This window comes from Pseudopipra pipra, chromosome 1, assembly GCF_036250125.1.
Source record: "Pseudopipra pipra isolate bDixPip1 chromosome 1, bDixPip1.hap1, whole genome shotgun sequence".
Lineage (NCBI taxonomy): Eukaryota > Metazoa > Chordata > Aves > Passeriformes > Pipridae > Pseudopipra > Pseudopipra pipra.
In genome coordinates this window covers 112,219,787-112,508,144 of record NC_087549.1, presented here as the reverse complement: position 1 = coordinate 112,508,144, position 288,358 = coordinate 112,219,787, and the positions used below count along the sequence as shown (strand labels likewise).

The following is a 288,358-nucleotide window of genomic DNA, read 5'->3' as shown; positions in this document are numbered from 1 at the left end:
GAGCACCCTCTCCTCTCTTCTACCCTCCAGGCTGGCCTCAAAAGTTGTGATCACAGATCTGTCAATAGATGCTGTGTCCAGAGTTTTGCCCAGTTACTAATTTTGATTGGCTCTGCAGGATGATTTCAGGGTGTTCTGAAAGCTCTGTCTTGGCCACTAGTGGTTCTTTACCCCAAGCTAACTATCTGTGAAAGGAGATGCCTGTCCTTTCACTTTCAACAGCATGTTGAAGTGCTGATGAGCTCTTAATAAGGTTGTGGCACTGAGGAGACTGTGGCAAGACAGAGTCTTAGTGTAAATGACATATTCATGTAGCACACACCCAGAACCCAATATGGGCAGGAGCTGGGTTAGGCAACTCTACAGAGCCTGAAACTGCCATCCAGAGAGGAGAGCAGAAATAACATGCATCAGACATGCAGTCATTTTGGCTGAGCCCTGAATCCTTCATTCATTCCAAAGACAACTTTGTAGATGATGAAATGAGAGGTTTGTCTTTGGACTGCAGCATTTTCTGCTGATTTGAAGGAATGGTGTCAAGACTGATAAACTTGACAACCACTGGCCCCAGCCACTCAGGGAGATTGTGACCCTGGGGGAAAACCCTTTTGTCAATACTTATGATTAGGTTAAGATCCTGGGTGATGCTACAGAAGTTGCCTTCTAAGCATGTGAATGTGTTACAGTCACCAAGAAACAGGAGTTTCTGGATGATCTCGTCGGTGACCCTTGTTGTTGGATCTCACCAGCTGAGAATGAGCCAGTGGCCACTGTCACTGCTTGTCAGAGTCTGTGGAGGACAAGGCATGATAACTGAAGACAGGTGGGTTTGAAAAAGGAGATAACTACTTGGTTGTGTCTTAATTCTGAAAACCTGCTGCCTTACTGACATTCATATTCCTACATCATGTACTGGTGTATCTGCTGGCATAGTTGCCACAGATGCTCAGACTAAAATTAACTGCTACAGCCACCAGTCTGAACAATTGCATAATCTGTGCCACAGGGTTTAACCCACAACTCTGTCTCTGCTAACCTGATCCAGGTGGTCATTCCTATGAGGCAGAAGCACACCGGGAGAGCCCTGAATGAACGGTGACTTTCTTCTCCAGCTGATGTACATCGATGTGAGAAAGCAATTGGACACAAAATTTCTCATCAAGTCCCCAGTTAGGGTAACATATTATACAGGTCTGTTCTAATTTGTCTAACTTCAGGTTTTACATCAGTAGTTTCCCCAGTCAGGGTGGGAGTCATCTCACTTGACATCAGATGTCTCAGACTGAGCTGGCCTTTGTCATCAGTGAAGTAGGTACTTGTAAGGCATGAGTCATTTGCCCTCTTTTAAATGTCTGCATTGGCATGAGATGACTCATGTTCTTCCCATTTACTACAAAGGAAGCTCAAACCTCAAGCTGAGATAACACCTTAAGATATTAAGACTAGTTGAGCACTATTCTTAATATCTTGAGGTGTGTCAGTGGCCCAGTCCCACTCCTGTTCTGCACTTTCTAAATAAAACAATACATTTTCCCTGAGAATGATGTGTCTGATTCCCACCTACTTAAGAGGGCACTCAAACTGGAAATAGCCCAGTTTCAAGTAAAGTGTTTAAAATGTCATGGAAATGCCTCCTGTCCCTGGCTTCTATCTAGCCAGCTTCTACATTTTGCTGATGCTTTACAGTCACATCTTCCTCTTTTGTTTTTTTTTTTAAACTATACTTCTCCAGCTGTCTTCTCTTAGGAGCCACTGAAAGATGAAACAAAATGTGAGGAGTGGACACAGCAAAGAGAGAAGCTAAGACATGCAACTAAGTCTGCCAGCTGTATGAAGTAAAATGATTGCCCAAAGGATGTTTTTCTCTTGTCTCTTTTCTTCTTCAAAAAAATAGTAGTTACTTATGACAGCAATACAGACTTCTCCAACAGAGTGATCTTAGTGGGCAGTGTCCATTTAAATTAAATTTTTCTAATCAAATAGTTAACTTCATCAAACAGTCAGAATCAATGCTTTGTATTAGACACAGAACCAAACTCATTAAGACTTTATTATTCAAGCATGCACCTCCCTTCAGCTTTTATCTCCCCTCAAGGGTTTTCATAGTAAAGCAGACTTTTTTTTTTCTTTAATTAGCCCTTCTGCCCTGGAGTCTTCTATTTGATTTTCCAGTATCCAGGGAAGTATTGGTTTTTTTAACTGCTCAATCCTTGAATAGAAAATTTTGCCTCTTAGTTCTGTGTTATCAGTGATAATAAAGCTTCATGGAAGACATTTTGATAATGCAGAAACAGAAGTGCACAAAGGCAAAGTGACACTTCAAAGGAGCATTAGCTCTGATATTAGAATCTCATTTATCTAACTTGTTCCTAAAGGACAAGTTAGCAATTCATGGGGGTACAATTCGCACGCACACATGAAGTGGCATGAAAGGCCCTTCAGTTCAGCAGGGCTGCCTGATCCCAGTGCCCTTCAGTGTGTGGAGCTTTATGAATGTTGTTGTATTTTTATTTTTCCTCGACTTTGTTCATTTTCATACTAGAACCAATTGCTTATTTAACTGTTTCTCTGTGTGTTGTGAGGGATCCAGAAATGGTTGTACAAGGATTATTGTTATTGTAGGAGGATCAATCTGCATGTTTGCTGCCTTCCCCTGTATGCTGAACAACCTGTGACAGCTCACCAGCCAGTGACGTGCGGTACCATGACTATCCAGGTGTACATCTCTGTGTCAAGGATGCTCTGCCTTTGCTACTTAATCATGGTGTATCTCATCAACAGGATAAACAATGCACATCCATCAATGCCTTATTAACCAGTGTATGTGTATTCAATGGCCATAAGTGTGTGTATCATACACATTATCTTATCCACTGGAAATAACACATGCACCCATTTGGGAACTGCAATTTTATTAACGCGATAAGAGCATTCAAGCATATCAGCAACTGATGAATCTGTACCATGGGCACCACCCTGTAGGAGCACTAGTGAACTCAGAGCTGCTCAGAGGGGCTCATCACCAAGGCAGAGAGGTTCATCCCAATATGCTGTGATCAAAGCAGAGGAGCTCATCCTGTGCTGCAGCAGCCAGGGCTTCCAGCAGCAGGAGGGGGTCTAAGACTGCTATTGCCTTTTCTATTATTTCCATCCTTTACACCATAAAGTGGTGTGCCAGTGTTGAGTGCTGGTTGCACCTCCATGGCACAAAACAGCATGGTGCTGAGCTGGGTCAGATAGACACATCCTTGGTACATTTCCATTCTGGCAGGTAATTAATGCATCTATCTCCTTTCCTTTACCACAGACTTATACTTACCTTATTTCTATGCATGGCTGGCAACTGCCAAATTCTCCATACCTTGCTGAAAAACTGGATTGTTGAAACTGAGACCAAGAAGCTAAAGCTTTCAGTAAGAGAGAAGCTCAGGAGCTAGTTTAAATGAATTGGAACAGGCATTTGGTGAAGTTTTACCTCTGTTGTTTTCAAAATAACCTTCATCGTGAAGAAAACAATGCAAATTCTGAGCAAGTTGTTCTCCAAAGTGGTAGATAGTTTCAAGCAGTAACTTCAAAAGGAAACTGTTCTACTCTTTTTTGTGAAAGAAGAGTTCTGCAACCTAAAAGTATCCATTTAAATGTCTATGCAAATTATTTCATTCAGTGATCAGTTTTGCTCCTGCTAATGAGTTCACTCATATCCTCCCAAAATCCCCAAAGCTGGGAACTTCAAAGTTGTGCACTGTTCTGGGGAAAACCACAATAATAGCAAATGAAAAATAGAATATGTTTAAATAGCGTAAAAGAACTGAAATTGCCTTAAATGGCTGTCAGACAGAAAGATTTTGCCTTGCTTTCTTGGTCCAATCAGGTCATTTGCAAAGTTAATTGCTTCTTAGTGTAAGCCTGTCAGAAGCAAGGCCCAGAGCAGTACAGAAGCTCTGAATTGTGTATCAATTTTCATAGTTACTCTGTGCGTTTTCATGTTTAAATTGGGTTGCCACAGAATCCCTGATCCATCCTGCCAGGGCACTCCCAACAAAAGGAGACTTGGGGCAGAGCTTAGCACCATCCTACTCACAGCATGGGTTTGGAGATACAGTTTTCTTCATTCTGCGTCACCAGCATGGAAGATAAATTCCCCTACAGTGGTGTTTGCTTCTCTGCCCCACATTCCTGCAGGGTCCCCACACATGGGGGGAGCGGGCTGGCACCACAAGCAGATGGCTGGCTTTGCAGTGCCCCAGTACTTATTTGTTTTTGTTCTCCATTTTTCCATGGGTGTCAGGTTAGCGTGGATTTCAGCATGTTGCCTCATTTATGATTTTGATGAGCACAGTAGAGCAAGCCAGGCTAGGTCATGCTGTACTGGAAAGTTACTAGAAATCTCCAGAGCAGAGTGTCCCTGCTGCTTGTTCCAGCTTGTGCTGGGGATTCCCAACCCCTCTGGCCTGGCACCTTACCTGTACATGTGAGTATTTGCAACCTGGTCAAGTCCAGTCAAGGCTGTTTTTTGTCATAAATCACAGATCTTTGGTAACTTAAGGGGCGCATGGGGACACAAGTCATGTGTGAGCCAGGGATTTCATGTGCTCATGTCCTGAAGCTGGCTGGCTGGCAATCTGAAGAATATGCTGCTCTTAAAATATGTGGCATAAATAGCATTTTTAATACAGATGATTTTCTTGGAACATTTCTAGTGGACTGAAAGAGAAGCTTCTCTTTTTAGCCAGACCATGATTAAGACCATGCCAAACATACCACCTATGCTAGGTATTAAAAACAAATACCTAAGTCTTAGGAACTGCTTAGCTCATTAGTATATCTAAAAGCACCTCAGGAAATAGGACTACCTCAGACCTTTAGTATCCCCTAGTCTATCCTTCTGCTCCAAGGCAGAATCAATTAGATGTAAACCATTTTTTGACAGGTATTTTCCTAATCTGTTCTCAGAAACCTTCAGCGACAGGGACTCAATAAGCACCCCAAGCAATTTCCCCCAGTGTCTCACAATGCCTAGAGTTAGGAAACTTAACTTTCTGGTCTGAGTCTCCCTTGATGCAGTTTAAGTTCACTTCTCCTTGTCCTACCTGTGGCAGCAGTCCTCATTCTTAATTTTCTGCTTTCCTTTCTGTTCTCACTGAGCACTGACTGTTTGTAGTCTTTTCTTAGTGGTGGTGTTATTTAGACACCCCTAACCACCCTGGCTCCTTGCTTTCCCTCAAACTACTGAAATGTATCAACTGCTTTTGTTTTGGAGCACTGTTAGATGCCAAGTACAGGACTCCAGCAGCTCTGTCGTGCTCAGTGTCTAGTGGATGACACTTACCTGTGTGAATCAAATGCCTCTCCTTTTTCACCACAGTGTGTTATCATCCATTTATGTTAAATTGGGAACCCATTAGGGAACCCTTAGGTCTTTCTGCAGAGCTTCTGGTGGGTAGGAAGACCAAGAGCTACAGAAGTAAAATGGTTTGTATGGTCCCTCTCCAGATCAGAGGCAGGGGTGGGAACAGGCAAGAGGAGGTTACTTTTAGAGAACTCTGTGAAAAGCAGGAAAAGAACATGGGAATGCAAGTATCAGTGGTTCAGAGGGAAGCCTGCAGGCTGTTTGTAAGAGTTCTCACCAGAGTTGCAGCCAGTTCTCAAATCACTCTCTTGCATCCCAGCCCAACCTGGAGCTTTCACTGTTTGCTCCAGACAAACCCAAAGCAGTCAATCCAGCATTTACAGGGTTAAAAAGTCCACGAGGTGATGAAGGCCATACAAGATCAAACTAATTTGGGGCTTCTGCTCACTCAGATACACACCTGGAGTCCTCCATGAGTGTTTTCCTGACATGCCAGAGTGCAGTTCAGAAGTGAAACCAGCCAGCAAAGCAAACACTCTGTGCTGTAGAGGCAGTCAGACCTCACTCATATGTCTCCACAGCACTGTCACAAGGTGCCTGGCTGAGCACAGCCCCCTCCATCCCTCACTGACACAGTGCTGGGTCAGGAGGTGCAACACTGAATTCAGAGGGGTCACAGCAATGTGCTCACGGTCAGAGTGCAGGAAGGATGCCACTGATGCACATAAGGGTGACAGGATGGGGAATGAGAAAATGGGACCTGGAAAGCTCTGAGCATATTGCTTCCTTGTTACCAGTTGCTATTTGCATTGAGAAGGAAACTTTGTTTTCTAATCTTTGCCAGCACAGGGCATATTTCCTGACTATTTGGAGTGGTCAAGTCAGGTAAGCCACTCCCATTGAAAGGCAGATAGCTTGGAAATAAGAAAGCCTGGTTTTGGAGACAGTCTGGGTTTGAAGAAAGCCACCTTTTGTTTTTCCTTAATGCCCTATTGTTTATCAGGTTCTGACAACGCTTGATCCCATGTGCATAGCATCCGTGCCTGGAAGGAAGGCGTATCCTAGTGAAAAGATGCACAAGGCTGTCATCTTGGTTGCAGAGAAACAATAGCTCCAGGAGGCACTGCTGTCAGGAGCAGAGGGGACATGGAGCCTCGAAGCTGTCACCCTCTGAGTGAAGGTCCCTATTCACTCACCTCCTGCCACCCATGCTTAATGGGACTCCAGATATTCCCCCCTCCCTCTCCATGTCACTGAAGAGCCCCCAGGGATGCTAATGCCATACCCTCTCCTCTGCACCACGAACAACAAGCTCTGCTCTGAACTCGGTTTACTAGGAAGCTTCACACCAACAATTAGAAAAGATTTGGGATTTGGCTGGGGTTTTGTTTTCTGCTTTGTTGTGGGTCCACAACAATGAGCCAGCTCCCATGCACCCAGCATAATTATTTATGAATGTTCCACAGAGACCAGGTCCTGCCAGAAAGTGATTAAGCGAAACACTTGCTGGCTGCACCACTTGGCTGTCGTGGCAGTCGTCCTCACTGTTCACTGGCAGAACAGGATACCGCCCCTATTCAAATGAGTAGACTACTTAATTGCCTCCTCTGGAAGAAAAGGCTCTTTCCAAATCCTCAGCTTCTTTGAAAACAGCAGATTCAAAAATGTTGTTTATATCTGTATAAAAATACGTGCATAGGTGTATTTACACGGCTGTAGTTAATGCAGAGACACACTGGCATGTGCACACAGGCATCAGAGAAAGGTGATAAGGATATCTGGAGTATCTCCTGCATGGTGAGAGGCAGTGGGCAGGCAGGTCTTATGGTGGTAGGTGGATCTCACCAGGAATCACAGAGATGACAGCTCAGTACAGATGTGTAAGGAAACCTTACACCAAGCCAAGTAGCTGGTTCCCTTCACACGGGGCCCTGATAGATAGACCCTGCCTTACTGCCCCCTTTGCTACACCTCAGTGTCATAAACCTTCTCCCAGTCTGTGGTTTCACAGGCCAGTACCTTTGGGCAGGAGCAGGAGAGAGGCTGTATTTGCAATATTTTGCAATATTTGCACTCTAAAAAAGCAGGAGCAACATTTACTTTGTGTCTTGAAGCACTGCTATCAGTACCTTGCTCACTGATTCGTATTTCTGTGGAAGGCTGAGACTGGTGAGTGATATTGCCAATTCAGACCTGTATCTCCTATCACTCATATATCCTAGACAACTGATGTGATGCAATCAGTGCCCTGATGAAGATATGAGAAAATAAGGATGGACGAGGAGGGGACAGTGATCTAGCAACTTGTCTTCTATTGTGTAGTAAGTGCTGACAACAGAGGTTTCAATATGTGATGGAGATGTATGTTGTAAGTCCATCGCTTTTATTATATTAACGGTGATTTTTTTTCCTCTGGCTGACAGGTCTCTCCAGTTCACAACTCAATGTAACTCCTGTTCTGATGCAGCTTCTCCTCTTCTACTAAAAAGACAACAGGCTAAAAAGAGAAGGAGCTGGGGGAGAGGGCAGGGCGCACCACAGCCGTTTCTGGTCCCCCCAGAGATCTGTTCTTCCACGAATTTGCTTAGCTGAGCTAAACTGTGGGCACCTACATCCTGTGTTAAGTAACATATTCCACCACTTGAGTACATTTTGTGTGAAGAACTAAACCAAACCTTCTGCTAGTTTTGTTTGATGGCCCCTACTTTCTGTATCAGAGGAGAAAGTTAAAACTTTTTTCCTGTTCTCCACCTTCACATCACTCATGACTTTACAGACCTTTAGCATCCCTCTCTGCACTTTCTCTTTCACAGAAAAAGAGTTCCAGAAGCATTTATCTATGTTAAGTTTTATATGCCATTTTATTGCCCATTCCCTTTGCAACTCTTTGCATTTGGCTTTGATTTTACTACACCTATTAATTTATTTTACTACATCTATTAACTTGAACTTTCACAGATGAAGAATGGGTATATCCTGGAGCAATAGCTCACATACACCATGAGTGAGAGTCTTTCTGCTGTGTTGGAAAGCTGCTTCAAAGCAGGCAGCCTTAGATCTGATTTATGATGTCTCCAAGGAGAGCTTAATTTATAACTCTTCTGAACAGAAATTCCTAAATATTTCAGAAGCAGTTAGCCCCAGTCTGCTGGCTGAATCTCATGCCTCAAAACAGAGAGGAGCCACTCCTGCCTCAAAACAGAGAGGACCCACTCCTGGCAACTGCTGCCTTTGGAAGAGGTGCAGGGCATTGACTGATACAAATGGATACATGTTCTACCCTGCTATAGTGTAGGGATTGAGCTATGTGAGGCACACAGGGTCTTGCCTTTCAGAGGAAAGGGGCGTCTTTCTGCTCTGCCACCAGTCTGTGGTACTTAAAAGCCTTAAAACACTAATAGCAAAGGGTAGCTGCCCATGGGTTAGGTACAAAGAATTTCTTTTGACCTGGAATGCAGTTCCTCTCTTCCTGAGTTCACAGCATCATGTGCCACCAGAGCAAAAGGATTTGTGAAAGCCTATAAATAAAACATTTGGCAAAAAACGTGGGGGCAGCTACACTTCCACGAGCTTCTGCTTCTCTCTGCCATAGACATATCCTTTACGTGCCCAAAAGATGGGCGAGGTGAATGAGGTAAATGCTGAACTGTGAATTCCTGAGCCACTCAGCCTGTTACTAATTACCATGATTAAATATTGACACAGTGACTGCACACAGGGCTCCCAGGCAGAGATCAGTACCCCTCAGTGGTGACAGCAGAGAAATCCAGACAAAGAAATAGTTCCCCGAGCACTTACACTGCAAGATCCCAACCCATCCTACAATTAACATCCCTTGGGGATTGTCAGCATGTGTGAGATCTTGAAGGGCTCTAGCAAGAGGCTGGTGGGGGTCAGGAGGTTTCTGATCCCAAATTATTGCCTTTGGGATTCCCCTTGCTGCAGTCTCCAGCAGCTGGTAGGGCAAGCAGGATGAGGCAGCACAGTGGGATCTGCTTCCCTATCGCAAACACAGGCTGTTACTCAGAAGCAGTAGGGCCCTGCTGCTCTGGCTGCCAAACCTAGGGCATCCTCAGGGAAGCTCCCAGACTGACCTCACAGTCCTGCTTGGTGGCCTCCCTATACTCCTGCACAGGCTGGCAAGCCTGGTAACTGCATCTCCCCACATGCTCCCTCGAGCACCTTATGCCCTGCACTTTCATGGGTCCCAGGTCAGAGATCAGAGCAAAAGCTTATGAATCTATATTTGAGATTGCCCCTATTCAAGAAACCATTTAATCATATGTCTTAAAAGTGTGCTACACAGGGATGCACAAACTCACCCAACATGGGAAGATTTTGCCCAAGAAAGACTCGCTGCCAGAACAGGGAAGCCTCTGGGGGCTGTAGCTCCTTCTCTTCTCCCCTCCTCTTTCCCAACACTGCTGGTTAATGTGCTGGGCTGTGTGCCAGGGCAGCAGATGCACTACAGCATGGTTTCTACTCCCCCATATCATGGCCGTGTCCAGCGCTGATTTTGACCGTGGTCATTTTTTAATACAGCAGCTGACTTGGCCACAAGTGAAAAATAAAATATGATCCCTTGCAATTACAAACTGCCCAAAGCCATCTGCAGCCCTGAGCTCCTTCTCCTCTGGGAACAGGGAGTAGTATCTGTGAAGCTTCCCTGTATCCAGTGCATCTACCAGCCCAAACCCCATTCCTTCTTCATCAGATTTTCCCTCTTCATCTCTTCAAATCATACTGGGGAGCTGCAGAAGCCAGGATGAATTTGCACCAGGCTAGTACACCTAAAGTAGCAGAATATTCATTTTCTCAGCTTAATCCTGCTCCTGGGCTGAGGTTTTTTACGAATGCTGCCTGATGCTTGTGTTAAGAACAACCACTTCAAAGTTTGAAGCTCTAAAGAGCCTCTGCTTTGTGGGTGAGCTTTCTTGTCCTGATGCCAGGCAGAAAATATAGTTTATTTCAAAAACTTTTGAGATTACATTTTCAGGACAATAACAAAGAAACAGCTTGTATATTGATACAAAATGTTGCAAGGCACCCATTTCTCCATTCCATGGGCTTCACACTGCAGCATCCAGCAGCTCTGCCCCTGTAGGGTGAAGGGCTGCAGCTGTGACAGCTGCAGGGAGGTTGGATGGGACCACCCTGGCTTTGGCTTCCCTCCTCACTCCCCCAGGAGCAGTGAGAATGGGGGGAAAGAGGGAAGGAGTTATGCTGCAGCTTCTTTCCCCACGGGATGTCAGAGGCTGCAAAGACAGGTGGAAGCAAGGGGCCAGAGAGAGGAATAAGGTACTCACTTGTGGGGGTTTATCCCCTTTCAATGTAACTTCTGCTATGGATAACCCACATTAGGAGCCACAGGCAGCCCTGAAAGGCACTCAGTACCTACTTATTTGGGATGGCGAGAGAAGACAGGACATGATGTATTTATTCTCCACCCTAACCATAATCAACAAACTGTTAATTATCAGATTGTAGCAATACAGCTTATGTGGGAAATTGTTTAAGCAAAATATCAAGGGTGATATTCCTTTGGCTTGTGGTTTGCCTGCACTTTAGTACGAGCCTGGTTCGTTTCCAGTTAACCAGAGCTGAGATGGGAAGAAGCCTGAGGCCAAAGGAAGCCTGATCCATCCCCCAGGTTTGCAGATGGTTTGGGAGAAAGGTCAGGGAAGCTCATTTTTGTTCCACTCCACCTCAGAGTTTTCCCTTGGCTCCAGGGAAAATGCTGGGACTGAGAAGGTTATTCTAACCCAGATGTAGGTCCCACACATCTGGCCTGAATGATTTGGTTTTTAGCAGCTCAGAGTTGCTCAGTGGCCAGCAGTTGGGGAAGTGCTTATCCAGTGGGAATGAAGAGGAGGGTGATGTGGGAATTTGTAGGGAAGGAAACACACTTTGTCCTGATTTCTTCAGGTACTTTTGTGACCTTGAGACAAGTGAAAGGAGTTTCAATTCTGTCCTTCTACTTTTAATGATATCTTAATATTCATTAGTTAACACAGTCATGCATTCAAGTACTTGAACATTCATTGCTGTTTAGATGTAAGCCCAACCAGCACTTCAGGATTAACTGCAGCTTCAGATGAACATCCTGGTCCATAGCAAAGCAGCAGTGAAGCATGTACAGAAGAAGTGACACATCACCATCTTAGCCAGTCATTTGACTCACATTGCTTTCAGCAGTAACTTCGTCCCTCCCCCCTTAGGAAACATTCATTGTTACTCCATCAGCTCCTGATTTAGGGTCAAAAGGCAAACCAGTCTGGTTTAGAAATAACCTCATCTGTATGGGAGGTTGTTTTTAACAAAAATCAAGTCTCCAGTCTGTTCATTGTGTGTCCTGACAAACAGTTTCACAACTGAGAGAGCAGGGCTGGAGAGAAACAAGTGGCCAAATGCAGAATGAAGTCCTGCTTGAGCCAGACCTCCTCGAGAACTGTGCATGCCATCCAGGTGCTATTGCCTGCTCATGCTGCTGCTGCTGCGCACACAGGGGCTGCTTAGTGCTCACACTCTTCACAATCTGCATGGGCAGTGCAGTGGTAAATGCACTCTAAAGGCTGAAAATCAGCAACTGCTTTACATCTCCTGAAGAGCTGAATGTGTAATGGAGAAGGCAGTAGTGGAAGTGTTCAATGGAAGTAGTTCGAGTAGTTCAAGGTAGTTTCACTGCTGTTGGATAATCAGTGACTCTTTCCTAGTTCCCATTTTCTCTAGCTGTATTTCCATTTCATATATTAAAATGCATAACAAAGAATTTCTATCCTTGTTTACGCAAACTTGTAGCCAGAACTTTAGTTTTTGAAATAATAGCATGGGCTTAAGTACAATTGGTCTGAATTTTCTGATGAAATACATCCAGATTTTATTCTTTTCTTGAGAACAACTAAATACTTGGTAGTAACTTATACCTCTACAAATCAAGTACTTATCATCTACTTACATTTTTTCAGCCTTCTTTCAAATCACCTCGTCTCCTGCTTTTCAGCAGAGAAACTTCAAATGCTTAAGTTCAGCCAGTAAAAGTTGTTCATGGGTTGGCACTGGGTGTGAGCTGAGAAAAATATTGTCCCAGGCTACCTGTCACTTCAGAAGCCATCAGTCCAACAAAGCCAGAAGCTGGTTTTACATTAAGGCCTCCAAGGCACGCCTGCTCCTGTAAATACATCACAGCAGAGAATTCTGTGGGTTGTCAAGGGGCAAGTTTGTATTTATGGCACCCATTGAATAAAAAGAGAGAAAATTAATTTCCTGTTTTGAAATGAGTCTCAATTTTATCATTGGGAAAACTACATCAAGAAGCTGACTGGATACCTGCAATTTAATGTACACAGCTTTCCTATTTAGCCATTAAGCAGATTATTCTCTGCTGTATGGATGTGTCATTCCTGTTAATGTTAATGATAGTCCCACACATGCTATGACAGAATAAATGCCAAACTACATGAACCATTTACTCTCTAAAGGGAAATGGAACTCCTTCAAGCAATGTAGGAATCTGCCAGCAAAGTGGTGGGAGCCTGGAAAGAGCAGAGAGAGCTTCTAGCAGAGCTGATGTGTAGGGATGTTGCTTTGCCAGCTCTGGCAGCAAAGCCAATTGAAGATGTTCCCATCCAACCTGTCACCATCCCTGTCCCCTTGTGCTGTCATTCCCTGCTTCCTGAGTTGAAGCAACCATAAATGAGCTGCTAACATGACTGAGGTTTAAATCATCCCTTCAGAAGGAATCAGAAACCTGGTTGCCCTCGTTGGTCTTTAACACAGCTCACTTCACAGTGCAATTTTGCAGGTATTTGTACCAAAGGCACCTGGAGCAGCTAATAGTGGCCAGGGTCCAGGAATGAGCAATTAGGGAAGGGCTGGGGAGAAAACTTCCTATGCCATAGGAGGGAGAAGGCGAGCTGGAGGATGTGGAGTTATGCCAGAGTGCCTGCCTTGGCACACAATGCATGTCTGTGCCACCTCCACACAATGACACCGGCTCACAAAGCTGTGGCTTGCCCAGCTGATGACTCCAGCAGGGTTTGGTCAGCACGTGGCTTCTCACCCATGCCTTTGCCCAGGCTTTGAGGTGGGTTGCCTAGTTTTCCTGGATTACAGCCAGGTTATTCAAGGTCCATTCCTGTTGTCTGCCCTCCAAGGCACCTCTAGCAGTCACGTACACATGCCAGGGCAGCATGGCAGGGGACTTCATGACCCAGCAAATCCTGAAGATGAAAGGAAAAGGCAAAACCAAAACATCCTTAGGAGTTCTCTATGCAGCCATAAAGCAGTTGTTTAGATGGACAAAAAGAGCAGAAGCTGGATGAAAATCAGCTCCCAGATTCACTGATTAAGCTGAAGAGGAAACTGGAATTTTGCTCTTTTATAAGACTCTTTTAACCACTGAGCTATGTCAGTAAAATCAGCTTTAACCATGTGCTCTCTTTTCACACAAATTTCACATCTTAACAAGTTTATCAGTAAACAAATCCACTGGCAGTACTTAATACCCTGAGTGCTAACATGCCAGGAGGTCAGACACAGTGCAGAGGAACTAAGCTTGTCCTGTCCAGTGTATTCCCATAGGAAAGAAAATCCAGCAACAGCCCACCTGCATACCTCCCTGCTCTCTGCCACGAAACATGTATTTCTTTAAGAAATAAAGAAGGTTCTTGCATTTGGACTTGATGATCTTAGAGGTATTTTCCAACTTCAGAGATTCTATAATTCTATGATTCTGTGATTTCTGAAATAACCCTCACAGCATTAGTGCAAGAATACACTGCATGGCATTGAAGGAATGAAGTCAGTCACAACAGAGGAAGGAAACTAACCAGGCTTTTGCTGTTTCAAACATAGAGCAAGTCACCAGATCAAGTTGTTTCCTCCCCAGATAGGGTTTTCTTCCATGGTTGAGTCAGTCCAAATTCACATGGAGTCTCTCATATGATACCAACAGGATATGAAAGAGAAAATAGCCAGGAGGGTCCACACTGCAGGTCTGGTGGGTTGGCCCCTGCAAGTCCTGTTTGGCATCCCATGTTCTGTTTCTCCAGGACTGATGGGGACTTTGCAAAGTCCTGATGTGTTGCTGTGCCCAAGATAGCTTCACATGCAAGGTTGCTGCTCACTGGTGCAGGCAGTGGCTCCTGCCCATGCATTTGACCTGCTCTTCTGGCTGGCTGTGGCTTGGTGAGCCACATCCCTACTCCACCATTGCCTGTATTGGCTACAGCTTGCTGTAGCAATATCAGCAACAGCAGACAAGAGAGGGGAAGAGGATAGAGGACCTTTCAAAGAAGACTTCATGGAGAAATGACCCCCTTGGCTAGGAGGGGCTGTGCTGTTCATCAGAAAGGCTGTGAATTGTGACCAGTTCTTGGGGTCAACAGTGGAGGTGGCAGTAGAGCATGTAATTCTGAGAGCCCAGTTGTCCATTCACAAGCTCTTGGCCACCACTTGGGCATGAAACCCACAGGTTCAGCTACAAATGGCCAGGGCCAGCCAACTTCATCTGCGCAGGCTGGCTGTCGGACATGTGAGTAATGGTTGTGTACTCTGCAGCTACCACATGTTGTAAGACTCACCCTTCATCAGCAGTCGTGGTTACTTATGCTTAGGACTGCATAGGAGCAGCAGAGGGCATCCCCACTCCTCCAAGCTGCACTCCAAACTCTCCCTCAGTGGTCAGCTACAGAAACATCAATTTTTCTATTGTTCTCCAGCCTAAGTTTAACAAGGCAAAATGAGCTTCACCTGGAGACATTCAGGAATTATCATCTGTTTTCTTTAATGTAAAAATCTCCATTGCCAGGATAGCTAATATGAATATTGGTGATCATCAGTCTTCTCCTTCTTCTTAGAAGCTCTTCTCCTCTGTTATCATGGCTAATGAATGAATTTTGCAGATTGACATTATTTAAGTACCACTGCTGGAAAAGAGTCACTTCTGAGGAATGAAATGACAGGCACTGACTGGAAGCTTTACTCTGCCAAACAGCAGCTGCAAAGACAAAGAGCAGGGATTCAGGGACTTGCAAGACCACATGAGCTGCCCATCAGACATGCTGGCTTCAGTGGCAGTACTTGGAAACATGTTATTCATGTCTTCTGTGTCATTTGCTTATGTGTCTAGATGTCCAATGCAACAGTAGGTGTCAGGCCACTGCAGGTGACTGAATGGCTAAATTTGATCAGTTTTCTTTGGCTGTGTTAACTCTCAGCATCGGCATCCCATTAAGGGACCTGCAGGCCTGGGCAGGTCCCTTCTTCATGGGCAAGGCTTGCCATACATTGTACAAACACTACCATTGCAGGGCCAGCATGAGGAAAGAGACTTTATTAGGAAGGAAAACATGATTTTTATTGTTCTGAAAGAACAGTTGGTGGTGAAAGCTCCAACGGTGTGATAACGTACAAGTTTGTGCAAACGGATGTGGTGACAATCTGTGCCAAGGGTACAGAGGACTTTAGTCACAGAGCTGCAGAAGTTCCTCACGTAGCAGCAAACAGCCCTGTCTGTTCAGTATGCTGCCTGGCTGGGTGTGGCAGCAGCTGGTGCTCAGTCAAAAGGATTTGGGGTCCTGACAGTGCTCTTTTTGCTCTTTCTGAAGAAGCTGAGTGACAAGGGAGGGGGCCACAGGCAGGCTGCAGCTCCTGGAATCCAGAGTAAGTGATTAAGCACTGCCAGGTCCACCACTAAACAGTCTTCAGAAACATGTAAAAAATGGTGCAGGACCCTCCTGGGGGGCTGGTGAGGAGGAAGAAAAGCTGCAGTGGTTGCTGCTCAAAGGCTCTTGCTACAGCAGTGTTTGCCTGAGTGTTTTTCCATGAGATGCTGCTATGTCTCTATGTCCATTTCAGTTACTGGCTCTGGCTGAGCTTGGCTGCTCTCATCTGTCACAAGGCTTCTCCAGTCCCACCTCAGACCAAACCAATCCTCTTCTCCACCAGTCCTTTCCTATGATGCCCTCTTCCTGGTCTCATTCCTCTTGTATCTCCTCTTTGCCATTCCCTTTCCCTGTCTTGAGTATGCCACCTGCTCCTGAAACACAGTCACCTTTGAGGTGGGATCTGTGATCTCCTAGATGCCTTCTTGGCTCTTCCTGCAGCCTTTTGGCCCGAGGTCAATGTCACTGTTCTTCTACGGCTGACTGTGTTCATTGCTCAGTTTCCAAAGTAACAAAGATGATTCAATTTTTTTTTTCCTCCAAAAACACCCCCTCACCCCTGTTTTGAGATGCTATCTCCCCCATTTCTTACATGTTTCTCAAGACTGTTTAGTGGTGGACTGGTCAGTGTTAGGTTAATAGTTGGACTCAATGATTACTTAGAGGTCCTTTCCAACCTTAATGATCCTGTGACTCTAACCCAGAAATGGCAAGTCTATCCCTAGTTTTCCTCTTGATCTATTTTGTGTGCTGATGGATGAAAGCATGTTCCTGGGGCTGGTAGTATGCACTTTTGCTGATCTGCTGCTGCACTGCAAACTGTCTTTTACCAGGGATGCTGCATGGGGCCAGTTACCTAATTAATTGCTCATCTCTGCTTGGGAGGGTTCAGGGAGTGCTGAGGAAGCCAGGTTAATGATCACATTACCAGTTCTGCAGACAATGCCCTCCCTCCCTTTTTCTGCATGACACAACAAAGAAACTACATGGACAAAACCTGAAGAAATTTAGCAAGAGCCTTGCTGTGGTGATTCCCAGAAGGTGCCTCCTGCTTTCCTACAGAGATGGAAAAATCCACACGCATGCCCTAGGACTAGTGGAAAGAAAATCCTTAGGCACTGTTGGAGAAGTCTCAGCAAACATTTCATTATCCCACTTTACATCTTCAGCTCATGGCTTGCTGCATCCATAAAACTGTCTTGCCCTCAGGCTCAGACATTTCACAGCAGTGAGAAAGCGTCCACACTCTGTGCTTTGTAATTTAGGTTTTGCATAAGTAATTTTATTGCAGTCTGCTACACTGACTTCAGAAGGCTCAAAAAACAGAGCTGAATTCATCAAGGTTAAGACGTTCACTTTCCATAGCCAGGGGCACATGGAGGAGAGATGTGACTGGCACAGTGGTTGACCACCCTCGGGCACGGCAGCCAAGAAGGCCACTGACACATTGTGGGTTATACATCAGCAGCCTTTGTCATGAGATGCGAGTGGGGCACAAACTCACATGCTCAGCTCCCAGAGCTGCCACTCCCCATTGCTGCTACATGACTAACAGGCAGTTCAAAACCTTTCCTGATAAGGGTTTTGCAGAGACAAAAATAAGTACAGCAAACAGGGAGTAATAGAATAATAAAAAAGAAAAAACTTTCAAGAAGAGCCAGTATAAAAATTTCCAAACTTTTGTTAACCTAAAGGGACAGCATGAAGGCATAAAAACTGGTACTGATTTTCTGTGTGAATTGCTGTACTTCCAGCACTTCATGTCCTCCTGAACGGAGCCTGCAAGTCTCTGTTCTTTGCTGGAGCTGAGCATATGGTCCTTAAGGATGCAGAGGAAAATGGAGAGCTGTGCTTGGAGAGCATCCAGCTAAACAATAGGGAAAAGGGCAGCCATAGTCCTGGGCATGCTGACCAGGAGAAAAACTGGGGAGAAAGAGGCATATTTTGCTAACTGCACTTCCAGTTATCTGGTCTGCAGCTGCAGGTGGGGGGAGGGCAAGCCATGTGTAGGGTGAATACAAGCTCACCTTGAGAGGTAACTGATTTTCTCATAACTCAGAAATGTGATGCACATGTTGGCAGTGCACTGCAGGCAAATGCAGTGCTGGTTTTGGGTCTTCCTCTGACCAGGAAGACCTTGCTTGCTGCAAGGCCAAGAGTTTCCAAGGGCTGGCAGCAGGAATTAAAGTCTTGGTTTGGGGTCTGGCCCCTGGATCACTAGCACAGGCAGGTAGGACTCGCCACTCAAAATCTCTTCAGCATCCTTTAGCCTATGTCTGTGCCAGTGCCTTGTGCCAAAACTCAGTCCCTCCCCTGGAACTGTGGAAAGCTGACTGGACATGGAGCGGCTACCTGCGACCAGCTTGTCAGCCTCGAGTCACGTGAATGTGGCAGAGCCTGGCTCCCTTCCATTGCCATTCCAACTCCAGAAGCTAAAAAAGTCCAAGAAAAACCCAGCTCCACCTCTAGCCCTGGGCCAGAGTTGCAGGTAAAGTGAGTGCCTGCATGAGGTAGGTTGGGATTGCAAGGACCTGGGCTTGCAGAGGCGGCATCTGGTCAGTGGCTGCAGCACGGCCGCGACAGTGCGGCACTGTGGACACAGCTGAATGCTGAGAGCAGATCAGCGTGACCAGCAGCCACACTATTGCAACACTGGAGCACAGATGCACACACACAAAGTGCGGCTGCAGCAGAGCTTACTCTGCCAGGACATTGCTCCTGATGCTCTACGGTCCAGCTGCAATCCCAGGAAGAATGTGTACCACTGGAGTGATGAGGTGTAGGCACCAGCTCCCACTGCCCTGTGCAGCTTTGACAATGCTAGCACCCATCTTCAGGCTGCTTCGCCCCCTCCTCCTTATGGTCTTTCTCCAAGGCAAGTTCTCAACCCATCTGCCTGTCTCCAAAGCAGGACTTCTTGTCCCATGCACTGATTCTTTTTTTCCCCAGCCTGATCCCTCCTCCAGCAACAGATGATATTGCCAGAGAGCAAAAGCCGGGGTCTCACAGGCCAGCAGCAAACTTGCTTTTATCGTTCCTGCAATGCTACCATCCACTAGAGTTGCTTCAAAATGCAGGCTCTGCTGACCTCTAGGGGACTGCTACAAACCCAAAACCATAAAGGCTTCAGAGCTCATGGCATGCTACAGCCCTTCACACGCTCCGAAGGAGCCCTGTGGTGGGTATAACACAGCTGACACAACCCGCTTCTGGGCCCTTTAGCACTACTAGAGGTTGTAAATAAAACCCTGGCTCTAACACTGCCTGTTCCATTGCACCATTATGGCAGCAATACCTCAAGAAAAGTGTACAAGCAAGGCTAGGCTGTTGTGGAGAGATATCTCCTGCTATCAGACTGCCCCATAATAATTGGTGCTTTTATTTCAGTGTGGGATGCACTTGGGAGCTTGAGAGCTTGTGGCTTTCTGTATCAGTTTGTCTAATAAAAGGCATACAAATCTTGCCTTGGTGTTACAACTACAGCACTACTCACTTTGGTGAAAAGCATAGGCACTGGAAATAAAGTTAAATGTGCTTTTTTACAGCACTTCATCGATCACTAAAGAAGTGGCAGAAGCAAGAGCCTTGCCACAGAGAATAAGGAACGTAAGACTTGCAGAAAGCAAGTATAAAATCTGATGTGCTCCTTAAAAGAGCACGTGGTGCTGCCGAGGAGGGTAACTGCATTTCCCAGCTGACCATTTGAGGACAGCCATGGCAGGGAATAGACCATTAGGAAGGAGACTACAGAGGAAGCACAAACTACATACCTCTAATGGATCTGTTCTCCTTGATACAAAGCCAAAGCCTATCACAGCCCTGGAATATTCTGACTTAGGGAAGGTGTGATATAACTCTGGAGGGCTGGAGTGTGGACAGATTTGGACTGGGCAAAAGCTGCACACATGACAGAGTGCCCCTGGCTGCAGCCACCACCTTGTGGGGCAGCTCCCCACCACAGCAGGGCAGATGGTTGTCCCAGGGCTGAGGTCTGTATTAGCAGAGGGCTGCTGTCTAAACTTTAAATTTATTCAATCTTCTGATGTAGGAAGAATTCCATCCAGCAGACCTGAGTGGGTAGCAGGCTCCAAGCAGCTGAAGAGGTGTTTGGGACCATCATCACTTCCACAAGGGCAGCTGTATCTGCCTAATTGTCACAGTGGCTTTCACCATATGCAAAAATCTCTCAAGAGGCTGTGGGGCCTGTGTTGTTGGGATCATGCACCAACATGAGGGAGTCAGTCCTGGCAGGCACTCCATCAACCACAGGAATGGCTTTATAGACAGCACTAAGGGTTCTGGGCACACCATGGAGCATGTAATTGGCATGCTCCTCTCAGTGCTTGTGCCCTGGGAAGTGCCAAAAATATGAGTGTTAAGTTAAAGCACTTGCTCTTCCATGGGCTGGAAGATGTCAGCCCACAGAGGCTTGTGACAAAAGGTAACAACTGACAGCACTATTTCAACTAAATCAGGGTGAGAATATGTCTAAGCAGCAATTAAGAGTGAAGTGTTTAAAGAAAAGAGGCAAATTATTTGAACAGAATCACCAATTTTCATTTCAGCATCATTACATGTCTCTTAATTGGAACAGATGTCTCCCTAATCTGTGCAAAACAGAAAAGGACCTGAGAGGTCTGAAATACTGGCTCATACACAAATATTACCACCAATTCCCAGCTTCTGAATCCACCACCTCAGACTGTGCCAAACCACCTGATGGTTCTGGGTCCAGCAGGAATGGCTTTGCAGTGCCCGAAGCTCAAATGACATAATTTTCCCCTCCTTACACCTGCAAACACTGTGTTATACCACCACACACCAGCAGTGCCCAGGAAATTCAAGCCTGTTGCTCCCTTCACCACATGCATTGTAGCCATGTTTTAGCCCCCCAGATTCAAAAGTTAGCTGATTTTTCTCCCACAGAAAAGACTCCATCAGTCATCAGAGTTTGGTAAGCTCTTTAATGGCAAGCTCATGGTGTAATGACACTGCTGGATTTGATGCCTCAGTGGTGGGAGAGGAAGGAGGATCAGTAGGAAGGAGTATCAGAAAGAGGGCAGTGCTTCACTGAAGGCTTACACCTTTGAAAGCACTGAACAAAAGGGCAACTTTCAGTGACCCGCTTCCTAGCTTTGTAGTTCCAAAGACAGATCTTCCAGCCAGAAAAAATGGTGGAAACCACACCAAAGACATCTTTGGCATGGTGTGGCACAACATGATTTCTGCTTGACGTGTTGAAGGCTGACTGGTCCCTACATTAGTAAAGGAAAACTTGACAACAACAAAAAAATTGCACTCACTGAAATCCAGAGCTATTGTTTCCACCACCACTCCCCCCGCAGATGAAAGCTTCCTTTACATGCAGCATTACTGCAGATCTTTGCCTACATGAGCAATAGCATGTTGGTACAGAAAGGGAATTTCAAAGTTCAATGTATTTTACATGAAACCAGTGAGCTTTCCTGTAGTCAGCAAATAACTAGTTCAAAGAAGGGTTTTTTTCCTGCAGACAAATCAAGGCCCTTTTTGTTAATCTGTATTTTTCTTATGTCCAAGCTTGTACTGACAGTGCAGTGATATGTGGCTCTGTAGAACACACTTGCAATAATGCTGACGTGCCTTTAGGGATTTTCTTTCTTTAAAAAAAAATTATCAGAACTGAGAAAAAAGTAAAACATAGATCAGGTAAATAATAATCTGGCCCACTGAACAGGTGATTGTGGTTAAGTGAAGAGGTTTCCTTTGTACACCTGACACAGACATCAGATACCAACAATGCAACTAAGTCTCAGAAGTCTAATAAAAACAAAAGTGACAGGGTCTGCCCTCAGAGCCTTTCCTATCACAGGTAAGGACTACATTTAAAGAATCTGTTAATATCTGCCTTGGAAGTGATATCCCTGAGCCTTCAGCTCCCTGGTGACTCTACAAGAACCACCTCAAGCCCAGCCTGTTACAGGGTCTAGGAGCTGCTGTCCTGAGTCACTCCTGCCTGGCTCTCACACAAAGCCTTCCCAGCTGCAGCTGGCTGCAGAAACAGGCTGTTGGGGAGGAGGGGAGGTTCTGCCAGAATTAAACAGATCAAACAAAGCATTTGGCTCCGCTCAGCAATTTACAGAGAGGTCCATCTAGCCAGAGCCCCTTAAGAGATACTTCCCTATTTCCCATGTCCTGTGGCCAGATCAAACCAGCCAGCACTGAGAAAGATCTCCAACCAGACAAGTCTCATTTTCTGGGTGCCCAGCCTGGAAAGCCTCAATGGGTTATGATTTTCAGAGAGTAGATTATTTGGCTCGACATTGCTCCCTGTGAAGATACTGGGTTTGGCACCTAAAAGACTGCTGTCTTCTGCATAACCCCTGTCTGGCATGGACCACTCATGGGTCCTTGAGGGATAACACATCTCCCATGCCACCTCATCCCCCTGTGCAGAGAAGACAATGTGACTTGGTAACACACACTGTGCTGGACTGGAGCTTTCACTGATGCACCCGGCTGCAAGCTGTGGGAGGTAAGAGGTGTTTCTCTCCCCCTTCCTACACTTCCTCTCTTCTGTAAGTGAGAAATTCTGAAAAGAACAGAATGGTAAGGACAAACAGGAGGGAAGTATGGACACAGGCTAACGATGGACACAGAGTAAGGATGGATGAACTGGTAACCTCGCCTCCTGCCACAGCTAAACCTGACGTTGAGCAAAACAGCCATGGATGTCCGCCCTGGATCCCAGAGAAAGATCAGGAAACATGATGAAAGAGGCTGGGAATATGTCCTGAATGGCACCTTTCCAAAACAACGTCCACAACGTTATTGCAATCACTTTTACTGTCACAGCCTCATGTCCCACCTTGTAAAGGGGGAAAGGGCAGTGACCTACTAAGCTATCTTGTAGCTTAGCTGCCCCCAGGACCCATGTCACACAGCACACCTTATGTGGGACAAGGCAACAAGAGGCAGCAGCTGGTGTGCAGGTCACTGGTGCAGGAAAACTAACTCTGGCTATTCCCATAAAAAGTGGCATTCTTTACAAGTATGAGACTTTCAAAGGCACAGCACTATGCATGGAGCAAGTCCTTTTAAGAGATGTTACTGGGCACTAACAGAACACCCTGCACCCTGACTGCTGCTCCTACATACTCACACAGTATCATAATGTTGAGGAAGAGGAGAAGGCTTTTCAGTTTGCTTTTTCTCCATCCCTTCCCCCCTCACCTGAATGCTTTCATCAGGCAGGACACTAATGGAAAAATATGACTGAGCTCAAGGCCCCAAAGCTCTGAGGAGCTTTTTTATAAACTGCATGGGTTCAATAAGCAGACATTTGGCAGGATGGTTTGGACTGTCTCAGAAATCACAGCATCTCTCTGGAAGGGGCCTTGCTCACTCTTGCCCCTGCTACCCAAACCAGCTGTCACATTTCTGAAATCTGTGCTTCCCTCTGGCATCCCATGTATTTCTCATCCCCCAAGCGCACTCTGCTCACTGCATCCATGCCACTCATATTCAGAAGTGCCAGTTCTGCAAAAGGCTCTGTTCTGGTATATTTATATTCAGTTAGAGCATGAAATGCCTACAAGAAAAGGGTGAGGGAAAAGGGACACACTTCTATGTCCTTTCATTAGTGGTTTGCTTTGAGGATGGGCAATGATCATGTGCGCCTCTTTACACCCACAGATCTAAAGCACTGTATACACTGCTGGGTAAATAATACAGTCCCTTTTACAAAAGGATTAAGGTGGGACTTTTGAAGGAGTTACCCTGCTCCTTCTAAATTTTCTAGAGGCCTGCTTTGAACGCCCAGCCACCGAGACCCACTTGAAGCTCAAGGCGAGGCAATGGCTACGAATCCAAATCTTTTCACTCGTTTCCCAGGTTTGCAAGCATTTATGTTGGCAAACCTTTTGTCTCAGTCGCAAGCCTAGCCACTGGGTCATGCTACCCTTGATTAATTATTGAATGGCTACTAACTGCAATATGTGGTGGGAGGGAGGGAAAAATAAAATACAAATAAAATATAAAACCACTTCATAATACAACCAAACCAGTTTTGCATCTCTTGCATCGTTTGGCAAGCATGGAACAAGTAACACAGTAATACAGAAATGTATTTGGTCAAAGTAAGGAATCAATATTTTTCGATAAAATACATTCTATATTAATGCTCATTCACATTTATTACACATGTAAATTAAATTTTCTATGTATAAAATTCCAGTTTATTCTCAGTGCTGGTTGGTCATGCTTCAGTTCAGCAGCAGGGCTCAACACATTCCACTCCTAGCAAAGTGAGAGGGAACGAGAGCGCTCAGCTCTGTGCAGGACCAAGCCTCACGCATCCCCTGGTCCTGCAGGTCCCATCTGAACAAAATCTTGCTGGCATCAGTGGGAGTTTTGCAGGCCTGTGCACTGCAGAAGGGCCCCCAGCTGTCCAGCACTTGTAGTCTGGTGTGGAAGTCACCCAAATGGTATATGGCATTCCAAAAAAAAGTAAGTTAGTGAATACAGAAAATAATAATATATCTACATAATTTACAGCGTTGTTTGCTTGCAACCATATTAATGTTCAACCCCTCACTAACAATTCAATCAATACACAGGGAAAGGTAGCAGAGTGCAGTACATATTACAACCTCCTGTATGCAGTTGCAAGCACTGGATCCTACAGTCTTTCCTCATTTCCTGAATTGCCATGTATCCTGCTGCCAGCCAGAGCCCAGTTCTCCACCGAGCCTTGTGGAGTCAATCCTTCACAGCATTTAGGCTGGTCTGCACCTCCACTGTGGGCCCCTAACACTGTGCAAGGCGCATTTAGCAGGAGGTCTTCAGCTACTAGCCCGGTCCACCCCTGCACCCTCCCCTCTGCTGTGCTGGCACTCGTCTGTGCAGCCACACACTTAGCCAGATGGCAGGATTGATCCAGCTGGAAAACTACCTGTCTGTAAAAAGGCAGAGGGTTATATGCCAGTCAGACAGACCCCTCAGCCCAGCTCACGATGCAGCCATGCCACAGCTTCTGCAGGTGTGTGTGTGGACGCCTGCACCTCCCCCTGAGTCAAAAGGGTGCAAGTGGCCAGCAAACCTGGATGGCAGGACTATTCCTCCTGCTTGGGCTACTGTAAACTGCTTGCTTGCATTATGCTAGAGCAGAGGAAAGTCAGCCCCTACTTGTATGAGCCACGACCCAAGGACTGGATGCTATGAAGAGAAAGGTTTTCCTGAAGGAAGGCTTTGTTTGAGGTTATAATATCTGTCCTAGCTGGAGAGGAAAGAAAAATTTAGGGACTTAAAGCAGGGATGGAAACCACTGGTCTTACACTTTATTTTAGTAAGCAAAAAGCCTATTGCTGCTGTACAGTGTTATACAATGAACTGCCACAGTTCTCACGTCACTAGTCCATAGAAAATGTGCTGCGACTACCATGTTTACGCTGCATGCTGAAAGAATGTACAAAGTTGCATTAAGCTCTGGTTTTCTTCCACTTTTTTTTCTTTTTATATTCTTAAACTCTGACTTTTACAGTGTTGTAGACACTTCTGTGCAGACTCAGGTACCACACATCGTCCCAGTTACAGAAGGTCTTTGCCTCCAGCTGAAAAAATCATGTGCTATGCATCTCTGAAGCCACTATCATCAAACCACCAAGAAAACTTGCTCTCTTTAGTAACCTTGGAAAAAGAGTCTTTAAAAAGTCTATTGAAAAGGAGACATTGTTAATAATAGGGTTTTCAAAATGATGAGAGCTGTTTCTAGGAGTTGTCCAAGCATTTTCTCTTCACTCACTCTTTGTTTTTATAAAGCTAATTCTGTATAAAAGGGCTTTTGAAGCGTGTGACCTTTGTCTAATGGTTTTTAAAAAATTGGAAAAAAGGAGTGAATTTAGAAACATTTTTCTTCAGCTGTATTACAGAATTACCTTTGCTTCTTAAATTTTCAGTACAAAAGGCAAGTAAATAAAGAGACCCTGCATCTTCACAGTCTGGCACTCATCCAAGTCACTTTAATCTATGCAAAACAGGTATAAAACATGAGGGTCTTCCTCTCCTTTATACCAAGACCCTCACCAAACCCTTCTGGGGAGCAAGTTCCCTGATAAATAAAACTCACTAGATTTTATATCAGTCAAAGTAGTAGTATTTTAACTCCCCTTCAAAGAGGTGTAAATGACCACACTAGCTGAAAGGCCCAGGGAGAGGAAGAGGTCCAGCATAATTTTAAGAACCAAGTGCTGGTTTATATCCCTATGGCTTCAATGTTAGGTTGCACTCAAGTTGCACTTAAGGTGCACTCAAGAAGGACCCTGGAAACAACAGGCCAGTCAGTCTCACTTCGGTGCCCAATAAAATCTTGGAAAAGATTATTCTGAGAGGTACTGAAAAACACCTGGAGGACAACACACTCTTCAGCCACAGCCAGCTCAGCTTCATGAGGGGAAAGTCCTGCTTGTAGAACCTGATTTCCTTGTATGACAGGGTAACTCACCTACCTGATCTAGGAAAGCCAGCAGATGTCATCTTTTTGGACTTCAGCAAAGTTTTTGATACTCTCTCAGTATCCTTCTGGACAAAACGTCCAGGACCAAGCTGGATAACTGTGTTAAGTGAGCAACTGGCTCACAGGTTGGGCAGAGGAGTTATACTGAATGGGGTAACACTGGGCTGGCATCCAGTCACTAGAGGAGTTCCACAGGGCTCCGTTCTCAGCCCAGTTCTCTTCAGCATCTTCATTAACAACATGGATGCAGGACTCAAAGGAATACTAAGTAGGTTTGCCAAAACACTAAATTGGGAGGAGCAATTTAGTGACTCCCTCCAGGGCACAGAGGCCCTGCAGAGAGACCGCGACAAATTAGGGAGATGGGCAATCTCTCACCAACTTGATGAAGTTTAACAAGGGCAAGTGCTGGATTCTGCACCTAGGACAGGGCAATCCTGGTTGTGTGTATAGACTAGGGAAGGAGAGGCTGGAGAGCAGTACTATGGAAAGGTAGCTGGGGATCCTGGTCAATGACAAGCTGAATATGAGTCAGCAGTGCCCTGGCAGCCAGGAGGGCCAACCATGTCCTAGGGGGCATTAGGCAGGTCCAGGGAGGGGATTGTCTCACTCTGCTCTGCACTGGTGCGGCCTCACCTTGAATATTTTGTGCAGTTTTGGGTACCACAATATAAGAAAGCCATTAGGCTATTAGGGAGCATCCAAAGGAGGACCACGAGGATGGTGCAGGGTCTGGAGGCAAAGCCGTATGAGGGGCAGCTGAGGTCACTTGGTTTGTTCAGCCTGGAGGAGACTGAGGGGAAACCTCACTGTGGTCTTCAACATCCTCATGAGGGGAAGCAGAGGGGTGGGTACTGATCTCTTCACTCATGTGACCAGTGACAGGACTCAAGGAAATGGCAGGAAGCTGAGTTGGGGGAGCTTTAGGTTAGATATCTGGAAAAAGTTTTTCACTCAGAGGGTAGTTGAGCACTAGAACAGGCTCCCAATGGAAGTGGTTACAGCACCAAGCCTGCCTGAGCTCAAGAAGCATTTGGACAAAACTCTCAGGCACACGGTGTGATTGTTGGGGTCTTCTGTGCAGGGCCAGGAGTTGGACTTGATGATCCTTATGGGTCTCTTCAAACTCAGTATATTCTATGATTCTAATTCACGATGCCACGAGGTTTGAGTAATAATTTGGCAGTGTATCAAAACCAGCGAAGCTTAAAGTTGGTTGTCATGCAGAAGTGAGATAGGCAATGGCTATTTTTTACTTCATTTGTAAGAAAGCAGCACTTGCCTTTGGATCACACGGTGTTTTGAGTACCAGGGCTGGCAATAATGTGTGCTGCTGCTACACATTACTCCCAGTTATTAATTCAGCACTTGTAAACTCAGGTGTCAGTAAAACAACATTAATATGTCTGACACCCCCTGGATTTCCCACTTCCCATTATTTTTGTTAAGCCTTCACATGCACTTCTGCAGCACCAACCACTATTAAACTACCGTTTTTAAGGAGAAGTTTCTCCAAGTTTGGTACTTTTTCAAAAACTATAGCTGTTGAACTAAATAGAAGAGCGCAGGTTGTGTGGTGTTTGCTCTCTGCGCTGGTTTCCTTGGGAAGGTCACCGGTGAGGACTCGGCACTCTCACCACACGTTTCCTACATTCTCGGTACTCTACATTCACGTCAGCGAATGCTACTCTCGAGCACAAATCGAAGAGACAAGTCAGCAACAAAACTACTTCTAGACTGATAGCGGCAGAATGCTACCAAGACAACTCCATAGAAAACCCACTGAAGCAGGAGCAAAATTCAGGTCACTTCTTAGCAAAGCTCATCACAAATTATTATTATTATTTTTTTTTTTTTTAAAACCATTTTTTGCGAAACTTTTATCTTGGCAGCCAGATATCCCCTTGTGATGTGCTAATTCGAACAGGCTAACGTGGGACCACCTGACCCCACCTGGTACCAAAGGCTTCCGAATTATTTTAGCTTCTCAGAAAATCACTGCTGACTGACACCCATCTGTTGGTGATCAGCTTCTGGTTCCTCTTCTTCCACATCTGCGTTATATTCTTCAAATGCATCATCATCAACATCTGGAAGCCCAAGTAACTACAAAGAAGAGAAAATACTGTGTAACAGTGAATTACCCACTCATGCAGCTTTACTGCAAATCTTCACACAAATCCTACATGCCACTTCTTGAAAACCTTAAACCCTGGAATAACAGTATTGCATAATGATCTTGGCTCTCTTTCTCTCCCTCCTGGGATAGAGAAAGAGTTGAAAATGCATCCTCACACCAAATTAAGTGCTCAGAGACCGGAAGATAAATAAAACCAAAACAAAGCACTTGCAAAAAGCTTCACATTCTTCCCTGAGGTTGCATTATGAATTGTTGAGTGTTTAAGACTTGGCAGTGGTTTAACTTCAGAAAGAATCATGATAATACTGTAGCAGTAGTTATCTTGGTTTAAGATTGTTTTTTAGCAACACTATAAAAGCCAAAGAAGAAAGCATCCTCATGCAGAACTGGCTAGTATGGAGTAGGAAAGGACTCCCTAAAAACCTTAAGAAATCCAGCCTGTTAAATGCTTCTCTTGAACCCTTCACTCCAATACACCAGACCCTTGTACACTGGGTGAAGCCCTTGTAGTGAGAAATACTGTGTATTCCACTCAAAACTGTCTGAGCCCCTTTAAACTTCTGCAAATTAGATCTGGGCTTGTGAGGAACTGCAAACCCGTCTTCTTTGGACAATGTTTGGATGCCTCCACCTGATGGCTCCGATCACTGCAACGTGTCTTGTTCACTACAGGAAAAGGAGCAAACAGCCATGTTTGAACTTTTCTCCTCTCTTCCAAAAGGTTGCCAAGCCAACAGAAGTCAGGAAGAGAGATGAACCAAATAATACTCAAAATAACACATCTGTTGTGGAAATCTCATATTAGAATCCTACACTAACAGCTATTAATAGCCACAAAGCAAAATCATATGCCAGGCATTACTGGGAATACCATGTATTTAGCTTGCAAGGGCTGGAAGATCAGCGCAGATGCATGAAAGACTCTGTTTGGAGAATGATGCAGCTGTTAGCTCTTGAAAGAGGCAAAACCCATAAAAATTGGGAGGAGGGTGACACTCGCTAGGTGAGAGCACGAAAATGAGAAGGCTGAGACAAGGCAGATTTTCAGGGACCTAAACTAATTTAGTCTGTGATCAACATTCAAGATTATTCAGTGGACACAAATACAATGCACAGAATTAGTTTCTGAATGCAATGAAGCTCGTATTCCTCACTGTCACTGGGAGACAATCTTCAGCAGGGAAATGGAAGGAGAATTTTCTGACTAAATCCCCTCCTTTGTATTTTAAAAATACTTACAGTGAGACCCCAAACGGAAAATGTTCTTGTCTTCTAAGCAGAACAAAGTAAATTCCTACGCGTACATATCTTTCAAATCAAATGCTTAACTGAACGCGAAACTGCTTCGTTCATTTTCAGGATGCGGGGGTTTTGTTTTGTGTTGAAGCTAAAATTAAAATACTCAGTTTTCAAAAAGCAAAAGCAAGGGCTCTCTAGACTTTCTTATACACCAGTATTATTTTTTGCTAAACTGATCTGGTGGATTCAAATTAAATGTGAGTGTTGTACTCCTCTGTTTACATCACCTGGCAGAAAGCGTTTTGACCCTATTTTTTTTTCCCCAGCTCTGGGTATAATTTCTCCTTGATTTGCAAGGAAATGAGGCACATGAGTTTCCATTTTATGGGATACTGCAAGACTTCCTCATGCAAAGATGAGCATGGAAAACACAACATACACCACAAGAACCACAAAGACTTATACAGTCCCAAAGCATGGGAAACACATCCTGCTTTTCACACATCCCCTCTCTCTTCGCCCTTTGGAAACCCAGCTCTTCTTCCCCTGGAGCAGTGCAAATAAGAGTGATGCTGCAGATGTTGGTGGTTTTATGGAGGAAGGATGGGGATGGGATGAAGTGGGGTGAAGTGGAATGGGATAGGGTGGGGTGGGATGGGATGGGATGGGATAGGATAGGATAGGATAGGATAGGATGGGACGGGATAGGATGGGAGGCTCCTCCAAGGAAGATGCAGTTTTATTCTCTCACGGACACTTTATGACCTTCCAAGGCACCAAGGACCTTGACCATGCAGATCTCACTTTTAGAGGCTGAATCCTGTCGCCTCCCACAGGACTATGGTCCCTCACTGCTGTTAACCCCTTACTGCTCTCTGGACTGCAGTGGCAAATCAGCCCACACCTTGACATCAAGGAGGGATGATCAGGGTCCAAAGTGCAGGGAGCTCTACAAACACTTGGTCGAAATGGAAGGAGGGTGTACAAAAGATAAGGACAAAATAAGATGATGAAGATGGCCTGAGCTGACCCTAGACTAACTCTGACCTTGTCTTCTTTCAAACACACTAGTTTCTGCTTCTAATCCATATCTGCTTCACATATTACATTATCAGCTATGTGGCAGATTTGAAAGGATTTAATTGGAGAGCAAAAACAAGGAGAAAAGAGGTAAAAGAGGAAAGGGGTGTAGAAACAGAGAGCTGATCCATCAGTCAAAGAGCCAAGGGGAACAAAACTGCCAGGTGGAGACCCGTGGAGAGGAGGAAGACAGGAGCATGGTGAGAAGGGAGGGAGGAAAGCAGGGAGAGAAGATAACAACCAGTGGCAGCACTGCCTGAACTACATCTATTTATTCCTGCTGGCCAAACTACCCATCTGGAGATAAAGGAGAGGTCACCAGGATATGTATGAATTCAGTGAATATGGGATAAATGGCTTTTACACTGCAGATTCCCTAGTTCAGATGTAGGCTTTTTCAGACTGAAGAGGAGCATGGTGTGTGACACCCGGAATTTGCCGCTGAATTGTACAACTCATGCCTTGGTTCTCTGCAAACGTTGCCAGTTCGTGTGATGTCCCTCAGGCATTTCTTAAATTTGTCTTTCTTAACTCTTCCCAAGTGCCCTGATTTTATACAAATAATCTAGTAGTTATTAAGTCACAGAGGTAGAGTGACATTGCCTCCTACCAAAAGCTGATGCACAGGCAGACTGATAAATTAACCAAATACAAGACTGAGCTTTAGCAGTCCATGTGATGCTACACTAGAGACAACACAGTTCTGCTGAATCCTTGTGGAAAGGGCTTAGTCTCCAGGCAGATATGCTTACAAGCACTAGCATGGGCACCTCTGGCACCTGAGCGTGGCACCTCTGGCACCAGAGAGACAAGGGCATTGGAGGAGTGGGATGCTCTGAGGCAAGTAACAGTATTTGAGCCCAGTGCTGTTGATTGATACCATGTACCTGCATGGTGTCTGACACTTTTGAATGTTCCCTGAATAAGTGGATAATAAGGCAAATCAGAGTTTTGTGGAAACTGATCCAGGAAGACATTAATGGGCAAAGACAACATCCCCCCCAACTTCAGTAAAGAAAAAGCTTGACCTTGCCTACAGCAGGGTTTAGAGGTGTGGTTTAGCTGTTGCAGGTTAACCAACACTTTTTAAAAGCCTTGTCTAATGAAATATCTTGCTCTGGTACTGTAACATTAGGGAGAGATGCCTGAGAGCAGTGAGGGATGGTGAGCAGCCCCAGAACACCCTCATTGCCTTCTGTGCCCAGGGAAGAGTAGTGAGCAGAGGGAAATCTGTCTCTCATTGAGACAGATGCCAACTGCTGGGCATTCCTGTTCTTACTGTCTCTGAAACACAGGGCCCTGTGCAGCAGCAGCCAGTCCCTTCCTACCCCACAGCCTCAGGGTAAGCTTGTGAAGTCATAGCTGGTCTGTCACTGTGAATGTGCAGAGCAGAGCTGAGCTCAGTTACTGGACAAATATTGGTCCTGGACCCCTCAGTTATGGGAGGGCAAATGCTCATGCTGTGCATAAGGGCATGGAAAGATGCAGATGCACTGTCACTATTTTCTTCTAAGTATTTCCCTTCAAAGGACTCCAACAAAGAATTTCAGAACTGTCTAATAATCTTGTATGTCTGTTGAGAATACTGAAATGGAGAAGACTTTCAAAAGGTGCTTAGCAGGCACATGCCGAAAACCTAGTCCTCCCTCCTCCCAGACTGATAGCCAGGACCACCAGATACTTCAGAAGAGCCCAGTCTGACCTTCAGCAGTTTTTACCAAAACTGACATTTTTCAAACTGAAGTTTGCCAGACTGGTCTCTGACAGCAGATTTGCTTGGGACAGTGGAGAAGAAATGCCCTGCAAATGCACTGTTGCCTTAAAGCCGACAGCAAGGTGGTTTCATCAGCGAAAGGGGTCCAGCAGAAAAAGGACGTGGGACAGCATGAAGCAATGCCAAGGAAATAATTTCCCAGTACTGAAGAAAAGTGATTTTGTTCTGGAAAAGGCCTGAGGGCACAAAATAACTGTTTCCATACATCTATGGTAACACCACACAGTTTTAAAAATCTTTCCTACCATGTATGTGCTATTTTTAATAATTACAATAAGGGAAAAATGTCAATACATTCCTTATTAGACTTATCTACATAAAACCGTACCTCAAATCATAAACCCAGTTTTGTTATACAGATGGAAATCTCTCAGTACTAGGTCAAAGGAGAATCTGAGAAACTTACTCTTTGTGGTACATCCAAGAGAAAATGAAGAGGTACTTGATTACAGTCTGCAAGAGGTTTCTGGCAGTTGAGGACACCATTTTTGAGCAAACAAAAGCAAAATGAAATTCAACAGCTAGGAAGCAAAACTAGAAGAACGTAGATTGCAAACAAAAGAGACTTTCAGAGCACCATAACTAATAATGAGAAGAGAAAGTGCCCAGCAGTGTTGTATCCTTTAATTCACCCGAAGACTTTACATCAAGAGTGGGTGTCTTTGGAAAAGACACATTCCAGTTCAACCATGATTTATGTGCTTGGTTGTCAGAATCATGGGGTGAAATGTGATGTATTAATGAAGGGCCCAGGCTACATGAGCATAATAGTTCCTCCTGCTTTGAACCTTTTTATTTTGAAGAGCAGCTCAACTTGGTTTGACTGAATTTCTCAGTAACTTAACCTATGCAGAAATAAATGTGGTTTAAATGAAATAAGTAATCTGTACCAATTGAATTAAGTCCTTCTGAAGTCCTCTTTAGTTAAACCAGTGGAAGTTTCTCATCAGAGACCCAGCTTCTCTGAGCAGGAGAAAACAACTATGAAGATCCAAGAGCCAAATACTGTTCTGGGAAACATATTTATATTTTTTTGTATGTTTTCACAATTACAAGCAGCTGTAGTGACAGATTAGATTTCCAGTCCTTTCTAAGAAAAGTATGCATCTGTTCTATTTATTTCCAGCCTCTCAAAGGATTCTTTAAAATTATGCTCTTTTATGTCACCCAGCTGTGGCGGTCTGCAGCAAATCATTGCAAGGGTGTAACACAGGGAGGGCCAGTGCTTTCATATCGGTGCTCCAGGCCCTCCCTTTTGCACTAAATACTTGGGATACATTTTCAGTCTTCTCAGTTAGTCATCCAGAAAAAGACAGGAGGAGAAAAGGTCTACATTTTCAGTTGAGTATAAAGATGTCCATCAGTCAACTTTCTCAAGGACATCATGGGAGAATGGCTCTGGCAATGAACCTCTGCTCTGCACCAAGTCATTAGCCAGCCCCAAGCATTCAAAAGGAGAGGCTGGGCAAAGGGAGGATTTGGCAAAAATGAAGGACAACAGCCAGCCTAAGACACCTCACCCTAATGAAATCCAGGCTTTGACCCAAATCTTAGTGTTAAACAAGGACAGAGAAAGCTGAGCAGCAGCAAAACAGAAACACACATGCCCCCTCTCCACAAAACCCAGCTTCTGTTCCAACTTCTTCTCAAGCAGTGACCAAACTGGCGTCTGCAAATACCAAGTGGCAACCATCCTAAGAGCAAAATCTGGATCACTTGGGAGGAAAAAAAAGCCAACCACAAAATAAAACAAATCGCTCTGAGGAGAAACCGTACTTCCAGCTTCCCAGAGGTCTACTCTTGCTACTCATATCCTTGCAAAACTCCCCAATTCCAGTGCCAGGAAACAACTCTGCCACAAAGTCCCGCAGCGCTGACTCGTGTCCCGTTCCTCGGAGTCAGCGCTGCATCAGCAGGATGCAAGTCCCTGCCCGCTGCCACCGGCTGACGCACCAGTTGGCCTCCCACCCCGGATGGGAATCTCATCCTCTCAAACACAGAGATGGAAATAAAAAGGCAGCGAACTTCCAAGAAACAATTTCCAACAGCCTAACGGTAGTTTATGCATAACACTCATGTGCCCAGGCAGCTGACTGGAGGTATAAGTTCCTGGAGAAGAAAAAAACACCTTGCTCTATCCAGTGCTGTTCTATTAAGTCACAGGCAACAGTCAACGTTTAGAAGCAAAAAAAAGCACTTACAGGTCTGAAGGATTTGAAGACTTTTTCCAATATTTCATGGAGTGTCTTTTTCCCACAGGAGGAGATGTAATCCTGTGCGAGCTGCAGAAAAGGTAAGCAGTCTTCACTTTCGCTCCACACGTGCTGCAAGCCAACAGCAACACAAGAAAGTAAAGGCATTAACAGGAATTCACGCCAACCTTTCCATGTGATTTTATAAGGTCACATGTTGTAAACATCTGCCAAAGTACACCGAGCCTCCCGCAGTTCAAGACCCGCCCTGGGGACAGGCGCTGCAGGCTGTTTCAGAAGCCACACTTCTGAGAAGGAACCTGCATTTTATTAACATGATGCATCAGAAAGCAGGGAAATAGATCCAGAAGTGAAAATGCCTCATGACTGCACCAGTAATGAAGGGTATGCACACTTTGTGCATGTACATTTTACCCACAAAGGTGTTTTCATTTGACATCAGCCCTGCTCAGACCTGGAAGTCACGTTGGGTTTTCTCCTCTTCTGCATCACCCACTGCAATGAAGCCCTCAGGGAGACAAAGCATCTCTTTCTGTTCCTGGTGTTAGTGCAAATATGATGTGACCCTGGAGGTGGAACTTGATGTGTAATTCTCTTGACGATGCAGAAGAAAAGATGTAAAATACACCCGCAGTCTAGACACAGAGCCAAGGAGAAATGTTTGGGCACTCACAACATCCTGACAATTCAAGCCTCCCTGCCTGTTTTGAGGTTTACTCCTCTTACAACCTGATCATCTCTTCACAGGTAGGCACACTTAAACCCATTTCAGATCTTCCTCTCATCTTGCTCCTGCTTCGGAGATGCTGCTCCCCCAGCCTGACTCTGCGAAACCTCTCCCAAAACTGATGTTTATTCTGCTGCTAGGAGGTTTTTCGTTTGAAACAGAGCTGGCAAGTGATGGCGGGAGTGCTCAGACAAGAAGGGCAGCACACAGCACAAGCTAATGTATAACCTTAAAGACTTTCTTTTGGAAGATTTTTTGTATGGAACTGTCTTAGGCAGTCAGCTACACAGAGAAGCACGATACTGCCAAATTGGTTTGAGACTCTGGTACCTCTCTTTTTGCACAGCAGCTCTTTTCCCCAAAGTGCCGTGGAGCTTTTTACTCTGCTATAAACAGCAGGTTACACTTAAACAAGGAAAAAGGAGGGTCTCTCTGAAGCTTAACTAACATTCAGGGAAAGACTCAAAATGACAGATGTTTCAATTCCTAACATAAGGCTTGCATGTCACCTTCCCCTTCAGTGGTGAGTACCCGCCAGGGATGCAGTTTTACACTTAAAGAAAGAAAACAGTACTTAACATCATCTAAGCTGCACCTTTAAGATAAAAACTAGCTGCTTTGCTATGAACCTCACTTGACCTACATTTTCTTTGCTGCTTGTTGCGTTTTACAAGCATAAACATAGTGAAATGTTTTGTTATGAAAACAACTCTGCATTACTGAGTAGGTTCTGCTCTTCCATATAACCAGAGTCATCTCTTAACCATTCTGGCAATAAAAATAAGTTCTTTGCAGTCTTGCCAACTCTCAAATGCACATACCACAAGTCTCATGATACTTCATGCCATCTTAGAGTCATGGGCCTTGCAAACCTATAAATATACAAGTAAATCTCAGCTTCTGTTTACAAAAAAAAAAGGCAGAAAAAAAGCCTGCACTTTGTGATTTCTACAGTCTAAAAAGGCAGAAGGTACATGAAGTGAACTCAAATGAGCCCTCTATAAAATAACTAATGAACACTTTCAAATTAGAACATTTTAAGAACAGTCTCAAGATTTTGGAGCTCTGGCTCCTTACTTCAGGTTAGCAATAACTCTTTAGTTATTCCCAATCTTTTCATCGAAGTTCAGAGCTGGATATTGCAGCTTGGCAATTCCTGGCTCGTACTAAACCTGTTGTAATTGTTTATATGTATAAAACGATTATGACCGCTGAGATCCTCATTCTTGTTTAAATTGTGGCTTCTTTTGATTACCAGAGCTATACACAGGAGCTTCTACATAAATAAAAATCAAGTCCCGCCCTTTAATGAATAATAGGTACTTCGTTCCCCAGGGAAAGGTAACTCCATGTTGTCCTACCATGTTTTTACAATCTCTTTTCAAGCTGTACCATGTTTTAGACTCCAGTGTGAATTTGTCAGCAGTATTGCAGAATAAGATGATCTAGCATAAGGGGCAAACCTAAGGGAGTAACTCGATCACTGAGTTTTTGAGGAGACTTTTTTGCATAGCATCATGAGGCAATAAGCAAGTAAGGCTTCCAACAATCTCTCCATGTGCAGAAGATTTCAAATGTTGACTGTAGCAACAAATGCACTATGAAGGTCTCACATGCCATTAGTGCACGCATCTCCTTCGGAAATGGCTTGATTTTATCTTTGCCCCCAAAAAACCTCAACCATAATAAATACCAGGGTTATAATGGCTATAGGTTATAATGCCTACAGCTCTCTGTGGAGGCTCAGTGCTGCACCAAGGCAGTGCAGGAACTGTCTCAGCACTGACTCATGCGTCTCCAGAGGAACCTTCAAAAGGAATTTTGGTACCTCAAAATAAAAACAAATGTAATTTGAGGATTCAGCTCCTGCTTAAAAAGTTGAAGCAGTAGTTAAGGCTACACATAAGGAGATGCTTTTCCTGGAAAACCTGATGCCTAAGGATCTCTTTGCAGTGGGAGAAGCAGTCTGCTGTCAAGCTGGTGGACCACAGTGCCCAGCTGTGGCTGTTTAATTAAAAAAATATTAACCTCATCATCTGAGTATGTGTTTTCCAAGCTTGCCCAGTTTTGCTCACAGTTGCTTTGTGTCACTACAAAAGCACACAGACACCAATTTCCACCTCAGCTGACCTAGGATCATGGTCGAATTATTTAGCTCAGCATCTACACACTGCAGATAGCTGAGACAATTCATAGGGCTGCATCTGGAAGGGTTTGCTTTCCCTCACACTTTTAGATCACTCAGTGTTGCTGGACAACAAAGTCACTTGCTAGACCACCTTTTTCTAACCAGCCGACTCGTTGAGCATGGCAGCAGAACTTTTTTCTGTTAGAGGATAATTCCATTTGCAGAAAATATTCAGACTCACTGGCTCTGTTCTAAAATATTTTACAGGAAATCTTGAATCAAAATGGCCTCATATTTTTATTTATTTTATCAGTTACTTTGAATACCAGTATATAAATAACATGGTGACAAAACAAATGACAGACGACAAGGAATAGCATCAAAACCCTCACCCTCCTTGATTATGGCTACACAAGGCAAATTAATTTCTTGAGAACACCACAAGCCTCGGGAGATAAATTATACATAGTTCAGCTATCTAAAATGCTGATTCAGAGAGTTTTAGTGTCCAAGTGGTACTGAAAATGTCAATAAGCGTCTACATGGGTTTCCTGCATCTCTACCATGTTAAAGACCTAGCTCAAATATAGCTTTTCAGGAAATTAAAAATATTTGATTGTTGTGATCTGGCATCTCTGATTTTATACAAAATTCAGAATTATTCTCCCCCAGATTGGATCTTGACAACCTTTCCATGTTTTTCTCCTCCTCCCTTATAAGTACATCAGGCTCATCATTTCCTCCTTACAAGTGGGTTATCACGGACTTCTCTGGCACCTCCTACATAGCTTTTTAAGTTGCATTATTATGAAATGAAGACATAAAAAAAGAGTACAAGAATACCAGGCACCAGATACTTATTAAATGTAAGGCTCCTTTATAGGAGTCACAGGGTGCAAAAAGGCTGTAAAGTGTGTCACTGTTTATATTTACTCACTTTCACACTCTATTGTGCCAAAAGAGCCATGCAACAAGGCTTAAAGTGCAAATTACAATCAGTCCCTTGGCTTTTATTAACTCTTCTTAAAATAAACTTTAGCCTGTAATCGCATGTAGAAAGCAAAGTTATCTTCTGGAAAATAAGGAAAAAAAAAAGACTGCAAAAAAACCCAAGATAGCCAAGCTGATACTAGAAATTAAGCCCTACTAGGAGCAGAAAACAGGATTCTGGAGAATCTGCTCATTAGTGGGTCTAATCACATTAAAGAGACACCATCAACAGGAAAAAAATTAAGAATGACACCTATTTGCCTGTTTTAAAAGTATTATCATTACAAAAAGTGCCTCAAGTACTAATGTTGAAAGAGATAGAAGAAAACACTGCTTCTAGTTTTCCACTGTTTATGTTCCACATAAGAATTGGTCCTTCCGTTCAGGTTTACTACTGGTGGCTCTGGGCAGGGAGTATTTCCCACAGGTACCCTGGAATGAAAATATTTGTCAAAAGAGGGGGAAATGTGACTGAAAACTCAACAAAAAAAAAAAGGTCAGTGTTGGAAGCATGGGAATTGAGTCCGAAACTGCTTAAGATTTTTTTTTAAAGTTGACTAGACTTTGATTTGAAAGAGTTCACTCAATTACTGAGCAGTGTATAAAGAAACAAAACATGTCTAAGAAAAATAATGGGCTTTCTTTGCAATTTCCAATAGCATTAGTGTCCAATCATAGTTTTAGCCTAGTGCTGCACTGGATTTATCCCTGCTTAAGAGTCCATCAGGCATGGCCCTTTCTGGGCACAGGCATCTCTAGAGAGGAATGAGCACTGGGGTTTGACAGGCTCATAGGTGCTGGGAAGATGGATGTGCAGGGCTAGTCCCACAGAGGACTGAGAGACTCCACACCCTGAGATGCTCCACTGCTACAGCTGGAGATCTCATGTATCATCCCTGGACAGATGCATAACTAAACTCCAGATAACTTCTTTCATAATTCAGCACGACCATCTGCCCAACACAATAAATAAAAATCCCGCTTGCTGGGATCTGTGGTCCAGGAGAAGTCACTTCACTGCTCTTTGTTTCCATGGACCCATCTGTCAAATGAGCTAACTCTGCACTTACCTGTTCAAAAGGGAATTAGCGAATATTTGTCAAGCAGGTGGAGGGAGAAGACTTGCTCCGGGAAGGGAAAGACCTACAACATTCCTACAATAATGATCTGTGCTAGGAGCTATTTTGTTAAAAAAAAAAGGAAAAGAGCAAAATAAAACCCTTTCACTGAAGTTAACTCGCACTTGGCAGGTTACAAACCTCGTGTCGAGGTGCCGCTTTTCGGTGACTCTTCCTGCACTTCTGCTCACCACCGGGAGGGTCTGGACAAGGGGAAAAGCACCCCCCGACACCCTTCCCAAAGCCCAGTGCTGTGGTGCCGGTGCCTTTTCTGCACGAACTTGCCGCTGAAATCGGCGACGGGCGGGCGAGGAAGGGGCGCGGCGGCCGCGGCGGCACCTGCCCGGATTCCCCGGCCCCGGCGGGCCCGGGGGAGCGGCGGGGGGGGCGCGGCCCTCCTGTCATCCTGACTCCATTTTATCCCTGCCCATTCTCCATTTGCCGTGACAGTCCTGCCAGTCCGCCCGTCCCTGCGCCGTGCCCCAGCCCGGCATCCCGGGAGGATGGAGGCGCCGCGGGGGGAGCAGCAGCTGCAACCCCGCAGGGCGCGGGAGGCGGGGGGGGCTCGCACCCCTCCTCCGCGCCCGCCCCGGGGCCCGCAGCCTCCCCGGGCCGGGGCGATGGGGATGAGGGGTGCGAGGGGGGTGCCCCTGCCCGCGGGGCCGCCCCCCACCGCCAGCAGACTCCATTTTGCAGACTGTGGGAGGATCCCCCCGGCCCCGGGCCCCGCCGCTCTCCATCACCGCATCCCTCCCTCCTGGGCACGGCCCCGTCCTCCGCCCCCTCGGCGCTCCCCCTCGGGTGCTCCCCCCAAGCACCGGCGACCCGCACGGACGGGGCGTCCCAAAGAGACGCAAGGGCTTCCCCACCCGCTCCCGCACCCACGCGGGGCACCCGCGCACGCCCGTGACCCCCGATCCCCTCCCGGGGCACTCACGAAATTGTCCCCGCAGGCGGCCTCCGGGCACAGCACGTAGAAGGAGACGCCGGGCTCGGCGTAGAAGTCCATGCGCCGCTCCGTTTCCTCGGCGGCGATGAGCTGGAAGGGCGTGCGGGCGCACCACCGCTCCGCCGCCTCCGCCAGCGCCTCGAAAGCCATCGCCGACCCCGCCGCCGCCGCCGCCGCCTCCCGCCCGCGTCCCCCGCACCGCCCGCGCCCCCCGCGCCTCGCACCGCCCCGCGCCCGCCCCCCGCACCGCCCCGCCCGCCCCCCGCACCGCACCGCGCGCCCCGCGCCCCGCTCCAGGCACCGGCCCCGCTGGAATTCGCTGCAGACAATTGACTCGACGCCTTCTGGCAACTTGGGGGCGGGGGGGCGGGGGCGGGAAGGAAGAAAAAATCAACAAAAAAAAGCCTTCAAGCCCACTGAGGAAGGCGCTGTCGGCGAGATGATGCCTCGTCTTCCCTCTTCCCTTCCATCTTCCCAGAACTGGGCCGGCATCTCGGCAGAACCCACTGTGCTAAACTCACTGGTGGGTACCCCCTTGCACTGGATTCGTGGGAGCCACCCACATGTGAGCTGTTGGGCTGTCCAAATGTGGACAGATTCCACCCCGTGACACTGGAAAGCTTTATGGAGGTTGCTCCCAGCCCCCCATCCTGTCACTGGGGACTGGTGGGTTTGCAGTGAGGTTCACGTTACTCTTCCAAGCTTATCCCAAATGATTATGTATATATCCAGCAAGGCATAGGAGGAAAGTGCTGGTCTGCATTTGTAAAGGGCCTTAGATTTGCATCAGTGTCCACTGTGCCACAAAGGAAAACAAATCCCCACAGGCCTGGATGGATTTTCAGCTGGAAGCCTGGGAATTCATAGAGGGGAATAGGAAGCACAGAGCCCATACGTGGCAGTGGGCAGAAAAGTTTGCAAGGACAAAAACAACACTGGCCTCTGACACAGCCAGTTGCTTGTCTCCTGAGTGGTGCTTAACTGCATTTCCACAGCAGGTACCAAATGCCCAGCTAATATGGTCTGTGTCACACATCATACACTCCCATCGTACGTATTAGTCGGTACATAAATCATTCGACCACTCCAAAGGAATCAGTGAGGTCAGTGATCTTAGAGGTCTTTTCCAACCTGTATAACCCTGAGATCAGCTCAGTTGGTTAGAGTATGGTGGTAATAATGTTTCTATGATTCCAAGTTGCAGAGGTAATGAGGCCAAGCACAGCAGTGCTGGCAAGGCTGTGGCAAGGATGCAGCCCCACTGCCTCTGGCTGGCCCAGGGCATGCTCTGAGCACCCATGCTGCTGTGCTCAGCCCTGTGGTCATTGTCTCCCGCCTCTGGCTTGTCCCAGGTGTGTCCATGGATACAGCAGAACTTGGTACTAATGACACCACAGAGAAAAACCTCCTCTGGCATTGCAGCCTAAGGTATAAGGAAATGCCAACAACATGAGTGCTTGTGCAACTGTAACTCAGACCCTTTCTGCATGTGGGTTGTGAATGACTGCTGGTTTTCCCACAAAAGGATATTTTCATCTATTCTTCACAGACAACCTGGATAATGCCCTCATTCCTGGGTTGCTATTAGAGTGGCAAGTGCTGAGCACCCTTCATTACACTTGGAGCTGTGCTCTGAATGTGCAAAGCATTGTAAAAATTGCTAATGTTCCAAAGCTCCTGGTCTAAGTGCCTCAAATCCCAGAATCCAGGTGTGCTTTTGTAGGTAATTACCCTGGTCCTGCTGCATGTCTCTTCACCAGGGGAAAATGAGGCAACATCAGTCTCCTACCTACCACACAGGTCTGGGGAGGTGAGTGTAGTAATACCTGCAAAGCCTTGCTGTGTAGGGCACTTAAAGACTTATGGCTTTGCAGGAAGCCTGGGGCTGGAGCAGTGTGTCCTGAACAGCTGGAAAGGAAATCTTAAACCTCTTGCCATTTCCTGAAGGAGGCAGGGGTCCTGCAGAAACCCAAACGTGATTGCAGGTTGTTGGGCCTCCAGGGGTTGGCAAGGCTGTGAGTCCTGTGCAGGACTTTTCAACTTCAACACTCTTTCATTGTTGGGTATTTGGTGTTTTCTTTTCCAAGTGTATTTAAGTAATTAGCATGAAAATTGGACATGAAAAAATATGGCCTTTTCTCCTAAAATGTGACAGTGACTGCTTTCCAGCAACCAGTGGGCAGGATGCTACCACCAGGACAGACATGTCCCACGCCACTGTGCTCAGCCACCAAGGTCAACCTCAATCCCACTGTCTCTTTGTGCTTCCCCAAGGTGGGCAGCCAGGCAGCCATATCCTCCTGCCTGACAGCGCCCTGGCGCATAACAGCAAGGGGAGGTCAGGGCTGCATTGCAAACAGACACAATTTCAAATAAACGAGATCTCAGTGTTAACACCTGTGATTTATATGCATTTTCAAAGCCCCACGTGAACGTGTTTTTAGTCCTTAAAATGTCTCTTTGAAGTATGTGCTGTTCACTATCTCCTTTCTGTGAAGTAGGGAAGCTGACAGGCTTCGAATGAGATTTAAAATATCTTATTGCAGCATGTGCTGCAAAATCCTTTGTCACGTCTGACAGCACAGCCATTCAAATTAGAAAGATGTGATTATTTGTTTATTTACATGTGATGAGTCTCTTTGCCCCAACACCTGTACGCCAAGAGCAAATTATAAAAACAACCTGGTAAAGGCTGATGATTTTGGCAATGCTAGAAAACAGCCCGCAGAAGTGCTGCTTGCAGAGCAAGCCAGGCTCAGTGGCCCTGGCCATCGTGCTGATGTCAGAGGCTGAGGGATGGCAACATGGACCTGAGGCAGATGCAATGTTCATGACACCCTTATGCCTCTCTGCAAGTCAAAATCAGAAGCACCTGCTGCTCGTTTGAGGAGATGAGTAGATGGCCAACAATGCTGTACAATGCCTCAGCTTTTCTGAAATACTGTATACCGAAACCACACACATAGTTTTTCTTCCTACTTATTCCAAATACCCATAACCATTCATGCCCCAAAGCATGGCCATATAAGGGGAGCAACTGTCTTCTTGGGAGAGGAGAGGGGAGGTCAAGAAGCTGTCTGCTGTGGCAAGGATGGCTTGCAGATGGAAAACTGCACCGGAGGGAAGGTAGTTTCTCCTGTCCTGCAGGGATGCATTTCCATTTCCATCTTCTTCTGGGACACAGCAGCTCTGGTTCTTTCCATTGACCTGATCCAGGCCATAGCGGGGGCAGGGAAATGTTGCTAGATCATTTCAGAGGGATGCCACTAGCCAGTAACTATCATCTACTGGAAAACACATTTCAATTTGAAGAACATATGGAGAGTATTAGGAAGAGAAAGCACGTGCCATGCCACAGCCATACTAGTTGGAACAAAAATATAAATATCCACACTTTACAGGTGACTTCTGGTTTTATGCAGGTTCTCCACATTCACAGAAATTAAATAGTCAGGTGAAAAGGGAATGACAGCATGAGGACTGAGAGGATAAACCAATTTTCTGCCATTTGCATGGATTGGAGGAGGTGTGGAGGGGAAGGTTTTTAAAGTACCTGGCTCCCAGGAGTTATCTTTACAAAAGATCTTGCCTCTGCAATGCCTGGTGATGAGCATGGTCTTGAAGGCTGAAAACTCGACAGCCCTGTGCTCAAGTGAGGAAAGGGAGAGTACCTTGCTAGGTGTTCACTATTCCCCTACTCCTCCAGGACACAGCGACACTAAAGGACATGGGGAAAAAGCATGCAGGGGAGGGGGGAGCGAGAAACTGCAGAGGGTGGTGGAGCAGAAGGGTTTTTGAAATGTGTCAGACAAAGGCAACTTGCCCATGGCTGTGGTGCCTCTCTGAAACACTGAACCACTGTTCTACTCTACAGCAGGTTAGAAATCTGAAAAATCCTACCCATGGACTGGCCACCTTCAAGATTTTTTTTTTTTCCCTTGTGAAGAGCCCTCATTGGTCTGCTTTTGGTGAACTGCCAAGCAATTCACACTAATTCGCCTGACCAGCTGTAAGAACCCGATTGCCCTCTTGCAGCCCTCATTATGCACCCTTCCTGCTGATCTAAATACAGAAAGGTCAGGAGGGTGAGCTCCAGTAAATTATTAGAGATACACCCTTAACTGCTGTTCTGTGTCAGCTTATTCTCTTGCATCTCTGTGCTGCCTCCACAGTTTGGTTTCCTACAGAAACCTTGCTCCAGAAGACAAAAGCATCAAGAAATCCTAGGAGGAATTAAATAGGTGAGGGAGATTGATCCCCTCATGGCCAATCCCTCATAAACCTTCTTTACACCGTGGACCTTTAAAAAGAAAATATTACTTATTGTTATCAATACTGGTTCATTCACAACACGCTTTTCACCTGCCCAGAGCCTTGACATTTGCGCTTGCTTGAGAGAGGTGCTGAAACAGTTGTGCTTGCAAAAGCCAGGTCTATGCAGGGCTTCCAATGGTGCTTGCACCCTCACAGCTCTACATGCATTTCCACCGAGCCTGTAAGAGCATTAAATGTGTCCTGCTGCAGCAAAGCAGCAGTGGGTTCTTCCAAGGAGTCAAGCTGAGTGACTGTTGACCAACAGATCCATTTATAACTGCCAAGTATCTACCCTGAGGCTACTAAAAAGTAAAAAATTCCTGGCTGCTATATTTCCAACCTGCCCATCAGCTGCTGCATCTTCCCTGAGCACACAGCCACGTCGTCCCCTGAGGCTGGAGTCCAGGAGTCAGCACACTGGTATCTTGCAAATTGTTCCCCACCTGACTTCCCTGCTCCTGAGGATACTCAGCTTTCCAGAGCTTCTAGACAGTCTGTGTTTTTCTTGTCTTTAATGAGGAACACAGCTGTGGCTGTTTGCTTTGCTTTGGGTTGCCTTTCTTTTTTTTTTTTCCTCTCATTTCTATGGTAAATGGAGTTGAGAAAGGAGCAAGAAAACTGTGAAGAATGATCCAAGCCAAGAAGATGTAGAGGGAAAGTGAATTAGAAATGCACAGTTTCTCAATTAAATGAAATTGTTAGTTAAAAATCTATATAGAATGAAGATCCTACTGCTCCCACAAATCCTCCTTTTGAAGTCAGTGGTTCAATATCCTATTGCTTTGGCAGCAAGAAATTAAACACGTAAATAGTGATGAAGATCTGGGCTGTGAAAATCCACTTGCTAATTAGAAGCTTTCCCTGGTGGCATTACCTGGTCCAAAATATGAACTTAAATTTTAAGAAGTCATCAAACAACCCCTGAATCAGTTGTCCTCATAGTCCCTGCTTTTTAGGAATAGGAAGATCATGTGCTAAATATGAAGGAGAATGATGACTGATACCCGTCATCTTCCTGGTCCTGCCAGCAGACAGTTTTGAAGTCTATATTGCTCTTGACACCCAGACCATCAGTATCACACCACATTGCCGGGTCCTATGCAGGAACAGCACAGTGTTTCCTCTGATTTGATAGTGCTGTGCATTTATTAAGGCAATGGCACATTCCATTTGTGAGCAGTGTACTGAAATATGATGGAAATATTAGATGACTCAGCAAACTGAGGGTGACATAAGAGGCTGGATTAACTGTGGATTCCTTTACCTGAAACTTTTCTTTCATCTTCCCTTTATTCTCACCCTCAAAGCCCAGCACAAAGCCTTCATCCTACCACATGCAGATAAAACCAACACCAGCTGATTTTGAAAGAAGATGATTTTCCTTGAAGCTTTCTGAAGCAAAGGCTGAGTACACATTTAATATCCAGTGTCGTTTCGGAAACAGTATGTCTCATCTCAGACATAGACACAGTGGTAGGAATGAAGAGTTGTGAACTTTGTTTAGGGCTAGCCAGCTGAGGGTCAGCAAGCAGCCAGTCAGCATGGCCAGAGATGACGCTTAGTGAGTCCAGACTGGATACAGGAATGGAAGAAACTGGGAGGAGAGCACTATACAGCTTCTGCCCTTGCATCTTCTTTGGATACAGAAGTTGGTACATCACAGTTTCTGCCTTTTTCACCAGGAAGTATCTGCCAGCATTCTTATTTATCGTTGTATCTGTGTAGCCATGAGCAGATTGTGTGGCCAGGCAAGCCAGGTGTGGGGTGTGGTATAAATTGACTTATTAAGGGCTGAAAGGTGGTTTTGCAAAGACCTGAATGTCATAAGGCACCGTAATCTCATCAGGCAAACAAAGAGGATTTTTTGATCCTTTATGATATTGAGAGGGCACAGAGCTGCAGACTGTCCCTGATTTTCAGATGAATCGCTCCACTAATATAAAAGATATTCTCATAATGGTCCCAAATTAGTTGATTGCTTGAACTGCCAGAATCCTTAATGCTCTGCTATTTTAAACATATGGAAATTGATTCAACACTTATCATCTATTTAGAGATGTAAATTTATTGAAAAAGATGCCACTTCTTCCTAAGCTTCAGGCAAGCTCTGATACTTAGCTTTCTGGGAACAAGCAGGTTTTTACTAGGACTTGTGATTTTAACTGCAGTGATTTACTTTCCTTCTAAAAGAGGAGAAAAGCAGAGGAAAATTGACTGTATTGTCTACAGGAAAAAAAAAAAAAAGACACTGGTACCAGCACTGGTGTGAACTGACACAGATAGGGCAGTATCTGGCACATCGTACCCTGAGGGTCTTTTCCCAAGCAGGATACTGGCCTTGCCCTAAATTCAGTTGCCATTGCTCTGTGAGTACGTCCACACTGATGTTGGAAGCATCCCATAATTCTGATACAGCCACTTGCTATTGGGGAAGAGCTATGAAAGATCAAGCACAGGCAGTGACAGCAATGACATTGGCCAGGTCAACATCCCATGGCAAAGAAAGCTCCCCTCCTTCCCAAGTTTAGCCTAAGCTTCTAAAAGCAAACAGAATTGATCACTGATCTGCAATTAAAAGCTATTCTCTGGAAATCAGACTAGTTCCCAGCTTCAGTCTTTTGGGATACCTTCCTGCATGGGCAAGCACTGTGCTGATGTCATGGGCGTGAGGCTGCTATTAGTATTAGATGAGAAAGTCTTCAGCCTGGTCCTGGCTGTGCTGCTGACAGCCTTCTTTTTTATTTGGCATAGTCACTTAGCACCTTATAAGATGGAGATTTGGATGCATTAGTTAGTAATGCTGTTCATGCCTTAAAGCTTGTGAAATATGGGTTTCTGCTGAGGAAAATTGTTTTTTTTAAAAAAAAAAACGGTTGTCTTAGGTATTTGATCATGTGTTATTATTCAGTATGATTCATGTATTAATTCCACACTAAGAATGTCTCCATAAAGCCTAATATTATGCTTCTGGGATTAAGCAATATTTCTTAATGTGTTTCTTATCCCAGTATTTTTTCAGAGAAGCTGGAATGGAGCCAATTCATGCAAGGTGCCTACACATTAGTGGTCAGCTCGGGTCAGGAGAGCACTTACAAAGTGAATGCCCCAATCATCCCCACTTGCCCTGCTGTGGTTTGCATCATGAAGAGGGCACAAGAGGTGGATTCCTCTCAGATGAAAGGTGGACAATGCGCACACTGCAATCTCAGCACTCTTCTGCATTATGGATCTGCTCCTGGACCCTACTACTTGCTAGCATAGACATGGCTGCAGCACATTAATGCACCTTAAAATCTCTGGATGGCATTTAGGAGGTGAGTTCACTGGCTGGATTAATTAACCACCAAGCCTGGTATCTTAACTGGCTAATGGTTAATCAGAAGCTTTATTTTCTTGTTTACACCATCTTGTTTATGATGTTGAGTCCAGCCTCAGTAGTACATTAGAAAAATCTGGCTCTATTTGTGAGGTAAAGCACCTTAGTGTCTTGCATAAGCCTGAAAAATTAATTTGGAGTAAGACAGGTTTACAACAGAGATGGTTTTGGAAATTACTTCTGGGGGAGTGGTTCAATCAGTATCTATTCCCAGTGGGAACTACTGATCTCCCTTAAGACCCATTAGCTCCACTTTGAAAAGAGCAAGAAACCATGAGAACTTGCTGCTGAGTGGTCCCTGTCCCTAAATTTCCCTTCTGCCCTTGCTCTCCACCATCCCAACCCAGGTGACTCTCTCTCTTTCCTAATTACACAATAACTACATACCTAAATATAATATTTCTTACATCATGAATGAGACAGTGACAACCACCGGCATCTCTCTGAGCATATGAAGCTGCTCCACCACACTGGTGACCTCTCGTGTTGGTTGTGCTGGGCTGCTCTCGGCTACAGTGTGACCCAGCTGACAGGACCTTTTGGCTGGCATCACTGGATAGACACCTTCATATCCCCTCCATCTCAGTCCCATCAATGGCCCTGATGTCATCTCCTCTCACTCAAAAACATCTCTTCCCCTTCAGCTTCCCAATGCACACAGGGCACAGCCTGTGGCTCTGCCATGACTGAAAATTTTGGTACATGTCCCATATGGTTAGTTTTTTGCCATCTTTGTTACATGTGATGAGCATGCCAGTCTCATATCACAGGCTGTGTGTTCCAAACAGACTGTCACAATCCTGAGACTTATCTGAAGCATTGGAGTGAAATGCATGCTGCTCACTGAAGTATTTGATAGTTGTTTTCCTGAGCAGGTGCTTGTTTATTTTTGTTAGTGATTATAACATCTGGCATTTGGAAAATGTTAAGGAGGTGTCAGAGCTACGGAGGAAAAAGGCAACTCCCAAGTTACGAAGGGGTGATGGCAGAATTTATGGGCTGACTGGTGTTGCAAAGAAGTGGACAATTATATCTTACTTGCAATATGGAGGGAACATTTTCCTTCTTTGTACCTGGCACTGTACAAGTGTGCCTCAGTTTTCACACAAAATCCTACAACAAAGCTAGCTGGTCTGGGCAGAAACACAGGTCAAAATTTCAAAACCTTCAGGAAGATATTTAGTGCATTTTTACACTCTGCCCTTCAGAAAGCCCTGTTTTTACAAAAGTTTGTGACAATTAAAATCGCTGTCAGAGGTACCAGAACCTACAGATTCAGTGGGATTTCAAGTCAGATTCATATGATTCTTTCCAAGATATCCCATCAGTTGTCTCATTCAGCTTGTCAGTGCCATTTTAAAAACACACAGTTCAACTAAATCCAGCAGCACATAGAAAAAACCTGTCAGCTTTGCTCCAGCCTCTGCTTCCATCAGCATCTGTCAAAAAAGTTAGGGAAACGTGGGTACCCCCACTACACGGGGCACACAAAAACTCACTGACAGAGCTAAATGAAACTTAGCAGGGCAAAACATCCCATCAAAACCCTTGCCCAAATCCATTTAACAAGATATTTTCAACCTACTTTTTTCTCCAACCTCCACCCCTGTCTGCCCAGCCACAGGGCAATGGTAATAATGAATTTTGTGTTCAATTTACAGCGATGCTGTGAGATCGAATCGGGCTAGTTCAGACCATGGCTCTGTGGGAGAACATCCCCAACATACACAGGGACATCAATGCAACATGATGACTCAACATCAACTTGAGGTGTTTCACCCTCTGTCATCTGGCCCTTTATTTCTCTTGTCCAAAGGAATACTGTTTAGCCCTAAGAAAGGCAAAGACAAGGAGGGGGAAGAAGATGAGTCCACTCACAATGTCTTTGCCATTTACAATTAAGTTTAGAGCAAGGGGGAATACAGCCAATGGATTTGTAACATTTCAACACCCACCCCCTTTCCTGTAAATTCCTGCAGGGCTTTGGCAGCAGAAAGCATAACTATGCTAGAAGTAATAGAATTACAAAAGAAAGAAAGGAAGGGAGTGTAAGCAGTGGGAATAGGAAGAAATAGCTCAACAGATACTTTTCAATTTATATACACACCCTTCTCACATAAACAGAGGTGGTTATCAGCTAACTGACTATTAGGTCGTTAATCAGCTTATCTTCTAAGAACAGTGTTTGGGTGTACAATCAACTACTTCTAGACCACATGTCTGTCCCAAAGACTCTTCAACACTGCAGCTTTTGTTTTTAAGGCAAGCATCAGCAATGCTCTTTTTCCTTTGATAGTACATGTATTTGTGTGGCTATAACAAACTCTAAATAACCAGACAGATTCAAGATGTCATCATTCATCATCAGTAGCTGAATCCACAGAGTTATCATCAGAAGCCTTCATTCCAACAAGATGCCCATTGCTGGGCAGCTGTGTTTTCTGTAGGATCTCTGACTCAGCAGCTAGCACACTGAATAATGAAGCATGGGCAATTACTGAAAATAAGTGTTCTCCATCACAGGCTACAGCTCTCTTAGTTTCCAAATTAAAAAAAAAAAAAGAATAAAAGACATGCATGGATTGTTGAACTTTTTTTTTCTTTTGGATAATTCAAGTAAATGGACTTTGAAGGAGAAAAAAAAAAGACTATAAAGCTTGGCACAGCAAAACATTTCCATACATATCTATAAACAGGCCTATAGCTAGTCTATAATAAAGGAAACTGTGCAAATCAAGTTAGGCACAGTATCTTCAAAATAGATGTACTACCCACAGTCAAACGTGGAGCTATTCCGAGAAATGCTGAAGAAAAACCTTCTCCCATCAGTCTGCCTTCTCCACAAAATCAGTTCAGCCAAGAATTGCCATAGGAGGGGGATGCTTTGGTGGAAGAAGAAAGGGCAGCGCCTCCCGCTCTTACCCAGGTGTGACTCCCGTCAGGGCACTGGGACATCTTTTGCTCAGAGGTGACCGTGCCTGTGGTTTAGCTGGAGTGACTCAAACCGTGCCTGCTGGCAGGGCTGGTCAACCCTTGCTGCTGGGATTTCTGCACATGACTAGAATAATTTGAACATGAGCTTGGGCATTGCTGAAATTATATTTTAGGACGTCCCACACGGACAAGCAGATGACCGAATATTGTAACAATCTACTTGAATCAAATTAAATCATTATTATTACTCCTAAAGCAATTCTATTTATGGTAAGTTACAAGCAGGCCATGTTTGCTGGTGAAGTTTAAGGAAAGCCAAACCATTGAAATGGATGAAGTCACTGAGCAGAAGAAACCATCAGAAACCAAGGCTGCCTTGACCCACTCACCCTGCCATGGCCAGCAGGCAGCTCTCTATGAATGCAAAGAAATCCTTAGTTTCAGTTCATTCTGACAATTGCATTCCACTTGCATTGTTAATTTGCATTTAAACTAACTTGCACATAAAATACATTCCTACTTTAAGTAGAAAAATTAGTGTAAGATGGTAACAGGTGCTACTGCTAAAATCCTGCAGGATTATAACCTGCCAGGAATATTTTCATTAACAGGTTCAATCAAAACATTTCAGTCAACTTATTTCTCCAGCGGGGGACAGTGGCAGGGAGGGATGGGCTGGTCACAAGCATGTAGGGACTGGCTGGCTCATGCCCAAGAGCGGGCTGTGTGCCACTGTGTTACTCACCTGGGTGTGGAGATGGGCAGCTAAACAGCTCACAAACAACACCCTTGATATGATGCATCTGAGTGGGATGCAAAGAATGGCCGAAAGTGGTGTAGTTGTGTGAAAATATGTTAATTTGGTTACCAACAAAGAGGGAGGGGAAAAGTAATCTTTCAGGGAGGGACAGCAGGGAAATGTGACCTAGAGTACAAATACAAACGTGGCAGAAATCGATTATCTGAACGAAGCTTTCCCATTTGCTGACCTAAACCATAATTAAACTGCAAATTCAAATCAATATAGCCTGGTGCTATCTTATCCTCTCAAGTTTTGTATATTTTATTTACACATAATTAATAAACTTCCTTTGACATGTCCTGGATTTAGAGTGCATGAGCAGGCGGTGAATAGTAAGCAATGAAAATGCTGCACTGCTCCTTTTCCATTTGAGCGCAAATAATGTCAACAGAACTCAGGAATTCGCTCCAGTAATGGGGAAATGGCATCAGAGAAATGTCTCCCTGCTTATTCAGACCTTTAGCTGGGGAAGAATCAGGAGCAGTATCAATGTTAATTGGACCACCAACTGCACCATGCAGATCTCCTGCACCAAAGGGTAAAATCCCAAATTGGTACAAGCAAAGCATTTTTACTGTCCGTGGAGGAACAGGGAAAGAGAAAAAAAAAAAAAAAGGGAGAGCAATTGTGGCTTTTATCAAGTATATTTCGTAATTGTCCATTAAAATATGTACCCACATCACAAAACACTTTAAAAAAACCAAGTATTTTTAATTGTATGTACAATAATGCAAAAATATGCCTAAATATGTATCTAATGCAAAAAAATAAACCATTTAATAAAATCTCCCTTCAAATGTCCCCTTGCTCTTCAACACATTAAAAAAAAGGACAGAGCTCAGTAAACAAACAGGAGTTAAAACACAAACTAAAAGATGAGAGCAGTGCAAAGCAGACTCTGAGGAATGAGAATGGAGAGGCATCTGATTCAGCTTCCCATTCCCCTGGATTTCACCACAACTACGGTGCAACTTTGTCCTATGCCAGTTGAATTTGGTTTTAAAAAGTCACCCTGGTATTCAAGCTATAAGAGGCTGCCTACGGCACTCATTTCCCATGTGAGCAAAAAAAGTTAATGATAATCCAACTAAGCACCCTTTAAACCCCCTTAAACAGGGATGAATTTCACCCTAGGCAAATATTTCAAGTTCTGTATACTACTGCTAAGCACAAAGAGATCTCGTCCAACCAACAATATGGACTAAAGTCTACCTGGACAACTGTGGTGGGAGAGAGACTTCTGCTATTTCATGGTGTGGTGGGTTGACCTTGGCTGGACGCTGAGCTGCTATGGAGAAATGAACTCCATCTCAGCCAGACCCAATACACACGGCTACTTGTTTAGTCGTTTATTCTTTCTGCATTCTCTAGGGAACTGCGAAGAGGGCTCTAGTCTTCGAATTTCAGTAACACAAATATTTTGTATTTGTGACTTTGCAATTTCACTGGTAGTTGGGCTTCTAAATATTTCTGAAGACTAGGTCCAAGTTAAATGAGGTCTGAGTTATATGAGACACTTCAGTTGCAAACAAAAATGCTGATCTGATTCTTACTTGGATGAGTTTAGGTGACTGATGTATATCCTTTATCTTGCTAGAGTTACTGCCCTCAGAGTACAGCAGGCTGCATGTGACACAGCTCTTGTCTGCAAAAGCAATCCGAGGAGGATTCAGTACTGCTCCCTCAGGAAAGGTGGCAGGAACTGAAGCGCTATTTAAAAAACCTGCTCATAAGGCACTGGTGCAGCAAGGTTTGGGACGAACATGGTTTTACGATTCCTATTTTTCAACTGTTTAAAAGTCAGTCCATTAAATCAAGCATAAATAGCAATAAAAAGGCATTAGAAAAGTTCGAAACCAAAGAAATCAACTTAGTATTGGAAGTTAATTTACGACAGTCTCTCTTCAGTGCACACACAAGATCCTGCATGTTATTTTGAACTCACTGTTGGCTCATGCTCACCCAATATACAAAAGTCCCCCGACAAAGTCATGATGCGCTGAACATCTTCTACGAACAAGAAACTTTTAGATGACACAGTTACACATTAAACTTACAGACCGTGGACAGGAACATACATTGGCTCACCCACTGTACATATCTATTCAAAGCTTTAACAGCATAAGAATATACACAATATATACACTTAATTCACACAGTAAAACAGCCCTCAACGTCTGCTATTTTGTAGGGCTATGCATTTCTTCTATTAAAATTCCACACATGGAATTATCTCTGTGCCAGCTCCTCTTCATAAGCAATAGGATCACTTCAAGGTAAATTAGCTCTTCATGTATATGTAAGAGAAACAGGGAAAGCTCAGCCTCTAGTCATCACTGTCACTCCCAGACTCACTCAACTGCAAGTCATTTCCTATGGAAAACAAAAAACAACAAAACACAACAAGTGAGTAGGTGTTAACTCACATTTCATGGCAATCAAACCAAAAAACGGTCACATTTACACTGGAAGATTTAACATATGAAATTAATGCCAACATCATCTATCATTTAATGGAACTGCTCTCCATGCCCAAGAACATCAAGAACTGCCAATACACAGTTGGACCCAGGCCAAACCAAGCGTCCTTGGCTCCACACCCACCAAAGTCACTCCCTGGTGGGACAACAGCCCTCTCCATGCTAGCAGCTGTGGAAAGCATTCCACAGCCTCCATGCAGCCAAGCTCCCGTACATGGCTCTGGGACAAGGCATTGGGGAATTCCTTGGCTTTCTCAGCCCTTTTTAAAAAGATTTTTTTTGCTTAAGGCCATTTGGGTAGCCAAGACAAGGCCTCCACATGTCAATAAACCAAAAGGAATGTTAAAGCCATCACAGCTCAAGGCTACTGGCTGAACTAAGCCGACACGTGTTGTGACTGCAAAAGCTCCCCTCCAAAGTGCAAAGAGAGATTGGACTAAAGGCCAGGATATGGATCAAACTTACTATCTCAGATCCTGTTTTGCAGAGCACTTGTGATTTGGTGAGGTGGAGGGGATAAAAAGGGGCGAGAATCATGCTTGTGTTCTGGTAACTCAACCTAGCTCTTCCAGCATTGTCCCATGGCCCTGCCCCAAAACACTTGCAGAGCAGCTATGAAACAACTATGCCCTGGATTTCTTCATCTCCTCTACCCTTTTACAAGGCAAGAACTTGGGTTAGCTGTGATTCTTCCCATAGCAAAAGGATTTTAAACCCAAAGGCAAAAAACACTGCCTGAGTAGAAGAGCTACCCTACCAGTTCCCAGATTCTCCTGCAGTCAGAAGCTTCTTATCATTCAGTGGCCTGTGCAGTATTGTTTTCATGGCTCAGGAGAAGCAGGAAGGAGGCTGCTCACAACCAGACACAGGGAAATGTACAGAGTCCTAATGACTTTGTTGAACTTTGGATTTCACTCAGACATTGACTACTGGCAGGAAGACTGACAGGGCTCTACAGTTTTCCAGCAGGCCTTTTCGGTATGGTCTGTACATTATACGTGTCTTCTCAAAGCTGGAAACCCTACATACATCTGTATTCAAACTCTACTGGTTCCCTATGTATGAGTGCCAAGAGATGCACACAAACACGCCTCAGGAGGAATTAAGAACAATTTATGATACTTGTAAATGCAATATTTTAACTTCACTGAGTTAGAAGATACCTGATCTAGCATAAGGAAAGAGCAACACAGATGTACAGCATGTCCCCAGAGAGATCCTCATGGGACAGAACTATGCTCTAAAAATGTTTCTTACACTTCTTAAAGGGTGAAGTGAGCTTGTACTGATTCAATGCTTGCAAACCCGTAGCTGCAATATTTTAACCAAACACACAGCACTTTAAGTATCCCTTCAAAATGTGGTATTTGTGAAAATACAGCTGAGACCGACACAATAAATACTCTGACAAAGCAATAGCGGAGATCACAGAGATTGTGCATTTATGAACACAGAACAGCCTTGTGCCATTCACAGTTCTTTACAGACCTTTAAATGAGAGCCCCCCTATTTCCATCTAATCTGTGTTTTCACATTAAAGTAATTCCCATCCTTCAGTGCACCGGATCCTCCCGCACCAGTGGGTAAGTTCTTTTCTACACACTCATTCCACCTGGAGGCCTGAATCAAGGCTCACCAGAGCCAATGGGGGCCACTGCCCTGATGCCCGCAGGCTCTCCATACCTTCAGAAAGTTCTCAGCCCTCTGTTCACAAAATCTGCCCAGGTATTGAAATTGTACTGCATGCCAGTGCAACTCCCTGGGACTACTATTTGGCAAAAGGCACTTCATGGAATTTAGCCTAACGTGCTAAGTAAATGAGTGGTCTTAATCAGCTTTCAACAGTGATAAGACACAAGCGTTTACTTACGGAGCGTGTTCATGAGCTGATTGCTTCCTTGCGGCCTGCTGGTGCCGTTAGCGACAGCATTCCTGTTGTTATACTGCTGGTGTGGTGGTTGGGAAGGGGAAACATGTGCAGCCTCTTCCCCCTCACTGCTGGAGCTTTCATCTTCACTCCCAGATGAGCTTTCTGAATCCGATGAGCTGCTCCCACTGCTGCTGCTCATCTGCTCAATAATTTCAACCTCTGCTCTCAGCTCTGAAATAAAAAGACATACATCTGGTTGAAACCATAAACAGGGCCCCATGGAATTTTGGAAAAGAATGTGAAAATGCAATAGTTTTGTCAAGTATAATTTGTCACACCAAAATATCTCACGTGAAAGAGAGACACAGGAAGGGAAACAAAAAAATTCTGAACACTTCTTTACTTATTTCTGTAGCTAAATTTAAAGAGGCAACAGCATAGGTTAGTATCAGAAAACCTTCCCTTCCACTATTATTCTTTATGTACTTTACACTCCTGAAGGCACTTCCACCTTCTTTATTTTCGACAGGCTATATGCTCTACATACAAAGTAAGTATCTTTCCTGATCAAGGAAATCTAAACCTAAATTGTTAGATGCCAGTGACATTTAGGCTTTTGGAAAATACAAAAAATGGGGGGAGGGGTGTGTGTGTGGGGAACATGGACACGGGCAAATGATCACAACAGAAAATGCCTCAGCTTCAGCTAATATGTGAAACTGTTCCAGTGCAGTACCAGAGCCCATTTTAAACAAACTTAAGAAGCAGATGGGTGACATCAAATAATCTTGCAGCGGAGCAGATGAGAATAGCTGAGAATTTTCACATGCTGGAGAGTGGTAAAAATACCATAACCTGCTACAGAGCATACAAGTAGCCAGGAAAATATGGAAACTATTCTGAAATTTGAAAGTTATTCAAGTCAGACACTCCCCACTTCAGGGTTTCCAGTGCAAAGAAACACTGGAGTACCATGACAGTACCACAACACCTCATCACCAACAGCTAGTGTTGGCTGAATGACTGGTTACTAAAGAGCTATTAAGGTAGGTCACCCCAAATCATATAATTATGACACATTTAACAATATTGTAAGTGGCCTAAGCACTACTAGACAACAACTCTTTTGTATCCACCGACAAAGCTGGGTATGTAATGACTCAGTTCACTTAGGCAGGTTTCCATGAGAGCAACATTCATACATATTTTAAGCATAGGATGTGAAACCCTCAAAATTTAGGTTTTTGTTGTGCTGGCAATTTTATAACCACAAGGTATATACCCTGGAGAAGTCACATACTAAAGGGACAAGAATGAAGGAAGGGAGAGATGAGGTATTATCACCTCTACCTGACAAATGGAGAACTCATGCCAGGAATAATTCACTTAGGTAAGACGTGTGTCAGAGTGAGATGAACCCCAGCTACGCAGATCATGACACCTTTCTTGTGTATGGCATAGACAGATCATGTACAATTACTATTTCCTTTATGTAAGAATGGCACAATTTAAATATATCTTATCTTCATCCCCTGCAGGAGTAAGTCTGAGCAACTGGAAGTCTTCTCTTCTTTAATAAGATCCTTGGGCTGCCTAACATTATAGAATAACAGCTAAGTTTTCAGCGTCCACAATATTTACTGGAGAGAATTCCTCTAGCTCAGCACGTATTAGTTTGAGAAATTATGTTTTCTTTTGCCAGTTTTAAAACCACTATTTTTCAATTTCAAAGTTCTCAATTTCAAGTGCTATAGTTATACTACAGCTGGGCATTTAAGGATAGTGGTGTTGTTCCTTCAACTTACTTCCTAAATCTACATCCCTGCCTAGACCATCTATGCTCTCTGTACTTTATTAGTATGCCAAGTAAAACCTACTCTCATCCCAAAGACATAGCATATGAGACCATTGGAAGAGGGAGGAAGAATATATGATTAGGCCAACAGAAGATATTACTTTGTACTATAATGTCTTTCTCCCTTATGTCCTCCCAACATGGTCTTGCAGGCTTTAAAAATCCATTTCAGGCCTGGAGTCTGATACAAAGACAAATGAGCACTTGTAAGTCACTGTTCTCAGCCTATTCATATAGAGGATTTCAAATTGTAAATGTTCCTTGTATTCAAGGCTAAGAAATTAATAGGGGAAAGCTATAGGAAAGATAAGCAATAAGGGTTCTTTCCCTTTAAAATGCTCAGGTTTAAACTTTTTTTCCACAGCTTAATGATGTAAAATTTCCACATACTTCTATTGATGGAGTTGTTAGTTGCAAATTAAAGTGATGATAGTAACACATTGTTAAAATATCCTGCATTGCAGCAAGCACAACTCCCTGTCACAGTCCGTGTTGCAAAAAGATACAATAAACAAGTCTAACACAAGACAGGTGCCTGAGAATTACACATGTATGCTTGCATAGCTAGAGTCTGTGGCTGAAAAGGAGCAGTGTTGGCACACAGGCTAAGAACAACAGAGCCCAGAAAGCAGCATTTAAAATAGTATGAAGAAGGTGAAGAGATCTAAGGCACTGGTGGTGAGAGGGAAAAGGTGAAACAAAAATGCAAGCCAGGGCACTAGGAAAAAAAAAAAATCTAAGCAAGAAGTTTGAACTCTATACAGTAGGCAAAGAGATAACTAAAGGAAGTGATGCTGTCTGACCAATGAGAAAGAAAATTAGCCAGGCCAATTTTAAACAGAATTACAGATTAATGTCAGAACGAAAAGTGGGGGTTTTCTCCTGGGGAAGCAGAAAACTAAGAGCCCATAAAAGAGGTTTGGTTATGAGGAGGGAACAGTAGAATGCCTTGGAAGAAGTGTAAGGCCCACTACACTGAATACAGGAAAGAAAAAGCAAAACAGCACCAGCATCACAAGCTTCAAGGACTGGGAAGTTATCAGTGACAGTGGTCACTGGTGGAAACTTGGTTAGAGTCCATCTTATAGTGAATTTTTGCCTCACAGGCTGACAGCTTCCCCCAAGGAATGGGTTGTCCCTTAATTCCTTGAGTCCAGAATTCTAAACATCTCATCCGCACAGATGAGAAAAAAGCAATTGTTTTCACTAATATTATGGTGGCTGATGCACCACTGGAAATCTGTCAGGCAGAACTCCAGTAGGACCACTAAGAAAGTCTGTTCAAAATAGTCTTGTGTCACACCATTAAAGACAGTGGCTAAGCCAGTGATGACACCAAGGCCTTGTAGGAAAAACACACCTGCTTTAGAATTGTCCAATTTTGCATTTTGCCATTTGACTGCTATGCTTAGTGCAGTTATAGGTACTGAAGCCATGGCTACACATTTCCTTGCAGTGCCTCCAATTAAAACAGTTGTGTGTGTGTATGTGTACATATATTCTAATCTGAACAACAACAGTGTCTGACCTTTCCTAGATCTTTTTGCGTCATAAGATCAAACACCTCATGTTGATGTGCCTTTAAGTTTTAAAAGATGAGAAGAGTCAGGCTGTGCAGCAGTTACTTTTAAAAAAGCTTTCCATACAGCACAGTTCTGAACACTTGCCTTAATTGAGTCTACATCACCTGAAAAGGCTGACACTGCTGTGGGAACCTTAACTTTTCTGCATTTCATGTTACAGCTGTAGGATTTCTTTCAAGAAAACAAAACGGCTTACTGTTTTACACTGTGCACTTTGTAGAGTAAAAAATCCTCAAGATAAGAAACCATTATCCAAACAGAAGACTCTTTCTCAACAGGGCTGCCTTTTGTATATATTCAGTACAAAATACCTTATTTTCTTTCCATAATCATGTTTAACTGTTCTCACTTCTTCTCTCAATTCCAATAGGCTATGCAGGATTTTTAACTAAAGCCCTAACCTTGGGCTCCAAGAATACCAAGGACTTTTAGAAAAAAGTCATTCAGCTTTAGGTAGGGTAAGATTGTTTGCCTATAGCAGAACATCTACTGTTAATAATAGTATGCAAAGTGAAGAGAAATCAATTTGATACTGGCACTTTGAGCATGTGGAGAAGGCACATAAAAGAGGCAGTATTTTATACTGAAGTGCAAAAAATTTCATTGAGGTGTTCTTGAAAGACAAACAGTGCTATGGCACAATCCTCAAACACAACAGCTGCATTTTAAGTGAATAAGATTTCACATTTTTAAGCACTGAGTTTAGAGTCTCCAAACAATAAACATGTTTCTGCGAGTTTTTTCCCAAATGTTGCAATTATGTCAATGTTATTGACATACGTCAATATGTTGCATGCTGTAATTACATCAATGTTATTGAAAACATTTCTGTTGTGGTCAAATATGTCTGATAAACACCAATTACTTCATACACATAAATGGCTATATTGTGGTATATGTCTGTAAATGTCTGCTGCTTAATGAAACATTATCAGATGTAGCTGAGTACTCAAAAGAACAAGCTCTTACCCCCTCCTACGCTGCCTTCAGGCAGGAGGATAACATAAAAGCTCTCAGGAGAAAAGATTCCTCTGGTGCAAAACCCTACACACAGCCTCCCGAAGGCCTCTCTCTGTGAAGGAAAGGAGTGATCCAGCTCCCATATGCTCTGACTCTGTCCTCAGCCACTGTTGTTCGGACAGCTGTGTAATGGGACAGAGAACTGACCTACCTGAAAGTTCATTTTCCAGCTCATCTGTAAGTGGAGCTATGGAAATGCACAGGGGAAAGCAGAAATCTGCACTGAGGTTACCTTAAAACTACTGTTAAACACCATGAGGACTGTGTGTCTTACCACACCCTTAAGTAGGGCACACTGGAAGCAAAAGAGTGTCATAGCGCCAGAGAGCCTTTCAAGCACCTCCTCTGGGGATTTTAAGTTCTGTGCTGTGTTCATTAAAGAAAAACCACAGAATTTCAGCTTTATGTTTATCTATCTTTTGTACAGAGAAGGCACTTCAACCAAAAGGAGAGCTACTACCTGAATGGAAAGAACACAGTCTCTTCAGAACTTACAAGTTTGTGTTCATAAAAAGACACACTAAGGGACGACAGCAAGACTTACAGCTTTTATAGGTAAGTTTCATTAACTACTTCCATTGTAGAATAGTGCCATTTTAGTTCTACCTTTCCCAAGTAGATTCTTATCATATAAATGGTTCAGTAATGCTGATGTTCTAGATCCTCAATGCTGGAAAATGTTCTATACTGTAAGCAAAAAACACCCTTGCCCAGGCATTTGGCTCTTTTTGGGCCTTGAACAAGTCTCCCTATAAAACACCAACTTGAACTCCTTTTATTTGTACAAGTCAGGTGCTCTTCTGCTTGATTTTAGAAACAAAGCTCTACAGGTTACTTATTTAGAGGTACTTTCCAATAAAAGATGAACAGGTGGCAAAAAAAAAAATACTAGGACAGTTCTGAAAAATGTGACTTAAACTTTAGACCACTAGAAAATGGTCTTGTAGAATAGATTTCACCCCAGATAATTATTTTACTATAACATGACCTTTACAGATTGCTGCAGGTGTACAGAAGAGTGCCCCAAAGGTTAAGTGACTTATTACACCCTACATGAAAAGACATTTAAAATCCACTACTGATTCAAATAAAAAAGTCGTGTTATCTTTCTTCTTACCTATTACAGAAAATAAAAATGACAATGCAGCTAAGGGAACTGTAGCTAACAGAAACTCTCAGATGTTGATTCTGTCTGCTGACCAGCATCCAGGTATTGAAAATACTACTGCTGCAGAAGAGTCAGACCAGTCAGCACCTATGCAAACACACAGATAGCTTAGCAGTAAAAATGTCACCTAGTGATTACCATAAATTGAAAAAATACCCTGAGTAATTAACATCATCTGGGCAATTAACATAGGCTAAGTCTACAGACAAAAATAGCTATATGGGACAGAACAAAAAAAAAAGAGAAAGAAAATGAAACCCAGAAAAAAAAAAAAAAGACAGAAAGAACAAGCTTACAGGCTTAAAATAAAATAAATACATCTGGTGCCAGAGAAGAAACACAAGAAAACCAAATAAAAATTTAAATTTAAAGTCTTCCTCATTCAGACTGTATTATCCACAGCAAAAACAGATATCACACCAGTACAAGGAGAAGGGCATGGGCAAGAAAGTGCATCCTGCCCACAGAGAAACACTGAGACAAAGCCTTGCTGGAGCAGAAGAGTGAGTTGAGCCAATCATCCCTTCAAGATACTTTATATAAGTTTAGCAACTGTATGGCAGACGTGATCAAAGCTGCAAGGGAGTGGTTGTGGGAAAGGGGAAGTTGCAGGGTTGTTCTCTCTCTCTCATTCCTCCCCTACTAGCACTGTTTGGCACGGTGCAAGCTTGTCTCGTGCTGGGAACACAGCCACCTACCGCTTCCATCACACCGACAAATTCCAGCCTTATTCATTGCTGGAACAACTTTTGTCCGAGTGACTCGATTGCCTAACTAGATCTTGGACCATTAACTTTTGTTATTGTTGTTGCCTAAGACACCCATGCAGTCTGTATAGCGCTCAGCTACAGGTTTCTGAATTCGGGCTTATATTTTTCTTCTTTTCAGAATGGAGAAATAATTTGGAAGATAGAAAATTATCCAGAAAGAGGAAGTTCTCTCATGCCAGGAGACTGCAGTATAAATATCTATTCTTGCAAAGGACAATAAATAATTCACTAAGATGCCTTAAAACAAGATATAAAGATGACAAAACAGCTGTCAAGTACCATCTTTTAATTCCTGAATGTTTTTAAAAATTGCAAAGTCATAGTTTTTATTAGTATGAAGAAAAACAGAACCAACCAAACTCAGGAAACTACAAACCCTTCTTTACCTCTCTTAATGTCATCCAGCTGAGGCTCAGGGGAAGGGTTATCCTTCAAAGGAGAAGTTTTAGGTCCAACTGCTGGCTTGGTTGGGGCTCTGAACTGTGAAGGAGGTTGAGATGCTCGGGCAGACTGTTGTTCTATTCGGGCTTGGATCTTACTGCTGCCCTCTGCTCTGAAAAAACAACCAGAGATATTCAGCGATACTGTGCAACCATGTTCAGCTTTTTCAATATCCCTGCACTAATCAATCATCTGTGACTTCTTTTTGTACAGATCTCTACTTTGTTATATAATGATAAAAGTGAAGTACAGCTTTCTGGATGCAACACTTGCTTTCAATAACAAAGAAACATATACAACTACACTGCAACAGCCTTACGAAATCTATTTTCAAATCCAGATGTGGTTTAGTGATGCCAAATTCTCTACTTGAAAAACAATGAAGGCTTTAATTTAGTAATTAATATTTGTATTTTTAAAAAGAAAAATCAATAACAGTAATTTAAAGTAACTACAAATCCTCTCATAACAAAATCCTGCTTAAAACAATCACAGCAAAAGAAACAATTTTCTCACTTGCAATTAAATCATCTCAAACTGAACTCTCTTAGAGGTCAACCTGCCAAGAGTAATCATTCCTACTGCTAAATACAGCATGCAAGCATTTAATTCCTGTTTTTCATTTGCTTGCTGTTAGTCCTTAAAAATAGTTTAAGCTGTTTCCTTAGCGGAAAATAGTGTCCACAATAACAGTATGCCTAACTGTTCAATTCAAACCAGGTATTTCTTCCTTTTACTGAATCAATTATGTGATTGAGACTGTAGGACAGTCAATAACCCTGGCAGAAAAAAACCCCAAACAACAACTACGAAACCAAAATAGGTTCCTTTACAGTACACCATAATAAGGTTAAAGGGTGCAGGGTATTTATCAGGTAACACCAAAGCCCTCGGGGGTACAGCTTTATGTAGTGTAGCACAGAAGCAATCTACGTGGATATTAGAGCTCAGTTTCAGTTCTAGGAGGGTCCTACCTCAGCAGTGTTACACTTAGTGTCTGTAAACTAATCCCACTGAGAGATAAATTAAATTAGCCCATGTCAAACTTCCTGGGACTTCACCTAAACCACTTGTGGTACCTGAGCTAGTATATTCAGCATTTTCTTGGGTATCTCTGTACCTCACTGAACTCTACATTCAGCCTCACAGAGAACCACCCCTTCATTTATCAGTGACATGCAGCTACTAGATACCACAGTAATGCAGTTTACACAGCCTATCTACAACTGAAGTGAGGATTTGGGAATATACTCACTGTATCAAGTGAAACATAAAAGCCAAAGGCTGTTTCTGGTAGTAATTATGCTCTTGGAACTAGAGAAGGTTTTATGTAGAGTAAGTTCACTTACTCCCCTGTGAATGCCATCAAGGTGTTAAACACTGGTTCCCGCAGAGTGTCAACAGGTCATTAAAGATCAGAATAGCCAGGAAAAAAAACAAGGCACTTCTGATCTAGAAAATGATTGACTTTGCAAACCACTAGTCCTCAAAACAGGGATCCCCAATTTCTTACTACCCTGCCTCTGCTTGAGAAGAATTGAAATATTTCTCACCACACCAGAGCCAAAACTCAGTGTATCCAAACACCTCCCTAAACTCAAACTGTCCTGCACTTAATTAATTCCTCTGACTTCAACTTCACCTGGATAAAGTTCAGCAGAACTTAAATTGGGAATTCAAGTCTCATCTATGATATGCTCATGTCTGCTGGAAAAGATGAATGCCACATGGATGAGTTTTCACATCAGTGATTCGGAGTAGCGTTACATTGTCCATTTACCTTGAACTCAAAGTGTTCTTGGCAAACACCCAGCCAACTACTGATGAGCTGCAGACCACGTTTCTAGTAGTTTTAGCAGCTGAGAGTTCTATAGTGCAATTATGTGGGTTTTTTTGCATAAACTTGTAAGGAGTTTCTTCTCCATGAGACATCTGAATAAGTGCTTTCTCTTTACATCTCAAATAACCTGTGGTCCAGTGATGCTGAAAGCACACAATCCAGAGACTTTAGGTATTGGCTGAGCAGTAAGACTGCTAAGAAATGTTCCAACTGCATACTTTGTAGCATTTTGCGGCAAATTAAGAATACTGGGTCGGAAAGGACTTCTGGCTTCAGCAATTTTTCTAGGCAAAAACCTCATAACCATTTTTCTACAGTTGTTCCCACCCCTCCACCAGCTGGAGGCTTTCGTACTTGCCTTTCACTTTTTATATCACTAATCCAATACAGGGATGAGTGCTCCTTGTTCCCTAAGATAATGTTATTAAAACATGATGACTCCCACAGGAACCTGTAAGGAACAAACCTAGAAAGTTCAATGGTCTAATATCTCCATAGCTAAATCAGAGATTCCTGAAACACATCCTATCCTTCAGCCAGCTTCTAAAGCCTCAAATCATCAGAGGTGTTTCATCATAAACTATAATTACGTCATTTCAGCAGCGGAGAATTTACAAATTCTTTACTCTTGGATTCATACTTGGGACATGATAATTGGCCATGTAAAGGCCACAAGGCTTAGTAATTAAAAATCACTACAAAATAAAAAGTTCTGTTTCACAAAACAGTCTGAAGAACAAACTTCAGCAAGAATTAGTCCTATCAACAACCCTGTCCCCAGCTTTACCTTGTTTTCTTGACTTGAATGCTGCTACTAAGTTTTTCCAGCACATATTCCCCAGTGTCATGATTGATAATAAGCACACAGTCCTTCTGATATGGCCTTTTATTTCCTTTAAAGACAGTCATTGGTGGAGTTGAACCCTGGTACAAAGAAAGCGCACATATTTGTTTGGTTATATTCCCCTACCCAAAAGTTTTTAAACACTAAGAGAAAAGAATATATGCATTGTCCTGAACAAGAGGCTAAGCACTTAATGTTTAGTTCCTACAGAAAATATTCATTAAGGAGAAGAGAAAAATGCAAAGAAAATGTGCAGTAGATCAGACATTTCCTCACAGCAGTATTATGCCTTTCATCATTTTAAGTGTCTCTGCAGTGACAAAACATCTTCTCCACGGTTACCATTATTTACAGTTCTCCTTTCTAAAATGGCAGCATAACTATATTTGCATAGCTGGCCCTGACAAGTGTTAGAAATCTTCTTAGCGTTTCTGCTATGGAAATCATGGGTTTGGATAAGAAATAAAATTCTAATTATTTGTGTAGCACAACTATTGCCCAAAGAAATATGTGGTCAATTGAAAAATAATTTAAACTGCTTTGTATATTTTACATATATATATATATATGGCAGTATTTTCATGGTGGATTACAAGCAACTGTCACAAACTATGCAAGACTAGCTGCTCTCTTCAAAGTTAGATTAGCACGTACATGCCCGTGCAATGATACTGAAATGTCTTCTCAAAAGCAAACAGCACATTGTGATGCCTTCCAGAGAGTCCCCAAGTCCTCACAAGGCTGCATAGAGCCATAAAAGCCTAAAGGCTTAGACTGAGAAGCAATAAAGGCAACAAACTCCTGTGGTGGTGCACACTGGCTGACTGATGCTCAGCTGTGCTGCATCCATGCACAGGCTGGTTCATACACCCGGTTTTGGGGTTACAGCGGGTGGAATTTATGGTCTGTCTGCACATAACAGGATGGATGCACATCTGGCCACCTCACAAAGGCCGTGACATATGTTCTCAGCTATGAAACATTCTCAGACTTCTCTGTAACGTATAGCTTCTGTAAAAAAGAAATTTTTTAAAAATTACATGTTTATTCATATTCACCTTTGCACATGCTGTAGGAAAGCAACTAAAATCAGGGAGAAAAGGAAAAAACTGCACTCTCCTACATTTTATTCTGAATAGCAAAAACGAACAACCATATTTTAACCATTTGGAAAGCAATTCCTATTCTCCATATTCCTAAGAGATAGAATATATTTGAATTTAAAATGAGTTCTGAACAATAAAGGTGAAAAATCCAAATTCCCAACAAAGACACAGTAAGAAATACAAACACAATTCAGAAAGGATGTCTCAAGGAAGTCTAGTCTTCAAAGGCATGTTACATTTTTATCATTCCTACATTTAAGAGAGGAAAGCAAAATTTAAGAAAATAAAAAGCAAGCTGAAAGTCAAATCCTGCTTATTGTTGAAAACTAAGTCAGGAAATGTAGAATGCACAAATTTAATGAAAACTGATCAAAGTTTGTTCGCTACCCAGAACCCCTAACTCAGCAAAGACTGTGTGATCTTGGCTAAAAAAATATGTAGAAATGTAACTGCTTAAGCAAATTAAGAGTCCTACTCATTGACATAAAATTAAATCTATAGGGTTTATGTTAGTGCCTAAATAACACTGGCTTACAGATTGTGCTGGTTACAGTATAGAAGGAGGAGGAAGGTGAAACAAGTAACATCTAATCAATTTGTTTTCACTCCTGAGGGTTTTTTGCCTGCCAGAGTTCAAGAAGTGTTTGGACAATGCTCCCAGGCACGTGGTGTGATTCTTGGGGTTGTTCTGTGCAGGGCCAGGAGCTGGACTTCAATGATCCCTGTGGGTCCCTTCCAACTCAGGATATTCTACAATCCTCTATAATCTTCTTCTGTAGTAATCTAACGAACAGAAATTTCTCACTTCCCCAACCCAGACTGTTTATCAAATATTAAAGTCACTAAATCCACATGTAGAAATAGTACTTCAAGCAGCAAGGGACACCAAAATATCTCTGCTGAACAAATTATCAGAGAGATCATCAGGGATCAGGAAATTAAAAAAAAAAAACAACAAAACACTTAGAAACTGAATCCTACCCAGTTGTCAGGCAACTGAGAACAAAAACAGGATCCAAGAAATTCAATAAAACTTGTCAGGACAAAATGATCTCAAAACTTCTCACTCTTTTCCAGCATGCCTAGTGTTTTCCAACTCTCTGTCCATAACAGAGGCAGCACTGCCCTGGAACAACACACACATAGTGGTTTGGCTGCTTCAGCTTCTGAAGCACACTATAAGCTTAAAGCTGTTCATACTCAGGGGAAGAGAATCAAATTAAGCTCATCAGTACAGAGATCTGGAAAGGAACATTACAAGTGATGCTGCTGAACACAAAAGATGAAGGAGTAACACCGTTTCCCATCAATCCAAGATGAATGCTGCTATTAACTGCATTGTTACCTGGTCTCAAATAGCACTATCATGCTCATAATTTTTATAGACCTGTATGTGACCTCCTGCAGCACTAAAGGTGACCAAAGCCATATAAAAACCAGGAGCAGGGCAAAGCAGGCTAAAGCCTCATTCGGTGAGAATTATCACAGTACCAATCAAAGCCACCGAGGTGCTAGAATAAACACTACCAAAAGGATCTGACACACAGCTTCCAAACTCACTGGTGCCCCCCTGCAGCCACCAAACCCATTGATATCTGTGAATTCTGGTTTATTGGCTTGACACATAGCATTAAGTTCAGCTAATAAAACAAATCCAGTTCCAGCGTGTGAGCACTTTCTTTTGTTTTGGTAAGGAAATGACCGAATTCTCTGTTACAAAACAGCTGCACCTATAAATGGTTTGATCACTTGTTTTATTGCTGTTTGACCATCATCCTCACACAGTTGACCTTTATGGCATAATTAGAGAAGGAAATGGATGGCAAACCACTTCATTGCTGCTCATCAGAACCACCCCCCTTGCTTCCACTAATAAACGTAAAGACAGGGAACCCCCTATGTCCTATCTGTACATGTTTCAGTAATGGCAGGAATATGCTTACAGGTCTGCCTGTGGCTCCTGAACATCAAACCTTGACTAAAGGCCAAGTTACACTGCCTTGCTTCATTAAGCCATAGGACTAAAAACAGATGGGAACCTGGCAGACAGCTTCAGCTAACAGTAAATGTCTCCTTGTTACTCAAGGAAGAACAGGAAAGAAGGAACCAAAAATAAAGAACAAACTGTAATCTTACAAATATAACCCTTCGCTAAGATCCAGTTGTTCAGTCCTTTCCTAAGGTAACACACTATAAGTCTGGTCACTCAAATATTGAACCCACTAATGTTAGCAAAGACAAAAGTGAAAACAGCCTTTACATGAGACTGAAACTACACTGTAAATTTGCTGGAGAGTAAACAAGGACACATACATAACAGACTTACTGGAATATGTGGCAAAGTGATTGTAACGTCATCTCCTTTACCCACTTGGAGGTCCCCCTCACAAGATGTGTCAATTGATGCTGGCTTAAAATCATCTGAAGAGGAAAACAATTGTGATTACATTTCTTAGAGACTTCAGAAGCGTCATCTTGCCCTGCAGAGAGCCACCATACACTTAACTGTGATTATAAGGAATGCTATAACACACATCAGTGTTTACAGCAGGGGTGGAATAACACACCAGGACACTGTGTCTACGTGTAGCGCCCCAGTCATATGATGGTACCATATTCTGAACTTCCCTTTTAAAATGGGAAAAAGGTTTTAGACCTTGTGTTTGAAGACTAAAAGTAGACTTCTCCAAATCCCGGGCTTTGAGTGGCACTTAGTTTTGCAGGCAAGTGTAAAACTGTATCATGCATCTCAAGAGTATCAACTTCCCAGACCTGGGCTCTGCATGGCTCTTGCCAATTCCAAACCTGAGGGCCCTCTCTGTGACAAACACTACTTCAGTGACACCAATTCATTTAGCCTCACTGATATTTCCAGCTATTTAACAGCCTCCACAATAGCAGCAAAAGTTCCACAAGGGTAGAGGCGACCTCAGATCTCACTTAAGGGGGGAAAAAAGAGGTGCTGATCTTAATTCAGCAGTCTCCATGTTAGTCCAAAGCCACTGTGGATAAAAAGCATGACAAAAGGGAGGCGTGACAAAAGGCTTTAAACTAACACTCATTTTAAGTATTTTTGCTCCGTTGTATAGAATGCTTTGTCTCCTCCTCAAGGGACTTCTGTTTAATATATTCATTTCAACTAAGAACATGTTAAGTTAAAAGTATTTTCCCCTCATTATTCTGTTGTGCTAATGAGCCATAAAAAAAAGAAAAAAACCTATCAGAACCTCTAATATTCTGACAGAGGATTTAGACAAAGTGAAATAATTTCAGACAGATATAGGTTGGTTTGTTTTGTTTGTTTTTGAAAGAATCCTCCATTCAATTATAGCATCCTTGGATATGAAGAGGTGCAATTATATTCATGATCAAGGCTTTTAATTACTGCGTTGGTTATGAAATTATTACCTCAGAACAAATTTAAAATATAATTCCACTATGAAAAACACATTTGCAGAAAAAAACCCCAACCCTGGCTCGTAATAAATTCTCATTAAGAGGATGTTAATGTTTAATTGAGTTTTACTTTGACAGCACAACAAGCGGAATCAGACACACTTGACTTAATCCTCATGCCTTAACTGCCAGATCAAATCATAGCCTTCATTTTCATCTGAGCAATCTGTTTCTAGCTATTGTTTCCCACCTACTTTATGTGCAAGCTTGCTAAATAAAACAAACCAGCTGCACAAGAGCTAGTGTCTTTGCCAAAACCGGATCAAGAATTTCAACAGCACAGTTACTAACTTAAAAGGAATATCGCTATCACACTTCTTTCTTAGGTATAGCAAAACAAAGTTACTTTAAACAAACACTCAAAAAATTGTTTTCATTTTGTTAGCTTATTAGGGCCATATGCTTGGTTAACCTTGGTGTAGACTGAATGCACATACTTCCCTCCAAATGTTAACCCACAGTCCTTTTTCCAAAAGTCAATTGTTTTTAAGAGGTGTTTTCCGAGGACAATCCAGTTTCTCAGTACAGTATTTCATAAATTTTACAGAAAGGAATGAAGGTTTTTAAGAAGGCCAAAAAAAATTTAGCCTACAAAATCCTCTTCATTATGGTTTGCGTGAAGAGGATTACGGGAACAATGTTTGGATCCCAGATAAATCATTCCAGAACAACAGTTCGGAAAAAAGAATTATAACCAGGCAATAAAGAGATCTCACTTCAAAGTCTATGGAAAATAGAGTACATAGAAAGATCCTTTGAAATAAAACTGCATTCTTTCAGTTGCAGTCTGAAGAGCTTTGGTTTTGCAATCCCTTAGGAAATTGATTATTGAAGCACTTTTCATTTGAGAAATCCAGTATATTTCTACTTGGATATGGCCTAGGCTTAGGCACTCGGGTGAGCAATATCACTGAAATTTCTTACTTGCAGTGGATGAATATGGGCCATGAGATTGGGCCTAGAATTATGCATCATAAACCAAAAATCCCACTGTTGTCTGTGTAAATTGCCCACTTTCATAGAAAACACGTGAATTATAAGTTCTTAATTCCTTTAATTTACTGTTGATGGTTTACTAGTCATTTTAGTAAAAGTTCCTGGTCTCATTTAGCTTCGATTTCTTGCCCAGAGAATTCAAGTACAGAGATGCAGTGAGTTCCCCTTCAAAATAATCTTCTAATATGGAATTCACTGCACCTAAGGCAAAACAGAGCAGTTGGAATGACATATGGTATCTTAAAAAAAGATATAAACTACTCTTTCAATTATAACTGCTTGAGACCCTACCTCAGGATTCATCTCGCATTTATTAGGCATTACTGTATGAGTCCGAAGCCTTTCTGCTTGCTTTCCTTGGATAGTGATTTATTACAGGTGGCTGGAGCCGGGACAGCCAGGACAGGGTTGCTGGACTACACACTGCCTCATCACGAAAACACCCAGTTAAAAATCAAACTGCGGGTGCTCCGGCTGCCTCTCCAGGCCGGGGCCTGCGGTGGGACCTGTCCTGCAACTGCCACAAAGAGAATAACATAAATGGAAAAGCCACCCCTCGCGGAAAGGGGGGGGAGATCTCTTTATGTTTCCAAGCGACTAATGAAAAATTTCCTAAAGCTGTTTGTCCGCCCTGGCCTGCCCCGCTCAAACGTCCTCCTTGCCAGCATCCACCCTCCCCTTTTCCCCGGGTTGGACACCTCCCCGGGAAAAACACTCGTAGGGGTGGCGGGAAGATGGGCGCGGAGGGAGCGGGAAAGGGGGGGAGACGGGCGCGCAAGGGGCAGGAGGGAAAGGGGGGACAAGGGCGATGAGGGGGCAGGAGGGAAAGGGGGGACAAGGGCGATGAGGGGGCAGGAGGGAAAGGGGGGACAAGGGCGATGAAGTGGCAGGACGGAAAGCGGGGAGACGGGCGCTGAGGGGGAACGAAGCCCCGGGATGGCGGCGCGAAGGAAGCCATGAGGGGCGGTGGGGTGGGCGCGGCAGAAGGAGCGGCGCCGGGGGACGGGACGCAGAGAGCGGGAAGAGAGCGGGAGGAAGGGGCGGCCGCGGGGGTGGCGCTCACAGCGGATGGTGTGGAAGGAGGCCTTGGGCCGTCGCTCAAAGCTCTCGCCCAGCTGCAGCGGGTGCTCCTCCTTGTCCAGCAGCGAGTTCGCCGAGCCGTTCATGGCCCCGCTCCCGGCCCGGCCGGTCCCTTCCCTTCCCTGCCCTCTCCGTGCGCTACCGCCCGACGTGCTCCCGGAAATTCTTGAGTTTCCCTTCCGGGAAAGCTCTCCGGGGCCGGCGGCGGGTGAGGCGCGGCGGGGGCGCGGGGCCGGGCCGGGGCTGCTCTGCCCGCGGAGGGTCCCGCGGAGGCGGGAGCGCGGTGTTCCCCGCCCCCGGGAGGGGCTTTCCTTTCCTCCCCTGCCGGGCTATCAATCCCCCGGCCCCGCCGGCTGAGCAGCCGATGGCGGGGAGCGGTGTCCATGTGGCGGGACCGGGGGATTACACGGAGGTTGTTACAAGTTTGCGGTCTTAGGGATGGATTAAACACCTCTAAAAGGCTCTTTAGCCCAGGCGTCGGCTGTTGCGGCTGAGTCGATCATCGCGCTGCCCTCCCCACGGCGTTTTTTGAGCGCAATGGAAAGGCTGACTAGGATTTTTTTCGCCTCCCAGCTCGTTTTATGAAGAAATATGCAGCTTAATCTCCTTGGAGCATGAATATAGGCATGTAGTAGAAATACAGTAGAAATTTTGCTGATTAAGCTTGTTTGTTTGTTTGTTTTAAGAATATGCTCTTCTTGAAGAGACTTTCTTTCGAAGGGACTTCTTCTCTATAACATGTTGTTTTTGGAGGAAAAAGGGAGCATCTGTCTCCTGAGACGCTGGACAAAATTCTGACCGTTTTTTATTTCATTTGCACACTTCCATAGTTTATGTTTGTATCATAACATGTATATATTGTGACAACATCATATATAACATGTACATATCACGATAAGTGATTTCTATCGTATCACGTATTTTTGTCGGAAACAAAATACATAAGCAAAGTACTATTTTTTTTTTGCTGTAGGGTGGTTATAGTTCGTTTTTTCTCATTTCCACTTTGGTAAAATGACACCAATGCCTGGTTCTGGGCACTGCGGCACAAGTGGCACATTTTTGCTACCTGGGCTTCCCTGGGAGTTACCGGGCCTTGCAGGATTTAATTCACATGTGCCAGCACCCAGGATCTGCATGTTTGTGGCAAGGAAGAGGTGAGAACTAGTTTAACATTAGAGAGAAAATATTTGGATCCCTTCCCAGCCTACGTAATGCTCTTTTTGTTGCTCTGTTTTTGTTAACTTCTGAAAATAAACCCACCTGTGATTGTTAAAACCAGCATGAATTCTCAGTAGGAGGCAGTAAAAAGAATGCTGACATGGGCCAGCTCTGGGTGTTTTGGCCACAGTACTGGTTTTGTTCTCTTGTTCAGATATGTGGTGTTATAAATATAACATATAACACCATATATATAACAATAAATATAACACCATAAATGTTTTCACCATTTTTTCTCACAGAGGTGGAAGCAGGAAGGAGAAATGGTAACATAAATGTACTCTGTTTCATCAATTTCAATGTGACTTTTAAATGTCGTCTGTTTTTCAGTTATTATTTTTTTGAGGTCTTCCAACTGAGGCTAACAAGAAACAAAGCCCTTGCTTTCCTTCTAAGCTTAGAGCTGTACCATCTTTCTCTTCTTGAGTAGCTTTCTGGGATGCAGGGGGAAGACCAGCAGACTCTGAAGTATCTTTAATCAGTGTGATGATGTATATACTTGTTAGTTTGGATAAAGGTTTTCTGAAATTAGGAGAAATCTGGTGGTATGTCAGTCCATCAGGTAGGACAGATCACTGTAAAATTGTTGTAAGTACATTCTGTAATTATTTATCATTTTTTCTTCTAGATACTCACTTATCTTACTTAAGTGATGGAACCATACACTAAAGAAAAAAAATCACCCTTGGATCTTTGGCATTCATATTTGTGTGAAAGAATCTAGGATGTTCCAAGAAAAGGCATCAGACAATTGCTTAAATGTAGTAACAACATCTACTGAAGATGGTGCTTTCCAAAAGAAAGGCCATAGTGCAAGAGTCCTTAGCCCAGAGGAAGCTGAGAGACTGGCAAAAGATCAGGTTTTGGTGTCTGAGTTCAAACAACTAAAACTGGAGAAAGAGGCACAGAAGAACTGGGATCTGTTTTACAAAAGAAACAGTACCAACTTCTTCAAAGATAGACATTGGACAACTAGAGAGTTTCAAGAGTTAAAAGCATGTCGTGAGGTGAGATTTATACACTTCTACTGCAAAAGATGGGATTAAATGTTTCCAGTCAGTTGTTTCCAAGTGAGTTAATAATACTTATAGCAAAGCTGTTTGGGTAAGAGCTGCCAAGTTTTCAATGCTCTGTGTAGTTTCTTAGTATCAAAGACAACTCCTGAAAATCACAAGCATCAGTTCACTTTCAATTTATAATTGATCCATGCTGGATGGGGATACTCTTCATAGCATATGGGATGCTAAGAACGAAGTCTGAAATATTTGTATTGTGTCCCAAATAGACAGCTTGTCTCTCTGTGATGGGATGTTTTCCAATGCAAGTTGGTGCACTTTCAGTACACTCCTTTAAAGAAAAGCATCCAGAATTGCAGGCTAATTGTAGAATGGAGTTAAGGGGAATAGTCAGCTGAATCTGTTGTTCCTCATAGCTCAATGAAAGACAAGACAGAAATGGTACAACAGTCTGTTGATTACTTAAGGGGTAGATGACTAAAGAAATATTAATATATTCTAAGAAGATTTCTAATTTTGCAGAAATCAAGTTGTCTGGGCTTTAGTGTCAGATTATCCAGTGACTGTCTACTTTGGGGGGTTTTTGAATCAGTGGTAATTAAAATTGATTATAACTTTTAAAGTGGTCATTGAAGAGTGTAGTGCTCATGTAATGGGGAAAACAAAAATAATGTCCTTTATCTTGTATTGGTTCTTCTCCAGTTTGCAGATCAGAAACTGACCGTTCTGGAAGCGGGCTGTGGGGTTGGGAACTGCTTGTTTCCACTCTTAGAAGAAGATCTGAATATTTTTGCATATGCCTGTGATTTCTCTCCTAGAGCTGTTGAGTATGTGAAGGTTGGTGTGATATCTGGAACTTCTTTTAGGGTGGTTTTAGAAGCTTCTGAAATTGCAAATGAATGTAACAGGCGTCTCTTGCCTTCCTTTTTTTAAGAAGGGTAGAATATATTTTGCCAAAAAATGGAGACTGATCCATTTCAGTTAAAATCCTATCCAAGAAGTCAAATCATTGCTCAAGACCTTGCTTTTCAGCATCACATTGTAGTATTATGGTATATTACTTGAATAATTTATGAAGACTGTGTTTTTTGGGAGCACTACTATGTCTCTGCTGACTGTGCAGTACAAGCAAAATTTGTTTGCAAAGAAAACTTGCCCTTGATGGAGGGAGTCCCAAGGAGAACCTTAAAAACAGGGCTATGAAAGTTATTGTTAAAGAAATTTGTAGCCTGGTTAGGAGTAGGTGTGTTTATACTTATTCATGGGTAGATGGTACTGCAGTCCAAAGTTGAGCCTTCCAGCAAGGCTGGCAGGAGCTTTGGGCTTTAAAAGTCTCCTAGTTTATTAAGTTTGTAGTCACAGGTAAATTTCTATATGTCTGTTAATTGAAAGCATTGTCTTGTGGGATATTTGTGACCAAGAACCACAAACAGCATGTCTCATGGGAACAACAGGAAGAAGTACATGTGGCAAACAAGAGAGGACAGCAGCTTCCTGGGATGCCATAGCTGCACCCCAAGATGACATTGGGCTGAGTGTGTACCCCAGGGGTTTGGATGACTTGGTGACATCTGCCTCTACAGCTCTTGCTGATGTTATTTCTGGCCAAGACCAGGTTCCTTTTACCCAGCAGAACTGTGGGCTAGAACAGCCCAGCTGCAGGTTACGTGACAGGAACCCCAACTGTTTGCAGTCTACTTGTAGCTCAAGAGCTGTACTTCGATCACCCTGTAATATAGAATTTCTTTTAATAGTATTTATGTATTTTTTAAAGAGCAGAAGCAGCGGTAAAACAGAAATGGTTAAGCTTTCTGAACTGTCTTAATGCACATTCCTTCTCAAACTCATGAGAACAGACTATTCTACTAGTTGTAGTTTTGCTATTGTAGTACACAGCAAAAATTTTCTGATCGCGTTAGTAGCCTATTGGAAGTTACTGTTCTTTTGCCACCGTGTTTCACGTTGCTGTATTGATTAGATTCACAAGTTTTTTACTGTTTTTCAAGTAACAAATGCTACTAATTTTCAATGAAAGCTTACTGTTTTTGTTTTCCTAGAAAAATGCCTTATATAGTACCGAAAGATGTAAAGTGTTCCAGTGCGATCTTACCAAAGATGATCTTCTAGACAATATACCAGCAGATTCTGTGGATGTTGTCACACTTATATTTGTCCTTTCTGCCATTCATCCTGACAAAATGAATCTTGTCTTGAAGAACATTTACAAGGTAGCACCAGCAGATTTTACAGCCTTTAAAGCACTTTCCTTCTTTTTAGCTCGAAAGTACATTTTTTTTTTTTCTGAGCAAATAACCCCTCTTGTAATAATGATCTTTAATAGTATATACCATGGATGTTTTTAGTTAGTTCACTTAGTATACAGGACTAAAATATGTTTTATAATGTTTTTTTTCTCCTGGTATTGTGAGATTGTTTGGATTGAAGCCTAATTCATGCTATCAATATAACAAAAATATATATAAAAGGCAGCCTTCTAGTATCTGAATGGCGCCTACAGGAAAGATGGAGAGAGAGTTTTTACAAGAGCATGTAGTGAGAGGACAAGGGGGAATGGCTTCAAACTGAAAGAGAGTAGGTTTAGATTAAATATTAGGAAGAATTTCTTTACTGTGGGGTTGGTGAGGCACTGGGACAGGTTCCCAGAGAAGTCGTGGATGCTCAATCCCTGGAAGTGTTCAAGACCAGGCTGGATGGGGCTCTGAACAACCTGGTCTAGTGGAAGGTGTCCCTGCCCATGGCAGTGGGGTTGGAACTAGGTGATCTTTCAGGTCCTTTCCAACCCAGGCCATTCTGTGATTTGACGATTTTAAAGCTGTGACTTGGGTTGCATGCTACAAATAATGTTTATAAATTGGAGATGTCTGTGTTGATAAGGTGTGAATGATAGTGAGTCAAAATTGACTTCCAGGCATACAGTGACTTGGAGTTAGGATGATGCTGTTATTAATAAACACACTTGATCTCTGCTGATTTAAAATTGGAGTGTTCAGAGGTAAACATTAATCTAGAGTGACTCATCTCCGTAGGCTGCCTTTGTTAGTTGACAGACTAGGATAGGCCCATCCAAAGAGTGGTTTAAACAATATGAATAGTGATTGTTCTGATTTTTCTGAGATGTCATATATTGACTGCAGAGGGAAACAGTCAATATATTTTGTAGTTATGCATATATGTATAAGTTTTATGTTATCCGATATTGTTTGTTTTATTATCAGTGGTCTGAAGAGGGAATGTTAGGGTTTTCTGGTAGATTTCCAGCTGTTTTCCAAAAGCAGGATTGATTCTTAGCTCGTGCTTATGAAAAGGCTAATTATTATTTTCTCTGTGGAGATGCCTGGATCATTTAAGTCACTTGCGGGTTTCTGCACAAATTGGCAAGTGGCAAGTACTCCTTTCCTCCTCTAATAAATACAGCTGGTATTTGATGACAGCATGTCATGTAGGAAAGTTGCATGCATCAGACATCTAAAACAAGCATGGCCAATGACCACGATTTACAAGTTTTAAACTCTTTATGGCCTGTTTCCTTTGATAAAGACCAAATAAAAAAACCGCAAAACAACAAAAATCCACAATCCATTTTATTGAAATTGTTCCTTATTTATTTCTTAATATATTGCAAACGTTTTCTTAAAGCATGTATGTATTATGTGACAGGTATTAAAACCAGGCAAGTGTGTCTTGTTCCGAGACTATGGAATATATGATCATGCAATGCTCAGGTTTAAATCCGGCAGCAAACTTGGAGAAAACTTTTATGTTAGACAAGATGGGACAAGATCATATTTTTTTACTGAAGGTAAGACATACTGTAGAGTGCTTTCTTTTCTGTGAATCTTCTGTTTAAACTTGCATCAGGGAACTGCCAACATACCCCTGGAAGTTTTGTTTTATGCAAACGAACTGTTAAATTGTGGTTTATTTCGTTTACCATCCTTTTTGGAAACAAGAGGGTATTTAGACTGGCAGGAATTTATGGAGCACTTTCTTGTTTACGAGCTTGTTGTATGTGCTATAATGTGCCAAGAGCAGCAGTTTCTGAATTTGCTGAATTTCATTCGGATTTGTTAGCTGAGGGAAAAAGACCAATGTTCAGTCAGACAATTGATAATCTTCATGAAGCAACTAAGCAGTTCTCTTGACATCATTTTTTGTGCAAGACTATTCCTGGTGTGCAAAAGGAGGCCTATTGAAGAAGCCATTGATTTCTAAAGCAGAACCATGACTACAGTGCTGATAAGCTTGTGCACAAATCCCACTGGGATGGCACTGACTTGCTGTGGTCACTCTGTCTTCTGTTTTTTGGGTTTTTTTTTCCAGTAAAGATGGTGCAAAAAACATTTCCATGTGATACAGTATATAAAGTTTTTAATACAGTGCTCATAATGGTTTAGGAAGGAAGGAAATTATTGCAGTTTACTAGTGAAGAATGTGAAGCAGAGAGACGTGAAGGAATTTGCTTAGACTTTCAAAATGAGTTGAGATTACAGTTTGGCTATAGCTTCTAACTCCCAGTTCCTCAGGCTAAACTCGTTACTCCCCCCATCAGTTGTAGAGCATTGTGTGATAAGAGCTATGAGTTTATATCTGTGGAGCTCTTTGTTCTTAGTCTAAAGCAAAATATAGACACTGAAGAGACCAGCTTGGAGCCAAGTAATTGTTATTCATATTTTATGCCATAACACATATTACCTAATTGCTTCTGATATATAAAAACCATTAATCTTATCTGAGCTCTCTCTATCCTTCACAGGACAATGATGAAATCTAAGATAATGCAGGCTGTGCTACAGCTTCATTGAAGCATTTCTAGAACTGATATTTATTAAGTGATTTTTAGTTCTGTTTAAACAATTAGCTCTTGCAAAGAGAATGGATGCTAAAGGGAACAAATAGGAGACTGACCTAGCTGTGGAATTTTAAATCCCATTTTTATTGTGTGTTAGAATTGTTTCTGAATGACAAATTCCTCTCCAGTATGCATGTTTCCATTGGTGGAAGAATTGAGGTAAGGAGGAGGAAGAGGAAGGAAAGAGAAAAGAGAATTTATTTTATATTGCTCACGTTACTAATTGTTTTTCCTTGGGCTGGTCTGTGACTGTCTCACAGATCCTCTCTGCTCCCATTTTTAATCATTATGATCTCATTCATCTCACAAAGTTTCATATAAATATTGCTTAATGCTTGAGAATTCTTTTGTTACTGGGGGCATGACTCCCACCAATTCTGCACAGGTTGCAACCCATGCTATTTGTCATTTGTTTGGCACTACACTGGTACACCAAGTAATTGCTGCATAGGATGATTTGAATGATGCTTATTATAATATGTCTGGTATCAGATAACAACACTGAACTTCTTCCAAGGGAAAAAAAAAATCCATTCTTCTCTTACTGTTTGAAATAATTATTAAATTTGTGGAGGAATGCGTGGTTGTAATTTTGTGTTATGAAATATGTGCAGCTTCCTTACAATGAGATTTCAATAGGTCCACAATTAAGTGCTGCTTATTTATATTTCATCAATGTGGGTCCTCCATTTTACATGAACACACTTTGTTTACAACAACCAGTGTGTGTGGCTTCGTGGTGGGCTTAGGTTGATACAAGCCTGCAGTACCACCAAAGTGGGTGGTCTCATCTTCCTCAATACACCATCTCTTCTAGTGCTTCCTGTACCCGCAAGATCAGCGTTTCATCGAGCTAATCCCCCTGAGCAATGGAAAATGGCACGTCTTTGTTTTCTGTCAAGGAACACAAGTTTAGAAATGGCTTAAATTTACTGTGAAATTACTGCCTGAGTGAGTGAAATAAGGTGCGGGAAAGGAAAAATTATGATTTTTAATTAACATGACAAGTCAATAGCATAAGCAGCCCTCCCTGCTGCATAGTTCAGCCTTCTGCCTTCTTCAAGGGAGATATGCTCTGAGTAAAATTCTTTTGTTTATGGAAAATACTTTCAGTTAGACTTAGTGGAGGCTTGATATCACCATATACCCTTTGCCACTTTGTCAGTTTTTCTGTTGAGCAATGGCATGTAATGTAGTGTGATGTTCTTCCCCAAGCAGAGATGCAAGACTGGATTACCTTTGAAGTATTTGCAATGAGTGATGTGTTTAGCTAGCGAAGGTCAGCTGCACAAAGTAAAAATGCACTGGCATCAGTCACAATCAGAATGACAAGGCTCAATAAAAATAAGAGATGTGGCAATTTTTGGAAAATCAACTGAGTAACCAGCTTAAGCTCCAGTTTTACAAGCTGTTTTGCTTAAGTTGATGTTTCTAAAGGAGATCTGTATTGATTTTTATTCAGCAGTCTGCCTGCATAGAACAGCTTGAAATCTGAAGGCCTGTGTGATTTTCAGGCTGCAACAGAGAAGAACATATGCTTATATAAATGCTGTCTGGTGTTTTAAAAATAGCTTAAACATAATATGTCATCTTTTTTTTTTCCCCCAATTCTCTTCCAGAGTTCTTATCTCAGCTTTTCAAGGCTGAGGGATATGAGCAAGTGGTCAATGAATATGTGCAGCGAGAAACTGTGAATAGGAAAGAAGACTTACGTGTTCCAAGAGTTTTTCTTCAAGGCAAATTTCAAAAGCCTTTCAGTAAGACATAAGTTCTTGCTGGTTAGCAACAGCATTACTTGTTTGAAATTGAAGGTAGCACATAGCCTCGTGTGTGCTCATCTTTCTAGTAAACCAGAAATGACTGCATCCAGTGCCTCCTGTTGGTTTCCGTCCTCAGCTACAAAATAAGAAATGCTATTTCTAATTCACTTTTAAGATGGTTTACTGATGCAGGCAACCTGTTGAGCATCTGTATGCCTACTTCTAAAGTAAAACCTGTGCAAGACTGTTGGAGGATCAGGTAAAGCACACTAAAGATGGTTAATTTTATGCATTAGCTTCCACTCGTTATCATCGTAACTGTTATTTTAATTTTTATTAAAAACTATTTTTTAAATAAATATCCTGTGTTTCCTATCACTTGTGTTTTTTGGGCCTTATTAAAGTTACAATATTTCATCTACTTTCAGTACTTGTAGGACTTACAGGAATGAAACAGACTCAGTGAGCAGTATAATGGAAGATGCTTTGGTATTTTAATAATGGTATCTTTTTAATATGCTTAGCATTTAGAAATGTAAAAAAATGTTTACATTCTAAATAAGATCCTAATTTTTCTGATTTCATGCTTGAAGAAGCGTGTTAGTAGATCAGGCTGTCTGTATCCCTTATTAATTTCAGATGTTCTTCATTTGATTAGCAGAAATAGTTGAGGTTTTGCAAGTCAGTTCCCCATTTGGAACTGAAATCAGAAAGTCAGGAGTACTTTCTTTCATATGAATTGTTGTCAGCTGCTTCTTTCCTGAGCAGAGGTCTTAATTCTTTTCCATCACTCTAAGGAAAGTTGTGTTGGTCTTTGCTCTTCCTACCACTAAAAGCCACTGTGTTGTTGCTATAGCTCATGGCCTGCCACAGATTTAACTGCTTGAAGGAACTTCATCCTTTCCTTTCAGCAGCTGTGGCACTTTGCACTGCAGGACCTTTTCTGTGTTCTTGAATGATATAATTTCAAAAACATGCTTGGATCTTTAACCTGCATTTAACTCTGCAGCAGAGGAAGCTCAGAAGTATCCGGTGACTTGGGCAATGTCCTGTGCTGATCTTGTATAATGTGTACACAAGTTGCAACAAGGGAAAACTCCAATGCAATACTAAGACTTTGTGTGTGTGTAAAGGGAGGTCAAATACTGAGACAGGGCCCAAAGAGGTTGTAGTCATTCTTGGAAATACTTGGAAGTAGACTGGGCAAGGCCTTGAGCATTCTGTGACTTTGAGGGTGGCCCTATTCTGAGTAGGGATTTCATTTCTTGCAGTACATTACACATCTGATGTGGTCCAGAGGTTACTATTTGCCTCTGTTTATGACAAAGTAGCCGTAAGATATATTAATGATTTTATTTTCCAGCACTCTTTTAACACTGGCTGTATGTGTATGGAAGGAAAGAAGTAGTAATTTTCCAGCCTAAAGCTTAATGTTAAAAAGTTAACCAGTCAAAATTTTTATAACAAATTGGAGCTGCCAGAGGTCTTATTGAGTTGGTATGCTTACAAATAAATTTGCAAGAGATCATTGCTTTGCATCAGGACACCACAGTTTTTTGGTTTGTTTTTGTTTGATACCATGAGCCCCAAAGCTGAATTTATTGTGTCACAAATCTTTGGTCTCACAGGAAAAAACACTTAAATCACACAATTCTCCTAATGACTCTTTGAGGAGAGTTATTACATGTCATCTTCTTTTTTTATGGAGAGTATTACACTGGAGATTTATGCATTGCTGACCTCTGCTGCACAATCCATTAGCCCTTTCTGCCATGCTAGTAATAAATATCAAACTAGTAACATTTATAGTAAATGAAAAACTATGTTAAAAAGGAGTATAACAATGACAGCATTATTCTAATCTGAACAATCATAATTTTGTGGCTTCCCTTAGCAAATGTTCATCTTTAGTACAGCAGTTCTCTCAAAGATTACATGTAGTCTGAGATCTCTTGATATTTGGGTTGGTTTAAACCCTGTAATATCAAATGCCTTTCAGGACTGGAGTTTTGGTCCTTTTGGAGTATACAGCACATAAATGAGACTGAAGGACGAGCCTTGTGTGGTGCTCATCACCATATGCAAAGGCAGGTGCACTGAACTGCTCATCCCAGAAAGGAAATGAGATGTAGGCAAGTATCAAAAATATTGATCAGGAGACTTGAGTCAACCCAATAGGCTTAGCTGCAGACATCCACTGACCATTTTTACACTGAGCTACTGCCAGAACAATAATATACCTTTTTGTGTGTGGCCGTAGCTTTGGTGTTTCTGTGTTTTTCTGCTTGAGGAACTACTGACGCTTTTTGTGTAGCAATATGTTAAATGGAGAGCAGTATTTCTAATTTTTTATTATTCCTCATTCTGTCTCATTTCCAGTCAGACATGGAAAATAAAGTAGCATGCATTAGTGCCCCTGCCAGAAAGGCCTTCAGCTATAGTTCTTATAAAGCAGATGTTATTTTGAGATGACTGGTCAGAAAGCTTAACTTGGTCTCTGTGACTCTGCTTCTGTGAACTCTAAATCATTACAAGTTTTTTGTAACTATGATAAAGTTTGGAGAAGTTGAGTCATCTTTAAGCAATCCTTACCTCATCATGTGAGACACAGTAACTGGTAGGGTGCATGTGGCTGTTGTAATGCTGAGTAAAGTAGATATACTCCCCCCAACTCTTCAGCCTTTCCAAGCTCATGTAAGCTCACCAGTAGCACATGCCAAAGATATGTGTACCTAGTATCCTTCCTTGAAGAAACTAGTGATAGCATGAGGACTAACGGGTTCAAACTGAAAAAGGGGGAATTCAGGTTAGATGTATGGAAGAAATTCTTTACTGTGAGGGTGGTGAAACACTGGAACAGGTTGCCTGAAGAAGGTGTGGATGCCCTATCTGTGACAGTGTTCAAGGCCAGGTTAGATGGGACTCTGAGCAACCTGGTCTTGTGGAAGGTGTCTCTACCCATGGCAGGGGGGTTGGAACTAGATGATCTTTAAGGTCCCTACCAGCCCAAGTCATTCTATGATTCTATGACTGTGAAGATCTGTCCTTAGAAAGATGTAGTAATCAGGAAAAATTGTGTTCAAATGACTTGAAAAAAGCATACATGTACTGAATCATGCTCACCATGCACAAACAAGCTACTATGTGGTGATTGTAATAAATGTTTTGATTATTTTTTGATTTAAGTTGTCTTTAATCAATGGAGACTGCTGAGACTGACTCAGTTTTCTGTAGAAGACCTGCCTTTTGTTTCCTTTAAACTGAGCTAGCTGCTGTATCTGGCAAGCATAAGTAGTAAGTTCCTTTATGCCATCACTCTGGTCTGAGCAATATTTAAAATAGATGCAAATAATTATTGAAGTAGTGGGACTAAGAAAACCCCATTTAAAATAATTTTTCTTGTGATTTGGTGCACTGTGATTAAAAACTCTGATGTTTAATAAAGTAGGCACTTGAGCTAATGCTTTTCCTGCAGTTAGGGAATCCTAAATGCCACTTTTTGATGGGTATTCTCTGATGTCTCCTACTGGAATTGGACAGCGTGTATTAAGGGATGATGCTAATGGGCAGTACCTCAGTGAGGACATGACTATGGAGTGTCTATTGGCTATTTTCATCAAATTTACAGAAGTGTGAAATTTTGAGTCATCTGACATTTACTGTTCTGTCAAATTTGTTTGATATCATCCAGTGTCTTTGACAACAGGATAAGACCAGACAGAAATCCACACAGGTATTGTGCCTAAACTGTATGCATGGATAATCTTTCTTTCCTTAAAAATATGCACCACTTAGAATAAACCATTTGAACATTAAAGCAGTGGTATCAGAGCAGATTTTATGTGGTTCATTTGATAGCTAAAAGGCTATTTCTGTGCATTTTTCAAGTACCTGAAGGTTCCTTGGGTTGCAAAGGCCGAATATTTAAGCAGTTAGTACAACACTATAGCCATGGTTGACTGTGCATCATTTCTATGAAAACAAGTGCTATAAAAGTGGGACCTGAAACTCCAGCACCTATAAACATCAGCAGTCAACTGTAAAACATACAGCCTTGGTCTTGTAGGTGAATACTGGTATATGAAATCTGAGAGGTCATTTATATTGTCATTTTTTTTGCTTGATCTGTTGTATGGTTTATACATCTGAATATATTGAGAGATACAAATTACCAATTAGGAAGTGTTTTATGGAAGAGTCATTTGAAAGATACATATATTTGGAGAAGATATTGGAGTTGAGTATCAGTATGTGAAGGAAAAAAGTTAAGATTATGTTTAAGTTACTGGGGAAAAAAGCATTTCCTGAGTTTCACAGACCAGCGATGATGTACAATTAAATGTATTGTTCATCTGAAAAGTGCAACTTTGGAAATGAAAGCCTGCAGCTTCCAAAATTAGACTAATGTTACAGGGAGGCAGAAAGATGGCCTCAAATTGTGTGTGATATCAGTAATACATTCAAGACTCTGTGCAAAGCAGAATTTTATATTGGAAAGATATTGTCGAGATACGATTAGTGAAAATAGGTAAGTGTTTGTTTATGGACTTTTACCTCCCATAGTATAGCTATGAAGAATTTTTCACTGGTTATGCTTGTTATTAGGAATGATTGTGAGCCATTTCAAATGCTTGGGAGCAAACATTTATTAGTTATACATTCTGCAAAAACATCTGGCCCTTGGGTGCAGTAGGTTCAGGATATGATTATGTTTGCTCTCTGTGTTTGTAATGTGAGTTCATTTACTAGAACAAAGGCAGATGGGGAGCCTACACTGCGGGGAGGCACACAGAGGCATTGCTTGCAAAAATAAAAGTTATTAGTCAGGTAAGATGTTCCATTAGAGAACCTTTTTCATTTCCACCTCCTGGGCTCATATGCACCGTTCATTGTGTTTGCAGCAGGGAGAAAATACTGGTGCTGTGAAATCAGGGAAGGCAAGGGCTCAAGAAAAAGGACGTGATTCTTCCAAATGAATAGTGATTTTGTGTACCTCTACTTAAATGATTCTGTTTGGGAACATTCAGTCTCTTTTCCAGCAAGTCTTAGGCCTCATCCTTGGATGAGGCACCTGCAGCTTTAGGATTTCCTTCAAGCATGTCTAACCTTCCTGGTCTGCTTTGCCCTTCAGGACTGCCTTCCAAGGGACTCTATTAACCAGTCTCCTAAACAGACCAAAATCTGCCCTTTGGAAATCCCAGGTAGTCATTCTGCTGATCCCCATCCTTACTTGTCTGAGACTCAAAAACTCTATCATTTTGTGATCACTGTGCCCAACACAGCCTCCAACCACCACATACCTACCTGTTCACAAACAGGTCCAATGGATGCATTCCCTAGTTGGCTCACTCACCAGCTATGTCACGAAGTTATTTTCCACACACTCCATGAACCTCCTAGACTGCTTCCTCTCTGCTGTGTTGTATTTCCAGCAGACATCTGGTAAGCTGAAGTCCCCCCACAAGAAATGGTACATAAGAAACCAGGAGCAATATTTGGTGTGAGTTCTAATTCTTCTTATTTTCCTGCTACTATTATCACCGAGTCTTCAAAGTCTAGGAGATGAAGAGTTAACCACAATGGATTCTTGAAAAGGAAAGGATTGGGTACAAAAGCAAAACTGGAAGTACTTTCCCAGATCGGAAAAGGACATGATAAAAGGCTCCTTCTGTCAAAGTCAAGGGGAGAAGTACATCTGACTTCCTTGAGAGCTGGTTGCAGATCTAAGATGGCAAAGGGACTCACACTTTAGAATGGGAAATCTAATGCACCCCTCTTCTTGATGACCCTTGAAAAGAGGATCCACTGATACAACCAAATCTGATCATAAAAACGGATGAAGTAGGTACTCAAAATCCATGAGATGGAGTGAGTCAGGGGGAGAGGAGGTGGGCAGGGAGGAGAAAAAGCTATAGAAGTGCCTTGATAAGGGATACAAAATAATTTTGTATTGTATTGGATTTAGTGGAAGAGTTTCAGTTATAATTGCATAGTGCCAGTAGCAGACACTGTAATAAAAATTGTTAGAGAAGCGTCAGTGTTGCTCTCTCCTGATCTCTCCTGTTTTTCATGTCTGCTCCTGGTCAGAACACTGCAAATCCAACTCTTGTGAGGTCCATAGGGAGGTTGGAGAGTTGGTGACCCCTGTGTTTGGCAGCCTGATGGATTTATAGCATAAACTCTTTTATATTCAATAGTTTTAGTGCAACAGTCTTCTGCTGTTTGATGGTGCAGATGAAACAGAGGTTTTAAAAAGAAACTGACCAAAAAAAGGAAGGAAGCTTGGTCTGTCAGTATTGGTTAGCAAAGTCTGCAGCTAACATGATGTGCATTTCTTGAGTGAGAGTAACATTAGGTATTGTTTGCAATGCAGTGAGAAGGAATAGCTTCTCCTCCCATCAGCTGTACTGTAAAGTATATATCTTCTTTATAGACACTTTATCAAGCTCTTGTCTGGCCTGGTTGGAGGCTTAGTCTCATGTTTTATTCCTAAATATGGAGCCCTTATCATGAAGTTGCTTTTAGTACAAAAGTTGGATTTCTTTTTTCTGTACTCTGCTGCATAGATACAGTTTGGCTAAAAGGGTGAAGGAAGGGTGTTTGGGATTTTGTTCACAAGATGGCACTAGCCACTAAGCAGTGCTACATTCCTTTTTAATCCCAGCACTGAATTAGCTAAATCTTTAACAGGGTGGTAGGAAGAGCTGGTAATGATTAAATATAGGCAAGACAACTAGAGTCTTTTCTTATATGCATCAAAGGCATCTTTTTGTCTACTTTAATAGCTCTTGGATATCAAAGAAAGAAAATCTGTTTGTTTTTAAATAAAATATAATTGTACCTCAGAGTTAATTGTTATTTAGAGGGAATGTTCTTGGCACAATGGGAAGGAGTGTAAGGTGAAATAATGTTTCTGTTGATGGTGGCTGAGATTCTAATTGTCTTTACCCATGAGGCAATAATTTGTTGCATTGACCACTTGCTGTTTGTTTAATTTGAGTATCACTAAATTGTTACCTTAGAAACTGCAGTGACTTATACAGATTTCAAAATGTGGTGCCTTAATACAATATTTCTTTAGCTCCTCAAAAATATTAGACAAATTTCTGTTTATATTACCTGCTCCCGTTTTCTTCCTACTTCATTTGTTGTTTTATAGATGAGCTGCTCTCCAGTTGAACAGCCATGCAAGCAGAGATGCATAAGATGCACATGACCAGAGAGGCTGCGTCTCTCTCATTAATTACTGTGTGAAGTCAGCTGTAGTTTACATTGCCATTTTACAGTTTTTTCTGCTTTAGTAATCCCCATTTTGTCTCCAGCAAGCCCTTCTCATTTCAAGGGAAAGAGGGAGAATAGAATAAAGTTACATTTTAATCTTGCTTGGCTTTATATCTATGTAACACACTATGGTGTGTTCAGTATAATCCATTACTGCTAATAAGCTATGTGTAAAATTGCCTCAGCTGCATTTTATGCAACAGTAATTCTTTCAGATATTAAATATTTGAATTAGTGTAAATGATAAGTAGCTACCAGTGCAGAAACTGATTTGTAAGAACATAGCTCCTCTCCTTGCTGTTCTTACACTTTCCCTTTTCTTTATTTAGGACTGGCTCATCCTTTCCTTTTGCTTGAGTGGGACCTGCCAACTCCAGAATAAGTGACTTCATGGAAAGGCTTCTATGAATGAAATCTGTAACCAAGCAAAGTGCAGAGGCTGTATGCAAGTCCTTCCTTCCCAGCAACTGGATGATAGGCAGAAATGAAACAGACTGAGAGCTGCTTTTTCCTACTTCCCAAGACAGTGGTGAGTGGGACTAGTGGGTGTGTTCAACCCAGAAGTGTCACAAAGGACTTTCTTTCCATGGGCAGCCCTTCAGGCACAGTTCTTTCCTGGCCCATCTCCAACTGGTATGTCTATCTACTAAATCTTCTTGTAGGCTTTCTTGCCCAGAGCCACCTTATTTGTTATCAGGGGCCTGATTCTACAAAATGCTGAGTTGTGCCATAAGTTTCTACTGACTTTTATGGAGAGACTGTAGCATCCTGCAGTTTTGGGCCTTGAGACATTTCAAGAAAAGAGGACCTACAATAAGGTTGTATAATAATACAAAAAAATACCAGTGAGTATTAATATTGTGGTACTGGCCTCATAGTACATTATATTATTCTTCCTTCCCATTCCACCAAACTTGTTCCAAATTCCACCATGTAAAAGTAGTGTCTGGCCTACTACTTCCTCTCTAAATAGCAAGTGATCAAAAAGAAAATGTGTCATTGTCATATCAACATTCATTTGTCTGTACAGGCTGAGAGCTCGGCAGACCCAGAGACAGCATCAGCTGAAAGTGTACTGGTGTGGTTAGGCAGGACAAGAAGTCTTCCCTGTTTGGTTAACACAGGCTGCTGGGGAGTCACAGAGCTGTGGGACTGGCAAGTTGCCTCCAGAGGTGGAGCAGGGGTGCAGGGTGGTACTCTGGACTGTAGTGTTTCTGTTGGCAGGTTTGTGTGTGTCACTGCCTATGGCTCTGAGGAGCTTTGGCCCATTCATTAGGGAGAAGGGTGAGACTGGATGCTTGCATTCTACAACACTGGCATCAAGGTGTTCAGAGCCAACAGCTGTACAGCCTGCAAGAGGGGTACTAAAACTGGCATCTGCCTTTTTTTCAACAGGTTAGATGATCCTCGCACATACTTATTGAGGCTGCATCCAATACAAAGCTAGAGAAAACACCATAACCCCAGCCTTCCTGCTCACTACCCCTCCAGCATTCTTTAGCAACAGCCAAGACAGTAGAATCACTCAGATAATTTGTATCCAGGATGTGCAGTGCTTTGCTCAGCTCCCAGTCCTACAGCCTCTTCCTTTCTGCCACGTTCTCAGCATGAAACTGGGAACAAAGGGCATCTGTAGGCCTACAGAATGGTTGCTCCCTCCTGTCTTCAGAGAAGTTGAATGGGAGCATGACTGTTCTGTGTTGGAACTAATTGGTGGTCACAGCTGCCTCTGAGACTGAGCTAGAGTGTTGTACCCCTGAGAAACCATGGCACGAGCAGTTGGAATTGGATGCCGTGCTATGTGGTGGCTCACGTTGTGCCAGGCCAAGCAATTAGGGCTCATCCACTGAATAAAGCTGACTGTGACCAGGCTCCTTGGCAGTGTATGACTATTGTACAGCAGATGGTGCATGGAGTATAATGGACTAAGAAAATACTCTGAGTGGGGAAAATGTCACAGCTAAAAACGGCACCACAGCTGACGTTGCTCTGGAAAAGCAGAGGCCAACTGAAAAAGCCTTTTATGCAGACAGTGGGTACCAGCAGAAGATGAAGACAGTCACGAGACATGTTTTTTTCTCCTCCCGTTTTGAATCAGTTGATATGTCTCAGACTTTCAAGGCGGGACCAAATTAAGATAAGAGGGGAGAGTGTGGGTTTTTTTGTTTTGTTTTTAATATGGGAACACAAATTGAAAATGCAAACTGAAGCATCAGCTTTTTCCATCAAGGGAGTTAACATAGCCTCTGTTGCATTTCTATACACTGAGTGGGATCTGGAACAAAGCTATCAAAGAAAATGATTACTAGATAACACAAAACTAATTATATTAAACAACTGTAATTTGCAAAGCAGAGGAAAACACCCAGGCGATCTTATAAAATTTAAGAAGGTCGAACAATTGTCCAATACCGTGGAGGTACTAGAAATGAAATCTACTGGCTACAAGTAATGCAGAAAGGAATGCCAGAGCTCAGAGTGTGTTGATGCAGAGGCTCTGGCAAACATTGTTAGCCAAGACAATGCAGCATTTGAAAGAAGGATGCAAGAACACCCGTGGGTTGTATTGTTTGCTAGTGGAATGCAGTGAGTATAGGCTGGAGTGGTAGACAGTGAGCTTCAGGAAGGAAGGAAAAGAGGATAGTGCTGCTGCAACTGAAGCAAATCTCCCCTAAACCAAATAGTTGTGTTAGCAATGAGTTAGCCAGTGTGTCACAAACTGATATGAACCTCAAATATGGGAATATCAACATAGAAACAGTGCTGATATGACTGAAGAGAAACAGATAAAGCCTAAGTGATGATGGTAAGAGATGTGAGTTGACTGTCTTGGTAAGTTGTGAGTGGGCACTATTAGTTTGCTGGGGACAGGAGGTGGGAGGATAATAATTGTTATGGGAAACTGGGACCTAGCTAGTTGTTGACCTCCTCAGATGAATATGCCCATTTGAGAGGCAGGAGGCAAAAAAAAAAAAAAATAAAAAAAATTTGAGAGCGTGTGTTCATAGATCAGCAGTATTTGTACCAAACAGCACCAAACAGAGACAGTCCAACTGTCCCATACCATTAGTGTAGCTCTCCTTGCCCTGAGGCAAAAGTCTGGAGAGAGACAAGCAAATTGATTACACTATGAATCACAAAATCAATAGGGGAGCTAACAGAATGGATATCCATTTGTTTACTTGCTCACTATTGTGATAGGGCAAAAACCCAGAATCATCCACTTCATATATGAACCCAAAGAAATTTAATTGAGAAAGGGAGCATTCCCCATGGCCTGGAAGAAAAATGCTTGAAGATGTCAAACACTTAAGCATGGTGCACCAGCAAAGTTCTGAAAGCCTAAAAAGTGTGCATTTGTATATTTAAACCTGCATTCCTATGGCACTACTTTCTCAGATAAACTGTGGAACTTGGACCTGCACTCTGGTCCTGGAATGAGTGAATGTTGGGATAAGACTTGTTTGTGCATCATTTCCCATCCTCTCTCTTGAAGTCCTGGTTTTCATTAAGAAGGAGAATAGCCGTGCAGGCAGGGGGAGAGCCAGAAAGGTCTCTGTGGGTACTCCCATGTGGCTGTATTATGGAATATACTTATCCTGGATAGCCATAAGAAGCCATTGTTGATTTCTTTGCACTCGAAGGATTTCACTGGAAAATGCAAAGGACAGTAAAGGTTAAGAGGAGCAAATGTTGTACAGAGTGCTTCTTTGGCAGCCTGGGTCACTGCCTGGATCTCCTTTTCTCAGAGACAGTTGTGAGATAGATGTTTTACTAACTGCTAGAAGCTCTGAGTGATCAGGCCTGTGCAGTGTGTGGATGCTGAGGAGTACTGACTGTGCATGGTTGGGAAGGGAAGCAGTGCTGCACTTTCTGTGAGGGTCCTCTGCGGTGTCCCACGTGCACAGGGGTGTGTGGTTGCAGCCTGCAGACTGCACAAGGCAGACCTCTGTGCCTGCTTGGCTCAGGGTGACTTCTGAAGCAGGAAATTGAGCCCATAAGCAAGCCACCTCCTATCCAGCCCTTCTCCCCATTTTCCATAATGCTCTTCTTTATAATTATCCTTCCCTTAAGTAAATTGACTTGCCTGGCTTCTTTCTCCCTTCAGTAATAACACATGCTATCTGTTTGTGATAAACATTTCCTTCCTCCTCTACTTTTATTGCCTTTATACTGCAAATATTTGGGGCCAGGTTTGGCTTCTTTTATGTTCATGTGGTACTTAAAACAGCAGAACTCAAATTTGGGCTGAAACTACCAGAATTTACTCACCCCCATTCTTATTCATCATATATAGAAGATAAGTTCTACTGGTAAGTGCTCTGGAAAAAGCACTGCTGCCTCCACTGGTCTTGGTTCCTGATGTGCCTTGTTTGTGAAGAGGATGTGCTGGAGGAAATTGCTCTACACACAACATGGAGTTAATTGCTCCTTGTTATACTCTTATTCAACATCTCTCTTTTTTATATGTATATTTACATTTCTCCTTTTTCTATTGAGCACTAACAACAACGTATACAGTTCAGATTATTTTTTCTTTTATGAGCAGTAATAGCCTTCTCTGTCTCCTTGTTATGACTAGTGAGTTCAGTTTCACATCACTCTTCACATATAGCTTAGCAGAGTATGTCATCTAGCCTCTTCCCTTCAGCCATTTGTTCCCATCTCAGCAAGTTCTTAGGCTAAAAAGGTTCCTAAATTGCCTTAATTGGTCTGTGAGCCACATATAATGCAGCCTGGATTGTGATGCTGCACAGAAAGAGAGGAAACCTCATTCATTGTAAGTCAGTGTTGTTCTAATGTCTTTCAGCCAAGTGCTGCTTGCAGATATTTATGCAAAGAAAGCACCTGTTCTCTGTAGAGCCAGTCCTAGTGGCTATTTCCCAATTTTGGATCATGTTTCCTTCAGAAAATAGGGGTGAGAGAAAGAGCAGCTCAGCTGAAGAGGAGAAGTAAGAGATTTGTGAAGAGGAGAATCACGTTTGAATTACTGTCTTGGGCATGTATGAGAAAACACACAGAAGCTGGTGGGCTTCTGCTTTGGTTCCAAAAAACAAAGGTTCTGGGATCTTGTAATTACCAGAGAAGCATGGGTAGAGAAAATCATTACCTAGAGAGTTGATGTGGTAGAGGATCCTCACTATAACATGAACACAGACAAAAGTCAACAGTGGTGCAAAACAACCTGAGTGCTACTGCTAGCTGTGCTCCAAGCAGTTTGCTTTGTTTGCCAGTGGAATTTACACTGGCCAGGTAACTCTTGCCTAACCAACTAAAAACTGGCTAGCATATGCATGGTAGTGTCTTATACAGACAAAATCTGTCTGGAGAAACTTAAAAAGCAGCTCCTGTTTCTTGAGGTAGGGGAGGATTAAGCTGTAGAAAGTGATGGACAGGCTCACTAACATATGTGTATCACTAAGCTTGTACACTGAGACTAGCTAGGCCTAAATGGTTGCTGCCCTGCAAGGGCATGGACAAGGAAGAAAATGCTGGGTTAAGCAGCTCTGGAGGTATTTTGACCACTCTTGCAGTCTGTTTAGAACATGAAAAAAGGACCAGAGGGAGGTGGGCTCTGGTTTTCCTTGAGGCTGGAGTTTCTTGTCTGTGTTTACTTGCTTTCAGCTCTGTGGTTCTCTGTGCTCTCAGGCAGAGTGTAGCCTGTGTGTCAGGCTGGGCTGAGAACTTCAGGTGACTCTCCTCTTCTTGTGTTTCCCAAGCATCCCTAGCTGGCTCAAGGCTCTTAGCATAACATACCATACAGTAGCATGAGGCTCAAACTCTTAGTATAAATAGTGAGGATTGCTCACTTGGCAAGACTTGGCTTTAGCTCTCAAGAAAGCTTTCATTGTCTTGCTCCGAGTTCCTCAAGTCCCTACAAAAAAAAAAAGTTGTTCAGGTGGCCTCAAAGTAGGGAACACATGCAGTACAGGAAAGGCAAAATCTCAATTTTGCATTTAGAAGAAAAAGTAAGCAAGGAGTGTGGAAATAAGGCTTTGTGTGCAACCTCAACTCCTTGCTCTATGCTGTCTTCCCAATATGCAGCCCACTTTTATTGTTTTTCTTTTTTTTCCTTTCAGTCCTGGTTTGGGCTGTTGTATTACACTCACTTTTCATTACCAGAAATACAACATCAGTTCCCAATCCTCTGAATTACAGAGCTTGAAACAATGGCATAAGTAAGACAGTAAGACCCCCAAACCAAGAATCTACTGTAAATCTATTTTAAGCCATTTTGAGGGGAGAAGGAGGATTTCAGAATCAGAAGAATTCCCTTCCCACACCTGCAGTTCTTGTAGAAGAGGTGGGAAATGTACCAGATCACCTGGAGTTGATGAGGGAAACCTACTTAGGATTTCTTGATTTAAAAACTGCTGGACTTTTTGTATTGTTGTGTTTCATGTGTGTCTCAGTAATTTTTAAACATGTCCTAGATATAATGCACATAAAATATGTTTTGGATACTGCAGACAAGAATGTGTGCATATAATGGCTGTTAGTATTTGCAGGATAGGAATCTAACTCAGCAGGTGTGCTAGAAACACCTAGAAGAGAGATCTGCTCATCTGAGAAATCACAGAGAACTGCAGACTGGAAAGCAAACTGTGTGGCAGATGAAAGCAACCAGTGCCTTTCGAACTTCTTGATGATTTTTATTGCTATGTGTAAAACAGCTATGAGACCGTTTTAATGCATCTTCTGGAAGGAAGGGTAGTTTTAAAACTGAAGTTTTATTTCTTTCTTGCATTTATTTTTCTGTCTCTGTGCCTGCTCATACTGCAATCTTCCATTGCAATGCTTGAGGCAGGGGTGGCAGCAGCAGCCTGGCTCTTGGTCAGGCTGTGGCAAGCACAGGAGGAGGTATCTGGCAGATCATACACTTGTTCTCCACCTCTATTTTGAAACAGGCAGTGGGATGGCTCTAGCCAACAACCCTTCAGTTAGACCATGTGGATTTGTGAAAATACCATTTAAAGTTCCTGTCTGAAAACCATGATTTAGTAGAAAAGAATGTCAGTGTTCTTACTGAATTATACCAATGTAAAGAATTCTGGCAGTTCTAACAATAACCTTTCTTTACGTATCTTTAAAAAAAAACCCTCTACTGTTCCTTTTCTACTTATTTTTCAAGAAGTTCCTCATTGTGAACTGTAGAATACAGCTTTCTAGAGAAAGCATTTCTATTTTTCTACTGCCTAGAAGAATCAATGTTCTTTGTTGTGAAACAAGCCTGTAAATATGTAACTCCTGAAAGCTTAAAGTTTATCTCTTGCATGAGAAAGCAAATTCAGATCAGGAGTCCAAATTTCAAAGTTTTCTTTATCTTAAGTTTTAAAGATTAGGATGTGGAGAAGTAGGAGGATATGAACTAATAACATTTCAGAGGAGACTTCTGAGCTCTGAATTTGGCATTCATCAGCAATGTTGAAGTTCCTGAAGTTTTTCTTGTTTTAAGCCATTTATTTACTTTGTCTGTAGTCAAATTATCATAAAATTAGGAAACACATTAACCACACATCTGTTATCACAGTGGTTCTATCAAAGCCTGATTATAGTAATTTTTAAAATCAGAGCCCGTAAGTGAAGTCTGTAGTATCTGTTTTCATGTGGATAAAAAGCCGCACTCTTTTTGAAGAGAAATTGATCTGACTCTGCACACTTGGATACCAATTAGGAAGAAATTCTCACTGCAAAAGCACAAGGAAGAGTGGGTGGAAGGTTGTACATCTCTTTAAAAAGGAAGTGTAATAATACCCTTTTTACAGTCATCTTAATCTTACCATATGAATCACAAGAGTATCTGAACACAGGCTTCTGGGTGTGGGGAAGGTGCACCTGAAAACAAGCCATAACTGATGAAAGGGTGCTGTGCTGTGCTCTGTTCCAGCAGTGAGATACTCTTAAATGTTAATGCAATGCATTTCTTGCAGGTGAAGGTGTGATGTGCAGTTTTTGTACCCATTTATGTCTTTTTGGTAGAGAACCTGTTTCCTCCCAAAACAGCTGCAGTTACTGAAACCCTGTGTAAAAGGTGTCATTAGCTTAAAAAGAGCTGTTGCTGTATCCTCTATGGGTGTAAGGTCAGATCCATCTTGCACATCCTGCATGATGAGACTTAGGTATTTGAGTCTCAGGTGTGCTCTGCTGTGCTGCCTTCGTGTCCAGCCTTGTGTGTGACTGGGATGGAGGAGAGGTCACAGTGTTATGGTGCAACTGGGGTAGGTTTTGGAGCCGAGGGACCTCTTGCTAGAAGGTAATTTTCTATCAGTAGCTTCATACCCGTGGCTCTTCCTCCATCCTGCACTTGGGAGTCAACTTTGTGCCTTGCCATGAGATGCATCTGGTGATGCTGGACTGAAAGAGGATGGGTAAGGTGCCTGTGGACTCAGAGGGACAAGCAAGCTTTAACGTGTGGGTGGCTTGGCAGCAGTTGTCCATGGGCATACTTCTGTCCTTGGGGAAACATGGGGGAATCTGAGCTAACTTTACCCTTCTTCTGGGTTTCTTTGTCTATACAAAGATGGTTGTACTATATTACATAATGGCTTTTTCATGCAGGCAAGTCATGACTAACCCCCTTACCTCTGTGTCATAAAATTGTCTCTGCTGCTGCCAAGGCTATGGGCAAGCCTTCTTCTCCATAAGTGATCTGAAGGAGGTTACTCTGCACCTTCAACCTTTGGGGCTCCTCTGGCTTCTGTTTCTCCGGGTCTGGCATGTTGAACTGGCTCTTCAGCTAGGAAAGAGGCACAGCTCCGTTGAACTCAGCTCTACTAACCAGTGTGGGTGGTATGTATGATCTATTATTATTAAGTGTTCCCAGAGGGTGATATGTGTCCAGATGCTGTTACTGTAGGCAGGGAATAACAAGCCACAGTTTTGTCCTTAATCTGTATCTTTGTAATGCTATTGCGGAGGGAAAAGGTGAAGAAGCATCTTGCCTTCTCTCACTTCTGCTAGTATTTACTCATGGATGTGACAAGCTGTCATTTTCTAGTTTGTGTGAAAAGTGACACTTATTTCCCTTCCCCTCATTGCAACCTTGCCAATGTATTTGCTGCATGCAGATATAGACTTGTGTTCATTTCCCTAGCAGATGTCACAGTGATTCAGTGCAAAATCTGCTCGGGGACATGATGATAATTGAACTGCTCTCCAGCAAGGGGAGATGAATGTGTTGGTATTTTCTGCTTCCATTACAATAGTAGAGCTTTATATTTCAGATCCTCTATTTAGAGTTTTAACTTTCCATTTTGCACAAGAAGGCGGTAATGTGTGGAACTGTTTTAAACACTTCAGACTTCTGTAGAACCAAATGTAAATAACTAAAATATCTGATCCTAAAAAATAACAGATCTCTGCAGATTTCTACAATAGGATTCTGAATGTTCAGGCATGTAGTGCAAACTGCTATTTCTAAGTTCTTTTAGGCAAGGCTGGATGAGATCTACTGACATACTGATCTGTATTCAAGATCATGTTTCAAGTGTGCATTGTCTAAAGTGTTTAGGAGCTGACTTTACAGTCAGTGCCATTGTGAAGTGACAGTTTGATATTTAGATGCAAGAAATGTCTATGAATAGAATGTAAATGCTACTGTTATTTAAAGTAGGGTTTAATTAAATGCTGGCTCCTATTAGTCAAAATTTTCTGAGAACGCTTATCCTTTATTTCATTTCTGCATCCATTTACGTGGAAAAATCATTCTCTGCCAAGGAGGTGGCTCAAGAAGGTTTGGTATTCTTATGGTGACAACCCAGGGGCACCACTTCCCTCTTCGGAATACAGGTTGATTATATAGCTGCAGCAAAATAGTAGAGGAGCCAAATTAAAAAAGAGTGAAAAGCAGTAACTAGCTGCTCACATTGCTTCTGCTGCTGTGCTAATTTTTTGATAGCTGTATAATTGATATGTGTGGCTGGGATATGCAACATCCAGTTTGTGTGCATGCTCGATGCCTATATATTCTTTCAGGAGTTCCCAACTGCCTGCTATTTTCTGTTGTTACAAGTAGATGCTTACACAGAGTGCATCTCCAGCTGGCACTTGACCAAGCCTTCTCGGAGCTCATGGAAATACCCCTCCTTTAATAAAGTTAATGTCAGTGGAGATTGCCATCTTCAAGCATTTTGATATCCTTGGCACAAAGGAAATGCGGTTTCCTCCCTCTGGAGGATTAGACAGCATTAAAGCTGCTCCATCTGTGAAGATTAACACACTGCTGGGTGGCTGCTTTTTCTCCCCTTCCCCCCCCTTGAAGGAATTACTGCTCCAAAGGAGTGCCTGCAAGAGGAGAGCTGTACTGCAGACTGCCTGACATCTGCTTTGTTCTTTTTGCTCTGTCTGCAAGAATGCCTGCATCTGAAAAACCAGTTTCATCTCCTGCTGTTTGGAGAGGATGTTCCTGTGCTGGTATCCCACTGCGCATCCCCGGCACTGTGCAATGGCAGCTGGAGGACTGAGGCTGCTGCTGCAGCTGTTGTTATACTGGGATGCCCTCCCAGTCCTGCTTGCTGGGACTGGGGAGTGGTGCAGATGCCAGACTCAGTTGGAGCAACTGCCCTTTTAGACGAAAGGGAGCAGTTTTTAAATCCAGTTACCTGCACAAAGTAATGGAAGAATTTGCAGTTAGTCTTTCCTAGGTTGAGCATGTTTTCTGTGGCAAAAGAGACTCTCCTTGTCTAAGGAAAATCAAGATACTTCAAATGGTGCTGCAAAAATTCTCAAGTCTCTGCAACAGATGAGCAAACCTAACCCCAGATTGGGAGGCAGAATGATGAAGCTGCATCATTTTGACAAATGGTGGTGTTGAACCATGGCTAATGGCAACTGCTATGTAACAGTTTATATATGAAAAAAAAGTCTGTTTTTGAGAGAATTTATTACCATAGAAAGAAGTACTTTTTTTAGTTATATAACGGATGCTATGGAAATCTTAGTGAGTTTTCTTTTTTAAGGACTGTGCAGTAAGGCCTGGCTCCTAAATGGGTAATTTTAATTCAAAATGAGAAAAGGCCTTTTGCAGAACTAGTGGAATAGAGCAACAATGAAGCATACCAAAAAAGACAGTCCAAAAGAGTGGTTCAAATAAAATTTAAGAAATTATTCTTGGGGTCTGCTTTTGAATTTTGTTGTAAGGTTCTTATGTGACTTTTTGCAGTTATTTGGCCTCTTTATTTGTCTTTGTCTGAAAAGTAGATATAACAATAATACAGATCTTCTCTCAATCTCTTGCTCAAAGCTAATTCTGTTGTCATTCTCTGGCACAGCACTTGCTTCTACCATGCAGGGGAGACAACAGCTAGCCTGGCCTTGGGAACAGATTTTTGCTCGTATATTGAATTAATATATATATGCCTAGGTCTGGAACTTGTCTGCATCTGCTGGTGAAAGAGAAAAATCTGAAGCAGTTCAAAATAGTGAGTTCAGAAGCATGTGATGCAGGTATCTGTAATCTGGTAGCTTTCAATGTTTGGTCTTGTGTTTTCAGAGTCTTCCACTGATGGAGCTCTAACCACTCAGTGTAACAAAACTCTGAAGACCCCTTTCTCCCTCTACTCCTGCATTTCTACACTGTACTTCCCAGACATAATGTCAATTTGTAGAAGCTGTGAGGATATTCTCTAATCCTCAGAAGTCCCCAAAGCAGTGGGCAGTTTTTCTTTTTTCCTTTTTTTTTTTTCCACAGAACCTAAGCTGAGCCTTCTTACTGCTGCCTTTATTCCTCCCTAGGTCACTCAGGCAGCCCCAGCAGCCTCCACTTTATGCCTGCCTTGCCTAAGGGACCTGTGGGGAAGAGCTGATGAAGGGCAGGATGGGAGAAGGTTGGCCTGAGGATTGTTGTCCAGTCTGGGCTGCAGCACTGAGAGAGTGCTACTCGAGACTGTGTTTTGGTGGTGGAAAGTTGGGGTGTGGGGAAGTGATTGAGAGTTGGGGTGAAACAAGGAAATGAGGGGAAAATTTTCAGTAGGGGGAGTGAACATCAAATTCCACTTCTAGGGGAGGGATTTCCAGCACATGAAATTGAGGCGTTTGGAAGAGGGGGAAGAGAAATTAAGGCCAAAGACAAATTAAAGAAGGAGAGAAGCAATGGCTTAAATGATACTTGTGATGATAGAAAGAAGGGGTAAGTACTGTGACTAAGGAAGAAACAAGGCAGAGCTCGGAAGCTGAGGGAGAAATAGAAGTGACAGAACTGAAGAGTGGAGAGCAGAGGTAAGAGGGTGAGCCTATTGTCTGCATTGCAATCTGATGTGTTTATTCAACTCTTGGAGATGTGAGGCACTTGTTGCTGGCAGGGAGGCTTCCCTGTGTGACTGACTTTGGTTTCACAGCCTTGGTGCTGCTCTGGGCTGCTCTTAGGCACCAAGATGGAAATATAGGGATATGGCTCTGCAGCAGTGTGCCCCTGCAGGTTATGTCATGGGGAAAGGCAGGAGAGGGAACACAGTTAATCACTACTTCTCCTGATATATAAAGTTGGGTGCTAAAACAGACTCCACTCCTACACACAATGTGCTCAGTCACTCCATTTTTATGTAACAGGAAGCACTGAAAAATATGATTTTGCCAGGGCAGAAAATTTTTGTATTAATGGTAAGAGAGGGGAAAAAAAGGCTTTGTACACAGGAAACATTTCTGTGCTAAGACAGAGCAAAGCTCTGACAGATTTTCAAAATTTAAGTATTTTAAAGATTTGTGGATTTCTATACATATCTGGAAGGAGACACTTGAAGTGTGGACAATTTTGGTCTTGCAGGCATCAAACTTAAATTTGTTAAACTGACAATTTTTTCTGTATCTAGATACTTGATGAGATCTTTTTTTTTTTTTTTTTTTTTTTTTTTTGACACAAAGTAAATTAGGCTATAACCAGCCTGGAAAGGAAACTAAAGGCAAGGGTAGAAAAAACATTTCCTATTTCTTCTGTCACTGCTTGTGGGTAGTTGAGTGTGGTTAGGAAGCAAAGAGACTGTGCAAAGAATTTTCCTAATATCTTGCTAATGAGACTTGGCTGTGGAAGGGTCTGTCCCAGTCTGTGGGCTTCCCAGCTGCTTCCCTCTTGGCTGTCAGGCTGCCTTCTCTACTTGAAAGCAGGAATTTCCCTTTGGATGCCAGCCCCTGTCTATTGTTTCTCTATATATAGACCAGGATTCTGCCTTTCTTTGCTCTTGAGCTGGTCATGATGATAATGAGGTCCCAAATCTTTCTGTAGCCACATGGTCTACTCAGCCCCCTGTTTGGAAGCTCATTTTGAATAGGTAACTGTTGCCCCAATCCTCTGGGCCATCCTTGTAGTTGAAATGTCAGCACTATTTCCCTTTGTTTAATCAACCTTTAAGAAAAGGGATTTGTGCTGGAAACCAAAGGAAAAGTTTCCCTGGATAGCCGATGCTAGAAGGAACACTCCGACATCCTCTGAGGAAAGGTGTTCTGGAAGCTCAAGGTGTTCATGGTGTGTGCTCAGCAGCTTAAAATAGGGTGAATTTCCTGTCTGAGAGCAAGATTAGTGAGAAGCAAAGTCTGTGGTCGAGGAGCCTTCAGCGGTCACCAGGTTGCTTTTGCACAGAGCTGTGCTCCAGCCTGCACACAGTGGGTACCTTTGCTCCGTAGGAGATGACTCACTGGAGGTGGGAAGGTGGCTGTTAACGGTGTCACAAAGCATCTGTCAGGAGCATTGCCTGTGACCGGGAGGCATAAGGAGAATCTTTCCTGGTGAGCTGCAGTGTGCCAAGTGCATAGAGTAACCATGCTGGTGTGAGGAAAAGGTTGTGGAAATTGCCACCTTTGGGCAACCCTTCATGGCTCTCTCACAGAAAGTGCAGCAGATACATGAATACCCTGAACCAGACCCCCAGGAACTTCAATACCTCGAATTTCTTGTTTGTCATTGCATTTTCATAGTGCAGGGACTCCTGCCTTCATCTGTCAGTGTTGCATTTGGTATCATGAACAGTGTGGGCTAGTGGCAAGAAACCAGTGAAGGGACTTTATCCCGTAAATTTACCAGTGAGAAACCTACTGATACAGTTAAATAGCCACAAATATGGAATCAGTCTGAACATTAAGCAAAATGAGATATATCCTTGCATGTGAGTAACGTTATTTAAGAATGAAGAGGTGGTTCTTTAAATAAATGCTTTAAATGTGGTTTGTGTAGATGTCTAAGTATAAAGAATAAAAGATGAGGGTGGGTGTTTTTGTCCTGAATAGCAATGATGTAGCCGCACTGCTGCAAAGCATTTGTGAATTGTTGGGCTAGGCAGATGAGAGTGGCACTTGCATCTCATTTTAGCTCTCATGAGGCAATGCCTCTTGTTTAAGGCCTTATTTTGAGTAAAGACTAATACTTTTGCATTTGATCTTGCTGCCATTGAAACTGATGGGAGACTGCTTATCAAGGAAAGCAGATAGCAGGACCAGGAACCTATGGCAGATATATTCAACTTAAAAGGATGCAGTGTAGGGTTTTTCCCTGTTCAAGTATCAAGCACTGTAAAAGGGATCTTCCTTATCAGTCAGCAGCAGATCTGAGGAAGAGTCTTATGTTACTCTGTTATTTTCTAAATCTGCAAAAGCAGCAAATGCTGTATGTTGGCCAAAGGAGCAGCAGGACTGCTTTGCTCCTCTGCAGATGTAGTGTCATTGCACTGATGGTTTCCAGTGGGAAATTCCACCACCACCAGCCTTGCCAAAGATAGCCTGGAGGAGGAGGAAGTGTCCCGTGATAATGGTGGTTCTTTCCCAAAGAAATAACAACAAGCAGGGAAATCCATCAAGCCGTTAGTCATGCATTTTATACACATATATATATACATAGCACAGTGGATGTGACTGTGTAGCTCATGGGATAAAAATGTATATGCTGTAGAAATTGGCCCAGCAGATAATTTTGCTAATAAGCTTTGTATTTAGTTTTTATGAAAGATATTAAGATTAGTGCAGCTAGAAAATAGGTTGTACCTCTTTAAATGAGCCTCCTTTCTGTGAAGCCTGAAGGTTATTTTTAATTTTAAATGGTGCTTGTTGAAAAGAAGTGAAATCAAAGGGTATTTTGGAATGTGGCTTTTTCTTTAAATACATTCCTTGTAGGTGGGAAAGTCTACAATTTTTTGTACCACAGATGCTCAAGCTCCATTAATGTCTTTGTGTGCAAGTTCATAAGGCAATATCATCTTCCAAACTGGTGTAGGAGAGATAATTGATTTTTAGTGCTTTCTAAAATGCAGAGCACAGACACGCCACAACCATTGTGAGTATGGAAGCGTGAAAATTTACTTGAGAAATAAGCCAGGGGAAGTTTTGATTCTGACCACTTCTAAAGTGTTTAGTACCCTGCATATGCATTCAGGAAATTTAAAATCTTCCATAAATGCAGGACATAGCTTCAAAAAAATATGTCCTTGCCTCTTAGATTAAATTATGGGGGGCCAGATCTTCAAATGTACTGTGACTGCAGGTGAGATCTATTTAATGTTTAAAAATGTTTTGAACATGTGCAGTATACTTCTGAAGACCAGAAAAGCATATGGGATTTGAACAGTGACAGAGCAATGTCTTTGCTGCAGTTTGGAAGATGGAGATGGTGGCTTTGTTTTTAAATGAGACATTCCCTGAACTAAACTAATTTCTAGAGTAACATTGCAAAAGTCAGTGTGGCAAACTGGTCTTCAGGGTTAATTCAGTTAAGAAACTACATGGTGGATTTTATGCTCATAAATATATTTGGGGAACCATGTTTCATATATATATGGTTTTTTTCTCCTTAGAATTGGACTGTTTATGCTTCTGTGTTTGTTTGATGGTAAATTATTTAAAACCAAATTGCAACAGTGCTTCAATTGTTGAAGGGAATTGGAAGTTAGCCTCTAGCATCATCATCAATGGAAGCAGAAGAATTTTTCCGAGCAGAACTATTTCTCCAGTCCCCTTGTGGAGAGGGGCAGTGTTCTGTAGGGAAGGCTTTGTCTCTCAGGCTGTTTTCTTCTCAAAGGTTTCCATGAACTGAAATGTATCTTCAGTAATCAAATGTGCATTAATTAGTCCTGAACACTGCTCAATATGCTATCAGTGTTCAAAAAGAGAAGATACATGTTTCTGAGGAAGGAAATTAAACTTTGATTTGTATTTTAGGCCCTTGCCCCTAGCGCTTGGGCAGAAGCAAGCTCTGAGGGCAAGCACGAGCAGAGATTTAAATGTAAGATGAGATTTGGAAAAAAACCCAACTCTTCTTTAAAATCCATTCAGAATCTACCATTATCAAATATATGTAAAATTACACTATCCATTCCCTTTGAATTTTACCCCCTAAATTAACTACAGTAATTAGGATGTTTCCTCAGGCAGTTCTTCACTGATGCATACTTCTTCCCAGCTGATTTTATTTAAAATGCAACTTCTAGTTCCCCAATGGCTATTCAGAAATGTAATACCTAATCTACAAACCATCCTCCAGAATGAGGGAGAGAATTCCTCTCTGTATTCCTCCCTCGAAGTACAGACATTTCAGTCTTTCCTCTGCCAAATGTTGTCTGTACACTGAGAATTTCCATGGGACAAAAAAAAAAGAGATTACCTAGCGACTTCCCCCAAAAGTATGACTGTAGCAGTGCTCTTGGCCAGAGCATCACCCTTGTGCAGGAGTTTCTGTGCTCCAGGATCTAATGTTAATGATAAGGCTTGTACCTCAAATGTTTGCTGTCATGTCACAACACAGAGGTGTTGCCTGTTGCAATTGAATTGGTTGTTGAAGCAACTTGGATCATGGCTTTTCCTGCACCAGAACCTCTCCTTGTGCTTTTTAGTTGAGCTGTACCATCTCCAGCACAGCTCATGTTAAGCTGAAGCCCAGCCTGACAGGTCTGGGCTAATTTTCTGCTGCGGCCACTCTGGAATCCCATTAGTGAAAGAGCAAGCTGTTTCTTCCTGCCTTAACTTCAGAGTGCTTTGTTCAAATATTGAATACTTGGGATCAGGGTTTTGAAATATTGATACAGGAGAAAGCACAGACTGTCTCGGTCAAGCCTCGTGCAGGCTTTACTCAGACGCCTTGGCGCATGTAGGACCTGTGGGGGAAGCGAAAAGGTCAGTATGACTGGCTTTCTGGGGGTGGGGTGAGGTTGGGGAGGTGTCTGGCTTTTAACTGATTGTGTAGGAGAGATTTGCTGGGATGAGATCACTCATGATTTGGCAAAGATAATACCCAGATGCCATCATCAGGAGTTGACTTCTTGCATAGTGTTACCTTTAAGCGGAACACAGAATAATAGACTTACAGAACTGTTTTGGTTGGAAGGGACCTTAAAGATCCCTTCCAACTCCCCTGCCACAGGCAAGGATGCCTTGCACTAGGCCAGTTTGCATAAAGCCCCATCCAACCTGGCCTTGAACATTTCCAGGCATGGAACATCCACAGCTTCTCTGGACAACCTGTTCCAGTGCCTCACCACCCTCACAGTAAAGAATTTCCTCCTAATATCTAATCTAAATCTACCCTCTGTCATTGTTCTGTCATTACATGCCCTTGTAAAAGTTCCTCTCCAGCTCTTTTGTAGGCCCCTGTTAGGTACTAGAAGGCTGCTATAAGGTCTCCCCAGTCTTTCCTTCTCCAGGCTGATCAACTATCTCAGCCTGTCTTTCATAGGAGAGGTGCTCCAGTCCTCTGATCATCTTCATGTCTCTCCTCTGGACTTGTGCCAACAGGTCTATGTCCTTATTTCGAAAACCCGAAGACTGGCTGCAGTAATCCCGTCGGGGTCTCACAAGAGCAGAGCAGAGGGGGAGAATCACCTCCCTCGACTTGCTGGTCACACTCCTTTTGATGCAACCCAGGATGCATTTGGCTTTCTGGGCTGAGTGCACACTGCCGAGTCACGTTGAGCTTCTTGTCCGTCAACATCCCCAAGTCCTCCTTAGGGCTGCTGTCAATGCATTCTTCTCCCAGCCTTTATCTGTGCTTGGGATTGTGCTGACACAGGTGCAGGACCTTGCATTTGGCCTTGTTGAACTTCATGAGGTTTCCACAGGCCCACCTCTCATACCTGTCAAGGTCCCTGTGAATGGCATCCCTTCCCTACAGCCTGTTGACCTCACCACACAGCTTGGTGTCATTGGCAAACTTTCTGAGAGTGCAGTCAAACATGAAGCCTGCCAATGTGATGTTCAGGATTATTCCCTGGATATTTGCGAGGTTCTGCTGCCCTTTGCATGTGACAGTGGTTTCGGCCAAAACTATTTCATGGGGAAGAGAAAAAATGGAACATGTAAATAATAGTCTTGAGTCTTTTATTGATAATTATGTGTACTGAATAGTCTCCTTTTCCCTTTTTTGTCAAATCTTTTCCAAAGGCCACTTTTCTGTTTATGTTTTAGTGATGTTTGCAGTGATGACAGACATATGACGTGTACATTCTTCAGTGATTTTATTATATGTAAATCTTCCCAGTGTATTAATTTGATATAAAATGATCTCAGTGGCCTCTGGGCTTCGTTAGAGATTTCAGAGCTGTGGGGAAAGGGGCTTGTGTATCTGTACCATCTCTTGCACTACACTAAGCTCTGTGGGCAGCTCTCCCAACTTGCTAAATCCATAGTACGACTGAGGAACAAGACAGCTTGCTTTGCCTTGATAGTAGCAGATTGATGAGTTTGGCTGGAGATTTTTTCAGCTGTAACAATCACAGGAATTGTCATGGTGGCAGTGGAAGAATGGAATCCTTTGTGCAAACATCACGGACCCCTTTGGGAGAGCACGTCTGTGCAGGAGCATTTCTGTACCCCAAGCAGTGGGCAATGCTTTGTGTGACATTGCTGTGGGTCAGCCTGCGTAAGTTTTGGAGATACATGGCATAGCTGTAGTAGCTGTTTTACATAGCCTCGTTTTCTAGAAATGAAAGTGATAACAGCAGGATTGCCAGCATTAACTCTTCCACACACAGCTTTGTGTTTTCTGTGCTCTTTCAGGATGATGAGAATGTTGGACATTTGACCACTACGGTCTTGGCATGAGCCACAGCACACTAGGGATGAGAGACGCCAGGGCCCTGGGAACCTCTGGCTGTGTGTACACGTTGAATTCCCTTAATGGACAGCAGTAAGAGTAAACACTTGGCTTTGGCTGATTTGTTTTTGTTTTTGATTTTTTTTTCCTTCCCCTTTACATGATTTCTTCTGCTGTGAGAAGTGACGATGTTGCAAACAACCCATCTGCGTTTTTGCAACACCTCCTCTGTTCCTTGATTATTTTAGTTTGTTGGTGTCACTTTGCATGTTTATACTATTTTCAAATGTTTGTGTCACTTTCCTCCCATCTTTTTCTTCCCCCCCACCCCCTGGTTGCTTTATAGTGTTTGGAAGAGCTTCACTGCTTTTCTTTCGCCTCTTTTTTTACCTTAGTTACCTTAGGAATGTGAATTTTTATCTTATGCTTTGCTGAGTTTTTTTTTTACCTTCAGCCTCATAAAGGAAGTTTCTTTCTTCACCACATCTAAACTTTCATTTTATTTTTTTCTGTTATCTTTTGAGGAGCTTTATAACAAAAATAGGGTTAAATCAAAGGTGGAGATATATTCTTCATCTGTTTGAAATGACTTGTTATCTTCCCAGAGGGAGTGAGGAAACAGTTCAGTGTGGCTGGTGTGAAATGGGGAATGGCCTTGGCCCAGTCAGTTGCTGCTTCTTGTCTTGTTTTTCCTATGTGGGTTGCTTGGTCCATGTGCCTTGGCAGGACTGTCTTTTCTGCATCTTGAGGAGGCAAAAGACAAAGCATGTTGTTTTTTCTTTTCAGCATCAAGGGAATGTGCTGTTAATCTCTCATAGGAGTTGCTGTGAGAAGGGAAGAGAAAGTAATTTCTTAAAATTTTATTCCTTTGCTGCAGACCACAGAAGGAGTTTCAGCCATGCCTGAGGCCAGTGAGGTAAAGAGATGCTGGTGCCCATCCCTGCTGGTACACTGCTCGTCAGAAGGGTTGCCCACTCTTTTCCCATTAGTGTTTAGGTACCAGTTTGGGCACTGCCCCTGTGATTAAGGAAACCCTACTCGGAAATGCTCTGCTAGACAGGGGCCATGCATGTACATACTATCAGTGCTTCTTGCAAGAAGTTCCTTTTTACCGACAACAAAGGAATGTGTCTTCAGTATGTCTTTTGCTGCTGCACGCAGTAGCTACAATAGTTGATTGCCTAGCTGCCACACAGTGGAAATCTGGGTTTCATTTGAATTTTCAAGGTTGTTGAAAGCGTCTTTAGTATTTTTCTTTCCTCCCTCTCTCTCTGCTTTTCTTCTCCATAGGCATGTCAGCCTCCAACAGAGCTTGAAAAAGAGGAAAGAGGAAAAGAGGGGCGGGGGGGGGGGGGGGGGAAAGAAAGCCAGCAAGGTGTTGTTAGCATTTCCCCGCACCTGAAACTACTCGTTCTGGTTTCACGCAGTGCCATTGCGGGGGGCGGTGGGGGGACGGGACGGCGGGGCGAGCACCGAGCGCGGCAAAACCCATAGGCTTTGGCATACCAAAAAAAAAAGGGGCGTGAGGAAGGGTTTAAAAAAAAAAAAAAAGAGGAGGACGAGGAAACCCCGTAATTTTGCGCCGATTTCCTCGTTGCGGTGCGAACGCACAAAGAGACGGCGGGGCGCTGTGGGGAGGGAGGGGTTCTCCCCGGAGGCGGGGCCGGCCGCGGAGCCGGAGCCGGGAGCGGCGGAGCGGGAGGTGCTGCTGGAAGCAGCAGGAGCCGCCGCCATGGAGCCGGGGGGCCGGCGAGGCCGCCCCGCCGAGGAGCCACCGCGCCCCGAGGAGGAGGAGGTGGACCCCCGCATCCAGGTGAGGGCCTGCCTTCCGGGGGGGCAGGGAGGGGGGGCTTAATTTTTAAATTTATTTTAATACGTATGTAATGTATATAATAATTGAATAGAATAAGGATTGCCTTTTATTTTGTGCTGCATATGTTCATATATATATATATGTATATATATATATATATATATATATATATATACACACATATATAATTTTTTTTTTTTCCCCGTGCCGGCGGCGGTGCGGAGCAGCCCCGGGGGTCTGAGCTCCCGCCGGGTGCGGGGGAAGCGGCTCCGGGGCGCCCCAACCCTTTGTTACCCCCGGCATCGCTCTGCGCCGGGCTCCGCTCGGCGTCCTTCCTTCTCCTCCTGCTGAAATCCCCCCTCCCCTTTTTATTTTTGACCATGACGGCGTGACCTTGCTGGTGGAACAGGGCTGGTGCTCAGAAATTCGTAAATGCGGGAAAACGTCGATTTTTTTTAATTATAGTTTTTGTTTCTTTAAAAAAGGAGCGTTCGTGGAATATGGTGTTTCCTCTATGAATACCTTCTGCGATGATTTTTTTATTTTTGCATGGTTTCTAAACAAAGCTTTTCTCCCCCAAATTGTGTCTTGACCAATAGCCTAGTGCAAACTTCAGCACGCTGTGGTCCCCCAAATGAAATATATTTTTAGGTCTCTACAGATTTATGGCTTTTACCTCCAGCATTGCTGGGATTGTTTGTCATGAAGTGAATATAACGTGTGTACATTGCTGAGAGGATCCTTGGCGTAGGTCCCTGCTCGCTGTAATTGTCATTCTTTTCTCCATCGTGAGCATTTCTTTTTCCAGGGCTGAGCAGAGCAATTGCAAAATTCACAAAACATGGTTACATAGAGCGAGGCCCTCAGCCAAAAGCTAGCCTGTTACTGCCCTGATTTTGAGAAGCTAAGCTCAGTTGGTGCCTATTGATATAGTTTTGTCCTTAAGTTCTTCAGCTTGCAGCGTGTTTCCATGTACATGATTTGCTCATTTTTGGCAAAACAGTGTTTTTGTTAAGTTTTCTGTTTGGTTGAAAAACCAGGCTGCTGTGTCTGCTTCCCTGACAGCTGTAAGGTTTTTAGCTTTACAGTAAGAGACAGTTAGGTAATTTTTGTATGAGTGTAATTTTTGGAGAACGTGGATACGCAGATAGGTGTCTTCCAAATCCTAGGAGCGGGAAATGCAATCTGACCTCTGAGAATAAGAGAGCTAAACTGTTGCAATTAATTCTTTTCTGGTTGTAACCAGAGTCATTCTTGTAATCTGGTGGGAAATGGCTCAAGTGACAATCAGTTTACAGTGTTCAGTTTATACAGCTAAACACTTGAAGGCGGATTCTGTTACACTGGTTCACAATTAGATAACGTTTGAACACTCCTGTTGAAATCATAGGATCTCACATGGAGTAATATGTTGCTCAAATAAAGAACCCTATCGGAGTCTGCTCCTCAGGGTTGCTTTTTGTGGTAAGAAAGTACTTAAGAATGAGCTTTATTTTTACAGCAACTTCATTCATGCCAACACCACCTCTAGTACATATTTATTCAAGGGATTTAACACCTTTGTTTTTGCTGTTAAGAGACCAAAATCTTGGCACGAAGGCAAGCTAGGTAAACATAATCGTATGTCCCATTGACTGGTTGTGTAGTGAAATGGTTTGCCAAAAATCCAGAGTAAAATGTCTCTCGTGCTGCAAGAGCATTTCTTATCAATTCTGTGCATTCACTGCATGTCTCCTGTGATAGTACTAACTTGGTGCTAATCCTTCTAGGGTGGGTGTGTCTGTTTCCCTAGTACCTCGCAGATACTGACTATACTGATTAATAAGACAGAACTCACTGTACCTTATGTTTATTTGTAATAGTGAAGAATTAGCCAGAACAGGAAATGTATTGCCTTCACATAAAACTATAGAGCTTTTCTGATTATTTTTCATGTAAGTAGCGAAGTTAAACTAAACATCTCAAGGTTTCACGGAATTTGTAAACCACAGCCCTTGTGAGCTTTCAATGGGGATGCTGAATGAGCCTTCTCAGACACATTTTATCCCCAGATTTCTTATTATGCATCTGACTTTCTTTTTTTCTTTCTAGGGGGAGCTAGAAAAACTGAATCAATCCACAGATGATATCAATCGCAGAGAGACGGAGCTGGAGGTACAGCATTTATCCTTTCATTCTCCTTTTGTGCATGTTCGATTTTGTGAACAACAGAACAGTATTTCTGAGTAGGTTGCCCCTGAATTGTGCATCCTGTGGTAATTTGGCTTCAGGAGTCTGGTGATGATTTTTTTTAAAGATATGAATTGAGCTAACAGCTGGAACAGAAAGGGAGAAGGTTGAGGTATGCCGACAGTGTAAATCTCTCACACCCCACCACTCCAAACCTTATTTTTAGGTTTTGAAACTAAGCTTAGACAAGTTTTATTTTTACAAGTCACTGTTTTGAGTTTGCATTCTTGTAATTATAGACAGGGAAAGTTTATTTGATTAAGAGGTTTTTGCCATACAACTGTCTGCCAGGATCTTCACTTTGGTGGCTGTTTGGGGTATTTTATCTTGTTAACTTTGCCTTTTTTGTCAGTACTTTCTGATCAAGGAAGGTAATGAAAGAAAGTTGGAGGAAAAGACTTCCTAGTTGTAAAAAGAGGTTTTCTTGAGTACTTAAAAATCTGATAGAAAGTTCTGAAGAAATTGTTTCTAAATCCCCAAATTTGAGCTTCAGCTACTTGGTAGTCATTCTGGAAGGCTCAACATGATTGATCTAATAATGAAGCAAAACAAACTGGCCTACTCGTGTTTCTAAATTTTCTTTTGTTTGCAAAACAAAGAAGATATACCGAGTGGAAATGTAAGATGAGCATGCTGCTAAATAAAAACTGGCATAAAATACGACTTCGCATCCTAAATAATTTTGATATCATTACAACATTTTGAATACAGTATCAAAACATGCTGAAGTTGCAGTGATGAACGTACTGAAAAAGAACATATATAGATGTACTTCTGTCTGCACCTTCAAAATATCAAAGTCTGTGTTTTGTTTTATTGTATGTGTGTGTTTTCATGAGATGGATACCTGGAGCATGGAATGATTCCTGGTAGTATTTTAAAGTACTGGAGTATCCACTGGGTGCACTGAACAGAAAATAGTGTTATGAACTTCTTTGGAGACAAAGCAGCCTTGTCGTGTCTTTTTTCTTCTTCCCACTTTTTTTGCATTTTCTGTCATTTGTGGCATGTAGATCATGCATTTATTGGCAAAAAAATGTAGTGGAATGGGAGAATATTTGTTATACCAAATTAAACGATATTTTAGCTGTGGAAACTATTCAGTGTCACTAGCTTGATTTAAATTTTATGAATGAACTCTAAAAATCAGTATGCTAGTCTGCAACAATACCAATTAAATGAACTTCAGGACCCTTTATATAGATGTGTTGAAGAAAATAATAATTATATTTATCTTTTCACTCTCCTTATTTCATGCTGAGGTACTGAAATTGAAAGGTGGTACTATGGATAGTTGCCTGGATTTCATTGATTTTGTCATAACCCTTCAACGAGGCCATATTATGAAGCAGATGAAATAGTAATAATAATACAAAGGTGTACTCATGAAATAAGTCCCAGTGACTTTAAGATGGGATTTTACTGCTTGATTAAAATTATTCATGTGTTCAGGTGTTTGCCTAGCCAGCAGATTTGTAGCTGCTGTGTGTGTGACACATGCTGAGGTGTAAAGGCTGAAAGGCTCCTGGATATATAACTGTAAATAAAAGAGCGGTATTTCCACATTAGCTTGATCTCACATTGTTGCTTACTTTATGCAGTCTAATAAATACTAAGTGTCAGATAGTGCAGAGATTACATGATTTCTGCCTCTATGTCATTAAATGTTTACTGCAGATCTGTCTGTAGTACGTACTGTAAGCAGTCTTTGATGGAATTAAATTGAAATATCATCGACAGTATGCCTTCATGAATGCTTCCTCTTCATTTTTCATCCAGAAATCTTACTGGATTGAAGCCAGTTTGTGATATCATGCAACTGCATAATTTCTAATGCGTAAAGATTTTCATTACTTTTGATCTGCTTAAATTTTGAGGACAGATGCAGTTGGATGATGTAAGCAAGGCTTAATTTATGTACATGTTGATAAATTCATTTTAAATGGACTTAATACTTTCCTACAGGAACCCCACAACACCCACCACTCATGATTAGAAGAATATCTCTGCATTCATACTCTGAACAAGAAAAGAAAGCTTTGCCAAGCAGCCTTAGAGGGTGAATCCAGAGTTGGGAAGGAGGAGTTTAGAACTGGGGTCATTCTGCTTCAAAGACTTCCAAAATCCATGAATTCTGCTTAAAATGTGGGCTTCTGGGAGAGCCATGCTGTGTTTGCCTTTGAAGATTTGCTGTTTTGGCTGTTATTAGCTGTTTTGGGTCCCTCTTGCTACGCCTTCCTAGTTTGTTGTGTTCCTGCTATTGCAAGATATTTCGTTAGAAGAAAGATGTGTGTCGGTGATTTTTAACCAGACAATGGAGTTATATTTATCCTGATTTGCTAGTATCATTTTCTTCATCTTTTCAGTATCTTTAATGGGAACATAGATGTATCATTATGCTATTTACAGCACAAGATGCTGACTGCCAGCTTCCTGTAGCATTACTCTGTGGTCCATACATTCCCGCTGTTGATTTTTTTTTTTTTCCCCCCAGAATAATCTGGAAGAGCAATGGAGTGTTTGAGTAGAAGGTATATTTCTTTGAAGGAGGTTTAGAAAAAGACACCCATGTTTTTGACCCTCTGATAATACCTTGTGGCATCTGAGTTTTGCAAGGCTATTCTGGACTTCTCGAGTGTAGCTTTGTGTGAGTTGCTTTAAATGGGATTGCTGACTGTCTCCAGTTCCCATTAAATGAAAAAAAAGGCTGTTAAATGCCTCTAAACCCCATGCTTTTGTTCTTGTTGTGCCTCAGGTCTACATGTGTAAAATGGAAGTAATAATGCTGCTTTACTGAATGGAAATGTTATGGGGCTCAATTCAGTAGAGGCTTCTAGGATTTTGAGACTGCACTGTCTTGGTGTTGCCACAGGTGTGTCCGTGTTTGAATGATGTAGAAAATATTGGCATCTGCCGATTACAGAGGTGATAAAATGGGGAATTCTGTCTTAAGTTGATCAGCCTGACTTTTTTTTTTTAAGTTTTGCACTGAAACTGCCATGTGATCTGTTTTTAAGGTGACTGGCCTGCCTTTTTTTATCTTTTAAAATAAGTTTTGCACCCAAACCACCTGTGAGAGCAGTGGATATACATGCATGGTATGACTTGGACAGATATGTTGAAGTTGGCTACATCTATTCTTTACTCAGAAGAATTACTCATTTTTTGCTCTTTTGACCTTTCCTATTAAACCCTGGAGGAATATCCTGACCTGATGATGGTTGCAGCCTGTTCAGGAGTTGCAGGGCTGCTAAAGGGCACTGAGTAGCTGGTAGTTATATGTGGCGTTAATGTATTGCCTGTTAATGAATCTTTGATTAGGCTTGATTTAAAATCCATAATGCTGCTCATACTAAGTGCAACACTGAGTGTTACTGACACAGCAAAAGGATGATAAGGGTCCTCTGAGGGATATAACACTTGGCTTCGCTAATGTCCCTGTTTATGTTTGAAGTGTCTGTGAAGAGGTGGGGGAAACATCTTGCAGTGGAGATACAAGTATGTTTTGGCCAAATGGAAGTTAGAGCAGCGCCTTGCTATTTGAGCTTTTTTCCTGTTTATTGGAGCTGCATCTCCATCTGAACTCCCATCAGGAGTTGCAAATGTACTTAACAAATGTTCATGACTCACCAGTCCAGCCAGCTTATACATGGCTTTGACTGGCTCTTGAAAGTACAGTTCAGATGTAACAAATTCACCCAGAGACCCTCTGGCAGCATTGCAGGGAGGGGAAATGCAGCACATACCATTAAAATTACCACTGGAATCCCAGCTATCCCGAATGTGGTTTTTGTTAGAGAGAGTTTTTATGTTGCTGGAGCTACGAGCTTGCCAGTGTTTGTTCAGGGGAGATGGCTGCACATGGAAAGTAGAGCTGAACAGTGCTGCTTTCAGCCATGCTTGTCATAAGAGGGCCTGGTTAGGATCCTTCTCATGCGCTTGCCTAGATCCTCTAGTCCTGATCTGCAATACTTGGTGTTAATTTTGGTCCTGGATTTATCATAAAGGTCACCCTGGGTTAGTGCTGGATAGAGTCAAAGGGAAGGGGTGTATCAGCTGTGGTGCTCTTTCACATGTGAGCTTTGTCAGCATTTGAACCCCTCTCACACAGGGAAGGACTATTTGTCATGGTTTAATCCCAGCTGGCAGCCCAGCACGACAGAGTCACTCACTCCCCGAGGGTGGGATGAGAGAGAGAATCAGAAGAGTGAAAGTGAGAAAACTCATGGGTTGAGATAAAGACAGATAAGTAAAGCAAAAGCTGCATGCACAAACAAAGCAAAACAAAACAAGGAATTTATTCACTGCTTCCCATTGGCAAGCAGATAGAAGTCCACCAACTATTTAGAATTGCTTCCTCCTTCCTCAATAAAATACTTGGGTTTGGGGTAAAACTCAAGCTGGTGATCCTGTCACATGTAAGAATTTTAAGTAGACTTAAAAAAAAAAATAATCCTCCATCTTTCAGATTTTAGAGAAATGACCTGTGAGTGGCGGGAATCTCATTCTGAGCATGCCTGCTTGGCATCTATCTATCTGTAGAAACATCCGCTAACTTATCAGACCCCTGTGCAGCGTTTTCCGGTGTTCACAAAAGAATACACAGATAAGGGCAAAGCAGCTCACTGGCTGGTGTTCCTCATGGTTTTTGGACTGTGATATACAAGCATGATGTATTTGTCCAGCACTATCAGGACAAATCTTTCCGTGTTTCTTAACAATCCACTTGCTTCCATAGGAAATGGCTCCTGTCTGCAAATTGCTTGTTGTTTTGCCTTCTGCTTTCATCCATGGATGAGTAAGGAAAAGCTCCTTCCTCTGCTATGGCTCTGGAAAGATTTTGTCACCCAAGTGGGTTTCCAGCCTGAGGGAGGAAGGGTTAGGCAGAGAAATCTTGTTTTGAAAGGAGCACGCTGTGCCCTCCTTGGCCTGCTTTCCTCTCTCTTCTTCTATGAGAACTAAAAATATTTGTAGTAAGAAGTATTTGCAGTCTCAGTTTGTAACTGTCTTCAAGCAGGAAGTTAGAGCAACTTTCAAATACCAATTTTCTGTTTTCTCAGATGGCAAATTAGTAGCTGCCTAAAAAAAAAATCAGACCTTTCCCCATGCTTAAAAATTAAGCAAGATACTACTTATGCCCTTCCTTGCACTTTGTTTTTAAGGTTTGGTAGCCAGCCTGGTTTACTTAACTTCTCAGGGACCAAATAGATGTTAAAAATGTTTTTAACCAATTTGATGCTCTGAAGGCAGATTTCTGAGCACAGCATATGCATCTGTCTGGTGTGTATGTATGATGCTGATGCTGTTTTAGCTTATAGGTCTTTGTAGCAGAGAAGATGGGTATGGATACTGCCTCTTGGAAATAGATGAAGCCTGTCCCTCAGTCAGCAATTTAATTTCCCATGCACCTCCCAGGCTGTTCTAATGGCTTGTCAGAGGTTCTGCACACCAAACTGGCAGAAAGATCATAGGACAGCCTTTGTAAATGAAATTTAAATGTGTTTGGTACTAAGATACTTCATACTTGGGTGATGTGTTCATTTTAAAAAGAAAACTGTTTGAAAATACATGTTTCATTTGATGGGCAGAAATAGTTATTTGCCTGTCATCTGGCATCGAACACCAGCTCATCACCATCACTCCTGAGGAAGGGAAACAGGCATGCTTTGGTCTCTGACAGGTGCAGTGTAATCGGAAAATTGTATTTTAGTTTTTTCCTGCAGTTAAGAGTGGATCTCCCAAATGCTCCTGCATGGATGGTCTGTCCTTAAGTGTGATTCCCTCTTTTGGTGCAGTATCAAATAGTTGCCCCACAGCAAGTTACTGGAAACAAACTGTGCTTTAATAGTGAACTATTGCAGCAAAAACATATACAGGGTAGAGGTCTGGCATGCTCCCTAAGACAGAACTAGTGAAATCTGTTTTGGGAGAAAAGTGTGAAGGATTTCCAGGAAGAAAGCTAGTGAGTGTGGAGCTATTACAGCCGTAGAACAAGATGTTGAAACTTAAACTGCAGCTGTTCACGAGGTGCACTAGCAGGCATAGCACTTAGAGCTTGTGTATGACAAGCACCTAGGTAGTGAGAGTCTAGTTTTAAGGCTGTAACCTTGTGACACACATTGAGCATAAAATGCCTTAATCGGCTTTTGTCCAGCTTGAAAAAGGTTTGTCATCATCTCGTTTGAGCAAATAGAAAACATTGAAAGCTGACTGGCTGGCATTTTCAATGTCACCTTTTTGTTTGTAAAATCAGCAACAAGGTATTCTTAAAAATGATCATGGAAGATTAGGAGTGAACAGAGGGGAAAATATGGTTTAAAAATGTTTCCTGGGTGTTTGAGTTGTCTTTTGTCAGTTGCATTGCTTCTGTTCGAGTGTATCTGGTCTGTGAATGTATTCTATTGCAGTGATGAGAAAAACAAAGCCATGTTCTTTTAAAACAAACAAACAAACCTCCAAAACCTAAAAACCCACCTAGAAATGGTGAGTGTGATGCACAGGGTTTGTACCTAGGGCTGCTTTTATCAATAACTAGCATTTCTGCTGGGAAGGCACTATCTTTCAAGAAACTGAAATACAGACACTGGGGATTGAGAACTGTGCTAGCAAATTTGTATGGCATATGCTGTGCTGTCTTGGTTCTGCTCACGACAGAAAGTTGCAGAGATTGACGTATTTGCCTTTCTCTATTATCCATGTGTGCTAGATAAAGGTCTAAATGAAGCAAGACTTTGGCAGTTAAATAGTAACACTTGTATGGAGGAACATCACATCAGGGGATTTGATAAGTAAATTGAAAGTGGTATGGTTGTTTTCCTAACAGACGTAGGGCTTACCTTGTGCTAGGGACCACGGATGAACTGCGGTTCCTGAGCCTCTAAGCTTTTGACGCGAGTGTCCTTACAGAAAACATCATTAAGAGGATTTATAGGTTTGAACCACTTTACATATGGGTTGCAGTGTCTCACTGACAGTAACATGGAAAGCCAGACATAAAGCAGTGAATTAAATCGATTCCCAAGTCTTGACCACAGGCCCGTTCTTCCCATGAGCCACAGATGCACTTTTCATGCCACGTAAGTGCACCAAGCCCAGTCCTACTGGTGCAATTGCCTTGGTACTTCTGACCTCCCAAGTTTCACGTGAAGAGTAAAAACAGCTACTGTACCTGTATTTCTTACTCAGACTTCCCCAGGGTTACCTGCCAGGGGAATTTTGCCCTGTCTCAAGGGTGATGTCTCTTACAGATGCTCTGCCAGTATGTGGCAGGGCCAACACATAGAGTATGGCAGGGGGAAACTGTGACCCTGCTCACAGGAGATGTTGCCGTAGCTCCCAGATAGGAGATGCAGTCACTGAGCCCATGAGAGCTGAATCAGTTCAGATTGAGGAGGCTGGGTGGTGTGAATGCACTGGATTGCCACAGGAGCACATGTGGTGCAGATACATGATGTGGGATCATTTGCTTTTGTAATGTAGTTGGGGCTAGTGGAGAGTACTGTAGTGCAGGAGAGGGCATGTGTTCAGCATTACACCTTCTCAGAGACCTCAGCATCTTGTTGCTGTGTCTGAAGGAGATGGCTGGAAACCTTTGGTAGGGGGACTGATCCTAGCAGAGAATGAGCATCTGGTTATTCTCTCATGCAGAAGGCGTTGGAGCCTGCAGGCTTGTGTTTCTGACAGTCAGGAGCCTGAGAATAAATGTCACTGAAAATAAGTCTTGTGGTGGATGATACAGATGTAAAGTTCTGGGGTGTTTCGGTTTTCATTATTGTTCTTCACTGGAAGAAATGAGGATGGTCAGACCCAAATAAGGCCTCAAAAGAGGAACCAGGCATGCTTGGGGTAAAATGACAAACTGGAAGTTCACACCAGTATATTTTTCAGCTGAAGCTCCCTGTTCTGAGTAACTAACTACTGTGCTGGGTGGGACTGGGCTTGTGGGCACACATGTGCTTAACCATTTGCAAGACTTGTGCCTCAGGTGCCAGTTACAGGAGTAGTTACAGTTTAGTAATTTGTATCTGAGTTAGTGGGAGATGAATAGGTACAAATTAATAGTTGCTGTTCATTTGACCGCTCTGTCCTTGGTGTTTTTTAGTTGTTTGTTTGGGTTTTTTTTAAGCTCTAAGTAGAGACTAGTCATCTTTTTCCTACTGAATAAGACTGTACACAATTATTACATGAATAAATTTGAGGTAGGTCTCTAAGCACAGATTTGTAGTGATGGTTTCTTTGTTCTAAGTGCTTATCTTACAAACATGGGAACTGATTTTTTTTACTTGAACTATTTGCTTTGCATAACTAGTATCATAATATGTTAGCTCTTACAAAAAAAGTAAAAACAAACCTTCAGGCTCAATCATTTAGAAATGAGCTTTTAATTCTGTTCCTGTACTTACAGGAATATTTTTTTTTTTATTAAATATATTTCAGTACGTAATATTTTTCTTGCAATACAGTCATCATGCTTGTAGCCTTATTTCAGTTACTTGTGAAACTCATTTTGAGCAGTGAACCATGTATCGTCCAGTCATTTAATTGGAAATATTCAAACTCCTCTCACTGAGAAAATCACTGACTCAATACATATTGTTTAAATGATACATTTCAGGCTTTCACTAAGCAATGAGATTATTGACTGGATTTGGGTTAATGAAATAATAAGTTATTGTCTCTTTAGTTCTCTATTTTTGAACTTGTTACCCATTTGAATAATTCCTTAGAATAAATTAGACTACCTAAAGAATCCAAAGCTATTTGCACTGAACTAAAATATTACCGATGCTGGTTCAGGTTTTAGATAACACTAAAAAGGAAGCAAGGAAGCTTTTACAGAAGTATCTCGCTTTTTCTGTAAAGAACTAATGTATTGTTGCATTTTTTTTTCCACCTTTGAGAGCATAGTGGCAGGTTCCAATGTATTTTAAATCTTCCACTGAATAAAGAGTTTTGCATTCTAGAAATCCTCAACAATAATGACAAACCCCTCCTGAATTAGGGCACTTTTTCAAGCCAGCTGCTTCCTGATAATCAGCATGTCACTCCAGCAGTCTGCATAAATGCTGCTCTCTAATTAGAGTTACAAGCCTTGTTGAGAGCTCACATGGCCCTTCCTCTTCATCTCCTTAAATCCTGGGCCAGGTCCCAGCCTGAATTTGCATCACTCTGCAGTAGTTTAATATATTTAGAATCCGTGTTGGTTTCTGAGATTGAGATCAGAATCACTTTGCTTACAGGTGTGGAAATTTCAGTGGAGCAGAGAAAATATTTTGATTGCTTTAGCTAATAATTTAAGGAGGGCAACTCGTCCAGTTTAGAAGTGGCTGGAATTCACTTTTCTTAAATAGACTAAATACTAACAGTGAAATGGAATGTAGGTGCCCTTAGCCATTGCTACAAACCATAGCTGAAAAGATGGGCTTTTATGAAAGGAACTCCTGCTATGAGAACCTGGAACCTTTCTGCTGCTATCAAAGTAAGTAGGGTGTGTTTGAGGAGCTGTCTTGAAAATATACCATGTGGGAAGTGTCCAGTTCTTCCTGTAGAAAACATCCTCACTTGCATTGTGAAATGGTTCTCTGAGGGGACCAGTACTAGGGGCGGACATGCTAAGGTTTAGGAGATGCCAATTCCAGCTCATTTGCCAGCCTGCTGTGGGATTTTGGCCTGCCTGCTGGCATTGTCTATATGAGATGTCTTTACCATTGAACTGCCTCTCAGAACTTGTTACCCTGCTGTTTGCCTCCTCACTGAGTAATTTACAAACTATTCCTCTCTGAGAAACCCTGCCAGAGATGACATCTAGAACAGACTGTTGTAAGCTTTGTCTAAGAGCTGTCTCTGAAAGACAGTTGGTGTCTGGGATGCCAGCTTTCAGATGCAGTTCTGGGTTCCTCTACTGAAGAATTCTGGCTTAGTCCAAATGCCAGTAACTGTGTTGAATGTGTCAGCTCGTGTGTGAATCTAAAGAGGAACCTGAATAAAGGTAGGAACGAACAGGTAGAAATAATTTTTGAAGTTCTAATCTATCTTTGTCCTTTTTTTCCTTTCTGCAACATTTTGAAGGATGCACGCCAGAAGTTCCGCTCTGTGCTGGTTGAAGCAACAGTAAAACTGGATGAACTGGTAAAGAAGATTGGAAAAGCTGTTGAAGACTCTAAACCTTACTGGGAAGCTCGAAGGGTGGCCAGGCAGGTAAGAACTTTTGCCTTACAAGCTTATGCTGGTAGTTGGAGAGCACATAGTGATTGCATTGCTTTCCTGCTATTAATAACACTGTAAGCATATACACTTGGCTGATGCTAGTCTGTGTTGTATGTCAGCCATGGGAATTGATGGCAAAAGTGTATTTCTTCACAACCACAGCTGCACATGTTCTTCAGTCCAGGAACAACTACAGCAAACACAATAGCAAAAGACTAGTTCTTTTCTCCTCTTGTTATCAATGGTCTTTCAGAGCCCTGCTCTTTCCTATCAGTAGTTGTAATTATTTGAACATATAGTATAGACTTTGTGTTTCTGCTGCTTCTTCTTGCTTAGCAGCCAAGGCAGTTTAGGCTGTAATTGGAAGCTGCTGGGAAAGAGGCTGGAGTAGGGCAGACTTGGGGCAACCTGCAGGGTTTGGTGCTGATTAGGCTGTGATGAAGCTAAATGTGGATATAAAGTTCTGGGATGAATGTGCTAAATGTGGCTCTAAAGTGTTTTGGTCTGGGGAGAAGCTGACCTCTGCTTTCTCTACTGCCATCAGGACCTTACCTCCCTTTCCCCAGCTACTACTTGATTATTGATAGGCCTGTGTGGCTGAGGTAAGGAAGGATGAGGTGCGGAAATAAGGGTGTAACCTGCTGGCTGAAGGGAAAGCAAGAGAGCTTGTGAGATATCAGGCAGCTTCTCATTTAGGGAAGAAGCTGCTGAGTGTTGTGTGTGGTGGCTTAGGCAGTGCTTCTTCTTGGTATCTGTAGTGGGGTTTGCTGGTGTCTGAGGCTTTTTGTTTTTTCCCCAAGGGGAGGCTGTTCCTGGTTGCTCTTTGTGTTTTCTCTTGAGGCAGGGAGAGTCAGGAAGAACTGCCTGGAGCTGCTGCTTCTGTGCTTGGCTGGAAGGATGTGTGAGGTGGTGTCTGTGGCTGGGTAGCCAGGATGTGATTGTGTTCAAGGGGATGAACACAAGAGATCCTTGTGTTCAAGGATCTCTTACCCAGATGGCACAGGGTAAGAGAAGGGGAGAGAAGAGAATGCATCCTCAGAACAATGCTCAGGAAAGGGAGGCATGAACACAAACTTCATTTGAAACTTGATGAAGCAGGAATTGGGTTGATGGGATGTGTCATTCAAGATAATATGTGAGTGTGTTGATGCTTTAAATTGCACGGCATTGTTTTGAAGCCATTGTCTCAAGTGATGGGGATGAAGTGTAGGGCTTTTATGCTTAATCCTACAGACTAGTAGTGCAGCAAATAGGTAAACTCTGCTTCAAAGCACAGTAAGTAGAGTATCTTCTTATCTCTGCCAGCTCTGAAAGCAGTCCCTGCTCATGGGGCCTATGGTGTGTTGATGGGTGATGTGCTAGAGATATACTAGTAGTGACCTAGAGAAGTTAATAACAAAATAAAGTGCAATTTGAAAAAAAAAGATCCCCAAAACCCTGCCTTGAGCATGACCTTATACTTCTATTACTGTAAATAGCTATGTAAGGCACAGCATGCATAGGACTGCAAGAGTTATACTTGGAAAAGTCAATGGTAGAAAAGCGTACTTTGCAGTACGATAAAAAAAAAGTCCATTGACTTTGAGGTTTGTAACATCAAACACTGAGAGCGATGAACTTTGCTCTCTGTCCTGAAGTTGGCAGCCCATTATGTCCTGGAAATGTAATTTTGTATTGTTATGTCTTTGCTACTCTTGAAATCCATTCAGTCATTCTGGTTCAAAGGTGCTTTGCAAGACCGAAAAGAAAAAGAAGAAACCCAAACCACTGAAGGTCCTTAAATTAGTAGAATTGCTGCTCTGGTATTGGGCTTGATAGAGAGAGCCATATTTTTCTCCCAGTCCATTCTGTCACTAGCTAGGTTTAAATGCCATTTATCCCAGATCTGCTAATTTGCCACACACAGTTTTCTTTTAATTCCTTGATAGAATTTTATTTTAAAGCAGGAATTCCCCTTCTAACTGCTCATTTCACTTTTTTCCACTTTGTGTTAGGGAGCTGGTCATGGAACAGAGCTCCCTGGAAGATGGTCTCTGGTTTCCTTTTGACTCTTTGTCTAACAAAATCTTAAAATAGAAATTGGAGGGCCAAGAGGAGTGTACTAGCATTGAAGGACAGCGAATCTATCTGGAAACTGGGAAGATTGTAAAGATTAGTATGAGCCATCAGTAAAGCATCTGCCTAAGGAGTGTTTTAGTTTTAATTTAGCCTAGAAAAGTTCCATTTATCTGGGAGCAAATACACTGTATTAAAGCAGGGAGAAGGGCTGAGTAGATAGGGAAATGTGAAACTGAAGGAATGTACTAGAATATTAACATAGTTAGATGCCAATTCCCATCTTTCTTTTTACTTTTATTTGTAAAACTGTAGAGAAATGATGGCAACAGCTTTCTATTTTTTCAATTTAAATTTATAGTAACATCTAGCCTATGAAGAATTGTCTTCCTCCTCCTGTCTTTACAGTTATTTTAGAGCTATTAGGCTGCCTCCAAAAACATAGGCATAAGTTTCTTGGAGGTTAAAACAGCTTTAATTAAACAATAAGGGAAATATGCATGACTGTACTTGTAAGGGAAAGGGAAGTGTAAGTTCTTGTTTGTTGTTCTCAGTAAAGGGAAGTAAAAATATGGCCTATAAATTGTAAGTCTTTTGGGACTAAAGAACTGCATAATTAATGACATTTGGTTTGGCAGAAATGCAGGAGTTGTCCAGAGTGACTTGCATGTAAGATGTCAGTTGCAGGGTGAGTTGCCTGATACAAGCTGTATTAACTCACATTGAGGAGCTTACTTTCACTTGGCACCAGCATGATTCTCTTTTGGAAATACCTGTTTGATCTGTTAAGATAAAACTCAATAAAAAAGGTATGAGGGCAGTGACATGGGGGCAGCAAAAAACAGGTCATCAGGTCTGGAGAAGCTTTAGGACCTTGAGCCCTTTTGTCTACCCACCCTTATCCCTACTTTTGCAATCCTGTCTTGGCAGAAGATGGGGAATTCAAAACAAATTAACTCCCCCGTGCAAAAGTCCTATAGCATCTTATTTGTGTAATGTTTGCCAAGAGAGCTTCACCTTGGCCTTTCTCAGGGTGAAACTTTGTTTTAACAGAACAATGGCCCTTTAGCATTAAGATTTGAGTACTTTGCCCTCTGAAATAGTGGCACAGTGAATCAGGATGCTGTCTGTTGGCACCAAAGCAGTAATATTGGGCTTTTGCTGAGATTGAAGTGAGAGCTGGCTAATACTCTTGCCCCTGTAGTTTTCTGCCAAGACAATTTTGTTGTGATTCCTCATCTGGTACACCAGTGGGCCTTTTGTGTTGATTGCAGGCACACGTTACTTTTAGAGCATTTTGATTCAAATGTGTTGTTTAATGAAATTTTAAAGTGTTTCTGCTGCAAGAACTTTTTTGTGGTTTGCATATTGTCTTTTCATGTTATTCTTTAACTGATACCATGATGCCCATGTTTAATGGAAGAACCCTGGCATGTAGCAGAGGATTGTGCATGTACACAAGTAGTGACCACATTGCAGCAATGTGAAATTCCTGTAATCCAGAGGGTGGTCCAGGTTCTAAGAGTTCAGAAGATCAAACTTCCCATGTCTGTTTGGTGTGGGTGTTGGTTTTTTTCTTTTCTTTCTTTTTTTCATTTTCCACTAGTAATCCTCTTCCCTAGCTGACTAGTCAAAGAATTACACTTTTCTTGTCCAAAGGTAATGGGGAAAAAGGGTGACGTTGCCAGGAAACATTAATAATGCAAACAGAAGTCTTGAGCCTCTGAAGTAAGGAGTGTTTTTAGCCACTGTTGACTTAACATTTTGGAGGGCTGGGGCTATAAAGTGCCTGTGCAGTAGTGTTCACAGTAGTGTCTGAGCGAGTGATAGAGCTGAGAGGTGTGTTACCTCCGCAGTGACAGCATGTCCTGGGACTGGATGCTGTGCAAAAGCAAGTGTGGTCTGTTGCATAAATCACTGGGCTGGTAGGAGCTGATTTTGTGCTCCTGCATGGCACAGATAAATGACTTCATCTCTCTCTTAGTTCCAATGTAAAATGAAGCTGTCAAGCTGCTGTGAAGCCGAGTTCATTAAGTGAAGTAAAAGCACTTTGGGGTCATTGGGTGAGAGGTGCCATTAAAACACTGTTATCTGTACATCATCACTTGTGGACCCATGGACAAATTGAACAGGAGAACTTGCCTTTCTGCTGTGCTTCTGATGGAAAAAGAATCGGATAAAAAATGTGTTCCCACCCCCACAAATAAAACAACCCATGCATTTGTAGTGACCCTAAACTGAATAAAAGCCCTGAGAGTATTGCTTTTAATTAAGCTTTAGCATTTATTGGCTTGTTTTTGGTTCTTGTTTGTTTCTTTGTTTGTTTTTGGTTGGATTTTTTTGCAGGGTGAGGAGTTAATATTTTAGTCCTCAGTATTGGCTCAGATTGGGAGTAGGTGAGGATGCTTTGCTCAACTTTAGTGCTGAACTTGTTTGGGAAGGACCTTGTTTTGCTTTGTGATAGTCCCTTCATCTCCCCTGTCTCATTTAGGTTTTGCAAAAAAGTGTCAGAAAACTTGCTTCAGGCAAAAATAGATGAAAGATCTATGCTAGGTTACATCTATATGTATCTCTTACTAAGGGACCCATCTGTACCATGTATTCATACAACAATATGTTGAAGGATATGCATGTTCTGCTTCCTCTTGAGTCAAGTCTTCCTGGTTTGATTTTATAACTAATTCTTCTTTACATGTTGTTGGCATACTTTCTTAAGCAGCATTCTTTTATCTCAAAAAGCTTGGAAAAACACACTGGAATCAGTATGTACAAAAGGTCTTCCCCACTGGTGTCTAGGCATATCTGAGAGAAAGTGCAGTTGATTGTGTTCAGCAGAGACAGCTAACCTGTCCCGTTCACTGCAACTTTTTATGTAGTAGAAGCCCTTTCTCTCACCTCACTAATAATCTTTCTCTCGTGTAATATTCTATGCTGGATTGCCACATCTGTGTGAAGAGATCAGCTGACAGAGCAAAGAATTATTGGGAATGAGCCTTCAGGTATTCAGATCCTGGGTCTCCATTCTGCTAGTCTTCATGAAACTGAGGAGAGCCCAGTTAGCAAAGGGAAATCATTTCCTCTCTCAAGTGTGAATTTTGGTTGGTTTTGACCAGTGGGATCAGAAGTTAACAGTGGACACCAGTAGACCAAGGTGGGTGGTTAGCTTTACCTACTGAAGTGTTTAGTGTCTAGTCTAGGATAATAATTTGGGCCTTTAATCACTAATTGTAATTAGGGGTGGGAGGTAGATGCATGTGAAAAGTGTTCTGATATACATCCCTTCTCAAATGCAAGGGAGTTCAGGCATCTCATCTTGGGATGTTTAGCCATTTGAAAGTTGCCGGGTGAATCGTGCACCAAGTGGTTCAATGAATCTTACATCCGAAGTGAATCAGGATCAAAAGTAGCTGCTATAATCTTGCAGAACAGGAACTGAGGAGGAACTGAGCCACTTGATGGTGAAGGTGGGAGGAGTATAATCAGATAAACACACTTCCCTAGTTGGAAGAGTCTTCCTCAGCAGATGAGGCTGATATCCTTCTTTGCAGAGATCAGGACTGCAGTGCCACTAAATGAATAAAACTTTCCAAAGTGGCCGTGGCATCTCATCTTCTAAGTGTTCAGCTTGAGATGTCTGAAAGTAGCAAGTATGAAAGTTAGAGATGGTAACTTCCTTAGCTCAGAAGACAAAAGCTTTTTAAATCCATGTAACTTGGAGGTTCAAAACTGCCAATCACCCTTAAAAATTAATTAGGAACTGGAAACCATGGTCTTGCCAGTGTCAATTCCTGCAGCACCCAAGTTTCCTATCCAAATTCGCTCCGTGAGTGAGAACTGATAGGATCACAGCACCAGCTGTCTCTGTTGTGGAAAGGAGGGCAGCATTGAGTGAGGATGACAGCTCCTGGATCCAGTTCCAACAGTGGTAAATATCCCTCTGGTTCCTAGCCTCTAGATGTGTTATACTTCAGTATATTTACTTCTCATATCATAAGGAATGTCCTTTCCCATCCTACTTTTATCAGCTGAAGTCCTGATGCTCATGTTTAAGACAATAAGGAGTTAAGACTGATTTGTGTTATCTGGTAAGCTTATCTTGGCAAAAAAAAAGGTGGAGGGAGAGGGAACTTGAGAAGCAAAAATTAAATGTCAGCAGAACTGTGACAGACTTGCATTCCTGTTTTGCAATTTGCCATGGAGCTAGTAAAAAGCAAAATTATTGGCACAGTTACAGTGGAACAACCAACTGACCTTTCCTGGCTGAAAGTGTGTTTCTGGTTAACTATTTAGAGACCAAATAACTATCATGTGAATTCGCATTTTCAAAGGAAGGAATACAGAAACTTGAAAATTAACTTTGACAAACCTTCTACAAATCCTCCCAACCATTCAAGAAAAAACTCAAAGACCCAGAGTACTTGACTGCTTTCCTTGGCTCTAGTTTGGTGCTGTGTTATTGTTAAGTAATCATACAACCATGAAATGGTTTGGGTTGGAAGGGACCTTAAAGATCAATTAGTTCCCACCCTGCTGCCATGGGCATGGATGCCACCCACTAGATCAGGTGGCTTAATGCCCAATCCAACCTGGCCTTGAATGCTTCCACGGGTGGGGCATCCACAATTTCTCTGGATGACCTGTTCCAGTACCTCACTACCTTCTGAATAAGTAATTTCTTCCTGACATGTAATCAAAATCTCTCCTATTTTACTTTAAAAGCATTCCCCTTGTCCTATCAGTAGGAATTTTTTTCTTTTTACATTTTGTATTATTTGTATTTTGTATGGATGTTACTCCTCCAGCTGTTTGCAATAACCAGTCTAGGCTGGCAGTATAGGTTGTATTGTTTGTGCTCTGCTTGTGCTGATAGTTTGCCCTTTTAACTGGAGATGCTGTGTGGCAGCTGCCCTGGTGGCTCTTGGGGAGCCTCACAGCACTGTGAGATGGAGGAGGGAATGATGGCTGGATAAGGAAGGTGGGGTTAATGATGTGAGAAGCAGCTTGCTCCCCAGGTCTGTAAATCAACCATATGGAAATTGCTGTGATTTTCTTTTTAGATTACTTGGGTTGGTGGGATGGAGAGGTAGGGGAGCAGCTCCCTTCCTGAACTGGGACTTACTGTTAGTGGTTGAGAAACTCGTCTGTGGGATGGAGGCTGATGTGATGGCCTTGGCTAGCACTGCGGCAGGCCAGGCACAGGAGAGAGGGAGTCAGGCAGGCAAGACAAGCCTTGCCTGGGAAGAGATGGCTGGGATGCTCTGAAGGGAAGAGAGACGTGGAAGTTGCTATGTGGGCAATTGGGAAGCCCAGAGCTGTGAAGAAATGGTAAGGAGATGAAATGTAGGTGAGCTGTGCAAGAAGTGCCTGAAACCATGAAGCATGGAGGCTGTGGGTTGTACCTGATGGCCTGTGAAGTTTTGTGTGTCCTTTTTTCCTTTTTGCTCCCTATGGGCCTGCTCCAGGCCTGAACCCCTTCTTCCCACAGACTTTTTCATTTTTTTATTACAAAACACATCATTAAATCTTGGGGAAATCATGTCACTGTGACGTCAGTCCTCTTGAGAAATACGGAGTTCCCATTGCTGTGATCCCAGGGGGTGTTCTTAATCTCGCTTTCCACATGACTGCAGGGCCAAGCACCCATCTGAAGAGGAAATAAGCCAAGCAAGGGAATATGTAATTTTATTATTGAGGGTGAGGAGTCATTTCCTCGACTTCCACCAGGGAATCCACTGAGTTTCGTAAGCTGTATTTCTAAAGCAGGATGTACTTTGGGTTCAGTCAAGAAAATGTTTTGCCACACTCAGAATTTTTAGTGGTTTTTTTTTTGTGCTCTCTGATCATGGTTGCACAGTTGTGTTTGAAACCCCCTGAGTAGTGTGTAGGAGTTCCTACCTTGCATTCAGCTGCATGTGCTTCTGTGTTTCACTGCTGCCGGACGGAGCTTATGCTTGATGTGTTCTGTTTGCTCCACCTGAATGCTTAAAACCTGGAAATTGTATTTTAAGTCTTGAATTACGATTCTGTTGCATTTTTCTTCAGGCCAAAATAGCAACAAAGCCTAAGAAGCAAGGAGCTTAGGTAGACTTACCTGGGTCAAAAAGCGAGGTTTTATCTGGCTGATTTACATTATTTATTAAAGTTTAAGTATGACTCAATATGACTTTTGTATTCTGGTTTTTCATCTGGTTGAGCAGTGTGATATTCAAGCATCTCAAACTAGCTGTCCTTAAACTGCTGAGAAGATAACAGATGTTGTCTAGTCAGATTTGGAAAGTTCTGCCAAAGATCTGATCTGTGAAAGAAAGCTCCTTAATGTGTTTGTCTTCCCATCAACCCTACTAATGCAGGATAGTGGGTCAGTGTGACTGGAAGGTTTTTACCGTCTTAATCCCGGGCAGATGGAAATTTGCCCCACGTTTGGGAGCACTAACAACTGCTAGTTCACAGATGAACTGAAAAAAAAAAATCCTTACCTGATTCAAATTTAGTGCCCGGTTGCTTATATTTCCTGCAGACTAGGTGGCATCTGTAGCAATATCATCTGTAAATACTGTGTTCTTGGATAGCAGGAACTAATTTTTAGCCACTTGTTTGTTGAAATACCTGTAGTGTCCCTCCTTTAAAAATTAGATCTCTTGTGTCTCTCTGTGCTTTCTGTGCCTCAGTGAATGGGTCTAGTTATTTTGGGTTTGTATTTATACACCCTACATTTTTGTTTGATGTGAGGACTATTCTGTTGATGGATGATTAGTTTGTATAAGCTATTGATGCAAAAACTGTAACTGGTTTTCTCATCGTTACCGGTTGATGTGCCTTGGAGGTTTCCATTACACGAATTTGTTAGCTGTGCACTGTAAATTAGAGGTTCTTCCCTCTTCTTCTTTTGTTTGTAGAAATAGAAGAAAATACTGTTTTGTTTTGAAGAATTGTTTGTTTTACTGTTTTGAAGAATTTATCTAGAAGAGAGAGAGAAAATGACTCTCTTGTGGTGTCTTTCTCCCACTTTCCCCAACCACCCCAAAGCCTATTTCATTTCTCAGCTATGAGATGGCAGTAGTACAAAGCCAGATAGCTCTTCAACCTCCTCTCCATTAATTGTCAAGAATCCAATGACCTAATTATTTTTCCTACCTTCAAGAATGTTTTTTTCTTGTTGTTTTTCTTCTGTTGTGAAATACTAAAAGTGTTGTGCAAGTAGGTCTCGAGTATTGGAATGCTGAGGTAGGTAGGTGTGGAAATACTCTCTGTTCTTTTGAGTAACAAGGAGAGGACTAAGACAGGAAAACTTGGGGATTTTTTATATATATCAGCTGATTTAGACAGAAAGCAGTGATACAGGTGATCTGGATACTGTGCTTAGCCACAGATGCAATGGCAGATGCTGGAAGTGGCGGGAAGGTATAAATAGCTCTCAAAGGGTGCTGGAATGTGAAAATAGAAGTGAATTCCTTTTTCCTCTGCTGTTGTCTGAAGATTTGATTAACATCATATTGCATCCTCTTCAATTTGTTAAAACCCAAGAGGTTAGATAGTGCGTTCCTTCGTGTAGCTGTAACACTTGCATAGGTATTGCCAAAAGGCAAATCTACAGGAAAAAAACAATTTAAAGGAAAGACTGCCTTGCTTTGTTCTCTCTCACTATTTCCCCTCCCAATTTTTTCTGTTCACTAGTTAAGGCTATTTTAAGACATTGTAAGCCACAGACAGGATAATCTGTTAAAAATAGGAGTTGGCATTTGAGCCTGGGTGACTTGAGGTCAGGGTGATATCCTATGTACCTGTTTTGTGGGTAATTGCTCAGGGGTGACTGCTGAAGGCAGTACAGGTCCTGCAGCTTTGGGGAAGTTGTTCACCTAACCCGGTCTTTACTGTGTATAGTGGTCTAAATAGGTGGGAGTTTATTATGAAATGATAAATGCTCATGCTAGGGGCTGCTGCCAAAACAGATATGATATGGATGTTGGTTACTGCCTTCTAGATGTGCTTCATTATGACTTCTAGTAAAACAGTATGAATTTATGAGCTCTTGTTTGTTCTTGCTGGAAAAGATTATCTGAAGAGCCTAATTCCTGTGCAGCATGTGTGGGAATGGGTCTGCATCGACAGTTTCTGTGAGAAATATCTTTCAGTTGCAGCAAACTTGAAGTTCTACTGTTAAATGAGAAATTTTGCTGCCAGAATGTGGAAGAAATGTCCATCTCTTTTAGATGTGTCTGTGTCTGGTGGGTGGGTGGTTGTGTTTTGGTTTTTTTTTTTTTTTGCTGTAATATGGTTTGTGTTGGTTGGTGGGGTTTTCTTTTTTCATTTGGTAAAGGGTGCTAATGGTTTGTTCTCAAAGGGGAATTTTATTGCTGTGAAGTGGAATTGACATTTTCTCTATTCCTGCTGCTACCTAGACTTTTTCCTTCATGGAATGGATTTAGCCCTTCATTTGTCCAGGGTACCACCTGCAACTGTTTCTTTTAAGTGAAGCAAGCCTGTGAGTCACATGTGCTATGGTGTCATATAATTCCATTAGGAAAAACTTTAAAGGGTCAATAGATAGTTATCTTCAATATGTCCCCTAGGAAAATGACTGTCTCAAAAGTAGCTGTGAGCATGCAAAGATGTACAAGGTTACCCTGGGGCTTTCTTCCAGAGCGTATCTCTGCTCTTGAGGATGGGCAATTGCTGGTGGGTGTGAGGCTTTCTGGGAACTGGGAAAACGTGTCCAGAGCAGCCCATCAGCCAGGTGAAACTCCTACCCACATGCCTTGTCTTGGTTTCTGCCAGTATGCATGCACAAGGTGTGCTTTCGGAGCCAGGCTGCCAATCCCTTGCCAACACTCTGGAAACTTCTACTTAAAAACATTTGCTGCTTTGGTGGCAATTATGTGAGACAATGATTCAGTGTTTCTCCTGAATTTATCTGTTGCATCTGTATGTGCTGAATGTTTATTATCTAGGATAATTAGCAAATCCACTAAGGCAGGCAGTGTACCTCTTGCAGGGTGCATTTGTGGGAGTTTGTTCCTTGCTTCTATATTTAATTCCAGCAAAGGAAGCTGATGCCAGGTGTAGATGAGTATGTAGAGCCTCTCTAAACCTAGAAACCAGCTATAAACCCCAGGCTCGCTGAGTCACTGCCTAAGCTCTCACGCTGCAGGTGCGTATTGCCCAGAGGATTATCTTGATGTTTTTCTCTCTTAATAAGATCTTTTACCTTGGAGAGAAAAGCTTGGACATATTCTATGATCCTCTCTTCCAGAAGGCAGCAGCTTAATAATTTTGGCCACAAACAAGTGCACAGCTAACAAGCAGATGGCAGTGAGTGCCCAAGAAGGCTGTGCCTGGATGGTATTAGGCTGAATAATATGTCATACTCTGGTGCCATAGACTTGTTAATCACTGTGAGTAACTCCAAGCAGACCAGCATCTCTCAACAACCGCATGAAAAACAAAGGAGGGGCAAAAGGCTTGGGGTAGTGTTTCCCATACAATCTCAGTGCCCAAATGAGCATCACCTCCCTGTTCCTGTAAGGCAAGGAGCTAGATCAGTTAAAACCAGTGAGAAGACCAGTAAGTTTCAAATGACTGACTGCACAGTGGCAATGGTTGACTCAGAGGTGATATTTTTGCCCTCTTTTCACAAGATCCTAGCGTACAGCCTAGATGGGAGCCACCAGAGAACAGAGAAGGATTGACAGCTGATTGTTCAGTCCAGTCCAAGATTTGCCTTAACAGCGTTTAGGGAAATTGTATGTTCAGATATTTATTTCCCGTTTCCTTCCATAGCTCCTAAAGAAGTGAGGTGGGATTCTGTCTTTGAGGAGTCTAACTGTCTGTATGCTGGTAACAGAAGTAGCTAATGCTGGATGTGCCCTGAACTTTTTGTCTCTTGGAACATGGCTTATGATCCTATCTTAAGGGAGTTACACATATCACCTAACTTTAGCATAGAGCTGGATGTCTCTTGAAACGTGCTTTGTAGGTCTACTCTTATTTCCTGGACCTTTTTATAGACTACAGGTTTACCAGGAAAGTAACACAGAACCAGGACTCAGGTCAGTTTTATGACAATTAATTTGTTAGAAGAGGAGGGGTAGGTGCATGTAGGGGGCCAAAAAGCCCAGCACAAGACTAAGACACCTAATCAAAAGCAGAGACTAAGGGACATATGGCTATGGTGTTCCATAGGCAGCATGAAGGAAATGGTTTGTCCTTCATAAAAATCTAGCAAGGCTTGTTTTCACCTTTTCCTCCTCCTCCACTTCACCTTCTCTATCCGGTTAAAAATCTTCAAATCTGCTTTTCAAAAAGCATATTTTAAGCCATGTACAATTGTAGAGCTTTACAATAAACAGCTTAAAGAATGAGGGGGTTTCAGACTCTTGAGAGACTGTATTTTCTGTCAGTAATGCAGTCATTGCAGTTTAATGTGTAGCTCACAAGGCTTCATAGGTCTGTCAAAATGAGGTCACTCCCAAGGCTTTGGATTTGCGAAGTTGTTTATAAAACTTTGTGCATGGCCTATAGCAAGAAGGGGTTTCTGGTGGTTTTTACTACTTCTCAGTTCTGTTTTGGCTCAGAATTTTTAGGCTGTTGGGAGAGAGGAAAGGAAGGTCATGGTCCTTAAGAAAAGCAAACAAAACCCCTACCCCCAATTACACCACTAGTCTGTTTATTCAGGAAAATATGACTGAGAATCTAGGAGAACATTCAGCGTCACTGCAAAGTTTTTGCAAAAGTATTCTTTGGATTTTGAGAAACTGTAAGAAAAAAGGATGGTATTTGATATAAATACTGGTTGTATAGGACCTCTGAGGTCATCTGAACCTAACTTCCTGCTGAAAGCAGAACTGTCACATTGCTGGATTACATCAACCATGACTTTGCCAAGTTGTGAAAACTTCCAGAGATGGAGATTTGTAAACTCTCTGTGGGTCACACTGCCCTCCTGATAAGAAAGACATTTTTTAGTGTGCAACCTGAACTTCTAAGCTGCTGTCTGTGGCTGTTGCTCCATGTTATACCATCCAATACTGCTGAAAAACATTCACTTGACTCTGTCTTCTTTACAGCTCCCCTTCAGATTTAGCTGGCAGCTAATTACATTGCTCCTTAGTCTCCTCCTTGGCAGACTAAATAAACCCACATCCCTTAGCACTCCTTGTGGGAGTCATTGTAGGCCTCTACCCTATCTTGACATCCCTTTTGAACTGAGGGCTTGGATGTAGTATTCAGTATGCAACCTCACCACCACTCATTTGGGAGGAATGATAATTTCCCAGGATTGGCCAGCTATAGCCCTCTTAATGTAGCCTAGGGCATGGTTTGCCTTCCTCCCAGCAAGACTGCACCTTTTCAGCTTTTTCAGCCTGATGCCTGTTGTAATGCACAGTTCCTCTTTGGCGGGGCTGACCATGGGATTATTCCACCCCAGGTGCAGGACTCCACAAGTCTGCTTGTTGAACCTTGTAAAGTTTATCTTCACTCAGGCAAGTTGCACAAGGGCCATCTGGGTTGATGTTCTGCCATTTGCTTTTTCAACCATCTCCTCTGACTTAATGTCATTTGCAGATTTAGCATGGATGCAGTTGTGCTGGTATCAAGATTGTTATTAGGATGTTGAGCATTATGGGCCCTTGGGTTGATATTTGGGCTGCTGCTGTTGCTAAGGGCTGCCAACTGCATTGAAACAGCTTGAGAAAAACTGGAGCCAAAACAGCGGCACTCAATGGCTGGTCACTGTGAATGGTGCCTTCACCTTGTAGGCTTCTGAATTACTGAATCAACTGCAGTGGTGGATAAGACAGGTATGCTGTGGTCAGTGAGTGGTGATCCTGCTGTCCTCATCCCTGCCAGAAGCTTGTGCAGGATGCCCTGGTGCAGTCAGTGCAATCAGAGTGATCCCTGAAGACAGGCAGTACTACAGCAACTCTGGTGATGGAGTAAAGCTCCTGTTTTGAAATATGTTCCCTGTTATAATTTGCACAGCAAATTAATTGTGGGATGCTGATAAAAGAATGAGAGAAGACCAGAATGGAAACATCTGAAACTTGCTTCCTTCTGAAAAGTGTGACTGGAACACAGTTAATCATTATCTATTTGATAGTAAGCAAGTACACGTTTGCTGGTAGCAATTAAACTGTTGTTTTAAAGATTAGTGAGTGGGAGAGACATTGCTTTCACGGTGACAAACAAGTGCCTTCTAGAGCAAAGGCCTTGGGCCTGCACGTGGTGTGCTGGTGCCTTGTTCTGAGCAGCATCTCTGTGTTCCCTTCATGTTCCAGCTTACAGTGATTTCATAAATGGAGAAATTGTTCATGCCTTTCATTGCCAGTAACACAGAGATGCTGAAATAAAGTGGATGTCAAGGCCTTGGCAGTGCACAATGAGTTAGGTTCACCTGGATAAATGAGAAGCCAGTTTTGTAAATACTTGAAAATAGCGGATCGTTGCTGACTGCCATTTCTGATGGGAAATCTGCTGGTTAGGTTAGTGATGTCCTTTTCATGAATTTATCAACACTTGTGGTCTGGCCCTCTGGTGAGGGAGGCTGGCTGAGGGGAGAAATTCTGTATAGGCTTGTCTCCACAAAATGTACCCTCTGCATCTGTTTTTGGCAGCCTGGCTGGGCTGTCAGCTGCACGCAGGTGTATTCACGTGTCAGAGACTGAGCAGTGTCTCCCAGGGTGTATTAGATGTCAGCTAACCTCAGAGGAATGCTATAGCTGTGTTGCACCATGTTTCAGTGTCAGTGATATTGTGCAGAAACAAAAACATCAGAGATTAGATGAAATGGAGTATATGTCATAGATTCAAGCTATATATGTTAGGGTGGGGAAAAATCCTCTATTAGGTCAGCCGGGCAAGGGCTCTGACTATGAAGAGGGCTTGGGTCAATAAAAGCTGTATGAACCAATCAGAAAATTGTATTTCTTAATTAAAGAGTACGGGTTTTTTTCTACTTTCAAAATGGACAAGCAGATGTCTGTATGCTGCTGCCAGTTCCAAGAGGACTACATTTGAAAAAGTGCCTGGGTTTGTTTTCTTCTGTTAGCTTGCCATGGCCTAGCTTTTTTTGTTTTCATTCCTATCTGTAGTTAACAACATAATCCAGCTGTTGTTCACGATTCTGTTCTGTGCAAGGCCCAGTGTAGGCTAAGCAGAGGAATGCCCTTGAGAGTGCAGCTTTTATACCCCAAAAGGGATTTGTTGGTATCAAGCACCTATGAGCAATACATTAATATCTTGCAGTTATGAACCCTGTCAGTACCCCTTTAATTTTACATAACTTTTTGTTTTCTAAGTTGACATGTTTTATACTGCAGTGCTCCATTTGCTTCTGTGAGTGCTGCTACTGTGTGTCACCTCAGTCTTTGGGAGCTGCCTGGGAAGTTCAGGGCAGTGCCTATTGGAACCTGGGCTGCATAGCAGATGAGGTCTTGGCCACGAGGAGAAGTCTGAGTGGGCAGAGCAGGACTTCTGGATGTTCAGCTTGCTGTAAGGAAGGAATTGTTGTGGGAGATGTATTTGTAGCAGTCCTGAGTTGCAAAGGAGGGATGAACAGAGCGGCAGAAGGAGTTGGTGTCTGTGTGGATGGCCTGTGACAGACACTGCTGTGACGGTGGGATTCTCCTTAGCTTAAATCTCTGTGGCTGTTTGTGTTTCTCAAGGAGTCCCACTTTATATTATAGAGGAAGGGTCCGCAGTAGTGAAGACATTCAGTTGAGCTTCCTGGCAGAAAGCACTGATCGTGAGCCACAAGGAGCAGCGTCACTGTGGCAGTGGGAGCTGGGGCACAGGCCCCCAGTTCCTGAAGTGTCAAGACTTTCTTATTTCCAATGAGGGGTTCCACTGGCCTAGCTCCTTCTAACTATTTTGAAAGAGATCCTCACTTTTATGTCGGGTAGACTTCATCAAGTGCACGTGTGACAGGCAGAAGGTTGACATCCTGCTTGCCTCCAACCTCCCTCAGAGCTTTTTGTCCTCATCCCTAGTACATTTTTCCTTATTCTCCCCCAGGGCTAAACCTCTCTCAAATTGAATACAAGTTTGTGATGAAAGAAAAATAGCCTAGTTTTCAGCCATTCATTTGAATTTTGAATTCTTATCTTTTGAGAGAAACAGCCACTGTCTAAAGTGACCAACTTCATATGCAACGTAAGGAGGTTGGATGGAGACATGAGCTCCTATTCTCTATGGTTTTAAAAGCACAGGAAGAACATGGCTACTCTCTCTTCCATCAAACAGAGTGGCCTGCAGGCTTGGGACCGAGAGTGTGAGAGCAACCTCTTGGTGATGGTGCAGAACAACTTGTACATGCTGGAGGGAGTTTTAAATGAAGCCTAATTATTGAGTAGCTCTACTAAAAAAGTGTTTGGGTATCCACACTGGCAAAGCCACAAACCTGTTGATGTTTTTCTAATGATGAATGTATAATTCTTTACCCTAGAGTTTGGCCTTTTCTTTCTCTGGCTTTCAGTAAGTTGCTTAAAATAAAAGACTATAGATTGACTTCAGATAACTGTTGAAGCCAAATTGCTATTTGGACTAACTGTGTTGCTTAAAAACAAAACAGTGTTTCCAAATTGCCACTGCAGAGTAGTATTCAACAAATGCAGCTGGGAGGGAGTATTTAAGTATGGTTTTGTTTCAGTTTTCCATTTGCCCACGCCGTTACAGGACATGAAGCATAATGGATTATGAGCCCAGTGTTATGGGCCTGCCTGTTCACAGCTTCATCTCTCGATGTCCTACAGGTCCTACAGGTGCAAGTAGAAATGTAGCTGAATTGTAAATTTGGCTTCTGGTTTTCTTATAATAAAGTCCATTTTCCTGCTGTGCAGCCAATTGTGCTTTAGAGTCTTCATCAGAAGAGCTACTAGTACTGCAAGCTACCACTAAATGTTGTTTTTTCTGGAGATTTAATAACTCAGCTCCTAATGCTCTGCAGGATTTTTCCTAGCTTAGATGTCTTGATCCCTGACCCGAGTATCTGTGCCAACAGAAACTTTCAAGTGCTGATGCAGTTACGGTGAGAAAATTGTACTTCTGTGCTCGCATTGCCCCTGGGATCTGGTTTTACTAGAGTTTCGAAAGCAGTTACTTGCTGATGAGGTTCTCTCTGTGCTAGGAATGGGTCTCCAGTCTGTTTCCATGTGTTTGTAAGTTGTTTCTTGCACGGGCAGGCCCGCTCATGCAGCAAGGCAGCCATGGAGCTGAAGCTGCCTTCACAGCCTTATTGCTGGAAGTCACTGGGACGTGGCTCCCTCTCATAGAGTCTTCCATGAAAATCAGTCCTGCTCTTCCTCCAAACATTCTCAGTACTGTTCTGCAGTTAGTGCAGGCTCCTACTGGAGTCTTGCATTTTATTTCACTAGTTAAAACCTATCTCAAGCTATTTTTTATGGGAAACTTTTGGCCTTTAGTTGTGTTTGATTCCTTTGCTAGCGTAGGTCAAACTTACTGGAAGTTAAAAAAAAAAGTTTTGAATTTTTTTGAAAATTCAGTAGAGGTTATTTTGTGCATCCATTAACACTGGCCCAAAGCTTTGTGCTGCTTTGGAATGTGCAGTTCTGCATGGAAATTAACACTTTAATGCCCTGGCTCTTCACCAAGGCTTTAGGCAGGGTGGTGTGGTGTAAGCTGCCTGAAAGCAGCAAAGGTTAGATGAATTTCTTCTCTGTGGAAACACCACGAACCACTTCAGAAGGAAATGCATCAGGGACCTTGGTTGGAAGGAAATTACTGCACTGATTGTGATGAATTTTGTTTCCCTTTCTAGCTAGTAACTGAAGGACCTCTGACACATAACTTCTATTTTTTCATGGTCACTTCGGGGTGAGGTACCTCTCTGTGTGAGAGGGGGAAGGAAGTAAGAAGAGCTTGCTGCTATTTCAAGACGTGGTGAGGGAAACTTAGTGTGTTTTATTTCCTTTTGAGACTTGTGTTTAAATTAGGAGTCTGTCTCCCCTGCCATGGGGCAGGGAGGGAAGGTTTTTTTCCATTACCTTTACAAATAACTGTGGCGTCTCAAGTGTGAAGGTGTTTGATGCAGCTGGTGTTGAGGAGGTGTAGCCAGCTGTTTGCTGGAGAAATGCACCATTGTTCTACTTATCAGTTTAGTATTCTGTATATCAGACTTCTTTTCTCAGTTTCATTCTCAGACTCCTTCTATGTATATCACGATATGTAAAGTTTTATTCATTATTTTGTCCTGTCAGTCATGTCTGGTCAAAGACATTTCTTATAGGTAATGAGATATAAATAAATGCAGTAGTCCTGCTTTATTTTTGAAAAGTCATTGAAGTGTAAATGAAAACTGTCTTCATAGTGCTGGATGTTCAATTAATTTAATGTAAGGCTTACACTGGAAGGGAGGTGTTTTAGTACAAAACGGTTCAAAAGTACTTCTTTAAATAGAAATTTGTGAAATATATAGTGTAGAAAAATTCAGGTTAAGATTTTACTTTTCAGCTAAACAAGGTATTTGTGTGTCAACCTCAAAAGAGCCGCAGAGCAGTAAAATTCTGATATAGCAAATGAACACAAAAGCTTCAGAAATTAAAAATTTCTGATGTAGGAAAACAATGTGAAATATGCATGTTTGAAGGCCTGAATGTTAAAATTGCTACTCATTCAATGATAACTATAAAAAGAGAGGATATCTCTATCTTTTCTTAAAAAAACACCCAACAAACAAAACCCAGACAACACCATTAATTTTTTAATGAATATTCTTTGTCTATTTACTGTAAAGTCACCTGTTTTGAACACCTTAGACTTGTTTACACTTGGTACTCAAGTGTGACACTACTGAACTCTGCTATGATACTACTGAAACCTGCAGTATAACTGGCATTATTTCTGCTTTATTGGCTATCCCCTTTTGGGCTGAATAGGCAAGAGTTTGCTGCTGGCCTTGGGGGGCTGATGTTCAGCTGTGAAAAAGGGAGGTGGCAAGATGGGATGTGAGCATTTTACTTGATGACTGTTCAGAGTTGGATTTGGATATAGTGAGAGCCTTGTTAAAACCTTCAGGAGAGATGAAGGTGGTCTGTACATGCAGTGTCACTGAGGATTTTTTTGGTCTAGAACAGAAGAGATCACAGCTCATTGATTAGATGGCTTCTAAGCAGTGCTTGCTTTGCTGGGAAGGTTGAGGTATATTGTTCTGGGGGAGTCTTTTCTCTCACAGCAAGAACCATATAGTTCACCAGAAGATTGTTCTCCCCTGCTTCCATGAAGACACTTGAAAGTGCTTCCTTCAAGCTCAAACTTTGTGTTACTTTGCTTAAAAGAAGCAGCAGTTTCCAAAGGACATAGCAGGGCCTTTATCCATGTTTTACATGCACTGTAAATTCCCTTGATTACCTTCGTGTCTGTGTGCTGGGGACTTACTGCACCAGTTGTGTCCCAGCGATAGCAAAGTAGAAGAATGTCCAAAGAATTAGTGTCCACTGTCTCAGAAAACTTGTTTGTGCTTTATAGCAAGGTCATACTTCCAGAACATTTATTCAGTGTGTTATTAATGGTGCATCAGATAAAAATCCACCCTGACTAAACTCAGGGAGTGCCATTCTCAATGTACTCTTGACATGCTACAAGTTTGCTATTGCGTTTTCTTTTGTTTTGTTTCTCAGTGATTAAACCTACATCATAAGGTGTTTATCTCTCAGCCAGATGCTTATTTGTAGGCCATCAGCTGTGTGGGTTTTTGACCATAAACACTATGAGGCAGTTCTGGGCAAATTACCTCTTTGTGTGGGAACTGCTGTCTTAGCAGTACTTACTCCAGTGAAAAATATGTGCCACTTCCAAGTAAAAGATTGGGAAACAGTGACGCTGGTGTGGTGCTTTTAAAGTCTTGGGATTAGTGTTGTAGATCTTCTAAACGTGACTGTTTAAAACTTTTTTTTATGTTATTTTTTATTTCTTTAGGCACAGCTGGAAGCTCAGAGGGCAACTCAGGACTTTCAGAGGGCCACTGAAGTGCTGCGTGCTGCAAAAGAGACCATTTCACTTGCTGAGCAGAGGCTCCTGGAAGATGACAAACGTCAGTTTGACTCTGCCTGGCAAGAGATGCTCAACCATGCTACTCAGAGGGTAATACAAGTGCCCCAGCACCTATCTTTTCCATATTTTGTGTTATCCTGTGGTGTATGAGGCTTAGTTTCTGAAAGACCAAATTTTTGTTTTGATTCAGATACACGACGTAGGAAATGAAGCTGTGAAAAATTATGAAACCTAAGGTTAAATGATCTGGGCCTTAGGCTTCTTCTGAGACAACTATATTTCTCTGTCTGCATGTGCCAATAGCTAGTGGAGTAGCTCTGTACAGAAAAAAAATAAATTACCATCTATATTATAGGGATAACAGATAAACTTCACACATATCTGCGTTTGGAGTTGTGCCAGAATAATTGCACGGAGATGGCTATTCCTGAATACATGTGTTATAGGAGCTCTTACTCTGGAAAAACAGGGACATGTTCCAATTTTAGGATAATGGGTTCGTAGTATGGAATAAGTTGAACAAGGCACTTTGCTTCAGAAATGCGTGTTTGAATGTAGAGTTACTTGAAAATGTGTGTTGCGTTTTAAGCTCGCATTCTGCTTTATCCTGAATTAACTTTCAAATTTAGACAAGATCTTACCTCCTTTGTAAAGTCTTTTTAAACTTACAGAAGAGATGCACCATCTAACAAAGAAAGATGGTATTCTTTCTAGCAGCTGTCAAGAAGAATTTTCCTATCTTTTGCTGTGTCTCTTTTTTCCTGTCTATTTAAAAAAAAAAAAAAGGGCAGGAAGGTTTTTTTAACATGGAAGAACCAAAAATCAAAGTTAAAGATCTTTGTTCTGTCAGAGTTTCCTTAATATGCTAGTGAAGCTGAACTTGCTATTCCAAATATGCTAGCATGCCATACAATGTTCATATTGTCTTGCAGTCCTCAATGCAGTAGCTCTGTTCTGTAGCAGAAGCTTCTGAGTTATAAGAAAGCCTCTATTTCAGGGTGAATTGTAAAACCCAGCTGCCTGATGAAGAAACGGGGAACAGAAGGGATGTTGGCTGAGTGTAGGGGAGAGATGGAAAACCTGGTACATTTTAAAGAAAGAGAAAACGAACTCCAGGGTACTGTTTGTGTTATTGTCCCTGTTATCATTAGGTATTTGTAGATCAGGTAACCACTGTGTATTTCTGAGGGGAGCCTCCCCTTTGCATTGTGTGTGTGCCAGGACACCAGCAGCTGTCATTTTCCCTAGTTGTTAGCTCAATAGGAGCAGAGTCCAGAAACGCATCCACAATTTTTGATTATCAGAATTGATAGGTGAGAAAACTGGAAGCATCTAAGGAGTTGCTTAGACCTCCTGACTGCAAAACTGCTGAGTTCTGGTGAAGAGTGACAGCAATCACATATTGACCACTTCTCTCTGGCTGGTATACTGCAAACTTGTGTTGGGGTGGGTGAGAAACACTAACAATTTTGAGAGTTCAAACAGATTCTTCTTTTCATTGGCTGTCTCAAGGGGATCTCTGTGTCCTTCTACAACCCTTAAGCTTTCCCTGATGGTCTCTGGTAGGTGTACACCTGAGATGAGCAAACCCAGTGATTTACAGCAGAAGATCTCTACTGACAGTGTTAGGAGTCATGCTGGTGGTGTTGATATGTATCATTACTGAATGCAGAGTACCTGCTTGTTGGGGGACTGATTCAAACCATGATGCCTCTGATTTGTTACAGCTGAACAGTAAATAGGAAACTTAGATTTACTTACTGCAGGTGTAAAATATCCTAGGCACTGACTGGACTGCAGCTGAGGGCTCCTGGAATGGGAAACTTGTAACCCAGCAATTCCTGGTGCTTAAAATAGCCTGGATAAGCTCAGTTCCCAGAAAACACCCACCTGCACCTTTCCTGGGTGTAGCAGATTTTGAGAGAGTTACATGGAAGTTTGTCTCATGGTTTTCATGAGACAGTACCTCCATAGTGGAGGTCTTGAGACTAGGGCCAGAGCCAAGGAGGGTGAGAATGCTGTTGGAAGTCCTGACTGAACAGACCCAGCATTAGTTTATTTGGAGGGCTTGACTGAGTTTTATCTCTTCTTTAAGAGGGGGTGAAAACTTCCTTGTCTTCAGTGCACGCAGTTAATGAAGTTCTTAGTGTTCAGTGAGGCAAAGAGAATAATTGGGATCTCAGGGAGCAGAAAATGTCATCATTCCCTACCAAGCTGTGGGTGAAAACAGATTGGAGGATGAGATCTACTAGAACAAAAGTTCTTCTTGACTGCCACAGCGTTGCTGATAACTCAGATCATTAATTGTTAATTACATTACAAGTCACTAATGGAAAATGGTTCTGACAGTGAAAGCTGAGAAATAGAATTTTTCTACTTACACCTATAAAATCGTTCTTGGAGAAAGCTTTTGCATTCTTGTTATTTGAATCTGCTAGCTTTTTTTGCATTTGTTTATAAGTGGGAGTTGTACTGGGCAGAGAATAATTTTGCAGTGGGCCTTGTACAGCAAGAGCTCAAGTGCAGAAAAGCACCTCTGAGCCAAATGTTAAAAGTGGCTACTAATTCATTTGTTTCTCTATTGATAGAAATGTCAGACAAGAGTAAAGGGTTTTTATTTACTGTTTTTGGGCAGAGGCAGCAGGCTTTTTTGAATTAATCTGAAATTTGGAACAAAACTCGAGCCCTGTAGCAGCTCGGTAGCTGACAAACACCACAAACAAAAAGCATAAAGAAAAAGGGTAAGCAAGAGAGCAAACAAGAAACTGGTTTCTTATACAGCTGTATGTGGAAATGCTGCCAGGTTAGTTTTGCACAGGACCCAGTGGATATGGACAAAGACTTGGGTTCCAGAGTACCAGACAGGAAATGCTGTTTCCAGACCCTCACTGGGAGGAAATAGAGATAAGGGTTACATGTTGTAATTGCTTTTTGGTGTCTCGATAGACTGAAAAGCTATTAACACTATTTTTAATGTAACTATCTAACAGAGTACTGTAAACAAGGCTTTTGTAGCCACTTATGCAGAAAATCATATAATTCAACTGATGTAAAATGGAAGAGTTATGGAAATTTTGTTTATCCTGGGTGAGGTGGGAGCATTACATGTGGAAGGTCTTTCTCTTCATGGAGCAGACAGGAACAGCATGAACAGGTACAGGGAGTACAGGCTGTCACTCAGAATTTTTTTACACCTTTTAGTTTGAGCTACATTTCCCAAGGAAGCTGGGTGCATAAATAGGAGCTGGATGCCTGCCTGCCTCTCTGTGAAGATGCAACTAATCCCTATAAATGTCTGTGCTTGAGCTGTGTGTTGACAACAATGAAGCACTGGGCTGTGGTGCAATCCTGCAGATCAGGCAGCTTCTTTACCCACTTATGTTCCTAACATGATGTGTATTTTGGGGTAAAGTCCTGTGTTTTTTTTTTCTAGATGTCCATTTTTCCACAGATCTGAGAAGTGTAATGACAGGCTGGAATTTAGCTCGTCAGTGTCATGTATCTAGAACCTGACTTTGTATCACAGAACTTGGCAAAAGTTCCATTATAATGAAAGGAGATCTGATCAGTGTGTTGATGGTTTTTGGAGAGCAAATCATGTGAGCAGAGGGGCAAGTTCATTTTAAAATAAATTGTCTGTTGATTGTAATAGAAATGTAGACAGTGTGATGAGCTTTTAAGCTACCTAGAGAAGAAAGCACTGTTCACTCTTAGCCGTTGGCTTACTGAGTTTTTGGTGTGTCTTTAAAATTTGGAGATTGCGTTTTTGGGAAGTGGAGGTGCGTTGCCTGTCTGCTAGTACCTTGAATATAATGCTGCAGTTTGGGGTGCAGAGAACAGGGCAATGAAAGGGCCAAAGGATGTTGAATTTTGGAGGGATGGAGGAGAAAGATCTTCACATTTATACTCCTGTTGAAAATAATTCATAAAGGTCTACAAAAGGATGTGTTACTTCTAGTTTGAGAGAAGCTGGAGCAAGAAGGAAGATCCTTCATAAATTTCAAGAGAAATTGCTAATTTCTATTTGCTGATGCAATCTGCAGTTTTAAAAAGGTTCTGCTTTTACAGTATTTCCTGAGATATGTTCAGTTCATAAATTCTGGCAGGAAGAAGAAATGTTTTGGCTCTTGATCATGAGACATTTTAAGAAGGAAAGGATGAGGGGAGAGTAAAGAGGGAGGAGGCATGCTCCCTCTTGGATTAATTTGGCTTGTGCAGCTCCCTCTGATATTACACTGTGAAGTGCCATCTGTCAGTGTAAAATGTGTGGGTGCTTTCATGATGTAGAGAGGAGAGATACTTCCTGAAGCTAGAAAAACTTTGAGGAAAAAAAGGGTGAGAAGAAAAGTCTATGAAAGAAGCAACAAAAATACTACATCCTTCCTGGTCCTAATCCCTCTGTCACTTTATCTGGGAAATGCAGGGATTCTATGCAATCTTTTGTATTGTTGATTCTCTCCTCCTGATTTACCCATCTTGTCTCTTTCCGCTTTTACAATCAATTTAATTTTTTGAGAAAGAAACAGTTGTCCAGAGTAATCTTCTGGCTTAGATGGTCATCTTTGCTGAACTCCATTGATAAAATTTTTCTTTTGCATCTGCTGTTATTACTGAAATTTTGCCTGGAGTCCATTTTTTACTTCAGGTCATCGAGCTATTTTGGGTGGAAATAGCTTCACATATAGACTTAATCATGATAGTGATAGTCTACACTGATCTTTCTTTCCCAGACAACTGGTTTGGAAATAAAGGGTTGGGAAACAGAGAAGAGGAATTGATCGATACCTGCATTGGGGGTTTTGACTTGTTTTGTTTTCCCGTAGTTGTATCTTATAGCCTGTGCTACCTAGGAGAGTGAGTTCTGCCTGGAATAGGTGATCCAGTAGTTAGGGATAGGTGTGGGCTAAGAAATGTCCAGTGAATGCGTGGGCATCCTAGAAGTTCATCTACTCTGGATGTTTTCATGCAAGAGCGTGTCCCTTGCTCACCCCAAGGGTATGAATGGCAGGTACCATGTAAGGAGGAAAGATGTACCTTGAGCAGTCTTCATTTGAAGAAGTGTCATCCTCACTTTTATCCCTGCCTTTTTCTAAGTGATGCTCTTGCATCTGTGATGGCTTAGGAGCATCTACAAGGCAGGTTGGTGGTAGAAGTGATAGAAGCACTTTTATTAGACAAAACAGCTTATTTGGTATCTGCGATCAAAAGTTTGTGTACAAGTCCACATAATGCTGCTTTTTTCCCTCCCCAAATGTATTAGGGCTGATAAAAAGTACTTCTTTCCCACACAAGCCTGTCTGTCTTTTTCTAAGCCCTTTGTAAGAGGTGAGGCATTTCCCTAGCTGGTCTTATATTGAACCTGCCAGATGTAGAGGTGGCAGCATTGTTTGCAGTTTGTCCACCTGCCCTGATGGAGAGCTCAGCCTTGGGTGGTGTGCACCTTGAGCTACTGTCCCAGGGAAAGGGGACAGGCTGTCTCTGCAGACTTGTGGGTGTAATGTGAGTGTGATGACAGAATTGCCCATAGGAAAAAACAAGGATGTGTGGGGAGAGAGTTTTTCTTGTATCACTGATTTCTCAAAAGGATGAAATATATAGCCTTTTTTTCTCTTTTTTCCTGGAGGGGGTAATGAACGTGGGTATATAAGGCTGACAGCAAATGTCATATTTTGTCAGATATTTTGAGGTGATTACAGTCTATCATCCTCAAATCCCAATTCTGCAGGATTCAGCATTTCTGTGATGTTTGATATGAAAGGTATGAAAAACCAACATGATACTGGACACCTGACCTGCTTTATGACCCTGATGTTGGTAGCACTTATCATGTGATTTATCCCAGATATCAAGGTTTATTCTAATTTAGCCCCAAGAATGGATGTGAGGGATTGAAATGTAATTGAGCATTGGCAAATTCCAGTCACTGTTATTTTGTAGCTTCCAGCATTTTTAAATTGCAGTTTCCTTCCCACACTATAAAGGTGAACCACCTTCTATGCAGTCTTTGGAGACTGCATTTTCATTTAAGATACTTCCATGCTAAAAGCAGCCTTGTCTGACATGTTTCACTAAGGAAAGTCATTGCAGCAGCCTGGCTTTCAAACAGTTGTTTGAGATAAGAGGCTGCAGCTTATTTTCAGCATGCAGGAGAGAGTCTGTTATGAACCTGATAATTTCTTTTCTCCCCTTTCTTTGAAAGTGGACACATATAAAATAGTTGAAGGGCATTGGAGTTGAGTTTATTATTTTATATCTGATCAAGAGATCCCTTGGAAATCTTTCTTTCTCATAAAGTTCTGTAGCAACTTCTTTGTTTAATAGTAAGTGGTGTGTGTAGATAAGCAAAAAGTGGTAAGAGCTACTGGTTGATGCTGATGCATTTTTTTCTATACTCTCCTGACATGAGCTGATTGGAGAGATTATGAAGTTGCTGTTAATTAAAAGGATAAGAAATGAAGCACTGTGTCTTGCCATTCAGCCTTTTTCTTTCCCTCTTGAAGGTCATGGAGGCAGAACACACCAAAACAAGAAGTGAGTTGGTTCACAAGGAGACTGCAGCCAAATACAATGCTGCCATGGGAAGGATGAAACAACTGGAGAAGAAGCTGAAAAGAGCCATCAATAAATCAAAGTATGTTTTACATCTGGAGATGAATTTATTGGTGAAATCTGTTTGGGGGAAATACCGATTCTGTGGGGTTTTTTGAACTTGTGAAAGGGTATTGCTCTTTGGGCTCCTGTCTGCACAGAGCAGCCTCACAGCACAATTGGTACTGGTATTTGTCTTTGCATTTGTTGTCCTTTTAAGTGTCTTTTGAAAAAACTGATTTGATAGTGTGGGATATGAAACCTTTCCTGGGTGGAATCTTGGTCTTGTTCTAGTGCATTGAATCCTTTGGTGGCACATGACTTGAGAAACAGGCCCATGGCATCCACACAGACGCTGTCTGCAGAGCATCATGGCTCTGTGGGTAGGTGTTTTGCAGCTTAGGATTGTTTGCAGTTTAGTTCTTATTTTTAGTTAGGAGAGCAACAAAGCAAGTGACAGAAGCCTGAAAGGTGTGAGACTGCACTGGTGTAGCGTGCTGTACATCAGACTTGTTTACTTCCTGATGCTGCCATGGCAAAGCCGTATGAGAGCTGTTCCTGGGGAAGGAAACACACTTCAGAGGGCATAGCTAAGCAGCATAAGTGTAATTAGTAATTGTATCTGCATTTGATGTACATTTGCTCTGTTGCAGAGAAGTGAAACAGCTTTTTGCTCAGAACCTGTTTAAAATTTTGGCTCTGTTTACAACCAAATCTTAATCTTCTTTATATTTCACAGCCTTTTTTTTTTTTTTTTTTACATTTCCAGACTGTAGCTTGTCTAAACAATCTGCTTGCTGTATTTAGCTTTTAATCCCTCCATCTAAAAATGACTTTTTGGTGAAATCGGTCAACAAAAAAACCTATTTTGATTGGTGTTTGCTCAATTCCAGAGAGAATTAGCATTCTCAAGCAAGATTAAAGCATGTTTGCTGAAATGGTGTAGCGGCTTGACTTCCTAGAATGAGCTGCATGCTGTTTGTTTAGCGCTGCACAGGGACTGTGAAAACCATCATCAGATCACTAAGTGACAGATTTCTCTGGATGAGAGCAATATCTGAGAAGTGCTTTGGCTGCTAGGAGTTCCTTCCTTGCAATAAGATTTAAAATAAAAGCCCTGATTAAGTTGTCAGTGGGGCCCTACATAGCTTTTTATAGCCACGATAGTGCGCAGTCTGATGCCCCAGATGCCTCTTGTGTGATTTGCTTCTGAGTCTTCATTTCCTTGCTGAAACTACCCTCAGAGGGGTGTTGTCTTGTGTCATTCTCCTCAGGACAAGCTGCTTTTCACTTGTGTGGAAGAATTCCAGCGTATGCCTTCATCTCACATTAGGGCTGACTGCAGTTTAAACCACCTATGTAGGGTGTTTTGGAGACCCTTTAATAAGGGGTGTACAGAAATGCCACTTCTAACCTAGTATTGAGGTGGAAGACGCCTGATGGCACAAGCAGCCACGGATGTATTTGAAGTCACGCTACATAGGGATGTTGGAAAGGTCACTTGTCTCTCAGCATTGCAGTTTTCCTGTAAAGGAGAATTGAAACTGAACTGAAAACATCAGTGCTGTCAAGTGGCTACATAAACTGGGAAATGAGGCTCCTGAACTTGCAGCTGTTTGTATTTTAGGGTGTTGCTGGCTAGTAGCTGCTTTTCAGGAAGGATTTAACACCAGCATCCTGCTCTGACCTTCTCCCTGGGTGGTTTGGGAGCGCTGGCTGTAATGCTTGGGTCTTTCAGGTGCATTTGTCCATTGTCTCTCACTGTAAACTTGTGGATAGACATGCTTGAATGAGTTGCTCTCTTTCAGGAAAAAGTTAATTGCATTTGCTCCCCACTTCAGTCTGGATTAAGATGCTTAAAGCATTACTGTTTTGAAAATAACACTGGGACAGCCTAGAGAAAAGTAATTTAGATGATTTGCTGTGTAAAGTTGATGAGCAAAGGATTATTGGATAGTTTTGTTTTGGTTTTGCTTTTAATTTTGTTTCTGGGTGCTTACTTGCTTGTAAGCTATGAGTGTGCGTATGGCTGCACGTTCTTAACAGTCCCCAGATCTTCTGGCTCGGTGCCTCTGAGCTGTAGGATAATGAACTTGCCTGTGTTAGCTGGTTTTTGGAAGTCACTTTCTGCTCCGGTGACTTGGGCAAAGTGCCTTGCGCTCCTCCTGCCATCTACTTAAAAAGCACTTTGACTGTGCAACGCCCTGGACTTGGACAACTCCTGATGTAGGACAGTGATTGCATCAGTGAACGGTTCGCCCGCCCTGCTGAGTTACAGACAAGCTTTCAGCAGTTACGGGGCCGTGGACGTAAGGGGATGAAGTGACCCAAGGAGATGTGGGTCCCTACCCTTCCAGCGCACTGTTTGCTGCTGGCGTCAGGTGCCTGGCTGTGTGTCAGCAATGAGTGAGCAAGAGTGCTTATGTATGAGCTCCTACGTGTCAGCCTGTTGGCATCCTTCCTTTGACTTAGGTGGCATTTTTCTTATCTGTTATAAGTAAACATGCCTGCTCATATGTGCACATATATGTATTTGTGTGTAAACACGCACACACACACGCACACACACACGCATATACGTACTGATTTTTTTCACACCATGCAAACACACCTGTGATTGTGGCTGATAGAAAGGGGACTTTTCCCCCAGGCCTGTGGAAGCTGATGGAAAGTTAGGACTGAAGCCTGATTGTTCCCTCCCAATTGGTGCCAGGGTAAGGAAGGAAGAGGATCAGGTTATTTGAGGTGAATGGGTTTCTCTGTTTTCCCTGTACATGTTTCCCTGCAACACTGTTCTGTCAGTGTCTGTGGCTTCTCGTTGCTTTGGGGTATGGCTGTAGGAGTCCTTTATCTGTTGGATCCAAACTCTCAACTACAATGTTTTATCCTGCCTGTCAGGTGCATCTGTGTAGCCTTTGGCAGGGTTATGTCCCAGTGAGGAAAGGCAGAGGTACAGTTTGACTGGATCAGTGTCCCTGGAAACATCGGGACTTGGCTGTGTGCTCCTACTGATGGTAGGGGGGCTGATTAAAGGTATCAGAGATGGAAATGACCTACTCTTGGGGAAACACAACTCAGTTATTTTGTGTGTGACTGTGTAGTGAATTCAACCCTTCAAAGAATATAGGATCAGAAAGCCACAGTTCTGCACTCCTGAATTCTAGTGCACAGTCCAAAATGCAGCTGCAGGAGGACTTGCAGCTCAGAAGAGGCTTGCTGTCAGGGTAGAAACATGACAAGGGTAGTTGACATTCTATTTCATGTAAAACCATATGTGATTGTTTATCTCTCCCCTAATTTCCAGCTTCTGAGAGATGAGGAAGGTAGCAAGCTCTGCTAAAAAATCAGGGCTTTTGTTTGTTTGGTTTTTTTTCTTTTTGTGTTTTTGTTGTTTTTTTGTTTGGTTTTGGTTTTGTTTTTTTTTTTTTCCTCCTCAGTGTTGTATCAGATGATATTGGCTTCAAATCTTTGAAGCTGGAATGTAGTTTCTAGGCTTTGTACTGCACCTCTTATACCCCTGCCCTCCTGCAGCCTTATAAGCAAATTTTGTTGTCTTTTTGTTGTCAGAGGTAGGAAACAGACCGGGTGTGACACTGTGTTCTGTGTCCAAGCAAAATGTTTCAGAGCTGTGCAGCATGAGGGAAGTGCCTGGTGGGCTGCTGATGGGAAGTGCTGTGCCCTTGTGTGTGGTGCTCTGACCTCCCTTCATCCCCTTTCCTTCACTGAAAAACCCAAGAACTGTGCCTTCAACCCCCACATCTGAACCCAGGGAAATCTAATGTTTACCTTCTTTGGGGAATTTACATGTGCTGTGGGCTGCTCAGAAAATGGATAGAGAGAGGATGCCTATGCCTGAAGCTGGATGCTGCATTTAAGTATCTTGCAGAATCTAGGCCTGAAGGAATTGTGCTGTCAACTCCAAAAATTGGAGTTTTACAGTTTTTATTTAGGTCAAAAGACCCATGAGAAATAGAAAGAGCAAGACATTGAGAGCACGCGTAGGTGTCCTGTCGTCTAGATAGTGGTCTCTTGGGGTTACAGCAATACACAAAATAGCTGTGTTAGTGCTACAAAGAGAGCAACTCCCACTCCAGTACTCTGCATTCAGTCCCAGTGATTGTAAACAATTATTCTTTGTTTTTCCACAGGCCTTATTTTGAACTCAAGGCAAAGTACTATGTCCAACTAGAGGTACGTATGTAATTCAGATCCATCTGAAACTCTTTACTGCTTATGGTAAATACTGAAATTACATCTCAAGTGCTCTGACAACTGTGTTGTGTTTCTGTAAAAAACGAATTCAAAACCTCTTGAGCAATTTGCTAAGCACATTTTAAAGATAAAAGACTAAGAGAGGCTTTGTTTCCTTGTGTGAAATCAGACTGTTCAAACCCTGCTGCTTGCTGCCAGCACCAAACAAATACAGTTTGGCTGTGTCTATTTCTTGTAGTTTAATGTGTCTGGTGTTTATTTGTTCGTTGTGGGTTTTTGTTTCATTTTTTCCCCTATTGTTTTGTGCTTCAGACTGTTTAACTGTCCTTGGGGTGCTCTTTTATGTTTACTAGTTGGATCAATTAACAGAAGAAGTAACCTGCTTGTACTACTCAAACATATGCAGATGTGAATTTCTGATTGGGGTTTGGGATAAGTGGGATTTGTGATTTGGCTTGATAGCTTCCAGGGCTGCTTTTTTTTTTTTTTTTTTTAGTATCTTTGCACTTCATTCTGTGTGATACAATAGTGTCTGGTCAGTGCTTGGGCATAGCACATGCCTCGCAAGGCACAGTGGCCCTGGGGTGGGCATGGCACTTGTTCATGGGATGGTACTCCCTGCTATTACAGCCCTTAGTCTTGGAGCTGCCAGGGCAGGGAGAGCAAAGTAGCCCTACAAATTCAAGTGCAAGAATCACTCTCTTTCTACTTGAGTGACTTTTGCTGCATATGGCCCCCAAAACAAGGAGCCTGGCTCCTCTGAGTTGAAGGGTGGTGGCTGGTGCTGTAGTTGTGTGTGATGTGCACAGGGTTTAAGTGGAGCATGTTGCCTCTCACTGTTGGCCGTGGGTGCAGGAAGGCTCCTGTGGGGTGCTAGGTCAGTAGGAGCCTAGCTAGAAGAAGATTCCCATTCCTTGCCTGGGATGCAATGCATGTCCCACATCTTTTTTGTGAGCCCTTCCCTGAGCTGCCTGAGATGCAACAGCTCTTTGTAAGCCTTGGAGGCTCTGGCACACACCTTTTTCTTGCCAGGATCCAGGCTTGGATGCCCACTGCTGCTGTCTTGCCTGCCTGTGTAGCTGTGGTCAGCAGCTGTTGCTGCACAGAGCTGAACCCTTACCTGCTGGGTCCCAGCCCAATAATCCCTTCTGGCTGGGGGCCTCTTTTGAGAAATACCCTTTTTCCCAGGGGCAAAGGCCCGTTGTTAGGGGGCCTGTTGCTTCTCCGTGGCAGTAGCTCAGTGCCCTTCTGAAGCAAGGTGATTGTGTAAAATGTAATACAAAAGACAGCACAGACTGCTTTTGATGTACAATATAAAGTGTTGAGACAGCCACAGACACACAAGCAGTGTTTTCCCTTTGGGAAACAGGGGGTACAGCACTTTTGCCCTTGCTCTAGAGCGGTGTTTGTGCCTGGGGACACGGAAACTGCTGTGTTATAGCTGTCAGGGTGTGAGGCTTGCTGCTTTCTGCTCTGAAGGTTTAGTGACCAGAAATGATGGGTTTGGTGCTCAGTGGAGAGTGAGGCTTAGTCCCCTCAAGGGTGATCCCCAGCCTTGCTGTGCTCTGCAGACAGAGGCTGTCAGCAAACCTTAGGGGTGGTTCAAGAATAAGCAATGACATTGTGTTGAGAGCTGCATTCCTGTGAGAGATCCTGCACATTAACCGAGTGGGGGCCCTGCTCTGTGCTCAGCCAGGGGCAATTACCACACTGCAGAGGCAGTCCCAGCCCTTGGCTGCTGTGGATTGCCTTGCTGTTGTCTCCTTCACAAGTATCACTGCCTGTGCTAGGGTGCTTTTGAATTCCAAACTCTCCCATCCCCTAGATGGTATCTAGCCCTGGTTTGTGCCAGCTTGCCTGTGCAGAGCCAAGTCCCCTGGACACATAACAGGGAACTGTGTGCTGTGCGTTGTTCACAGTGAAAGTCCGTCTAATACCTGTCTTCCTTGTTAGCAACTGAAGAAAACAGTGGATGACCTGCAGGCAAAGCTGGCCCTGGCTAAGGGAGAGTATAAGACTGCCTTGAAAAATCTGGAGATGATCTCAGATGAGATTCATGAGAGGAGAAGGTCCACTGCTATGGGGCCCAGAGGATGTGGCGTGGGTGCTGAAGGGAGCAATACCTCTGTGGAAGACCTGTCAGCAAGTAAACCGGAGTCTGACACCATCTCCAGTGAGTACAGAGCACTGCTGTGCTTGGGAATATCCCATGGGCATCATAAGAAATGCTAAGATTAGGATTGCTCTGCGTATTCAGCCAGTTTTCAAGGGGAAGGGTTATGAGTTGAAGTGCATCAGCTGTTCTCATAGCATCACTGATGTTTTTTGTACAGTGCTGTATGAAAGGAGCAAAATTAACACACTTCAGAGCATTTTTAAGCCAATGATGCTGCTGTTGGTGACTTGCCTGAGGTGGTCTCAGGCTGTCGCAGATCATTCAGCCAGGTTGCTGAAGTGGCAGTGCTGTCTGGAAACAGACCTTTTGGATCAAGTGCTTGTCTTCCAGTGCTGGGCCTGTGGCAGAGGAACTAAAGGTGCAGCTGCAGCACTACAGAAAGGTGTGATGCTTGCACAGAAGCGTGTAAGGATAAGCTCCTTTGCACTGCAGGATCTTCTGCCAAGATGTGATTTCAGCAGAGCATGTGTGCTGCGAACAAGGGAAGTGAAGAAGCAGCAATATGTTGATGCAGTGTGCTGAGGGGCTCTGTATAAGATGGGTGGCAGCAGCAAGCTCCAAACAAGCTCCAGGCAAGCTAGGTAACCTCTGCTTTCTGGTGGTACATGGGGACCTTGTGTTGCAAAGCCTGTTGTATTGAGAGTTTGCGTTTATCCTGGCTCTGGGTGAAAGTGGATAGATGGCCATTGCATGTGGCCTACTTTTGCCTCCTTCCTGGACACTTTCTCCAATTCTTGATGCAGAAAGTCTTTTTCTGCTGCCCAGTCCCACAAATTCCAATTTAATTTGTATTTCAGCTCCATTTCTGCAGGGAAAAGTCTAGGTCAGGATTGCAGGAGTTCATAATTGCACAACCCTGGTGCCCAAAGGCAGAAAATGCAGTTTCCCCATAGACACTGGTGCATACTCGCTCTGAGGTCTTACAGGTCTGTGGTACAGCCTGTCTGTGCCACGGGAGCTGGGAGGCAGTTCTGGGCTGGTGCTTGACCTCTGCACTGGCAAGACTTCTTGCATTATGTGTTGAAGCTCTCAACTCAGTATTGTGCAGCTGGGACCTTTCCAAGTTTAGCATCAATTGCCTCTTTGGATACCTGCAAGTCCCCCCTCCTCATGCAAAAGGCCTTCTTTCTGAAAGGCTTAGCTTAACTGAGTTAAGCTTTTCTTAACTGAGTTAAGGTTTTCTTGTGCTGAAGGAGCTCAGAGGCCTGGGATATAGGGGCAGAAAGAGCCAGAAAAATTAAAGTTAATTCAGAGTGACCAGTTGCTGGCTCTCCTGGTCACTGTTGAGGCTGTAGGCAAAGACCAGCAGCATGGGCTCATCCCTCTCTTTTAATTGCACAATCTGATATAGGTGGAAGGACTTCAGGTTGTGTATAGTGCCAACACAACTGGGTTACAGCAGGGCAGGACTAGCAGTGTGCCAGACTTAGTAACTAAAATAGCCTGGATGAGTTATGTAATGTGTAGGGAGGTTTCCACCAAGGTCCTTTTATATCTTGATTTCTGTCTGCTGGAGTTGAATAAAACACCTTGTCATCAGCAAGAGTTTCTTGGCCCTTGCAGATGCTCCTGTGTTTTACAGTAAGTTTAGATGGTGAAAAGGAAGCTACAGTTTGAGCTGTGCTGCTTGTAGACTGGCTGATGTCAGTGCTTCTTGCCAAGTAGAGGACTCTCTAATTGGAAACATCTTTTTTCCCCACCTTTCTTTGCTTTCACCCCCTGCAAAGTTATCTGTATTGCTCACCATATTTGATAAAATACAGTAAGTGAGAAGGCCACTCTGCAGTCTTGTATTTAACATCGTTAAAAATAAAGCACAAAACCACAAGAAAAACTGTCTCTGAGCTCAAAGTGCCCTAGAGGGGGCTCAGGAAGGTGAATAATGCTGTTATCCATTTTATGTTTGAAGCCTTTTAGGTCAATTCTGCAATGTGTAAGTACAGTTCTGCAATCTGCAGATCCAGCAGAAAGAGAATGAACATCTCGGCAATAACCGTACTGGTGGCTGCCTCTGTCGGCACTTTTGTGTCCGAGTGGTGGTGCATGTGAGCCCTGGGCTGCCGGGGTAACAGAAGAACTACTTTGAAACTTCTCCTTTGAGCCTTTTTGTTAATGCTGCTGCTTTGCTTCTGCTGCTCTTCCAAGGCGGTTCTGAGCCTCACTAGCAGTGGTGGGAATCAGGAGGAGGCAGAATTGAAGATAACTTCAGATCACTGGACATGTCTTGCTCTTTGTAGGACATCTTCAGGCCAGTGTGATTCCAGCACACACTTCTCTTGTGGAGAGTCTGATGCATGTAAAGGACCTTCTGATCCCAGCGGGACTACTTGTGTGCGAAAGTCTTTGGTTCATAGGTCCCCATCCTGCAGTGAGCCATGTCTGAAGTGTGTTGAATTTTAGCAAAATGTACACCCTTATGTTGCACAAAATGGAATCTTCTTTAACGGGTTTCTCCTCCGGTTGCTGATAAAGACCCTGCAGCTTAATCCAGACAGCTCAGAGCTGGTTTGCTTTAATTAGAACTCAGATTTGAGCAAATATGAACAGGGAAAAGAATATATGTGGGTGGGGTTTTTTTTAATTTGATGTTGCTTGGTGATCCTCATCCAAAAAGAGATCTTGGGAGTTTGTGCTGGATTTTAACTGCAAGTGTGTGAAGATAAGGTGGAGGCAATCTGCCCTGGGAGCTATGTCTTTCCAATTAGTGCCTTAAATAACCAGGAGTCTGTGCTAGGATCATGATATTGGGTGAGGCAGACACAGGGGATTAGGCCCTGGCCTAACTTGTGTAGTGAAGACCACGAGAGCACAAGACCAGCTGGGCAGGGGGAGCACGGCCAGTAAAAATCCAAGAGCTTCTTGGCACGAGGAGCAGTAGAAGGTGGAAACCTGAGAAACTGCCTGTGCTTGTGAAGGTGCAAGAGAGAGGGTACGATTACTAACTGGAATATTCTCTGAACGTTGCAGTGGCTTCAGAAGTGTTTGAGGATGATAATGGCAGCAGCTTTGTATCCGAAGAAGATTCAGAAACTCAGTCAGTATCCAGCTTCAGCTCTGGTCCTACAAGTCCCTGTGAGGTGCCCACTCAGTTTCCTCCTGCGACACGACCTGGAAGCCTGGATCTGCCCAGCCCTGTATCCCTCTCTGAGTTCGGGATGATCTTTCCTGTCCTCGGCCCCCGAAGCGAATGCAGCGGGGCGTCCTCCCCCGAGTGCGAAGCTGAAAGAGGTATGCACGGCTGGATACGGCCTGGGCCAATGTTTTTCAGTCTTATAAAGGGAGCAGGAAAACCTTCTCAGCTCCCCTAGGTGTGTGCCAGCTCACTGAGCTCTGACCCACTGGCGTCTTCCTTGGGGAAGGCAGTTCTTGAAGGCCCCTTGTCTCAAAGTTAACAGTGACATCTAAAGCATTTTAATTATTGTCCTCCTGGCTGGAAATGTTCCCCAGTTCTGGCTTAGTGGAGGGGGTGGAGGTTTCTCACGAAATAAGTGTTCAGTGGGATTCTGATGGTACGTTTATTTGAAGGAAAATCTGAATTCATTTATTTATTTTTTTAAAATTATTGTCTCGCTTGCTGAAAATCTTGCTATCCAGGGGAAAAAAAAACCCTCACAAAAAATAATGTGCCAAGAGGAACCTCTTGCAGGCTCTGCCAGCCCTAGCTGACTAATTCAGACTAAAGGATTACCATCACTCTTGTGTGCTCCAGCCTAAAGCTGTGTTGATTAATTTGCTGACGCAGTGCACAAGCAACGTTTTGCTCCTGCTCCTGTAATTTTTGCTCGCTTTGGCAAAGGAAACTGCAGAGATGCTTGAAGCTTAACTTGCAGAATGAAATCTGGGTTTAACATCCAGTTTAATCCTTTCTTTGCAGGGGATAGGGCAGAAGGGGCTGAGAACAAGACGAGCGACAGAGTGAACAAGAATAGGAGCAGCACCAGGAGCAGCTCCACTGAAGGGCTGACTTTGGATAACCGAATGAAGCAGCTCTCCCTTCAGTGCATGAAAATCAAAGAGGGAATATGCGCGGGCAGAAAAGCTGCCCAGATTGGCTGAGTCCTTCTTGTGCCCTGTCCTGATTAATGGGAGTCTAAATATTTATACATGAACTTCTAAGTGTTTGAAGAACGTTGTGCCAATAATATATGCCAAATCTTAAGCGTTTACTCTGAGAATTTAAAAATGCACTAAGAAGTTTAATTGATGTGGAGGGCTGAAGTTTTTATTCAGTAAACCCTTTGTAGGCCTGACGAGTTATCAAATGTTTAAGCTGTGCTCATATTTCACAGACTTTGTAAATTGTTTTGTAGCAGCCTGGCTGAAGCAATAACTAGTAATGTTCCCGTGTAAATTCATGCCAGTCGGGGGTCTGAAATTCAAGCCAGACATTTGCAGAAAGCGGTTTGGCTTCGGTTTTGTAGAATGAAATGCTCTTTAGATACAGCTGATCTCTTGAGTACAAGTGGCATATTCTTTAAACATCTGTATTTGTCTGTATTATGCTGAAACTGTAGAAGTATTTTGTATACAGGAAAGCTGTTGCATGTGTGGGGTCTGAAAGCCTTCACTCTTCCCTTGGTGCTCACAGAAAGGATAAAATGAGTCATGCCTATAAAAGCCTATAAAACAGACGGATGACAGAAAGGGGATGGTGATGCTCAAACGGAGGTAGGCCCTTTCTAGACACCTTCCCGAGTCTGACTTGGACTCTGTGGGTGATTCCAGTGACCAAAAAGAGTTGATTGGCCCCTTGCCCTTCCCCTCCCCTGAGAAGTGAAGTATTATTTTTCAGCACTTTAAGTGTTTGGGGTTTTTTTTTCCCCTCAAAAATGGGAGTCATAGATGTTTTCCAGACAGCTATGATAAGGGATTCACCCTTGAAATATGCATGAAGAAAAGGAATTGCCAGTGTAGATTGACAATGTGTTCTTAAGCTTCTCCGTAGGTTGTACTTTGTGGGGGTTTATAACTGTTAAAGGGACTTGGGATTTTAGTATGCCCTAGAGAAAGTGTTCAATAAAACTAGAAAGGGCACGGGGAATGTTTTGACAGCAGCTGTTAGACAGTAGTAGTGTCTGATAATTATGCTAATAAGTGGTAGTAAAAAAATCCTAGGACTCTTCAGTTTTGGTGACTAAGCATTTCTGAAAGCACCATTTTATCTAAAACGTCAGTTTATATTGTTAATTTGATGGGAATTTTAGTATTGCCCAAAGTATTTTCTATTCTATGTTTTTGCAGTCCTGTTGTATTTCATCCCTGCCACAGCTTGTGTATCTATTCTCAAAGTTAATGTAAAATTCTTCACACTACAGTAAACATTTTTGTTTTCCACATTTTGAGTCTGTGCAAGTGAAGTTTATCCAAAGCTCTAGGAACCGAATCTTCTTGTGCAGCAAGTTTAGTCTCCAAATATCCACTTCAAGCTGAAGACTGCAGTCTGGAGTAACTCTGGTATTATCATCATTGAGGTACATGGGCAACTGTTGCCTCCTTCCAGCTTCCTGAATCTCTGCATATGTGATTCACTTTTTATTCTGAACTGTGCCACAAGACCAGAGCTTTAGTCAGGTTTTCCAAAATCCCTTAGTGTGCTGAAGGAGGGAGGTATTCTGTTACACAACACCTCTGTACCTAATGCTGCTGAAATTGGCTGTAAGGCCGTGCAGAATTGGAGGTAAAGAATCCTGTTTTCATAAAAAATAGATTCAACACATTATAACTGTTACGCTGTAGTAGCTTTAAACATTTATACGTTCGCATCTTCCGAAGACTTGAAGGCTGAAATCTTCCATTGCCAGCAGTTCCTAGGCCCAAAAAGTGCTTAGGAAAGAAGTCTGTGGTTACAACTTCTGATGTGACCATTACTTGGGGAAAAGCTGGGGTAGGCAGTATTAAATATGAAATGAAAAGCAGTAAGAAGTGCCACATTGCATTAAATGTTTTTACTTAAACTTCTGTAGCTGACCTATTGTCTGTGCTGTATTCAGTTAGAAAAATTTGCAGAGGTATTTGTGGTTGAATCTTACTTTTGCAGACCTCCCAGTCAATGCCAGTTACATTTTCCTAGGTTGTTTGGATGGTTTTTTGGTGGTGATTTTTTTTCCTTTTTCTGGTTTGGTTTTTTTTTTTAACCTCTCTTGCTATTGCATTTCCTCCCATTTTGCCAGTTCTGACTAGAAACCCAAACTCTCTGCACTTAGGCAACAAATTAGTTTTGTGTTCCATCAGGATATAAAAATAGTTGTGTGTGCTATATCCTGATTGGGTTCAGCTCCAAGCAGGGTAAAACCATTGATGAGGAAGTACAAAAGTGCGTGGAACCCACCCTGCCCTTACTTTTATACCCCACTTCCGTGAGATTTGTTGAAAGACCATGCTGCAGCCTTCTTCCTTTGGCGACCTCCAGACTTAGCAGGTAAATCACCCTTCAAACACACAAGCAAACAGGCAGAACTGTGTGTCTATAATAAATTAATGGAAAACTCATTTTATTTTAAACTTCATAAAAGCCATAATTATAAATATGACAGACTTTTAAATGAACAAACATTGCTATGGATTACAAGCAAATGAACAAGCTTTCTCCAGTTACTTTTCTGTTGGAGCTCTTAAAGGATTCTGAAGTGTAACATGATGGTAGCTGCCTCCATGGGTATAAAAATAAGCCTCTGCTGTATCAAAGTACACGTGATCACTTCAGCTGCCCTGATATGAGAATGTATGAAGCAAATGTTAACCTAGGAATTCTGCTTCTCTTTGGTATTGTCAAACAACTTATATGTCCTTTTTGAAACAATGAAAACCTCTACTATATGTACACAAACTTAATTCTACGTAGCTGGCTGTTCAAACACCATGGAGATTGTGTGGTTAAGTGCATAATTACTGTACAAAGGAGTTACAGGACACTTGCAGTGTCATGGGGCAGATGGGATAGAAGCTGTTGATACTGTTCATCCATGGTACTACCTCTCACTGAGTCTGAGAATGAGGGATTGGGTTAACCAAGGTCTAACCTGTGTCTTCCTGAAAAAAAATAAACTGGGAGGGGTGTCTCAACCTGAGCTATAAACAGCAGCATCATGGGGTCTTGTATGGAGCTTTAAAGTAGGATTTTTAAAGGAATACACAGAAAAGGCTTTGCAATGCATAAGTAAAGAGAACATTAAAACTTTTGAAGAGGCTATATCCAGTTATTCCTCTGCACTGCTGACAGAGAGTTAAAAGTCATTTCTTTGTAGCAGTCTTCCCTTAATGAATCAGAAAATGTGTAAATCCTCTTAAAATCCCTTACAGCAACTGGCCTCCATTTCATCAGTTACTCCCTCATCTGTGGCTCTAGCTGTAGTTCAGAAGTGTACCCTGTGTGACAATCAACTTAGGAGTGCAGGATGCTTGCTGAGGCCTTGTATTTCAATTTTTAAAAGCTTGAATTGTATATTTAGAGGAAGAGAAGACTTAAGGATCAAGAGGTGTATGACTGTCTAACTGGAAGTAAAATAACAAATCCAATATACCTCTGTTGGGCAGCTATTTAAATTTTTGCATTCACAGGTCTTATTCCTTTCTAGAAGTCTTGCTGCATAACCCACCACCTCATGTTCTCTGTCACGGATCAAAAAATGCTAAACAGTATAGGGGAAAGAAAAGCTTAGCTTAGACTGTGGCCTGAGGTTGTCTTAAAATCTTCACTTTCCAATAATTTTTCCAGATTTATTTGTGGAAAAAATATTAAAGTATATATTTCACAGAAAATATTAAAGCAAATCATAAACGCTAACATTTTTTCCTAAGAGAAAATGGCAAGAAAACTTCGTTGCAAAATCAATTTGCCACAACCAGAATCTTTGCAGTTCCTCTTAAATAGTCCACCGGAGTGTTCTGTCCTATATTTAAAAGAAATGCACAGTGATGGCATTCTAGTAGCCTATGCAGGTGCAATATTTGAACAGGATTTGTTTTATATTAATAAGATTGACACTTGTCTCCATTTATGTATGGGATTTAAGATAAGCCAAATCCCCTGACTGTTCTGTATATGTAAGAAATATCAGCACATCCTGTTTGGGACAGGATACTTTGTCCTTAATGCCAGACAGTGAGTACATTTCTTGCTTTTAGTTGAGTTTAGTTTTAGTTCAGCACAGTATGGAAGCTGAGCCTTATGCTCGTTTCATGCAGCATAAGCTTGGCAGTAGCTTGCACTCAGGGGGAAAAAGAAAGAAAAACTCCTTTCTGCTGAGTAGAAACCAACTACTGAAGAACAACAACAGATTTTACTGTAGGCAAGTCTACCAGCTTGATCTCAACACAGCAGAGAATTTGCAAGAACTTGGTACTGAAAGCTGGCAGTTCTGGCATCTGCATTTTGTACTGCCAAAAAGATACTCAGTTGGGACTTCCTAACTACCTCTAACGTCACAGGTGATAAGATACATGCAGGACTCCACTGTGATTCTGGTTTAGCGTGAGCTAAAAACTTCACAGAAATCTGTAGGGAAAATGTGAGCTGAATGAAATTTTCATTTTGTAGGGATGAAGCTGTCCTTGACCTATACTCCAGAAGCCAGGGGGTAACTACAATGAACCTAATCTGTTTCTTTGCTCAGCTTGTGCCCATGCAGAAACTTCCCTGCAAAAGAAGGTAAGTCACACTGTGACAAACCTGTCCCAAATTTCCTATCCCAGATGGCCTTTGAGAGAACAGCAGTCAGCAGGACATATTTTCAAAGGCATGAGCTATCAGTGCCCTTTCAGCACTAGACACTTGTTAAGCAGCTGTCTGATGAAGGAAACGAAACAAAAGAATCTTGTATTTTCTAATAGCAGACCTCTGTGGGAGTAATTTTAGCCCACAGATATTTCTGGTGCTCCTGTAGAATGTGTGCTCAGTTTCCCAATGGCCAAGTGACACCTGTGCTCTAAAGCAAGATTTAAATGCTACCTGTTTTGATTGGAAAACTGGCAAACTAATGTGAATGGCAGCAAAATTCCCATGACTGTTTTAAAAACATCCTCTCCCCCAGCTGTCAAATATTATATAATTTGTAAAAAAGACAAAATTTAATGCATTTCAGGATCTGAGGCAGTTGGTATTAAATTGAAAATTTGGTTATCTTGAATCCTCTTTAGATACAATGTATACAGATCTAGAGGAGGAGCTCATATAGGAGGCTTCTGGAAAAATCTCATTCTGCATTAATCCCACTTCCACTATTTTCTTAGAAACTCTAACCTTGCTTCTGTTGATGACAGTGGCCAAATGCTCAATTCATCCACTGGTTTCAACTTACAAGGAAAAAAGTACCTTTTCAAAGATGTCTGGTATAATGGAATCAGCAAGTGCATTCCCTGCAGCTGTGGTTTATTAGCAGGAGAGGCTTAACTAATCCTTCCCTATAGGCTGAATACTTATAAAAGTGATGAAAATAAAACATTTCTTTGCTGGGTTTCTGATGGTGGGCAGTTTCCCATCTCCCCACCAGCAACTGAGACTGTGGGGATCTTCAGATGAAAATCTTTCACACCTGCTCAAGCAAGTCTATGCTGCATTCTCCGTATGCTGCTGCTGGATAACCCCCTGTCCTTACTGCTGATCAGGATCAAGCTCGGTCTGGCAGCTAGTAGGAAGAAAACCACAGAGAACCTTGTGCTGTTTTATGTACTAAAGTGACACCAATATGAACTAACAGTTCTCAAAGTACATGTGACATGAGCGAAGCTCTTAGAAATAGTTCCTTTACTCCTATATACATATTCCAGATAAGTTGGCGCATGGACTACTACATGCTCAGCAGTAGTAAATTTACATTTAGAGGTGATTTCAATGCTTAAAACATTCAAGATAGCAGCACAAATATGTAGTAAAAGCTATTTGGTCCTGAGACTGAATAAGCAGAAATACACAAGAATATTTTTTCTTAAATGTTTACTTTTAAGAATAAAATCTTTAACCCATATACCCTGTATTTTGGGAGAAGGGAATTTCAGTGTTAGTTTTTCTCCTAACTCACTGGACTTTGATTCAAAGCGTGGGAAAATTGCAATAAATTGAGTTCTGCTGGTTCATTTGAATATATGCATTTTAGCCTATTCCCAAGCCTGTTGAACAGTGCTCCCTCCAGTACCATAGCAGCAAACCCCACAGCTAACTGCCTACCACAAGTAAGTGGCAATCAGTGATTCCATGCTTTTGGCTATAACTTAGAATGTAATTTTCTTTTGTGCATATGTGTAGGAAGGGTTATTCACCTGTTCTCAGCCTGTAGTACAGATCAAAACCACCTCCTTAAACAGTACTGCACAGATATGTCTCCTCACTGCAGCTGGGACACCTTAAGAGGAGTAGTACTGTTAAAATCTAAGAAAAAAGGACCCTCTTGTTGAGGCAGGAATGTGGTGGGGATAATGTTGTAAACTCCAGCAGGTATGTTCTCCACTTCCAAGTAGCAAAATCCACACCTATGATAAAGAAAACTACCTGTTAGAAATAAGATCTGAAGTATTTCAAACCTCTGTACAGATTTCATTGAGTATTATTACCTGTAGTCACCACTGCTCTTTTTGTGAAAGCCATAGGAACCAGGATCTCCTACTGTTGAGACGGTGACGAGTTCAAAGCCAACACTGTATTGCCTGCAAGTGACATGACAGACATCATGTATCTGGGTCAACAGGATTACCACAAAGAGGGCTATTTATTAAAACCTTCAGAGTATAACAAAGACATCTAAAAGTGTTGTCACATTTGTGACAGAAACGTCAAGTCAAACTTACCATGATATGAATAGTGAATTTGGAGGGAGACAGAACACAACTCAGGTCTGGAACTAGACTACAGGGAAAATGCCTGCTAGAAGCCTGCCTCTGCATTTAAGCAGACTTCAAGTAGTTAAACTTGTGGAGACACACTCCTGTGCCACGTGGCACAGATCCTAGGGTGTGATCCGATCGCTGTGGGAGGAGTCGGTGTCAGTGATCTCAGCAGAATTTCTCATGTTGCAATATAACTTGTGACACTTTGTCTACTACCTGTTAACACATGTGACAGGCATCACTGCCCCTGCCGTTCAAACTACCCAAATATGATCTGCAAGTACAGAAAAAAACGCATACAAAAAACTGCTCAATTCGTGGAACAGCACAGCCACACCTCTGCACTCATCTTCATTTCATGAGAGAAGAAGTTTCCTCAAAGAGGGGAGGATGGATAGAAAAGTGCTGCCATTTTGTGGGCCCCACTGTACAGCTTTGCAAAAGATAAACATTTAACTGCAGGTCAGGAGATGTTGCTATTCAGAAGCTCTGAATACTGGTATTTTGAGGTAATCATTAATTTTGCCAAAGGAATTTGACCTGCATAGGTCTACTTCATAGGACATTGAGATTCAATACTTCTCCTGGCCTGCTAGTGGTAGAGTAAATGCACTTTCAGAGATGTTTGAGATCTTGTAAGGGTTTAGTATCCTGCATAGTAGCTGTACTAAAAAAGAAAAGGAATTATGATCATAATTAGTTTTAAGAGGGAGAAAGAGCCCTTTATACCTTCTTCCCTTCTGTGCAAGGCCTAGCTCTGCTCAGACCCCGAAACTATAGAGAAAGGAAGGCTCCTGCTTGCCTTGTAGGTCAAGGATTTCTTTCATTAGTAAACATGTAGGTTTAAAACACTACTGATGGTGAAGATAGAAACGTAAATAGTATTAAATTCAAGCCAGCTCTGATACCTTGTTTTCTGGATTTTCTGTGAGCTCCCCACCCTCCCCCCAAGAGGACACTGACCAAGCTTTATCTTTAGCTGTAACGCTCTCACTGTGTTGATGCATGCTTATGCTCTACAAACCTCGGTCCCCGTAGTTCAATTAGCAGTGGTCCATTCTTGTCTAGCTGGATTTGATAAATGGGGTTATTTTTGTAGGTGTCTCTGAAGTTTCCACATCCTCCGGCACTGTGACCTTTCCACTGTCCATTAACCTGAAAGAAGTCAAAAGTACAGAAAATACATCCTGAGGATTTGTATTGCTTATATAAACACACATACAAGAGAAGAGACTCCTCTCACTTTAGAGGTCACTGACTTTAGTAAGCTCTCCTAATTTTTAAAGAGAAGTGAAAGACCATGTTAAGTATTCAGAGTTTCACTGCCGTCCTCCACCCCCCTTGATCAAAGCCTTACATCCCTTGGAAGAATACTGTACTTTTTCAGCTTATATTACATAAGTAACAAGTGACTGTTTCTGACTATGACAGATCTATATTCCCATCTATCCCATGCCTTCTAGACTATGCAGGTTATTTTTTTTTTGCTCAGACACTTCTCTGTTGGGCTAAATGAGAAGCAGCAGTGATACAGGAAGTACAACACTAATGGTAGTGTAACCTTTGCTTTCAAAAATTGCTGCCTCCAGCCCTGTCCATCACCTCTCTGCTCTCTGAGAACCAGCACTGCAGTGACAAGATAACCATAAGGATAGATTCTGCAAGGACAAAGACACACAAGAGGAAAATTGCTGCTCAGACTTTGAGAAACAGGCCATCTGTTTCCAAGTTCTTCCTGCTAGTCTTTAAACTGAAAGGTTAGACTTGTAAGACATGCCAGGCATTCACACAAATTTATAGCTGAGATCCATTTCTCCTGTTACTTCCCTCCCCTTTCTGTCAAACCAACAAGGGGCAACGTTTCTCCTTGTGATTTAATTTCTTTATTCAGTGTCTAAAACCCTCAAACACAGCAAGTTTGGAAGCAAGAGGGATTTCTCCCCCTACCATGCTGCTACCCAGGAACCTAAAACTCTGTGTGCTGTTAAGCTTTCCAGCCCTTTTCTACCTCTGCTACACTTAATTCCAGGAATCTACACTAGGGCTTGGGAGCTCCAGAGGTGACCACTCGACTCGAGCATAGGACATCTAACAGAACTTTCTTTTATGGGTAAACTTGGAACTAGTTCTCTGCTTACTTTTAAATGTGATGACTGCTAAGCAAACATAAAAGATGCATTAAAAACAGACAACTAACTTTTTGTATTTAATCTTAAAGACAGAGTTGGCCTTGGATAGCTAGAACATGTCTCTTTTGTTTTTTTTTGAATACTAGACAGACATCTTCAAATAATTAACAGGAGGTTTCCACATACTTAATTTTCTTCTGAAACATATTACAACATAAAACAGATGTTCTTCCTCAAACAGACTAGTATCTTTAATGCATTTTTGATCTCTTAAAGCACTCCCTCAAAGTAAGCCCAGTTTTTATAAGCTATACAGGAAAATGGTTGCTTGGAAGAACTAAGCAAATCATCTCACTGTTCCCAGGAATCTTTCTAGTCACTCACCATTCTCCAGAACAGGCTAGCTTCAAGGGGGTGTTCCAGAAATAACATCTGGTATGGAACACTGTCTGAACTCAAGAGCCTCGCTGCAAGCCAGCGTGTGCCCCTGACCACACAAAGTAATGCAATCCTTGGCTTCAGGCACAAGTGTCCTAGAAAATGGACTGTTCCACTGTGGCTCAAGCTCCCTTGTTTCTCTCTTCCTGAAGAAGTTACTATTTGAAGAGAAGACTTCTGATTATAGTAGATTCCCCAGGGTGTGCATGGTAGGTACAGAGCTAAAGTTAAGAGCTGCTGGCTTATTCTTTCTTGGGGGTAAAATTGCTAATATATGAAAATACATGCAAGTTACTTTATCCTGTGAGCTCTTGGCTATATTTATACTTCAGCTGAAGGTGTAACTGCAGCTCACATTGACAGCTGAAATATGAACAGCAGCTGGCCCCAAAACTGCCTGGGCTTCTGACTTAATTTCAGTCAAGTTTTTCACTCTTGCCCCTGTTGCTGTACTTTTGGGGAGCATTTCAACGTGAAATGTACCATGGGTATATTGCTTTCATCGTGTTTGGCAATGGGAGTGCTTATCCCAATGGTGACAGACCTTTGAGATGTCTTTGCAAAATTCAGGAACTGTATGTATTGTGATATTGCCATCTTAATTATGTTTGTCACAGTCTTGCTATTGTGCCTTTGGTTTGACGTTGCTGATTTTGTTCCATCATGCCAAGAGTTTTCCCAAGAAAATCATGCAATTCTCCCAAGGGGAGACAATAAATGCTTTTGTGGGGTTTTTACTCTGTAGCATTACTAGCACAGTCTGACCTCTACAGAGAGATGACTTACTAGGGTACAGGTTCTAAAGGCCAGTCTATTCTACAAAGGCTTTGCAGAATGTCTGCAGTGGCACAGCTGCAACCACACACTCTGCAGTGAAGGTGGAGAAGTAGTATAAAAATACATTTAAAAACCTTGTACATCTCAAATATGGAAAAGCCAAACCAGAATTATTATCCAGTGACCCATAAAATAAAATGTTTCTTTACCCGCTTGGAAATGGTGTAAGGTGTAGGAATCTTGGAAAAGGTGAACTTGCACAAGGAGTACACCTGTGTTGTAGAAGAAGCAGCAGGTCACACATTCACCTTGCACTTTTCATATGAAATCATGACAAATTAAAAAAAAAAAGAATTGCTTACACAACATTTTTAGATACTTATTCACTACATGCTCATATTACCCATCAGACGATCCTGTGTCAAACAAAATCCTGAATAGTGCTGGGACTAACAAGACTTAGTTCTACTTAGTTTTTATTTAAACAAAAGGCAAAATGGAAACATTATTTTTTAGTGACAAAAAGAGATATCTAGCACTGACCATCGCCTGACTGAGCAGTTAGAGAAAAAACCAAATACTAAGTCCAAAGACTTAGAGAAGTCAAAAAAAATTTAAATCTTAACTGGGATCTAAAATGGGCATATTTTGGATACACAGAGAGCCAATGATCTCCCTGTACACAGATTTTTTTTATTCTAGGAAATAAGAGTATTTTTCAGCTGATTTCATTACTGAAATTTCATTGCTAAATGCATGCACATTGTTTTAACTACAGAGAACCTTACCAAACACTTCATCCAGAGGTTCTGCTCCATCATTCATAGCCTCCCTCCCCAAAATAGCAATATGAACCCAGAAGTACACTTTTTAATCAAATTTAAAAATAAAGGATGTTTTTTTAGTTGCTTACATTCATTATAAAACCAACAGCACATACCCTGATGGTGTAATGGATAGTGTTTTGTTTCTCATACTGGGACACCACTAAGGTAAATGTATGGGGCCCTGGAGAGGTCAACTTTATCTTAGTCAGATAATGAGGACTGTTGATCCGAATACCATCGATATACGGAGGAGGATCAGCTGAAAAAGAAAAGGATGAACACTCTTCTGGATCAAAAAATCCCCCACCTTGGTAAACTTCTACAAAGATTAGACTGTGAACAGACCTGAGTGCTTTGAAAACAACAGAGCCTCAAGACTTATAAAAGGACATATAATCTTAAGAGCAACTGCTTTTTTCAGGAGAGGTACATCACACATGACAGAACACATATTCTGCACTTGAAAATTACAGCTTAAATCCCAAGACCTGCAAGAACTGCTTATCTATGCCTCACCAACATCACAAATAACACCTACATGTGATCATGTTGAAATTTCACGAGAAAGACAAGGAATGTTTGAGCACTCTTTAAAAAAAATCTCTGAGGTGTCTGTTCCTTCTCTGTTCGTCGGACAGTTCCAGAATGCATGCTGCCTAAATCTTTGGCCACTGGGTAAACAAGACTTAAAACATGTTCTTTTGACTACATCACACACACTTTTTCTCTCTCTCCCCAAATCCTTGTGATCATTACACAGATGTAATTGCATCCCAGTACCAAACCACATGTGGTACTTAGAAACATCCTAAATGTTTGCTTTTACAATTAGACAATGTAATTTGTTATTTGGCCTCTAATTGGTTCTTTCCAGACTTCTTTTAATTTCAGTGAAGCAGGACCAAATCTAGCCAATTACTTCAACAGGCCCGGGATCAGGTCCTTTTATTTTCTTCCACAAAGCAACATGGGAGAGGGGAAAGGATTAATATAAAACAATAAGAAGCTTAGGAATGAGAAATCTCAGCCTTACTGCCAAAGGATTAACCTGCTTTGTTCTGATCTTATTTTAACAGATGGTTAAAAATAATACTGCAGCTTGACCAATCTATTTCCATGGAAAAAGGTTTTAAACAAGTTTGAGCTCGTGAGATTAAAAGTTTTTAAAAGAGTTTGGATAGTAAGACAAAACATATGAATCATTCAGTTCTTGCTAGTGATCCTGCTAAGAAGACTGTCTCTTTCAAGCACAGCAGAATTCCCTCCGCTACACAATGTGTTTGGTTTGCCCACTTAAGAATGTTTTCAGTGAGACACACGTAAAATAAGCACTGCTGCAACTACTAGCAAAACCAGAAGCAAGCCTTGGGCTGTAAGGAAAAGCAGATGCTTTAACAAAATCAGCTCTTGCAAAAACAGGTGATGATTTGGTCAGGTCTCAACAGATGCTTTTAGCAGAAAGACAGCTTGGATTCTAGGGAAATTGGTCAGCAGAGTTCACTGAACAAGACCAGATGTGAACAATACAATGCTTACCAGTGTGTCTCAGCCTGTGTTTCAGATCTGCTATCTGTCTTGAACTAAAGCATACATGGCTTTTTCCCAGCTACAGCAAAGCTCCAAAAGCCAAACCCTTTCTTCTCAAGGTGAGTAGAATCTGACATATAATGACCAAGACTGGTATTTTGATAAAATTTGAACATATAAATATTTTTCTTAAATATTCCTGGAAATATGTTGAAGTGTTCACCAGAATCTCATAAGCTTGCTTAGGTACTTTATTAAGCCAAATTCATAGAACAATTAACCTTGATTATTTTCATTTAGTGGAAGCTGCAGACCTTTAAATAATTTCACAAATGTAGGAAATAATTATGCTATCAGAGAAACAGAAGCGCAGCATCTGTTCCCTCTAAGCATTAAGTACTGCCACTGCAAAATAAACAGAAGAATAAAGAAAATGCTGCAGCAAAATAAGTGCCAGCAGGACTATGTAGATCTTAGTGTGCTTCCAACATGTAGCTTATTCCTTCATTGTAGACTGTTGAAGGTGATCAGAGCTAAACAACTATTTCATAAGATTGACCTCTTAGTGAGGCATCTAGTCTTAAAGCAAAAAATGCCTTTCCTCTCCACAAAATTCTATGTAATTCCTCATTTATTTATAATATAATTTTCTTGACAATTAAGGTACACTAACCTGGATAGTAAACTTTTTTGCCATCAGTCTTGTACACAACCATTGTAATGAATTCCCGATTGTGTGCAAAGTCATCCTATAAAAAAAACCAACCAGACACAAATCAAGCAGAGTTGTACACTTCTATGAAACAAAATTAATGCTTCATCAGAGACAAGTACACATTCTACAATCCTTTTTGATCACTGCACTGATATTTATATTTACTGAGATACCCAATGCAATTCTTTTTAAAATGCCTGAAATAAATAAACTGCCACTAATTTAACCTATTCAGAACGTCTGTGGTGGAATAGAACCACTTAGCTCAAATGTTACTCTGGGTCTATTTCAATTTTAGATATGTGTACCTGCTGAATTTAAAATTTATACATACACACACAGGCATACACACCTGAACATGAGTAGTAATATACCAATAACAGAAAGCTTTACAGAAAGGTTTATGGAATAAGCACCCAGCACCTTGTCAGTGATGTGCCTGCTGAGCAGGACCCAGACGGCAGCACCACCCTGTGGACACTGCACTTCCAGCTTGTACTGAGGATTGTTGGCCAGGCTGTAGGCATCCTTCACCGGGCCCTGCTTTGCATCCCAGGTACTGAAAGTGATACAGACACGGTGTTAGATGAGTAAGAAACTAATTCCTACTTTGAAACTAACTCCAAATCCTACCTATACAGAGAGCTAGCTATTATCAGTAAGAAGACAGAATACAGTCTCATCAGAAGCATTATCTTAGAACATTGTTTTATAAATGAGTTCACTACAACACATGTATGATAATAAAAAATGCTAAATACAAACAGACTGGCTGGTGACTGCAACCACACAAAGCCCAGAAAAAAATGAACCAATCAGGGAGCCTGAGCTACACATATTCTAGTCATGACTGCATACACCAGTATTACATGAAAAACACCTACACTACTGTAACTGCAGAAATCCATCTATAAGCTATGGTTAGTTCCAAAAACTTGCCAAATTTTTTCATCCAGTTTTTTTATTGAGGCAATTTTTATTTTAAAATTTGATCTGTTTCATGTCTGGAAGGTTGCCATGCAGGAATTGTTAAAGATCTTTGAGGTATCCTACTGCAGAATCTGCCTGGTGCCTCATGAACTATCGAGACAAGGAAAATACAATCTGAAAAAACAGAAAGTGCTGATGGCTGAATGCAAAGTGCAGCATACTGGAAACAAAAACATATACAGCTATTCCTAAGTCTCACTGACCCTCCCACATTTTTAAAACTGAACAGTATTTGTGGAAGGCTGCATTAACTAAGCTTCAAATTATCACCATCATTACTCCACTCTTTATGACAACTGCCACTGTGCTAAGGCATTTCCCTACACAGAGGTACGAGAATCACTAATAATATAAGGACAGACAGACCAATAGGTGAGCTTTGACATTAGCATACACGTTACCTCATCTTACTATACCACCACAGTGTATTTTAGAAATAATTGGAACACAAAGATAGAAGGAGCCTTTGCAGATAAGCTCAGCAGTCACACTCTGGATGAAGGAGCTCGTGCAGAGCTAACACAAGCAGAAGCAGTTGTGGAAGTAGTGGCAAAGTGCAGTATAGTGGAGTGGAAAAGTAAAGAAACACTTGCTTTCCAAAACCAAGATACAGATACACACACTTAAACTGGGAGACAAAAAAACTGAATATGATGGATATTTGGTAAGAGATGGGTATCACATTCAGAAAAAAAAATCAGCGGCAAGGAAGATTACTTATGATAGTTACAACTGGTGAAAAAGAGAATTGTTTAAACTACTCTGACTTCAGTGAACACCTGTGAAGACAACACATGCTGCACAGCAGACTTGCAACTGGCCATAAAAATTAATTCCAAATAAAATTGAGGTCACTCAAGCACTGTCTGGTCACTGCTTAGAGACAGACTGCACAAAAATCTTGATTTCTATTCCGATAGATGTGGGACTGAGGTCAAAATCTGGTTATGCAGTCTTAGGTCCACAGCAACTTCACAAAGGTCACTGGAGCTTCAACTCTGTTACAGAAGTAGTCAAGAAGAAAGCCTGGGTTGAGAATTTAAAACTGCGAAATCAGGCTCAAAAGAACATGGTTGGAGTTCAACCTCCTAGCTGTAACTAGGAAGAATGGAAGGAAGGAAACACCTATTCAGAACACTTACTGAGATTTTGACACAAAATTTTTATCTTTTGGACCAACCTGTGAATACATGTAGATTCTTTGAAAAGACTTGGGTTCCAACTCAAATAAATAACATCATAGTACTGGCACAGGTCCTCCCAGGAAATCCAGAAAATGCCTAAAAAGGAAATGCTGTTATTGTTTTCTTAGCAGATATCTTGATTTTACTTGTTTTTCAAAAGTCTCTTTCTGGGCAAATGATACAGCTTATATTAGCCAACATTTCTGCAAAACTTAGTTTGCAGAACTGCATTGCCCAAATGTTTAAATTTAAACAAACAACTTAAAGCAAGAAAAGACAAGTTAGTCTCTGCTTATTATCAAGAACTTTCTGAAGCTGCCAGAATGCCTTTCATTCTCAAGCACTAAGCAGAAGGTATGAGAGGATCTGCTGCGTTGAAAGAGACGTCATTAGGTGATTCTGACCTGCCTTCCCCTTTCCTAGGTTTCTGAAAACAAAAAGGACATAGTCAAATGGGTTCCTGCAATTCAACAACTTCCTTCAGTAATCATCCAGCACAATCAAGTATTCAATCAACATATAAGTATGTTTGAATGTATTTCTAAGATACTTCATCCAATGCCTATGTCACTTGCTTTGGCATCCTGAATTTGCTTCACCTTTACAACACCTTCACCTTTGCTTCTCCCTTACAACTTCCTTTACAACATAGCTCCCTTAACTGCAAGCTCCTGTAACTCCAGCCAACAAGAGTGCCTGCAAAACAATAGATTCCCAATGGAATGAACTCTTAAAATGGTAACAGCCTTATAATTCAAGTCTCTGACATAGGCAGCTGCAGATCTTGCAGCACTAAAAAACAGTCATAATAGCTACACACAAAAAGTAAGACCAGAGTGCAAATCCAGTTAGAAGGAGCAACTCCATTAAAATTACTAATGTAATTTTATGTAAGATTTTAACTACTAGATGTTACAAACTACTTACTAAATGAATTGGTAAATAAATAATGAGCCCTCATAACTGTCACAAAGCCAGGGTTGCTATTCTTATATTTTAATCAAAAGTTTTCCTTATGCATTTGCATGAGGCTTATCAATAAATGCTCTTCATAAAAGAGTTTGGCGAAATAAACACCTGAAGAAAAGTACAAAGATCAGTGTTTACAGAGCCATAGTGCTGTCCACTCTCTTATATGGATCTGAATCATGGGTCATCTACCGCCACCACCTGCGACTCTTAGAATGCTTCCATCAATGCTGCCTCCGTACAATCCTAAACATCCACTGGTCAGAGTATGTGACCAATACATCTGTTCTAGAACAAGCAGCAGTCACAAGTATTGAGGCCATGTTGCTGAGAACACAGCTGTGTTGGGCAGGACACGTCTCAAGGATGAAGGACCACCGCCTCCCTAAGTGAACTTGCCACTGGCTGCTGCATGAGAGGAGCCCCAAAGAGAAGATACAAGGACTCCCTGAAACAACATCTCAGCCTTGGCCATATTGATCAACATAACTGGTCTACTCTGGCCTCCAACCGGGAGGTCTGGAGACACACCATCTGTAACGCTGCTGATGCCTTTGAGAAAGCACGCAGGATCACTCTCCAGGAGAAAAGACAGTGCAGAAAGAACCGTGCCTTGCAGAATATACCATCTAAGGAGTCTTTCTGCTGTGCCTTTTGCAACCGGACGTGTCTATCTCGTATTGGCCTTTTTAGCCACCAGCGCGCTTGTGACAAATGTGGGTAGAGCCCTTCACAAATCTTCATTCGTGAAGCCTAGCCATGATGATGATGATGAACAATAAATGCTATAATTTAATGGATTTGGATGTATACTGTCGTAGAAACAGAGTGGCACTGAACAAAAGGGCTCCCTCATAGAGATATGCAGACAGCAACTAGGATACAGTAAAAAGCAGAAATCTCTTTCGGAAAGTAAAATGCAGCTACTGTAGAATTTCTAAACTATTGGTAACCTGTCCTTCCACCACCAAACCCACACTGACTTTCCATATACTATACTCTGCTGCTCCCTTAGAAAGAAGGGACAACATTGGGCATCATTCCAAGTGGTTTCTCTGAGCAGAGACATACTAGTGCCACTATCTCGAAGATGGATCTCAATCTAATCTTACAACCTGAAACAGAGTGTATATAATTAATATATCTATAAACAAATCTTCAATGTAATGCAAGGGAGAAAGAACCCACTTACCTCCAGTACAGGCAAGACTAATTTAAATACTGATTACAGTAAGCATGCTGTACGTATTTGCTAATGTCATAGGGAAAACCCCACAGAAAGTCCAATGACATATTAAAAAGCATGTTCTCTTTGCAATGAACTCCCCCACACTCAGATGCTGAGACAGCAACACATAAGCAAGGAGGTACTTTCTTGTCAGTGAATTTGAGATATATTTAACAGTCCAGATTACTTAAACCTCAGTCAAACCTGAAATGACAGATTTAGATACAGAAATACTTCCTAAACTTTTGGACTATTTAATTCATAGTATTTGTTTTACTCTCCTTGTGCTTAAGCATTTCTTTCCACCTTCCTACAAGGATACATGACAAAGATCTGTATTATTGGAAAAAAATAGTGAATTCTCAAACTTTATTACCATTGTCTATTTTCTGAGCTGTTCTTGGATCAAAGTTCAAGTATTTTTGTAAATCTGGGGTCCAATTTCTTGTGTCATTTTCACTGTATCGTCCTTTCCAACGTAAGTGGCTCCAGGGATTTTTCAACTGAAGAAATCTAAGTCCCTAAAGAAATATAAAATAAAATTCATCTTGTCAGGGTAATTTTTACATATTCAAGGTATTTTTTATATGGACCAATAGCTAAAGAAAAGACAGCATCATTAAGTTTTCTGGAATTTCCCAGTGGAGACCAAGACAAAATACACTATATTAGCCATTAGAGAAAAAAAATCAGTAGCTGCCCACCTAAGGTAAACCTAGAAACCCATTGGAGTTTTCAAACAGGCATCTGAAAACACATTCAGTTTTATTTGATACCTTATATTCTCTTATGTCTAAGACTGCATATGCATGGGTTGGAACTAAACCCCATTTTTCTCCTTCCTCTTCAGACATCACCCCTGTTGCTGTGGTAATAAGGACATCTCCCTTGTGAAATCTGTTCAAAAAGAGGTGAAAAATACCTTAATTAAAACCTTGCAAGTTGCAAACTAACATTTGCCAGAGACTGTTATAGTACGTTTTTAGACTGTCCATTAGCATGCCTTTGGTTTTTGGTCAGCAGAAATCACTCCGAAAAAGCTTAAGAAAGTGGAACTATTTTTCTTTCAGAATTAAGTATAGACTTTAAGTGAAAAATTATTTTTTTAATGTAACTTCATATTTTCATAAACAAAATTCAGCATTTATCAACCTGAAGTTCAACCTGTGTCACTTTTTAAAGATACTCTTCACAGATCTTCAGCTGAGCACAAACGTGGTTTCATCAACACTTAGCCAAGCACTGCATGTAGTAAATTAATAACGCTGTCACACCCCCAGGATTCTGAAGGTGCTTTCCAAAACCTGAAGAATGAGAAGTTCGTGCTTCTGTACTTTTGCAGGTGTTTACACTCAAGTTTTGTGTTATGAATAGCAATTGTTAATTTTGCAACACACTAGCATGTTTCGCAGTCCATGCTAGAATTCAAGTACAGACTCAGTGTCCCCAGACAGTGTACAGGGTCACTGGGCTATGGATCAAATCATTTTCAGTCTAGCACAGGTAAGCAATAGTGATGCTATAATGGCTAGATACCATTCTAACTGCAGTCACACCTCCAAATTACAGTGCTGGAATATCTGAAGAATTGTTGACAGTCATCTAAAAAGCTCCTAACCAACTGAAAAAGCACTGTCAAAAAAGTCATGCTCTTCTATCATGAATGCAGATGTTTCAGTCATCAGAATAACACCTCTCTACTGCACTGACATACATAAGAAACTAGTTGCACAAAACCATTTTGAAAGAAATCCAAGTATTTGATTGCCGGCATTTATAAATTGCAGCTATGCCTACACCACAAGTAGAATAATAGAATCATTTAGTTTGGACCTTTAAGACCATCAAATCCAACTGTTATGGTATGTCTGAAGACAAATATTGCTGTTTTGATAGATTTTTGCTGCTACTCCAGGACACTTACTAATGGGGCATAATCTTGTGATATGATTAGAAATACTATATTATATCTGCTTGCTAAGGACAGCAGATAAGTGCATAAGTTCTGGGGAGCTGTGTGAGAACAACTTTTAAACACTTAACTTTTATGTTAGTTCCAAGCTGCTCTTCTCTGACTCTGTGTTCTATTTTCTTCATCAAGAAAAGGGCTACTATTATTTTTCTTCATATGTAAAGAATCAAAATTCCACAATATTTTACTCTTCTGTTTTATCAAAGCCACCAATACCTCAATTTTTCTTCTTCCACAAAGTACATAGAGATTTTATAAAGCACAATCTGCAGCAATACCAAAATGCTATCAAAGGATCTGTGATGACTGTACTGGTTTTACAGTGGTAATGCACCTACTACACAGCAAGCATTTTAATTACTTAGGAAAGAAAAAACATCTACCTCTGATAAAGCATTCTGAAAGTACTGTCTTTATTGAAAGCTTGATTGTCAGAGTGCATAGCAATTCTTTCAGGTATCCAACCAGTCAGTGCATGGAGATCAATATTCTGAAAAGCAAATATTCAAAAGAAATCAGAACAGATCCATCAGCATATGACATCTTATAAAAATGCCTTGAAAGAAATCAAGTATACACACGTTACAGTACAACTCTACACCTAAAAGGCTCAAGATAAAGACTAACAAAAAATTCTTTGATTAGATAAGGACAACATTTCCAAATCGTTTAACAAAAACAAAATGAAAAACAACCAAAACAAACAAAACCCACAAAAAACCAAACCAAAAAAAAACCCCAACAAAAACCCCAAAAAAGTCACACACACACACCCAAAAGCTGGAAATTTCAGAGTAACAGAAGCATAAGAGAATCATCAGTCACAATCATTTGTGTGACATGTTCTATTTATTTCATTGATTCACAAACTCTTAAAGCACACTCTCAAAAGCAGTATATATGCATTTTAAATAATTTAAGTTTTACTTTAAGGCTCAGGGTTTGGTTTTTTTATTCTTTTTGGTAAAGCTGACACTGACATGTATTTCCATAAAAAGATGCTTTAATCTCCCAACTCCTTGAAACATTGCTTATTCCTTTTCTTTTGCTTTTTACTCCTCAAAGCAAAAGCAGACACTCTAAATGCTTGAAGTGTCAATAACCAGCACTGCTGGGTGGGAACTTGAGGAATTACAAGTACAAGACAGCCAGTAAGTAACCCTGATTACACAAGGAAGCTAGAATATAGTGGAAACCAGAGGGAGTGGGAAGGGTGGAGATTAAATGTCACAAGTCAAGCTATTTTTCCAGATAGCAAGTTAGAGAACAACAATGAGAATAAAACACATCTATTCTCACCAGCTTCTGTCCTTCAAAACAAAGCAGCCTGACATATGCACAGATAAAAATGTGTGCTACATTTACCCCTTACACAAAGCCACATTTGTTCCATAATAATTTTTCAAGGGATGATGATTACCTAGTATACCCTCCAAGAATGTGATTAACTAGAATGCCAACAGCATCATGAAATGAAAAAATATACTATTAAAATTTTAAAGAATTTTAAAGTGAAATCAGAAAGGTTTCCTAAGTAACAAATTAAGATTATAAGGGATACTCATTTCAGTAAACTGTCCCTCTTTGAAAGAATAATTTGCATGCCAGTTTAGCTGCAGTACAATCAATGACTGTTTCTTTAGTAACCACATTATAGGAACCCGATACATATTTATGTAGGTGAGTGGAACAATCTGATAAACAAACTTGCACAGATCAAAGTACTTGCTCCCTCCATACACGTACTGAATGACTAGCCCTTTCCTAGCTGACTCCATTACCTAATGAGGGAGAACTGCCCTATTGAGTTAGAAACCAAAATCAACAGTATTGATATGGGCAAAGAAATTTTATGACTTCACCCAACACTTTCATCTAGGCTTTATATAAAACACATGTACTTCCCGCCCACAAGTGTCAATAGTGCAGTCTGAGAACTAAGATTAACTCAGACCATCAAGATATCTTGCTCATTCTACTTTGATAGAATAATTTCCTTAAGTACAGCTAAGAATATTTGAAAGAAAGAAACAAAAAAAACATTAAGAAAATGGCAAACCCAATACTTGTCTCCCCAAGCAATTCACTTTGATTACACTAGAAGGAAATTATTTGACCCAATATTATCTAAGTGGAATTTCTTCCTCTAAGAAATAATCTCATACTTACAGAATTTGATCCAGGAAAATCATATCCTCCCATGACCTTCATGTAAGCCTTTTCTATTAGTGACACCCATAATTCGTTCTTATTATTAGAATAAGAGCAGAGAAGTTCCCCACTATGATCAACAGGTAACTGGTCATCTATGATTACCTGTTTGAAATGAATGAAAAATCATCATAAACCTAATAAAATAATTTGAAAGTGCTTAGGAAATAAACCAAACCCCTCATTAATACACAGCTTCTCAGATACAACCAGACCTGACCATTATTCTCACATGTTAACACCTCTATCAATTCTGCAGTGGTTTGCCCAAGTGAAAAAGAAATTCTGTTGCCATCTCTGACTTGCACTGGCCCAACTGAGTGTCCAGTGAACGGCTGCCTCTCTTTCCCATATGTAAAATAGGAATGACGACAGTACAGTCTTATAAAGTGTTTAATATCTATTGCAAAAGGTACGTGCAGAAACGTTCAGTGTAATAACAAGCATAAAAAAGTAAAGAAAAGCCAAACAACATTCCTCAACTAATTAGGAATCAAGAGCATGGATTGTGCTTGGTAGCCAGCAGAAAAATAAACATTTATTTGCCTATAAGGAAACAAACTGTGTCATATCGCTTTCATAGCCTCTACTTCCAGATTTAAGTTTCTTCCCTCTGAAGAGGGAAAACAACTCATAGCAGCAGCTGTTACAGTATTAACATTTCTTCCTTATATTGGGTAGCATATATTCCTCATTATCACAGATTGTTCCTGCATACTTGTAGTGGTATGAGACAGTTTCCCTGAATAGATTTTCAGTTTTCTGTTGGCATTAGTCCATTACATACAGGCTACCAACACAGCACATTTTCTGGTCAAATCCTATCTGTGCAAAAATGAATAATTCTTTTCATAGAAGAGCAAATGGCCATTCACCATAACAAAAGGAAGCCATTAAGAGATATTTTGGAAGGGGTAATAAGAGCAAGGTAAACACATAAATGATACTTTCTTGAAACGTTCAGATTCCAGGATTTTGCAGCTTGAGGACTTCCTGACCCAGAGGTTATATCTTAGCAATTAAGAGCCTTTGACGAGTTTCGCCTTACTCCCCCACCCCCATGAATATGCTCACTCTACTTCTGAACTCCCCTAAACATTCATCAGACAATATGATCTGCAATAATCAGTGCTACTATTAAGTATTATATGGAGAAATACATTATTTTATATCCTTATTTATTGTGCTGAAAAGAAAATTAAGTTTTTTGTCAGTTTAAAAACTTCTGTGTTCAGGCATCTCCTCTCCATACTTAAAAATCTGCAGTCGAGTTACTCCTCTATGGTCATTCCGTATCTATACTCTGCCTGGATGTCCCCCTCTGTACTTTTAAATTCTGTAACTTCCTTTCTAAGATGGGGTGGAAAAGTGCACATCCAATTCATAAATATGGGATATGTAGTTTTGCTCCTGTTTGGTTTTCATAATTCTTTTAAGTGATATAAGGATTTTTTTGCTATGCAAGCACTTCACAGTGAAGCAGACCAAGCCTTTAAAATATATGACTTAAACAGTAATAGCCCTAAGTCTCCCCAAAACCATTTACCTTTCTAGGTACACCATTGATATGAAGCTTCACCATGTATTTACCACATGGATTATACTCTGGCTCCCCTTTCTTATTCTGAGGGTAAATTATACTGTTAATAGAAAAAAAAAGAAAAAGAGGAAGTTGTGACAAATTACTTGGCTGATAACAATAAGAGTGGGATTAACACAGTTTGTTTCTGGAATTTATACTTAACATCAATCAATATAGAATTTTTAATGAAAGAGCAACTCAAATTTAAAGTAAAGAATAATAATGTGGAAATTGGTTTTGTTTTTCAGGCCTTGCTTTTCCTGCAGCTTTCTGCTTAATACAGTAGCAAAAAGAACACAAGTAACCTAATTGTTTCTCAAACAGAAGCAAGGCAAAGAAAATTATCTTATTATTAAACAAATGGTATTTACATATCTCTAATGTCATTCAGGGAAGTACTGTATTTATAAGTTAAACATTTGAAGAAGAAGGCAGTGCAGAACTCAACTGCTCTTGAAAAGAACACAAGTTCAGTTCTAATGAGAATAGGTTAAAATGAAGCAATCCAAAAACATTCACACACTGGTCTGGCAAGGGGCTCCCATCAAAGTCCACAAAACTCCTGGCAAATTTATCATGGGATGCCCAACGAGTGGAACTCAGACAGTTTTGCTAACATTAATTCTACAATGAGTTGCAATGAAACTATAAAGCATTGTAAGTAAAATTTCTATTAAAAAAATCCCAAACAAATAAAAACCCCTTCCAAACTATTCATTACTCCTTGAAGCAGATCTAAGTTAAACACCAATGTCTGTATATGTATCTATATGTAGTTGGCTCTCCTCTTAGAAGTGCTAAAACCACAAGTCCAAGGGAGATGAAGGTGAAACAAATGCTAGTTTTTACTGTGTACAAGTGTCATGGAACATCTTGCAAAAGCTTGGCAGTATTAAGTCCGGAAAGACCTTAGAAAGCAACAGCTACTTACCTCGTGATCAATTTTTTGTTATATCTTCTTTCATATGCTGCACTGATAGCTAGTGATGCCACAAAAGAGCAATCTGACACTATTGTCTACAAAGAAAAGAAAATCAGTGAGGACATTTACTAATAACTCAAATACTGAAAGATGAATGCAGTGTATGGAGGGAAGGAAAACCATCAGTTAGTAGTTGCCTTCAAAAAGGAAAGCTTTAAACGAAGAGAAACAAAGCCACTACTAAAAAGGCAGGAAGTGTATGCTTGTTCAACACGAGTCCCCTACAAAGCAAACCAAAGTCAGAATTACTAATGACAATCAGAGGCAAGCACAGATACCTCAGCATACATTCACACTTACTCCTTCCTCCCAGATACCATATCCAAGGGCATAATCTATTATAGATTCCAGAATAGTTTGGACCATCTGCAACTTGACACTAGGATATGTCCCCGTTCTCAATGGGCCACTGCTTCCCATCAAATAAAAATTTAAAGATCTTGCTCATTATTTTTCCCATGCACTAAATGAAATGAGCAATTTGCTGCAGAGTACAGCTTGCCTTTTTCATACTACCCTTACCACTATCTCTAGAAAACAGGATTTTCAGCTGGAATTCAAGTTCTAATTTTCACTGTCACTGCTAACACCTGTTTATTCTCGTGGACAGAAAACTTATGGAATTTATTTATTTATTTAATCTCACGAGGGCCAAGGAATGAACTCTCACATTTGGGGATTCCTTTTTGAACAAGAAAGTTCCCTGGGAGCAGCACACATTTCTCTTTAGGAACAATTTACCTGCTTTATGCTGAAACTTGATACAGTGTAGATCATGGTAGGGTTATTTGTTATGTCATCTGGTCGCACCCACTTGGCAAACATTGCTTTCTGTTTGGGGGATAATGGTAACTTCCCGCATTTATCACTAGATTTAAAAGAGGAAAAAAAAGTAGAAATAAATCAGTAGCAGTTTAGAAAAGCTTTTCATGGTTTGACCAATCCTATGTACGTCTGATAGATTGTGCAAAATATGTACAGAACAATTAAAAAGCTGTAAAACAATTTCAAAGAACACCACTTTTAAGTGTGTGGGTTTTAGATGGAAAAAAAAATAAAAATATGTAATAAAACCCAGGAGTTTCCTTCATAAAAGATTGAACAGAAGGGAATTCCAAAGAGCCACCTACACCAGTAGAAACTCAAATTCTGCACTTTATTTGAATATGATGAACCTAATAATAAAAACTTTCTTTAGTTTTGGAAATTGAGGCTTGTTTGATTGATACGCCTTTAGCAAAAAATTGGGAAAAAAACCAAACCAAAATAAAAAACCAACCCCAAGTGTCTTTGTCTGTTACGGCTATGCAATCTTGACATATTATTATTGCTCATGAATGAAGGTCTAGCAGTTACATATCACTCTTCCTCGGAATAGTCCTTTACAGAGGAAATGGCTACCACCCTCAGCTTACAGGTAACTGATGCAAAGGGAGCTAAACTCTGTTTGGAGCAGAATCAGATAAGGGGACCAAGTTGCCAGCCCAGCCCAATATTCCAAAAAGTCAAATATAATGTTGTCCTTATAGGCCTGAAGGCACAGCTGCAAAAGCACTATACAGCAAGGTCAGCCTACAATGAAGTCTTAGGTTCAGAATGGAAGAAGGAAGTGGTAGTACTTAAGTATCTCTGCCTGAATTATGATTAAAACCCTACCTTACCAATTTTAATCTCCTAAAAAGAAAACACAGAAATACCAAATATGGGAAAGTTTTGAAAATAAAAACAAAAGTGAAGTTCAGAAATTGAACCATACTTACGAAAAAGGCATAGGGAAAGCAAAACGTTCTCTCAGATCGACACTCATGAAAGGTACATATTCAATGCCATTAATTTTTGAAGTCTTCCTGAAAGTAATAACAAAAAAAATATAGTTACAAACCTCCCTATCATCTTTCAAAGACTAAGTTCCAAAAGGTAATAGCAACAAAATCAGCTTTTAAAAGCTAACAAAACAGTGCTTCTGAAAACTAGACAACTGCCACTTGAAATCGATGTATTTGATAGTTTTAAAAATTCAAAATTTAGGCTAAAATTTTATGGATTATTTGTAGCTTATTCCACCTATAATAAAAATTTAAGCAAAAGGAACTGGATGCAACAGAAGCCACAGTCCTACAAAATATTATGCAACCTCAATTTCCAGTGCAGTTGCTTAATCTATGAAAACACCTCTGTACTTTGGCTTCTCAGAGCCAGATCTCTCATGAACTCATTTTGGAAAATCTTCAACTTACCTGAGCACTTCAATCTCCTCTGCAGTGTATCTCTGACCTTGAGGTTCGCTAGCTTGTACTGCTCTGATTGTCTGTGGTTTATCATTTAAAGAAAAATCAGGTCCCAATGGGAAGAACGTTCTCACTGGCTGATTTGGTTTAGCTGCAGTTGACTTTTCTTTCTGAGATGACTTTGACATAGATTCCTTCAGTGCCTCTGCTCTAAAGCAAATAAAAATGCATTTTACTTACAACGATAAAAACATAGTTATGGTTCAATTACTCATTTTCTTGGTTCATGTTCCCACATATATTACATGGAAAGAACAAATGCCCAATTTGTTCACCACTTTCCCTAAAAAAACCCCAAAATCTATTTCTGATGCTGGTACTTTACTTTCCTGTTCTTGAATCAATTAAAAGATAGCATTTCCAACTCACATAAGCTACTCTTGGCAGAACTCATTAGATTTTTATTGCCTCTAAATTAAGCTAATAGGAGAATTTGTGTAAGTGTTCATTATCTGGAATCTCAAAACAAGATCACCGAAACACAGAGAGAGAAAACTGATTTGCACCCTCTCATACCTTCCAGATTTATTTTGTCTAGCAGCTACAATAGCAGTAAAAACCCACAGGCATTCTCACAACCCAGCATTTCAACTGCTTGAAGACTGTGTATTCGGGAGCCATATTTTGTTGTTGCTGCATTAAGCTGGTGGATGGTCACACACATGCAAAATACTGCTTTCTTTCTGAACACAGACCAAGCAGTGCTAAAAACCAGCTTATACTGAAACTTTGCCCGACATAGGCCATGATTCACCATCAAAGAGCTGATTTTAGAAGAGGTATCTTGAACTTATACTTGTGCAAATTGTTTCAGACAGACATTTTATTACACATATACCATGCAATTAGATTGCTACTGTCAAGATAAATGTTTCCCAGTTTCCAAGCTATCTTCCTTATGAAGGGACAGGGACAGTGACACCTTAACTTCATGCTGGCTTCAATTCAGCATTTTTATAGAAGCTCTGATATATATCTCTGAATACTGAAGTAGTGTGTTTGTTCGAGCGTATACACAGCCCTTTCCTAATTCTGCATGTCCTTTCCTAATTCTGCAAGATTCCCAGAGGGTTGGCACAACAGCTGCTACATTCAGCAGTGTAGCAGCTGGCAGCTAGCTCCAAGGAAAAGTCTACAGGAGCTTGGTCTACCCAGAAACCATATAGACATGCAAGACTGAGAACACAACTCAGAGGGTGCACTTAGACCTGACAGCAAGTATATTTACTAACATTAGCAGTACTCACCTATCCAGTGCTTGTCGAGCCAGCTGTTTCAGTTTGGACTGGAGGCCTGCTTCTGAAGTTTCAGTAGCCTGAAGTACAAAATAAAAGCAAGAAAAAACAAAGCTACACATTGAAAGAAACCCAGCATGTTTTAAAAGCTCAGTTTGTCATAATTCTAGATTACACTGAAGAGTAACTAGCTATTTTTTCCAATTCTATTTTTAAATGAGCAAATATGTGGGGCTTGTAGGGTTTTTGCTGTTCTTTTTTTTAAATCTCATCATAAAAACCATATGAAGTACGTAAATATCATTTTGCTGTTCTAGTGAAATGTTCATAAAATGGAAGTGATGTTTAAAATTTTTCAGCATGGGAAACATAACATACAGAAAAAAATTTGCCAGAAGAATTAACTGTATTGAAACACTATGGGCAGAAAGAACACAAAACCAAATGTAACATACACTACTGAGCTTGGATGTGTTCTCATTCTTTTCCCCAAATGAGTAAAAAATAATCAGGGTAACTTAGGAAAAAAAAATACATTTTTGAATGTTTATTTTCATAAAATACAAACTAACAAGACAGATGTGCAAGAACAACATTTTTAACTTGCAATCAAAGGCATAAAATAAACTATGACAGGGCAACGAAACAAGTATCAAGAGTGCTAACTTCTGTTCCCAGCTGGGAGGTCAGCTATGACAGTTTACACTTTCCTTTTCCTTACAGGTGAAGCATGGCTTCTGCTGCTAAACAATCTGCAAGAGGCACAACATGACATGTGGCTTCACCTGTGACACCCACAAGTGTGACAGGTTTCAGGTTCTAGCTTTGTAGCTTGACCAGGTCAGCCAGGTCAACTGAGGATACAAAAAGCAAGCTACTTTCACCCCAGGAAACAAAACGAGAAACACCCTCTACAAGCTACTAACTTCATTTGCAAATAAATTACACGCTGGAGTTCCTGGTTGGAAAAGATTCTGAAAGATGTACGAAGGTAAGCAATGGAGACGGAACACCAGCACAGTCATCTAGGAATCAGCCACAGAAGAGGAGGAATGGCTGCTCTCTGAGTACTTTAAGGGTAAGGAAGAAACAAATTTCTCCACCTGCATATTCTAAGGAGAAAAATAGAAGTAAAGCTTCAAGATAGCAGAGTTCCTTCAATCTTCTTTCATCCTGGGAAGAAGAAGGTACTTTTGGGTCACCCCAAGGAACAAAGCTTACCATCATGTCAACAAAATAATATGCTAGTCAAGATTAAAAGAAACTTCAGCAGTATCTTGTACCTCATGAAGTACCCGATGTTATATATGCATATATATATACACAGTTATTAATAAAAATATGTTCTTTCAGACATGAAAAATACATGTACAAAATACGTACTTTCAGACTAACTTCAGTAAAATTTTCATGCACTGACACAACAGAAGGAAGAACACAGCAGAGGAAAAACAGTACACTGCTGCAGCAGATGTTATGTAATAGACTGAAAATGTTCTGCTCCAACAGCTCAAGTCAAAAAACTAGAGCAGTTCTATTAACTCTTGATCTGGTTACACTGCATCACCAGGGGTTTTTAGCCTAGGTATAACCTGTTTACAGAATTCAGAGAAAAGAACTTACTCTAGCATGTAGCAACATGTAGTAACATACCACTCTCAACAACCCACATATATTTTTACATTATAAAAAGGGAAAAGAAGGGAAAAAGAAAAACAGACTTGGTGGAGTTACATTATGATGGTGAGCTCTTCTTATAGTGAGTTAGTTAAGGCAACTGGACTTAGGGGAAAAAAGCAGTACCTGTAATTACATTCTTCCTCATTTACATAATGGCCAATTTGTCCTTATTAATTTCAGTGTGAATTGAATTCACTCATAACAGCTTTAATGTTGAGCAGTCAAGTACTATTTTTACTAGTTTTGGCATCAGTAGACTATTACATCTTCAGAAAGTGTCACACACAAAAATTTCACTTAAATTACTTCCTTTAATGTAGTCAGAAAGTAATACAGCTGACACATTAGCAAGTCATCTTCAGTTTTAACAGTTTTTAATTTGGTTTAGCACTGTATTTGCTCCAGGGCAAAAATTAACATGAAAAACGTTCCAGAATATTTCTAGTTTTTAGTATGATCCAGTTCAGAAATAAAAACCACACAGAAATCACAAGACCCTAAAAATTTACAGTGTTGTATAGCAGCACAACACAGGCTGGAAGAAATGCTAAAAAAAAACAGTGGGGAAAAAAAAGATTAAAAAGTAGTTTTTAGAAATACAGGTACTCCATTTTCAAGCCAGCCTTTAAGAGTCAGTCACTTGTGTAAGTTGAAGAATTTCTTACCATCACATAATTCCACCAAGTTAACCTGTAGCTTAACATACTGTTTTCAAACAGAGTTCCACGGCTTCTGTGTACAACTCTATAGCTTCTTCTGCATTGCCTTTATCATCTTCATCAAAAGCTTGTGTAACTAGGAAGTGAGCACGCTCCAAGTCCAACTGTTGTTTTGACTTCAGAGGGTCTGTTTTCTGTGACTGAACTAAACAAAAAAGAAAGTATTTAGCTTTCTTCAGCAGCAGACATGTAAAAACATCCTTAACATGGTACGGAAACACTAGCAACCCTAATCAGATGAGTAATAACTATTTCTTGTCTGGAAACTAATCTTTCTAGACTTCGCTAAAAACATCTAGGCAAGGACCACCCCCTCCCTGAAGCAGAGATACGCTCTCAGGATATTTCAGATGTCAAATAATATAAATAAAATCTTTTTCATACTACACTGAGTATGTTTATGTCAAATATTGCATCATTTGTGAAAACACATCACCTAACAAAACATACGAGTTCCTTAGGTGTCCTCTTCATTTAATACCTTTATTAATGACCTGAAGGAGAAGGCAGAGTGCACCTTCACCAAGGCTGCAGACCCCACCAAACCAATTCATTCAAACACACAGCTGTGTGAATGAACACAGCTGCTCAAATGGATACAAACAAGCTAAAGTAACAGGCTGTCAAGAACCTCAGGACAAATGCTATGCCCTGTGCTTGGGACAGACTAACACCCTGCAGGGTATAGGCCCATGAAGGAGGGTCTGGGGGACAAGTGGATGAACCTGAGCCAGCAGGACCCCAGCAGCAATGAAGGCTAACAGCACCCCGGGCTGCATCATCAGGAGCACAGCCAGGAGATTTGGGGGTGGGGAAACGATTGGCACCCTCTACTCAGCACTCAGCAGACTGTCTGGAATGCTGCATCCCACTTTGGGTCCCCAGTGAGGTTGAGGCTGGAGGACTTTGCCTTTAGAAAAGCTGAGGAAGCACAGCTTGTCCAGCCAGGAGGAGAGACAGCTTTGGGGGGACCTAATAGCAACTTGCCATTAGTTGCGAGGTTGTCAAGAAAGAGCCTGAATCCATTTTCTTCACTGCAGTGTGAAGAAAGGGAATGAGAGTCAGTGGCTATGGACTGAAACAGGGGAGAATACAACTAGATATATATAAAAAAATAATCACTAGAAATACAATTGCACCCTGGAACGGAGGCTCAGAGGCACCAGGAAATTTCTGTCCTTAGGTGTTTCTAGGACCTGACCGAACCTAAGCAACTTGGTCCAAAAATCAATGTCTACCCTGCTTTCAGCTGGACATAAGCCTTCCAAAGTCCCTTTCTGGCCAAGTGATTCTATGATTCTAATTGAGAATTGCAGGTGTGCAAAAATTTAAGGATTTAGTCTAAGCAGAAACATTGAAATCAGATCAAACAAGGAAACTCTTATGAGAGCAAAGAGCTCCTTTGCCCTCTCAATATTAGTAATTATATATAAATATCAGAACCCACTTGCTTCAAATCCATCATGCAGCTAACCTCATATGTGTGTTTTGATTTGTTCCTAATCAATTTTTATCGCTATATTTAATTACTTTCTCATGTTTTCTCTGCAGATGAGATTCCTCAGAATATTTAAAAGCAAGGAATACCCACACCCAAATCCTTAGGTAGTTCAGTCTCCACTTAATTTCTGATGTATCAGAATTCAAAGCACTGATACGCTTATTTGTGGTTCTTCACAAAGGACAAGGAAATTAGAATAATGAAAAACAGAGCAAACACCATTGATATGTATTTCACAGCAGCAAACAACTTTCTAATTAAACCTCTGCTTAAATTAATTGAGTGGAAAGCTCCTTACCCACCTGCTGAATGGAGAGCTTGAACTCTCTCCAAGTACTCATTTATTTTTTCTTGAATATTTTCCAAGTTTGACCCAGCCATCCCAGCATAAATCAAGGCTTGTGCGGCTTCCTGCAGACAGAAGAATTTGAGACAAAGTTAATGTTTGCTGCCTAGAAAATTACTTTCCATAAACAGAGGGCCTACAACAGCCTTGAGCTGCATGAAAGCAAGCCCTTACATCTACAAAAAGACTCAGTGGCTGAAGGGAAATTCTGCTGGAAAGAAGTTGTTTCAGGTTATAAATTAGATCACGTTCAATTGCTCACATCTGGAAAAACCTATAAGACTATAAAAATATTTAGAAGTTCTGTAAGACAAGATCTTAGGCCTGTCTGTAAAGTATCATATGAAATTAGGAGATTTTAAGTAAAACTTTCCAAGCATGCATAGAAACCAGTTTGGTTTTAAAGCTGTGGATTTAAGGTTAGGAAAAAAAATTAGCTACTCAAGTTATTTGCATTTAATCTGATAATAATGATAAAAGCTTTTCAAAATCAGATGCAAAGAATTTTGGGGGATTTTTAGTATTACTCAGATGAAGCTATCAAATGTGGAAAGTCTATAAATTTGAGGTTTCTTACCTTCTCAAACTTGTTTTTTCAAATATTTGCACGTACACGAAAATACTGGATGCAAGTCTACTTCCAGAAGGGAGCATAGGCCTCCAGCTCAGAAGCACAGTATGCTACCCACATTAAGGCTTGTCCCATACTGTACAAAACTATTAAGAAAAAACACCTTCAGTTGCATAAGCTGTCTATCCATTCACTAAATTTATGAAAAACATGTAAGGTTTGGCAGGGCTGCAATAAATAGCCAGACCTGACACAGTCTCAGAACCACATGGGGAATCCACACTTGTCACCCACAAAAATGAGGACAAAAACCTTATTTTGTCCTCATTATTGGCATGGGGAAAAAACCCACAACATTCTTGTGGCAATGCTCATCTTCTCTGCAGCACAAGAGGAGAGGAGGTGGTCGTATAGCAGGCAGGCTGGTACCGGAGGAAGCAAAATAGTAACTAGAGAGCTGCTTCACAAAGATAGTGCTCAGAGAGGCTGCTCTGCACAGAGCAAGCACAGAACCATATCCAATGAGCCCCTGGTGTGCTTTATGGCCATTGTTTCTGTCAAGCTTTGCAGTTTGCTCCCCTACTCATCTGCCCAGTTTGCCCAAGCTTAAAACTGATCCTGACATAGCCTGTACTTGTTATCAGGATGAATTTTCACTAAGAAGTGTCACAGAACCAAGTACCACATACTCCCTGTCGGCATCCATCTCCATATTACGTCACATAAAATGTCCACAGCCACAGAAAGGTAAATTGAAGTTCCATTTATATGTTGCAATTAACTACCATTAAGGTCTAGCACACTACTATTCTTCGGAGGGGGAAAAAATGCACTACAGCTACCTGCTCAAAGGATAAATATATTTGTCTGTTTGTCAGTACAGACTGACAAATCAGGTGCTCTATCATAAAGGCATGTTGTCTACATACGATGCAAAGAACAAACGTGGATTTTCAAACCAGTGCTGCAAAATCAACGTATAACTGATGTTGCTTCTGTACCTTCAGGAACAACTGTTTTGCCTGGTTTTAAGAGGTAAACATAATGAAAACAGTCTTTTATAAATTAAGCCTCCAAAGGACTAAAGAAGTTGACCTGCAGAGCCAGCCTGCCAGCTGTTTCCAGTGACCAGATGGACATGCAATTCAGAGTTAGCATTTATGATCTCTTCACTATCATTATTGTTCTTTGTCATGAGTAGTGTGCCACAGCCACACTAAGCTAACTACTCATTGTCAGTCTGCAAGATGCTAACTGCTGGTCAACACTCAAACTTAGCAACAGCCTTTAGCAGCTTTGCTGAGGTCATTGGGTATCCAAAAATTATCTTGACATTTCTGCAGAGCACCATTAGCAAGCTGCCCTAGGCTGGTTCACATGCAGCCCTCCTCTAGGGATCTATCAAAGTTAAGTGGCAGCAGGAAGTGAACAGCACTTGCAAGCCACAGAAATTCCATTCAGACTGGTCTGTTTCGCTGTTGTCTGTGGACAACAACTGTAGCATTTTCCATGTTTCATCCTTAAGGTCACTTTCTGGCAGAAGCCAGTTCAACATCTAGGCTTTCCCACATGCTTAGTAGTTGCACCAGTGGGCTCTGAACTGCTTAAATCAGTTGATAAGAAAGTTAGTGATGGGCCAGAGCTTACTTGCATTGTCCAAAAAGAAAAGCATGAAGGGCCCCAAAATACTAGATGATATTTTCTAACTAATTTTGTTTAATCTAATATGGCAATGATTCTTCAGGCAATATCCAGAAAGCCAAACCTATCTCAGCTGAAATATACATAAAGAATTCTGCTTTAATAGTATCTGCTGAGTTTGCTCTCGCTCCTGATCACAATAGGATTGAACACCAACACCTTTGCATATAATCTGACACAAGCATCAACATCTAGCGTTGGATTGCCAAGAGGCACCTGTCTGAACAGCAGAAACCTTACCTGCAGTTGTGATTCAAAGCTATAACAGGGTCAAATCTGTGACTGTGCTGCTCTCTGGCACAGCTTTTGCACACCAGAAAACACTACCCAGGTTACACTCTTTGTCATGTGTAAGCTTCAAGTGCACCAAGACTGCCAGGAATGCGTTTTTGCACTTAGCAAGAACACTACCCATATGCAGCAACTGAAAAAGATTTTCCACACACTGTTCAAAAGCGTACGAGGGTGATTACTTGCACAAAGAGATGTTTTTATTATGTAGAGCAGTGAATAATTTCTTTCAGATATATGCAGAAATATACGGTACTGAAGCAATACTGTGCATGGATATCAGACCATGCACACACACTGCTGCTGCTAAGTACAGAGTTTATCAGTGTTATTCTGGGTAACTATAACTTTTGCATACATATGCTTTACATATATAAACTTAACTCACACTACATTAACAACCAGGCTAAAAAAAAAAAAGATACTTCCCTTCCTATCCCTTCACATTTACACGCACAGGCCACCATAACAATAATATTACGCTTTTTAAATATTTCATAGACACCTAACACTCATGAAGCAAAAGGCCAGCTACCAAGCCTTTAGCAAGTTAATGGAAAAGAATTACTTTGGCAGAATAACAGAATTTGCGGAACGATTAATGTGACAAGGATAAACATGGCCTTAAAAAAAATCCCTCCTCGCAGGTGAGAAGTAAAGCCAGTGGGATATGGAACTTTAATGTAACTATGCAAAACATAAACCCAACAAAATAAGACAACTTACACAGGTGAAAAATACATAATAGTTGCACAAGATTTACTAAATACCAGTAGTAAGTCCATAGATATTGAGCAAGACACTGAATCAACCTCATTACACCCTTGGTTACACCAACCTGAAGCTGTACTTAAATAACAAAATCTGGTCCCTAATGGAAAGAATATTCATATGTGGTTAAAAACACATCACTGACAGCTTATGATCTGAACCTGTCTTACTGCTGAGCATCTTGTATTTCACCATAGACTTTTTTTTTTTTTGATGACCAATTGTACAATAGAGTTGTTTCCAGCTGCACACTCAAGAGCAGCAGCATTGCCGACTTGTGGTTCTCCAAAATGCCCAGCGCTACATCTCCAGCATAAACCTGATCAGCCTTTCCGGCCTGGCGGGGGTGGGGGAGAGGCCAGGAACGAAAGCGTAGAAGTAGCGAGGCAGAGACGTTTTTAGGTTACGACGAAGCTTCCGAGAAGCACCGAGGGGGCTGTGCTTCCAGTAGCTGGAAGAAGCGCCGGCACCCACTTATCCAGCACAGCACCTGCGGTGCCACCCCTAAACAGCAGCGCAGGGGCAGCGCTCCTTCCCACCTAAAAACCAGACGCAGGGAAAAGGCATTTCGCAACCCGCCCTGAGGGACGCGGCTCCTTCGGAGACTGACGGACAAACTTTGGAGGCGCACGGCCGGCCTTCCGCTCTCCTCCCGGCGGGCACCGCCTCGCCCTCCCCGGGCCGAGCGGGCCGTCCCCGGGCACACACCCCGGGCTGACCCAGCGCGCCCTCCCCGCCGGCAGGACCGGGCCGGGCCGCGCCGGGCCGCGCCGGCCGCCCCTCCCTCCCTGCCCCGGCCCTCCGCTGGCTGGGGGGAAGTGCGAACCCTCCGGTAGCTCCGGAGCATCAGCGCGGTGAGGGGACGGGGACACTGCCGCCCCGAGGGAAGCGGCCCCCACCCGCCGTACCTTGTAGTAGAAGACCGCTTCCTGGTAGCGCCCGCTCTGGTCCCGCTGCACCGCCAGCTGCGCGAACTTCACCGCGTCCAGCTCCAGCGTGGTGGCGTCCATGGCCGGTGCCCTCCCGGTGCCACCACCGGCGGCAGCGGCGGCAGCGGCGGCAGCGCCTCTCCAAGCCCACCCTGTCCCCGCCGGCAACTCCCCGCCCGCCGGGCCGCTTCCCCCGCCCCCCTGACCCCGCCGCGCCCGCGGGACACGCCCCCATGTCTGGTTACGCCCCCCCGCGCATCTGGCCACGCCCAGCCGTTCTGACAGCTGATTTGACCACGCCCACCGCCCCCCCGGCCACGCCCACCCACCCTGGCAGCGGCCTCCCGCCCGGGGCTGCACTGCGCGTGCTCCGGCGCGCGGGGCTGGGTGGGGCCCGCGGGTGCCGCGGGGGGCGGGTGGGGGACGGGAGGGAGTCGGTGAGGGGGGGCCGGAGGTGTGTGAGGGGCGAGAGACTGACGATGTAGCGCTCAGTGCCGTGGTCTAGTAACCACCGCGGTAGTGGATCAAGGGGTGGACTTGATGATCGCAGAGGTCCTTTCCAAGCCGGCTGACTCACTCTGTGATTCTATGATTCTATGACTCACATAATCACAGAATCAGTTAGGTTGGAAAAGACCTCTGAGATCATCGAGTCCGACCTATGACCGAACACCACCATGTAAACTAGACCATGTCACTAAGTGCCATACCCAGTCTTTCTTTAAACACCTTCTTTCTTTAAACACCTCTAAGGACGATGACTCCACCACCTCCCTGGGCAGACCATTCCAGTGTCTAACCAGCCTTTCTGTGAAGAAATTCTTCCTTATGTCCAATCTAAACCTCCCCTGGTGCAGTTTAAGACTATGCCCTCTTGTTACTTGGGAGAAGAGACTGACTCTCACCTGACTACAACCTCCTTTCAGGTTGTTCTAGAGAGCAGTAAGGTCACCCCTGAGTCTTCTTTTCTCTGGAATAAACAAGCCCAGCTCCCTCAGCAGCTCCTCATAGACTTGTGCTCCAGACACTTCACCCGCTTCATTGCCCTTCTCCGGACTCACCCCAACACCTCAATGTGCTTCCTGAATTGAGGGGCCTGGAACTGAACACGGTACTTCAGGTGTGGCCTCACTGGTGCCAAATGCAGGGGAAAAATCACTTCCCTAAATTGCTCCCCATCCCACCTCTCCCATGGCTGTCAGCCATGGGCAAGGGGAGCAGGCACAGCCCAAGGGTGCCTCTGCAGTGTTTTAAAAACAGAGTGGGGGTTTTTTCATTCACTTTTTGATGGAGGTACTCATGGCTAGCTCTTGAAGCTGGGTTTTCTAGCCTTAAAGAGAGCACTTTCAGTGTGTAACCAGTTCAGCTTTTTGTTCATGCTTTCAGAATTTCTCCTTAATCTGGGGGGGTGGGATACTTGAGGACTGGGGTCCTTCCACAAGGAGCCAGATGGCAAAGACAAGGGCAAATGGGAACAAGTTTTACAGCAGAGGTTTCATCTTGACATAAGAAAAAAAGTGTTGATAGTAAGATCAACTGTTCATTGAAAGAACCTCCCCAGGACATGGTAGAATTCCCATTGCTGGAGGTTTTCAAGAGTGCTTAGACAGGGTGCTAGATAATCTCTTTTTTCCACAGAAGGTTGGACCAGGGAATCTTTCAAGGTCCCTTCTAACTTGGGCAATTCCGTGATTCTGTGGGCATTTATTTCTGCCTGAAAATACAGCTTATTGCAAGGCATTGTTTTCACCTTATATGCCTTCCTTCTTAACCTCATCTAATGCTTGCTTTCTTATCTCCCTTGCCTGCCTTTTGCAGTCGATATTCTCTGAGAAGATCATAGCTCTATATGTTGTCCTAATCTAATTCCCTCCAGCTCCTGCCTTTTTGCAGAGGCAATATCAGATGAAGAAATTCAGGTCTCTGTTTCTGTGTCATACTCCTTTACTACTAACGAGACAGAATCAGCTCATTCTCATTTGTCATTCCTCTTTGAGACATTTTCATCACTCTTTTCCTTTTGTCTCCTTTAATGCTATAACTTGCCATCTCCCAGCTCCTCTTCCTGCCTCCTGATTTTGATTAGTGCTTCTCTCCTTCTTCCTCTCCTCATTTTCCCAAATATGGTGTAGGGGTAGACATTTGCATGTTGATGATGCTTTGTACCTAAATTTTGCTTATGGCCATACCTATTTTCATTTCACTACAGCCAAAGCTTTTAATGCTTTTTAATGTTTTTTTAATGCTTTTAATGTTTTTTTTTCCCAGGCATTAAAAAAACAAAGATCCAAAACTTTGATATAATCTATTCTGTGAATTTCCCCATGGTTACTTTCACTCTCGTGCCAATATTGAGTCAGAACAGGAGTCACTCCAGTCCTGTATTCCTCTGACTGGAGTGTAGTTGATGCTTGTTGAAAGAGTACAAGAATAGGTCAAAGTTATAGTATTTTGTCTCAGCTTCCTGTAGCCTAGGTTGAACTCACATCATTGCTTCTGATACTACTTGCTGGGCTTATTTTCAATTAATTAGTCTAATTGTTGCTTTAGCACATTTTGATTTTGGCATTCAAAACACTTTGTGGGAATGTTTAAATTTGTTGTGTGAAATAACATTCCCTTTAAAAAAAGCCCCCAAACAATAAACCAACCCTATCCCTTTTCTCAGTGTAATTTTTTATCTCCCCTGCTTATAAAAAATTATGATAACATCTCACACATCTTTTATTTTGCCCATAATTTTGTGTTCTTTGCTATCTCTTTCTTCCATTCCTTCTTTCATCATACATTTAATCTCTTTTCAGTCTCCTCTATGCTTTCTTCTATATGGAGCAACCAGAATGGTGTGCAGTATTACAGTTGTATCATTAATTTTGTATCCCGGTGTACTGTTTTCTTCTGTTTCATGATTTTTCCTAACACTTGTATTTGCCTTTTTAACCACTGCTGAGCATTTACTGAAGTTCTGAGCACTCTCCAGAATGACTCAGCTTTCCTGGGAAAGGATAGACAGTTTAGCATCTGCCATTATGTACCTAATGTGCTGTTTTCCCCCTGTGATTTAGCAGCATTTAATTTAACAGGCTGTTTACTACACACACAGGAGAGATCCCTGCACAACTTTCTGTAGTAGGCTTTCACAAACCAGAGTATTTGTTAGAAGTATAAATCTAGTCCTTTGAGGAGATAGTGAGGTGCAGTTTTAACATGCTGATGGGATTAGACTATCAGGTGGACGTCAGACAGCTTTTACAGCTGCCTCAGCTGTGTGGAGCAGGAAGTGATACTGAAGTGTCATGGTTCTATTCTGCCTTTGATTCAACTCTAAGTCCTATAGCTCAGCTTGACCAAAGGTAACTAAAACTGTCATTGTCCTTCCTTTACACATGAAAAAATACACCCATCAATATGAAAATGAGAAAGAGTCTGCCCCTTCGTCTATGATGACAACATTTTACCAATTATATTTGACTACAGCCCCACTTCCATTTATCCAAAAGAATAAAATTGATATCTGGAATCCTTCATGTAGAGGATGAAAATATGACCACAGTTCACTAACAAGCAGGAAAGACTCTTTGGTAAGATTTGCATCTCTGACTGTGTCAGAACACACCTGGGTGAAACCAAGCTAATTAACAGTGAAGTTAAGCTTAGTGAAAAGCTGAATTTGTTAGTTTGGTTTGAATTGTTAACTTAGCTTAGTAATCATTGGCTAGCCTTAATATATTTAGCACTAATGCAGGAAGTATATTTATCAATGGCTATTCCAAATCTTTATTTCTGTTGCTTCAATAAACCACACCGGTTGTGACTTTGTGATTGTGAAAGTTCTTATCGAACATGATTAGACTTATAGCGCTACATTGGGTATGATCAGAAATTCAGCCTAGCTGCACCCAGCCCCTCTGATCTCTGAGGACTAGCTGGAATGCAAGGGGGGTTAGTTTCTGCCAAATTTCATACTCCAATGCAGCACTGTCATACCTCTTCTCCCTATTATTTCTTGCCATTTCTAGGTAACTTCTGAGTTTTTACAGTAGTTGACCACTTTGTTCGAAAACAGAAGTTGGATATGCTGTATTTAAGTTTCGTAGAGGCCTCCCCTTTAACACTTTGAGAACTGGCATCCTATGCATTTTACCAATGATTTCATTTTCCTCTACTTGTTAGAGAAGGGCACTGTGTGGGAATCTCTAAGTGCCCCTTTATTGAACTGCCTTCCAAATTTTCACTTTCTTATGAAAGACATAAGAGATTATCCTTTTACAAGTTACTTACTGAAACTTCCACATGAAATGTTGTTCATATTCTGACCCTATTGCTTAGCCAGGACAGTGTTATCTCATTGCTTCCATGGACTGTATTATTTCATGTTGAGTCAGACTGTAGGTAATCTCTTTCTATTTTTAGTTCCAAGTAGAGCAAAATATGATAGTTGTCACTACTGTAAAATAAATAATAAAACTAATCACTGTATTGGCCTCCCTCCCTTCATGTAATTTTTATTATTTCAGTCATTTAAGTATGTTGACTAATCTTTTTATTCTACATTAAAAAGTTCTATCTTTGTGTTTTCCCTTTTGATTCAGTACAGTAAGTGCCAGGTAAAATTATTTTAGACATATGATGGTTAATATTTTAAAGACTGGGACAGACCTTAGACTTAGAGCATGCACTGAAGTGACAAGAAGCTAAGGAAGGTAAAATGTGTTACTAAACAGTGACTGCTATTTGTTCAGAACATCATTGAAAATCAATACCTGTTTCATCAATAACTTGTTGGACGTGTATGCACAATTGTTAAATGGATTCTGCAAAACCATAGAGAAATGTTGCCTATATTTTTCAGCTACGTAGGAGAAACTCCTTGTATCTATATTTGTGGGTCTACTTTGGTTGGGCTGTTCCAGAGCAAATCTGTGTTAACAGATGATTGTGTATATTCTCTAGTGCATAAAATGTTTTCTTAAACAGACTAACTGATCTTGGCTCATTTTTCTGTGAAGTACCACCAATTTATTGTTACGTACGGTACCTAAGTATTGTATTTTCAGGGCTGAACCCTTACGTATAGAGTATGTGGAACTCTTTTTGCTAGAAAATTAAATTTTCCTTGATTGAGGACTTCTGAATATGAATCCAGACCCCTGACTGCTTCTGATGCTGCTTAATGGTATGAAATTAAGAAGGCAGGTAAAGCACAGCTGAAAATAAAGCCTTAAAGTTTGTATATAATATTTTAATTTTTCATATGCTAGAAATACCTTCTATAAATAGGACTTTGAATATATGAAACTACTTGAAAAAAAGAATCAATTATATTATACCACTAGATGTCCATCTACGGTTAGATTGAAGCTAGAAGTTTTTACATGGTTAAAGGAACAGAAATTGAACAAATACATTTTTAGTTTGGCTCTGGTTTAGCTACAAGTGTGGTTGATTTGCTTTGGTTAATTTTGGTTTTGAAGTTTTCTTGACTCAGTCACAGAGATTTAGATTTGTTTTTTGCAGTCTAAACTGGTCAGAAATTTTGGGTCCTGCTGCTCCCCAAACACTAAAGAAATAGTAGTATGAAATATAAAATCATGTAACTGTAGATTCTGTAGATTTTTTTTATTAAGTAGCACAATTTCAGCAGAGATTATTGCAGTTCTCTAAAATTTCTTTAACTGGTTTCATACAAAAAGTAATACAGTTTTCTAAAAGTAAAGATTTCTTCCTTACACTTTCAAAACAGTGGTTCTCAACTTTATGGGCCGTAACTTGTGGCATTTGTTTAGAAACAAACAGTTATGGTGATACGAACTGTGATCCTAACTATGGAAAGAGGGAAGAAAAAGGAGAAAAAAAGGAGCAAATTAACACCTGGGCACTGGCAATTTCTTGCTGTTAATATCCCAGGTTACTCCTCAAAACTGCTCAAGGTAATTAAAATAATTAACATAGCCCTGGTTAATTTTCTCAATTTCAAGGACAGAAAGGTGCTAAAATAGATGCCCAAATGTATCTCTCTCATCTGTTGAAAAACATTTCTGTAAAGAAAACAGTATTCTTTACAGGATAGCAAATTTTTACAGGAAGCAACTTCTAAAGGGTTAATATTGGCTGATTTTTTTTTCGTTTTTGAAGAAAAATTAAAATTCAGACTCTATGCATTGGGCAAGAGGGGCCTTTTTTTAAAGTGTTCTTTTGGTGCTATTTATTTTCTCATTTTCAATGAAGACATTTTAATTAGCATGAATAATGTTATTTGCAAGAAACTTGAATTTAATCAAGCAAGTCTTTTACTGAAAACAGCTTGTTATACTGTCAGATTTGTACTCCCAGGGAATTAAAAATTTAAAACACATTCCTCATTGTGATGGGGTGGCTTCGGCTAGCAGGCAAGCTCTCACACTTCTACCCCCACAGCAGGATAGGACTGGGGGAGGAACAGAGAAAACAAGAAGCACAGGAGTGAGAAAACTCATGGGTCAAAATAAAGACAAGGAAATAATTCACCAGTTACTGTTGTTGCAAAACAGACTCTGGTTGGGGAATTTAAATTAATTTATTGCTCGTTAACATAAACATTTAATTAGTGGTTTGGGGATTGGAAACCAAAGATAACAAACATTTAAATGCTTTGTGAAAACACTTTCCTTCTCCCTTTTTCAGACTTAACTTCACTCCAGACACCTTACCTCCCCTCTTGTTACTGATGCGAGTTGCACCTAGTAACTAGTGAGGTGATGTGTGATGCAGGATTTAGAGGTTGCTATGTTGCAGTTTCTCTTTGCTGTTCCTTTTTTTTGTCTTCTGCTACTCCTTTGTGCTTATTTATTCACTATGCTCTGGTGTGAGTCCTCCACTGACCGAAGTCCCATTGGGAGTTTACCTGCTCCAGCATGGGCTGCAGTCCCTTTGGGGTTGCACCTGCTTCAGCCTCTGACTCTGACCTTGGTGCTCCTTTGCTACCCTACATTGATCCTCTCAGTTTTAGCTATTTCTGCCCTTTCTTAAAACTGTTTTCAGAGAGGTGGGACAAACTTCGGCTGGCTCAGCTTTAGCCTGCGGTAGGTCCATTGCTGAGTCAGCTGTTTGACACACCCCTTCTCACAGAGGCCGCTCCTGCAGCCCCGCCACCACTACCGAAAGTGTTCTTTTTACCCAGTGCACTCACAAAGGGATTAACTTGAAGGGAAATAAGAGATAATTACAAATAAGGATTTTTTCCCCCTCAGATTTGTTAGCAGGAAAATTGGTAAAGCTAAGGCAGTCAGTTGGACTGGATTAGCTACTGTTTGCTATAACTCACGTAAGGCACAACTGAAAATATTTCTGAGGGCAACACGACCCATAGAGAGGCTACATGGAGTCCAGGTTCCCTTTGTAGGGTTACTCTCTGCTATTTGCAGTGAGTCTACCCTGGAATGCAGGTTATGGACTAAACTAAACCCACAGCTGCAGAAGAAAGCAGTCCCTGTTGCCTCAGCTGATGTTGCTGAGTCTGAGAGGGAAGACCCTTGTTGAAGACCCAGTTGCAACATGTTGGTGATCAAGGGAACAGAAGTTAGAAACCACCGATACCTCCTGTGCATTGTCCTTCATGTACAGGTGGTATTCTCCTGTGGCTGCTGCTCTTGTGAAGGTTTGGGTATTAAGGGTGTTTGCTTCTGCTGTTGGAAGGATATTCATTTAAGAAAACTACAGTCTGAACTTGATGTATGTCAGCCCCACTGTGCCAGGTACTGTGTAAATGCTTTCATCCTGCAATACTACATAGTGAGATCAGTGAGAAAGAAAAACTACTTTGTGCATACTGCCTTTGAGAGGATAATGTGTTTGGGGCAACTGCTGACTGAGTTTGCATGTGACCTTCCCAAACACTAATTTTGTTTGTGTATCATACCTTAATTGAGACTGTCTCTTTCAGGTGCATGATGGGTCTCAACTATCTTTTTTTTCCCTCCTTCCTCTGAAGCTTATATTACATGGTAGGTTCATCTGAATTGAACTCACTTTCAATTCCAAACCGTTTGGAGAAGCTTGGCAGAGGTAGTCTCTTCTTCAGAATATGACAAGACTGGGTAGTTTACCCTCCTGCCAATACTACTGATACAGTTGGCCTGGAAACATCCTGATTCTTTTGCTTGATGTGCTTACTCTAATTAAGAAACAATTTTTTGTTTAGTTGAAATAAGGACAGACACATTATTGTAAGCAGCAAGTATGCAGGCAAAAGGCAGATTCCACGATGACTGCTAAAATAAAGCTATTTGCACTGCATAGGAATGCAGCAGAAAAAAATAAGGACAGTGGGGATACAAATGTGTATGTAATGATGGACCTCATTCAGTTATTGTATATGCTAAACTTTTATTTTACCCTTGCAAATGTCAATGGGATTCATGTGCATAAGTGCTTGTACAGCTGGAACAAACGAAATTATAGGTACACTACATTTGAATCCCTTAGTCTAACCATAACTCTACAGCTATTAATAAAAAAAGCATGCAAAAAAAAAATCTAGTCAGTTTTTCAATGAAAACCCAACTATTATTTTTTCCTTCTGTAAGAAACCAGAGTATCCCTTTAGTCCTGTGGGACCATTATGCAGTATTTAACTGTGTGATAAAATAACAGTGAGCCTAGTACGTAGAAGGTTTTATAATCCTTGTTGTTGCAGCATGTCTGCTCTGAACTACCAAAATAAAATGGGTGAGTACAATCAGAAGGAATTAAGGACAGAAAACCATGACCTGGAAATGTCACTTCTGATCTGGCTGTCATACCCTATAACCCTTCCACACGGTGGTGGGCTTTACATGTGACTGTCTCATTTTATTACGTTTTTACTTATACGTTGAATGTTTTAAAGTTAAAAGGCAATAAGATATTTCTTTAGTTTTCAATGAAATTATGTCTGCTTCACATGACTGAATGAACAGAAAGATGATATAAAAATGTCCCTCAGAACTAAGACAACTCCTGTGCTTTTTTTTTTTTATTTTTAAAGTACTGCAGGCAAGGAAGTTAGCACTGAACATGGTCTAGAAAACAGAACTGTGACCTCTGTAAGTATTGGTGGGTGAACATTTCTTTGCCTGTTTTGCTGCCTAGAAACAGACAAAGAAGCAGTTTAAAGCTGGAACTGGAGCAGTCTGGAAGTTATAACTGTTTATGGCAAAATCCCCAGTGTTTCTTGCAGGAAATTGTCTTTCTGCTGTGCTTTACAAGCGACTTGAGCACATGTTTTTTTAAAGTGGACCCTACTGTTAGAGCTTAACTTCAATGATCTTTAACCTGAGTTCTAAGAGGAATCCTTGTGTTCTGTATGATGATACATTTTTCAGCTCCTTGGTTTAGCAAAAATTTTTCAAATCATTTTTCCACCCTCCCAGGAAGTCTGTGTGAGATGTGCTGCTGGAAGAGCTCTTGTCCTTAGGCAAGTATGAGTGCCATTTGGTAAAATACAGTGTCATTCCTTAACAGGCATAATCTTTTGCTTTTCAGAGGTAATAAATAAAATGCCATAACAGGACTATTCTTGATCCACAGGGCTGGATAGCTTGCTTCTCATTTTATGGCAATTTTAGCATTTGGATAACTAACCATAAACCTCTGAATGGCAACAGTTGATATGAGCTGCTGTCCATCTAAGCTGCTATCCTGTTTTTGATGAACAAATGCAGATATGTAAGGAAGAGCAAAAGAACACAGCAGACCTGTAGTAATGCTCAAGGATCAGAGACTCTTAGAGCTAAAAGGTGGCATCTTTAGTGCCCTCTGATATATTTACTTCCAATTCATTGACTATTTGTGCTTATCTGAAGTCTTAGCATTCAGAACACCCTGCTGCAAAGCATTTCACAACTTAAGCACCCAATACATGAACCTCCATCTGACCTGCTGTGAGTCTCCCAGCATCTAGCTTCAGTTGATATCCCGTCCTTTTGTTGAAGAGCCATTGTCTCCAAGCTGCTCATGGCTCTATAAACATCCATCATATCTTTACTCAGTCATCTTTTTTTTCCACTAGACTGAATAGTCATTTTATACTTGGAAGTCATAGAATCATTGAATCATAGAATCAACTGGGTTGGAAAAGACCTCTGAGATCATCAAGTCCAACCCTTGATCCAACACCACTGTGGTTACTAGACCATGGCACTAAGTGCCACATACAGTCTCTTAATAACCTCCAGGGATGGTGAATCCACCACCTCCCTGTGCAGCCCATTCCAATACCTGATTTCTCTCTCTGTAAAAAATTTCTTCCTAAAAAGTCTTTCTATACCTTTTGTTTAGCCCTTTTACCCTGCCTTGTCCTTGGATGAATCTGCAGAGTTATTGCTGGTCTCTGAAATCACTGTTACTTTATTCCCCTGGAGACATGGGGATTTGATCATCTGGGAGAAAAAAAGAGCAGGAAAAAAGCACATGGGCTTGAAGGGTCTGAGTTGTCCAGTCAAGTTCTCCTCTAATTGGAGGCAACTATGCAAACATTGCTGCTTTTTTTTCCTCTCATGTGAAACCCTTCAGTAGATCAAAATCTTCAAAACCAAACAATATGTCTCAAGAACAGAAGTAAAAATCAAGCAAAATCAACATTTAGGTGAGGGTGATATGGGTTACGAAGCAATAAAGTGAAATCAATGAAGTAGGAAGGGTGTGCAATTGTGCATGTTTTATTAACTTGATCTCATCTCATCTTTATGTACCAGTCAAGTGGGAAGTACTCCAGTTTCTATTAGAGCTCAATAAACCCTCCATTCTTAGGAATATAGTAAGGTTCACTTTGCCAGATGTTCTAATTTCCTTTCTTTTGTATGAAAATTGGTGATTGCCAGAGGAGGAAAACATATTTCTGTAGAAGGTGGGTGTATCTTTGAGGAATTTCTTTATGTGTCCTCTGGTTGAAATCCCAATTACTGTTGCTAAATACCAATATTGCCACGTCAAGGTTTGACTTCAGTAATGATCTATGTCAAAAGCCAAGAATGTAGAGATCATGCAGAATGTATAGCCTTAAAGTTCATACTACTCTTTTTTCAGTGTTAAAGCTTTAGAGGTTTTACTTTTTGAATTTCCTGTTTTGAAATACTCAGATTTTTCTATATCTCTAGTAAGGCACAAAATTAATCGAATGGAAATAGAGCTTATTTAGAGCTCAGTGTATGTTCTTCTAGACAGTGCACATGCATTCAGATCAAGACTCTAAAGACATGGTGAAGACTTATGTCGCTGGGGTGAAAAGGTTATGATGCAGGCGTGGCATTCTAGTACAGATAAGGACAGTGGAGTTTTCATCATAAGCCTGAGTTTGTTCCCTTCACCAGTAATCACACAAAAACTGTATTGTGCTCAAAAGCTAACCTCAGCTACAACAAGGCAAGCCTGCCTATTGCTTTCCCTCCACATCCCCAGTTTTCTTCTATCTATGAAGCACCTTAATGTTCCCAGCAATTTATGCAAACCCCCCCCTGGTTCCCAAGAGACCTAGCTAAAAGCTTTGCTATTCATCATAAGAAAATAAATTATATAGTAGTTTTCTTTTGACCCAGAAAACAATATCATGCTTTGAGTTAATTAAGGAATAAAGACTGATCTTACATTAAACTATGGAAAGGTCTACAGATGCATTCATTTTTTAGACTGGAGTGGGTTTAGTCCTGGGACTCAGTTCTGACTGAGCATTTTAATAGGGTTTTTGTGTAAGAAAAATTTAACTTTATTAATACATGGTATTAATTCACCTCTTCCTGGCTTCTACAATGCAGATATAAAACTCCCTGTAGTGATATTCATGTGATGGCTTCAGTCCTCTGAAACTAAGAGAATGTCTTTTTTTCTGCTTGAAACTGGTGGCCACCTAAGGCATCAACCAGCTGTCATGGCAGTTTGTCTGTGTTAGGATGGGTGGGAGTCTGTTCTTCTAGCAGCTAATGTTGCTCCTCTGGCCCTGCTCCTTAACTTCAGTAAACCCTGCCTAATTCTTGATGTGGGATTCTTGATGTGGGATGCGAGCCTGTGTGCAAAGAGACCTAAGTACCTTGTAACAGGTGGTATTTTGTATTAGTTTTGTTTGGGAGGGTAAATGAGCTCAGTGTTACCAACTAATGGGGTTAGGTCATCCCATAGCAATGACAGCTACCCAGTTTTCTACATGTAGATGTTTTGTGTTCCTCAGTTTTGTCTATGTTCTTTGATGGCATGTGTTCACCGCTGGAACTACCATGGAGCCATAAGATGTCACTGCAGGGTTGAAAACTGAGCCAGAGGTGTTTGTAGGAAGTTTTAAAAGGAAGGTTTTTAGATGGGTTTTTATGAAGAATTCTCACCTTCCTAGGATTTTTTACCATGTACTGTCATCCTGTGAATGTTGAGGCCTCTCGCTGGGTAGCTGCCTCTGGCTCTCTAGCCTGAACACCTGTTTGGTTTCCCATAAATGTGCTATAGCACCATGGTGATCCTGAAACTTTTTCAGATATTCTGCAAAGAGATATAATTTGATCCATTAAGAAGGGCAAACATTCAGCAGTCTCAGTCCCATACACTGACTAGTGGGCTTTCTACCCTCCAATACAGGAGAGATTAGCAAAATATTACAATATTTAATACCTGAAAACAGTTTTTCAATAAAAGACACCATAAAATATAATTAAACCAACTACATCATCTCTAAGAAAAACCACACACATGTGCAAAAAAAAAAAAAAACCAACAAAAAAACCCAACAAAAAAACCAAACTCAAAACCAAACCAACCAACCAAAACCCAAAAAACAGACAAACAAACAAAATTGTACAACTGCCCCATTACTTGATGTGATACAGTTCACACTGTGTAGAACATCTTTTGATGGGAGCAGGGATAGATTTGACAGGAATATTAACTACGTGATCTCTGTTCGAGCGTTAGCCTTGATTACAGTGGCATTATGAGCTCATCTTTCTTTCAGGTTTTACATCTTTGTCAGTTAGCATCTTCAGAAGGGATGGACTTTCTCACTAAATCTTTCTTTCACTGGAAACAAACCAAAAGATCTCTCTTGTACCTCGAAGTACTGTGACCTGTAGAGTCACTCTTAGAATAGCTGGTCATTGCCAGTGCCAGGCAGTCTAAAGTAGAACAGCTTTTCCTTTTCCTTCTAAGGGAAGAGATTACTGGAGAGATTGGAATAAAAGCCCCATCTGTACACCAGATCCTTATCTACTGTGAACTGTGCTGTTGAAGTCTGTGATGCTTTGCTGATTTGTATCCCAAAGGATATGTTGAATAGGAAATAAATCAGGAAAAAAAGCAAAGTTGCTGCCTGTCTTTACTGAGACAGCTGATTGCTATAAAATGGAACAAAAAGTGTGTGGGTTTTGAGACTGTATGATGCATAGAAGATATTTCCTGGAGAAAAAAAGATTACACAGCTGTAGTTGAAAATAAAATGAAAGGTTGAATGAGAAAAAGTCAGGGTGCAGGGAGGCAATCACGAAAGCCAAGGCACATCTGGAGCTGAACCTGGCTAGGGATATGAAAAATAACAAGGAGGTTTTCTTCAGGTAGATGGGACAACAAAGGAAGAGAAAGAAACTGTACCGTCCCTGATTGGTGAGAAATGGGAGACCTGTCTAAAACTGAAATGTACAAGACTGAGATACTCAACAACTTTTTTTCTCAATTCGTAGAATCCAAAGGCAGGGACTGGGAAAAAGAAGTACTGCATACCTTTGAAGAAGATCAGGCTTGAGATCAGCTAAGGAACCTGAATGTGCACAAGTCATACCTATTCCAGATGCCTGTGCCTTCCATCCCCACCTTCCAGGTGCCTTTGCACAACATGTATGAGGCTCTGCAAGTGGAACCAAATAATGACGAAGATGGTTCATCTAGCTTGAGGGTGGCACTGAGGTTAAGTCACCCTACTCCCTGCATCAAGACTGCTTCCATAAAGCAAAAAAGACAGGTGAGACTCCCTTCTGAAGGGAACAGAAGGCCTAATATGCAGTCTGAACCCATTTCTTAGGGAAGTCTGCTGCCTCCATGGGACCCAGGATAAAGATGTGAAGAGAAAGTTTCCTACTCTGGTGTGCCCCTCAGTTAATTATCCATCAGCGATTTTTCAGGTAGGCAGCCGTGAAGTTGAAACAAAAAGTTCAAGAGTAATCAAGAGAGATTGCAAGGCCTTGGGATGATTGGTTAAAGAATCAGGAGCACAAGGCCTGAAGTTGTGTCAGGGGAGGTTTAGGTGGATATTAGAAAAAGGTTCTTCACCCAGAGCGTGGTTGGGCACTGGAACAGGCTCCTCAGGGAAGTGGTCACAGCACCAACCCTGACAGAGTTCAAGAAGCATTTGGATGATATTCTCAGGCACATGGTGTAACTCTTGGGGATGGTCCTGTGCAGGGCCAGGAGACGGACTTGATAATCCTTGTGGGTCCCTTCCAACTCAGCATATTCTGTGATTCTGTACTGTTCATCCCTATCCTAAGTAGACGTAATGGCTTCAAACTGACAGAGGGTAGGTTTAGATCAGATATGAGGAAGAAATTCTTTTCCATGAGGGTAGTGAGGCAACAGAACAGGTTGCCCAGAGGAGCTGTGGATGTTCAATCCCTGGAAGTGTTTAGGGCAAGGTTGAATGGGCTTTGAGCAACCTGGTCTAGTGGAAGGTGTCCATGGTGAGGGAGTTGAAACTAGATGAGCTTTAAGGTCCCTTCCAAGGCAAAGCATTCTGTGATTTCATGTTTCTTTGATTCTTCCAGCTTTCTTCCTTCACTGAATAAATGCTGTGTGTTCTGATCCTTGACATAATTTCAAAATCAAAAAGTTCTTTGGGAGATAACATTACAAATTCATTAGTTATGTGTATTAATGCAGTTCAAATACCTTTATAATTCACTGTAGAAAAATCATATCCCTTAAAACATTGCTTAGTGATTAAAAACAGGTTTACTGATAAATTCCAAAACTCTTACCACAAACAGGTTGAGGACAGAGTCACTGGGTGGTATTTCGACCCATTTCTCAGCTTTCAGAGGGCACCAAGAACTCTGCTTGCAGTGTTTTGAAGTAATTAACGTGTTTTGAAAAGGGACTGAACCGAAGTTAAATTATCTGTATGTCACTACTTCTGCAGTACAGTGTGTAAGATTCCACTTCTTTTTAGCTTTCTTGACAGCAGACAAAGTAAAACCACTTGTTTAGAAGCCCTTTTACAACTAAACTGAACCTACAACTTTCCAAAGCAAAATTTCCAAAACATAATTTCCCATGCAAAAATTCCAATCAGTAAATAAATAGAGGCATATGGAAGTCTTGAGCGGAAACACTGGTCAGGAAATGTTAGTAGCGTTCAAGGAAAAAACAGCGATGCTATAGTTGTTTTCTTTTCTGTGGTCCTAAGAAAACAGAGGATTCTTTTTGTAGATGATGTTGTAGAGGCCAAATTCCATCACTATTACTATCTGTATGTTATCTCAAAATATTTTTTCAACATAGGTTTTTCTGTGGACAAGAAATGGATTTCAGTGTGCTTTGAAGATTTAAAAAAAAAGTAGTGAAGGAGTTTTTGCGCACAATTCTTACTGGATTGGGACATCAGGGACAGAGCTTTGAAGGAAGAGAGCCCAACATCTTCAATACTACTCTGGAGATTCAAGAGATATTCCTGCATATGCCAAGGTAATCCTGTGGAATATTGGCTAATCATGTATGACAAACTCTCATTTTGTAAGTTAAGAAGAAAAAATCAGAGGACACTAATTTTTGAGAAAATGCAGTACTTGAGGGATGCGAAATTATATTAAAATTGATTTACCTACAAGGTAAAATTGTAATTTTTGGCTCTTATTTTGGTTCAGTAGAAAGCCACATTTTAAAATTTCTTAGCTCCTTGCAAAACTGTTTTTCAAGCTCTGCTATATTGAGATACCATTTCTGAGGATCATTAATAAATGCCTGCATATGCATTAACTTACATTATATCTACTGCATCGTGATAGTTTATATGTAGTGTCTGTTAAGTGTCACAGAAAACATTTTCTAAGTTACCTGCATAAGTATGCAGACACTGAGAAAGTGTCAGCTTTCCACACTTACTTTCCGGCATTTATTATGGATTCTTCTCACAATGTGGCAATATATAAAACATGCTGTTTAATTTTCATTGCTTTTGCAACAGCTGCAGTTGTAAAGATGATTGCCACAAAGCTACTCAGCTCTAATTTGCCTGCATACGATCATTTACATAATTCTTCCACACATTCAAATCCAAATACAGTATCATTCAGTCAAACAAATCTCCTTCGTGTCAGTGAATAAGCAAAGAGCCTTTGGATAAACAAAATTTATTCCAAACGATTAAAAATAAAATAGGCACCTAATAATAATATTAGGATGCTTCAGAAACGTGTACATCTCTGTGCTTTGTTCATATTACAAAGATGTTTCATTTGACATGATGAACAAAATACGGGTGATATTGTAGTGTTGTGAAGATATTCACAAGCAAAAGTCTTGATTCTTCCTAGCTTCATATTTTCCTGCTAACAAAAGTGATAGATTCCAATAAAATTGCATGATTTTCAGCACTAGAAATGGGAGAATAATTAGGGTTTTTTAGCAAGGATGTTGGTAGAAGTTTTACTTCATTTTCCTAACATAAAGCTTTTATAAAACAAGAATCTGCATCTCGTCACCACCAGTAGCTCATATTCTTAGAGTCCTATTTCAAAGGTTCATCTAGCTGATGCTAGCAGATGGTTCTAAAGCTTCTGAAACATTATGTGTTAACTGTTGCCCTTAATTTTGAATTGTCCATTTTGTGGTAGTTCAACATGAGGCGACTTAGTACTATTTTTATTCTAAAAAAAGACTTTTTATAAAACTAATCTGTTCCAGATGAGATTGGGTTTGAGTACTTACTCCTGTGTATGGGATGCTTTCCTACTCAATATTCCTGGAAGTAGGAGAGTCACATCTGCTGGTTTTCTTTTGGCTTTCAGAAGCTGCTTTCATGAATGAATGTTTGTGTTTAGTTCACTTAATATCCTTTACTAAATGAGTCAGTGAAGCACATGTGGGTAAAGTTTAGCATTTATGCTGTTCACATTTGTCTACTTTACAGTCAGAGGAACTGGCAAGGATATGACAAATTGCTTGTATCATCCTCCAGGTTTAACTGGCCCATTTTACAAGACCCATTGAATGGTTTTTGTTTCCTGTTTTAATGCTTTTTTATTGATCACTTTTATATTCTTTTCTGTAAGTAAACAAACTTGATCCACGGTACTGCCATGATTTTGCTTTGGTGCTGACATTATGCTACATGTCTTATGCGAAGTAGGTCTAAAGCCAGGATTGATAGGAAAGAGAGAGAAAAACAATAACAAATGCATCTCCAGCTCCATAATGACTTTCTGATGTGGGAAAACTACTCTTCCATACCAAGGAGCTCTTTTGATCTCCTTTACTCCTTTTGAAGAAATCCCTTCATAGGAGGCAAACTCACCTTGCTGTGAAATATATATACATATGTTATTGTTTATAGTCCCAAATCGTCATATGAGGTCTCTTTCTGCTCTTCTTTTATTAGGGCCAAAGCACAAAGTGTTTAGGAGTTTGAATGTGAACTCGTTCTGGGTCAGAATGAGTCATTGCTAGGTAAGAACTCATTTAACAAGGTTAAGAGACTTTTCAGCTTCACTGCTCCGTTTACAGGGTTTGGTTTTCAAATTCCTTCCCCCATCTGGGATGAAAGGTGAAATGTAACATTCAGCCTGACTTCTTTCTTGAGGAAACTAAACCAGGAGAAAAGCCTAAAGCCATAGTCCTGTGTGCAGTACTGTTCATATTTCAATCACAGCATGGTATAGTCTTGTTGAATTCATACACCTAAAGGCAAACTTTAATTAACTTCAAATACTTCAACTGAATAGAGCAATTTAAATTAGGGTGTGATTAATAAACAGCTATTTACAGAGTGTGCAAAGTGAAGAAGTGAAAGCTTGTCAGGCTCTCAGAATAGCCAGATGTGGTCTTAGGTAGATGGTAGGTTAAGAGCTGTTTGAGGCTGCTAGGATACCAGGGTCCATTTTTAAAATTTTGTTAATGTGTACTCATTGTAATTTGTGCTGTTTAAGCCATCAGGAAGATAGAAGTATGAATGATAATGAATGTTTAAGGCTTACAGGATCATAAAATGCTAATTATTAAGCTTTACTCAGAAATGGAAAAATAGACAATAGGCTTATAAAAGGCACACCAAATACTGAAATGGAAAATCATTATGTCTCTCCATTCTTTAAAAGTAAGTCATCACGTAAACATTCATCCCACTTGCTCACAGACAGGCGCATTCCAACAGTAAATAAACTGACTTTTAGTGTCAGTCAATTTTCCCTTCTAAAACTGGGTGCAGACACTTAAGGGGCTGGTTGTGTGCTTGTATGTACCTCTGTCTGTATGTGGGGGTGTTTCTGCCTTTGTGGCCACACCCTTTTCAGCTATGTCTGCTTGTCCTGCTAAACAAAACCACTCCTCGAAACATCTTGCATCTCATGTTGATCAGGCTGGCTTCCTAAGTTAGGTAAGTCACCCAGGGTTTCTTGCCTGAATCAGTGTCTGGCCACGTGATTGTACCTGGAATCGTTAGGAAACTCTTCTTTTCTCTAGGAAACCTGCAATAAGTAAAACTGCAACTTTCTTCCTGAGACATTTCAGGGCTAGCAAAAAGATTTTTTCTAGGGAAAAAAGTGTGCCTGTAGAGACGAGATAACTGACAAAAATATTTCTGCCTTCATATAAAGAGCTGACACCTAGAAAATATTTTGCATTATTTTTACAGCAACATTTGTCTTTCCTCTGGTACTATGATGTCTCAATGTGAAAGTTCAGCATGTGGATGTATGAGGAGAGTGGTGGAGTGGGAGGATGGGATGGGTTTCCCCTCGGTTTACTGTTTGGTGAAACCAGGAACTTCCACAGATGGATTCCAGGCTTTAAATTTGCTTTAGTGAGAGAAAAGGGGAAGGTGGAGGAAAGGGATAACTAACTGGGGCATGTGAGCTGAATCTGTCTGTCTGCTGCACTCAGGACTCGGGTTTATTTCAAAAACTTCAGAAGGAATGAAATCAGCGTGTAAAAGTTGAAGAAATCTAATTGGAGTACTTCAGTAGGTAGGAGAAAACTATGTGATCACATTTAGTTGTGCTGGGAGAGATGGAATTTTAAGTTGTCACAAGAAAGTTTATGTTCCTTTTCTTAGTATATACAAATGGAAGAGAGAAAATATCCCCAAATCAGGGTGTTGCAGGAAGATGCTGTATGCAACACGGTTATAGACTATAGGTGTAAAAGAGATGTTGCTTCAAAATCTTAATTCTTTTGACAGTGTGCTTAAGAAGTGTGTTAATATTTGATGGTGCATTTTGTTCTTGCAGCAAAAATCTACAGAATTACTTTTTTTACCTGCCTAGAACATTGAAGCAGCTAAAGATAAAATTGGTACAGTAGTTGATTAAAAAAGAAAAACAAAATATAATGGCAAGTAATCTTTGTAAAGCAATTAAAGAACTCAGGAATACTGTTGATCTTATTCTTCCTTTGAGATTTATATACATATTGCTGGATCTCTGGGAACAAATAAGGAAAAATGCTGGCAGTAAAATGAACTTTAAAATATGTGTGTTTTTCTTAGGACTTTCAATAACTTTCATACTGTTGTCTCCTAAAATAAAATTCAAGTGGAAAGATGTCTTAGATTTTTGAGAATTGCCGTCTTAGCACCTTACATAGATTATACTTATATATATTTATATAAACAACTATAGGTATGCATATTTAAGTACCTTATGCTAGAACCTTGTATATTCAGTTTTACCTTCAAATAAGCTTTAGAATTAAGATATTGCTAGTGTAATATGCAGAATTGGGAATGCTGTGTAACAGTGCATGTGAGTTTATTTAGGCTTTTGCCCATAATATCTATGAACTGCATGACACAAATTTTCCATTACATTACTTCTTTCGCTTTACATTAGCAAATATTGAAGAATGCACATAGAAAGCCTAAAGTACTTCTGTTTATGCAGCTTGGTTTTTTATGCAGCTTGTAATTCATGATTGGAATTTTCTATGTGAAGATAAGGCAAAATAAATAAATGGTACAAATAGGAATATTAGCGTGCAGCCTTTTTAAATTGCAATGTTCCTGTGTATTTAAAGAAACTGCCTGATCTCAGTTGGGGCTAATGAAGGATAAAACAAAGGGCAAGTAAGAAATATGTTCCCATCTGCACTCACTGTTTAGGAAGAGTGAGAGAGATTTTACTAGTGTAGGGTATATGACCCAATGAGCAGGGAACGTTCTTGAGTCATGAGGCTGGAAGAAGCTAAAGGAGGAAAATAGACTGACAGCTGTTAGGAAGTATGGAAATAGTTGCATAACTGAACAGTCACTGATTATTTTGTATACTATAATAGTAAGATCTAGATTTTGGTATGAAATTTCAATGTTTACATAATTGAGGGAAGTCTAGCCCCTTGCTAAAACTCCAGCTGCATTTTGCTTCACTGACTGTGGGCAGCCACACAGAAGCTTGGTCATATTGATACCATTGAGATTTTCACAAAATGAATATTTCTAGAGCGAAACACTAATTAGAGGCTTTGTAAATAACTGACAGCATTTTACTTATCTGCCCTTGAATATGTACATATCTAGCTGGGTCTGTAGATCTGTGTGCAATTTATTAAAACCAAAGAGTTCAAGATGTGAATGCTGCTGTGGTACAATAACTGTGTTATCAAAATAGGTATTGTATAATATTGTAATGGAAGTTAGTAAGCTTTTTTTTTTGCATACCATTAAAATATTTAATTGTCCCTCAGTAAAAAGTTTTAGCTTAATAAGGTCTAAAACAGAGGCCCATGTAATGAGGCATAGTAGTGAAAATAGATAACTGGGGACCAAATCTCTAGCAAAGTGATCAAGGAGAGCTCTTAAGAGAGTCATTAACTCTCAGTAACATATACAGAAAAATTAATTAAATCCCAGAAAAATTTAATCATGAAGAGGCATATAAGATGCTTACAAAAGGTTTTTATCTGCTGTGTTTTCATGCATGACAAACTGCCGTTTCCCTTATGTTAGAGATGCTTATTAAAGAGAACTGTGATGTGCAGAGGCATTAGAAAGTTTCTTCAATGCACCAACCCCAACATTTTGTTTTTGTTAAGGACCACATAATACTTGGAACCTCTTTTGTTGCATAGGGACCTCAGTTAGACCTAGAATCTCTGTGTTACTGCAGTGCTAATAATAGTAAAGATTGCCCATATCTGATAAATGTCTTGAAATATAGGAAATGTGGCTTTATTCTCCCCATAGGAAAAGGTTCCAAAGAACACTTCAAGAGCTACAATGGAGCTTGGTGTGGTGATACTTGGAAATGAAGTTTTGCTCTTGCCTGAGGGTAGAATATAGATTCAAGCAGATGATTTTTATTCATTCCTTTCTGTTATTTACAAGACCCAGGATAATATTACACACACTGTTACTGTAAGAACTGGAACTGAACCCTACGCTGTAATGTTAGACTAGCTGTAGCCTTTCTACAGAATTGTCTTTGCAGATATGAGATACAGTATAAGATAATGAGTTGTTAACAGTGCCATTAAGTTTATGTGTGTCCTAGAACTGGAAGTTATCCATAACTGGTTTGTTCTCATTTGTTTACTGTACTTAAACGCAACATGGCTTAATTTTGTACTTTCCAGCTGAGAGATTTTGATTCCAATTTCCCACAGCATTGGGCTTTGTCAGTTTTATGTGGCAAGTGTTTTTATTACTGCCCAACTGGCATATTTTTTTCATTTGTAAATGAATGCTTGTTCTTACCTATGTGTATTGTGTACAGATGCCATTACCAAATTTTCCTTTTAAATTGATGTGTGGGTAGGGAATATCAAGGCTAGAAGGGAATCTTAGAGGCATAACTACCATTAATCTTACACTGTGAATATCTTGCTTTTAGTTGAATTTTAGATCATGGTAAATATAGCTGTTTGAATCAGAACAAAGCATGTTTGTGAAAGCAGAGCAGTAAACAGTTCATTTTGGTTATATGCTCTACATCAGTGTCAAAGTCTTAACAGCTTTGTGTTCAAAGCCTGCATGTTAAAAGCTAAGGGAAAAAAATATGAATTTAAAGTGCTACTTTAAATTGCATACAGTTAGAAAGCCTCCATGTTGTCAATAAAATGCACTTACCCAATTCCTCCACAATTAGAAACCTTTTTTTGAGGAAATTATGCTCTGTATTTCTCACTGTCTTTGGTTTTGATTTTTTTTTTTCTAGGAAGGTTTTCAAAATGGATGGCTGGAAACCTCTTCTTCTTCTTCTCTGTGTTTCCACCTGCTCTATAGATGCACAGGAGACTGGTAATACATTAAAGAAATGTTGATAACAAAATTGTTTTTTTACATTTATGCCCAGTGTCAGAGAGATGTGATGAATTGATGAAAATATATTCTAACTAGGGATACTGTGCTGTGCTTTTATGAAACTTATATTTGTAAGTTTCTATAATAGGAGAGTTGTCATAAAAATGCAAAATTAAATGCAACAGCTGATTAAAATCTGGTTTTGTTTGTGAATGCTGAGATTTCATATTTTCCAAAGCAACAAAAAACCTTTGGCAGTATGACTGCTAAAAGCAAGATAAGTCACAGGATTTAGCAGTTCCATTTTGGTGGTCGGGTCTTCTGGAAGATCTGTTTGAGAAAGTGTTCTGTCCAGTTGCAGGACATTTTCTGCATGACTGTTGGTTTGAGGAAATAATAAGTGTTTCATCCATGCTGTACTAATGTCATATGCTTCTGGAAGGTGTGGAAACACATGAATTTAATATTCACTACAAGGAAATGTGGTTAGTACTCTTCAAATTGATGTGACCTTATTTTTTGCCCCTCAGAAAACAAATATTTATTAGTAATGTATGTGTGCACAACGGAGTTCAAAGTGCATGAGTGAGGTTTCCTTTGCTCACTTGACAGCAGGCAAACACATTCTTATGGTTGTGTTTCATATAAAGAAGTGTGTAATATGCATTTACTACAGACAAGTTCTGAGCAGGCTGTGAATGGAAATTGTGTTGTGGATTTCAGCATCTCTCCTTTTCCTGAGAATGGTGTTGCAGAAGGACGTGGTTTCTGACCCTCTGTATGATAAACAGAGGAAAATAAGGAAGTAGTGGTTGCTGAGAATTTAGTTGAAAAGGTTTTTTTTGTAAAAGGCCAATAGATCTTGGATTCTGAAAAGCAATTAGGATTCAAAATTGCTCTTCTATTGGATTATACAACCTTTAGGAGAAGAGGAAAGTTACAACATACTTCTTCAGTCTGTAAAAAAGCTTCTGTGACGGGCAACATCTTCCTAGTGGATGAATTCTGGACTGCAGGGATAAAGAACTTCAAGATCATTCAAGATATCTTCTACACAATGGTCAATGGCTTTGATATTGGGCAAGACAAAATCTATGTTGGTATAATTCAGTACAGTGATGTGACATACACTGAATTCTTGTTGAATATTTTCTGTAACAAGAATAATTCCTTATAGAAGATACAGAAATTATGTTACAAAGAAGGAGGCACCAAAACTGGGCAGACCCTCCATTTTATGCTAGAGAATCACTTTGTAGCAAGTGTTGATAGCCAAAAGGATAGAGGGGTTCCTCAAATTTATCTGGTGATTACAAAAAAAGAGGCTGAAAATAATATTCAAAACTCAGCCACAGCATTCAAAGATGCTGGCATCATGTACACCACAGGTCTGAAAGGATCTGCTTTGTCTGGGCTTCTAGAAATAGCTAATGAGCCAGCTGATAAGCATGCCTATGAAGTGGAAGATACTGCTTCTCTGCAAGGACTCTCTCACAGTAAATCTGCAGATGCTTTGTACTGTGTTAGAGGAGATAACTGGACCAGCCACCCAGGTTGCCCATGGTATGACCTGAAAGGGCTGTTGTCTTTCCAGGTTTGTTTTTCTCTATTCATAGACTAAGTATATGAAATTGCAGTGTGTTGCCAAAATACGGGTTTTAACTTCTTGCATCTTCCATATATTGCTAACTAGCTTTCAATAATATCAAGTCATAACTGGTAAAATTTGAGTGCCTGTCTACCATTAAAATATTCAAAATAGTGGTGGGAGGGGAGAAGGCAAGGTGAGGAGGAGAAAGGCAGAAACAGGCAACACAGTGGCAATTTATTTCATGAATAATAAAATGTACACTCAATTCTTCCTTGCTCCTGAACAAAGCCAGAGAAGGAGCTATAGTAATTAATTCTTCTATCTACCTTTTCTTGGGCAGTTAGCAGGAAAACCACGTTGGCAGATGTTGTCTCTTTAGTGGATACCTCAACGAGTATTGATCAGGAAAACTTTAACTTGGTTTCGAGTTTTGATGTTGGCCTTGGTGCAATCCAAGTTGTACTGGCACAATACAGTGATGAGACTTAACAAGAACTCTTGCTGAATCAATATTTGAAAAGTGATGTTTTGGAGCAGATTGATAATTTACCGTAAAGGAGCGGAAAAACTTATGTAGGGAAAGCTCAGGGTTTTTTAAACCAGTGTATTTCACTCAACCTACAGAAAGCAAGGCTAAGGGCTTTGTTACACAGCTAGTGATTCTAATCATTGGTGGAGAATCCAGTCGTGAAGTTGAATTGCCTGTGAGGAAACTGAGGAACATCAGAGGCATTCCCCTCTATGTTGTTGGAACTGGTGTGCAGGATACAGCTAATCTTCAGCAAAGAGCCAGCAAACCTTTTGGTAGGTATCTGTGTAGTGCTGGTAGTTTTGATGACCTTCCAGATCTCTTCACAAGACTCTGGGGAAGCTTTTGCTTTGCTGCTGGTTTTGCTGTCATTTACATCAGTGTTTTTGTCATGTAACATGACTGAAAACAATAGGGCTAATTTTGAGTTAGGTTGCAGTTCAGGCTGACCTCCCTTTTTATCACATTTCAATGTCTGCACTGAATTCAGAGAGGTTTAACTGGTAAAATAGGAAGGTAAGCTTGTGCTCAGTTCTCTCTGAAGCTGAGCCTTGATGTATTGTAAAGAAAATCAGGGGCATATTCACAGATTCTGTGGTGTATATTCGACTCCTCATTCAACATGTTTTTTTTAGAGTGATGCAGGGGAAAGGAAAAAAAAAATTCCCCCTTGTTTTTTTTTAGAACAAGTAAACCTATGACAATATTTGGCTTCATCTCAGAGCTGGTGGAGTAATTTTTAGAAAATGGATGTAATTGAACAGTTGAACAGGGAATTTTTTCTTGATTAAGCTATGCTTTTGGTAACTTTTAATTCCTCCAAAAAACTAGTTCATAAATTGAACATTCTAGGAGTTACAAAAATGAAGGGAAGTCATATTTTCCTGTTCAATAAATTTGCTGAACAGCAAAATTTGCAGAACATGTATTTTCCCTGTTTCTTTAAGGACTGCTATTGTTGAATGGTGAAAGGGGGAGGGATATAAAAAGAGGTGAGAAATAAAAACTAAAATCAGAACAAAAAAATGGTGTTCAAAATAATAATGAATGTTTAAAAGGTAACGTAGTTACAATTTTAAATTTTTACCTTTTTTCCTGGTTTTGCAGAGTTCAGTGTGGGTACCTCCACTAGTTTTATCTCAATGAAAAGGAAAAGTTAGGGATTAGATGCTGTGTTAGTTGGTCACCTTTTTGCCACTGCTTTTACTCTAAGTTTGCAGCAGTCTTGTGGCAGATCTTGTATTCCTGATGAAAGGATCAGAAAGCATATAAAAAACTTTTCTGTCACAAAGACCTTCGTGAAGGAAGTTGTGGACAACTTTGTTATTTCTAGGGACAAAGTAGTTGTTGGAGTAGTCCAGCACAGCCCAGAGCCCCACAAAGAATTTCCTTTTAATGAGTTCTACAGTGGCACCACGATAAAGGAACGATCAACAGAATAAAGCAATTGCAGTCTGCTGTGGTTTATGGCAAAGGCCTGAGGCTTGTCCAGAGCCTTTTTCAGTGACTACTCTGCTGACAGGGTAGAGGATGCAGCAATGGCTTTGAGTAGCAATGAGATTCATGTCTTTGAAGTTCGCATAGGGATTATAAATTCCCTTTGAGCTGATTTTAATAGCTGATGATGCAAGGGGAATGTTCACAGTGGAAAGCCTTGACGCACTGAAACCCATCGAAAGGAATATTGTCGATTGGGTCTGTCAATCCAAACATCTCCCTGGCCAGGGTGAGTAAAAAACACTTTGTTGGGTGTATAATGGCTTTGTGCAGTCCCTGATAAAAGTATCTCAGCTGGATGGACAGCAATCCAACTGTTTAACCAAAAAATACTTCCCATATTACTCCGTTTGCAACTCGCAACTTGCACCTTGCTTCAGTCAAGAGCCACTACACTCTTTGCTATGGTAAATAGCTTCTGAGGTAAGACAGTACTTCACATCTAGCTTTCATATTCATAGCTGCTCAGTGTCTGAGAGGAGCCAAAGCAGACATCCCCAGTGAGTATCTTAATCAAAAGAGGGTAACAGACAATTCAGTGATATTTAAAGAAGAGCCTTTCAGAAACCTAACTTTGTCATCTACAGCTGACCGTACTGCTTCATTGGGACTGTCAGCAGCAACTGTTGACAAAACTGAAGTCTCGCAGAGGCTCTATGGAGAGGGGGCGTGAGGAAATCCATCCTTGGATATGTGGGAGATATTGGCAAGATGTGAACAGCAATGCTGAGATGCTACCCAAAAGCTTTTCCTAGATAAGAAACAGAAAGTGGTATTTCTTACTACATCTTCTTGATGGTAAGAATGGCTTGGCTGCCACACAGCCTGAGAGGCTGCCACCCTCAAGGAAAATAAAGGTTCAGTATTGCTTTTGATTAAAATAACAACTTCTGTCAGATGTCAGATGCTGGTTTCTTATCTGAGTTTATTCTGACATAGTGCTGCAGTATCAGTCACCTTGTCCTGTGGGAAGACTGAAGCAGAGAACATAGACAGTAGCTCTTTAACATTACATATTTGTGCCAGTTATGTAGTTAGATAACACTGTAGATGCATTTAAGTAGCAAAAAGAAAAATGAAGTGAATGACGAATCAAAAAGCTGGTCTCTTCCTCTACTGATGGTGAGGGGGACCTGCTGTGGTGTAAGTGCATGGCATTGATTGGACATAGCAGGAAGAGACTTCTGGAGTGTTTTTTCTCTCTGTACCCGTGCTTACAGGGACTGTGACTGTCTTTTAAAGTTCCTTGTCTTCCCTGTGTTTTCACTATGTAGGTGATATTTTACATGTGTTGGATGTGTGCTTTTCATTCTCTGTTATGCCATAAAGCTGATCCAACCCAGTTCTCCAGGTTTCATTCCCCTAGTGACAAGAAACTTACTGTGAGAAAGGAACGCTGGGATGACCACTCTGCTTGTCTAAGGCTTTTTGAAGAACAGCTGAGCCTCTCCTGTACCCTAAGCTAGTAAGATCTTAAACATTCCAAAACTGAGTAGTGTTTGCTGGGGTGCTGGGGGGCCAAAAGGAGCCTTCCCTCCTAAAAACAGAAGTGACTCTGTGTGAATTATGTCTGCTCAGGTGGTTTGCAGAGAGGAGGACAGCCAGGCCTGATTCATTATGAGCTCTGCACCCCCACCTACCCTTCTTCCCATCAAGAGCTGAGCAGACCCCCAGATGAAAAGGCATCCCTCATCTCCTGAAAGCAGAGAGAGGGAGAGAGCTACTGTGGAAATAGAGTGCACTACCATGAAACAGCCTGACCGTGGCTGATGCAGGAGCACCTCCTGGTGTTTCATGGCCAGAGAACAGGGAGATTTAATGGGAGATACAGCAGTAAAGTTTATATATATACAGGCACACTTGTTTAGAGAGAGAGACGTTAAGAACAGCATATTGGCTTTGATCTCAGTGATGCGTTTATTTATTACTAAGTTCTGCATAAATTTGTCTCATAGAACAAAGATCAACTTTCTGTGAAGACTGTTTTATCTTGTACTGTCATCTGCATTCTTATATTCACTGACCTTCTTGCCTGAAATAAAACTATTAAGTCTCCATTCTCCAGTCATCTTCCCATAAAATAACAGATTTTTCAATTTAAAAAAACCACATTTGAGGTACAGCATGTCAACAGGGGAAAAAGATACCTTTGCAACAGTAAGACAGAAAAGTTTAACAATGTGGATGTCTGTAGGAGAACAGGTGATTAGAAAAAGAGGTTGGCGACACAGAGGTGTTTACTCCTGAAAACAAATGGAGATTATCAAGAGAGTATAGAGTACATACCAGAAGCTGTTTTACACATTCTCATCCACAACACAGTAGCACAAGACGTGAATGCTTTACTGCTGTTTTATTGTTATTGCTGGTACATTGGGGACTTGACAGAGAATGTTTTAAGAGCTAAGCAGTGTGGATTACCAATTGTCAGGGCAAAACTGCTGAGTCCGTGGTTGCCCTGCACACTGCCTCCAAACTATGTCATTAGAAAGACCCAGGTTTTAGAAGAATCTCATTTTGAAAACATACTGATTGTGTCCTGGACATGAACACATACCGAAAGAAATATCCATTAAATATTATGTTCATGAACGTGTGTAGATATGTGTGCATGTATAGATATATTTAACTGTTTGTCTTGTTTTGGACTAAACAGATAAGGTATAGATTTTTGATGTTGCTCTGAGGCCTGAATGTCAGATATTTTAGCCATAAAGACTCATTCAGTGTGACCTTTTGCATTTAAAAATTCTCATGCTGCTTTCCAGCAGATCATGCCCTCTAGGGGGCACTTTGTACCACAGGTGAGTATGCTGAAGTGTAACGATGGTCACTTTGAGGTGAAATTATTTCTAGATGTATTTGGTTAAAGAACTGAACACATTCATCTTTGTCATGAGAGAGGGAAAACTCAGAAAACTTGGAATAATGGTCTGTAGGAACTAGCCCAGACTAGCAAACCAATATTGAAAACAACCTTGTGATTGCTAAGTGTTTCAGAGGCAATGAGTGAAGAAGGAAAAAAATTAGGTAGAGTGCTGTTTTACAGCTAAAATTGCTTGCCTCTGACTTCCTTGCAGAAGTACAACAATGAATATTAATGCATCTAGGAGCACAGCAGAAAAAACAACATGAGAAATGAATAATCAAGAAGAAAAAAGCCATGTAGTTTAGCTGTTTAATGAGGGCAAGATGACTGGGGAGAGGGAAGGAATTAACCACATCACAGTATTTGCTGTTATTATAAGGAGCTATACAAGCAATTCCTCACCTTACAGCAGCTGTTTTTTCGCAGTGGTTATATAACACTGCATGTAGGCAATGCTGCCTCTTTCTCTCATGTTTCTTTGGCCTGTTGTTCTACATTTGTATGTATCACCTGGTCTTGTGACAAAGTGACAGACCACAGTCAGCCATCAAGCTTCCTATTGCAACTGGAATATATGTTGCGTGTTCTCGGTAGCAAAGCTCACAGGAACATTTTCAAGATTAGGCCTTTTGATGACATTTGACGGAACAATGACATGTTTTGCAGTTTGGGTATGTGCAGACATCCAATAATGTGGTTCATACTATTTTCAAGTTCACGTGGTCCCACTGAAACCTGTGGGATGATGGTATTTTATGTTTATGGAAAACCAATCTCACTGATTCTGACTTCTGGTTTTAAATCTACCATATTGAATTTTGTTCCGCTGCCATGATTCTGGCAAAAAAAACCAAGATCACAAATAGCGTATGTTTGTAGTTTTGTGTTTCTTATATATTTTTTTTTCAGATTGCAACATAGATCTTTCTATAGCAGTTGATGCTTCAAGGCGCATGCAACCAGAACCCACAGTGCTCCTGAAACAGAGATTGCAAGCATTCCTCCCCAGACTTTTACTCCAGATGAAATCATTACCAAATACCAGCTGTAAAGCTCCAGTCAACATTAGATTCAAGTTCCAAGTATTGGCACAGACCAACCAATTAATCTTTGACTCTGGTTTTGAAGACTATAATGAAGAGATCATCCAGAAGTTCTTAGATGCACAGGCCACTGTGGATACCTACCTGAATACAGATTTCTTGCAGGCACTTGAGGAGAAGTTCTTTAATGCGACCTCTGCTGAAGTTAAGGTAACTTAATGGTATGAGCATATATCTTGGAAAGAAGTTACACAGTTTGATGTTTACAGTTCCTGATGCTGAGTACTCCAGGGAGACAAAAATGTTGTTTGGGAATATGTGAATTTAATAAACAGAATCATAGAATGGTAGAGATTAGAAGGAACCTCTGGAAGTCACCTTGTCCAACCCCCTACTCAAGAAGGGTCAGCTAGAACAGGCTGCCCAGGACCATGTCCAGATGGCTTTTGTGTATCTCCAAGAATGGAGACTCTTCAGCCTCTCCAGGCAACCTGTGCCAGTGCTCAGTCACCCATGTAATAAAAAGTCTTTCCTTATTTTTATATAGAACCTCCTGTTTTTCATTGACCTGATATAAATACGTATTTCAATTCCAGCTTCCTAGGCGATCCTGCAGTGAGATGGTATCCAGAACATTTGTCTTAATACATATGATGGCAACTATTCGTACAGATAACCTTCTTATATCTACCATGAAATGTTTGTACTTTGAGTAGTGGAAAGTTGTTCTCTTTTAGGAATTCCTAATCCTGATGCTATATCTCTGTCCAGAACAGCGACAGCTCTAAGCAGAAGTCACAGAAAAAGGTCATCTGAGATATTTGTTTACGGAGGTTAACTTATCAAATAATTTCCAGTAACAAAGCCGAGTTCTACTTAAGGGTAACTGATGATAAGGAAAATCTGCATAGATGCAGTTTATTCATCCATCTTGAAGTGAAGGGAAAAGTATAAAGCTTCATTTAATCTCTTCTGACATGAGTGGGGAGTCTTTCAACTTGGGTTCAAGAAATTTAGCTCTCATTGGAGTGTTTCAGGGTCAGTGCCCTGACAATTTATCCTTAATAAGGCCCTAATGCAGTAAAACACTGAGCATGTCCTGTAGTAGCTGTTGAATGTTATCACTTACTAGGGTCTCCATGCAGTGGGACCTTCCTACTGAAGAAGGACCTTGCAAAATACATAAGGGGTTTCCTCTTTCAGCCTTATTTTAACTTTTATAAAGTGTTAATTTTAATATCATGTGGAATGAGAAAGCCAAATTACAGATTTCCCTGCTTTCAGATGAAAGTTGGTATTCCATTTTTTACAGCATTTGCATAGGTGTGGCTTATCAGTTTAGGTTGTAATTTGCTGCATATTTAATAGCATTTTTTTCCAAAGATCTCTTAAAATGTCTGAATGGGGAAGATGACCACATAAGATTTTGCTTCTTATGAGCCTCAGAGAGAGAACTTGTTTGACATACCAGTAAAAAGCAGTGCTTTTTTCCTCCTAATTGCCAATTCTGAAGGTTAGAGTCAAACAAGGCTTCTTTCTGCTTATGCATTATTACTAGAAATAAAAATGCTGCATATCTCAGGACTTTACCAATGGATTAATATTTCTTTCTGATACTGTTTATGTGCAAATTGAAAATAGAAGACTTTAGAATGCAAATCAAATCACAATTTAATTTCCCTAGGATCCTGAGCAATAATATGCTTGTTCTGTAATGATTATTAGTTATAAACCTCATCGGGGACAGGGATTCGCTGTTGTTTGCATTTCTTCTTTTCTTTATTATTTGTTTGTTTTGCACCAAAAGAGTTGGACATGATTCCAGCATTTTTTGACAAAGCAATAGTAATACAATAAAGAAAAATAGAACAAAACAATAAAGAAAAGCTTTGTAAACATAAGTTTACATATACTTACATATAATGGGTGCACTGACACCCCATATTCCCTGCTCCCCAAGTTTTTAAAATTAAAAGATTATAGAAAAAAACCCATCAAGCCCAGGCCTACAGTGTCATTCCTGACAGTCTGTGATGTGTTTAACCCTCCATGGTCCAGCTCTCCTATGTATCACAATTTGCTTGACCAAATGTAGAGTCAGTACCAGTGCCTCCATATGGGATGTTTGGGAACACCACCAAAACCAGTGAGCTCTGCCTGTTCTTAAATTCTTGTCTCCTTGCTGCTTTAGCACGGAATTGGAATGTTTGGTGTGGTAGTCACTTTCTTTGCCTCTGTCACCTGCAGAAAAATTTATCTTAACAGGAGCAAAAGGGTTTGCATTGTTCAAAGCTGTGTCTTGTATAGGGAATGTAAAATATGAAGAATAGGAGGGAAGAAGCTCTAGCTGTGCTTGTCCATTTGTTGGTCAGAGAGTATAGGAGGACTTGAAGTCATTACCACTGGGGACAGGAGACAGTTTAGCTGTGCAGCTTCTTTCTGGGAAAACTAATTGACTGGATGAGTGGGTCCTGAGAAGACTTCTGCTCGTTAGAAGAGGGAAGGGGAGGAGAAAAATAGGAAGAGACTGGTAGCTCAGGGGGGAATTGTAGAAAACTATGCTATCCTCCATTGTGGAAGAGGCTTAACTATAGGTCTTTGGCCTTTAAAAGGTGGAAATGTAGCCAGTACAAATGATTAGCATCCGTAGGTGAGCTAAGCCTTATGCCTTAACAGGATAAAATATGGCAGAGAGTGGAGCAGGGTGATGTACTGCCTTTGTGGAAAGGGCAAGGGAACATAAGCATCTGTGGGGTGGAAGGATTGGACCTAGAGAGGATACACCTCCTAGTATGGCTCAGTGACAGCCAGCTGAAAGGGGAAAATTTGTTTGCTCTAAGTTCTTTTCCACATTCACATAATGGAGAACTCTTCAGACATCAGAAAAAGTTTTTCAGTGGATAAGTCACAGCAGCATTGGCCTTCCTGGCATGCTAAAAAGATGACAGACATAATAGCCATGCTATGAACTGTTCACCAAGACAAATCCCTCAACTTCAAGTGCTGTCAGGGAGAACAGACTTTTGTGTTCTGTTCTCCTTGCTCCTCAGCACTTTTTTCCTGCACATATTTCAGATCTACACAGCGAAGTGGAATTTGACCACCTCATAGCCAGTTTTCAATGCAAACTGTACTTTTTACAATGACTGAACTTTCAGTCCCTTTACAATTGACTTGGCATTACTCCCTCTCCTGACAGGTTCTGTTAGTATTTTCAGATGGGCTGGATGATTCGCTGGAAGATCTCAGGAAAGCATCTGACTCACTTCGCTTTAAAGGTATTACAGTATGATGTTGATGCTCCAGCCTCCTACTACCCAAGGCCCAGTGTATTGCTCCCCCACTGCAAATTTTCCATATAATGTTGCCTCTCCACTCTCACGTGGCATTCCTCAGGAGTCCCTGGGAGAGTGTTTGTTTCTCCATGTGAACCAAGGTACATGACTTGTCACTGTTCGTCAGATGATGGCAGGAAAACACACATGGGTGTGCTGAGGTTCTAGATACTGGGATCCAGCTTCAACAGCTGATGTGACTCAGGTCAGCCCCCTCTCACTGATGAGTACAGCACCAGAGGTTAGGCATAACTCAGACTTCTGCAGTGCAAAACACTAATATTTGGGCACTGAGTAGCAATCTGGTCTGACAACTGGGGAGAGAAGTTAATTGGAAAATTACTGGTCTGGATTTTTCTTTCACACATTGTTCTCAATAGGTTGATTTATTTGAACATACTGTGTTGAAGCCGTGAAGTGTCTTTTAGAGAATTGCTGTTACTTAAAAATATATTGTTGGTTAAATAGTATATTTCAGGCATTCATTAATTAAAATCTGTGCTTATATTGAAGGTCTTGATGCACTCCTGTTAGTTGGCCTGGACAATACACAAAACTTGACTGAATTTTGGGAGATAGAGTTTGGCAGAGGCTTTGGATACAATGAACCTCTGAGTGTTGGGTTTGCAGAGATTGCAAGCATCTTGCAGAGAAACCTTGTAAGTCCTTCTGTGGTAAAAACAAATGGGAGAGAAAAATCAGTCTTTGCTTTATGATTAATATACATAAATGAAATGTTTCTTGTTGTTTTTCAGGATACTGTTGCAGAAAGGAAATGCTGTAAGGTTAATTGTAAATGCCTTGGAGAAAATGGTGATCGTGGTGTCCGGGGAAGTCCGGGAAGGAAGGTAGAAGGTCTAACATAGACATTACAGAAGAATTACTTTATTTTTCAAAGTGCTTCTGTTTTTTGCAATATTTCTGAGCATGCATGCTTGTGCCCATGACCTTAACTGTTAGGATAGTGTGCTTGGAGAACAATGCTACTTATCTTATAAATTCTCATTTTTCAGGGAAATACGGGTTACAGAGGATCTCCTGGCCATCCTGGTGAGGAAGGTGGGGTTGTAAGTAAGCATATTTCTTCCTGCTGTTATGCTGACAGTTGGTGCCTGAGCCTGTCTGCACTTACTCACTGAGGATTCACCAGTGCTAACCTAAAATGCGTTTAAGCAACATGTATCTGCAGGTAAATATACAGATTTGATTCTCTGTGCTTCTGCACATCACGATAGTTAGTAACTGAGTTAAAACAACAACCCACCAGAAGTGAGTTAGTTATTCAGTTAAAAAAAAAAACTACCTTCAAGTACAAAGATTTCAGTCGGAGGTTGGTATTGCAGTCTGAAACATGGCATGATAGCGAGAGCAGAGAACCAGGTGCAACTCAAATAAGTAACTGACTGCTCTTTTATGGTCAGTTTGAAAATTTCTGGGTGACTTGCACTTGTGTCCTTAGCACAGTGAATGGTGATAGAATTCTCTCTTGCTTTAGTCTTATGTGATGAATTAACCGGTAACCATCATTGTATGGATGAGACTGAACATTTTGTTTTGTTTCTTAGGGGGAGAGAGGCCCAGCTGGTTTCACTGGGACTCAAGGAGACAGGGGTTGTCCAGGTGCTAGAGGCCATAAGGCAAGTATGTGACTGTGAAATATTTCCTAATTTTGTGTCCCACAAACCTGTTTTCTGTACTGGGGACAAATCCGGGGGCTGTCTTACTGAAGCATGGGTAGAGAGCAAGACCCAGCTGTAAGAATGGCAGACAGTGTTTGCTGTCTCATTTTGAGAGGTATTTTCAGTAACTGAAGCATGGTCATACAGCTAAGGATGTTGCTGTCTAGGCAACTTGACAGTGACTTTTTCACCAACAGCTCCAGACTGGCCTTAGTTAAAGCTATAAAGCTTTATGGAACAAGAATGAAAATGAGGGCTGTACTGTCTCCCCACAGGAAAGGAGTAAATCCCATAAGCGGCAGTAGAGGGTTTTACGGTAGGAACTTACTGATACAGAGCCCAGAATGCCCATGCACAGCAACCTATGGTACCCTGCTTTTCAAGCTCAATAAAAGTACTTTCACCAAATTTCATCTGTGTTTATTTTTAATTTAAGGGGGGCAGAGGCTACAGAGGAAATCAGGTAAGTGTGTTCATGTGTGATCGATTTTCTTTGAGAACAGTGTTCTGCTTCCTTTAAAGTTCATGTTACCTTGTAAGAAAATATCAGCAAAGAAGGAAAACAGTGTAAAAGTTTCAGAGCATTTAATGTACTTTTGCTATGGTTGTCTAAGAATGAATTTAAGATACCTATCACATTAGTCAAACAGTCATAATTTTATTTTTATATGGTTACAGTCATAGTTGATTTATTCTAACTAACAGGGATTTATTTACTGATTAATTTGATAATCTATTAAGGTGGTAATTCTTGTCAGGTGAATCTCATATTCTAATCATTGAGGAAGCAGAATAGGGGGGGAAAAAAAGATTGTGAATAATATTTATTGTGGGTTTGGACAGCACTTTCACTAGATCATTGTTGATACTATTGACATTATTCAATATCCAAACTTCTTTTCATGTTGTTCTTGTCATCCACTATTATTGCATGTCTCGTTTAACCTTTTAAACATACCTGTTCATCAAAGAGATATTGTCACCAATTCATTAATAAAATGTGAAGCCTGGAAGACAGTGATCTATAATGGCAATATTAGTTACCAAGCTACAGTAGTTGAAATGGCATTAACTTGAATGCTTTTACACAAACCCACTTTCTAAAAAAGACTTGGGAGCCTCAAAGACTCAGAAGATATTTGTCTCCATAATTGGAGTGAGAAAGTTGAGTGTGTTTCTGATACCTCAGCTCTCTTTAAAGTCCTGCTCCGTACTAACTTTTTAATCTTCTCACATGTTTCTCTTTCATTTTCCATTTTCTCCTCTGTTCTCTGAAGTAATTTATCCTCCTTCAAATATCTGAAACATCTGAATATAGAAGAGGGAGAGTCCTTGCTGATGATTTTGATTTGTCCAAGTTGAACAGTGGAGTAGAAATTACCAGGTGCACAAACCCTACTGAAATCCAATGAATATGTGGCATTGTGTCATTATATCCACTAATTTGATTTTAACTAAAAATATGAAACTTTCAACACATAAAAAATGTGATTCAATTCTGCCAACTTAGTAATCTTGAGGCAGTTTATTGAAGTCTGCAAGGCATTTTAGCATAGCTATTTGGAGAAAAAAAAGGCAATTCTGAGTATTTAATGCTTTGAAGTTTAGCTCAGGTTTTCTGAGGTAGAAAATGAGTGACAAAAAAAAACACAAATAAAAATCATGATTGCTGACTTAGTGCTCATAATTTTTCTGGAATACTTATTTAGAAATTCTTGTTTGTGACATATTAATCTAATCAAAATGTACAGCCAGCTATTTTTTCTTGTTGTACATACAGAATTGTTATAAATAAAAGAAATTCTCTCTCATGAACTTCAACTAGATGGTTTTGCAAAGTCAATTTAGCATCAAAATCTACAAAGCAATTGTATCTGTGGTCTCTCTCACAGTGAGAGTCCTGATGTCTTGTGCCACTTTCAGTGGTTGGTTGAATATCATTTCAGCTTTCAGAGTAGTGGTCTCTGCTAAGTTAATTTACATCAGGGTTAATTCCTTCATTTTTATCCTAGTAAAGAAAGATGGAAGAAGCTTATTTGGTCAGGTCTGAAACATTGTGAAGCATGCATAAATGAAATAAGGTTCTCACAGTTGTAAGTCTATTTAGATGCCTCACACAAGTTAACGTTGCAAATTCCTTAAAGAAGGAATGGATGTTTTGAGGGAAAATGTCTTCCATAGTCAGTTGCAATATGGGGAATCATTTTTGCAGACAAAGGGAGAAGAAAAGCAATGTGTGTTTGAAAAGGAAGATGACTGCTATTTTTGTAGCAAGCACCACATTGCTGAAAGAGTTATGAAGTTTATTTAACAAGTTGTAAAGTCTAGGATCAGTCTTCTGTAATTTTTTTTAATCATGGTTATTCTTTCTGGCTTTTCAATACACTGTTCATGGTATAAAGCTATGTAAAAAAAGAAAAGCACAATACAAACACATGATGGTTGACATCAAAATTAAAAAGTTATCAGCATGATAGATCAAATACTAGTAGTTATAGTTTGAAATATATCTAGGTATTGAAGATGCTGCAGTTGAAAAAAGATTTGAAAACAAAAAGAAGGAAAAACAGAATTTAAATACTGATGAAAATCTATAGTTTTAATAACTGTTGTTCTTATAAACTGTTCTTAACAAATAATTAAGATGTTCTTAATTTGTCAAAATACTAATTATTAATTCCAATTTATAATTATTATTCCTAATTATTCTTGCTAACCATTGAAAACAACTAACCTTATTCAAGTTTAAAAAGGTAGGCTGAACACTTGCTCAGAGACAAGTGGACTGATGCTGAAAGGGGGTTTTTTGCTTATTGCTACAGGGTGAACATGGTGAGAGTGGATTCGATGGCACTGATGGAGAGCAGGTAATCATTACATGTGCAGTGTTACTAAAGACACCTACCTCAGGGTTCAAAAGTACAGGTTTTATGGCTTTAGTCCTGAGCAGAAATTCCACTGTTACGTGTTTAGAATTGCATATCTGATTGAAGTTGGATTCTGCCAGATAAACCCTGATAACCACATTTATCAGAAAGAACAAACATTATTTTTTTCTTCTTTTTTTTCCACTTTTGTGAGTCTAGGGAGAACGGGGATTTCCTGGAGCTTCTGGAGAGAAAGGCAACAGAGGAAAACGGGTGAAGTACCCTTTACAGTAATGTTTAGATTTTATGGAAACATCTTTCCAAAGTGTAATGCTGTCTGTAATTCCTCTGAGTTGTGTTTAATAGCTGCCTATTCTCTAATATGATGTGACTCCTGCTGTAAATCAGTATAGCTCCACTGACTTCAACAAATCTGTGTTCTCTTATCTGGCCTTCCTTTATGACAGATACTATTTATACTTGTACCTGAATTGTTTGTGCTCTTTTTATGAATTTAGGGCAGAAAAGGCCCCAGAGGAGAACCAGGTGAACGAGGAGAATCTGGTCTAAGAGGAGATTATGTAAGGGTATTCCTTTATTTTTGTTATGTTGCACTGATTTGTGCCTGGATTTTGTGATGGTGACGTCTGAAATTTATATGATTTGAAGAGTTTTTCACAGTGCTAGATAAGTAGTACTCTGCAAGAAGCATGGCATATTCCAGGAGTCCTAAACTCTTTGCATGTAGATGGACTGATGTGTTTTGATATGTTGCTTGGAAGCAGGTGTTTAGGCCTCAGGTCTCCTGCTGTTCCTTGCATTTTTGGTTTGTTTGTTTATTTGTTACTGTGGACAACATAACTTCTTTTGGAGCTACTTATCACAGAATCATAGAATGGTTTGGGTTGAATGGGACCTTAAAGATCATCTAGTTCCACAACCCCTGCCATGGGTAGGGACACTTCCCACTAGACCAGAAGGTTTAATGAAAAGACCAAGTGGACTAGACCGGTCTTCCTGGCGGTTCCCATCCTAAAGAGGAATTTGAGATCACTTGAAAACCCTGAGCATTAACTCTTGGTTAGCAATTTATAATGATGCAAAGGTAAGTTACTTCTTCATGCTCACATTTTTTCCTTGCATGCTCCAGAGCTCTATATGAACACACTCCCCGAGGACTGAAATTTCAGTGGAGACACAACACTTCTTGTATCACAACTTTGTCTTCTCACATATATTTCGAAGATTTTGTTCCAAACATTCAAATATAGTGTTGACTCCTGACTTCTAATGATTATATTAAAAGAAAACTAAAATCCAGGTGTCATGGTAATTTGCCTCTTTGAGAGATCAGGATTTCACCTGTGTCTAGCATTAAGCAGCTAAATGGAATTCCACTGTAGTGTAACCCCCCATCTGAAACTCACGGACAAGATATGATCTTAATTAACTATACCAAATCAACCAGCACTGCTTCACATTTTCAGGGTTTAATTTCTTGCCCGTTAGTAATTTTGCCTTTAATCTCTTCAGAAAAGAACTTTGTGGACTTTGCAGAACTTCCTATATAGTGTTCTTACAAGCATCTTCATTTAAAATAGCCTTTTCATTTCTAGTTGTCTGCAATGACAAATCTAATTAATATTATTTCCGTATCCTGCCTCTATAATCAAAGCAATAAAGGTGGGATCACTGAAAATGCTGAGCTTTCCATTTAACTTTTCCAGGGAGATCCTGGGGCTAACAGTAGTGTTAGTGGTCCTAAAGGTGAAAAAGGAAGCCTAGCACCACAGGTAAGCAAGTAGTTCTATAATTATGGAGAGAGGATTTGCATAATTGCTAAATTGTATTGGCTGTCCAGTGACCAAGAAGCTCTTTTTTTGTTGTGGTTTTTTTTTGTGTGTGTGTGTTTTGTTTGCTTTGTATTTTGCCTCTAGTGTTTGTCTGCAGCATAGAAATCTTTGAGAAGTGTGTGATACAGTATAACAGAAAAAAATAATTAAAAATGTTTACAAAGATTATGGAAATATTCTCATAATATAGACCTGAGGGAAGATATGGACTAGAATATATTATTCTATCACAAATTTACATCAACCACCTGAGAAGCTTCTAGTAATGGTTTATAAGGATACTATTAAAAATCATGCTGGTAAAAATGCATTGGGTATCAACAGACTATATGCATTTTGCTATGGAACTGCTGTTTCTCAGGATGGTGGGTAAACACCATTTTGAGTTGTATCAGAATATAAGAGCTGGATTATGTGCTTATATAGCAGTGTTTGAGTTTTTAAGAGGTCTTTGAAGAATACTTCAAGAAAAGAAACATAGCAGAAAAGCACAGCCCATTTTTCTATTGCACTTTATTTGGAAAGAATAAGCAAAGATGATAAGTAGTTGGACAGTAGTATATAAATGATGGTGGATGAAAGTTTAAGAGGGTGAGAACTAGCAACATGTGAGAAAAATCCACTATTTTAGAAGATTAATTCTATCAGAATAAGTAGGGTTTTGTGCACGTGCTTGGACATGTGCTTGGACATGTGTGTGCATATGTCTATGTAGAGTGTGATGGAAGCAGTAGAAAAACTGTGAGGGTTAATTTTTGGAGAATAATTGGGTTTTGATGACTTGTTTAAAGCAGATCTCATCAAACTTTCTCATTCCAAGTCCAACTGAAAAGCTGAAGTCAACAAAAATTATTTCATTCAAGAAGCCTTGATGGAGTATCAGCTGTTAATAACTGATGGATTGGAAGTCCAAAGCAAGCATAATCTGTCTGGTTTATAATTTTGAATGCAAATTATTTGCAGAAAGCAGGGGTCAGTATTTAGCATGACACAACTGATTGCAATGAAAACTTAGAAGAAGAAACAAAGAAGTAATGTATTAAGAAGAATGTGCAAGTACAAGAAAGAGGCAAATATGTTTAAAGAGCTTGATCATTATTTTGTTTTGCAGGGAGATCCAGGCCCACGTGGACTCCAAGGAGAGCAGGGTGATGCTGGCCCTGATGTAAGAATAGTAACCAATATGGGGTGAAGTTACTGTTAAAAAAAGATACAATGGGATTCCTTTGAGAAAACTCCTTTTTTCTCTTCTTCCTGTTATCCCACACTTCAAACGCCTGCAAGGAGAGGGAACAAAAATCTTTTAATATTTTCCTAGCGAAACATACTTGGCTTAAAATTTAGTAGCTTGTGTTCATTGAAATGTTTTGTATTCAGGAATTTGCTGTCCTGTTAATTTTACATCTGATTCATGCAAAGTCACAAGCCTTAAACTCAATGCAACCTTTTCTATGAGCCTTAATTGCTTTATAATTTCGCTGTAGGTAAATCTACCTTTTCTTTCTCCCCATGACAACAAGTTTTGTTCAAGCATATATATAAACACACTGGCAGCTAAGCTGCTCTTTTTTGTTCACTGGAGACTGGAAATTATGAAGGCACCTCTTCTTGTCCGTCAGAATGGTGCTTGATGCCAAAATCTGGAATGATGATCACTCCTCAGTCAGGCTGCAGAAACATCCTAAAGGCTTCTGGTGATAGGAGGTTGAACAGTCACGTTCACTAGTGCTGCTGAGCAGTGTGCAGCAGGAAGTGGTGCAAACCTCTTAGCTCAGAGGGAGAGAAGAGGGCTTTTGTTCCATTGATTTTAGCCAAAGGGCAGCTGACTGGGAAGATGTTTTCCAGAATTCTGTTGAAATGTCTTCCCTCTGCACTCACTAAGGATCTAAAGCCTTCTTTCTTTTTTGTAAGGCTTACTAGCATAATAATTTCTGTCCCAAATCCACTCTTTTCTCTTTTTTTACCTTAAATCTTTCTTTTGGAATAATCTCTGCTTTCTATAAGCTGCCTTTGATTTGACAGTGTATATAATGTACTTTATTATGAGCCATTGTTTCACATGTTGCTCCGTGTTCTGGATGTAATCTCTCGTGCCACTCCTTCCTAGGGTGCAGCAGGTCGAAGAGGCCCTCCAGGTATAAAGGTGAGTGGCTGATGCTGCTGCTACCCATCTATATGCAGCTACATGTCCAGCCTCAGTGTTTGCTCCTCTTAAAGGGAAAGTTTCATTGTGATCCGAGACACAAGTGCTTAAAAATCAAAAGTCTGCCTCAAGCCAGGGCAGCCTTTGGATCTCAGGTGGCTGTACTAGAGGCCATCCTGACTTGAAGGATTTAGAATTGGAAAAGAGTTTTCATCAAAATAAAAGGACAGTTACTGTTATTATTAGGGCAAATGTGGGAAACTAAGTAGAGAAGAGACTCACTAAAGATGACAGGAATGTGTGGTCAGGCTGCAAAGTCTGACAGTTTATTCCTCCTTTGCTGCATGCACACAGATATATGCATGATGCGCACGCGCAGCACAGATAAAATTAAGGCAATGATGCTTTGCTAAAAATAGATGTAACAGTGTTAACTGGAGCTCTGAAAATTGGCTCGAAGCATATAAACTGATCAAGGTTTTGGAAAGAATTTAATTTCCAAAGTCAATATCTAAAAGAACGTAGTGTAGTTTGAATGCTGGTATAGGATGTAAGGAATAGGTCAACCCCAGTGCATGCTGATTGATCGTTCCAGGAAGATTCTCTGGTGGAAAATGTCTGTCATTGTTAGATGGTAGCCCTGGTTTTCCTATATCTATACCCCATAGAGTCTGGATCTCAATAAACTTTATGGAGATGTACTTGGTAAAGACATCACTGCCATTCTCTTAAGCGATGATTCAGGTAGTGTTCTTGGAAAAGAAATCTTGTTTGTCTCTGGGTATAAATTACAAAATACAGTTATCAAAGCACATCTAAAAGCAGCTATATTCAAGAGTGGGTTAGTGCAAGTAAAAATTCTAGGAATTCTCAAGTATAGGTTATATGATCATTTCAGGAAACATTGCTTTAGCACAAGTGGTTCCCATTTGTGGTTCCCATATCTCTGCAGTTTCTGACAGAGATAAGGGAGACAGTATATGCCTTGGTATAGCATTTCCCTTCTATCTTAGTGCATATAAACGCAGGGAAACATTACAATTTCATGTATGACACTGTCAGACCAGCAGGATGGAATATGTCTTGAAATCCTGCCTTGTGTTGGAGTCTAGGGAATGGGCAGAATTGTAGCTTCTGAATAAATGTGCAAACCAGCATTTTGAGTAGAGTTTGTTCTATGCAACTCTTGACTCACAAACATGGTCAGGGCAAAATTTGGACCAGCTTTCCCCGTTTCTAATTTCCAAATCATACTCATACAATATCAGTGCAGTCATAGTATCAAAGAGGAGACAGGATGAAGTGCAAACGCCCAAGTAGCAGTTCTTTCAAAGTCCTTGCCAAAGCCCTGTTTCCTTTATCCAGGTTCACAATATGAAGTGTTTGGCATGTACCAAACATGCTGTTAGAGGACAGCCAGTAAAAGTTTGAAAAGTTTGCTCAGTTTCTCAGGTTTTTAATTGTGGATGCAGTATGTAAATTGAAGTTCTTCTTGTGTTCTTAATTTGGCAAAAGGTTAATGATTTTTCATGAAACTTCTGCCTGGATTGAGTGAGGGTTTTTTTTGTATCAGCAGCAAGCATTTAAAGTGAAGACCAAGTGTGAAATGTTAATAAATAATACTGAGAATAACCATAGCGATGCAATATAGAACATAAATTTCGGCAAAGGAAAAGGACTACTGGGAGGGCACAGTGACTTTTATGGCAGAAATATTTCTTCAGCAGCACAGTGTTTGGTTTGCCTCTGATTTCTGGGCTTCCTGTCCCTCTCCTGTTGGGAGGAGCAGTTTTGCTGTACCTTTATTACTGTCTTCCTGTGTGCTGCAGCCGGGTAACACAGGGTTTTTACATTTAAAGTGATTCAAATTAATATTTCACTGGCAAATGACAATCAGAAGTGAGAGTCCTGTAAGTTCCCTAAACTACAGTCCTGTCACATCCCAGCTTTTTGCAATATACAGGCATGCCTTGTGCCAAAACCCTTGTCCCCACCTGGTTTCTCAAAGTCATGATTTAGATTTCACTTTGAGAATCCAGAATTTTCACTGTCTGGGGTATTGCAGGTAGGAATAGACTGGAATATTCTGATACTGTCTGCCAGTAACGGAGAAAACACCAAGCTTTGGCTACAGGGATCAGAGTAACTTGAAAAAATATGAGCATTTTATAGTTCCCGTTTCCTATTTCTATCTCAGAAATTATTTATAGGGTTTATGAAGACATTTTAGATTAAAATATTGAAGAATATTCATCAAGCCTGCCTCTTAATTATTCCAATTCTTGCCTAAACACTCAGAAATCCATTTCTTAGGTAATTATGAAACTTCGTGCACTTCCCCCCCCCCCCTTTTGATTGCTGCTTAACTCTAAAAATATTTGTTTGTGTTTTTCTGTCAGGTACCAGCAGAAAAAAATAGTCCAAGTGACAGGATTACTGAGGGTAACAGGACAAAACTGGACTCTGTGAAAATGGAATTGTGTCTTGTTGTTGTTGCACTAAAGCACAAGAATGCTGATGAGATTAGAAAATAAAATGTTCAACTTGTTTAGTAAAATCACAGAGTGCAGAATTCATTGAGCCTTTAGAGTCAACCCTCATCATCTCCCTGGGAACCCCCTCACCCAGTGATGAGGCCACCCTTTTGTGATGTGGTGCGGAACAGGAGAAATGACTGAACCTCACAGCAACAAGGAACTTCCAAACTGTTTTCATTTAAGTACCGATGATCAGCTTTGTCTTCTAAAAGTACAATAAAAACCACATTTGTATGGTAGGTAGGCATTGAAAAGCTAGGCACCAACCCATGGTCAGAACACAGCTTATGTAAATATCCTTCATTGAAGAGGTGAAAAAGGTGAATGGCAGAGAGAATTGCACACTTCTGTCTTTCACATCTCCTGGAGAAACCAGAAGGAACAGTAAACCCTGCAATATGACAGTGGCATCCATCCTTCTGTTAAAAAACCATAAAGAAGCACAGCTAGCCATTCTTAGCAGTCAGAAGTAGTCAGGGCAGAAGGAACAGAAGGTGTGGTGAGGTGTCAGAGTGGTGTTTGTCACAGGCAAGAAGAACATGCAGTCTGTGTACTGAAAACAAAGCAAGATACTGAAGGTGGAAGGGAGAATAAACTAAAGGAAGGCACGAAAGAGAGGAAAAGTTGGGGGGAAGAAAAAAGAACAACCACTTTTCTGGGTTTGATTCAAAGTAAATTTAAGTAGGTGAAAACTTCCTATTTGTTTTGGATTCTAGTAGAGTGTGCCTAAGAAATTTGTCCATCTTCATTAGAGTCAAAACAATTTTTGTGGAAATCTTTTCCTATTTAATTTTTTTTACATCTGGCAATAACATATACTTACTGATGTTCCATTTTACATTTTGGTTACTCTGGCTATAAATTAATTTTGGTCTTTGCTTTTTGCTTTTGGCTTTTTTTTTCCTTTTTTTTTTTTCCCCCTGTTTTATCTTTCGTTTCATTCATGGGATGGAGAATGGAAATTCAGCCTTTTAAATGCAGTTTTACTCAGGAGATTCTTTCCAGAACCATCTGTTTCCCAAGAATCTTCAGACATATGTTTAAGATTTCTTCAGTGAAAGGGGATCTGCAAGGCCTGGAATATTTTGATGCTAGTTTTCACCATTTTACTCAGTCCAGCAGACAGTGAATATTTGTTATGGATGTCAGCTAAACTGACTCATCCTCAGATGCCAGCTTTATATGGAGATGGGAGCTGAAAAAGTTTTTTATCCATGATGCAGTATTTGACTTGCCTCACTGAATAACCAGGGTGAAAGATGTGGAGTATAAAAGCCTCTGATTCTAGTACGATAATGAAGTTGTGGTTTCCCCTCAGAGTCGTTCTTCATGGGTAAGGGGGAAGAGGACCTGCCCTTGTGGTCCTGACTTTATAACTTCTCATGGTTTTTGCAGGGGACAAGGGCAAGGACAAGGGTAATGCAGGAATAGTGCTGAAACCTGATAATGTATTCAGGAAAATGCAAAGCAAATAGAACTGACCTCTTGTGCTGCAACTTTTATAATCATCACACACTCTAAACAACAGGAAAAAAAGCTACTGAAGTCTACTTTCTACTGAGTTTCTTCAACAGGAATCTGAAGCTACTTGAAAGCTGTTTGGGAGCATTGAAAAACATTCTATCAACTATGTACAGATATGAAATTATTATCTTTTGATGTACAGATGACAGGTGCTAATTTGTTTGGGTTTGTTGTTGTTTTCTTGGGTTTTATTCTGGCAGGGTGAGCAAGGAGATCTGGGGGAAGCAGGTTACCCAGGAGAGACCGGTCTTCCAGGCCCACAGGTAACTAATAAAACTTATGGTTTTATTTTAGCTGTGAAGAAAATGAATTGTCAGTCTTGATATTTTGTTTTTCTTTTGGAAAGCTTGGTTAACTTCAGCTTCTGAATCTTGTGAGTAAGAAATCTTCCTTGGCAAATTTCTTATGTAACCCTGAGGAATTAAATGTGGCAAGTTATGTGGGTGCAGCTTCTAGTGAAATTAAAAGAGGAAAATGAATAGCAAAAATAAGTAATTTAGCCAACACATCATTAGAAATTGCATAAAATCTATTGCATCGACAAAACCAATGTGAAAAGCTTTGTGTTTTAAAAATTTACTAGGTGGAGTAATTTTGAAGAGAATTATCATGGTAGACTGTTTATAGTAGCTTCCAGTTTTAAGATGCTCTTAGATCCTCTAAAGATGCTTTTAACTTTATGTTTTAGGATCTGGAGAAAGTGTGCCTAGTTCATAGTGGGCTGCTTATGGCCCCCCTGATATCTTAGACACCTCAGTGAATCTGTGAATCAGGCTGTTGGGCAGTGACCATCTCAGCTGCTTCACACAGGAAAATCCTGACAACCATACAGCCAGAAGTTTCACCTGTGCATTAAGGCTCACGAAACAGGCACTTGTATTCTGATCATTGCAGGAATCTGATCTTCATTGAAAGACTGTCAACAGTCTGGAACTGACTTTTTTTTTTTTTTAATGGCTTTTTTACATCAGGGCCCAAGAGGACCACAAGGGATCAGAGGACCTCCAGGACCACAAGGCATTCCAGGCCCTCTGGTTAGCTTTAATAATATATTCCTACTGTACACATTAGGGCTTTTCATTCTCAGTGTTGATATTATTCTTATAAAGAGTTTTTAAAAAGCTTATAGAAAGTAGAAACTGAGGGTTTTTTGATGTAACTGATTTTTTGTAATTGATTTGCAGCTTCATATGGTAACAGCCTTGAAAATAAGTTTAGGTGGGTGAATAGGAAGTGAATGTCAGCGTTACTGAGCTTTTGCATGATTGTAGTGAGGAGCCTTGTCTTTAGATTCTACTCTCAGTTATCTGATATGAGGACTAAGAGCATGGCTTGCAGCATGTTTAAATACAGATGTACAGTGGTGTAGTTGAGATCAAAGTTATATAATGATCAGTAGTTTCATTATGGCCTGTGAGATTTACTGCTGAAGTATGATTAGGTTGTAACATTTGAGCACTGTCTCCTGATCTCCTCCCCTGTGTGATGCTCTTGATTTTGGAGGTTCTTGTTCTGGAATTACATCAGTGTAAACCAGGACTGGAATGTCCTACACTGTCAGCCTTGGTCATCTGCTTCAGTCAAGTAATAATGTTCATGACTACACACTCAATTATATGTGTGCATTCATGGTTTTGTGCACATGTGCATGTATTGACTAAGTATCTATGTAGACTGAAAATAACATTCATTTCATACTTAAAAGCATTTTGAGGTTTATACAGCAGTTGTACAGAAGACAGGAAAGAAATGGAATGATAACTTGACCAGTAACTCTTACTGTGGTCCTTGAAAGCTTGTAAATGCACTATTATTTATACTGACTCTGTAGTAATTTCAAGTGGGAATGAATCCTTGAGTGCAGTGAGCCCTTGATTTCTTCACTGTACACCTTTTAACTGATACTTCTTATTACAGGGTAGTCTGGGGTCCCCAGGTTCACCTGGCTCTGTTGGAAAGTTAGGTACAAGAGGAGAAAAGGTAAAGATTTTTAAGGTGTCTAATTGCAGCAATCTAACAGTATCATTCATTCAAGAATTTGACTGAAGAAGCATATTCTAACACTTTGTTAGTCCTATGAAACATGTGTAGAATATTAAGATCTATAGACGTTTTCAGACTGCATGGGAAGACAAGTGATATGTTCAAGGTAATCTTACAGGTGTCAGAGAGATAATAAGAAGTTTTTAGTTTTACCATGACCACTAATGTAATTGCTGTTGTGGTAGTGGTTCTCAGTGGGGCCTGGTTTCTCACAACATGCAAGACTGCTGACCTGACCCTGAAGCTCATTTTAGTATTCCTAGAATCTGTCCAATCCATTGCAAATACATTCCAGTTAATTACAGAATATCGCAAGTTGGGAGGGACTGATGAGGATCATCAGGTCCAATTCCCTGCTCCTTGCAGGGCGAGTAAACCGCATGATGAAGTGCATCATCCAGACATTTCTTGAACTCAGACAGGCTTGGTTCCATGACCACTTCCCTGAGAAGCCTGTTCCAGTGACCGACCACCCTCTTTGTGAAGAACTTATTCCTAATGTCCAATCTGACCTTACCAGTTCAAAAAAGTGTAGTTGCTTATTTTCACCTTGTTTTTCTAAAAATTCCTAACAGGTCCAAGGAACCTTGAGTATTACAATGTCTATCATAGAGGAATGAGTATGTTGAGAACAATTAAATCAACATGAAGTTTAACAGAAAGACTTATGCTAATAGATGGTCTACATTAGAGTTCATTTATAATAAATGTTATCCCTTACTTTCCTTTCATTTATGTTAATATGGGAGACTAACTTTATTCGATAAAAATAACTCAGTTGTTGTTGAATCTTTGAATGTAAGTCATAAGTCATACCAGTTAGCTAAGCCTTTCAGTCTCTTTGAAGGTTTGTTACATTCAGTGACAGAAGGTCAAAGTGTTACTATAAAAATAGTCACTGTGTGAAAACATACAGTGAAACAGTGACAAAAATTGGAAAAATACTTAGAAATGTTCATCATACCTTCTATTTTCTGTGTCTGATTTTGTGCTGTTTAATATTGGGGTCCTAATTAGAAGAAAGTTCGATTGGAAAGCGGAAACAAAAAAGAGACTGAAGAAAAGAAACGCTGTGAGAGGACTAAGAGCTCACTGCAGACAGCCTGCCTGAGAAATATCATCTGCTATCAACAGGTGGTTCAGGCTGGTAGAATTCCAGGATATATCCTGCTAGTACTATATTATAAACTTTTCCAAACCCCACTTTTTTCACTGATAATACTGTAAAACAATGGGAGTTTTGTTGAATAAAGGCCTTTGGAGTTTAGCTGCATGAATGCTCAGCATATTCTGATTTGCCTAGTCCTTTCCAGTTCCACCATAAGGAACATTCCATGAAACATGGTCTCTAGTAGAATGCTTTTGCCCAGCATCAACTAGTCTATAAAATGTATAGGTACACTTCAGTCTAACAGACAACTTCACGTTTCAGAAAGAAGAATTCTCCTAAATGAGTCCAACTAACAGCTTCCGTGTTTCAATTGTAACAGGGTGAACCTGGTGACCCTGGAGAGAAGGGCCCAGTCGGACCACCTGGACAGAGAGGCATGCCTGTGAGTCTTTCTCCCCTAATTCAGAGCCCCTGTAGTTTAATACCAATCCAGCTGAAATACTACAGTTCATTCCTTTCTATTTTCTCTGATACAATTAAAATTATTTCACATTTGGTTCCCAATTTCCTTATGGACACCAGATTCCTTGTGGGCTAGAGAGAATATCTTTCACATCAAATTCTCTAGAGGAAAGAATATGCTGAAGGTAGGGCACACAAGGAAAGGAACTGTGGCCTTAATCCTTATTTTCTCTCTATGGCTTTTACCACCATTTGCTGCTGGTTTTAGACCATATAGTGAGAGCTTGTCCTAATTCATTAATCTTAACAACCTGAGCACCTCACTGTAATGGGACATCTTTATTTCAAAGTCAAACTGGATATAAATCTAATCCTCTATTAAAATATAACTCACGGTATGTTCAACCTTTGCAGGGCGTGGATGGCAGAGATGCCTATGGTCCTGAAGGGAGCAAAGGAGCAAAGGTGAGTGCTTTAAGTCAGAATGTCTCTCAGTCTTCTGCAGTATCAAATGGAACATCCATATTATATTAAAAAGGAATGTAAGACATGGCCACAGTAAGAGGTTCAGGATTCCCACAGTCCTTGTGAGAAATTCTTCAATAAGATATTCTTTTGAGGACCCCTCTCACTCTTTCCCTTGATGGGTGTATATGGATATGAAGGATTGTACTTCTTGGAGTACACAGTGCTTTCTGCCCACTTCAGTCTGCTTGACTAGCCACTCTTCTTGGCAAATATTGGTGGTCCAGCCACTTGGGGCTCTTCTCATTTTTCTTCTTTCGGTAGAGGGAGTCCTTGACTACCAAGGAATACTGAGACAGTAAGGATATTGTTTTAATGTGAAATATTCTTCCTTGTGCTCCTATGGTCAGCAATAAGATCTGGGGATAAACCTCTGGATTACTAAGAAACTCTTATCATTCCCTTCACAGTGCTGAATTAAAAAAGCAATTAATTTCTCACTTCTTTAAAAACATAAAAGAATCCAGCTAAAATAAAAAGTATACAGAAATGAAGAGATCAAAATCATGGCACCAGTGGCACCAATGGGTCAGTCTGGGAGCAGAGGGGTCAGGATGCTGGAAAAAGCTGCAGTCCTCCTTTCAAGGAATTTGTGTAGTGTTGCAATACAAGTCCTTTCTTGCTGCTTGTAAAACAGAAGTGGCCCAGTGGATCTCTGATAGGCCTGTCTTTCACTGTTCCTTTTTGTGGGAGAAGCAGAGTGTTGTAGGAACCTCCAGAAAAGATATGAAAGGCTTCCCGGGAGCCTCTCCAACTGATGAGCTCCTTTTGCTAAAATGGCTCTTGGTGCTTCTTATTTTCCAATATCTTTTCTCACCTTCTTAGCTCCAACAATTCCTTTTCATAGGAAAGTTTCGTAGGTTATGCATACATTGTATACAAGACTAATTCTTTTAATCTCTTGAAATCTCCCACTTGTTCACTTCAGGGAACATCCTACATGTTAGAAGAATGGAGGAAAAAAGTTTCTGCTAAATCTTCTAGTCATTATTCATTGTTTTAAAGGATTAACTTAAAGCCTTTCTTATACACTGATGTCTGCCCAGGGTTTGGTAGGGCCTGGATTAAAGCAGTTAATAAAAATAACCAAAACCCAATTTACTCCAGAATAGTGATTCAGAAAGAATTATTTTCCCCTGATAGCTAAGAGAATAACCTTTAGTATAAATTTTACTTAAGGTTGCTATTAATTATACAGGTTCACAGTCACATTACGCTCTCTTACATGTAATGGGGGGTGTACGTGCATGAAATTTTCTGAAAATTGTTGGATAAAGTCATATGATGTTTTACAACCAAGTCCACTTCCATGGGAGGGAACTCTTAGAACAATGGCATACGTAAGTAGTGTGAATTCTGATGTTAAGGAAAGAGATACTTCACTTCTGATTGGTTTATGCGAGAGTTTCCATATTTCACGTATACGAGCAAAGAACACACCAGAAACTGAAGTAACTGAAAACAATTAATGAATTGACTTCTGATATACCAACAAAATATCATGGTATCATTGTTTAGTATGGAGGGTACAACATTTTGAAACTACATTCAAACGCTGAGTTCTGAATGTTACCATTTACTCACAGTCACTATATGTGAATTCCACTGTATATTACTAGGATGCATAAATAAGTTTTGATAAGACATATATTTGAGAAACTGAGAATGCTTGAAAATTCAGAAACTGTTGGAAATTTTTAAAATGCTCTTCCTTTAGATGAGCAAGGTGTTCATATAAAATGGTGTCATTTGAGACCAGAGTAGTAGCCACAGTTACTTGAATGGGCTGGAATGCTAAGAATAATATTTAAATTGTTTTTGGTTTAAAGGCATCAAACACTAAGCAGATCATAAAGTTCTAGATTCCTATGAAGTCTTTGTCCTTTCTTTTTGTAGGGAGAATCTGGATTCATAGGGTATCCTGGTCCAGAGGTATGATTAAATGGCATATTTCCTTTCCTTATGTCTTGTTTTACATTTTTGTATTTGGAAGTTTTTGTCAGTCTTTCTATCTGTCTTCTCCTTTCCTATAAAGTTCTGAATTTCATTAATTTTCAGGGAGAAGATGGAGACCCAGGCATTCCAGGAGCTGAAGGACCCAAGGGAACTAGGGGTAGAAGAGTAAGAATGACAAATTTGCTAACTCTGTGATGAGTTCTATAAATAAAGCCCTTATGTCCTAGGTGGTTTCTCACAAAGAAAAAAAGTTAAATTGTTTCCCACCCTGATCTTTTATTGCCATATCTTGTGCAACAGGTCTTGAGAGAATGCAGGTCGGAGTCTTCAGAGATGCTGGTTGCTAATAATTCTTAATAGTGGTAGTCTTTGTAAATGCAGGATCCAACTCACAATATGGTTATGGAGGGGTTTTTTCCCCTTATGAAATTTGGCACCTATGTGTGCAATTATAAAGAATGAAACTTATATTCCTATTTTTAGGGTAATGCTGGCACACCAGGTTCCCTGGGAGATCCAGGAGATCAAGGGCCATCAGGACCTATGGTAATAAATTTTTATTTTTAAAAAAAATCGCTGTTAGATTGATCTTAGACTTACTATTAGAATAACGGAATATTTAATTATGTTTCATATGCTTAGTTGCCTGGAAGTTGTATAGAGTTACGTCTTGCCTGTGGATATGTGTGCACAGGAGCACCTGCTGTTGAAATGGAACTGCAACAATATAGTGCAGGGCAGAATTTCTTCCACAGTATTTGGCATTGTCTTTAGGCTGGGTAAATATCTAACTAAATAAGCAGAGAGTACTAAAATATAGAACTGGATTGATCTGCTGAAAGCCAATGTATTTTTTTCATTTCAAAAGAAAAACCATTTAAAATCAGACTTGCAGTTAAAAGGCATGCATTTAAAGCTTATATTTATTGTAGCATGTTAATCCTTATATACAAGTAAATGTCTTGATGTACTTTTCCAGTGTCTGTGTTTTGCATTTTATACAACAAAATGTTTTATTCTCTGTCTAAGCAGATGAAAGGATTGTGGATTTCAATAGGATTTAGGACTAACCTTGTAGGTAGCTAGGAAAATCCCTGTATGTGTCTACCTTTATCCTGCAGCAATGCTGAAAATCAGCTCCACAGTGACCAGAAACAATCTCTACTGTTCCTGATTTTCATGTTAAACTTTCTTAGGCCTACTCTTAGTTTAAATGTGGAACATTATTGATAGCAGTATCTTTACCTGTAAAACATGGCCCATGGGATGTGTCAGCTTAGAAAACTTTTTTACCTTCTCATTACACTGTGCTGGTCAATGAATGTACCCGTCCCACTTTATTTTATGATGCTGGGCACAAGAATGGCTAAGAATGCATTGCCTTCCCAGCTGCTTGGCCACTCACATGTTACAGGTAGACAAATCTTGTGAGCTGATGAGCCACAGCCGTTGGCCTTGCCAATCCATGGTCCAAGAAGTCTTCAGAGGGATTTCAAGCTCAAGATCTCCTCCTCAAATGTAGAAATGAGAGTAGAGCTTGGGATATATGGGCTTGGTAGGATTATTACAATAGCTGTGCATCAGTGAAAATGAGAAAGTGGGAAGTCTGTGGGAAGTGGAAGTGATAGGGAATGCAGGAAGAAGCACAGGTAGTAGGCAGGGACAGCCAAATCGGGCCTGTCTTACCCGTCCTTCCTGCTTGGTGACATGATTGTCTGTATGTGTCAAGTCTGCACAGCTCAGTCACCACCACTGAGCTGCTGCAAGTAGCATCAGGGCTCAGGCAACTCACAGTTAACTCTTGCTGAACAGTACCAAAGAAGAACATTGACCTACTGGGAAACATGAGAAGAAAAAAGCATGGAATGGCTGTGATGGTGCTAGCAGCAAGACAGCAGGAGAGGTGAGGAGCGTAGCTCAGGCAGAAGATGGAGGAATGGAAGATTAATTGGAAGGGGAAGGAACAAATAAGGAGACGGGGTTGTAATCTGGGGACGTAAGGAAGTATATAATTTTGGTGAACTGAAGTGTTATGGTAGAGAGAGGGTGAGGTAAAAGCTGTGGGATGTGGAGTTGAAATTTTTCTGGTGTATCTCACTGCAGCCTCCTGCAAGTAAGTGAGAATTTTCAGTAGTCTTCCTACACATCTGAATGCACTCATGATGAGAACTCTCAAGCTCCTTTGAAAAAAAAAATTCCTTTGCCTCTGTTTTATTCCCATTATGAAGATTAAAAAATACTTTTATTTTGAAAAAAGATGCTTGAGGTTCTAGCATTTTTCTGCAGCTCCCAAGGAGAAGGATGCAGAGTAGGTTGAGCTGTCATGATGTGTGTGTGTTCTGCAGGGTCTTTCGAAGTAGAACTGTAGGGATTTTACTCTGCAAGAGTAGAGGGCAAGCTTGTCACACATCAAGTGTTGGAAAGTATGGAAAGTCCAAATAACTGAACATAGCACAGAAACTGCTGTTTATAAAGGAAATCCAGTTCTGAACTATACTGGTCCTCAAGGGCAAAGTATTGAACACTTTAAAACCATTAATGAAAATGGACTGAGAAATAAGTCTGAGAAGTGGTCTGTAACTCTGGAATGGGTCCACAAACATCTATGCTGGGAACTGATGTCTCCTCATATTTCAAATTCATAAGTGCTTGTTGGGAAACACTATATGCCTGCTTTTTCTTTGGGCTACAGAGTAGTAGATGGAAATACATTATCTGGGTCTGACTTTTTGGACCTGTGTTTATTTTGTTTCAGGGTGCCAAAGGACCAATGGGCACCATTTTAATGGAAGTAAGTAACAACCTTACAGCTAACTGTACGCTGCACGGAATTATCTGTTTTAGTCTTCCATTTATAAGCACTTACAGCAGTGCACACAATTAGCTGTTATAAAACAATATCCTTTTCATGTTCTTATCAGAGTGCAGTGGGGTCATCTGTTCTGCAAATGATCAAGGAATGAGAAACAATTATGCCTACGGATTAACACCATGTCCAAACTTTTACAAATCGCTGGACCATTAATATTCATTTACCTGTTTCTTTACTCACATCAGTTTGCACACTATCTCATGTTTAGGGTTACTTTTTCCCCTCTTGTAAAGGAAGGCATTTCTTCAGCAACAGTTATTTTTACTGGGAATAGAAGTACAGGATTTCTTTGGAATCGTAATCCCATATAAAATGAGCACTTCTGAGCAAAGGTTCCATCTAACCCTTGCATGGATGACTACCTACAGGCAATACTATTGCAGGTGTGTTCTGTGTCTAGAGGAGGTCTTCTCCCCCTTCATGGACCTCTCTTCCTATGTGAGTTGCTATTGAAATGTCCATTCTTTTATGGAAGTGCCACTGAGTGGTAACATCCTAGATCAGTTTATTAGCACAAAATAAAGAATGGATAAATGGTTTCTTGGTACTCCAGAACATCATAAATGCCAACAGAGCAGGTCTAGAAAAATATGCCTAGTTTCTGCAGCAAGTGAGAGTGTCCCTGTACTATTTGAAATAAAGAGGAACTGGATTGTGTGAATCTGGATTTACTGTAATGAGAGTTAGTTCAGGAACTGGGATATGACCTTCAGCTCAAATACCAGTAAGATTCCCAGTCTGGGATGGTCTGGGATTTGACATTAATTCCTTTTTTATTTTGAATCTGCAGCCTTGTGAACTTGTGAATTTTACAAGACAAAACTGCCGTAAGTAGGGAGCATCTTATTTTACCTCTGACACCTAGTCACTCTTCTTAAAGGGAATAGCCTCCACTGGAAACCCTGTAAACTGATAGTTTGTATCTGAGTTCCGTTTGACTGGTAGTTGTTAATTGTGAGGGGTTTTCAGCAGGTGTTTGAAGCAGACTTGCTCTTTTTGCTCCTTTTCTAATCTGTTAATTACAAAACCCATAACAAATATCTCTTTACCTCATTAAAGATTAAAATAATTCTTTGGCATTGTGCCAACACCCCTTGGGGAGTTCTCTGAGAGAAGACAATACTTGTATGTGTACTGTCCTCCAAATTAGTTGTGTTCGTTCCCTTCAGACATATGTGTGCAGCAGAACCCAGAACAATTTTTTTACTTCCCATCCAGTAAAAGTGCACTATTTTGAGTATTTGATTATGGAAGAAGAGTGTTGTCTTGCACTGGCAGGTTCTATCAGTTGTCTGAGCTTTGAATCAGGCTTTTTTTTTATTGAAAGCAAGTGAATATGTCACTGTATTAATGAATATGGGCCCAAAATAATGTATTTGCTCTCCCTCTCTTCCTTGCAGCTTGCTCATCAGGTAAGTCCATCTGGCCTCTGCATATCCATTCTTTTATAGACTTGAAGAAAAAACTAACAACGTTTGAGTTGTGGAAAGGTTCTCACAGAAATTTTCTGCTTCAATGTACAGACACATGTCCAGCTTACCCAACTGAAGTGGTGTTTGCCTTCGATATGTCTGATGATGTTACACCAGCTGCATTTGAAAGGATGAGAAACATTGTCATGTTGTTGCTGAGGACCATGAAGATCAGTGAAAGCAATTGCCCAACAGGCGCTCGTGTCTCCGTTGTTTCTTTCAACACCAATATGCGCTATCTCATCCGATTCTCAGAATTCCAAAAAAGCAACTTGCTGCAACAAGCAGTCCAGAGAATACCTCTGGAGAGATCCACTGGAAAGCGAAATATTGGGGCAGCCATGAGATTTGTTGCAAGAAATGTCTTCAAACGTGTTCGTCAGGGCATCCTCACAAGAAAAGTAGCCCTATTTTTTGCCAATGGTCCATCGCAGGATGATGTTGCCATCAGCACAGCTGTGCTTGAGTTGAGTGCTTTGGATATCACTCCAGTGGTCATTGCCTTCAGTGAAGTGCCAAATGTCAGACGTGCCTTCTCAGTAAGTAGATAGATGATAGAAAATTGAGTCACCCATTTGCTCAGTGTCTGCTACTGTTTGAGTAAATCCTGCTCTCAGTCCAGTAAGTTCTAGGAACTGTCTAATCCTTTAGTAGAAAGAGGTACATTAAAGAATATTACTTCAACAAAGAAACGGTGATTCACTTGACTATAATGATCATCATCTGACCTCTTTCTGCACATGAATTATGAATGGCTTGTGCTTTTAGGCCAAATCACAGAATTTCCATAACATTGTGTTAATTTCACTTAGTTACCTTTACCATTACTCTTCTGAAGATGTGACATGTACTGACCATTTAACTAAGAAACTGTGGCCCTAGTTTCTAGAAAAAAGTAATAGAAGTCTTCAAGTACACCATGTTTTTTTCAAAAGAAAATTAAATTAAGCAAAACCCCTTTTGATATCTGTATTGCCATTCGCACAGGAGAAAATTATGAAATTTTGTTTTATGACTTCATATAAAAGATAGTAAATGAGAATAAACAGTCCAGTTTACAAGGTACGAGAGGAAACAATTCTAAATTTATTTAAGATTTCATAACATAGATTCCATAGTCTCCATCTTTCCAATTTGTTTTGGTATCATCTGTTCTCAGTTTGAACTTTTTCAAAATAAAATTCTTTCAAGCTGCTGTTTCTTTGTAGTTGTCCTTCCAAAAGGAAACATGTTCACTTACACAGGACAAAAGGTGCAAAACTTGGAGTCTGTTCTGATCTAGTAGCTATTTAATCTTCTTATTATATTTATTCTCATGCAGCCTCATATCTGTTAGTCAATTCATGTATTTTTCTGGCTGGATGTTAATTTAGCAGAATGAAATAATTCTGCTAACATATGAGAAGGAAGCTTATAGTTTGTTGGCTGGGTTGCTCCACAGGATAAACAGGAGCAAGCATCAGTATTTTGTTTACTTAGTATAAGCAGGTTACAAATCTGAATGCATGTGATGATGTCTGTTATTTACAGAAGTGCCAATTATCCGTAAATCAGTCTTTAGAGAAGAAAAGTTTAAAAGAGCTGCTTAGCAGGGGGAAAGGCAAAAAATTCATGGCAGCAGCTCTGCTTTATGTTTACAATGATGGGAAAGCAACCAACCTCACCACTACCCCCCGAGTAAATACAACCTCCCTTTTTCTTTGAGATGGACTTCTGCCCTTGTAGTTGAGAGGTGGTTTAATCTTTATGATCCTGCCAGCCTGTAGCCACAGATACTTAGTGCCTTTGGTTACTTTGTTTTAGGAGTTTCAGTTTAGAGATCATTCAAACCTTGCCAATTCTAATTCCTTTGAAGAGTTCTATCTGTAACATTCTTGACAGACATTGATCAGAATTTAATTGTGTAGTTTAAGCTGAAGTTTAATGCAAAGAAGGAATTATTTCTTTACTCACTATTATAGTATAATGTACAGCCATTTTTGTTAATCTTAGTCTACAAGTAAATGCATTTTCCCTTCAATCACATTTGGACGGGGTTGGGTGGTCAGTGAAATTATAGATTGTTGTTGGAGCTTCTTCAGAGTTCCTCAAGCATTTCTGTGGTCAAATCTTCTACTGGGGAAGATTGTCTTTCTTCAGCTGATCACAGGCAACACGTACATTGTTCCAAGGCTAAAATCTTCTCTCCCAAGAAAACATTTTCACTCTTTATCCCAGATATAAGAGATCCTGCCCTTTTCTCTGTAGAAAAATACACCCTATTAAGAAAAGAAAAAAGAAAAACTGTAATATATTTTACCTGTCTTTTAAATGTTACTTTTGTGTCTGCTTTAAAACATAGATTGATGACACTAGAAGATTTCGATTATTTGTTTGGGAAAGACAACAGGATGAAAATTTGGAGGGCATCACGTATTGTACACTTTGCTTTGGTAAGACATTTTACAAATTCCATCTGTTGTATTGGTCTATTTAGCCTTTCAATAACACATTCTATTGTATTTATTTTGCAGTGTGGTGTTGGGGAATTTTTATGGTACACCTTAAACATGTTTGTGCTTAAATATAAAAGAAAAATATTAATAAACAATGCACTGGGCAGAATCCTACTGCCATAAATGGTTCTACAAGGAGTTTGCAAAAATGTAAGAGCTGATTCCTTATATATGCTTGCACCAGCACCAATCCCATGAGTGGTTGCATGGAGCAACTCAGCCCAGCTTGGCTGCCCATAGGTGGCCCTGAGTGCTGCAGCTGTTTCTTGTCATCACCAAGAGAAACTTCACTCCCTGACAGGGATTTTTTCTGTGTCTGACATTCCTGCTTCCAGCCAACTTAACCTCTTCTGCAAATGGGCCTTCTTGCCCCCTGTGACAGATCATTTCTTGGTTACAGTTATCAGTGCTGAGGAGTTATAATTTTAATTTCCTCTTCAGTGGATGGTAAGAATTAGACTGTCAAAACCACAAAAGCTGTTTAATTAGTTTCTGTCTCAGACATGTGAAATGAATTACTGTGTTTAGCATTTCCTTTTTAGCAGAAATGAACTTAAAATAGCATTATGATTCTGGGAAACCAGGCTCATCTGCTGTGGATTGTACACTGTGAGGGGAGGAGATGCTACTAAATGATAATATTTCAGAATGTTGAATAGTGATCTGAGATGAAAAATAGGGTTTGTTTCTGTGTCCTTTACAATGTTTAGATTTCAACAGAAGAAAATTTCTCAAGGGAACTATGGATCTATGAAGTTTTACCTTATGAATGTTTTTTTGCTCTCATGCCTGAATAATTTCCCATATCTCAAAACCTCCTTCAGCAAGACTCATCTGCGGTTCATTACTAGAACAAAAAGATTTCAAGTTCCCAGATTATTTTTTTTAATCAAAATTTAAGAAAAATAAAATAAATGTATAGGACTGTGTGTGAATTTTTTTCCAAACTCTTGCTTTTGTTGTATTGCTAAATAGTTTGCTGTTTGCTCTTCCTCTCTAGATCAATGCAAACCAAGAACCAACTGTGAGGTGCCCATTTTTCCCCCAGTTCTGATGGATATGGATATCACTTACATCATGGACAGCTCTCGCAGTGTCAGCAGTGAAGAGTTTCAGAGAGCCAAAGACTTTGTGAACAACATGCTAGATCAGTTTGTTGTTTCCTTACAGCCAAACGAATCATACGGAGGCATCAGAGTGGCACTGGTGCAGCAAGCTCCTAGGGGCTTCCTGCCTGGCACAAACCAGACACCTGTGGCCTTGGAGTTTGATCTAGTTACATACAGCAGTAAAGATTTGATGAAGAAACACATCCAAGAGTCTGTTCACCAACTGGAAGGGCCATCGGCCATTGCTTCTGCTCTGCAGTGGACAGTCGAAAATGTATTCTTTAAAGCCCCCAGACAAAGGAAACACAGGGTCATATTTACAATACTTGGAAGCAAAACAAGCACGTGGGACAGAGAGAGGCTGAAAGAGATTTCACTCGGAGCCAAGTGCCAAGGATTCACTTTGTTCACTCTTGCGCTTGGCAGCGATGTGAGTGACAATGAGTTGATGGAGCTGCCGAGTTCCCCCACAGAGCAGCACTTACTGACACTGGGCAGGGTTTCGACAGCGGAGATGGTGTACGCTCAGAGGTTTAGCCGGGCATTTCTAAATCTTCTACAGCGTAAGTATCACACAATGGCATTTGCTTAAGGTATGGAAAGAAAGAGAAATGCTGTGTAGAAGAAGGTAGTCAGTATATATGTGCTATCATTCCTAGTCATAACTGCCAGTCTTTCACCTTTAGTTTGCCTCAGATGCTGGACATTAATGGAAGTGCCAGCAATGACAGAACACATTATATTCTAGTCTTAAGCAGGTTTTTTCCCTGAAGTCTTTATTTAATGTGTGGCTTCGTGAACTCCACTTTCATTAAAGGTAGACTATTCTCAGCTAAGAGAACACAGTTCTGATTCCTGATTAGGTCCACGTTTCTCCTCAGATCATTGGCAGGTCCAGATTTACTATGCTTATTTAGGCTTTGGAACAGGTAAATATTTAGCACATTTTCTCTTTATTGCAGTTATTCCTCCTCCGCAGAGCAGAAAAAGGACTTCTTCACTTTTCAAGACACATTCATGCAGATTAGCAGGTCTTAGGTGCTTTGAAATACAAACAAGAAGATATCAAGAAGGAAATTGTCACTGATTTAAAATCCTGTATGTACTTAGAGACTTGAAAGTTTCTTTGGAAGCTAAATAGGTTATTACAGAGCAAGACAAAAGTATGAAAGGTTGGTTCAGGAGTCATTCTCACCTAGCTAACCTCTATCGTGATTTTCATTTTCCTGGACATAGTCCAGTCACTCTGGATGTGGTGTGTTAACTTACTGAAAGAATCAAACTTCAGTTCACAACAAAAAACTCACATAGTGCTTTTTACTAAACATACTGGGGTTTGGAGGACTTTAAAACTCAACCGTGGTATCTGGGCTTTCCCCACAGAAGAAATGAACAGTTATCCTTCACCTGAACTTCAAGAAGAGTGTGAAAACTTAGATCGGGGAGACATACAACAGCGAGTGTCTATAATTGAAAGGTTTGGAATTGCCTATTTAACTCTTTGGGTGTGTATCTCTGAATATAAGATTTTTGCCTTTGTGTCAGTAGTTGTATTTAAAGTACCTTCAATAGAAATGGGACCAGGATGCATTTTTCAAGGTCATACTGTTGGTTAAATAATTTTTCTTTTCCCCCTCTTCTTGGAAGGATGCCTTTTCCTGGAATGGCTGAACTTGGTTCCAGTTATGGTTTGGAAGACACTGAAAAAACTGAAAGTAGAATCATGAAGAGTATTAAAGAGAACACCAAAGAACTTGTGTACACAATGCCAGAAATGAGATATGATTATGAGGAGAAGAATGAATATGTCACAGAGGGAGCTGCTGCGGGAGAAAAGCCACAAGAGTGTGGAGAAGCTCAGGAGGAGAACAAGGAAAACTTAGGTGCAACAGTAGAAACTAGAACTGCCTGTAATGATTATGGTATGATTTTAGAATATGAAAATCCTTTTTTAATTCAGTAAAAAAGCTTTAAATTGTAAAGGGTTCAGTTGAATATTTACACACAATGAAGAATTTCCATTAATTACACTTTTCCAAAGCATTTGGTCATCATATGTTTGCATTCAGTCCAAATCTATACAGTAAGAGTTTGTAGCTGAAGATTGAACTATATGTGTCATTGTGACTTTAGTTTTGATTTGTAACTTTTTGTGATAATATCACAAAAAGTTCTAATCCCCCTTACTAAAACAGATGATCATTTTAAATTCCAAGTTGCACTGTAATTCCTGAGTTACTCCTACTGATAACTTAGGTCAACATGGAGGAACTAAATATATCTCTGATACAGTCTGTTCCTGTAGGAAGAACAGGATCCCTCGGCAGAAGTCTCAAAATATATATTCTTCATGTTTTTAACTTTTCTTCCTAATTATGCATTTTTCTTCACAGATTTGACATTTGATACAGGTATGGGAAGCTGATTATGAGATTATTTGTCATCAACGTTCTTCTAGCACAATTGAGTGGTTTTGTTGTTTAAAATACAGTTAAAGAGAATTTATGTGAAAAAAATGAAAAGGTGTCTGCACAGTTTTGGGTGTGGTAGCTCCTTGCTGCAGCTGTCATCCCTTTGGTTTTCATCCTTCTCCACTCAAATACGATTCCAGAGTGTCTGGTGGCCACATCCCTGATGAGAGAGTACTGTTGCAATACTGTTTTATTATTGGATCTTTAATTAAGAGCTAGTGTACCACTGTGAATGCCATACAACCACAGTGCATGATGGACTTACTCAGCACCATAGGAATTGGTCCTGTTGCCTAACTGCATGAGTACAGTCTTGTTAATCTCTTATTAACCAATTCATGAACACTGTGGTCACACAGGAAATCCAGTAACAGGAAGATATGTCACTGTTTATACTTTACAAATAAAATATTTCCTTTGAGGAAGTAGTCAGGGTCATTGCACCAATGTAAGAAGTGACCTAGAACACTTAAAGGAGAGGTATGAACTGCCTTTCTCGATCCTGTGTTGTAACTAGTGACCCGACAGTTTACTTCTAAAAACATGTAACCCGGTTCCAGAACTTGTCTTTTGAGAGGTATACTTTGTACTGATCTGTTGCTTGAGATTATTGCTTTTCACTTGATTAGGAGAAGGTTACATCATTTTAAATCTTTAAGCAGGGTAGTTTTATCACGAGTTTGCTTTACTTCTCAGTTCTTCCCCTTCAATGTTGTACAGGCACCAACGTTGAGCTGCCCTTCTGTCTTCTTTTGAGTAACTCTGAATTTACGTTAGTGAAAGATGATTAGATCTGTTCTTACGGAATGCCAGATTGCTACAAAGTATGCTACTCTCACCTACTTTGCTAATTTATGCAGTTTAAATTTGTATTATTATTGGATTTGGCTAAGAGACTATCATGGATAGTTTAACAACCTGTTAACCATTATTGATGGATACCAGTATAACAAGTTGGAATAAAGAAGAGGGAAATTATTAAAAGGTTTATTTACATAGTTTCTGTGGACCACATATAGTCATTTTACAATCATTTTAATAAAAAGTCTATGTTAGAAGACTAAAAACCTTTTAGCATTCCTTCTATTTATGCTGCTGAAAATCTCATCATTTCAGACATTCTTTCTGGTTAAAGCAATCATAAGAAGAGGGTCTTCAGACCATGCTGACACTGTGGGTTTGTAGATGAATACTTAGTAAATCTTTGTAAAATCTCGAACACTGGCTACTTATTTTGTCTGACAGTTTGCACTGAATGTTAGTTTTCCCTGAATTTAACAGTGCTAAGAAGGGTTGACCTTTCTTTCATTAAATCTGTCTCTTATTTCCCTTTTCCAGATGCATGTGACCTTGTTCAAGATAGTGGAGAATGTCAGAATTACATTTTGAAGTGGTACTACGACAAAGAGCAGAAAATGTGTGGTCAGTTCTGGTATGGGGGCTGCGGAGGCAATAGAAATAGATTTGAAACACAAGAAGAATGTGGATTCTTGTGTATAGAGTCTTCCTAGTGCAGAGACACTTAAGTTACTTTAATTCTTCAGTTAGACTATCAGGGTGATGCAGAAAAGGGATTCAAAGAGAAGGCTTTACATAGCCACTTGGCTCCCATGTTTCAGTTGAAAGAAATACTTTATTATAAAGTTATTACCTGGTAACTTAATTGTGAAAATTAAAATTTAAGCTGTTACTCCGTTGATCTCATATAACATGCTGAGTACGGAGAAATTTGTTAGCCAACAATGTATTGTTTAAAAGGCATGAAAGTATTGAAATTTGACTTTCTTCCATAAATACCAAAATGTGCACTTTCGAAATATACTCCATAAAATAAAACAATACCTCAGAGATTTTCCTGAAATAACTTTGGACGCAAGACACTAATGTCAGAATGTTTTGATGTGTTTGCTTACATTTATCCTGTTTATAGAAAATACCAAAAAGCATTTAGATCTCAAATGACAGACTTCCTAGGACTTATTTCACTCTGATTTAAAGGATTTTCTACCACAGAGTCGTTCTTGGTTTCTTAATTATTTTTTTCCTGAATAATCCAACATGTGAATAAAATCAATAATTCTGAAATATTGTACTTCTGCTCCTAGTTCCTGAAACAGGTATAAATGTATTCTCACTGTGTGGCATCTCATTTGTAAATAAGCATTGGTCCCCTTTCCTTGTTACCTGATGTTAGACAAATGCATTTATTTTAGAACATTAGATTTTCATGGTTGCTCTTGAGTGGAAGAAAAGATCCTGAGGACGTCATCTGATTAAAGATAATAAATACAATGCTGTGCAGGTGGGTGGAACTTATATAAACTTTCACACTCCGTTGACTTATCCAAACTTTACGGTTGCCCATTTTATGTCTGTAGAAGTCATGGTGCATTTAACTTCACCTTGGTCCACTCTGCAGAGGTGGCTGTACTCACCTGGAATTTTGTTCTTCTCTGTATTCATCTACAAGATGATACAAGATTACATCTAGTGGCAGTTTTCCTTATAGTTCTTTGGGAAAAAAAAAGAAGAAAAATATTAAACTGGAAGAAGAGCTGTAAAAATGATGCAGAAAATGTTTCCTACTGGTGAAATAAAGTGAAAAAAATTATATATATTTTATATCTGAGGATGGATACCACTGAATATAAAGCACTATCACACAAGTTATCCATCGATGTGAAACATGCACTACAATTAAGCAAACCAAGCGGATAAATCCCCTCTGGTATGGAGGACAATGGCTGAAATAACAGTATGGAGAGACGTGGGAGATTGACCATATCACACTCCCTCAAACTCGTGACGGCAAGTGCCATGTGCTTACAATGCTTACAATGGTGGAAGCAACCACCAGAGGTCTGGAAACATATCCTGTGCCCCATGCCATGGCCTGGAACACTGTCCTGGGCATTGAAAAGCAAGTCTTACAGCAACATGGTACTCCAGCAGGAAAGAATAGAACTCATTTCCAGAACAACTTCATAGACATTTGGGCCACAGAACATGGCATTTGAGTGGGTATATCACATTCCCTGTCATGCACCAGCCTCTGGAAAGATCGAACAATGTAACACTGTTAAAGACTACACCAAGAGCAATGGGTGGTGGGACCCTGGAACATTGGGATACACATTTAGCAAAGACCACATGGTTAGTCAGCACTAGGGAATCTGCCAGTCAGACTGACCCTGACAAATCAAAACTTTTACATACTATAGAGGAGGATAGAATTCCTGTAGCGCATATTGAAAACGTGCTGGGGAAAGCTGAGTGGGTTATTCCTAACTCAGGCAAAGGCAAACACATTCTATGCTAGCCCCAGCAACTGGAAAGGACTGTCATGGTTTAACCTCAACCAGCAACTAAGCCCCACACAGCTGGAGAAGAGAATAGGGAGAGTAAAAGGGAGAAAACTCAAACCTTGAGGCAAAGACATTTTAATAGATAAAGCAAAAGCCATGCACACAAGGAAAGCAAAACAAGGAATTAATTCAACATGTTCCACTGGCAGGCAGGTATTCAGCCATCCCCTGGAAAGCAGGGCTACATCACATGTAATGTTTACTTGGGAAGATAAACATCACTCTGAACATTTACCCCTTCATTCCTCCCCAGCTTTAGATGCTGAGCATGATGCCATGCAGTATGGAGTATCCCTTGAGTCAGTGGGAGTGAGCTGTCCCATCTGTACCCTTCCACCTTGTGCCCCTCCAGCCTTCTTGATGGTGGGGTGGGGGGAGAGACAGAAAGGGCCTTGACTCCGTGCAAGCACTGCTCAGCAATAATGAAAACATTCCTGAATTTTTGGCACTGTTTCCAGCACAAACCCAAATTAACCTCTGTTCCAGCCATTGAAAAGAAAATTACACTTTACCCCAGCCAACTCCAACTCCAGCACATTCTCCACCCCTACAGGCAGTGTGGTTGACCATGGCTGGATGCCAGGTGCCCATCAAAGCCACTCTATCACTCCCCTCCTCAGCTGGACATGGGAGAGAAAATAAAAGGAAAGGCTCGTGGATCGAGATAAGGACGGGGAGAGATCACTCAGTAATTATTGTCACAGCAAAACTGTCTCTATTTGGGGAAAGTAATTGAATTTATTACCAGCCAAATCAGAGTAGGACAATGAGAAATAAAACCATCTCTTAAAACACTTTTCCCTCACCCTTTCCTCCTTTCCAGGCTTAACTTTATTCTTGAGTTCTCTACCTCCTCCTCCCCCTGAGCAGGATAGTGGGATGGGGAATGGCAGTTTTGGGCAATTCATCACACACTGTCTCTGCTGCTCCTTCCTTCTCAGGGGAAGGACTCATGCTCTTTCCCTGTTCCAGTGTGGATTCCCTTGCACAGGGTGCAGTCCTTTGGGAACAGGCTGCTCCAGCATGGGATCTCTGTAGAGTTACAAGTCCTGCCAGCAAACCTTCTTCAGCATGGACTCCTCTCTCCATGGGGCCACAGGTCCTGCCAGGAGCCTGCTCCAGCATGGGCTTCGCACAGAGTTACAGCTTCCCTGGGGTATCCACATGCTCCAGTGGGCAGTACTCCAGAGGCTCCATATTTTAATTGCTATGATGCAGTTGTCATCTGTATCATACAGCCATTCTTGCCCATCTCTCCTCTTCCCCTCAGCTAGGCCGAATCTCTGAGCGTATAGTGTTACTATAAGAATCTGGTAGCAATCTATGATAGTTCTGTAAAGGCTGATAATTTCATGCTTGGATAATCATAGTCCAGATCTTGGTCAGGCCTGTCAAGTGAAGGCACTGTCCAAGCCCCTGAAGATTGTGCTAATGTTGTTGTATCAGGCTGTCCATCAATGACAAATCCAAGAATTTTCATGAACTGAGAAGCTGATTTGATAGAGTAACACCATAGGGTCTTTAGTCAAAGGGGGTTTCTCTGCAGATGCAAGTTCATCCAGGTGTCACCTTCTGTTCATCGGTATCACCTTTTCTTTGTGCAAGGTCAGTATTCCCTAATTGTCTGTTTTACCTTCCCAGGCTGACCTTTGTGCTCTTTTCTACATGGTTAGCTCTCCGCTCTAGGGACCTGCTCTTTCTCATGAGACAGAAGAAGAGAGAAGGAAGAGTCGAAACAGTCTCTGAACCCTACAGCAAGTTTTTTGGCAGCCCCCTAGCAGTGCTCATCTCCAACAACTCTGCAGGACAGTCTGTTAGTGGGTGCACATCACTGTGTCTCTCACTTGAAGCCAAAGGAAAGATCTCAATGACTTTAGAGGCAGCTAGCCTAAGTCCAACTCACATCAAACCTCAATGCACCTGCTGGATAATAGACACCTTTGTCATCTACATCCACTGTTTTCTGGGGTCAAGTAGTGCAGTGAAGCATTTTGCATGAACCATTTCTACCCAGACTGCTTTCTTTCTGTGTGAATGCATGTTTCATGCTCCAGGAATGTCTGTCAGCAGTTTTTAAAATCTTACGGAAAATCTAGGATTACTTACTTCCAAATCCCATTCTCTGCTTTTTGATAAATAAATAAATTAAAAAAAAATCTTATTGCTAGCTCTAAAGTGTGTCTAATGGAAGATCATTTCAGTTTTATTTGAAAAATTCAGTGTTTGATTGTGAAAAACAGGGACAGTTTGATGTCTTTCCTTGAATTAAAACATTTGTTAGATAGGAGCTGTGTATTAAACCTTTCCAGATGTTTATTGCTAGCTTGTACAAATAGCTGAGAGCACATGAAAAACTAATTAACTTAGATCTACAGCAAGGGAGGACAAGGGTTTACTGTAACAGTGTTGTGAAGGAAAACACCAAGTGTTCTCTAGAGGAATCTAAGGAAGAGATACGATGTAATTCCTCTTCTTTAATTTGTTTTTTTTTTTTTTGGCTAATTTAATCCACAGCTTTAAATTCTGAGATTCTCTTATCTTTACACTTTCAGTGACAAGAAGTACCTTGGTTGCCACAGAATTCCCAAGGCAAGGCAGAGCTAGCAGCCACGGCTCCAAGAAAGGGTGTGTCTGAAGGGCTATCAAGAGCCAACTCTCTAGATAATAAGTATTGAAATTCAGGACTGCCAGCACTGGCAAAGATGTTCTAGTAGTGGAAGACCCTGTTGCAATTATCCTATCACTGTTTTGGTCCTGCCTCCTTATCTCAGCTGTGCCTAAATTAACCCCCAGCATCTCTAATGGAGTGCAGTAGACTCTGCCAGAGTGCTTAGATCAGCAGAGCCTGAGCTCATAAGGAATTTAAGTACTTGGCTGTAGCCTTGCTGGAGTTTTAAAAGAGTTACTGTTTTTATGCCCAGAAATATTGCATTGCAGTAGTTTACACTGACAATTATTTCCGAATCACTTGTGTTTTTATACATACACGTTTAGTAAATAACATACTAACAATCCTGAAAAAGAAATTAATTGTTGCAGCAAGTGTTCTGTCATCAGTAGACTTATAGGAACAGATTCTTCTTCTCAGCTAAAATAAGTTCAGATAAATCAAACCTCAGAATGCAGTCTTGCTCCCACTAAAATTGGTGGAACTTGAATCATCTCTTAATATTTTGTAAAAATTTTTTCACCACAGATTACTTTAAAAAATAATATGAAAACCTTTTATGGAAGATATTGGTATATCAATATAAGATACCCAGCCTTCCTGAAATCACAAACATGCCCATTCATTAAAGGTTAATAGCTGTTCAAAACACATTTTTTAAAATAGTTACCATTTGATTAATAGATAGCTAGTTAAGTGCTTTCCACTGTCCCCCAAACAGAACAAAAAGAAAGCAGAATGCATCTGTACTTCAGTAGAGCTGAATCTTCCTGATACACATGCATGGTTAAAAAACAGCTTCTTCAGCTTTCTGACTATGGCCATTTTCACCTCCCTCAGAGAGGATGCTCAGAGGACTCTACCTCGAGTTGAAGATATGACTGGCTTTGTTCTTCATCCTCTTCAAGCCACACATATCTGTTCCCTGGAATACTGGTATTTTATTGTCTCTTTATAATGCACTTCTTGATGGGAAAAAAGATCTCAGCTCACCATTTTTGCACTAAGTAGTGACCAGTAGCTTGAGAGATCAAAGAAAATTTTATACACCATAGCTGAAGCTGAGTTTGGATGGCAACAGGACAAGTTTGAGGTGTGAGACTTATTGTGAGCAGTAATAAGATGCAATACTCCAAAACCAGACCTGCAATTGCGTAATGACATAATCACGCTGTATTTGCTTTACTTTGTATGCAAGCAGAAATTTTTCATGGACCTCCCGTAAACCAGACACACAAATATTTGTTCTCCTCTGTGAGATTTCCATAGTTGCATGTAGTTTCAAATATAAGATGCACTAGTATAGCGACATTTTTTCACAGGAGACAGATTTGTCAAAATTGTAACTGTAGACTTTGGGTTGTAATAACATTACATATTAACAGAACAATATGTACAGGTAAAAAAATTTCAAGATGATAGCAGGAGAGCTTTAAAATATTTTTACATTTACTGAGATGCTGATATATTTATCTGACAGATAAATTAGTTTCCATATTGTGCAAACATCATAAATTTAAACAACCGGATTCCTCTTTTCTCTCTTTCAGAGCCCAAGAGGACCACCTGGACCGTAAGGAGGACAAGGTAACATGGGATGTCCAGGTAAAAAAGATTTAAAGATTAAAGAAAAAATCTGAAAATACGGTTTAATTGCGATTTAGAATAATTCTTCAGTGTTTTTATTACATGTTTTTCTAACTTATGCTGTATTTTTTCTTTTTACGGGTTTCAAGGATTTATTGGCAAAAGGATTTATTGGTATAGTATTACTCTATACAGTCTGCATTTGTGAATGCAGTATTCTTTAGGGTTTTGTCCTTTAATAAATGAAGATTTTGAGAGTTTTTCAGAAATGTCAGTGAGTGTTAAGTCAATGCTACTTTTTTTAGGCTGCATTGCTGATGTGTGCTGCAGTGCCCAGTTTGTGGTTGTGCCTAGGGAACATACAAGAAATTGAACTTCAAGCATTAATTCCCATGTTTAGTTTTTTTTGTTGTTTGTGTTTTCCTTCTGGTTTTTGTTTGTTTTGTTTTGTTTTTTTTTCTGTTTGGTTGGTTGGTTGGTTGTTTATGTGAAAAATTCATGTGCATTTTTATTATTTCAGGGACAATGGGGAAGATGGGAGGGATGGAATTAGAGGAGAAGACATACATTATTTTCTTTCTTTTGCCTTCTTGACCTCAAAGTTACTGAGCGATAAAAATGAAATAATATACCATATTTTGTCTTTAAGAGATCTCCTGGGGCTCCTGGAAAGAAAGGAGAAAAGGGTGACATTGGGTGTTGGTAACATTTTGTCATCTTTTATTGGCCAGAGTTTGAATTTAAGAACAATAGTATGGCTATTCCATGAAACTGTCCCTGTGAGAAATGTCTTTAATAAACTCTCAAGCACAAGGCATAGCCCTTGTACCACAAAATTATTTGCACTTATTTTTTAATTTGAATTCCTATCAGGAGAGATATTATAGGACTTACAATATTTTTGCTCTTCTGAAAAACAGCAAACTACTGATGAATAGCCAGTGGGTAATTTTGAAAATAGGGTATATACCCAGGAAATAGTTGCCTGTATGATGTATCTATTGAAAAGAGAATTTGACGAATAATTAGATTTTTATCATGCCATCTTCTAGGTGGGCATTTTCTCAGATTTATTGAGGGATCAAGTAATTTCTGCATATGAGTAATTTTTATTTGGTTAAAGATAGATATGAAGCTTCCTAACTCCGTAGTACCCTGGCAGGGTTGCATATAAGAGACAAGAGGGTTTTTAATTGTCTGTGTTGCCAGCATCAGAAACATTTATAAAGCGTGGAGAGCTCTGTGAGCAGGCCATCAGTTACAGTTTAGCCTCCCCAGTTCAATGCCTGCTATTAGGGATGGCAGACTGGTGAGTAGCCACCACACACATCTGTGCATGAACAATTTGAGCATCAGAAGCAGCAACTGGATACCTGTTTCAAGTGTGGAAAACAATACTCTCAAATAACTCCTTGGCACCTCACTTCCAGAGAAAACTATCTTACCCTACCTGCCCTTATACAGGTGCCCAAGGAGGCTCAGAGCTGATTGCTACTCAGAAAACTCTGGTCATTCATAGATAAGGCACTATTACATTCAAAACATGAAAAGTGTGCTAGCATATGCCTTTCAATGGTATAGCCTACCAGCCAAGTTCTTTGATATTTGGAATATTTTCTGTTTCGTTGCAATAGGCATTTTGAATTTATTCTTTAGTAAAAAACAAACAAACCAACAGCAAAAACAACAAAAAACCCCATGGAACAAAACATAGAGCACAATGCCTGTTTCTATATTGCTCCCTGTCCAAGAACCCCCAAGTTTCTGGTTTTCTTTGGAGACAAATGGGGAAACAAACTTTTATATGTATGCTTCATGTGATTACATTGACCACCTGCAGGAGTGTGTTCCAAACATGGCATGGATAAAACTACAAATTTTAGGTAGTTATAGCTTGTGTAAAATATTGTTAGATATATAAAATTTTTTTTTCATTTGTATCAGTTTCTACCACTAGGCCTAGTGCTCAGCAAGCTTTTCCCAGTGACTATGGTATTAGATGATTTTTAGTACCAACACACAAGATTTTATTTCAAGAACATTGCCACTGTATGGTTTCAGGAGTACTGTCTTTGAATTGTTTTTGCTGTGTTGATTGCTAGTTCATTCTGACCGGTTAGATAGATCCTCTGGAATCTTCACTGACATCTCTAAATGCAAGAAAATATGTTATACATAGCAGGAAGATGTAAAGAATAAAACAGACCTTTTCAATACAATGAATCCCAACATGTTACTCTCTGTTAGGTCATCAAGATGTAAGGGTATACTGAAAGCATACCATATTGTTTAGTTGTAAGGTACTGGATGTGTAACCAACAGAGGATTAAGTCTGAATGTTTTTCATAACACTGTTTTTCAAGTTTCTTATCAGTACATGGTTTTGACCAGAAAATGAGATACATGTTGCTAAGAGACAAAAGAAATTTAAAAAAAAAAAATCTATAAAACTTAATTATTACCAATAAAATATTAGATTTCTAATAATTCCACCTTTCTGAAAATAATGCAGAAAAAAGTGATAGTGTAAGGCACTTCTCTTGCATCAGTATTTTTTACAAGCTATGATAAATTCTGCAATCATACCTAATACATTGCTGTTGTTATCTATAACAAGCTATTAAAAAGGACATGACAGTTTTATTGTAGTAAGCTAAGACAGAAAACAAGAAGAAAGGTCACAGATTTGGTCATGCAGAAACTTTTAAGTATGAATTAATGTTATTAATCTAAGAATTATCATAATTTACTTCCTGGGAATTCTAGTTGTTTCATCAGCGAAAACCTGTCTTAGAGAGGTTTTCTGCCTTTGCTCCTTAGTCTCCTTTCTGGGTGTAACTCTTGTTCCAAGTGCTGTAGCACAGGGGGTTTTGTAAGGTCTTGCTTTCAAGAGCGGTGATGGTATGGATGTTTTGTTAGGTGTGTATTAACCTTTTTCTTGTTCGTGCTCACACTTCATACAACCTCCTATGCGTTGTCAGCTCTTCTGTATAACTCTAGTTTAACTCTTTAATTCAAAAGCAGAGTAAATAGACTGATTTTCACAATCCAGTGGAATAATTTGGCCAGACAAAAGCCTGAAAGTTTTTTCCATGCTAAATGTGAGGTTGATGCCTCAACCAGTCCTGAAAACAATGAAAATTGCATAAATAGGACTGAGCTGTGAAATTGGTATTACGCTTGAGGCTTCAGCTAATAAGGCTGCTTAACATCTGTATTCTCTGTGGATGCAGAGCTATTGCCACATGAAGAGCAGAGTCACTCTGCTGAACATCACAGCTTGGAGATCCTGTGGACAGGTTTTGTGCCAGATCTCTGACCCAAAGCTTTCTGGTAAATTGTCATTTGTATATGGAGTAAGGAAGAGGAAGCGGTGCCTCATGTTCCTGATTAATGAAGAGTAAGGAGTACCTCATGTTCGTGTAGTTTGCTGACTGATATACATTCCCTCACAAATGTAGAAAATCTGATAGAAGCTCATTCTTGTTGAGATCAATGGACATTTTCAATGTTCTGTGCATAGAAATTGCCTGTTAATATTTTCTCCAACATTTTTACTTACACAGCAATTACGGAGCAATGAGAAGTTTTTAAAATAAATTGAACTGCCAGCTCTTCACTGTTCTCATGGGAAATCAGTGTGTGCTTCAGTAAACAAGTAGATAAATCACATTTTGGAAGTGACACGCTTCTGTCGTAGAAGGTATTACTTGGAGAAAATACACCACAGTCAACAGTACATTTTTGGCAGATGAGAAGGAGAAATGCTTTCATTTGTGTGAAACAAGATGTTGCATGCCTGTTGTTATCTTATGATGCTGCATTAAGGTAACAGCTGCATCTCATTTTATCTTTCCCCCAGTAAAAAAAATTATGGGCTGATCATTGTGTAGGTTTGGTTGGGTTTTTTTGCATGACTCCATGACTATTTTTTTGTGTTTCATAGCCCTCTGTTTCAGGGGGAAAATGCTATCATAATTTCTTGAGAATTTTGCATTTTTATCAGAAGAGCCTCTCGTCACATTTTAATTGCATGTTTTTCCAATTAACTAGAAGACAAGCTGGAGACAAGGGAATTGCAGGGGAACGTGGACAAACAAGATATGACAAGTACATCATCATTGATATTTTTTAATGGACTTTTTTATAGGATCCTTCTTGATGTGCTGATTGCACACTTGTATTGATTGTTAGATGTTATGTCTCTCATTTTCAAAGGCTGCTAATGGTGACTGCTCTGTCCCCATGTATGTCACACTAAACAGAAGCAATGACCATCTCTGAATATCCTACCTGCTGGTCCAGTTCACTTTCCATTTATGTCTTTTAGATAAAAAGCTACTGCAGAAGAAATTAGCTGGTTTAAGGGCAGTGTGATGACCCCATTTATTCCCCATTAACATCTTTGTCCTGATTTTTCTGAATTCTTATATGTTTCTTTCTCCCTTTTCCTCATAAGCTTTTCTATGGCTGAATAGTAACTTCAGATGTCCTTTGCTGTGGCAGGGGCTGACAAGGGCTAGCTTATCCCTGCCAAAGCATCTGCTAATTTTTTTTTAGGGATTGTATTTTTAAATGGACTTTGAACATATTTTATGAATATCACAGTTAACAAAAATGAGCTTAACTACTGGAGGAAAATTGTTGCTTTGATGCTATCCATCCAAGCTATTAATCTCTTAAAAGTAAAAATGGTGTCAGACTTGATGTTCTTCTTTCATACTTCTCATTTACAATTCATAGAATCATAGAATATGCTGAGTTGGAAGGGATCCACAAGGATCATAAAGTCCAGCTCCTGGCCCTGCACAGGTCACCCCAAGAATCACACCATGTGCTTGAGAGTGTTGTCCAAATGCTTTTTGAGCTCTGTCAGGCTTGGTGCTGACCACTTCCCTGGGGAGCCAATTAAGTCACTGGAACTTAAGTATGGAGCAAATAAAGGAAAATGGAAGGAAGTCTATTGATTTCCAATAGAAAATAAAAATGTTATTCACCTCTATATTTTCTTTGAATACCACATATGTAACATGCTACTCTTCATCGGGCTATTCCAGAACCTACTGGCCTTGAAGACTGTTCGGATGAGAGGGGATCTCCAGGATGCAGGGCAAGACCTAGAATCATTATATTTTGCCATTACTGGAAAATACATTTGCTCTTTTTAAGGGAAAATAAGGAATGAAACAGAATATTTTCTTCCTGTTTCTGGTGGTCTGGAATGGCTATATATGCGATGTTCTGATGACTGCCAATGATGTGTTGTGCATATATTGTAAATTGCATGATTGCATTACACTGTGAACTTCGAGATTTTTTTAAATAAAGAAGATTGTGAATCCATCTGTATCTAAACACAAACCAGGTACTTCTGCAAATGGCTAACTATATACCTATAAACATCATTTTCAGAAGACATAGTCTAAATGTGTAATTTGTGCATGTTTGAAAATTGTACCTGACTCATACTTTGAGCATTTCCTTTTAGCTAATGCAAAGGAGAATTCTTACTGTACTTTTTGGTTGTCAGTAGCACTGTAAATTTTGCAGTTATGTGTTCCTAACAAGCTCTTTAGAAGTACCATTGTGGGAGTTCAGTGGTATGTATCTAAAGTCTCAAATGAAGTATTTATTTCCTCTTTGACTTTCAGATTTGCAAGTTCAGCATGGTATAAAAGACAGATTGGATTAATTTTTCTCTCATTGATTGTTACCACTGCTAAGAAATCTGCAGCTCATACTAAGCTGGCATTTTCCCTGTACGTCTTTGTCAGATATGAAATTATATACTGTGAATTTTTTACAGCTTCAGAATAGGATTACAGCTGAAATGAAATGCAGTAGCCATGTTCAGAAATTCCTCAAAGTACTAAGGGTCTGTCCTTCCAAAAAAAATAGGTATATTTTAATATAACTATTTGTATTTTTAATAGTTATATTTTCTCACCCTAAATGGAATAAAAAATATACATGGATAGTGGAACCTTCTGTTCTGCTAGAGAATTTCAATACCTAATCATGGTAGACTTGAAATAAATTATATAAAAATATGTAATGCAATCAGCCCTTTTGATAAATTTTTGCTCTGGTGAGTAAAATATCTGAGCAATCAAGTGAAATGAAGAGAACATGACTGTAATCTTTTTATTTTTTTTAGGGGAATAAATGACTTAATGAACAGGGCTTATTTTCTGTACATATCTCAAGCAAAGTCCATGTTAAAAGCACACACAATGCACCATCTCACTAAGTAGTGATGTGCTCACGTACACCTTTTTTGCTCTTGTTCACAGCTATGTGAACTCATTAACTACATCTGCAAACGCAGCCATAAACGCTCAATCTTGTTTTGGTATTGTAAGCCTGAGTATCACCACTTGCTTTCATCCCTGATTTATTAATATCACACTAGTTCTGTGTTAAGCATGCATGTGAATTTATGGTCTTAGTGGGCAGGTGCTTGAAAAATGATGTTAGGCCTTAGAATGAAAAAAAATTTTTGTTGTTGTTTAGATTAATTTATTTTGCCAAAGTTACTGCAACATAATTTATTAGAAATGGCAAGTGCTTTAGTATCCACTGGTTCCAGTTACCATGAAGTAAGTTTGCATTATTTTTTTCGTAGTCTGTCTATCCTAATTCCTTAGAAAGTGATTGTGCCAAATAGTGTGAGTTTCTACAGTTAATAGTATATTTATATCTCTAAACTCTGGTAGAAACCCATCAATGAAAGTGTTTGGCATAGAGCAGGCCCAGGTCCTGCTTCTCCTTTTACTCCATTCTCCAATAAAACCTAATGCAGTTTAGCAAGCATACATAGTAGCGGAAGACAATAATGCATTTTAAGTCACTGAAAGTCTTAAAATCTGTAGAATTAGGGAAACTAAATTCAGTGTATGTTCCAACAATGATTTCAAGTTTTATTTGAAAAACTTTCCAGATCCAGCATTTTTCAGTTTAATTTTCTTTTACTTATTCTTTACCTTTCTGGGATGGCCAATACTGCTTACTCCTATGTCACTGTTACTAATGGTATTGTTCATTTTTCAAACTGAACTAGCAGAGATCTCATAAGCTGTGAACTCTTTGCCTATGTAGTATTAGGCTCCACTCAAACAAACATTCCAAGTTGTCTGTTCCCTTCACAGGGGTTAAATCCTGCACTGAGTCAGGTGTTTACTGAACTGGAGCTTCAGTTTGCTAATCCGTGAGTAGGTAGGAGAAACTGAACTGAAAAAGAGCTTTCATAATTAAATGTAGATTCTTCAAATGTTTTACATATCACAAATTTCTATTTACAATAAAGGTTCACAGGTCTTCTTAGAGCCTTGTATCATTTGGTTTCAGTGGTATTGGATTTAACTCTGTTGGTAAGAGTATTGTTGGCAATATCGAAATAGTCTGAGTTCCTCTGTTTTAATTTCCCCCTATTCTCTATGTTCTTGTGCATATTATTTTTTGTTATTTCTTTCTACCCTGAGAGATCCAGCTAGTACTATCCTCCTCTGACCTTTCATAATTCTAGTTGTCTTGCAGCTTCTGCACTGCAGATTGCCTTCCTTGTCCCTTCTCTGACCTTCTTTTTTGTTTTAACTTCGCTCCCACCAGATCCTCCACTGAGTTCCTCCATTGAGCTGCCAAATAATTTTATCACACCTATTAATTTAAAACTTTCTCCTCTTTATTTGTTCGGATTGCAATACTGCTCTCCTTTGTTTCGCTGTGAGGTTTTGAGGTTTTTTATTTATTTCTTACTATCCTCAGTACTTGGTGCATTCTATACCCAAATGTGTCTGATACTAGTTATGTATAGAAAATTATAATGGAACTTGTGTCCTACACTGAATTCAGCTGGAATGGTGAGTCAGTAATCTCCTCCCTTTTTGAGTGCTAGATAAATGATCCTATTATTACTGTAGTTATGCTACCCACTATAGCCTCTGATTTTTTAAATTACATTTTTCTTCATGATGCAGCAAATTATTTTCTTCAACATAATTTCTGATTTTAGATATAATAATGGCTAGAGTAATTACAAGATAAGATGTGTTTTACTACAGAAATGTCACATGCATTTTAAAATCTAAACAATTCTCCTAGTAATAATGTAATAATAACAGCATCAAATCAGTATCTGAGCCACATAGCAGTACCTGAATTAGTGTGGGCCCACACTGTGCCCCAGAGGAGCTTTAAAAGGGAATACTGTGTGCTGAAATTACAGGGTACTTCTATACAACCCAATGCAGACTGCTGCAAGCTTGCTCTGAGGTCAGCAGTGTAGGTTCTACCTCTGCAGGCACACCCAGCAAAGGGGGTACAGACTGCAACAGGCTTGCATCCCACAGGTTCAGAGTGCAAGTGAATGTGGAGCCTGTCAGAACTTTGACAAAACCCAAGACTGTTTCTGCTCCTGGCCCTGTTGTTGTCCTGTGCTTGGGTGATGCTGGAAAAGCCACTTTCACTCAGTGCTACAGCTTCTCCATCTGTAATATAGTCCTAGGGTAATTTAGCACCATTTTTCAAATATTTTTGCAAAACATCCTGATAAAAACAAGCAATTTTTACTCTTCAATGCCTCACTTCAGTATACACTGGGCAGATTTTTGTCTAGCTTTCCATTTTTCTTTGTACTTGTCTGAAGTGCAGGATGAAGTTTAGCATTGTGTCATATGGCTTTTATGTGCATTACTCTCCATGACTGAGATGCAAGAGAACAAAATAATCTGAGGGTGTATTTTGTTTTCTGCAACTCGGTTACCGCTACCTCATCCACTTCTCAGAGTTTCACAACAAGAATAAGCTACTCAATGCACTAAAAAATATTTCTCACCGGAGATACTCCAGTGAATAGGACACTGGATGTGTGATGAAATTCATTGCCAAGAAGGTTTTCAAGAGAACTCTACAAGGTCCTAATGTAAGAAAAAAGCTGTGGTTTTCAGCCATGGACCAGCCGCAGACACATCTTCTGTTAAAGAAGCAGTTATGGAGGTGAGTAAAGTAGAAGTCATTCTAGTAGTTATTACTTCTGAAAACACACCCAATATCTCCCAAGCTTTCCTGGTAAGAAATTTACTAAACTTTTCTTTATGCTGAATAATGCTAGTTCAAAACAAGAAACTTTAAATGTATTAGTTGGGTTGTACTTGTTCAATATGTGACGCTCTTGAGCAGAGTCACTCACCTGTATCAAGCTTTGATCCTAATGTTGCACACGAGTCACTGTCAGTTATCTTTAGTGATGTAATTCTTTTATTGTCATCCTCATCAACATCATTACTTTCTTCTTCTGTCCCATTAAACTTTTTTATCTCAACCCGTGAGTCTTCTCACTGTTACTCGTCTGATTCTCTCCCCCATCCTGCTGTGGGGGAGTGAGCCAGCAGCTGGAATTAAACCAGGACACCAACATTGCACTGTCTTGCTAAAGACCCATGGGTGGATGTTTAAATACAGAATGTGTTATCTTCTCATAAGTAGATGTGTCTGTCCTACTTTTACCTATGAGTGAAAGCAGATTCACTTTACAAAATAAGTTCTCAGGAATGTGAGTAGCACTTTGCCACATGATGTGCTTTCTTCTTGTGATCTTATTTCCCTTTCCCTTTCTCTGCCATTTTTTAAAAGAAAATGGGTGAGAGGCTTCTTCCATCTTGCTTTAGGACCCCAGTGGAGGGAAGGTACACTGTGGAAAGGCATCCTGTGGGGAAGTGTGACCGACACAGTTCATGCACTGTTTTCACAAAGGAGAAACTGTGAAACAGCGTGAGCATAGGAAGTCTTTGGAGTTGGAAGACATGGTCCAGCCTGGCTACTTAGTCGGATGTTGTGGCCCACACTGCAAATCTCTTCTATCCATTGTTGCAAAAACTGCATTAGTTACATTATTAAGGTAGATGGTCCTTATCACTGGCGACTTCAAAGTCCTCAGGCCAACAAAATGTTTCTCTTGCAAAGTTTGAGGTGAATCAATAGTGCACACAGAGCAGCTAATGAAAATACAAAACCTGTTCTGAGGTGTTTTCTGCCTTTTTCTTATATTTTAAGTGATAAAGCTCAAACTAATTAGTAGTTATGTTGCTCTTAATAGGGTATTTTGTAGAATTACTACAGGTAGACTTAGATTCTAAAGGAAATTGCTATATGCTCTAAGTTCACTAAGGTATGGATTAATTTTTACTATTCTGCCATCTAGTTTCTGAGAGGATGTTATACTCTTGTCACTTGCTGTAAATAAAAAATGATAGAAAGGAGTTGATAACTGTAGTGGTTCATTTAATACTGCTGAGTGGCCCTACAGGGAAACGTGATTTGTATATTATAAGTGTCCTAGAAAATCACATAATTTCGTTTTAGACAGAAAGACCAAATTTAATTACATATACTTGGCATTAAAAAATGTGTTGTAGAGTGGGGGTGTATTTCCATGAAATCATGTAAAAAGGAATGTACAATAGCTATAAATTTTGTGTTCAGAGTAAATTATTTTTCAATCTGATTAGTAGTGAGAGAAAGGATATATGAAAAAAGTATTTGTGAGAAGGACACGGAAGATTTTTACATTAAGAAAATGGAGTTACTGTTTTGGATTCTGTTAATGTTCACAGAAAATAATATGTGACCTTGCAGAAATTATAATAATACTGCTACATAGGAAGGATTTTATGGATTTAAAGGATTTATTTCTTCCTTTCTTCCCTGCCTTATAAAGAAAAACTCTTGCTTTAAAATCGATGGAGTTGTGTTTCTCTTACATGCAGCTGAAACTCATGAAGCAACGTCCAAGTTTATTTTAGTCTGTTGAGTTTTCATTCTGACTTGCATAATTAAATAATGTTATCTGGTAGAAAGAATTCCTCATCATGCACAGTCTATAAAGAGACTACATTAGGTACAGTGGAACTCATGTGGAAAACCCCAAAGGGGAACTGAGATTAGCTCAGTTGGTTAGAGCACAGTGTTAATAACACCAAGGTCATGGGTTTGATCCCTATATGGGCCATTCACTTAAGAGCTGGACTCAATGATCCTTGTGAGTCCCTTCCAACTCAGAATATTCTGTGATTCTCATTAAGACTGAATTATTTAGTCCCATTCTGGTAGTTTCTACTGCAGATGAGTTATTTGAAATGGAAATTCCTTCCTTTTCCTCAAGTGTCATGCTCAGCTTAGAGGTTAACGAATGAGAAACTGAAGCTTGCTGAATATCTCTGTTCTTGTTCATATGCCTCAGGCCTCCTCACGTGAGCAAGTCCAGCAGGATCTGGCCTGCCACTTCTTCCACATTCACTAGATTTTACGTATTTCTTAAAGCACTCATTGTCTTCATACAGAAAGGTGTAACTTGTTTCTAAAACCAATGAATTAAAAAAAAATTGTTTTAAAATGCCACTATAAAAGCTTATGTAGTTTGGTTAAGTTTTACTTACTCTGGCATCCAGCAGAGTTTTAAATTTCATTCGCCTTGCAAAATCACCACAAGGTGCCAGTGATCACTGCTGCTGCTTCCTCTGTGTCATGTCCCAGGCAGATAGGAAGTCTACTTTCTTTCTCTTGTAAAAATGTGAGGAAGTTCGTTCCAGTTGCATCTGTTAGAGCAGAGCAAGTGGTGTGAGAGGGCAGACACAGACAGGGAACTTAAGAACTAGTTTTGCTGTTTCAGATCTTTCCATAAGGATAAATAACAGTTGTCTGGAGACAAAGTTCATAAGAAAGGGTGAAAGCTGGTATCAAAAAGCTGGATCGAAAAAGCTGTTACCAAATGACTTGAAATCTTGCCAGGGGTTTTGGCCCAGACAGGTGATATTCTGGTCATTACACTCCCTGTATATATCATAGTGAACTAAAAAGTCCTGCCTTTGTTTAGTTGGAAAAGAAGAGTTGTTGGAGTAACTCCTGAGAGTTGTCCTGCCAGATATTGGCAAAGACAGGTGGGTAGGCAGGAAGGCAGGAAGGCAGGAAGGAAGGAAGGAAGGCTTTTCCATTGCCTTTAGACTCTGACATCACCCAGACCTCTGCTTTCTAATAGGATAGAAAATCCTCAGTGCAGTTTCTTGAGTGACTTTATTATCATGTACTGTATATTCATCATATATCTAGAGAGGAAATTCAGACATCATCAGGGTTGTTTAAATACAGGTCAATGGAGAATTTAATTGGGGACTGAGTTAAGAATTCATTTTATAATGTGTATATGGAAGTTCTGCTACACTGCTGGGAGTTAGTGGACAAAAATGACAGTGGGGTGAAATGCTCTATATCAGGTGAAACATAGACAAGTGACCTGCTCATTAAAGATCAGCTCCAGCTGACCTTCAGTCAGATCTAAGTGCTTCTGCCTCTTCCCTCAGCTTTGGAAGTCTAACACCTAACTTCTTTTGCTACTGTAAAAATATAAAATCTATCTGTCAAATGAAAATGAGAACAGTCTAATGATTGCCTGTATCCTCTACAGCATGTGTTAAATTGTGGATGTAGACCATATAAAAAGACACTGAGCATTAAGTTATTCATAGACTTTGTTAGTGGCTTTTAGCTAAAAAGTCAGAACACTTTACTGGGGAAATAAATTCATCTAAAGTGAAGTTTATTTAGGTCCTTCATTTTTTCTTTCAAGTTTTGCTTATTGATGAGTGCAGAATCAGACTGCCACTCATCTCTCTCTATATAGTGTTTGTTATAAGTGTATAAAATAATGAAGTTACTTATTTTGCAAATATTCTTGGATAAAAAGCAAAACTTTGCCAAAATCTTCTAAATCCCACAAAACTAATGAATTTTATTACTGTCTTCTGAACAGATGAGGACAGCTACACACCAAAAGACCTCAAGCAAAAGTATAAGAGACTCAATATTCAGAGCCAAAGACCTGAGTAAGTCCATTAAATAATTATTTAGATATCAGGCATTAATGGTGAATAAGATTTGCTTTCAGAGCACTCTCTTTATTGGTATTTTCAACAAGCTGTTTGTCTGATTAGTTAAATTTTGCTGGATTTCTAAAGATAAAGAGTGGAACTGGTCTATAATAAACACATCAGAAATTGACATTATAGCATGTTGAAAAAGGTCTAAAGTTGTTGTACATAACTAATTATAGCCCTTGTATTATTTTTGTTTTAAACATACACTTGCAGTCACCCAAAACTACTCATTGTGCCCTTCTGAAAATTTCCAATATTTTAATATTAAAATGTTCCCTTTTTTTTCCTTGTTACATGAAGGCCTAAATACAATGAGAAAAGAGTCAAAAAAGTCAGAACTGAGGAAATCAGTGAATGGTGGCAGCCAGTTTTGTGAGTCCTCCTGCTAAAGGCATTGGTTTATTCTAAAACTGAATGGAAGCAGAAAGGGCTCACTTTAAATGCAAGATTCATTAGGGAGCTGCCCAGGAGGGGACACTGCAAGGCCAGAGTTCAGGTCAGCAAAAGACAAATGAAGGCCTTATGAAACATGACATCTCCAAGCCATTGTCTTCAAGGTTACTTCCCCAAAGCATAACTGAGAATAGTGCAAAAGTTCCTAACATTTTCTTGGTTTTCATTACTACAGTATAGAAGGATCTCTGTTATGTAGGCAGGCACATTGTTAACTTATAGCTACTTGTTAGGGCAGGTCTAGCATGAATGTGGAGAAGAATCTGGATTCTTGTTTTAGAAAAAAATGATGGTAATAATGAGCAAACCCAAAGGTTTTGGAAGCCTTTCCTCCTGCCCTTGGAGGAAAATAGCTAGAGCAGCTGGTTGTGACTTCTTGTTTCTGTTTTCTTATGTTTAGAAACAACATCTCTTATTTGCAGTCTGAATTTTCTCTAGCAGCAGTTCACATACACATTACTGTGGATCATGTCTAATAATAGCAGTACTATGGAGTTGTAACAATCAACTTTTTTTCTTGCCCCTGCTTCAAGCTGTTCTTTTCATCACTTTTCTCCTTCTCTATTTGCAAGTGAATGATTCATATAAACCTCCATCCATTTTCTGAGTGAATCCTCTCTAAGGGAGACAAAAAGCATGATGCTTTTCCACTCACCTGCAGTCTCTTCCTAGCTAGCCTTTTAAAGCACAGGGTTGTGTTTTGGTTTCTTTCAGCTTCATGCTGTTTTCAAGATTTAGGTGAATAAAAACTGAACTGCGTAATAGGTATTAGAATAGTCAATATGTGCTTAGCTAAAAGGAACAGATCTTCTTGTGGGAAAAGCCAAGCAAATCACTCTTAACTTTTTCTTGAACTGAGTTTCCTGAGAATGGGGTTTGGGTTTTTGTAATCACATGTTAAGACGTGCTTCATAACTTTATTTTCTGAATTATTCCTAGATTTCACGCCTTTCCCAGAGTGTGAATTCCAACCGCAGATAAAATGTTGTAAGAAGAAAATTGTCAGTACCATAAGAAGATGAAATGGCTTTTCCTTGCAATTTTCTGCTGTTCATCATCCCTTAAGAATGCATTAGCGATGTTAGGTGAAATTGTGATCTGATGATGGCTCTGATGATGGTAGATGAGAAGTCATATTTATAAGTTCTGCTATGGAAAAGGATGATGAATTCAGAGAGACACATGGTCAGTGGGAGGCTAGAAAGCAGGGATTTCAGGTCCTTCCAAGAAAGAATTAAAGAGAGTGTATCAGATTAATTGTATGTGGAGTACCTGGATTCTCCACTTTCCATATCTCTAATGTCATTTTTCCTTTTTTCCCCTCGTCCTTAAGAGGATAAAGTGGGTTGTATTTTGTTACTAGGCACTTAACAATGCTCCACAGTGATGAGAGATGTTTTATTTCCATCTATTTCCATCACAGGGTCCTACAGAAGCACCCAGTTTGTGGTTCTATCAAGCATGGGAACTGGGAAGAGATCTCCTCAGTTAAATACTTGCTATCTTAAATATAAAGAGGATGCAGATGATGGGGAGAAATAAATGAAGAAATAAATTTCTACCTTCATAAGTTGCTTTTGTTTGTTTTGCTTGTAATACACTTGGGAAGGAGAAAAGGAATGTGCTCCCCTTAAAAGGCACATAGTAACCTGAAGACAGACAGAAGCAGTTCACAATTTTACTCTGGAAGTACTCTGCATTCCAGAGAGGTGTCCATTTCTCTTCCAGTGTTTCCAAGAGTTACAGAGACCAAAATCACTTGAAAGATACTTTGTTTTGAAATTACAATACCTGCCCCTCTTGCCTCAGAGAATCAAAATTTCTACATTACTTTCAGAAACCTGAAAAAGTATTTAATGTTTGTTGATAATATGTAGCCTCTGTAATGCACAGATGACACTATTGAGAAGCTGCATTCTACCACAGTGCTCAGTTCATCTGGGCTCTCTGCCGGCGTTAACTGATTTTCAAGGTGCCACGAGCTTTGTGTCTTACTTTGTGTTTTACTTTTTGTTGTTATTAAGCTACACTGCAGGATTTCCACTTATCCCAATGGCTCTTCTATAGCATGTATATAACTCTTTATTAAAATATTCTGCACAAAAATCATCCATAGGACAATTGATTTCTGATCAGAGAGAACTGCAATGTAAAAATCCTGATTCTCCTATCTTGGTGAAGTTTGCCATTGATTCTTGCTTCATGTGTCTCAACATGTCTGGCACTGAACTACTTGGACTGCCTTGGTGATGATTGCACTGTAAAATGTAAGGAAACTCTAAAATTAAATAAATGGATATAATCATCCATTGCCATAGCTGGGTATATGCTACGTGTCTCTGTGACAGCTCAGGTTGCAGCTGAGTTCACACCCTGCTTTTTCTCTCAGTAAAGCATTAAATTTTTCTCTAACCTCTGTGCTGCTGGTTATCTTTGTAAAGTCTGCAGAAACTTCACAATTTTGAGACCTCTACCTGTCTGTCACATTTAGCTGAAATTGGCCAGCGTGTTCACAATTCTACTGTGACAAGATAAACAGACAGACACTGTAACAATATTAACCTTATTTCCATTGGAAAGGAGGCTAGAAAGAACTGGAGAAAAACAGGATTGGTACACGTCACTTTTCCTTCTCAAAATGGCCAAATTTTTATTGTACGTATAAGAAACTTTCTTTTTAAAACTAACCCAGGTCATGAGATTCTGAAGAATTTTACAGCATGTCCTATTTTAAAACTGAAAATGAAACCTGGGTTAAAGTGAGAAGTGGATTTCCAGCTAATCCCCTCTGACTAAATTGTCCAATAAAAGGTGGCCCAGAAATTTATTTCATAATTTATGTCATACATGACTAAATTTGTGGTTTTGGATCCTGAGTCCTTTGTCCTTGCTGTGAAGGTAACCACAGCACTTCTTGTGGCTGTATGATTTCCTGTGGATGGTTTGTATTGGCTGACTCACTCTAGCTCACTCTATTATTTTTGATTTTTTTCTCTTTTGAGACACATTCACAAAGCACAATACAGCACAAAATGCTCATTTTCAAACTAAACAGAAAAACCAATAGGTGTTCCAGCATAGCTTGTCTTGTAGTCTGATGCACAGATATGCATGGACTTCTGAAACATGTTACTTTTCAGTATGAGGAGTGAACTGGACTTGTGTGTGATGGAAAAGAGCCATTGAATGCCAGGGGCTTTTTGTTTCACTCAGTCTTTTTACGGCTTGAGACATAATGCCCCTTTCCTGCTTCAGTCTCAGATTAAAATTTTGGCTTTTGCTAGTTAATGCAAAGCTATACATTTATGCATGTTACAGTTTTGTTGTAAGATGAGGATTTATGAGTTTTAAAAGTCAAGTGTCTCCCTTGGCAATTCCCTTTTCATTCTGCCCTGCATATTTAACTCAGCTGGCATTAGAAATAGATTCTTTTCCAAGTTTGCTTTGCATCCAGGAGAATTTCCTGATTTTATTATCTTATTTCTGTTTTCACTTCTGCTATTCTTTGCTTGGTTTTATTATGTTTTCAGATGCTAAGGCACTCTGGCAATTTTTTTTTTAAGAAATCATTCTTTTAAAACCATGCACAAGCAAGTATCAAAAGGAAGGATTTTAAAAATGTTGTTTAAAATAGATGTCTTTGACCATGTACCCCAAAATTGCAAGAATTAGTAATAAAATTGGGTGTGTCTAATCCTGGTTAGGATATAGTCAGGGGAGTGAAGCAGAGAAGACTAAACTGCATTCTGGTGGCTGCTGGCAGTAGACCAGATGGTTAGGGCTCAACTTTCATTTCCAACCTTTTCCTTAGCATTCTGCCTTCTTTGGGACAAGCACAGATTCCACTGAGATCATGTAAACTGTGTCAGAAGTGAACCCTCTAAACTGCATCTCACTGGCAAATGTGATATTTACACTGAATTGCCAGGGTAAATCTCATCTTGAGGAGATTAATGGGAAGCCCAATGTCCTATTTTTTAATGAAAAAGTTTGACATTCTGGAAACAATAGAACATGATTTTTTCCTTGCCATCGCCATTCCTGAACATGCTAAGCTCTACAAGGTACTGTAATTCATGTTGATTTGTATATTTATGAATTCATTTCAGATTCAGTGGTCAGTATTTTAATGAGGTAAACAACGAAATGTGTTTTCTTCTTGCAGTGCCGCCTTTTCACACAATGTGTACATGGATAAAGTTGATTTTATTTGCAGTTTAGCCCATCTGATACAGTTGCCTTCAAAGATGTAATATTCTCCTTATGATCACCTGCAACAGTAACAAAAACCATCCTTGGTTTGAGCTCTGAGAGAGAAGTTATGTCTCTAACTCAGCTTGCTCCTATAATTCTCAGATCTCAAGTTTCCCCTGTGATTTTTAGACCTACTCTTCTTGTCCTTGCTTTTTATAGGTTCTTGAAAGACCATTTTCTTTGGCCGTCCCTTTCTTTCCTGTGTACCTAAGAATATTAACTTCTTTCTTCTTAATTATGCTAGCAAAGTCTTTTGTGATACAATCTCTTCCCAAGAGATTATACTTGATAACTCTTATCACATAATGTCTAGGTAATACCAATGGAATATATTGTAATTATATTCCATTTCAGTTTCTTCTAGTCTCCTGGAAAGGAGACTCCTTCAAAACCCATTTTTTACAGATATATGTAGATGCTAGTTTTATGCATAATTATCTCCTTTGAAAGTGACTATTTGGAGAAAAATATGAGCAATGGAAATCATAAGGTGAGAAAACAGGCTTCATTTCAGTCATTATCCCTACCCTGCATTCTAGAGTATAAATGCCAAAGTGGTGTCAGCAAGAACAAAGAGTCTCTTGGAGATTCCAACCAGTACAGCACAAACTCATCACACTGAAGGATGAAACCCAGTGACTTTTAGCACTTTACTTTTCCCCCACCCTTTTGGAGAAGGAAGATAAGAACAGAACTTTTACTTCTACTCTCAGAGCTGTTGCCAGCTTTACTTTACTTGTAGTGCTAATGGTTTCCCTCTCTTCCAGAATCAATGGCACCTGGTTGACTTATGGCAGCTGGTCTCATTCTGACAAGAAATAAATTACCTGAGGAAATTACTAGCTATGTCTTTGCTTTTTCTATGGCCAGGATATCCCCCCCTATGAGCGTTTAAAGTTGGAAGGCAAGGGAATTTGTGATCCTGGCTGGATTTTTAAAATCTCAGAATAGTCAGACAATTCATAACAGTCTTGTTAACAACAAAACACTGCTTTTTTTGTTGGAAACTGAATTCCATCCAGGAAGATTTTTGGATAAAAGTAAAATTTTTTTTCACATTTTACAGAAACCTGTGCACATAAATAAAATTTTATTATTTTTTGCAGGTCATGTCTGTCAGAAAATTTATGCTAGTTATTGTAAAATCCCAGCTTTAATTTTCAACATGCTATTTTTGTATATAGTAGTTTTGTGGTTAATAGCCCTTAATGGATTCTTTTTTGCTCTGAATTTATATAAGTATTTTTTGAATACAGACAAACCCTTGGTGTTCACAACAGCCCAAAACAATGAATTTCATCACTTAATTACATGCTTTATGGTATAGTACCTTCTTTTGTACATGTTTAACTCATCTTTTATTTGACACTCTATAGTTCTCACATTACAAGCATGAGCAAGCAGTTATTGCCTATTCAGTTTTTCCTGTCACTGCTTATTTACAGATCTGTTATCTCTTTCTTCAGGCTTCTGTTTTGCACATGCTGACTCCCAGTCTAGTTACCTGCTCTTTATATGGAAACCATTTTTTACCCACGATAGACTTCTCCGTGTCTCCCACAGTTGTATTATATATATTTTCATTATTAAGGAGAAGGACTGCACACATTAATCACAGTAAGAGGGCACCATGGATTTGTTCATCGGTGTTTTATCTGTTTCCCTGATAATGTCTAACATGCATTTTAACTTTTGGATCAATACTTGTCGGGGTTGACAGAGAACCTGTCAGCAGCCTGGCAATTAGTGACGAGGAATGTAAACAACTTTTAGGAAATATTTACTGTAATGCCGGACGGAACAAATGTAATGCAGCCCAGACCAAAGGTCACCAATTAAAATGTGTATGGTGTCACCAATAGCATGTCACAGCATGGACAGTGTCTTCAGTGTCACCAATAAGAGTGTGTGCAGTGTCTACAGTTTTTTATGCTTGAGACTTTTGACCAATTGTGTTGTGGCACGATAGTGTACAAAGAGTATAAAAGAAACAGTTGAGAGCAATAAACAGCTTCCTGTTCACCTTACACCTGGACTATGTCTGATATCTGTGTCGCTTTGGCCGTTCCGACATTATCAGAGACAAATACTGAGCACTGAGTTGATGTTTATCTTTGTGCAAAATTCCTAAGACAGTTTTGCACTTCAGGGTTTGGGATTGGTTTAACCAGCTGCTTGAGATGTGTAGATGTGTTTTGAACTGTGGGTGAAGCACCAAGGGCTCTAAGATGCTTTTGATGAAATATTGATGAAATTTGCTGAGTTGTATCTGCTGTTTCTCTAGGCTTGGGAAGGAGAACAGGGACTGAACCAATGTTGCTATTCTGAGAAATTAAAGACAGGTCCTGAATTACTGAGTAAACCAGCACTTCCACTTTGGCCAAAAGCCTTCCTTGTTAGAGGGAACATAGTGAGTTAGTAAGTGAAAAATCCATGTTATTGATAGACTAGTATTCTATCAGATGCAAGAATTTTGATAAATATTATTGAACAACACCATTTTCTTTTCTTTTTTTTGGTTAGCTTGTTGGAAAACTGAGTCTCACTTATGACAATTTGAAGTAGATTTGTTGACATCATAACATGTTATAATCAAACTTAAACATGCTATCTCCCACTAGCTAAATCCTGCTTTTGCCTGAACTGCTTTCTGGGTTTCACCAGCTCCTGACAGCTCCGTTTCAGCTAGTCTGTGAAAGGCAGAGTTCAATGGCAGAGGTTATTTTGGGTGACAAATTATTATGTTCCTTGTCTGTTATCTCACAGTTTGTTAATTTATTAAACATTTCTGCTAAGAGCTAGCTGGTGTTTCCCATTTCATGACCTCTCCTCAAGCTTCTTTACTTACTACTGTAAATTTTAACATAGCTGCTGTCCTTGCTTTACCTCTGTTAATGAGGACATCTTTTAAACACACACCTTGTCTCCTTCTGTCATCTTTTTCTTCCAGGCTGCTTAGAGAAACACAAATTAATGATTTGTTTTCTTCCACCCTCTGATTCTGTTTTCCTCTTGGCCTTTTGCAGTTCTCTGCCATCATCACATGAGTCTCCGTTCCCTATTTTGAAGGGTGCAACATAATTTAGTTTTTCTAAATCAAGAAAATTTAAAGAAGTTGAACACAGGTCCCTACTCTTAACAGGGAGGAATTGCATGAATGAAGATGAATAGCAGCAGCAAAGAAGGATTTGGATACTTCAGTAGTCAGGGAGCAAATCTCAACAGTACAATGTGATGAAAGCCCCAGATCTTACTCTGCCATGCGCTGACCAGACTGTTGCAGATAAGACACAAGAAAGTGCTTTGTGCACTTAGAGCACAGTGGCAGGTGTTTGTTAGGTGCCACATACCATGGAAAATGTAGACAGAATGCAGTGAGTGGCAGTGACTGGCATTTTGCAGTAAGTGCCATAAAAAGGGGATGAATAATTTGAGTTCACTGAGCCTAAAGGTAAAGGTGATAGCCAGGTACAGGAGCAGGCACGGTAACAGTCTTCTTGGTGGTGTCTTAAAGAAGAAAAAAAAATTTGCATGATTTGCAGCAAAGAAGACAAAAATCAGACATGAAAGGGAAGTGGCAAGTGTTGTCATCAGGGGAGGCTGCAGACTTTCCTTTTCTGGTGACTCATAAGAACATATTACACAAATGTCTCTCGGGGATAGTATAGGTATAATGATCCTGCTTCCACCAAAAGCATAAACTGGATGAGCTTTTTCCTTTTTCTTTTACAATTCTTGCTCTCCCTGTCCTTCGTTAAGCTGCCTTATTCTCTGCTTCTGACTGTCCTGCCTTTCCTGCCAGATTAGCCAGTCATTAATGCTAACCCAGTTCTTTCTTGCAGGATGCTGTAACCGTAGCCTCTGAAAACACTGGTATGAATTTGGGCAAGCAAATGATGTGTACACCTTGAAAGCTTCTCTGCTGGGAACAGTGCAAATGTTATAAGCTGATAAGGACAGCTCTGTGAAGTGAGTAATGTTGCTGTTTAAGAAGCTGTGGTGTCTCCAGAAAATTGTCCTTCCCTGAACTCTCAGAAATAAAGTGCTGCAGACTTCCCCCTTTACATCTGTATACAGCACAGCAGTGCAGCATGGTTGTCTTTTCCTTACCCTGATCTGAAGGTTCTCCTGAGCTCAAATAAGCCAGCTCTGATTTTAGAGGTTCAGGACTACAAGTAAACCTAGGCAACAGCAGAGAAGACCTCACTGTGTTCCTGAAGCATGGCCCAGCATGCAGCAACATTTTCCTTAGTGCAGTATATTGTGGGTCTGTGGATGGTATTAAACACCTGAGAAAAATGCCTAGTTTTATTAATCCTTCTGAATTGTGGCTCTCTGCTCTTGGTTCAAGTGTGCCAGCGTGCCTTGTGCCTCCAACTGACATGGTGCTTGCCCTGGACTTTCACTCACAAGTTACACCTCAAATATTTGATATAATGAGAGAAATGATAACTGTAATAGTCAATGTCATCAAAATCAGAGACACAAACTTCCTTGCAGGACCTAGTCATTGTTGTCTCCTATGCTCTGGCTGTCCACAGGCTGGTCTGCTTCTAGAGTCCTGCAGCAGGAATAAATACTTCAGAGGTCATAAAAATCTGAATTATCAGAGATCCTCAAGTGGACATAATATTGGCAATGCACTGAGGCCATTGCCAGAAACTATTTCCAGTAAATGATGCAAGGTTCTAACAAAAGAAAGCTGCATATTTCAGCCAGATACCACCAAAAATATTGTATTAAACACTGCAGTCCTGAAGCACAGCAAATTGGACATTTTTGCTGGCATTTTTGCTTTTAATGATATTCCCAGCAATGAGAAAGCATTTGAGGTAGTAAATTTGCTTACTTTGCTTGGTTTGGTTTGTTTGGGGTGTTCTTTCGTGGTTTTTTTTTGGGGGGGGGGTGTTGGTTTTTTTTTTTGGGGCAGTGTTGTTTTTTGGTCATTTTTTAAAGTCAATTAAAAAACCTATACAGGCTAAGAAAGAGGTAGAAAAAGACAGCTTGACGGTTTAACAAAGCAATGTGGAAGAAGGAAGGGAGAGATTACAAACAGAACTGCAGGTTTCTGTTCAGAATTTGG

General features: G+C 40.8%; 6 protein-coding genes across 11 annotated transcripts; 3 read left to right on the top strand and 3 right to left on the bottom strand.

Moving 5' to 3' along the window:
* Positions 1-20,961: 20,961 nt before the first annotated feature.
* Positions 20,962-41,054, bottom strand: MTURN (maturin, neural progenitor differentiation regulator homolog). The gene is made up of 3 exons (XM_064672156.1): positions 40,853-41,054; positions 34,941-35,063; positions 20,962-28,612 (listed from the first exon to the last, which is right to left on the bottom strand). The coding sequence occupies exons 1-3, from the start codon at positions 41,012-41,014 to the stop codon at positions 28,502-28,504; spliced, it is 396 nt and encodes a 131-aa protein (XP_064528226.1). The 5' UTR covers positions 41,015-41,054; the 3' UTR covers positions 20,962-28,501.
* Positions 41,055-52,915: 11,861 nt separating this feature from the next.
* EAF1 (ELL associated factor 1) lies at positions 52,916-72,915 on the bottom strand. Its single transcript, XM_064671894.1, has 6 exons — positions 72,783-72,915; positions 69,594-69,688; positions 66,105-66,241; positions 63,423-63,589; positions 56,641-56,871; positions 52,916-54,663 (listed from the first exon to the last, which is right to left on the bottom strand). The coding sequence occupies exons 1-6, from the start codon at positions 72,883-72,885 to the stop codon at positions 54,617-54,619; spliced, it is 780 nt and encodes a 259-aa protein (XP_064527964.1). The 5' UTR covers positions 72,886-72,915; the 3' UTR covers positions 52,916-54,616.
* A 19-nt stretch (positions 72,916-72,934) lies between these two features.
* On the top strand, positions 72,935-82,044 carry METTL6 (methyltransferase 6, tRNA N3-cytidine). 2 transcript variants are annotated; one of them, XM_064671872.1, is made up of 7 exons: positions 72,993-73,007; positions 73,773-73,956; positions 74,649-75,027; positions 75,739-75,873; positions 77,094-77,264; positions 78,715-78,856; positions 81,526-82,044. In XM_064671872.1, exons 3-7 carry the CDS (start codon positions 74,746-74,748, stop codon positions 81,672-81,674), a joined length of 879 nt encoding a protein of 292 aa, XP_064527942.1. In that variant the 5' UTR covers positions 72,993-73,007; positions 73,773-73,956; positions 74,649-74,745; the 3' UTR covers positions 81,675-82,044. The 2 variants fall into 2 exon arrangements, with proteins under 2 accessions (XP_064527951.1, XP_064527942.1); XM_064671881.1 differs by lacking the exon at positions 73,773-73,956 and having other exon boundaries at positions 72,935-73,007.
* A 27,563-nt stretch (positions 82,045-109,607) lies between these two features.
* SH3BP5 (SH3 domain binding protein 5) lies at positions 109,608-160,565 on the top strand. Its single transcript, XM_064671858.1, has 9 exons — positions 109,608-109,760; positions 111,852-111,914; positions 122,058-122,186; positions 142,179-142,343; positions 148,754-148,884; positions 152,990-153,032; positions 155,007-155,226; positions 158,197-158,457; positions 159,104-160,565. Exons 1-9 carry the CDS (start codon positions 109,680-109,682, stop codon positions 159,283-159,285), a joined length of 1,275 nt encoding a protein of 424 aa, XP_064527928.1. The 5' UTR covers positions 109,608-109,679; the 3' UTR covers positions 159,286-160,565.
* Positions 160,058-195,787, bottom strand: CAPN7 (calpain 7). 5 transcript variants are annotated; one of them, XR_010434527.1, is made up of 22 exons: positions 195,590-195,787; positions 191,304-191,412; positions 189,488-189,645; positions 187,114-187,181; positions 185,816-186,016; positions 185,339-185,425; positions 184,320-184,446; positions 183,528-183,613; positions 182,561-182,654; positions 180,973-181,119; positions 179,187-179,293; positions 177,608-177,728; positions 177,208-177,352; positions 174,631-174,730; positions 172,884-173,019; positions 172,419-172,494; positions 170,332-170,477; positions 169,601-169,663; positions 167,072-167,202; positions 165,775-165,867; positions 165,484-165,693; positions 160,058-164,852 (listed from the first exon to the last, which is right to left on the bottom strand). XR_010434527.1 is itself a non-coding variant. In XM_064671811.1 (21 exons), the coding sequence occupies exons 1-21, from the start codon at positions 195,689-195,691 to the stop codon at positions 165,549-165,551; spliced, it is 2,442 nt and encodes an 813-aa protein (XP_064527881.1). In that variant the 5' UTR covers positions 195,692-195,787; the 3' UTR covers positions 160,058-165,548. The 5 variants fall into 5 exon arrangements, 4 of the variants coding, with proteins under 4 accessions (XP_064527881.1, XP_064527895.1, XP_064527915.1 ...); XM_064671811.1 differs by having other exon boundaries at positions 160,058-165,693; XM_064671825.1 differs by lacking the exon at positions 169,601-169,663 and having other exon boundaries at positions 160,058-165,693.
* Positions 195,788-219,168: 23,381 nt separating this feature from the next.
* Positions 219,169-260,187, top strand: COL6A6 (collagen type VI alpha 6 chain). Its single transcript, XM_064641159.1, is given in 35 exon segments — positions 219,169-219,633; positions 221,452-221,584; positions 221,587-221,662; positions 221,664-221,757; positions 221,759-221,885; positions 225,435-225,778; positions 228,768-228,846; positions 229,417-229,562; positions 229,659-229,751; positions 229,917-229,970; positions 230,469-230,540; positions 231,019-231,045; positions 233,405-233,449; positions 233,669-233,722; positions 233,968-234,030; positions 235,177-235,242; positions 236,414-236,467; positions 237,410-237,445; positions 241,707-241,769; positions 242,478-242,540; positions 243,424-243,486; positions 245,040-245,102; positions 245,537-245,587; positions 247,544-247,579; positions 247,706-247,768; positions 248,087-248,149; positions 250,359-250,394; positions 251,266-251,302; positions 251,876-251,887; positions 251,999-252,486; positions 254,289-254,379; positions 255,443-256,114; positions 256,935-257,028; positions 257,199-257,473; positions 259,361-260,187. Coding segments are annotated over 35 exon segments (4,263 nt in total). The 5' UTR covers positions 219,169-219,276; the 3' UTR covers positions 259,534-260,187.
* Positions 260,188-288,358: the final 28,171 nt, after the last annotated feature.

Excerpts from the sequence above, each read along its gene's own strand:
- EAF1 (XM_064671894.1), bottom strand. The coding sequence starts at position 72,885 with ATGAACGGCTCGGCGAACTCGCTGCTGGACAAGGAGGAGCACCCGCTG. Across the intron at positions 69,689-72,782 it reads CTCCTTCCACACCATCCGCT|ATGATTTTAAGCCAGCATCA; the intron begins GTGAGCGCCACC and ends TTTCCTCTTCAG. Across the intron at positions 56,872-63,422 it reads GCTGGATGACATTAAGAGAG|AGCTGAGAGCAGAGGTTGAA; the intron begins GTAAAGAAGGGT and ends TTTTTATTTCAG.
- METTL6 (XM_064671881.1), top strand. The coding sequence starts at position 74,746 with ATGTTCCAAGAAAAGGCATCAGACAATTGCTTAAATGTAGTAACAACA. Across the intron at positions 75,874-77,093 it reads GAGCTGTTGAGTATGTGAAG|AAAAATGCCTTATATAGTAC; the intron begins GTTGGTGTGATA and ends TTGTTTTCCTAG. Across the intron at positions 78,857-81,525 it reads ATCATATTTTTTTACTGAAG|AGTTCTTATCTCAGCTTTTC; the intron begins GTAAGACATACT and ends ATTCTCTTCCAG.
- MTURN (XM_064672156.1), bottom strand. The coding sequence starts at position 41,014 with ATGGCTTTCGAGGCGCTGGCGGAGGCGGCGGAGCGGTGGTGCGCCCGC. Across the intron at positions 35,064-40,852 it reads CCGCCTGCGGGGACAATTTC|CACGTGTGGAGCGAAAGTGA; the intron begins GTGAGTGCCCCG and ends GTTGGCTTGCAG. Across the intron at positions 28,613-34,940 it reads TCTTCAAATCCTTCAGACCT|TTACTTGGGCTTCCAGATGT; the intron begins GTAAGTGCTTTT and ends TCTTCTTTGTAG.
- CAPN7 (XM_064671811.1), bottom strand. The coding sequence starts at position 195,691 with ATGGACGCCACCACGCTGGAGCTGGACGCGGTGAAGTTCGCGCAGCTG. Across the intron at positions 177,729-179,186 it reads TTCAGAATGCTTTATCAGAG|ATTTCACAAGGGAGATGTCC; the intron begins GTAGATGTTTTT and ends CTTTTTGAACAG. Across the intron at positions 165,694-165,774 it reads AAGAGCAGTGGTGACTACAG|GTGTGGATTTTGCTACTTGG; the intron begins GTAATAATACTC and ends TCTTTATCATAG.
- SH3BP5 (XM_064671858.1), top strand. The coding sequence starts at position 109,680 with ATGGAGCCGGGGGGCCGGCGAGGCCGCCCCGCCGAGGAGCCACCGCGC. Across the intron at positions 148,885-152,989 it reads AGAGCCATCAATAAATCAAA|GCCTTATTTTGAACTCAAGG; the intron begins GTATGTTTTACA and ends GTTTTTCCACAG. Across the intron at positions 153,033-155,006 it reads AGTACTATGTCCAACTAGAG|CAACTGAAGAAAACAGTGGA; the intron begins GTACGTATGTAA and ends CTTCCTTGTTAG.